Below are 288358 nucleotides of genomic sequence, written 5' to 3'. Positions count from 1 at the left end.
CTACCTTGCCAGCACCTTGATATGGACTCTGCAGTCTCTAGAACTGGGAGAAAAGAAATTTCAGTTATGAAGCCTCTCCACCTGTGATATTTTGTTCGGTAGCCCATGCTGACTAACCTGCCCCTTTACACAGCTCTTCAGGAACTAGTACACAGAGTATCACACATAAGCGCTCATTATTGTTGCTGAATGAATGACAGGTCAAGTCACTTGGGATTCTGTTGAATAAAACAGGTGCCCACCTTCTCTTCTAGCAATGAATCTGTCATAATTCATGTCTGCTAGATCCTATTAACACATCACCCCATATTGCCCATGCCTGTTCATTTGTTTGCCTATTACCAAGGATCCTGGGAGACAGGGACTGAATGTCAGTCATTCATGTCTCTAACATGAGCCAAAGTCCCTCCCACCCTGAATGTCACAATTTCCAATGGCACACACTCATGAATAAAAATGGCCACACACTCATGAATAAAAATGAAATGTAATATTAACCAAAGCACTTGGGATTTGGGGTTTTAATAGTTCTGAGGGAACTGAAATCATTTTCCAAACACCTCCTTCAAGTCCTCCAGCTTAAATCCTTCCCCAGTGTAGAGACCATCCACATGTCTGAGTGCACATGTCCGGGGACTGCTGGGATGGGATCAAATGTTTCCTGTCGGCACTGGGTCTCCACAGTGCTTGGAGGGCTCCCAGTGACCCTTAGAGCCGGTGTGAAAGTGGACCAGCAGCCAGATGGCTTCACATTTCCACATTCCTTCAGCTTGTTTTCTCACTGTGGCAGACACCCAAGAGCATCCCAAATCCTCAAGAGAGATGGGATTTCAGGAGAATTTGTTGTTACTTTTGCAAAGAGGGAGATGTGAACTCTTGAGCCCTATGAATCAAGAGAAGGTTTAAAATATATCAAAGATTTTCAAGCTATCTGCAATGATATTTTTTAAAAATCCAACAGGATCATTATTTTTTTTTTTTTTTAATAAGCTCTTCCACCTGGGACAAAGGTGCCACACATACCCAGCCCTGAAGATTAAGGCAGGTCAGGGATCACAGAGTCGTGGTCATACAAACAGATTATCCTGTTTCCTGAGACATCGTTTATGTTGCAGCTGCCTCCGTGGAGGAAGATCATGAATCACATTGTTCTTCACTCTTCTATTTGATCCGACACCATGTAAACAAGCAATGTTGAATGAGAAAGAAAACATTTCAGGCAAATGATTTCAATACAGTTGGAACTGCCTACCTTGTGTAAGCAATCTGCTTGCTCAAGGAACAAGGTCTGATACTAGACAGATAAAGTTTGGGGTGTGAATATATTAAGTGGATGAAAAACAATTATTTGACACCTATTATGTGACAGGCACTGTGGTTTATTTTTCCCTACATGTGATCTTATTTCACCCAACGACCCTCGGGAAACCACTGTGCCTTCTATTTTCCCTAATATAAGTGACCTAAGACTTACTTTGCCTAGAGTGGTCGGCAAACTCATTAGACAACAGAGCCAAATATCAACAGTACAACTATTGAAATTTCTTTTGAGAGCCAAATTTTTTAAACTTAAACTATATAGGTAGGTACATTGTTATTAACTTACTTAGGGTACTCCTAAGGCTTAGGAAGAGCCACACTCAAGAGACCAAAGAGCCGCATGTGGCTTGCAAGCCGCAGTTTGCCGACAACAGGCCTAGACCATCATTATGATACTACTTTCCATAAATTGTAGGTGAGAATATATGCCCCAAATCATTTAATAAAGGGGCAAAGTCACCACTTAAGTCTATTCCTCCTGATTCTAAGTAATGAAATTAACTCAGTGAACATTTCATTGCAATTAGTTATGCAAGTGATAAATAACTATTGAATAAAAGAATTCATGAGTTATCTTATTTGATCTGTATCTATTTTTGAATTAATATAACAGAGATACAAAGAGGTTAAAGAATTTACCTATTTTCACAAGTCTCAAAAGACAGAGTTGTGATCTTTTCTCTCTCATGAAACAATTGAAGGATGAGAGAAATCAAGTTTAATATGATGAGGATGAGATGGCAATAAAATATTACAATGCCTCACTATCTGGGATAAGTTGGTTTTGGATTCCTCTCAAAAAAAATAATGTTTCTTAAAGTATTTGTAAATGACTCTCTTAACCAGTAAAATTGCAGTAAAATGGTACACCTAATATAAATGTGAGATCTATCTTCCGAGTGATTCATGTAAAAGTTCTCAATTTGGAGGAAATATGGGGAGTGTAGTTCAGCAATGAAGACTCCGAGCTTCAGGGTAGGACTACCCAAGTTTATGACCCCAACTCTGCCAAATACCACATGTAGGTCCAGAGAAGCACATCCACCTTTCTGTGCATCAGGGAATGAGAATAACCATTATAACTAGTTCATTTAGCATGACGATGATTTAATAAGATAATCCTTCCAAAGCACATAGAATATGCTGATGTATAATCTAGGTGGAAAAGTAGAAAATGAAATTACTAAATAAAAACCAACTTTTTAAATGGTCTTATTTTATTTTACTAATATCATCACAATTGTGATTTGACAACTGACGTTGAAATTAGGATTATATCACTGTGTCTTCTATTTTCCCTAATATAAGTGACCTAAGACTTACTTTGCCTAGACCATCATTACCACTCAAAGGAATGAGCAAATCAATAAATAGTCAACTATATAGATATCATTCATGGGTTCTAAATCAGCACGACATTTTTAGAGAAAAATGGGCTAATGCTACCAGCAATGGAGAAAGCATTGAATCAAGAATTAGCATTATTTAAGTCAAACCTTCACTCAAGTTGCATCATCTCTCTGGGTCTTAGATTCTTTATCTTCCCACAAGTGACTTGAACAAAATTATCTGTATAGTTGCTTCCATTTTTCAAATGGAAGTTATTACCATTTTAATGTTGTTTAGTAATATACAAGTATTAGTAACCATTATTATTATTATAAATAATTTGAGGTCTTCTCATTCCTAAATTACTGCTTTAGTCATTAAATCCAATTACCTCATTATCTAAATTCATATGAATTATCATATAACCCTGAGAGGCCTATGCAAGAATGGCTTTGAAGAAACCAGCTTGTCACCTGATGCATTCATAAAATAATCAAAGTGTTGAAACCATATGGCAAAAGGTCCAGGGTTCGCTGCCTCCCTTCCCCAAATCTCTCCTTTGACTTCCATTTCTATTCCACATTTTACAGTATTTATTTACCTTCAGCTTAGAGGAGACCCTGAAGTCCCTGAGGGGGATGTAAAGAGATTCAGTTCTGAAGAGGGACTTGGGAAAAACCCATATTTCATGCCCAATGGCATTTGGAAGACCTTCGAGCTATCTGTTGGGAAGTTTCTTGCAAAGAGAATAAACAGCGAGTTAGAGGGTGGCCGGCAGGCATTTGCCTTCCCATCTGACTTGAAGCTCTCAGCACCTCCAGCTCACCATCTGCAAGATAGATCATCAGAATGTAACAGACCATTTATTCCGATGACCTTGTTTTACTGATGCAGAAATGGAAGCCCTGAAAGGAAAGCAATGTGCCAAGGTCACAGAGTGAGTTCCCGTTGTTCCCGATCAGAGACCACACTCAGCCATCCCTCTCCTTCCTTTAGGTCAAGCAGCGTGAGCTTACGACAGGAAGAATTTGGATAACTGTAAAAAACAGGGCTCTGTTTGGTCTTCAGCCATGCAAGGAATTTGGTTTGCAGGAGTGTAACAATCATTATTCTTTATTCAAATGCCGTGGGTTTCTTTTAGACTGTGGGTTACCTGCTGTTTCCTTCTTGTGAAACAAGGATAATACTGTATCTACTTTATGGAATCGCTGCTGCATTAAAATGAAACGTGATAACATGCTCAGGAGTAGAGCACAGAGCCTGACTCCTCGTACAGACCCTAAAACATTCCTATTCTCCTCCTGTGACTCCACAGAGGTGGTGACAATCCCAGGTCAGCCCCCAGCAGCCAGGCCTTTCTCAAAGAACACAGGGATATTTCATGCCATGGCTGCCTTTCAAATACTTCTTTTGTCACTCACATTATAGAGGGGTTCTTTGCTGGGGAATGGAATTCTAAAACACAATCATTATGAGACATCTAGCTAAAGGGTATAGATAGAACACCCCCCCCCCCCCACACACACACACAAACACACGCCATACATTTACATCCCTCGCACTATCCACCCTCTCCACCCTCAAAATGTAAAGAAAACACTAAAATGACAGGTAAATTATTAGGGAAGGCAGAAAAACATAAGGACAAAGAAGAGAGAAGAGCACAACAATTTTAGAAGCTGGAAAGCAGATGCCTGAATTGTAGTAACTACCTTAGCAGACCCCAAAGCAGACCCAGGCTGGCAGCGAAGGAAGCCAAGAAGCCACTTGTTTTACAGCAGGGAACCCCTGAGAGGCTGGGACACTGGCAGCATTGCGCTCCTCTGAGGATGGAGGGGAGGTGGGCAGAAAAGCAAGAGGAATGGCAGCAACGCTGTTGAAAAGCAGTTGGATCACTAGATCCCTTTCCCTCTATCAGCAGCGTTCCCCTCACCTGGATAGAAAAGAGGGCTTATTCCTAAAGAAGGTAAAGCACAGGGTATCTGGGCAGATGGACACCAAGCACAGTTGGGTGTGGCGATAGGGGTGCCACAGTGATAAGAGAAACAACAAGTGAACATTCATGTGCTCAGGGCTGAGACATGGAATTTCCTCCTTTGCCCTGCGCTGAGCTTCCACAGTCAATGTACGTTCTGAAGATCAGAAGAGTCCCCTCTGGAGAATTGGATTAGTGCAAAGAAAAGACCTAAGAAATACTGGATTCAGGAGTTCCCCAGTGAAAACAGCCAGTTAAGTCTCCCTAAGGTGAAAAAGCCAACAAAAAGCTCCTCTGACACTCAGGAAACTTCTACTCTAATCAGATATCAGTGTCCATCTCTATAGATTGGCAGCCAGCCAAATCCACCTGTCAGCATCTAATGTGAAAGTCAGAGATGAGAGAGGGGAAGAGAGGGGGGGGAGAGAGAGAGAGAGAGAGAGAGAGAGAGAGAGAGAGAGAGATTCAGAAGACAGACAAAGGAAGAGAGAGACAGGCAGAGAAAGACAGACAGTCAGATAGACAGAGAAAGACAGAGGGAGAATCTAGAAGAAAATCACAGAAAACGTTTTTTAAAACTACAACAATTGGTATTTTTCATGAGATAAGAGACTATATGTAATCTACAAAACAAGAATAGGGAGCTATGAAATAGATTCTCAAAGAGCAATAAAAAGAGCTCTTGGAATTATGTGAAATATGAAAGAATATAGAGAAATATGAGAGATTTGAAAAATAACAGATGCTTTTGAAGATAAAATTCAGTAAATTTCTTAAAAAGTACATTAAAATAATAGGGATAGAAAATAGATGAGAGAAAAAATATGACATCTAAAATAGTTAATATTCAAATAATAGGAATTGTAGTCAGAGAGAGTAGGAAATTTGGAGATAAATAATTCTCCAAAAAAAATAGACAATTTCCCAAATTTGAGGCAGATGAGTTTGTGTCAAAGAGCTTTAGCTGGAGATAATTATATATGTAAGCTTCCAGACAAGGGGCCAGGTATTGGAGAGAAGGGCATACATTTTCCATACAAAATCAAGCAGCAGCACAGAAAGCTCAGAGGCAATGGAGAAAAGCCTTAAAAGTTTGGAGGGAAAGAGATTTGTCCCCAAGACTCCTATGCACAGGCAATCGATTGATTTCATATGAAGATATTTTCAGACAAGCAAGTACTTAAAGTTCTCATTATTTGTTTTTGTTTTTTATTTTCCTCAGAAATCACCTAGCAGGTTTGATGTATTTGCTCTAAAGAAAGGAGTAAATTAGGGAAGAGGAAAGAGTGAACCCCAGGATCCAAATACGAGAGTTACAAAACTGTTGGAAAATTCAGAGTTGAATTCATCATAAGTACATAGAAAATAAGCAAATGAAACAAACAAAAATTAATTGACTTCATGGGTCAATATTTTGCAGTAAAATAAATATAATCACATGATCTGGGTCAACTAAGAAGAGCATTATATACATAATAATGTAATACTGAGCTTTAAAATTGCTAGATAAGTATATGGGGAAGATGGAGCAATAGGAAATATTGGGAAGGGTAAAAGAGATAAAGAAGGATAGCAGTCTAGGGTGGATGAAAGAAAGCAAAATCCCATTTTCTTCTCTATTGGGAAGTCAATGTATGATGTCAAAAACAGAAAAATCTAGAAATATAATCGTTTCACTTGAAAATATTGATGCAATTATCAAAGAATTAGTTCAGAAAAATTACAGTTGCCTCTAGGAAGAAGGTAGAGTCTGGTTTGGGGCAGGACTACAGGTTTTCTGAAGTCTCGTGTATCTATTGGATCCTTTTCAAACATATGCACACGTACTTTTGATAAAAGTAAAAATTAAATTAAAAACCAGAACTTTCTGAGCTTCCTCTCCAAGACGTTTCCATCCCTATTAATTAGTAGTTAACTGTTTAATTGCCTATTTTATTTTCTCCTCTAACCATGAACAAACAAGGTCCATATAATCAATAAGTTTGATGCACGGTGTCGTGTGTTCCTTCCAATACACACTGCATTTAAATCCTCAATGATGAAATTAAGAAATGTCTCTCTGTACCACCTAGAATCGCTGTACTCTCGATGTCCACCTGTCCACCTCACATTGAGAAAGAACACTTTCTGAACAGATTCACCCATGAAAGTCAGTCACTACTCTCCATTCACCACTAGGGGGAAATGTTGGTCTTCGGGTCCAATGGGGAACAGCTCCTTCAGGCCATGGGTAGGAATTATGAAGCCTTGGCAGCATCATTTTTCTCTTCTTGGAGCATAAAATACCAGAGCTTGAGGGGACCTCGGAGCCCATCTAGGTCAAGAGTCCGACCTCTCCCTCTCTACACGGAAAGAAACCTGCATCCAGAGATGAACAGTGCTTTCTTAGGTCATGGGATACGGAAGCAAGAAAAATCAATGCTAGAGCCAAAGTTTTCCTATGTACTTAAACTGTGCAAATCAGGAATTAAACAAGAGAGTAACTCAGAGGATTTGCTTTGTGGTACAAGAGCGATGAGCTGGGGGAGGAGAGTAAAAACTAACATTCACTGAATGTCCGCTACGTGCCAGGTGTGCACTGAAAATTTTCCAGGTGCCAGAACTTTACATTCTCCACTCTCCATTCTTTATTCCTATCCTGAATTTGGGTCCCGTAAGATAGGAACAGTCATTACCCCCTTGTACAGATGAGGGGATTAAAGCACAGAGAGGTTAAGTTACTCACCTAACGTCACACAGGCAGTGATTAGCAGAGCAGGCATTCAAACCCAGCCTATGAAGCTCTGAAGTTCATGACCATGACCTCATGCTCACTGGTTGCCCACAGAAGACACGGAGTTTACCTGTGCACATGGAGCAAGTTACCTGTGCCCTCTGGGGAAGTGGGTCTCACTTCACTTTTTGCTTAGATGAGATGCTTTGTCCCATGAACCCCAGAGATCTTCCAAGATGCCAGGCTGGTAGGCAGGGCCTCTTCAGGGTCCGAATGTTTTCTGTCCCCAGTGTCTATCATGGTGCCTGGCTCTGAGGGCTGGCTCACTCAATATTAACTGAGTGAATAAATATGATCCTAGCTACTCCACAAACCAGCCAGCTGTGGAGAAAACACTCATGTCACATCTCATCATCCCTATGGTTTCAGAAAACTCTACAAAAGCTATCACTGTCCATGTGGTCTCTCTGAAGACTGTGGAGTGGATCCAACCCAACATCTAATCCTTCCTGATTCTCCCACTGCCCTCTCCACCCCTCCCACCCTCGCTGTGTAAGGCTATGTTTCAGTCCATAAAACGATCATATCACCATGTATACGGGCAGGCTCCTCAGCCCACTGCTTCAGATCAGGATCTCATCGTGAGCTGACATGTCACCAACATACAAAACACCTGGAGGCTGCATCGTCTACTGCTCTGGGCCCAGCCAAGTCCGCATCCTCCCTGTTCACAAAGCTCCGAGCGGGTTTAGTTCAGTTCCTCAGAACACTGGGGCTTTAGGAGGGGAGGGCTCCTGTACAAAGAAGAGGGTTTCCTGAGAGGGTTACAGAGAGGGAAGTGTCCTCCCAAAGACTGGACATCTCTGCATAGAATAGCATGTTCCATGAAGAATCCCCACGGAGTGTCACACTGCCTGCTGGAAGGTTTGAAGTCATTCAATGCAATTCTAGAAGTGGCGGGGATTGAAATGTCCCTGCGTTACCCCCTCTTGTCCACCTCCCACGTATTTCCTTTTCACATTGACTTTATTTTGGTATACAGTTCTGAGAATTTTAACACATGTATAGATTTTTGTAACCACCACCACAGTCAAGAGATAGAATGTTTCTGTGACTCCCCCCAAACTGTAGTCACAATCCTTCCTCTTCTTTCATCCCTAGTGAACATCGATGTGTTCCCCATCATTCTAATTTTGTCCTTTTGACACCATCATATAAATGTAATCATAGAGCTCATAAGCTTTGAGATGGGCTTCTTTCACACAACATAAAGCTTTTAAGATTCATTCAAGTTGTTTTGTGTATTTATAGCGCTCTCTCTCTCTCTCTCTCTCTCTCTCTCTCTCTCTCTTTCTCTTTTTGATTGCTGTAAACTATTCAACTGTATGGACATACCAGTTTGCTACCCTGAGAGATATCTGAGTTATTTTCAGCTCAAGGCAATTTATAGAGCTGCTCCAAACATTCATATGCAGGTTTTCTTGTGTGAACAAAAGGTTTCATGACTCCAGGATAAATGCTAGAAGTAGGATTGCTGTGTCATATGAATATGTTAAATGGATGTTTAACTTGATAACAAACTGCCTAAATGTTTTCTGCAGTCGCTGTGCCATGCTGAGTTTGCACTAGCAATGGATGAGACTTGCAGTGGTTTTGCATCCTCTCCACAGCTTGGTGCTGTCAGTAACTTTTTTAGGCATTCTAATAGCTATTCACAGTTATCTCATGGTGGTGTTAACTCATATTTCCCCCAGGGCTTATGATAATGAGCATCATTTAATCTGCTATTTGTCTTTCTGTGTACTCCCTTTGGTTAAGTGTATATGGAAATATTTTGCCCATTAAAAAAATGTTTTTTTGTTTTCTCAGTTAAATTTTGAGAATTTTTATATATTCTGCACATAAATCACATATTTGTCACATATGTGTTTTTCATTACTCTTCTCAGTCTCTGACTTGTCTTTTTATTCTCTTGTGTCTTTCATAGTATTTTTAAAAATAAATTTATATGAAGTTCAATTTACCATTGTTTAAAATTTTATGGGTTGTATATAGAGGTAATATGTAATAACTTCTTGCTTAACCCTAGGTCACAAAATTTTTGAAAAGTTGTATTGTTTAATATTTTACATTTAGGTCTGTGATCCATTTGAGTTAGCATTTGTATAAAGTGTAAAATTTAGGTTGACGTTTATTATTTTGCATGTGGATTCTCATTGCTTTCAAACAATTTATTAAAAAGACTGCCTTTCATTGAAACGCCGTTGTATCTTTGGAAATAATTAATTGGCTATGTATGTGTGAGTCTATTTATAGATTCTCTATGGTCCATTGATTTATGTGTCAATTCCTTCAAGAACACAATATCACCATCAGTGCAGCTTTCTATGTCTTAAAGTCAGTTGCTGGGAGTACTCCAACTTTCATCTACCATTTAGACAAGTTTATATTTGCCTTTCTGTAGTAGTTTTAGAAATAAAAACATGATGTTAGCTCTAGATTTTTTTGTAGATGTTCTTTATAGGCTTAAAGAAATATCCTTCTATTCTTAGTTGGCTGAGAATTTTTATTATGAATAATGCTGTATTTTGTCCAATGTTTTTCTGCAACTATTGATATGATCATGTTTTTTCCTTCTTCTTTAGGACAGTGATTTTCAACTTTTTTTTTTATCTCATGGCACACACAAACTAATTACTAAAATTCTGAGGCCCACCTAATAACAATTGTTGCCACTCTGACAAAAAAACAAACACAAATAGATATAATTTTGATTCATTCACACCAGACAACTATTGTTGTGTTATCCGTTGTCTTTTTTTATTTCACAATTTAAGAGAGAAGAGGTCAGTGCCCCTAACTAAATAGTCAGGTATTGCATGTTTTAAAAATTCTTATGGCACAATGGCTGAAAATCACTGCTTTAGGCTGTTAATATAGTAGATTGCAGTGACTGATTTCCAAATATTGAATTGAACTTGCATTCTCTGAACAAATCCTATTTGGTCATTATGTATTATTTTTATTTTCTGGGAGGATTTGATTAGCAAATATTTTGTTGATTTTTGTGTCTATGAGGAATTAGGTTTATAGTTTTCTTTTTATAGTGAGTGCCTTTTTCTGGTTTTGATATCAGAGTAATACTACCCTCATAAAGTGAGAAATGTCATCTCTCCCTCTATTTTCTAGAAGAGCTTGTCCAGAATTGGTATTATTTCTTCCTTATATGTTTGGTAGAATTCTCCAGTGTGTCTATCTGGGCCCAAGGGTTTCTTTTTTGGAAACTTTTCAACTATAAACTTAATCTGTTAATAAGAACAACACTGTTGGAAGTTGTCTGGGTCATCTTGGTGAATTTTGGTAGTTGTGGTTTCTGAAGAATTGGTCAATTTTATCTAAGTAATAGAATTTATGGTCATAGGGTTCTTTATGAAATCCTTTATTATATTTTAAATATTGGGATCTCTGTAACTTTATCTCAGTTTTTACTTCTGATTGGTAAATTTTGTCTTATCTCTGTTCTTCCTTTTAATCATGATAAAGATACATATATTTTATTATCTTAAAAACAGATTTTTGTTTGATGTTATTTACTGTTCTTCTGTTTAAAATTTTATTGATTTCTGTTTTTATTTTTTTTCCTTCCTTCTACAGATGTGGGTACATTTTGCATTTCTTTTCCTAGTTTCTTAGGTAGGAGCTTAGATCATTTATCTGAGATCTGTCTCCTTTTTTAATGATATGAATTTATTCTCTATGAACTGCCCTAACTAAATCATACAAATTTTTATAAGTTATATTTTTTCTCAGTTCAAAATATTGTTTTAATTCTCTTGATAATTCTTCTTTTATCATGTATTATTTAGAAGCATGTTGTTTCATTTCAAGTGTTTGAAGATTCTCTTGTAATCATTGCTATTGATGTTTAGTTTAATCTACTATGGTAAAATAACAAATATATGATTCCAAGCATTTTGAAATTTTTTTTAAATAACTGTTTTTTAAAATATATTTTACTGATTTTTTACAGAGAGGAGGGGAGAGGGATAGAGAGTCAGAAACATCGATGAGAGAGAAACATCGATCAGCAACCTCCTGCACACCCCCTACTGGGGATGTGCCTGCAACCAAGGTACATGCCCTTGACCAGAATCGAACCTGGGACCCCTCAGTCCGCAGGCCGAAGCTCTATCCACTGAGCCAAACCGGTTAGGGCAGCATTTTGAATTTTTAATTTATTATGTAACCCAGGATGGTTTCTTTCTTGATGAAGGTTTTGTCTCTACTTGAAAAGTATGTATTCTTCTAATAAAAGGCATCCAAATTGGAAAAGAGGAAGTAAAACTGTCCTTATTTGCAGACGACATGATATTATACATACAAAACCCTAGAGACCCCATCAAAAAACTACTAGACTTAATACATGAATTTGGCAATGTAGCAGGATACATAATTAACCCCAAGAAATCTGAGGCATTTCTATACACCAATAGTGAATTTTCAGAAAGAGAGATTATAAAAACAATCCCATTTACCATCGCACCAAAAAAATTAAGCTACCTAGGAATAAACTTAACTAAAGAGGTAAAAGACCTCTACTCAGAAAACTATAGGACGTTGAAAAAAGAGATAGAGGATGACATAAACAGATGGAAGAACATACAGTGTTCATGGATTGGTAGAATCAACATCATCAAAATGTCCATACTACCCAAAGCAATCTATAAATTCTACGCACTTCCCATTAAAATACCAATGGCCTACTTCACAGATCTAGAACGAACTCTCCAAAAATTCATCTGGAATAAAAAAAAGACCCCGAATAGCTGCAGCAATCCTGAGAAAGAACAAAGTAGGTGGGATCTCAATACCAGATATCAAGCTGTATTACAAAGCCACTGTTCTCAAAACTGCCTGGTACTGGCACAAGAACAGACATATAGATCAATGGAATAGAATAGAGAGCCCAGAAATCAGCCCGAACCAATATGCTCAATAAATATTTGACAAAGGAGGCAAGAACATACAATGGAGTCAAGATAGTCTCTTCAATAAATGGTGTTGGGAAAGTTGGAGAGATATATGCAAGAAAATGAAACTAGACCACCAACTTACACCATACACAAGAATAAACTCAAAATGGATAAAGGACTTAAATGTACGACAGGAAACCATAAAAATTCTAGAAGAATCCAAAGGCAACAAAATCTCAGACATATGCCGAAGCAATTTCTTCACTGATACAGCTCCTAGGGCAGTTGAAACTAAAGAGAAAATGAACAAATGGGACTACATCAAAATAAAAAGCTTCTGCACAGCAAAAGAAACCATCAACAGAACAACAAGAAAACCCACTGTGTGGGAAAACATATTTGCCAATGTCATATCTGATAAGGGCCTAATCGCCAAAATTTATAGGGAACTCATACAACTTAACAAAAAGAAGATAAACAATCCAATCAAAAAATGGGCAAAGGATCTAAATAGACACATTTCAAAAGAGGACATTCAGAAAGCCAAGAGACATATGAAAACATGCTCAAAGTCACTAATCATCCGAGAGATGCAAATCAAAACAACAATGAGGTACCATCTCACACCTGTCAGAATGGCCATCATCAACAAATCAACAAATGACAAGTGCTGGAGAGGATGTGGAGAAAAAGGAACACTCATGCACTGCTGGTGGGAATGCAGACTGGTGCAGCCACTATGGAAGACAGTATGGAGTTTCCTCAAAAAACTAAAAATGGAACTCCCATTTGACCCTGTGATCCCACTTCTAGGAATATATCCTAAGAAACCAGAAACACCAATCAGAAAGGATATGTGCACCCGTATGTTCATACCAGCACAATTCACCATAGCTAAGATCTGGAAACAGCCTAAGTGCCCATCAGTAGATGAATGGATTAGAAAACTTTGGTACATCTACACAATGGAATACTATGCTGCTGTAAAAAAGAAGGAACTCTTACCATTTGTAACAGCATGGATGGAACTGGAGAGCATTATGCTAAGTGAAATAAGCTAGTCAATGAAGGAAAAATACCACATGATCTCACTCATTCATGGATAATAAAGACCATTATAAACTTTTGAACAATAATAGATACAGAGGCAGAGCTGCCTCAAACTGATTGTCAAATTGCAGCAGGAAGGCCAGGGAGGGTTGGGGGGCAGGAGGGAGGGGGTAAGAGATCAACCAAAGGACTTGTATGCATGCATATAAGCATAACCAATGGACATAAGACACTGGGGGGGGGGGGGGTAGGGGAGGCCAGGGGATTGTCAAGGGTGGGGAAGGAAAAAAAGGACACATATGTAATACCCTTTGTAATACTTTAAGCAATAAAAAAAAAAGAAAAGTATGTATTCTTCTGTTCTTGGTTGGACTGCTATATAAATGCAAAAAAAAATGTCCAGTTGATTGATTCTATTACTTGGTTCTGCTACATCCTTGTAGACTTTCTATATCAACTAATTCTATTGATTAATGAGAGGAGAGCTTGAATTACTGAGAGCTGAGGTCACATACCCAAATATAATTGTGGATTTGCATACTTCTCTTTTCAGCTCAGACAAATTTTGTTTTCTATGCTTTGAAGCTCTATTATTAGGATGCACTTTACACATTCCAAATTTTTATGTCTTCTTGGTGAACTGATTTTATTATCATCATGTAATGTCTCACTTTATCCCTCTCCATGGGCTCTGCTGTGAATTCTATTTTGTCTGATATCAATGTAGCTCGATATGAACTCTGGTGTTCTTTTTATTAATAGTTGTGTGGCATAATTTTTCCCATCCTTTCACTGTTATCTTACCCTTATCATTATAGTTGAAATGATATAGTTGAGACATGATATAGTTGTTGTTTCTATCTAAAAAAAAAAAAAAAAGTTCTCTAGTGATGAGAGTCGGTATCCTGGCAACATTCTCTTAGTTCTCCTTCATCTGAGGATAACTTTGTTTTACCATTATTTCTGCAGACATTTTTCACTTGATAGAGAATTCTAAGTTGACGATACTTGTGTTTCGACCCTTTAAAAATGTTGTTTCTCTCCCTCGTGGCGTCCACGCTTCCTATGAGAAGTTTATAGCCATAACAACAGTTGTTTTCTGACATGAATACTTTTTTTCTCTGTCTTCAAGCTAGTTCTTCATTTTTTGTTTCCAGTGGTTTGATTATGATGGATCTGGGTGTGGATTTCCTGGTTTTTCTGTTTCCTGTTTGAGGTTTGCTCAACTTTTGAATCAAGTTTATGGGTCTTGTCAAATTCAGGTTTTCCTAATACTATTTCTTCTGCACACTACTTCTTATCTCCTTCTGAGAATTTCATGCCATAAGTGTTAGATATTTTGGTATTGTACCACAATCCCTGAGACTGTCCATCTGTTTCTCAGTCTTTCATCCATGTTTGGTGTCCTTTCTCCCTCACCCACATTTACCTGGTTAACTCCTTAGACTTTATAATTCAGGTCAAGTCTTGGCTTGAGATTGAGTTAAGTGTTCAACTTCTATTTACACTCTAGAGGTTCTGAACTGACTGCATAGGAATGCTTAGCTTACTGACTGTGACTTCTTGTAAGAATTGTATCTTTTTAGTCCATGTATCTCCAATGTCTAGAGGAAAGGGAATGTTTCATCGATGACTGTTGAATGAATGAAGGAGGAAAGAAAGAGTGAAAATGTATTGAGGACTCACTTTGTATTTTTCTTATGTAATCCTCACAAGCTTAACAGAACATAATTGGGTTCGACATGTTTTGCAAAGACTGTCCTTCACATTTCCTGACCATAAACCTTGTTTAAGGTGAGTTGCCCTAACCCACAGGCTCTGCTGTCACAGATAATTGGGTCCGGACACTAAAACTCAGCTTCCCCAGAGAATGACTAACAACCTATGACTAAAAAGTCAAATATGAGCTGAGCTAATCATCATGAGCTTTCAGGAATTTTGGAATTAGGAAACTGAAAAGCTGTATCTAGCTGGAGCCACAAACAATTGGGAGCACGGTGACAACAAGGGTTCTGTCCAACCTGATACAAATAAAAGAAAGTAAAAAACAGTTGATGGGGAGGAGATGGTGAATGCATATAGAAAAACAAGATGTTTGGGGACTTTGGGAGAGAGGCCAAGAGAGCCAGCCTAGCTCCCTATTTCCTACCTGCTTTCCACTTACAGCTCCCAACCACTGACTGTACACACAGAAATTCCTAAACTGAGATTCACTTGGGACCCATAATATAGTTTTTAAAAAGAGTTTTCTTGAACTTTCTTGGGTAGATCTCTGTTGCTTGCAATATCCTGGTCCAAACAGACATTAATGGTTCCTAACAACCATTAGCTTCCTTTCCTTCTTTCTAACAAAATCTAGATTTTATTCAAACTCTTTAGCTCCTCTATGTAGCCATGTTTGTCAGGAAGGTCAGTAGCATCCCCAGCCCCTGGGGGTGACTTCAATTTGGTTCAGGCAAACTATTGTAAACCTCTGCCTTTGACAGTGAGTGAATTATGCAGAGGGGAAGGGAGTACAATTCTGTTCAATAAGATGTGACAGGTAGTCAGCTGGGTGACTTCTGGGAAAAGGTTTTCCTTAAAACTAAAAATAAGACAACCAAGATATAACAAGTTCCCTTTGTCCACTGGACATTGCTGTTTCTGCCCGTGGTGCTTAGAAATGTGACAGCTGTCTTAAAATCATGGCAGGACTTTTAAAACCACACCGAGTGTTAAAATAGAAAAGGAAATTATGTTATTGATGATCTTGACAATTCTGTTTGCTAGTTTAATTTTACCAAATTAGAGCTGCCCTCTATCTTACTGCCTCCATATTATTTAAACCATCTGAAGAGAAGTTTTCTGTTACTTGCAGACAAAGCATCCTAATTAAAACAGGGTATTACACAGATAAAAAAGATTGACCAACAGTGTGGTGACTTTTCTAATGTGCCCAACCCTAACCAAGACTCAAGTCAGTTTAGCTTCAGTGGCATAACCAATACTATCTAAGTAACACACTATCCAAGGAATGTGTCCACTTGTCAATACCCAGAAATTTTCAAAATATTTGCCTGTGTGTACGTCTGCCTCCCAGAAATTTCCCCATACCTAGAAGTATTCCCACACCTGACTTAGATATCAATATTTTATTCTCTTACTCTCACTTTCTTCTTGCCTTTCTCCTACACATAGAGAGATACACACATAAACCCACCTCTCTGCTAGTCTTCCCCTACTTAGCCCAAGTCACCACCATCTACAGAGGTGTTTGAGCAAAAATATCTAGGCATAATTTCTGATCCCTTTTTTCCACCTGCTGCCGATATCTAATTCATCAGTATCCTGTTGGCTGTATCTACAAAACTCATCCCATATAAATCCTGTTCCCCCTCCACTAACACATTATATTCTAATGAGGTGCAGCAAGGATTGCTGCTAGGCAGGGTTACTTGAAAAGTTTCTAAACATATCTTGCTGTGCCCACTCTTTCTCCTCTGCCACCTGTTTTTCATCAAGCAGACATATAATCTACTTAGAACATTCCAAAGGCTTCCCATTTTCCATAGGATAAAATACAAATTCCAATATCTGAGTGGTATTGGGAAGGATGGGAGAATTGAGGTCTGTTCCCTCTGCATCAACATTCACCCCACCAAAGGCTCCCAGACTAGCCACACCTTCCCCCAAACCCCAAGACTCCACAGGACATACTTTGAAGATTCCTGATTTTCAAACTGTAATTAAAATGTAATAAATTATTAAAAAGTTTAAAAATATGATTAAAAATAATATTATAAGATAATATTTGCAATATACAAACTGTAAAAAGCATTTGGCTAAATATAACAAATTGTATTTAAGAATTTTATGGACAATATTGTTAAATTTAGGCAAATTTCAAAAAAAATAAAAGTAAAATGGAAAGAAACAGCACAATCACAGGTTAAAAGAAGGTGTCAGTACTCCTTAAATGAAGCTATATTTTTAATATGTTTATATTGATCTTTAGAGAGAGAGAGGAAGTGGGAGGGATAAAGAGATAGAAACATTGATGAGATAGGAACATCATCGATATGCTACCTCCTGCAATCCCTCTACTCCAGATCAAGTTCACAACCTGGGCATGTGCCCTGACTTGGAATCAAACTAGTGACCTCTTGGTTCATGGGTTGTTGCCCAACCACTGAGCAACACTGGCTGGGCAATTAAGCTATATTTTAAAGATAATTACAGTGAAGATATCAATAGAAACTTTAACACAATTTAAAAAATCAAGCCTATATCAATAGGAAAACTTATAGCCAGGATAACCAAGATGATTTTGAAGAGGAAGAAGGAGGACTTAGCATCCAAATATCAATATTTTATTAAAGGTATAGCTAGTAAAATATGAGGTAAGAGTGAATGGCTAAAGAGCCAGTATCTCACCACCCAGCCACAGGCATGTGTGCATGGTATGTACGTGCATATGTGTAACTGGGCAGATTACAGGTAGCTGACCACTGATATTTGAACAGATTTGGTTAACTTATCAACTATGTGACTAGCTTAATAAATAAACAACTAGAAGATTACAATTCTGTTCATTTTGGCCCATCTAGATTGCTCCATATAATTGGGGCTCAGGGATAACTATCCCACTTTGAAATTCCTTCTTTAGAAGGATGAGGACAAAATATCCAGATGAAAGTAGTGCAGGCAGAAATTATAAAGAGGAGAGACTAACTAAAAAAAATGCATACTTTATGCATATTTTTAGACTGGGGATCTCCGCGAGTGACTCAAGTCTGCAGGGTGACTGTGGGGTGACTGAAGCCTGCCTGGTTTCATGACCACAATCCAATGAAGGTTGATTTTGTCGCAGTCGGTGCAGACAGCTCTTTGTCATGACTGGAGGCCACCTGGAGTTACAGCAATAATAAAGGTTTGGAGTCACACAGAGGCAGGTCCACTCACTGAGACTTGACTTTCTTGTCATTGACTTTAGGATGATAAGAAGCATCACACACACACACACACACACACACACACAGAATTAATTTAAAAAGCAGCACAACGTAGCAACAAGAAGTGTGAATTCCAGATCCTACTGCTGTATTCAAAACCACTTTGTATCTGTGTGACCTTGAGCAAGTTGATTAACCTCTCTGAGCCTCAGTTTCATCATCCACAAAATGGAGAAGTAAGAATAACCTACCTCATAGGGTGTTTGGAAAGATGACATGACTTAATATATCTAAAGCATAAAGGAGAGTCCCTGGTCCACAGGAAGCCTTGAGAGTGGTAATAAGAACAGCAGTAGAACCTATTTCGAGGTAAATTAAATGGCATATAGCAAGCTTTGGGCACAGTGCCTGAAACACTCAACATGCCCTAGAAAGATTACTTTCCTTCTTTCTCTTCAGCTGTCTGCAGAAGGAACAAATGCCCCTCCAGAGGTGGTGAGGTCCCCATCAGCAGAAGTGTTCAAGCAGGAGTCGGTTAACCACATCTTCAGAATGTTACAGTGAGGTGTTTGAAACTAGGGAGAGACCAAGATCAGGCGATCCCTGAGCTCCCCTTTAGATGAGAGATTCCATGAAGAAGTCGGATACTTTGGGCAAGCCTGTCAAAGGGGAGCTGTGGGTAACCAAAACGTTCCTGAAATTCCCAGCTCATTTTCCAGCCTGAATGCAGCCCCCATCTCCTTCCACAGCACACCAAATATTAAACTGTGCGCACACACTCACACACACGCACAAACACACACATGTACACAGAGGCATCATTCATATGTTGTAACATGAATCTCTTCACCACAATGACCATGGTTGTCAGTGAAAGAAATACTCTTGTTCAGTCCAATGCACTTGGGTAGCCCAAATAAACAATAGTATAATACCCGGCATTTATTCAGCACCCTTTGGGGCAAGAGCTCACACTTTATACATATTTCTCGTTTATCATGGCCACATTCCTGGGAGACAGGCTGCCCCTCAGAGAGGCAATGGCCTTGGGCGTGTGCTTTCAAGCCTGGCTGGTGGAGAGTTGCTGCTTTCGGCATGTGAGGGCGTGCAGTACTCACACGTCCTTCAGCCTCCTTGGGCCTGGCTAAGTGGCCTTTCAGGACAGAATTCTGATGGCGCCTGCCTTGGAAGCCACAGTGCCTCTGGTCTCAGCTGTTTCTCATCACCACTGGGGCTTCTACCAGGTGAGTTAAGATCAGTCAGGCTCTGAGTAAAAGCCTTGGGATGTGTTTGAGAAACAGCGCCCCCTGGAGTGTGCTACAGTATCTGGATCCAGCAACCTGCAGGGGCTTGGAGGGTTTTATGAACACCACCCTGTGCTGGGAAATAACTTACCCATTCTTAGCTATCTGACCTAGAAAACAGGTCCTGTAAGACATAATTTTCTAGGCTGTGTGACACTAACATGGAATAAAGCATGTAAAGTCCCGGGCACATGGTGAAACCTGAATTAAAAACATCTATTATTTTGTGGGCACCATCTTGCTTCTGGGTTACCAAGCTCAGTGTTTCTGCACACCAAGGGTTAGGGGCTGGATTGTGTTCTCCCCAAATTCTTATGTTGAAGTCCTAACACCGAGCACCTCAGAATGTGACTGTATTTGGAGATGGGTTCTTGAAAGAGGTGATTAAGTTAAAATGAAGTCATTAGGGTTGGTCTTACTCCAATATGGCTGGTGTCCTTATAAGGAGAGGAGATTAGGACACAGACACACATAGAGGGACGACCACGTGAGGACACAGGGAAAAGAGGACCATCTACAAGCCCAGGAGAGAGGCCTCAAGAGAAACCAACCCTGCTGACACCTTGATCTCAGACTGCCAGCCTCCAGAGCTGTGAGGGAATACATTGCTATTGTTTAACTCACTCTCTCTGGGGTACTGTTATGGCAGCTGACCAGACTAATACATCCGGTTTGAGTCTACAACCATAAGCCCCAAACCTCGGGTCATGAGATCCCTTCGAAAAACGGAGTAAATAATGTCCCAAGGTTTAGGCGGACATTTAAGCAAACAGAAGCTTTGATTGTACACAGGAAGCTAGTTGGATGAGCCCTTTAGCCAGAAAGAAAAATCATTTGAGCCTGAGGTCAGAGTGTGAACCCCACCTCCATCAGGGTTTAGCTGTGGAAACGCTGGTGGTCATTTATCTCTACATGTTTTGATTTTACTCCAGTAAACCCTCCTATCTTCCACAGCTTAACAACCTGGACCAAGCTAAACCTTTAATCACTCAGGGCATAGCCCAGTTACTGTTTATTCTATACAGTCCATAAGTGTGCCTCCTATGTGCAGAACTTGAAGTTTCTATTTAGAGTTTTTCTCCAGCTTTCCATTCAGAGTTAGGTGACAAGAAAAATGTGCCTTGAATTTTACAGAAAAAAGAAAGATATCATGGAATCACGATGGAAGAAGCATAGTCTCCACATTTTCTACTCAGATGCCTTACACAGAAGTAGACAATAAATAATGGAATTGCCAAATCTCACCCTACATGTTTTGTATAGTTGGTGCAAAATAAATGTTGAATTGAATGATATATGTAATTCTTGAGATATATATTCAGTACAAATAATTATTTATGGAGACACAACAATGTGGAGAATTAACAGTCGACCTCACTAATCGCAGCACAGAAACCATTGCTATCCTAAGTCATCCGTCCATAGCTAGAGAGCCTAAAACTGCTCAAATTGTGTTCCTGTCCCACTTTTCTCTAGTAAGTGTCATCCCCTCTGACTTAGGAAGTCCACGAGTCCTTAAGCTTTTCCTTAAGACCTGTCTCTGACATTTCATGTGTTGCTATTCTCTAATTATAGTTAATTTCCTATCACATAATTTGCTAACTAACTTGTGAGTTTTGAGAATTAATTCATAGGTTTTAAGTGCTATGGGTTTCTGAGATGAAAGTTCCATAAAAATGTTTATGTTGTTATTATGTCCTGATTCAATTAAAAATTATCAGGAAAAAAAGTACCTTTAGAGGGTGCTTTTATACCTTTGGGACTTCATCACAAATGTACAGTAACTCCTCTCCCACCCCCAACTCCACTGAAGAATCCTACAGACCAGTCTCATACAGGGGAAAGGTCTTGGGTTTGATGTGCAAGGAGCTCTGGGTCCACATCCCAGCTTGGCTAGTAGCTAATTTGGGCAACTAAAGTGACTTGGGGCCGTTACATCTTTCCACCTCAGTTTCCATTTTCTTCATTGGTCAGACGGAAAGGTAATAGAACAAACCTCACGGAACCACCATGGAAATAAAACAATTGTTAGCAGGCACTGACGATGGGTTTACAGGGCAGATTAGAGTATGCACGCTCCTCTTAGAAGCAGATCTGTTCAGCCAAAACCTAAGGATGTGACTTCACAATCAGTATCCGTTCCTCTAGATACAAGAGTGGTAAATACTTGATTAAATCTCTACATACACGTTAAGCACTCACTATACACCAAAGTGGCTGCTCTCCAAAGCTTCTAAATTAGCCAAGAAGAAAGCTTAGCTACCGGGCAGTGCCTTCAAAGGTGTGTCAACTGTTTTAGGCAATGGCCAAGCAGCAAATAAAGTAGAAACACACATACACACAACCTACCCTTGCAAAGGTTACAGTTCAGAAGAAGACAGACACACACAGTAACTAAGAGAATACATAGCGTGTGAAGCAGTGGTCAGTGCTAGGGTGTTGGAGACAAGAAAATGAGCAGAGTGCCAGGTGTGGGTCATGGGTTGTCATTCAGCCAGAGGTGCCCCACCAGGGAGATGACATTCATGTAAACGTGTGCAGGAAGTGAGGTCTTGAATCATGTGTTGGATTCTCCATGACAAGTTATGACAAGGGGAGAGTGCTAGAAGACTCTGCCAACGGTGTGGCGCCACAACAGAGAGCCTGGCGTGGGCATGCGTGTTCCCTTCACGGTGCCGAGGTCAGGTTTACTCATCTCCATGTGGAAAACGGCCAATCTTTTCAGAACCTGTACTCTGTGTTCAGCCAGTGGCCAGTATCACTGAGAATTAATAGTGACGAAGATCTTTGAAGACTGTGCTCATTTCATAGCCAAAGGACCAGCACTTGAAACATGTAAAAGTACACAATGAGGGTGATAATGTAGAAAGCATCAGGGCAATCCTTCACATCATGGCAATTTTAAGTTTTGCAAACACATCTGCATTTAACCTGCTGACTTGGGGGCCCCGGGGATTTTGGCAACATAGTCTATCTCTCCCGAGGAAGTGAGTAGAGGCCTTACTGTGCAAGAGCCCCAGAAGATCAGCTCTCAGAAGCCAAGCACTACCTCTCTCGGTTTCTCTCTGGAAAAAGGGGTGTGGCTCAGATGTCCCAGCCCACGGTGTATGAAATCCTGGCCTGACAGATGTCAGCGTTCCCGTTCCTTCAGCAGAGCCCAGGTCCACATCTTGGTCAGCTGTCTTTCCCAGGCCAGGAGGAGCTGTGAGAAAGAACTGGTTATAAGACATTTCCCTTAGGGTTGGTGGCCTGGGCAAGCCGGGCTTTCTGTGCAGCGTGGTTTCTGCTCCCCCTGAAGGTTGCCAGAATGCTCACAGGGATTAAAAACAGGAAATTCAGTGATCCACATAAATGATATTTTCCTAATGGTAATATTCTGCGCATTGAAGGGACACAAGTCCCAGAATTATGCGGGGAAACAGGACCCCTCTCGGTCTTCCTTTCATGTCAATAACTCCTCTATGTGAGTCCTAGGTCATTTTTTTTTTTACACCCACTCAACCTGTGACAGGCTGACTTAGGCAATTTAGGTGCTGAGAGCATTGCTTTTCCTGCTTGTCCCAAACCTGTGGGGTCATTCCTTGTGTCACTACACACCAGAGTGGTTTCAGAGAATGGAGATAAGTTTCTAATTTGTTATGATATATGTCCCAGCCTGAGGATTCTGTGCTCGGCTGTACATCTGGACAGTTCGCTGGAGGCTAGACAGCAGACATCATGCCGAGTGCGCTGGCAGATGTGTGAAGTGGGAAAGCTCTGCAGCCTGCCTGCTGGTAGCTTAGCATCCAGCATGCAATTCAGTGCAAACTATCTCTTTCTCTGATAGGAATAACAGCCAGCAGAACATTTCTGAAGGCCCATATGTACAAGTGATCAAGAGCCTTTAAAAATACTCTTATTCTTTAAGTTAGCAAATCTACTGTTAGAAATTTGTCCTATAGAACTTATTAGAGCTAGATGTATAAGCATATTCCTTGCACTATTATTCACATTATAGAAAAAAATGGGGGGGGGATTAAAATATCTAATTATAAGGAATAATGAATAAAGTTTGATACACCAGTAAAATAGATACATTCCTAGCCATTAAAAATTATGTTTCTCAAGAATGTCAAAAGTTACTTATGTCTTAAATACTATGATATGGAAAACGTCAGGATACAAAAGTATACATAGATAGTAAGATTTCAAACTTTTGTCCTGACAACAGGTATCTCTGGGTGGTACCCTCAGTGACATTCATTTGATTCTTGAATGGAAATGTTTTGTTTTGTTTTTCACTCAATGCTAGCACCATATTATATCACATTATGCCATGCTATTCAGAGTGATATAAATCAGGGTCGGCACACCACAGCCCATGGTCCAAATCCACCCATCTCTGTTTGTCTTTTTTTAAAATGTAAATATATTATTATTGATTTCAGAGAGGAAGAGAGAGGGAAAGAGAGATAGAAAAATATATCATGAGAGAGAATCATTGATCAACTGCCTCCAGCATGCCTCCCACTACTTTGGGATCGAGCCCACAACCTGGGAATGTACCCTGACCGGGAATCGAACCATGACTTCCTGGTTTATAGGTCTATGCTCAACCACTGAGCCACACCAGCCAGGCTCACCGACCTCTGCTTGATGACTAAAGTTTTACTGAAGCACAGACATGCTCATTTGTTTACACATCGTCTACAGCTGCTGTTGCACAACAATGAGAGCTGAATAACAGTGACAGAGACCATGTGGCTCTCAAACCCTAAAGCATTTATTATATGGACCTTACAAAAGAAAGTTTGCTGACCCCTGATATAAATGTAAACCACTCATTCTCAGTAACGGAGAGTCCGTCCCATAGGAGCCATTTTTCAATGTCTGAAAATAGTTCTGGTTGTCACAATGGGAATGTTGGTGGTGCTACTGGCATCTAGTGGATGGGGGTCCATGATTCTCCTAAACATTCGGCAACGCACAGAACAGCTCCCTACAGCAAAGAATCGCCCAGCTCAGAATGTCCATAGTGCTGAGACAATTGCTTATTGTCACTATGTAAAGAGAGTTCTTTCTGGCCTGAGAAAAATCAAGTAATTTTAGGAACAGGTGATCACTGGAAGTAAAATACATATACTTTCATCTATACACTTTGAAAAGGTAGAGCCAACAGCTATTTAAATGTTTACAGATTCCTTTGAGTATGTTTTAGGCCCCATCTTATTCTGAAGGAAACGAAAATATATATTTTTAAAAGAACAAAGAGAGACTGAAGCAACTGCTGATATATCATTGCAGTTACCTTTGAAAAAGGCAATATTCTGTCTAGGAGAGTCAATGATCTTAATTTAAGATAGAAAGATTGGTTAATGTGATTCTAGACCTGTGAGTGCTAAACCTGGAAGAAAGTGATTATAAATTCTGTTGGAGCCCAGCTATTTTTAATCATGTTTCTTCCTGCAACTTTGGATAACACTCCTGTAACCATCTCTGTCCCAGTCTCAAAGAGTTGGCCGATCTTCTGGGAGACTGAATGAATGGGTATCTGAAACAATTAAACTGACATAAGCAATAGCTTATTCACTGATACTCACTACCCTATGGTTTAAGTAGATCTTGAGACACAAAGGTGTGAGGGAAGGCCCACAGCAACCAAACTCCAAGCTCCAAGCTCCAAGCTCTGTGCCCAAGTTAGCCCAACACAATACAAACAATATCCTCCTCTATACAGTGAAGATCATGAAAACCATGCTCATAAATTTGTGTGAGGAATAATAAGTTTATATACATGGTGTTTCATTCATGCATTTAAGGGACACATGGTATGTTGTAAGTGCTATATTAGTATTAGCTATCTTTTATTGTTTTTCCTCTTAATGCTCGAAATGATTCTTTGAGGGTAGCTATTATAAAACTAACGAGAGGCGTGGTGCACAAAATTCATGTACTGGGGGGGTGGGGGGTGGGTTGTTCCTCAGCCCAGCCTGTGTGCCCTCTCACAGTCCAGGAGCCCTCGGGGGGTGTCGACTGATGGCTTAGGCCATTAGCCGGACATCCTTAGCGCTGCCATGGAGGTGGGAGAGGCTCCAGCCATCACCTCTGTGCTTGCCAGCCATGAGCCCGGCTCAGGGCTTCTGGCTGAGCAGTGGTCCCCCTGTGGGAGTGCACTGACATCCAGGGGGCAGCTCCTGCATTGAGCATCTGCCCCCTGGTGGTCAGTGTGCATCATAGCGATCAGTCATTCCACGGTCTGGTTGATTTGCATATTGGCCTTTTATTATATAGGATATGTAATATGGGGACATTGAGACTCTAAGAGTTTAAGCCTCTTGCCTGAGCTCACACAGCCAACAAGCCATGAGGTCAACACACCACCCTTTTACTCCACACAACAGGAAAGGCAAACATGCTGAGAGTTTCTAATAGTCACACTGGCCATGCTTTCATGCCAGTCCTTGACAGATTGCTGAGGAATCTTCAGGTACCACCTTACCTCTGGATTTGACAGCTCAATGCTGCCAGCACACACCTCTCCCTCATTGCCCCTGTCAGAGTCACAGTGGTAGCCGGGCCTGGTGATCCCAATCTAGCATGGCAGTTCTTATGTTCTTAAAGTCTGCCCCGAGTTGAAATTATTTCACTCTACGTGCCTTGCCCTCATTTCAAAGGCTTCGGAGGCCCCCATTTTTGGGTTACAAAAACAGTCCTAAAAACCAACTTCTGCCAAATCGCAAGTAATTGAGCAAATTATGCTTCCTAATCACCCATCTCTCTTTGCGTCTCAGCCGTCAAGCCCGTACTCCTGACATGCTCCGGGGGCCCCTAGTTTTCCAGCCTCTCCTCTGGTGTCATTCTAATTGGCACTAATAGCTTCACTAAAAGTCAGTCACCCGAAAGGTCCCACCAATCAGTTTATCCTTTGACCCCGAGCGCAGGCTTCTCCATCAAGTTCAGGCATTGCTAATCCACCTACTGGCTGGTTGGGACAGCTTATTGTGTCTGCACCTTCTCGTTTTCCACTGAGAACTAAAATGATGACCAGCTGCATTCGTTAAAGTACCCCTGCTCCTCAGTGACCCATAAACCTGCCATGTGGGGCGGTGTCGGAGACTCCCCGTGGCCCTGTGCAGTTTGTCCTCCCTTAGTGTCATGATCTATAGAGCGGAGGGGCCCTCCCCGACACCAGCCCTTTCTTCCTCACACCTGGGAGGTGAAAAGCCAGACTCCTTTGCTGAGCCCTCCATTTCACCAGCTTTGTTTCAGTCTCAGGGTGAAAGAGCAGACAGGTGACAAGAGTGAGGTCACAGCCGTGCTGTCAGAAAGTAGAAAACATGGGCCTCAGAGGAGACGAGATGTAAGAGGATTTTTTGTGTTCTGCCTGTCCAACTAATCCTCCCAAAGCCATACCATAAACGCAATGTCCTGTTTCTGGGAGAAAGAAAGGCACCGGCCACCTGAAAGGTATTTATGACCCCACCATTCTCTCCCTGAGAGCGGTCAGCCTTCTCACATGTCCGAGTGCCCTGGGCTTCTCCCTCCAGACTCAGAGCAGATGCAGGTCTCTGCCAGGAGCGTGGAAGTCTTTTCAGTCCCCTGCGCTCTCACTGTAATCCCTGACATCCTCTCTGAGGAACATTGTGTGGCGGAATGGATGAAAAGAGTGTTTTGTTTTTGCAATATTAATCCTTTGCAGTAACCCTTTGGGATCAATGGTGATTCTACTTCTGACCAACAAAATGAGTCACTGGCATCCCATGGCCTGGAAAGGGTTACTGACATCTTAGGAACTGAAAAGACAATGATAGGTGGTATCGGGTCTGTCTAGGAGCCCGGATGGTAGCCCCGCTAATTTAGTCAACATGATTGTGGAAGTAATGTTTCTGCTGCTTATTCAAAAAGGAACTTTTACTTGGATAAAATAGGCAAAAGGCATGGAGAAAGGTGTTCATGGAAAAGGAAGATCATGAAAAAGAATAGGCAAATTCCTAGAGATCTCCCCTGCCCACCCCACACTATCTCTAGGAAGAAGAACTATCAGGAAGGTAGACAGTTCTTGACTTCAGATTCAGAAAAGACTGGATTCTCAACCTAATTGCACCACGAACTTGGGCAGATTGCCAACTGTTCTGCATGGATTCTCTTGTCTGTCAAATGGATTTTGACATCCTCCAAATAAAGGCATTGAGAGAGACATGAGCTTGTATGAGGTTATATTTAATTCATTCTTCACAACAAGCTTAAAGACAAGTACTCTTATACTCATCCTTGCATTACCAGTATCCATGATATAATTGAATTATAAAGCAGCTGAAAAAGGTGCTCACATATGGTAAGCTGTGGACCTCTGAAGATAGACACTAACACTCAAATTACTTCTGGCCTCTCCCTCTGGCTCCAAACCTCAGAAGTTGAATCAGATAAAGCAGATAAAAGAGTTCCACTGATCCTTGTAGACTGCTATTTGTCATGAATTCATTTTTGTCTTTCCTACCCACATAGTAGGAGTAGAGATGATGTACAGATATTTCTCTAGAGATCTTATTTAAAAATTAACCTACCTAATTAAAATTAATGTACTAATCTGATTAGATCCCCGAACATTTCTTGAGAATGAACAAAATCCTAGGCATGAGTCCTAAAGGCAAGGAACTTACAGTCCAATAGGGGCATGAGGCAGACACAAAAATGCACATAGGTACAGACAGATGAAAGAGCTCACGTTGGAAAACAGAGAAATGATAGAGGAGAGGCTGAGGTAGGAAGACATACATAGAGATTTTTATTAGAAAGCAGGAAAGAGATGGAGCAATAGTAATGATGGTAGAGTGTGGTGAAAAGATTTGATAAATAATGAGAACTTGGAGGTCTAGGGAAAGGGAGTGAGAAAGGAAGAGTGAGAAAGGGATACTGGATTCCATAAGGTTCTGGTTTACTAAACTGGATCCACTGAGATAGGGCACAGTTGGAGCCACATTTTGGGCAAGGCAGAGACAGAGATGGTATGGAGAGAAGATGACATGCTGAGTGTGACAGAGTCTGGGAGGTCATGGTAGGATGTCTAGTAGTGGTCAGACGTCTGAGTCTGGGAATCAGAAGGAGGGTTGGGTTGAGGATAGGAGTAGGGGACCCATCAGCAAAGACTATTATTGGCTTGGCCCTTAAAAAACCCTATTCTTTGGCACTTTCTAGGAATTAGTGTCTGTTTTTGTGTACAGATTGGCTCCAAGGAATGGTCAACAAGAAGACTTTTCAAACAGTGATTTGCAAGATGAAAATGCCATAGGAAAGCTAGCAGGTCATCCCGCTAGGACAAGGACAGTTATATAAGCCTCTATGCTAGAAGCCACTGTGCCAAGTTGGCTTTCCTTGCTAAGTGTGAATCCTCTGAGGCCTTCCTAGACAAAGCACATCATCCCACTTCACATTCCACTGAAGGCTTTTAGCAAACATCAAAGCAACTGCCAAACTGAGCTGTGACAGCCTCATTGAATTTGATAGATTTTCACTTGCCTTTTCTGCCAACTGTTCTTTTCGATAAACAGCTTTATAAACTAGGAACGCCAGAACAGTAATAATAGTAATGCCTAATAACTGTGCTTACCATGTTCTAGGGCCTGTGCTACACACTCGACATGAGTCATCTGATTTACTCCTCACAAAAATTAAAGGAGCTTGAAGTATCAGTTAGCTATTAACACCATTATGCTGTATAAGAAGTCATCCCAAAACTCAGTGGCTTCAAACCACAATTTTTTTTTTTATCATCCCGGATCACCAGGTCAGCTGGGTGGCCTCTCTTGTTCTCTAGGCTGAGCTTTTCTGGGTAGTTACCCTTCCACTACTGGTATGGGGTCAACCAAGGAATGTCTGCTTCCATGTCTCCACAGTGCAGTTCAGGCTGTAGGGACAATGGGAATAGGTTCCCAGAAGTAATGGTAGACTTGGAGCGGGTACCTCTTTTTTCCACCTACGTGGCCAAAGCACAAAACATGCTCAAACTTCTGCCCACCATGGCAGAATAAGGACAGGTAAGAATTGGGCCCAATTGCTTAATCTACCACAATTGACTACCTCCTATATTATAGGTATAGAATTCTGTCTATAGAAATGTTACACTTAATGCTTCATCCTTTATTCATTTATTTAGTCATGCTTTTCTTTTATTAAAAACTATAATGTTCCAGGTAACATTGCCAAACCTGCCAAACCAGAAATTTATGACACAGTCCCTGCCTTAAAGGGTCCCACAGTATGTGTTGTGGAGAGACAAATGTGTGGATGCATCATTGCAGCACAGGTTAGCAGCTTCTGCAATAGAGTTCCTTACAAGATTCTAGAGAACCAAGGGATAAGTCACCCTGTCTGGAAGAGTTGGATAGAGTAGGTAATGGAAATGATGGAGATGATGGAGATGATGTCAGCCTGGATCTTTGAGGAAGAAGAATTGTTTTTTATAAAAGAAGGGAGCCCTAGTCAGTTTGGCTCAGTGGATAGAGCATCGGCCTTCAAATCAAAGGGTCCCGGGTTCAATTCTGGTACCTTGGTTGCAGGCTCCTCCCTGGCCCAGGCCCTGGTCAGGGCTCATGCAAGAGGCAACCAATCGATGTGTTTCTCTCACATTGATGTTTCTCTCTGTCTTTCTCTCTCTCTTCCACTCTTCCTAAAAATCAATGGAAAAACATCCTTGGGTGAGGATTAACAACAAAAAATAAATTAATTAATTTAAAAAAATAAAAGAAGCAGGGTGAAAAAGTTGTGAGCAAAATGTGTGTCCCCTAATAAGGTATTTAAACAAATGAGAATTCATGAAGGTACACACAGAGGGGTGTCATTCTTTGGACAGTAAATCTGAATTGGAGAAACGGCAGGGCAAGAAAGAGGGAGACATCCAACAAAACCATAATGAAGTGAGTTCTGAACGAGGATGCCAACTTCAATACAAGGGCATGCACACGTGTGGGCATGCAACACACACACAACACATATACATACACAGAGACATATACACACAAATATACGCAGATGCCCATAGAAACATGCATATATACACACAGACAGATACACAAACACAGACATGCACTTATACACATATGTACACACACAGGCCAACACTCTCAGCACAGATCTTTTTAGAAGGAGAAGGGAATAAAAAACCAACATGGAAGCAATTTCAGCCACTTTCTGTAATTGCTCACCTGATGGCCCTGTGGGATAGAGTTTCAGCCAGGGTGTCATACACAGTGAATTGCACCCTGTGACCTTAGCCACTGCTTGCCCTTTCTCGGTGTGTTTAACTCGCCCACAGAAGCCTCCCTTGCCCTCATCTCTGAATTCAGATTGGCATCGTTGTAGATCACTGCCCCAAAGCGGTTGTGTCATATGGTCAGGCAGAGTCAGGAGGCTGACGTGTCACCTTGAGGTGGCCCATCAGGACACCGGGCCCAGCACCAATGAGTCACACATCTCAGCTTCATGATCTGCAGCACTGGGCACGAGTGAAATTAACAGTACCTAACTTTTCTGAATGTGTCCTATATGCCATGTGGGGTCCAATGCACTTTATTATATACATCATCCCAAACATTCCTACCAACTTTCAGAATAGAAAAAAATCCCCAAAACAAAGTTTCAAATGCCTCTCCCCACCGCACCCCCCCCGAAGAAATAGCTACTGGTTATTAAGTAACCAATTGTGTCTGATTCCAAAGCCCCAAAACTTTCATTAGACCAGACCCGTTCCCCAGGGCACACTTGCCTGGAGCCTGAGTGTTTTGGCAAGCAGAATGGAGAGTTTAATAGAAAACGGGGAGTTGCAAAGAGCCTGGCCTTGACTCTCAGCTCCATCACACATTTCCTGAGCAGCACTGGGCATATCCCGAACTTCTAGGAACTTCAGGGTCCTGATATCTGAAGTAGAGACCATCATTAAAACTGTATGAGGACCCATACACCTAGAGGTTGTTTTTGATTTGTTTTGTTGTTTTTTTAAAATATATTTTTATTGATTTTGGAGAGGAAGGGAGAGGAAGAGAAACATAGAAACATCAATGATGAGAGAGAATCATTGTTTAGCTGCCTCCTGAATGCCCCCTACTGGGGATCGAGCCCACACCCAGACATGTGCCATGCTAGGGAATTGAACCATGACTTCCTGGTTCATAGGTCAATGCTTAACCACTGAGCAACACCAGCCAGACCCTAGAGGTTGTTGAATACTATTTATTGCTGACTGTGTAAGTCTATCGTACAACCAGAGTAAAAGCATCATTTTGGGAGCCCAGGCACAATTCCAAGCAGAAGAATGGCTTGCATAGACTTGGACTTGGCAGTCATACTTCCAATCTTAATAAGTCTCACAGTAGATCAAGCATAAAGCTGTCCTCTGAGCAGCTTCTCACTAAATGAGGAGTCATGCAAATGAAATTCTAAAAGTCTTCTGTCTAAATTCAACTGTTTGAATACAGATGCAAGGTTATTGAGGGTCTGGGATGTATCTGTGGATATTACCTAACATAGAGTAGGTTTAAGTATTTTGCCTTCCACTTTCCAAGAATGAAAGCCTGTATTTACTGCATGGGCAACACCAAGCAAAAATGCATTGCTAATAAGCCAACATTTCCATATCCTACTCTTTACAAGACAGATTCTTATAGAGATGAGAGGCTGAAGTAGGGGAGATTTTTTGGAAAAGGTCAAGGGAAATAAAGGTTTCTCCAGGATACAATTCCTGCCCCCACCCCTTTTTTTAAGCCACCAAACAGCAATGCCCTTACCCTCTTTCTGAAGCGCTAGAGATTATTTAGGTAAACTTGGTTATTGGCAGTTATGAAGGTCTCAATTCAAAACCCTCTTTGGGGTAAAGTGATTCCTAGTGAGAAGTGCTATGTTTGATTGCTTCTTGCTGTGAAATCCAGATTTTGCATGGCTATAATGTTCCCTTTTCAGGAAGGCTGGCTGGGCCAACATTGGAGTCCACTTCAGCCATGCCTAATGCTGAATCCTTCATTTTAATACCCTCCTCCCATTTCTGCCTTAACCCACCTTTCTTCCCTTACATGTTGCCTTTTAAGATGAATTGAAGGATTCTTCTTACCCTAGGAGTTAGAGTCTCTTAATTCTGTTTTTGGATGTGTCCAGAGGCACTAGAGCGTTTTTATTTTATTTTAATTTGTGTTTACCAAACCTGTATCGTGCACTCCATTGGGCAGTGGGCTCCTCTGGGATCTTTCCAGAAAATTAAAAACATAAATTAAGTCTAAATGGCCAAAGCCGCAGAACAAGCAAGACCTTCTTAGTGTCCACAGAGAGGAGTTCTATTACCACCACTCACGTTAGAGGAGAGGGAAGTTACCTGTAATTCTTGTTCTCTTGAAGGTGTGTATTTTATAATAGGTCCCCATTCACTACCCTGCCTTCCCTGAGGAGTTCTTAGTTGCTTGATTTCTTTGGCTACAGAAGAACTGGCAGTGAGGGGTTAGCACATTCTTATGACCCCTGGGGTAGATGCATTGCAGCTCTAGCAAGTGTTTATACTCTCTTTAACTGTGTATCTGGATTTTAATTTTGCCTCGAGCTGTGTGTTACAAGGAGTCCTCTCTGATGAGAGTCATTCTGCCTTAAGGGAAAAAATGCTTCCCTAAAGATGCTTGTCTTTATTAACAGAAATCCCCTCTCCCTTTAAAAATAATCACAATAAGACATGTGAAGGAAACATGGACATTTTTAAGAGCCTAGGCTTCCTCATGTTTCTTCTCTATTACCTTGAACTTGAACCATGCAGTCTAATATACATAAAGGAAACGTCTCTGCCTCTCTCCCTTCCCAAGACTAAAAACCTCTTGAAGCAGGAGTGCCAACTCATTTCAACCCACTTGGCATCTCCTATTGATGGATAGTGGCTGCCTGTTCAGGAGGAGTCCAGGCCAGGTGCAGACTCAGCAGGGAGGAGTGTGGTGATTGATTAACGATGTCTGCCTAGGTGGACACGGAAGAAGTGGCCACCCATGTGCCATGGACTTGCCATTTCTGGTAAGGACTGTGTCTTATTCATCTTTGTATCCCTGTGCCTAGCATGGTGCCTGACTCAGAGGGGTGCTTCATAAATATTTGTTGTACCGAATCGAACTAAATTTTCCACCCAACTCCATCTTTCTCTGAGTTAGAAGGAATGGTGGTAGCCAAGTCATCATCTGTTGGCAGGAAGCAGTGGTGGTGGGACATCCCCCTAAGGGCAGACTTCTTATGGAGCCAATAGTTCCAGGTACCCTATAATCTGTTCGATGACTCTGCCACTGTCCCTCTACTATATGAGACTTTTATTTCTATCAGCTCTTTGCTGTTGCCCTATTACTTCCCCAAGGAATGAAATCAAGGTCTTCATGTGCCCAGCTGCCAGGTGGTGACCTGCTGGAGCACATCTCTCAGTACCCCAATAGGGTTCTACCTCAGTATATGAACCACTGACAAACAGGCATCTTTTGCTTATATGATCTCTCCATTGGGATACATTCACTACCCCATTTCTGAGCTTGGGACAGCCTTTATACCATACTTAAAACTGACTGCAGCCTTAGCTCGTTTGGCCCAGTGGATATATTGCTGGCCTGCACACTGAAGGGTCCTGGCTTCGATTCCACTCAGGAGCACATGTCCAGGTTGTGGGCTCAATTCCCAGAGGGGGGCGTGCAGGAGGCAGCCGATCGATGATTCTCTCTTATCATTGATGTTTCTCTCTCTCTCCCTCTTCCTTCCTCTCTGAAATAAAAATATATATTTAAAAAAACAAACAAACAAACAAACAAAAAACTTACTGCAGAGATAACTGCAGAAGCACCCGATTTCTGAGCCCATTCAACATCCCTTTTTTTTCTTAACTACTCCCACCCCCATTCCCTTTGCCATCATGTTTCCCTGACATTATTTCATGCAATCAACACCTTCACCATGACATAATCTCTATCACACTTAGTGCAGCAATGAAGTGAATTATATTTTTTAAGTTGAGAAATCCTGGCTTAAGTTGATTTTCTTCCAGTTTTACTGAGACATAATTGGCATACATTACTATATAAGTTTAAGGCATACAGAAAATAGTTTGATTTACCTATTATGTGGAATGATTTCTGTAATAGGTGTAGCTAACATCCATCAACTCATACAGATACAAGGAAATTTTAAAAAATTATCCTTGTAATGAGAAGTCTTAGGATCTACTCTCTTAATAACTTTTCTATATATCACACAGTGGTTTTGACTAGTGGGCATGTTGTACATTACATCCCTAGTACTTAGAAGGTTAGACTTTTATTCTTTCCATTATCTGAATGAACCCTCACTACATACATGAAGCTACTGAAGCTGAAAGGGGTTCATCAATTTACCAATGATCAGATTCCCCATAGGTTATGGACTGTAGTCTTGTCCCCAGTTCTTCTATCCAGGCCCCTTTGCACTGTACCACACTGTCCCCTTACAGAGATGTCTAAAGGGAAGGTCTAAACAGGATCCTCCTCAACATGAGTGGGAAGAGCCTAGAAAGACAGAGCTTATTGTTCTCACTGATGACCTTCTCTGCTGCTGCACTGGATGGGACAATGCTGAGTCTAGGACTCCACAGATTTCCTGCCATGAGCATGTCCCTTTCCACACCGAGCTCCTGGTTGGAGGGAGCTCAGAGGCCCTGACAATTGAGGGGCAAGGTGTCATCACATCATCAGGCCACAGCCAGGCTCCGAGTGCCTGCCTCTGCAAAAGCACACCTGAACAAGCACCAGGAAAAGGAGAACCTCTGCCCACCCTGGCGTGGAGTGTTTGAGGGAAGAAAAATAACAAGTGTGTCCACCAGGAGGAGGCAAGCTAGGCCTTTTCAAAGCCCAACACTTGGGTTTTTCAGCAGCTCCTTCAAAATATGTTCGAAGGGAGCTGGCTTCTGAGAGCCCATTGTCTAGAAGTAAGTTGCCAACCTTCCCAAGGAGAGATTACTTACCAGCTACTTTCCACAAGATAATCACCCTGTCCCCATCTACAAGCTTCCACACAGAGACTACGATCTTTGCCTTGCCTCTTGTGGTTCCAAATCAGAGCTCCAAGGACAGAGATCTGTTGGTTGCCATGCAACAAAACCCCATTCATGCTAGCTTCACTTCATAAGAGCTGAGAGGTTGCTTGCTAGAATTATTATAAAAAATAACAACAATATTTTATGGGCAAATAAGAGCATGGATTTCAGAAGCCACTGTACCCCAATATGAGGAAGATTTTTAGGATCGAGAACCCAACTCTCTCTCCCTCATTCTGCCATCATGTAGTTTGTCATTGTTGGTTTTTGAATCTCTGCCTCTTGATTCCTGATCTATTCGTCTCTCTTTGTATATAGTTTACACATAGCCATGAAGAAGGCACCCTAGCTTACACATCACACCAGTTAAGATGTTCCTTAGAGATCGGCTACAGCCATTTATGGGTGAAAGAAACTGACAAAGCCAGTGTTACTTTCCCTGCATCAGGTGTCCTCATCTTTAGAGAAAGGGAATCAAAGAACTCAAACATGGCTGCAGGAATCACCCCTGCAGCCATGTGAGTGAGAGGTGGACAGTTGTCAGAGCATGGTCACAGGCTGCTGGACATCTTAACGATCTCAAAGATGTTCATATAGAGCAGTGGATCTCAACCTTCTGGTCCTTTAAATACAGTTCCTCATGCTGTGACCCAACTGTAAAATTATTTTTGTTGCTACTTCATAACTGTAATGTTGCTACTGTTATGAATCGTAATGTAAATATCTGATATGCAGGATGGTCTTTGGTGACCCCTGTGAAAGGGTTGTTCGACCGCCAAAGGGGTCACGACCCACAGGTTGAGAACCGCTGATATAGAGCATCCTATAACTTTAGAAAACAATGAGGCTTCAGGAGCATATCAGCTACCAATCATGTCTCAAAAACTGACAAAGACCTTGCAAAGTGACCTCCTTTTTGCCATAGAATGAAAAAAAATATTCTCAGTTGGTTAGAGCACCATCCTGATACACCAAGGTTGTGAGTTCTATACCCAGTCAGGGCACATACAAGAAGCAACCAATGAATGCATAAATAAGTGGAACAATAAATTGATGTTTGTTCTCTCTTTAAAATCAATAAATGATTAAAAAAATATTAACCCTCAGAGAGGTTAACTTGCTCAAGGTCACACTTTTTGGAGGAAAGGCCATGAAAACAAAACCCACTTCCTTCCTTCCAGGAGCCCTCACAGAGAATCTGCTACTTGGATGAATTTCCCACTGCCCAAGGTTGAGCCCTCAACCCACAGGCCTAGAATCCTCATCTGCCAACACACAGAGATTCGGTCCATCTCTTTGGGCAGACACACACTGCTGAGCTCACAGGGATTGATGAAACACAAGATACCTATCTACTCTTCTTCAAGATGTCCCACCATAATTCATACCAGAATTCTCAGATAGCCTGAATACATACTGCCTCCTTACAAGACCTACATAGGAAAACTGATCATCAAGTACAAGACATCACATCGGAGCATTTCATATATAATTCTAATATTTTAGCTTATATGGCAGTGGTATTCTGAAGTGACTATCTATCTAATTAGAATGGACCTGCCTCCAAGTCCTGGTAGGTTGTGTCTTGGAACCTGGGCATCCTCTATTCAGTGCACGTCTTGGAAAGGCATCGTTAAAACTTGTCTCTATGACTCTCCTTTTCCGAAGCTTCTGCTTACTCACCCCTTTCTGATTGGCATATTCTTTTTTCTTTAATAGGTTAATGTCTTTAATCTACTTGCACCCACCTAGGATCTAATCTATCTTTTCAAAACAATTTTTCTTATCTCTCCTCAGAGCCATTTATCTCTCCGCTTTACAACCCCTCTCTGAAGGAAGCCCAGATCTTGGGGTGTGCTTCATTCCTGCCACATATCCCTACCCCCATCCCCAGATATACATATTTTAAATGCAACTGAAAATTAAAGCCATTGCAGAAGCTTTCCAAATGGGCAAATATTTGCCTCAATTATTCTATTTACAATTCCAAAAATATTTCTTCTGTTGAAGTCTGTGTACAAGAAGTGGCTCCAAAACCATTTTTAAGGGAGTTTTGACATCAATGAAACGTTATGCTGGCAGGGCGAGTGAAGTGCTTGATTAATAAAGAGTCTCAGTGTTTTCAAACACATATTCCAAGCAGCCTCATTTGAAGAAAACCACAAACGGAGAATGCTTTGCTGCTCACAGTCACAAGGGGGTTGTGTATTTCATTCCCGCTTACACAGTCCGCTTACTTTGGAGCTGGGGTAGGAAAGAAACATGGCCAGCAGAAATAAGGCTACATTCAGTGACCCTGCCCTTCCACCCACTGGCCTGATGGGAGAACTTTTTTACCCCTCTTTGCTACTGTTTTCTTAGTTTTTAACCTTTTAATACTTAATAATGCTCTGAAAGACCATCTTGAGAAAAGAGAGGGGGGTCACTTAGGAACTCATTGTTGCTAGCAATTGAGGAGGATGAGATCCCTTGGTTCAGAATTTCCAGGCAGCGGCATTGGCATGCTGCACAGAAACGTAATTGAGCATGTTCATGTTAATTACTTTGAAGTGCTTTCCTCTTTTCCAGTGCTTTACAAAAATACAGCAACTTAAATTGGGTCATTATTTCATATGTCTAAGATTCTACTCAGCTACTTAAGGTAGCCATGGAAATGCAGTCGGAGAATTCATTAAAAATGGGTTTCTCTCCTTCCTAATGAAGGAAAAAAGCTAATTAAAAAATAAAAAGGTTAAATGAAAGAATGTATTGACAGTGTAATGACTAAAACAGGAATTTATAACAGTAATAATTTTAAAATTACCAGATATCTTTTTTAAAGGTCTCATTACTATTTAATCCCATTTATGCAGACTGTTTTTCATGCCCTTAATTAACAGGTTAAAAATGACTAAAATAAAATGAAACAAAAATTTAAATTTTTTTCACTGATTATCTAATGTGCAGTTTTAAATGGGAGAGGAATAAACTAAATAATCAGTGATTCCTTCCTACTTTAAAATTCTACAGTTTTGATATTTTTTTATTAAATGTATTGGGTGACATTGATTAATAAGATCATATAGGTTTCAAATGTACAATTCTATGATACATGATTTGTATATTTCACTGTGTGGCCACCAGTCAAAGTCAAATCATCTTCCATCACCACATATTTCACCCCCTTTACCCTTTACTATCCCCTACACCCTTCCTTCTGGTAACCACCATACTGTTGTCTATCTATGACAGTGATGGCGAACCTATGACATGCGTGTCAGAGGTGACACGCGAACTCATTTTTTTGGTTGATTTTTCTTTGTTAAATGGAATTTAAATATATAAAATAAATATAAAAATATAAGTCTTTGTTTTACTGTGGTTGCAAATATCAAAAATTTCCATATGTGACACGACATCAGAGTTAAGTTAGGGTTTTTCAAAATGCTGACACGCTGAGCTCAAAAGGTTTGCCATCACTGATCTATGACTTGTGGATATTTTTAAATTAAAATAATCATAACTAATACACCATTTCTCTGTGTATATCTCTCTATCTTAGATATCCAAAGGCCACTAAAATATTCCTCCAGAACCCTCCTAACACACAGGATCTTGGTTCTTGATCTCCTGTAATTCTCCTTATCACATCCAGACTCATTTCTACTTACCTTGATTCTGATCTTCTTGATTCTATTTAATGCTGCTACTTGGTATCCTATTTCTGGCTCTGTTCTTAGTGTTTCTCCTTGATTCTCATTTTTATTCTATTGCAAGCTTTTCTGATTCCCAGCAGCCTATGAGGTCTAATGCCTCAGCCCCAAATTCTGAAACCTACTAACTTAACTCTATCACTCTCCTCAACCTGCCTTTTCATCCCTGATCTTCCCAATGTCATCCAAGCTCTACAAAGTTGACACATTTGCCCAAATTTGGTACATTTTCAAGTCTCTTCTCAAATGCCCCTCCCATTTTCTATTTTAACAACTTTATCCTAGTAGCTTTGATAAAAAGCATGCTTTTGGAGAAAAACATAAATGATCAAAACTTACACAAGATTTAGAAAGCCTAAAGTAACCAATACCATGGGATAAGAGGGAAAAATAGAAAACAATTTATTTCAAAAAAGGCTCTAATTCCATGTAGTTTTATGTCTTTGTGCTTTTAAGATAAAGTTACAGGTTATTTATACACCATTTAAACTGAATATAAAGAGGAACATTACTAAATTTACTAAGCTACACCAGTATAACCATTTGAAAACATAACAAAATGAGGGAGGAAATCAAAGTACAAATACTGTCACTTATGAATGCGATGTCAGATTTTTTTTACAAAGTTCCAGCAAATTCAGCCCACAGTATCATGAAAGACTAATATAATACTAGAGGCCCGGTCCATGAAATTTGTGCACTGCAGGGGGAGGGGTGTGCTCCCTCAGCCTGGCCTGCACCCTCTCACAGTCCAGGAGCCCACAGGGAGTAGGCCTAAGCCAGCAGTCGGACATCCTTAGCCCTGCTTTGGAGGAAGGAGAGGCTCCCGCCACCGCAGCTGAACTTGCCAGCCATGAGGCTGGCTTCTGGCTGAGCGGCGCTCCTGCTATGGGAGTGCTCTGACCACCATGGGGCAACTCCTGTGTTGAACACCTGACCCATGGTGGTTAGTGTGCATCATAGTAACCAGTTGTTCCATCGTTTGGTCAATTTTCATATTAGCCTTTTATTATATAGGATTGTCAAGTATAGATTTCATGACCTTCCAGGAAAGAACTTTTAGTAAACTGAGAATAAACGGTGCTTCCTCAATGTAATTTACACCAACCAATAGAAACATGTCCCTTAAAATTGAACAAGAAACAAGCCACAGTACCACCGTTATTATATGCATACTAGAGGCCTGGTGCACAGATTCATGCACCAGTGGGGTACCTCGGCCTGGCCTGCACCCTCTCGCAATCTGGGACCCCTCAGGCGATGTCAGAGAGCTGGTTTTAGCTTGATCCCCATAGGCCAGGCTGAATCTGTACACCAGGCCTCTAGTATTCATGTAAGATCTTTAGTTAATCTCTTCCTGCCCTCCCCTCTCCCCGCTTCCCTCTAAGATTCATCAGTGTTTCCATGTCTATGGTTTCCACTCCTGCATTGAGCGTCTGCCCCCACGGTGGTCATTGCACATCACAGCTACCAGTCAGCCAGCCAGTGGGCCAGTTGGAAGGTTGCTTAAGCTTTTATATATGTATAGATGTTCTTAATGACCTACAAAATGGGAACTTAAATGATTTTCATACATTCTGACACTAAAGTCTGAGCTTCTATATGATCTTTAGCCCTCAGAGGTGTCCATATTGGTTTTCAACTAGACAGCATCCTTCCCCACTTCGAATAGAAACACTTCAAGATTCTTTTGGAAAACTACCTCTATCTATTACATGCAATCTTGATAGGCATATCAGCCAGCTATCCTGCCCACTTCTTGGCCAGGAAGTAGACATGCAACCAACCAATAAGATTTTCCCTTTTTCTCTCTCTCTCTATCACCCCCAATTCTGTGGAATTGGATCTTTAATAGAATGTGTACTAAATGTTTAAACTGATTCACCCTGAGGATGTGTAGGGTGTAGCCTCAGGAGGCTGTGCTTTAATTCCTAGAGCTTTCTCATTCCTGTCCTTTTTAAGACCTCATTTTAATGTGTCCTTTCAATCTATGAGTCATCTTCAAATCCATCAAATCCTTTAAATAATTATTTTTTTAAAAGACATTTTACTAAAGTGAGCCAGTGTGTGTTTGGTCACTTGCAAAAAACCTTAGCTGGTATATCTGCACTTCCAAATAACTAAGCTAGAACTCTGGACTCATCTTCCTCTCTTTAACACACACAATTAATCAGTCACCATATTTTGTGGGTTCACTTATACAGTATGCTTAGTCTTCTTCTTCTGATCTGACCTCTCTCTGTTATTGCCTTAGCTTAAGTCACTGTTATGTCCTTCATGAATTATTACAACCTATTACAATGGCTTCTAACATGTGTCTTTACTTGAAATCTCTTCCTGCCTAATCTATTCCACCCTCAGTCATCAGAGTATTATTATGCTAAGAATATCCTTGGTAATGTGACTACTCTGTCCCAAATACTTGAATGAGTCAACATTTCAAACAGAATGAAGTTCAAAATCCAAAAAGCAAGCTGACAATCCCGAACCTACACATCTAACCTTAACCCTTCCTTCTTTTCTTCCTGACATTTTACTCAAATCAAATGCAATAATTTGTTATTCTCTTCAAGATACTACACATTCTTTCCCTTCAATCTAGAGAAGGTGTCTTTTTTTCTTTCTTCCATGTCTTGCTATCTTCATGCAGCCAAATCTTTCCTAGATTTAGAAGACAAATATGATCATCACATCCTTTGGAAACCTACCCAAAGAACTGAAAATCTCATCTGCTTCTTTTGCATATCCTAGCACCTCAACTCTACCTAACTTGGCATTCTTAGTGCTTCATACCTGTTTTATTTAAATCTAAAAATGTTTTACCTTTCTGTCTAGACATAAGCCATGCCATGTGTCCTGTTTTTTCAGGACAACTAGGATAGAAAAAGTGGATGATTAAGCAGGAATGGAAGGCTAGAGCCAGACCAAGATATTTCCTAAACCCAGCTCTTTAAACCTGGGAAGATAGATAGGGTGTGGTCAGTGAGAATATTTCTGAGAAGGCCCTGTATACATGAAGCCTTCTTTGAGCTTCTACCTCCTTTTTCAAATTGTGTGGTCACAGCCCAATGACCAATGTGGTCAGCTGAAATCACGCCCATGGCCACACATGTGTAACAAACTGCCAAGGATGAATGACAGCGGCACCATTGTTGAAAGAAGCTAAATAGAAAATGGTCATCATTCTTGAGACTTACACTTCTAAGCCTTCTTTGTTGTTTTTTTAAGAAGATGACATATTTCAAACCTCCAAAATGCCCTAATATCAAAGCTCATGGAGAACAGTAAATTAGACACAAGGAGAACTCAGGCTTTAGAATCAGACAAACCTCAATTTAACTATGTGTCCACCATATATGAGCAACATAACTTATCGGTCTTTTCCTCTGACCATGGAAAGGGTATAAAAATAGTAACCAGGAAGTGTCATTCTGAGCAACCAATGAGACCATGCATGTCAGATGTTTACCACAGTGCTTAGCAGTTTTATGTGCTCATGTCAATAGGTGCCTTGCTACATATATTTAACTCAACTCATTTTTTAAATATATTGAGGTAAAGATAATTTTGGGGGAAATGTATACATTAGGAATGGGTATAATTGTATAGTAGGTTAAATGTATATAGACAGAGGTTATATTATATATAACTATTATATTCTAAATATAATGTTTATTTTTTATTATTTTACAGATGAGCCAACAGGCTCAGAGAGGTTCGGTAAATACCTAGTAGATGGAAAACCATGTAATAAAATCATGGTCTATCTATTCTGAAGTCTGCTTTCTTAACAATTATATTATATTATATTATCACCATCTGAAATTTTCTCAAAAAGCCCTCTCAGACAGAAGCCTATAAGACATCCCAGTAGGAGTCCTCATCTTCTCAAATCAAAATCATTTGTTAATTTCCCCATTTTTCCATGACAAGTGCCCCTCAAACCTTCATGTAATTCTACACTTCCAACCCCACCAGTCACTTGTTGATCCTCACCTTCCTTAAGATTCACTACTGAGCACCTTTTCTTCCATCTACCTCTTTGATCCATTGCCTGCAGTGATACCACACTCTGCATCTTACTTCTTTTGGTAGAGCTAGGCATATATTTTCAGAAGCCCAGTCATAAGGTTTCACTGAAAGAAATATTGACCTGGAAGACTACATAGCTGATCCTTATTCTTACTTGATTTCTGAGCCACTGAGTGGTTTTGGGCAATCTCCTCATTTCCTCTATGCCTCAATTTGCTCATTTCCAAATAAGGGAGATGGTCCAGAGACTCTAAATTAGCTCCCACAGTCTATAATTCCAAGTTCATAAAAAGGACATTGAGAGAGAAAAATCTTGGCTGTCTGCCTCAGGGAAAAAATAATTAAGATATCATTTTGCAAAAGGAGTAAGTGAATTTCAACAGCATCGTGCCTGTCTCTGCCTAGAGTTGGCTGCCTCTCCAGGCTTGGGCTCCCTTTTGGACACTATAAATTATCCAAGGACATAGGCTAATTGACACAGTTGAGAGGAGTGGGACGCAAACAGTCCCAGGCTTGGAGAGTGAGACCTCTGTGGGGAGGTTAATAGAGTTGGAACAGCTTGGGCTTGAGGAAGGGCTGCTGAAGGGAGCCATCATTCTGCCGACACATTCATAAAAAGATATTGTGAGAAGGGCAAGGATCAGTCTTCTTATTAATCAACAAGGGCAGAATGAGAATTAACAAGCTGTAAGCTGCAATGAGGAATATCGGAGAAAATGTTAGACCATTGGGAGCTGTTAGGCAATGGAACAGGCTGCTAGGAGAAGCCATGAAATCACTCTAATTGGGGACATTCAAGGGAGAAAGCAGACACACATCTGTCACAGGGGAGGGAACTCCAGAGGGAACGCAAGGAGCTTGACTCCAACGACTTCAACGACCTCGTTGCAACTGGCTCTCAGCTTTAATTGCAGAGCACAATCTAAGGTCCAGTGTGAAGGCAGATTGAGTGAAATGTATAATGGTGGGTAGGGTGGAGATAAAAATGGAGTGGGGATGGAATAGTGACTGAGACCATGGTTTTGGAGTTTTCATGAACTGAGTTCAAACCTTAGCTCTGCCACCTACCGACTTGCAGAGTTTCCTTCTGAGATTCATTTTCCTTGACTAGAAAACAGGAACCATGATGACCATCTTTTAAAGGCTGTTGTGAGGATTAAATAAGTCCACTTGCATGGCATCTGGCACTTGGGAAGTTCTAGGCAAATGATGTTTATGATGAAAGCAGGAGCTTGCTGGGACAGGAAGTAAGGAGAAGGAAGGCTCAGTCCTCAACTTGCTTTAGTGACCAGTCCTTGAACTTTGAGATGGACAGGGACTCAGTGTCCAGAACTGGTGATCTTCAATCAATGACTGCATCTCCCTTGCCAAGCGTGTCCGTTTTGAGGTTTTCTGAGGCCATATATGGGAAAGGTAGAATGCTTTTCTGAGCTGCCCATGTGTTATAGAGTACCTGGGGCCAGAACCTAGAAAAGAAGCTTGGTAGCATCCAAAGAATAGTGATTGTTTCCTAAAGATGTTCTTGGTGCTTTGCAGCATGCCTTTTCCACCCACCACTGAGGTTATCCACAGTGGTGGACAGCCCTACATGAGTTTATAGTCACATGACATCAAAGCTTCACTTCTAATGCCAATATTGTCACTTTCTACCTTAGAAAAGGGCCTTTGCTGAAACTGTGGAATCAGTAAACCCATGCAAATATGCAGCCCAGAAGTGAATATTTGTTAATGCCCATGGGTAACCAACAAACAGAGAATAGGAGGCAATAGGTAAGTACCTATTCTTTGGGCAAAAATTCTGAGATGCACTGATTCTTCAGAGGTCCTCGTAGATCAAGCTCTCAGTGCCTACAGCAGAAAAACTGTCCCTTTCAGCTTTTGTTCTTGTTCTGGCTTGGTCTCTCCACATCCTCATTCCTGTTTCCTGGGATTACTTCCCAAATAAACTTACCTGCACTCAAATCCTTGGATCAGGTTGTGTTATGGGGGGAACTAAATTAAGGCAGTGTCCAGAAGGGACAATAATTAAAAAGTTCAAAAACTAGAGGCAGCCTTCAATAGATCATTGTATATTAGGACTTGCCATAATGATTACTCTAGAAAAAGTGTGTCCTCACATATGTTGCCATCTATTTTTTATTAAGCATTGTCCCTCAAGTATGCTTTCATCCCCTCACAAGGGTAAAAGCAACAATTTAAGAAATTTAGATGTCTTCCATCTTTTTTCTTCTATCTCTCCTAAACTGATAGTCAGTATTTTTCAGATTCAATCTACTGGGGCATCTTACATCAAAGATATAGAGAGTATTTTGAACTCAGAATTAGTTCTCGTTGAATTTCTCTCTGCTTCTGTGCATATATGCATTATCTTCCTCAGGAACAGAAACAGAGGTCATATACACACACAGCAGACTATGTTTTTCATTTTATTGGCTAGACTTGTGTGTTGTGGCTGCTCCTAGCTGCAAGGGAGGCAAGAAATTTTATTTTTTCCTCCTTCCAAAGTGGAGACAGTCAAGCTGAGAGGAGTAAAGATTGAGTACTTAGCCAGTGAAAAAGATTTTCTATAATTTTTCTATTCAAATGAAAATTTTAATCCCAGGTTTTTGCATAAACCAAAGGATCAATTGAATTTTACTCTAAAAAAAAATGTCATCTGTTAACGATAATTTCAAACCCCCACACATATGTTGGTGAAGAAATAAGAATCATCTTTTGTTTCATAATGTATGTTTGTACTAGGGATATAAAAAATGTTGTTATCTGCCCTCAGGGATCTCTCAGTGTGTTAGATACACAAGGAAACTTCAGCCTATAATATACACAGATCAGTGCGGAACAGTGTGGACACACAATGAATGTGGTGTGCATACATCATCATGGGAGCTGGGAATTGGAGAGAGGGAACCCAACCCAGTTTTCTCTTCCTGAGAGATCTGTGCAAGGGCTTAACAGGTAAATTTGGAATATAGATTGTTTATTTTGCTTAGTGTAGAAAGAAACCACCAGAGTTACAAGCAAGAGAGCAGGGCAATATGACCTACCCTTTAAAAAAAAAGCATTCTGTTGGTTATGTGAAGGAAGAATAGTGAAAGTGCCACTAGGAAACCTGGCTACCAGGGTCCTGCATTTGCTTGGGAGAGAGGGAAAGGTGACTTGCTTTGGAGTTGGAGCTTTGGAGATTGTAAGAAATGATCAAATTCAGAATGTATTTTAGAGCCACTATAAATTGCTGAATTAAACATAAATGAGAAGGGAAGTAGAAAAAAAAAAGACACCTACATTTATCCCACCAGAGTAATTGGAAACATGTAAGATTCATTTACTAAGACAGAGAAAACTAAAGACTGAACTGGCTGGAAAGAGGAGTCTCTTTTGCTCCTGTTAAGTTTGAGTAGCCCGTTAGTAATGAAGTGGATTCTCGAGTAGTCTAGATTCGGGGGAAGGTCTAAAACCCACAAAGAAGCACTGTCATTTCCTTCGTGTGAACTTCCATGATGCCTCCATCTCTCAAGCTGATTTTCAAGTGCTCCTCACTGGGATCCTCTGAAACCTCTAGCACAGCTCTTATTCAACTCTGCCAATGAGCTGGGAGACTACATTTTATTCATTTTGGCATTCCCATCAAAAGATCAAGTACATAGTAAGAGTGGCACCATATTTTTGGTAGTAAAAATTATTTTAAGAGCCTGGCCAGTGTTGTGGTTGAGCATCAACCCAAGCATCAAGAGGTCACAGGTTTGATTCCCAGTCAGGGGTCAGGGCACATGCCCGGTTGTGGGCTCCAACCCCCTTAGGGGCCAGGCAGGAGTCAGCCGACTCATGATGTTCCTCTCTCATGGATGTTTCTGTCTCTCTCCCTTCCTCTCTCTCTAAAAATCAGTAAAACCTTAAAGTGTGGGTAACATTAGTTTAAAAAAATATTTTAAGAATAAATGAGCATCCTTGTCAAGTAGGAAAAACACAAATGAGTGTAATCACCATCCTCATCATGTGTATTTCATAGATGTTGAATATGAAATGTGAGAGACTCACAACCATCTTTTAATTTTAAATGTTGTATTCTTGCCACTGCATAATGTCTAATCAGGTCTATAATAAGTACATAATTGACTAAATTGACTTGTTTCCATGGAGTCTAAAAAAGAAATGTCCCTCATTTATTGAATAAATTTTTCAGAGTTAATAGATATAGCCATAGAAAACCTGTCCCTTGTTGTCAAAACCAGTGGTTCAATGATGTTAGTGATTATGTTTTATTAATATTTGACTAAGTTGGACTATTGAAGAAATATATGTCAGTTCTGAGGAATATTATCAATTATAGTCCATATATATTTCCATTGCAATTATCATTTTTATTCCCTTAATGTTTCAGAATAAAAGGGCCAATCTCTTGGATTAAGTCTTTGTATATAACTTAAAAATGCAGTTGGAATTTGGGCCATGGCCACAAAATTTGATAGACATTCCCCCATGACTTTTCTGCAAAAGAAAATAAAAACTTCCATGTTGAAAATATTATAAAAGATATCATTTAATTCAGCAAACTTTATTCAACATGGAATAATATGTTCATATAACAACAATTTTCTACATATAAATTAGGTGTTTATTATATTTTCCTTTTTATTCATATGCACTCTTAAAGCTTTATTATTTATGACCATGCCATGATTGTGACCAATAAATTATGTTATTTGCTTGGGAGTTTCAAAGTTGTAACTTCACAGTCAGCATCAATCCATGGCCTGTTCCAGTTACACTCATTTGCAGTGATTAATTAACCTTGTAGAAAAGCTGACACCACCACTGGGAATAATTCTTTGTTATTTTTTACCGTGCTTTTTTGTGTGTGTATTAAACTACTTATGTTTATATCTCCTGAGGCCATATAATTTAATACTTGGTGATTTCAGAAAGATTTAATTGGTGGAAAACCTTATACATTATTGCTAATGTAAGAGGAAGGCTTAGAGAAAGCCAAATTAAGTTTGGAAATTATCATGCCATGGTGTTTAGCAATACCTACTTTAATAGTCTGCATTTTTTTCCAGATTATTTTTCCCAAAAATAAAATGTTAGTGAACTCCATGAAGGAAAAGAGCTCTTGTGCCTCATAACCTAGAATGCCTGCCACAGAGCACTGTGCAATCAATTCTCTTTAAAGGTGTTTTTTATGGCTGGGATGACCTTGCTTCTCTCAAAAGTACCATCACTTGACCATTGCAGTGAGAGAATGACAGTCAGTTAAATTTGTAGAGCACTTTGAAAATTAGCAATGTAATTTTCAATTCTCAAAGTTCTTTTTATTTATGAGACATGCAGAAACCTCATGTAGCAGAAAGAGTATTCATACCTTACCTGACAACATGTAGGTTTTATGTGGAGCAAACCAAGACTGATAAAACGACCAATGCTGTGGAGTCAGCAAACTAATTCAAAGCCATGTTCTGATTGCACCACCTAGTGGGCTGGAGGACCTCCTAACATCTGACTCTAGAAGGAGCCTGTGATCTCCTCTGAAGGATTAATAAACCCTGCTGTGATGAGTGCTGTCTTGTGAAGCTGTAACAGAATGCTGAAGCACTAATAAACTTGCGGGGGTGGGGAGGGTGGGGGCGGGGAAGCAAGGGAGCTCCAGGCCCAGAGCTGGAACCTGTGCTCCTCTCCCACCATCTCCATCCCCTCATTCTGTTCTTTTTCCTTAGTAGCTCTTACCACTTACCTGACATTACAGTATATACATATATGGTTATGGACCACCTCCCCTGCTAGAATGCAAAAAGGCAGGGACTCTGGGTACCTTAGTCACTGCTGCCTCTCAACTCTTACAAGCGCCTCCAGCACATCCCAGGAACTTAGCACATATCTGTGGGGTGAATGAACGCTGAAAGGAATGTATGTGCAGAGGCAGGGGTCCACCATAAATGTACTCTGGGAAAGCTGCAAGCTATTCTATCTCCCCAACAGGGATGAACCAAAGCCATCCTGCTATTTGACTACTCTTGATCAATTTCCATGGAGATGTTTTATAGTTCATCTTGATAGAGCATGGAGAGAAAATGGAAGGGAAGAGCTCTAACGGCTGGCAATGAAGGATTGGCCAAGTTTGGGACAGTTAAGTTATCTGGGTAGATACCCTCATTAGAAACATGCAGGTTCTATGTGGAGCCAAATTGGTCATCATGCATGAGTCTTAAGTAGGGGACTGACATGAGCAGATAGATCCCTCTAATGACTCGTAGCAAATGGATTCAGAGGAAGAAGATAGAAGCTAAATGATAGCCCAGAAGTCACTGGATCACTAGACTAGAGATGGCACGTGCCAGAGGCCCTGGTGGGGAGGGGCCCTGGCTCAGCTTTCTCCTCAGTCTCTCTGAGCTACTTATGCACAACTGGACCTAGGGACTTCCTGGGAATATACCAGCTCTCCTCTTCTGCCTTTTCCAAGCGTGAAAGGACCCCAAACATTCCTTTCCTCACAGCTGAGACAGGTTGGGTTTACCTGAAAGTGGAAAAGACACGATGTGGAAGGGAATAGACATCCCGAGTGCAGATTTCTGATCTGACCAAACCAGGTCGCTCATGACAGCTCTGCGAGATCCCACCTCCTCACCCTTTTGAATTCTCTGGCCCCTCCCCTGTCCTCTCCTTTTATTAACCTGCTTTGTCTTAAAAGTTTTTTGGTTTTTGTTTTTAAATGAGGCTTTATTTTGATTTATTTATGTTTTAGTGTTGTAGATATCCCCCATTCATCTCCCCCACCTCCATCCCCTGCTTTGGTATAAACGGTTTTTTTAAGTTTGTTTTAAACTTGATACTACCTCAATGGAAAACAATTGTTGACATCTAGTTATTACCAAAAAACAATGGCCCTCCAAAAGTTCATTCTATAACCAATACCATCACTTTTTGCAACATCTATCATCTGACTAGATGACTGTATAATTTTTCTGTACAAATTAAGACACTTTGAAAAGTAAAAGACTATTCACAATGATCTGGGACAACAGGCATCACCCAGGACTTCCCCAGGCAAACCAGACATAGGTCACCCTGTGTATAGCTGAAAACTCAAAATGCAAGCACTCATTGTATCTTTCTACCTCAGGGTGTATTCTGCAACAGCTTGGTTGTGGATACTTCACAAGGACATAGCAGTGTGTCACGTCTATGTTTTTTGAGTAATATTATATCTGCTTTAAAGTTTTCCATGCTAAAAGTATTAGTGTTTTGTTCTTTCCAGCTTTCAAATTTCCACATAGCGTCTTCTGAATGACATAATAATCCTGTGAGGTATATGAAGTTGAGGTTAATATGTGCATTTTATAGTTAAGGAAGTGGGGCTCAGAGATAGTAGATCAAAACAGCAATGATGTAAAGTAGAAGGGCTCTAAACTTAGAGTCAAAAAGTGCATCTCTGAGCACAGGCCTTGCTGCTGAAGTGTGAGCCAGATACCTTACCCGCATGCACTGAGAGGGACATAGCAACTGCTCTCACAATTGAGCAGAAATGGTTTCTGTCTAGTCAAACAAATAAAAATAAGTAAAGCTTGTATTATATAAGCTTATCTTATTTTTTAAGCTTTGGGGTTTTTTTTAACTAATTTGTGTTTATTTTACTTTACAAAAGCATCAGTCCATAAAAAATTAAATTTTTAAATGAATGATTTCCTACAGCTCTTTGAGAAATACTGGGCCTTGAGGGCTCGGGCAATTCTTTCAGCACTCTAGGTTCTAACTTCCTCACATTTAAACACCCAAAACAAAATGCTCTTCTACTCCACAGTGCAGGTAAAATAATAAAACAAAATAATAGTAATGTAATAACTAACATTTGAAGAGGTTCTAAGAGTAGCAATTTTAAAATATGCTCAGTAACAGCCCTAAGAATCTTGGAACCTCCGTGAGCAGAGGATGGGGCTCCATACTGAGTTCAGCCCCACCTCCCAGCCCCACCCCTGTCTCCCTTTTCAAAGCATGTTTGCTTTCACCTCTTTTAAATATGAGGTTTCTGCCTTAAGGATGCCATTCAGAAAATGTGTCCATTTAAAAAAATTCAAACTTTCGCTGGAGCATACAAAGTGCTTTTGTGCTCATCATCTCACTTAATCCTCACAACAGCCATGTGATGTCGGAATTATGATTTTACAGGTGAAAGAAACGATGAGGAGCTTGAGTTGGTCAGGATCTCAGCTGATAAGTGATGGAGTTGATACAGACCCGTGCCTCGGGGCTCCCTGACTATATCTCTTCCTGGCAGCCTGGCAAGTGTTAGAAAAGCCTAAAATTTCTGCATTTTTTTTTCTTTCCTTATACTTTTCTTTGTGAAGTCATGATTCATGCAAAAAGCCCTCAAAAAGAGAGTTCCAAGATCTCTACAAGTACATAGTGTGCTCCACACAAATCGAATGTATGTTTCCTAAACAGTAAGATCAGAAACATCTCCCAACGTAGGCTTAACTTTGTGTATGTTATGAGGGAAACTATGTCCTCCAAAAATTCAGATGTTCAAGTCCTGACCCCCAAGACCCCAGAATGTAACCATACCCGGGGACTGGGTCTTTAAGGAGATAATTAAATAAAAATGTGTGGCCTTTAAGGTGGGCCCTAATCCAATCTAACTGGTAGACTTGAAGAGGAAATTAGGACAGACACTAAAGGAGGCAGAATGATGTAAAAACACAGAGAAGACAGCCACGAACAAGCCAAGGAGAGGCCCGGAACAGAGCCTTCCATCTCGGCCCTTGGGAGGAACCAGCCCTGCCAGCATCTTGATCTTGGACGGCTAACGTCCACAACTGTGAAAAAATAAATTTTTGTAGTGTGAGCCACCTAGTCTGAGATGCCTTGTTATGGCAGCCATAGCAAACTAGCATAGTGAGTGCATAACATTTGTGCTGCAGTGTATGGAACCATTTAAGTTCCTTTTTATGTGTCAGGTACCAGAACACATCTCATTACTGTCTGTACCATATACTCAGGAAATATTCAGTCCACATTCCAAGGCAAGTGAGTCACAATCTTGCGCTTTTTCTTCTTTCTTTCTTTTAAAATTCTGCATTTTCAGAAGAGTACTCAACCCCATAAACAAGTGTTTTGTTAATAGGAACAGAACTGTTCTTTGAGGCAAGTTAACCATCTGTGGAGGCAGTGTGTCTGCCATCTGTAAGACCATTGGGAAGGCATCTGTCCTCCTTGGACTCCCCCCCCCCCCCAAGGGAGGATGATCTCCAAGGCAATGTGTTATGATTATAAGAAGACTAAATTTGGGGCAAAAAAATATCTGAATCCAAGTCCCAACTCTGTCACTGTCTACCTATGTGATATCAGGCAGTCCCCTTAGCTCTTCTGAGCTTTTATTTACTCTGTTGTAAAATGTACTTAATATACTGAAATCATATGTGGGTGTGATGACATGGTGAGATAATGAAACGTGAAAATGCCTAGAACATTGAAGAGTCAAAATTTGAGAGCTATAGAGTCTTTGCTAATTTGATTGATTATATTAATGATTAGTTGTATTTTTATTTCAACTCTGAAATACTAGGCCTATAAGCACTTTTATTAGGTCAGATAGTATCTCAAAAGATCATTTGAACTAATTTCTAAAGACCAAGCAAGATTGCATATATGTAGAAAAATCATATCAGTCATTCTGCATTTTTATTTCTTACTGAGATATTTTAAAAAGCAAGAGTGATGTCTTCCGGACTTCACCATGACATGCCAGAACATGATGTCAGTTGGTGTTGAAATCGGTCTTCATCTCCTCTAATAACCCTTCTGCTGGCTTGGGTGTCTTGGACATGTCAGAAGTGATTTTGCTTAATTCAACTTGCTAGTATTGAGCATCTCCTAATCCTTGGCCAATGACAATCCACTCTTAAGAAAAAGTTTAAAAATCTGTTGTCATCGATTATAATATACTAGTAAACCCTCAAACTATCCCTTAATTTTCTGCTACTAGATGTGAGGCCAGATGCCTTTAATTTCAGATGAACCAGATTGAAGGTACTATGGATTCTCAATAAAATAAGATTCAAGTGGATTCTTAATACTCACAGTCCAGCCTTTGGGACTGTCTGGTAGAATTTAAAGAGTATATCTACAGAGACCACAGTTGTCTGGGATAGACTGCTCCCTGGAGCAACATGGAGATGGAGTTGAGTTGGAAACTCAGAAAGAGTAAGAAGTTACTGAATAATACATCAATTCACTCAACCAACACTTACTAGGCACCTATTCAATGCCCTAAGGGGAAAAGTAACTTACTTCTTCTCCCCCTGGTCAAATACAATGAACATGTTGATGGCCTAGTGTACAATCTGTTAGAAATATAAGTGACTATCATAGGAGTGTTTCCTTTAAGGAATGCATAGAGGGGACATACAAGTCATGTATTACACACAATGGTCAACAGCAACATAGATGTTAAGCTAATACTTTATGAATAGCAAAGTCAGCAGCTGACAACTCATTAAAGAACCCCTGTTGAAGGCCTTTAGGAACCTGCATTTGAAGCACAAGGCTAAAGCCAGGTCTCCAATCACCCAGCCCCTATGAGGTCTAAACCTTGGGTCCACAACAAGGGGAGAAGAATTTGTAGAAGGTCCAGAATCCATTTACTCAGTTTTAGAGAAACAGAGAGAGAATAAGAATGAGACAGACAGAATAAGAGAGAATGGCAGATAAATTTGAATGGGGTAGAGGAATCTTGAAAAGTTTTTGTTTATCTGACCAACTGTATTAATGGTTTCTCCTCCATTTCCTGAGAATTAAAGGAGAGGATCAGTGATAGAAAAATAAATTAAGGCTTTTTGTTAGGGGTTGGAGGGAAGAAGGTAGGAAGCAGAGAATGAGTTAGAAAACTATTATAACTTGCTAAGTATAAAGTCCTTCAAATGATGCTTATAAATTATGGGGGTACATCTGAATGAGATCATGTAAGAAAAATAAAACATAAACATGGAGCCTCTGAACAACAGCTAAGCCTCATTTTTGAAGCCTAGATGACTGAGGCTTAGTTAACTATTAATTTACTCAACAAACATGTGTAAGCACCTATTACATATGTTCATTACCTTAGACTTGTTGATTTATAGATATGGACACAATTCCTGAATTCAAAAAATTGTACATTCCCAGGCCAGGCTATATCCATAAACACACAACTGGAATGTAACCAGGTAATTGCTATAATGAATGGACATGCCAAGGTCCAGGCAAATGCAGAAGAAAACCTTGCTATACCCATCAATGTTAAAAAACATATGCTCTACAAAGACAGAAGATGTGAACTGAACCTTTGAAACAGGATGAAGATGTTGACTGAACAAGTTGACTAAGTGGAGAGAGAGACAGTGACTTGGCCAAAGGAAAGGAAGAATAGCAGGACATGCCATGTTCCCAAGTATGGTAGGAGCTCAACAGACATTAGAGTGCATAACAGAGAAAAGTATATACTCAAGTAAAGATCCCATTGTGGTTATGGATGAGGGGATGTGAAAACAATAAATGAGTGAACAAATAAATGACTAGGATATTTTTTTGAAACCAACTTGTGCAAGCTAGAAAATAATAGGCTAATGGGATTGTTGCAGGAGACCTGTTTTATGTGGGGAGGGGATCAGGGAAAATGACTTTAGTCATGAAAGTTGAACCCAAACATTGAGAAAGATCCAGCCTTGTAAAGATGAGAGGGAGAACACTCCAGAAAAAAGGGAGCAACAAAAGCAAACACTCACACAGACCAGAACCAACTTGGAAGATTCAAGAAATAGGTCAAAGGTCCCTGTGGCTAGAGCTTGAGTAGAGAGCAGCATAGAAGGAGAGCTGATCAGAGACACAGGAGTGGCCAGATCACATAGGACCCACAAATGTCTGACATGGCTAGGTACAGAGTGGAGAAGCTGGAGTGATCAGCAACGACGATCAGAAAGGGCCGAAGGTGGCCCGCTATGAAATTAGGACTTCCACTAATTGTCTCAGTCCATCTGGGATGCTAGACCAAAGTACAATAGGCTGGAGGGCTTAGAAGCAACAGGTTTTTGTTTTTTTGTTTTCTTCACAGTGCAGGAGGCTGTGAAGTCCAAGATCAAAGCGTCAGTCTCTAGCCAGTGTTCATGAAGGGCCCTCCTGCATAGGTAGCAGTCTTTTCACTGCAACTTCTCATGGTGGAAGGGGTGAGGGACCTTAGAAGGTCATTTTATTATTTTTTAAATATTTTTTTAATTTCAGAGAGGAAAGGAGAGGGAACGAGAGAGAAAAACATCAATGATGAGAGAGAATCATTGATCAGCTGCCTCCTACACATCCCACATTGGGGACGGAGCCCGCAACTTGGGCATGTGCCCTGTCTGGCAATCGAACCATGACCTTCTGATTCATAGGTTGATGCTCAACCACTGAGCCATGCCAGGCAATGATCACTTTAATAAGAGCACTAATCTCATTCTTGTGGGCTGTGCTCTCAAGACCTAATCAACTCCCCAAAGCCCCACCTCAACGCCACCATCTGAGGGGTTGGGATTTCAACATAGGAGTTCAATGGGGACATAAACCTTCAGTCCATTGCACTCATGAGAACTGGACACTAGTGAAAAAGAGTCAGATTGGGGAAAAGTTTTCAGTTCAGTTGTGTTAACCGGTTGATAGACAAAGCACTTTCACCCAGACACTAACGGCTCTCAATATCTTAACAGTGGTCTGTAAGCAATGGGGACAGCAGTCAAAATTTGGGATTAAGCATCGGTAAATTGTCTCTGTGGGCCTGGAACCCAGGCCCAGCTGCTCTGCAGAGAGAGAAGTGAGTTCACAAGCTGTTTTGTTTTTCCTCCTTCACAAGCCCCTTGGACACAGAACGTCCTCTGTGAAGCGGCCAGGAGAACGCGGTCCAGCTTTACAGTGCGTGTAATCTGGAGAGCGAGGAAAGAAACATTTAAGCTGTTATTCAAACAAGTTTCATTCCAATTACTACTTTCCTCTCTGTCAGAGTCAATTATTCTCACATCTGACACGGCCGGTGCCCGCCGAGGTGATGGGGGGACCTGCCTCCCTATTTTTCTCAGGCTGTTTTCTTTGCTGGTTGCTTTGGGTTGTGGGTCGTTCTGTATAGTGTTGTTGATGTTCCCACTGCCGCCAGCGCCGCAGAGTAGCTTTTACATGGCCATAAAATAAAATGAATGTACACAGGAAAGGGGGCCTTGCTCCCAGTCCAGTGCTGGACAGCTTCGCTTAATATGCACTCAGCTCTGCAAGCAGAGACCTGTGGATATGCATCGCTTAAAGATACAGTCACCATTGGCTTTGTGGCACCCCCCTTTGCCAGCACTGGGCCCCAGCCAGACAAGGACTGGCAGGTTGCTTTTGCCTTGTGACTCTAGGAGAAATGCTAGTCCATGCTTCAATAGGCTAATTGCATCAGGATGCTGAGTCTAGAGCAGTGATGGCGAACCTATGACACTCGAACTCATTTTTTTGGTTGATTTTTCTTTGTTAAATGGCATTTAAATATATAAAATAAATATCAAAAATATAAGTCTTTGTTTTACTATGGTTGCAAATATCAAAAAATTTCTATATGTGACATGGCACCAGAGTTAAGTTAGGGTTTTTCAAAATGCTGACATGCTGAGCTCAAAAGGTTCGCCATCACTGGTCTAGAGCCTCTTGGCACCTCAGTGATGCTATCAGATGGCCAGGGCTGTTGAGTCTTCATGACACAGAAGTGAAAAGAGAGAGCTTACATATTTCCTAATATGTGGCTGGTAGATTGAATGTGACCTGTGTTCATGCAAGCACATTGGATCCCTTTCTGTCTGTCACCTTGAGTTGCCTTGTGTTATTCTTTGCCCCGCCTTCTGAATTTCAAAATGATGGCCAGCAGGCTTGCTCTCTGTGATCAAATTTTTGAAAAATTTATTCAGCTGCAGTTTAAAAACATTTCTGAAATCATATATTCTTTCCTATCTATACCCTGATGAACTCCAAAAAATTTAATTGAAAACTCAGTGGGGTGGTCTCGGGAAAGATGTGGGAAGAGTGGAAGTATGGGGTAAGGGCAGCCATCCTTTGTTATCATACTATAGCCAAACTGAATTGGTTCCTGTTCTCTTCTTATTTCCCACTGTTGATATCATTCAAGCCTTTGCTTACAGTGTTTAAGAACACTTATCTGAGTTTAATGACTCACTTATCTGAGTCATTTCTGGATGTTATAGCATATTATCATACACTGAGAGGCTTAAATAACAAAAATTATCTTTCACAGTTCTGGAGGCTGGGAAATCCAAGATCGAGGTGCCAGCAGATCCAGTGTCTAGGGAGATCCCACTTCCTGGTTTGCAGACAGGAAGCCCCCTCCTTGTGTCCTTACGAGGTAGACAGCAGAGAGCTCTGGTCTCCTCATCCCCTTCTAAAGGCACTCATGCCATCTCTGAAGGCTCAGCCTCATGACCTAATTACTTCCAAAGGGCCCCAACTCCAAATACCATACATTGAGAATTAGGGCTTTAACATAAATTCAGGGGAACATAAATATTCAGTTAATAGGATTCTGCTCAGTCACCCTGCTCAGTATCTCCTTTTCACATGCAGAGTATATTCATGTCATCTCAACAATCCCGAAAGTCTTAACTCATTCTAGCATCAACTCAAAGTTCAAAGTCTCATCTAAATTTGAAATATCATCTAAAAGAGATATGGATGAGACTCCAGGTACTATTCATCCTGAGACAAAATTCCTCTCTAGCTGTGAATCTGTGAAACAATTCTGGACAGATATAGGAGAGAGGTTCTATTCCAAAAGGGAGAAGTTGGAAGTGAAAAGAGAGTGATGGGTCTCAAGCAATTCACATATCTGGCAAAGCAAACTCCATAAGATCTTAAGGCTTGAGAGTAATCCTCATTGGCTCAATGTTCTGTCTTCAAGACCTACTGGGTTGGAGGGCCTGCAGCCGCAGCACTGTCATGTGGAGGTCCCATTCCAATGCCCCAGGCAGCCCTCTGGCCAGTTGAAATCAAGGTGATGCCTTCCCCTTTTGAAACAGTGGAGACAGCCCTGAAAATCTCTGAATTGCCTTTTGGGTCATTCTTCTCATCTTGAAGAATAGTGTAGGTTCATAGTCAAATAACTCAGTGGTGATGCCTGTGAAATGCAAGAAGGGCCCCAGCCTTTCTCAATTCCATTCTGTCTCCATCCCCTTCCATGGAAACTGTCAGTGTTCCTGCCGGGATGGCTGATTAGGTCCCCAGCTCACACCAGCAGTAATATGATAGATCCATCACATCTTTACTGTTCTCTTCCAAACATGCTTTCTCATTTTTTGTAATATGGGAGGGTTTTCCAAATCTTTGAATTCTGGTTATTTTTTAGATAGCAGTTCCATCTTCAATTCATGTTTCCCTTTATGAATTTTACCATAGCAGCCAGGAAGAACCAAGCTACTTCTTCAAAGCTTTGCTCAGAAATAGCCTCAGTTAGATTCTAATTTTATCACTCTCAAGTTCTACGTTCCATAAAACAGTAGGCCAGAAACACAATTCAGCCAAAATATTTGCTACTTTACAACAAGGGTCATCTTTTCACCATTACCCAATAACAGGTTCCTTATTCACATCTCAGACCTCATCAGAATAACTTTTTTCCATCCACATTTCTACCATTTTTTTGTACATAATAATTTAATTTTTAAAATAATACATCAATAGTAAATACATAACTGTTTTAGGAAGACAGAATCTTTCTCTATAGCAGTGGTGGGGAACATTTTCTCTGCCAAGGGCCATTTGGATATTTATGACATTATTCACTTAATATAAATTTATGTTGCTATTAAAAAAGGTCTACTAAGAGCAATTTTCATGGCCCAGAAAACCTCTGTGAAAGCATGACCATTAGCTCCTTCTGTGTCCCACTGAGACACCCAGAAGCTAGAGGTAGTCTGATCCTAGGAATCATACCTTCCCCCTCAGATGTGTTTATTTTTCCTTTAATCAATTAGTGAAGCAACACAGGCATACAGACATGATGAGGGTCCTCTCTCAAGGCACTAGAAAAGCAAGGTAATACAAGTTGGGAGGATCCCCTGGTGAGTCTTTGCAAAGTTTAAGACAGTCCTGGGCTTTCTCAACTCTGAGCTCAACACTCAACAGCTTACCATAAGGCCTTTCCAGTGAACTCTGTCTCATTGATATTGGACATTACAGGAAAACATAATAACCAATCTAACTGGCCCCTGTGGCGTGGGAAGGATGAATAAGGGTGTGAGCTGCTGAATACCCAAATTACAAGGACAATGAGCCCTGCACTAGATGGTCTCAGAATAAATTTACAGAATCAGAGATAGAATGGAATGAACCATCTCCATGTTCCCTTTCACTGGTGGTTTTCTACTCACTGGTGAATGAGTCCTGTAATGGTACCTTGTCACTTTCCAAGGCTTCCACTTGCTTCTTTAGTAATTTTAACTGTGAGACACTTGACCTCACATTGTTCATTGTTTTGCAATGTGGAGGCAAAATATATGGAATTTACTGGTATCTCTAGTTGCCCTAAGATCTCTTCAAATATTTTAAGATATGGGGTCCTAAAGCCATAATTCTTCTTTTCTGTGTGCTAACTCCATTCCTTACCCTGCTCCAGCCTGGTTTCCACAGCACTGAACCTGCTCAACGTGGCCACTGGTGAACTTCCAAACAATGGATCAGCTTTTAGTTTCTATACCCCTGAACTCTGCAGAGACATCTGATAAGCATCACTGCTCCCTTCTTGGAATATCTCTATTGACACAAGTCTTTCCCAGGTCTCTACCCACCACGCTGTGTATTCTGAGTCATCCCCTGTACTGTTCTTCCCAGCTTTAATCACCCATTAAGTATTGAAATTCCTCTGGGTTCTAGCCTTGACCTTCTTTTCTTCTCATGTTATGAACTGACCCTCAGTGAATGCATTCATACCTGGGCGTCCACTCTCATCTACATATAGATGCTACCCAAACTTCATTTCTGGTTTGAATATCACATGACCATATCAAAGATCACAAAAAGTGGCATCCCACGGTGATCTCAAACTCAGTAAAATGCAAAAGTGAAATAATTGCCTTCTTTACAAAAAATTAGTTTCTCCATCTGTGTCCCCCAACTTGATAAATGTCCCTACCATCTGTCTGCTCAATGACACAGTGAATATACCTGTAAGTTATCCTTGACCTAAGTCATTTAGCCACATTTTCCCAGCAAATCAGAAGGCAAAGGTGGATTTTAAATCCAAGTCTCCTGATTCCCAACAAAATGGATGTATAGTTATTTATTTATATTTATGTTTGTGTGCTCAGGTAATTATATGCAAAAAGAACTTTTCAAGGACTTTGAGAGAACATTTACTAGTATGTGATGAGATTAATTTCAGTGACAGATAACAATATGTCTTTTCATTCCGTTCCATCTACTATCATCTTTGTATAAGAATAGAGCTTTGAAGCAGACTACAATTGGTTGTGAAGTCTATTTCTGTCCAGGAGAGGTGAGGCAACAAGACAAAGTTCACAGCCGAGGCCAGGCACACATTGCCAACAGTTAGCTTAAACAAGGAGAACTCTGACACTTGCCATAAGGGGAAACCTTTCCATGAATCGCTGCTTTATTGAAACTTTGCCCAGCAGATGCAGTTTAAGTGGAAAGGGAATTTCTGCTGCTGTTTATAGGGCTGTGAGGGTCAGATGTCAACCAGGGCCACCTTAAAAGGGACTGGAAGAGCTTGCCTCTTCGATGGCAACCTCCACATTTTCACTTATGACAAGTATTGAGGGATTAAATAATTCTGTGAAGGAAGGCATGGTGTCTTTCCCCGCCATGAGGGGTTGCCATGGATGTGAACATCAAAGTTTCCACCGCATTTCTAAATATTTGCAGAGAACCGTTTCCTGCTGCAAGAATGACAAAAGTCTAACTCGGAGATTGGACATTTTAGTGCTGGTCAATTATTTCGAAGAGTTGTACTTTGTTGAAAACCACAGTCAAATATACTACAACAACATTCTGGGCTTGGCAAGCTTGCCAAATCTAGGAAATTCAAAATAAAGATTGAATACTTCATCCTCCGAGCTCTCGGCAAGGTTCGGACAGCACAGTGGGCTGGTCACATAGGAGGCTATTCTCTGGAAGCAAGTGGTGGAAATCGGGCATGAAATCCTCTATTCAGGAGAATACAACCCGGTATTATCCTACAGTGAGCATGATTAGGTGAACGTGTTCAGATAGAATAACATTTCCTCCCCCCACTCAGCCTCTTAACCTCCAGCCGCCTCTCAAATGATTTCATTATTCAGATTTATAAAATTTAATTTATTTGCCTCCTCTTGCTGCCAAAAGTTTGCAAACCGTTGCTAGGATCTGCTAGATGTTCTGAGAATGAATCCTCCAGTGTCTCACTTTTACATGGAATATCAAACACTCACTCTGCAGAAAGGTAATAGTAGCCACCATTTATTAAATGTCTTCCATGTGTCATACTCAATATGACGCATTTTTGCAAACCTTATCTCTTTTGGCTTTCAGAAGAACTCCATGAGGTAGAATTTATTTTAAATATTAGGCTACTCTGCTATAGTCCAAAAAAAGATTCAAAACACAGATGAAGATGCAATTCAACTTGTTCCCTGAATAAGTAACTTAAAACTCAGAGTAGTTAAATCACTTTCTCCAGGGCATTGAACTAAAGAGCAGCAGGCCTGAGGGTTTTACTCCAGTAGACCCAACTCCAAATGCCATTCCATTTTCACCAAACTATAATCATCAGCAAAGTGACCAGTCATCCACAGAAGATCTGAGGGTGGTGGTGGGACAGAGGCAGAGACACAGGGAAGCAGCTACCAGATGGAAAATGTTGACTCCAGAATGAGAGAAACCTCCTTTGCCTATATATCACATGTTTTGACTCGTAATGGGAATACTATTGGCACTTTGGTATAGGATATTGCTTCATTGGGCAGGACTGTCCCCACACTACAGGATGTTGCTTAACATTATCTACGGACACTTAATGCAAGTAGCATCCCCTGCCATTGATACAAACCAAAACACCTTATACATTTACAAATGTTTCATAATGGGATGGTGCCAGCTGCAGTTGAGAATCACTGCTTAGAGGAAAAGGAAATACAATCCTAATAATTCATTCTTCTCATTATGGATAATTGAATAATTTGCCTAACTTGATTTTCTATGTAATTAATTAAAGACAAGATCCTAATAAAAACAAACCAACCTTTTGCCCATTTCTATTTGGGAGTCTGAACAGGAAAGGCTTCATGAAATAGGTGAGCTGGTGAATATAAATTTTATATTAAATATTAATTATAATATTTTATTTAAGAGGGGAAGGTGACTGGTTGTAAAAGACATTGTGATGGAGAACAAAGCAAAGTCTTTGACATTGAAGAGCCTCATAAAGTGATAGCTGGACCAAAGGGTTTGGGTCATTTCCAAGGAGGAGAGTATCTGATGGTCTCTGCAGAGCCCGTGGGTCCCACTGAGCAATTGCAGACATCTGTCTCCAGCCAGTGTGGTCCCACCTTTATTCATTTTTGCCCTTGCACAGAAGTGACAGAAAGTGACCATGTCGCATCTCCAAAGCTTCCACTGTAGCACATTTCTGGTGAGCAGCCAAGGAACTATGCGCTCCAAGCGCACATATCACAAAGACAATAAAAATGTAGATTTCAAAATATGTCCCAGATTTATTTAAGGCAAGAAGGAGAATGCTCACACCCTCTCTAGGACATTTAATACAAACTGCAAAGCAACTTAACTGTCATCCAACTTTAACTCAGTCCTTCATTATCACCTAGACCTGTGGTCGGCAAACTGCGGCTCACGAGTCACATGCGGCTCTTTGGCCCCTTGAGTGTGGCTCTTCCTAAGCCTTAGGAGTACCCTAATTAAGTTAATAACAATGTACCTACCTATATAGTTTAAGTTTAAAAAATTTGGCTCTCAAAAGAAATTTCAATCGTTGTACTGTTGATATTTGGCTCTGTTGACTAATGAGTTTGCCAACCACTGACCTAGACCAGTGGTTCTCAACCTGTGGGTCGAGACCCCTTTGGGGGTCGAACGACCCTTTCACAGGGGTCGCCTAAGACCATCCTGCATATCAGATATTTACATTACGATTCATAACAGCAGCAACATTACAGTTATGAAGTAGCAACGAAAATAATTTTATGGTTGGGTCACAACATGAGGAACTATATTTAAAGGGCCAGAAGGTTGAGAACCACTGACCTAGACCATAACTCCCAGACCTCTGTGCATCCCCTCTCTGACAAAGTCCATCTCCTTTTTCTTCTCAATGGCTGGCCTATATTTGCCCACCACCACTACCCTAAACATGATTTGCCCTTCTCTGGCCCACTTTTGCCCTAGAATGAAGCTTCTATGTATGGCAACCTCCAGGCTCCCCTGCCCACTGACTTCCTGTCGGGTCAGCAATTGGGAGGGCCAAGCAGAAAATCAGAAGACAAGTGGAGAGTGGAGAGAGCGCTTATTCTTTCTTGCAGTGGCTTGATTTCTTCTAGCCTACAGTTCCCATAGATATTTCTTCTTTCATGGTCAGGCTTTCACTCAGCACATTAGTACTGCTTCCTCCTCTTGTTCCTTCAACTGAGGAGTGCTAATCACTGCCCTCTATTCCTAGTCTATGGGTGCCTTCACTTCCCTTATTGGCTCCTTCAACCTTATCTATACCTTAATAAGTGGTTCCCTTTCATTTAAGCCTCCAAAATTGAACCATCTGAATGGAATTTGTTTTTCTCTAAGGCAGTGGTCAGCAAACTGCGGCTCTTTGGCCCCTTGAGTGTGGCTCTTCCACAAAATACTGACTTCTGCGCATGGGCCATGAAATTTCAATCACACTGTACATGCGCGCCCGCACGTGATATTTTGTGGAAGAGCCACACTCAAGAGGCCAAAGAGCTGCATGTGGCTCGCAAGCTGCAGTTTGCCGACCACTGCTCTAAGGACTCTGACCAGTATATTTTCCCTCCACAACTATCCACCATGCCTTGGCACTCCCTATCTGAATTCAGGACTATTCTCTTGATCCCTGGCATCTTCACAGGTGTCCACTCTATCACCGTATCTAGCAATCTAGCTGACTCTTTCCTAGTTCACTTTCCTTGTAGCCTTCTCAAGTGGAGGATCTTTTATCTCACACCTCATGTGGCTTAATAGCAGGGATTGCTGTTATTACAGCCTACACACACCCACACCACACACACACACACACACACACGCACGCATGCACGCACGCACATGCACATGCACACACACACACAACCCAACACAATACAACCCCCCCACACACACAAAGAACTCCTATCCTATATAATAAAGAGAGAATATGCTAATTGACCAGCATGCCCTCACAAGATGGTGGTGCCCACAGCCATAAGACGGTGGCGCCCAGTCCCCTCAGCCCCACCGGGGGCCTCAGGTCCTCCTGCACCCCCCACTGACTGAGGCTCAGGCAAGCAGGGCTGGCCGAGGTGCAGGCAAGCCTCAGATAGTGGCTGCCCAGCTGCCCAGGGCTGGCCCCAAGCACAGGCAAGTCACAGATGGTGGCTGCCCAGCTGCCCAGGGCCGGCCCGAGGTGCAAGTAAACCAGGGCCGGCTGAGGCTTACACTACCAGCAGTGGCAGCAGCAGAGGTGTGATGGGGGCATAGCCTTCCCCTGATTACCAGGTTGCCTCCCACCCCTGAGGGCTCCCGGACTGTGAGAGGGGGCAGGCCAGGATGAGGGACCCCCTGCTCCAGTACATGAATTTTCATGCACTGGGCCTCTAGTAGCTTATAAAGGTCATGCCATTCTCTTTAATCTCCATTTTTACCAATTTGTTTCTGTCATCTACTGACCTCCTATTTGTCATTCATTTAAGCCTTTAGCTGTTAATTCAATCTTCCTCCACAGCTTTACTCTTGTCCTCATGTTCAGTGATATCAGAATTCATCATTCATCCAACAAATATTCATTGAGAGCTTTTCATCACCCATGTTCTAGTTGCTAGGATTAGAGTGTTAAGACAGGAGAAAGCTCCTACTATTTTGTACTAATTTGACTGTGGGAGAGGAAATCTATGTGGATTAATCACTTAAACCTTAGCTTAACCAGTGTCACAGATGACTATGTATATGGGGTCCCTAAAAATGTAATAGAGTGGTCCTGTTAGCCTCTCTATTCTTCACTTTCTTAACCTCCAATGACTTTTCTTTCCATTTGACTGTACCTACTACATTGTCATCACCAGAACCTGTACTGCCTTCAATATCTCAAATTTAAATATAACAATCTCTGATTCCCATCTTCCATTCTGGGACTCACTTGCTCGAGTGACGCTCCTATCAGTTGTTCAGCCCCACTAGACCTCCAATCTATTGATATCACTATTTTCTCACTATCCTTTAGTTTTTTCCTGTCTTCAGGACAAACAGGAGAGCTATACCTGAGATTTCACATTAAGCCAGAGATTGTCCAGGGGACTAAAGTGGTCCCAGGTCACTAAAATTGATTACAGGACTTCTTCCCTTTGTCTCCCAGCACAGGGGATAGTGCTTTGTGATGTTGGCCTAGTCTCCAGGCAGCCCCTGTTCAACTCTTGGCAACTCAGTCACCTATGTAAAAAAATCCCTACAATAAGCTTCTTCTGTTTAAATCTTGAAGTTGTTGTTTTTGTATCTTCTTTAGAACCTGACTAACATACAAAAGGCCAATAAGATTTAAAAAGATATTCAGCATCAATAGTATGAGGAAGGAGTGAAATTAACACAATATACCAACCAAATTGACAATAAACGAAAAGCAGTTAACATGGCTATAGAATTTTAAAAGAAAGCCCTTATACACTCCTGCTGGGAATGCAAATAGAAATGGCAAATTGAAGTTGAAAACAATGTAGCATTATCTTACATTTGTGGACACTTGGGGACCCAGCACCTCTAAGTCCTAATAATTAAAGAAACCCTTATATTTCAGCAACAAATTCTTGTCCAAGAATTGTCTTATTAATAAAACAGAATGTTAGCAATATCAAGGAGATAGTAAGAAAGAAAAAAAGAAAGGAAGGAAGGGAGAAAGGGTAGGAGGAAGTGGAAAGAAAAAGAAATGAAAGAGATGGAAAGGAAAGGAAAAGGAATATTCCCAAGTGACCATTAACAGAAGTATGGATGATAAATTATTATTTATTTTTCCCTAAGTGGAATATTATATGGCAGAGAAAATGACTGAAATGCCCTACCAAAAAAACATGGATTAATATTGAAAATATAATCCTTTAAATTAAATAGTCACAGAGGAATATGTAAAATATATATCATTTATATTGAGCTCAACAAACAAAATTAAACAACATATTATGTGTAGTACATAAATATCATTAACTAGATGCCCAGTGCACAAAAATTTGTGCACTCGGGGGTCCCTCAGCCCAGCCTATGCCCTCTTGCAGTGTAGGAGGATGTCCACCCCAGTGGGGATCTTCACCCCATGGAAGTTTGGCCAGTCTGGGTGAGAGTCTGAGGGCCGTTTTCAGGCTGGCCAAGCACCCTAGCAATGTAAGCTCCCAGCCTCTCCTTTTTTTCTTTTTATTCTGGGATTTATTTATCTTCTATAATTGAAACTTTGTTGCCTTTAGCAGAGGTCTGTGGAAAGCTTGGCTTCCTCCACTGCCAGAGGCAACCCACTCCTGCTCGCTCCAGCTCCATGGCCATGGCTGGCTGAAAGCAGGTATCTGGGGTTTGTTTACCTTCTATAATTGAAACTTTGTTGCTTTGAGTGGAGCTCAGAGCCGGGCCATGGCAGGCGGGGAACCTTGGCTTCCTCCATCACTGGAGCAAGCAAGCCTCCTGCTCGCTCCAGCTCCGTGGCTGTTGGCTGCCATCTTGGTTGGGTTAATTTGCATATAGTCGCTCTGATTGGCTGGTGGGTGTGGCTTAAGGTGTAGCGAAAGTACGGTCAATTTGCATGTTTGTCTTTTATTAGTATAGGATTATTTTTTAAAGAGAAAAGGCAGAATAAACATAGTAATGACGAAGAGAAGTGCTAATGCATGAGGGCTTGAATTAGATGGTATATTAATGGGTATTTATTTAATTATTATGCTTATAAACATATATATATATATATATATATATATATATATATATATATATATACATATTCTTTGTTTTATATATAGGTGTCCCCCAAAAAATGTATACAAAACTTACAACTGATAGCTCAATTAATGTTTCTTTCTTTTCAGATTTAATCCTTTGGAATTAATAATTATTCAAAGTCTGTACACATTTTTGGGGACACCCTTTATATACCTATAGATAAATAGATAGATGATAGATAAATAGGTAGATAGGTAGATAGATAGATAGATCATCAGATTATTTTACATTATTTTGATACTGTAAGTTCTTCATTTGGGAAATATTGGCTCTATCAATAGGTCTTTTTCATCCCAGATATCTCATCATTCTTACTGATCATCCTTATCATTAGTTCATTTCTCAAATCCCACACCACCGAATGTGAGAGACTGTTATCTCTTAATGGTTCGTATTTACAACTGCTCCATGCCTCAGTTTCCTCATCTAGAAAACGAGGATCTGACACTGCATAACTTATGGGGCTTTTGTGAGGCTAAAATAAGGTAATTTAAGGAAATCACTTAGCAGTGTCTGGCATAAAGAAACATGTAAAACATGGTAGCTCTTGCTATATTATCAGTATAAATAGTGATATTCTCAAACACAGTGTGGAGCTTGTCATGTGCAGTGTGGACACGACAGAGTTCTTCCAAAAAGGCCTGATTAGATGAGAAGGAACATCCTAAATGGTCATGGAGCTGACATCTCAGGTAAGTTACCTAAAAGGCATTAGCTAGACTTTTTGTTCCATAATCATGATCTTTGACAAAGAATGTCCAAAAGGCAGACAAAGGAACTAGAAAGAAATAGTTCTTGGGCAGAACTGAAGTTTAACCAGAAATAAATTATATGCCATTAACAAGGTTCCATCTCTACCTCCAACAGGCTGGACATTAGCTTAGCCTCACTCTATCTTAACTGCCAAGTCTACATAGTAGCTTGAAAGATGGGGCTCTGCAATCAAACTGTCAGAGATTATCTCCTGGATCCACTGCCAAGCAACCGTAGGACTTGACTTAGTAAACTCTCTAAGCCTCAGCTTTTCTATACTAGTATAAAGTTAGGATAGCAACACATACAGCGGTTAAGAAGACTGCATGAGGTCATATTTATGAAAGGCTTCACTCAGTAGCAGACACATTCAAAGTGCTCAACAAATATTTTTACTGTCTCCATTATCTATCTCCACCATGACAACTCTTTGAAACCTGGAGGCAACTTCTCATTTATCTTTATAAGTCTAGATCCCAAAACATCCAATGCATAATGAATATACAGTGCATCCTTGCTGATCACAGGGAATCCAATAAAGTCTTTAGTGTCCATGTGAAGTCCAGAAAACCCTTTGGAGCTCATGGGGGCTGTACTCTTGGTAAAACATGGCTTCCTTGGTAGCAAGAGGGGAAAAGTCCATATTTTAAAAGGTTTCATGGACTGCCAAGAACTGTTATAAAACAATATTTTGATGAGTTATTCAGTAAATGAATCAGAAACATATGAGCTTAATTTCCCTGAAAATACATGCGGGTTTAAAAATGAAAGGAAAGGAACCTTGGCACTCTTTGCTATGCCAAACCCCAAATGTTAGAAAAACATTTTAAGATGGGAGGATGCACAAATCCTAAATGTACCTCAATTTGATCATCCTTCAGTGGCCTGCTCCCAATGTACCTGTTAAGTCTGGTCTGCCATAGTCCTAATGAGGAAAACCTAAAAAATGAAAAAAATGAAAAAGCATGTTGGCATAGGTCAGGGAGCCAGAAGTTCCAAGTCTAGGCCTGGCTCTGCCACTGATTAGCTGTGGGACTCTCTATTAATCACTTAGCTTTCCTGAACTTCAACTTGGGAAGACAGTCCATGACAGGCAGACCTCATGGGGTTGTTGGGAGCTGTTAAAATGGGAGGTTAGGAAACTGCTGTCTAGGAGAATAGGGACCAGATCAAAAAGTGAGATGATAACTTCAGGGTGGGACAAGTGTCCAGATGAGCCAACATACACTGCCACAGTGAAACAGGCATGCACAAGATAAGCATATGACCAGCTGCAGAGAAATCTTTAGCAAGGCATCCATGGTGAATTATCTGAACTATCCTTGCTCACAAATATTATCAATTCTTTAATACCTCCTGCCTTCCACCACACTGGCAGAGCAAAACCCCACCATCCAGGTGGCTAGACACACCAGATGGATGGTCTCCAACCTCAACTAGACCCTCAAGGTTTGTTTGTTTGTTTGTGTGTGTGTGGTTTTTTTTTGTTTTGTTTGTTTGTTTGTTTCATTGCAATGGAAAAGAGCACTAACTCAACAGTCATCAATGAACTGAAACACTTCTACTAAAACCTCTTACTTGCAGCAAATTTGGGGCCAGTCAGTATTAGCTAATCAATATGATTTCCATGTCTATATTTTTTTTGTCCGTACCCACATGTATTAGTTAACTATTATCATGCAACAATATACCTCACAACTTAGCAGCTGAAAACAACATGCATTAGCCCCAGTTTTAGAGGACTGGGCACTCACGAATTTCTTCACTGGGTGATACTGACCCAGGATCGGGCACAATATTGCAGTCACGTTGTCAACTCAGACTCAGTCAGGTGAAATCTGGGGGGTGGGGGGGGGATCTATTTCCAAGCTCTCTCATACAGTCACTGGGAAGTCTCAGTTCTTTGTCAGGCTGGAGGCCCCTGTTTTCATACCATAGGCCTCTCTAAAGATTTCCTAGCTGTTCTCAGGACATGGCAGCTGACTTTCTCCAAAATAAGTGATCACAGAGAGAGAAAGGGAGCACACCTGGGCAAGGAGTATTTTTATAAAATAATAATTGAAATAAAATGCCAGCATTTCTTCCATATGCTACTGGCCACTAGATCAACATTGGTGTCTTATATGTAGACGGGGACAGCACTAGGGTGCAAATATCAGGAGGTAGGATCACAGGGGCATCCGTGGAGTGGCTCCCACACCATCTGCACTTTCATCCAGATGTGTGCTCCCGCCACCCTACTCATCTGAGACCTTGGCCTCATCACTTCATGCCTCCTACTCCTCTTGGTCATCCCCCAACTTCTTAAAGCATTCTCTCCCTCTCAGTTGACTCTCCACTTTTAGCCTTAGAGTATACCTATACTTGACCAGTCACAGGACAATCCTATGGGGCTCAGATTACCACACCCTTGGCTCCCATTTTTTAAGAGACTAGGCTTAACTAATTCACACATTTTAAGGCTTATGGCATTTGTTGAGGAAAACAGCTGGGCCACCATGTCCACAAGTGACTAAAGCATGGATTTTTGTCAACAATCATGTATCTATAGTGGTTCACTCATTTTAACAAATATACCATTTTAATGTCATATATTCATAATAGGGAAAATGTTTTATGAGAACTCTCTACTATCCTCACAATTTTCCTGTAAACCTAAAACTGTTTAAAATTAAAAACAAAACAAAACAAAACATGTCTTATGAAGATTTTCAATCTCATAATAAGTGGATCATTTTTCACATATTTTACTGGCTTTTTTTTTAAAGTCGAGAAATTCAGTGTTGCTTAGAAAATTGGTGTTCACATTCTGGAAGTGTAAACTCAGACAACTTTTCTAGAGAGCAGTAGACATCATTAAATAGCTAAAGGAGGAACACTCTTGACTCAGCAATCTCATTTCTAGGTTTTATTCCTATTATGCTTATCACATAAGTGAGACGACCAACCAACTTTGTTCTGGAAACAGACAGAAATCATGCAGTTCAGTACTATGCTGTGTGCTACCTGTGTGGGTATCCAGTGATTCAAGTAACCTTTCAGATATTCACTTTTATCATCTGTAAAACTGAGGTGACTGCACACAGTTTGTAAAATTGTATAACATAAAGACGCAACTGCCAAAGAACATGGCCCGGAGTAGATGTTTAGTAAACATTTCTTCAATTGATAGACGAATGAATGCAGGAACAATATGTGTTAGCTAAATGGAGTATGATGACCAGTTTTGTCAACATATCCGCGGCATAAGAGATTCCTAATTATGAAACATCCTTTACAGGACTTTTTCACCGTAAGTCACAGGACAGAACTGTGTATATTTTACTCACCACTAATTGGTCTTTTCTTTATCAATTTGATCGTCCTCAAAAGTCTTCATTCTTTCTAAAATGCATATTGGAAACTGTTTTTAAAGCTGTTTATTTTTTTCTTGGGAAAAAGTATTACTTCCTCTACTTGCCAACACAATGAATATAATATATGAGTAGTTAAAACTAACTTTTTAAAATTGTATTTAATAAAGTATTTTTACTCATCTTATAACTGAACTATAATACATTAACAATAAGAAAGCTTTGTTATTAGGAGTCTGTCAATATAAGATCTAGAAAAATGTCTAAACTTAAGCTAAAATATCTGGGAAATATGTTTTAAAAATCTAGAAAGATCTGAAAGCAAAACAACAGCCCGACACTGATGCCTCTCATCAGGTGGTTGAAATTGATACAATTTATGAAAATACCTAAAATAAAAACTATCCTGTCATTTTATGCCCTTATTTGATGATTACATGGATGCAGCATAGAATAAAGATTAATCCTCATGAATTTTAAAAAGCATGAGCAAATGTAGTTTTTAATTCAATGATTGCCTCTAGAGATTAACTTCTCACAAATGAATAAAATCATCTTTTGAGAAGACACACAGAGCTGAGATATAAAAAAAAAAAAGTGAATTAAAATTCCTCAGCGTGTAAACTTTCCTGTGTGAAAACTTTCCACAGGCTGGGTAGGATGAGCTGGAGCTCTGTGGTGGGAACCGGTGCTGTGGGTTTATCTGCAACGGTGATGGTTAAAATCCAGGACCTTTATGACCTGTTCGGTGGTAGGTTTACATTGAAACTGTTATAAATTATTACAGAGGTGAAGCCAAGCCAAACAGTCCAACATAAATATATCTGCAGACACACTGGCTACTATATATTCTAAACACTGTCGGTAAATGAATAAACAGAGCTTACTAAATCATTTAAGAAAAATATATTTATTCATAAAATCAATTTTTATTTTTCAGTGTGAGCCCCTCTATTCTAAAAGTCATACTTATTATATCTAATTTTCTGGGCTGTGTAAATTTTATGGACTCCCTCCTGAGATAATGGGCAGAAGATCATCCTTCTCTGAGTGAAGTGTGAATGTCTTTCAGTTTGGATACTGGACTGACCCCTACCTGTTGAACTTGTTCCGCTGCATTACACAAATTAAATATTGGCACCCCCAAATTTCAGCAGACTGACTCTGCATCTGTGTAAAGGGACAAAGAACTATAATTTAACAGTCTGATTTTCCTAGGGCTTGGGGGGAAAGCAGCGAGACTGCTGGCTTGCCCATATGGGTGAATCATAGCCAACCAGAGTAGACCAAATTTTGTGGTCTGGTTTTATTTGCCTAGTCATATAACTCAGGGCTTTAAGTCTGCACATTGTTGACCAAAACATTAATTGTGGCAAAACTGTTTGTGTCTGTACTGAAAGAGTAAAACCAGAGTAACCCACATGCAATGACCATGAATTAGTTAGACAAGGGAGGGAGCTCCAATCCTCTGAAGGTGAAGTCATTGGAGGTCTGGTGTTGAAGATGGGGCTGCTTTGGCAGAAATGGAACAGGGCACTAGGGGGGCTGCCTGTTATAGCAGCAGGGATTGCAAGTCAAAGCTATTCTGGTTCCTATTTCTTTCTGTTTGTGCTCCTGTATTAATCAATGTAATCTGAATTTTCTTATCTACTAAACAGAGCCAACTCATGATCATCTGCAGCCTACCTTGTCTAAGACTAATCTGCCTTCACCTGTCCCTTGAGTGATAAGCGTCTCTATGAAAGTTTGATATAGTCAACAAATGTTGGAAATGGGAGAAAACTAAAATAAAAAATGTAGGACTGGATGTCATGGGAAAGTTTCTAAGAAGAATATGAACAGAGACCTCCTAAGACAAACATGCCTGAATCAGGATGAAGGTCTCAGTACAAGGATGAAGTTTACTGTTATTATTTTTTCCTTTCTACACTGTGCATGATTCAGGAAGTCCACTTTCAAACAAAACATGCTGTGGTCCCAATGTCATACTATCCAGGTAAGCATCAGAACATCAATGCACTCTATAAGCAAGAGAAGGTTTTGTCTTTTTAAAAACAGTCCCAGTATTCCTAAGGGTGAACCAATCGAACAGAGCCCTGGGTATTGTAATATCTGATAGTCAGAATATGAAGAAGAGCTCCTGGTTGATGGAATAAACATCTAGACCTCAAAATGTAACCAGCCAGGAGAGATTGGGTTTTAGTTTTTGTTTTAGCAGAAAGTTTTCTTTCATTATAGGAGAACCACCTTTCCTGGATTTAAAATAGAAATGAACATCTCTCTCACTTACAGCTCTTTAGAACAAGCCATTTAGCTGTCAGTCTGTCCCATGTATCCTCTGTTTCTATTTTGTTCATTATATTCCACATATAAGTGAGATCATGTGATATTGTCTTTCTCTGACTGGCTTATTTTGCTTAGCATAATACTCTCCAGCTCCCTCCACGCAGTCTGCGAAAGGTAAGAGTCACCTTTTTATGGCTGCATAGTATTCCATTGTGTAAATGTCCCACAGCTTTTTTATCCACTCATCTACTGATAGGCACTTGGGCTGCTTCCAGATCTTGGCTATTGTAAATTGCACTGCTATCAACATAGGGGTGCATGTGTTCTTTTGAATTTGTGGTTTGGGATTCTTAGGATATAATAGTCCCAGAAGTAGGATTGTTGGGTCAAAAGGCAGTTCCATTTTTAATTTTTTGAGGAAACTACACACTGTTTTCCACAGTGGCTGCTCCAATCTGCATTCCCACCAGCAATGCAATAAGGTTCTCTTTTCTCCGCTAATCTATTCACATAATCTGTTTCTTCCAGTCTATAAAAACATTTCAGCCTTAAATGCTCCTAACCAGCAATTCTGAAAGTGTGATTCCACAGCCTGCAAGACCCTTTCAAGGACTTATAACGTAAAAGCTATTTCCCTAAGAATATTGACCTTTTTGCCTCCTTTACTCTTATTTTTTTTTCATGACTGTACAGTGGATTTTCAGATTTTTATATGTAACTAGAGGCCCAGTGCATGACATTCATGTACTGGAAGGGGGTCCCTCAGCCCAGCCTGCGCCCTCTCAGTCTGTGACCCCTTGGCTGACATCCCCTGAGGGGTCCTTAGTGCTGCCATGGAGACAGGAGAGGCTCCCACCACTGCTGCTGTGCTCGCCAGCCATGAGTCCTGCTTCGGAATGAGCCGGGAGCGGGCCTAAGCTGGCAGGCGGACATCCTCTGAGAGGTTCCGGATGGCAAGGGGGCAGGCTGGGCTGAGGAACCCCGCCTCCCCCTAGTGCACGAATGTCATGCACTGGGCCTCTAGTATATAATAAATAAATATAAGTAAACATAAATAAATAACATCTCTTTGAGGTTCTCAATATTTTTAAATACTAAAAGATCCTGAGGTCAAAAATTTTGAGAATTGCTGATCTAAACAATAATGAACAATCTTTCTTTACTCTTTTCCTTGTTCTTTGAATCCAAGTTTCTGCTAATTCGGTTTCACATTCTTTATTTCAAAATCATAACTCTAAGCCTTGCTTGTATAGCCCATCTGTAGAAGAGCCACTCTCACTCTCTGGAATGCTGAATTAGAAGGAATGGGGAGGTGAGGAAAGGGCAGAGAAGGGAGAAGAAGAGAGGGGAGGAGAGAGGGAGGGAGTGATATGATTGTTCTTCCCTTTAAACTTCCCCATAATCTGGAAACTAAAGGGTTAATATTTGGGTAGGCAAGAAGCTTCCAGAACCTTGAACCAGCACTAAAGCAATATCTGTTCTCACCTAATGATGCTGTGCTCTACTTGCTATTAAATATTTTTGACCATTCTGTCTCATAACTTTGCTAGAATACTAATTCAAATATGTAAAGGGCTAGCACAGTGCCTGTGCATTAGTATGCTCAGTGAGTGTTAGATATCATTATAATTATGATTTCCTCACCCTACTCCTAACAGTCACTGTATTCCTTGACCTATCTCTTTAGCAATGATTACATTCTGCCCTATCATTTCTCAAGAGGGTATCATCAGTCTTAAACTATGCTATGAAAACTGAAGACAACTCCAGAACATTCCAAACCAATGTTTCTTTGGGATGCAACTGCACCTCTTTCAAAGGAGCCTGAGCCAAGTGGTCGGGGTCTATGCATTCCTACTAAGCAATGGCTTCTGTTGCCCTCTGCCCGTGGAAAAGGGAAAAGGAGCAACTTGCAAAACTATCCCAGTGAGACTTCTCAGTATTTGAGCCTAGCTAAAGGCAGAAAATATAAAACGGCCTGTGTGAAACCTGTCTCTGGTCAGAGATCCCTGGCCAGCAAAGACTGACCCCACTACTCTTCATAAAGCAAACAAGCTTCAGAAAACCTGGCCACTTGCCCCCCAGGCAACTCAAATTCCAACACTAGGAATTTGACTTATTACTAAATACAATTTCCTTCATGAAGATGCTGGACACAGAGACTATCCCAACCAGGGGAGTTCAGATCCCCAATCCTTCATATTTTACTTAAGCTGTAGGTGTATTTACACAAAAGTTTGGGCAGCACTGAACCACAGCTAGTCAGAGAGGTCCTGCACGCTCCAGGCTAACTCATCCTTCCCCACTTGAAAAGCATCTTTTGGCCCAAGAATTAGCCAAAGGAGTTTCCGATTCATTTGGAATCCAGGTCTCTAACACAACATGGCTTTTTGCTTTTTTTCCATTCCCTACCTGTTCAACCAACAAGCAAGCTAAGACATTAAGTATTTTTCCATGGCTCTCCATAAATGCAAAATGCTGCTTCTGCTCACATATAAATAAGGCCTTAACAGTTTACAGAATGTTCTCTTACCAGTTTCCTCATTTCATCTTCACAGGAGCCCTGAAATTAGGTAGATGGAGGTTCCAGTTACAAAATAAAAACAACTGAATTTGGAGTCAAAAGAACTGAGCTTAAAACTTCAGCTGTGCTAGTACCACTCTGTGTGATCTTAGATAAGTCAGATTCATGTTAACTCTGAGAGACAATATCTAATTATTTTTTTTAAGTAAGCTGTCCAAGGCTGGTAAGGTGACACCTTCTATTTTATTGCTCCAACCTCCTTAATATGTAGCTTTCACCTCATACCTCAAGATGGTTGCTTGGACTTCATCCATACTGTCCACATTCCAGCCACTAGCAAGGAAGAGAGGATGAAGAAGAAAGAGAGCAGGGGGGTACAAAACAACTCTCCTCCATGCTGCCATGTCTGCCTTCCACTTATATCCCATTGGTTGGAACTTGATCATGTAACCACAACTAACTGCAAGGGAAGTGGGGAAATGTAGTCTTACTTCAGGCCATGTTTCTAACTAAAAATTACATTATATTAATAAAAAATAATTTTTGCAATATTTTTATTGATTTTATAGGGAGAGGAAGGGGAGGGAGGGAGAGAAAGAGAAACATCAATGTGAGAAACATTAATCAGCTGCCTCCTGCACATCCCCCACTGGGGATTGAGCCCACAGTCTGGGCATGCACTCTGGGAATCGGACTGGTAACCCTTTTGTGCATGGGACAATGCTCAACCAACTGAATCGCACCAGCCAGTGCAATAAAAATAATTTTAAAAAATGGATTTTGAGGGACAAACCAATAGCCTCTGCTACAACCTCAAGAAAGTTCCATGGATTCTCTAAGCCTGCTTCTTCATCTGAGAAATACATAAACTCAGGCTGATTCATGAGCAAGGTTGCAGCCCCTGACTGCTCACTGACCACCAGCTTTGAGACAGATAATGCTAGACTAGGGACTTTATTCTTATAATATGTGAGCTTCCAAGACACAAAGTATGAATTAACCAAGAACCCAGGCAGGAGAGTGTAGGTCCAAATGCCAAGCACAGAGTAAAAAATAAATAAATAAATAAATAAATAAATAAATAAATAAATAAAAAGTATTTTTGGATGGGTTGAAAAATGAAGATAAAAGTAGCACTAAGGAAGTGAAATTAAAGCAAAGATGATATGATGAAGTGGGAAGGAGGAGGATGGACCTACTTGATAACCTGGAACTCTAGCTGTTTAGTAGCATTGCATGGTTGTTTATAGGAGTGTGTTTCTTTTTTTTTCTTTATTGATTAAGGTATTACATATGTGTTCTTATCCCCCCATTGCTCCCCAACACCCCTCCACCCCCGCTCATGCCCTCACCCCCTTGGTGTCTGTGTCCATTGGTTATGCTTATATGTATGCATACAAGTCCTTTGGTTGATCTCTCCCCCTTACTCCCACCATCCCATGCCTTCGCTATTAATCAGTTTATGTTGTTTCTGAGAGAATCAACCCAGTCTCAAAGTCTAGATTCAGTGCAGGCCATGATAAAATGACATGCTGTGGTACATTTACAACATGGAATACTATGCAGCTGTAAAAAGAAGGATCTCTTAACTTTTGAGACAACATGGAGGGACCTGGAGAGTATTATGCTAAGTGAAATAAGCTAATCAGAGAAGGACAAGTATCACATGGTCTCACTCATATGTGGAATCTAACAAACAAAATAAACTGATGAACAAGATAAATCCAGAGACATAGAAGCATGGAAAATACTGTTGAATCTCAAAGGACAGGCAGGGGTGGGCAGGTAGGTGGGAAAAGATCAACCAAAGAACTTGTACACATATATGCATAAACCATAGACACAGACAATAGTGTGGTGAAGGCCTGGGGTAGGAGGAGGAGTTGGGCTAGAAGGGATCAATGGGGGGAAAATAGGGGACACATGTAATACTTTCAACAATAAATATTTTTTTAAAAAAAATCACAGCCTTAGCTGGTTTGGCTCATTGGATAGAGCGTTGGCCCAAGGAATGAAGGGTCCTGGGTTTGATTCCTGTCAAGGGCATGTACTTTGGTTGCAGGTTTCCTGGCCCTGGTCAGGGTGCATGCAAGAGGCAACCAATAAATGTGTCGCTCTCACTTTGATGTTTCTCTCTGTCTCTCCCCCTCCCTTCCACTCTCTAAAACTCAATGGAAAAAATATCCTTGGGTGAGAATTAACAAAACAAAACAAAAAAAACAAAAAAGAATTACATGAGCATGTTTGCTAAAAGGTTTTGTGAACTATACAGTGCCACTCCAATGTAATAAATAGTAGTAGTATTATGAAAAATTAATGCAACATTATCATTTTTTTTTTGAGATTATAAGTGGAGTACCTGAAAAATTTCAAGTGTTCAAAATGAATGTTTCTGATGATGAGAATTAGAAATCACTATAGGTCAGAAACCAAAGAAGTGTACCCCTTTGAGAGAACGGTAACTCAGCTGCCCTCCAATCCTAGGCAAGAAAATTGGAGCTCTAGATCAAAGTTGCAAAGACCTAGTTTCCTGGCCTGGCTCCACCACTTACTAGCTTGGTGGCCTCTGGTTTTCATTTAGCCAAACTTGGCGTCAGTGTACCCAACCATAAAATGAAGTAATGTGTGCTTATCCAAGAGATAAATTCAATTGAGATCCTAGATCCACATATTAAATAAATATTAACAGTATAATTTCTATGTGTCACATGCTTTGCTAGAAGCTGATCAACTGCAATGCACTATAGGAAGCAGTATAGGGCTACAAGGAGGAGTGTAAGTATAGAGAAAGACTGCCTAGAATCCTGGCACTGCCACTTGTTTGGTGTGTAATCTGGCCAAGTCCCTGAACCTCTTTCTGCTGCATTTTTCTCATCTCCTAAAGGAGGATGATAGTAATGCATCATCCATGGGACTATTGATGCATGCAAAGTGCCTCTAGAATAGTTTCTGCATGTACCAAGAGTTCAATACATATTTACAAGTATTATTATTGATGTTATTCTTGTTGTTTTCCCATGAGAGCAACTGCCTAGTCTGCCCACTTATAGTTCTTTTCTCAACCTGTGGGTCGCGACCCCTTTGAGGGTCGAATGACCCTTTCACAGGGGTCGCCTAAGACCATCAGAAAACACATATATACATATTGTTTTGTGATTAATCCCTATGCTTTAATTATGTTCAATTTGTAACAATGAAAATACATCCTGCATATCAGATATTTACATTACGATTCATAACAGTAGCAAAATTACAGTTATGAAGTAGCAACAAAAATAATTTTATCGTTGGGGGTCACCACAACATGAGGAACTGTATTAAAGGGTTGCGGCATTAGGAAGGTTGAGAACCACTGATCTAGATCCTTCAATAGATGCCATTTTACATAACTACAATATGCCAAGCCATAGACAAGGACTTGGGAATCCACTGCCGTTTCTCACAAACAGCCTTGGAAGTATCATCATTGTTATCAAAAGAAACTGATGCTTTATCCAAGCTCACAGTGTTGACCTGAGATCTGAATGAAGCTTCTCTGGCTTTAACAACCATGTTCTTTCAACCTTGATCTATTTTGTTTGTACATCTTACCTGATCTTTGCTAATTATTTGTTTATTCCACTTCTCTGGTTAGAAGGAAAATTCCATGCAAAGGAACTCTCCCTAGTTCACCACTAGATGATACCTACAGGGTAAGGCCCTTGTTCTTTAGCATAACATTCAAGGCCTCCATGGTCTGATCCTTGTCTACCTCTTCAATCTGGTCCCTTTCCACTCACCTTCAATGCTCTCTCATTGATCTACTTCTTTCCATACTAAATTCTCCACAGCTCTTTAAAGGAGGCATCCCCTCTTATAATCACACGTCTCTGACCTTGCCACCTATATTTCTCCTCATGCTCACCATGCCTCTGTTCACGCTATGCAATAACTCAGGGTTCTCCTTTAAGACTCAAGAAAGGGCACATCATGATTTAAAGAAGGAAAGTATAGTAAGGAAGGCATCATTGAGACCATTCCAATTGGATCTTTAGTTATAGTATCTTTCTACTTCTGTGGTATGCAATCCCACCCTTTCCTACAATGTGGAAGCCTTCACCCAGATTTCCAACTGAAGTCTCATCCTTCAAAAATTTATTGAACGCAGACTCTGTGCTAAACTAAATAAGAGAGACTGACCCTCTGAAGGTTCAATGTACACTGACCACATCTATAAATGTGTGTGATTGTCCCTGTTCCCCAAATGTAGCCTGGGTACTTATCAATATAATTTGTGTTTGGAACCAGAGCTACAGATATGATTGAATATAGCCATTTGAGGCATACTAAATAGCAGCCAAAGACCTCTGTGTATCCTAATTCCTAGCGTGGTTCAGTTTTCTCCAGCAGCTCTTGAAAGCATAGGTTCAGCTGCAGTGACTCTCCTGGGGCCAAGCTGTATACGTGTGCACATAACTATTATGTTCTAGTTTATGACACATTCACTCCAAATAGCCACATGTGCCTGACCTCGTGCCCCTTTGGGGAAAATGGGATGACTGGGCTGTGTGTTTGCATTATGTGTCCTGGAAGTGAAACAGATGAGAGAAGGCAATTTTGCTAGTCCTTGAAAAGGATGACTCCTTGAACTCCTGGAGAACAACAATTTTAAAGATCCCACATTAAAGTAATATCTTATCAGAGCTGTGGTAAGGATTCTGTGAAAGAAGATTTGTATTTAGGTTAAAGAATATTTGCACCAGCTAGACACCTAAATGATGCTTGGTCAAATGTAAGCTTTGTCCATGTTGCAGATAGAGCAGGAAGATGAATTGGAACCCGAAGATAAATTCCAAATCTGTTTCATGCTGTGAAACTTTGAGCAAATACTTTAAATGCCACTAAACCTCAGTTATTTTAGCTGTAAAATGAGAATAGTAATAATTTTTAATGCCTGGAGGAACCATAATCATTAAAAGACAGTATCTATACACTTGCCCTGGAAACCAGAGCCTCAGCGATGGCAGAAGATATAAATATAAGGAACTGTAACAGAGAAGAATGCCTGCACTGTGACTGGCAGACAGTCAAGCTAAAGCTGAGCAGCACCTCAGCTCTTGGGTCTGGATCCCGGCTCCAAAAGCCCAGTGAACTAGTCATGACAGTCCCAGAGGTGATCAGTTTCAGACAAATTAACCGAAATGCATAGAAAGTGGAGGTTGGTAACAGAATGCTACTGTAGCTGGAAATCTGAACTTGAACTCAATCTCAAAACTGAGTTTGGAATGAACATATCAATTTATCTAAAAATGTAAGTAGGTACTCATTGGCAATTATTTTAAAACCTCAGTTGAATTGTGGATAGGAAAGACAGGGGAAAAGTGTGTGTGTGTGTGTGTGTGTGTGTGTGTGTGTGTGTGTGTGTCCAGGTAGGTAGGTAGTAGTTCTGAGAGGGAACGAAAGAGTGGGAGAGTGAGGTAGCATAAAATGTAACAACTAGGATGGTGTAAGAAGACAAGGATATGTTATGTCCAATTTACAGTTATTTATACTGACCTAAGGTGCCATTGTCTCAAAACTCTAGGAAACGCTTCCATGCCTACTCTATCCTTGTGTGTGTTGTACATTTTTGTGGTTGTGAACAAAAATGGTTGAACCTGAGACTATAAGCATGACCTCTTTGACCCACAATGAAGAACTCTCAGAAATATTGGGGAGTATTGAACTTTTCCACAAGGTATGAAATAGGGGATTGAGATAATCTTATGCACAATTTAAGGTGTAGATGTAACATTTTTAATGAGGAAAAAACTGTTTCCCAGGGATGAGATTTGAAATCTTCATAAGGAGTGGATGCCCTCTCTGCTGTCATTCCCCTTGAGAATCTAAATCTCATTAGAATTTGACTTAGATGAGTTGACAGTCAAGCTATAGGACTGTAACAATCTTGAAGACAGGTCTCTTCTAAGATAACTTATGGATGTTTACAATATAGAGATAAACCTGACAAGTTAAGAATGTCCTACCCAACTTCTGTTGACCAAGATGCCCTCCCCTCCAGGCCATGCTGGAATATGTTGACCGTGTCTTGATTGGCTTCCTTCTCTTGGATGTACTATTTTTATTAGTGGCACTTTCTCTATTTCTTCATTTTGTTAATACTGTTGTCAGTGACTCAACCTCACTGTGCATGTGTAACCTGGACTTTGCTAGCTACCTCCAGATTGGAATCATCACTTGAGTCATTTCCACTCTTACATTTTAGGCTGCTTCTTTTAGCCTTGGCTAGTTGCTTCCACAAGGTGCAGACTCTGCAGTTTAGCCTTCAGAGGATAATCTTATTTGTCTTATTCCCAAGTCCTTAGAAGACAACTTGGTGCAGCTCTGAGTATGCAACACTAGTATAATGAACATGGCACCTCATTTATTTTTAATAAATAATAATCTCCCTTTTTTCTTTGGGGGCTAGAAATCCATTGCAATCTATCAATGAAGAAGTATTTAATAAGTGCTGGAAGGGAGCAGTGAGTTAATATCAGAGGCCGCCATATAAAATATGTTGGCAAAGTAAATTAAGACCTTTTATATGTTTTATGTAAAAGACTAATAAGATGGATTATAACCTGGTTTCAATGGTATTGTTGAGATTGGATGGAAAGATTACTAACTATAATTTCAATGCATGGGTCACAAGAGTTTGCTTCTAAAATTGTCTGGAAGCTAAACCCATGGAAGTGAAGAATTGTTAAAACTGTTCATGCCACTAATATATGTTCCTATCATATTTTTATCTTTATATGTGTCTCCTCTACTAGTTTGTGATATCTTCAAAGGCAGGATCCATGTCTAATAATCTTCTATCGCTAAAATTTAGAAATTGATACGTTCACAGTTACATGGCTAGTCAAGTGGCTGATGCTTACTTAGGTCTCTATGGCTCAAAATTTCTATATCTTTCTACTAACCCTGTATTTTCTATGTATTTCTGAGTCAAAGCATCACTGGGAAGAGTTAATAGAAATATACAATTTCAGGCCTCTACCTGGAAATGTTGACTGGTTAAGCATGGGGTAGAAGTTAAGCATGTGAAATTTTAACAATCATATCATGTGGATTTTATAAATCAAGCAAGGTTTGAATCCTCTACTTGCCAGGGATATCTAAAATGTTAAAATATTCCAGGATGTCAGCATAGGTCAAGAAAGTCAAGGTGTCCCTTCCCTTCTATTATTTTATGGGATCCTATTTCTATTATCTATTTCATTTTATGAACAATAAAAATATATTCATGTCATGTCAACTCAGCTTAAAGGCCCTCTTTTAATAGACTGACCCCTCTAAGATGCCCCTATTCAAAACTTCTGATGCCACACTAGAGAGTACTTGGGTTGTCAATCTCTAGATTGTCTAGAATGTCTAGGGAAAAACGAGGGAGTCAAATGATTGTCCACATTAGAGTAGTTTGAAGGGACCCAAAAGTTCTCTTTCCTGACTCTTCCTCCTCATGTCTGTCCTTTTGTCTCTCTGTTTCTGCATCTCAGTTTATCTGTGACATGTGTGGATAATCCATGAATATCTATATTTGAAGTGCTTATAAGTTCTTACTTATTAAGGTGAGGCTTCCAGGACCCTCTCATAAATAGATTACTTTGAAGGAGCCAACTCAAGCCACTGTTTGTGAAACATTTCTCTTGATGGTCCCTAATGACAGAGGTAAGTATATTTTAGAAAAATGTTCATGTGGATTTGGCTTTCTAATTTAAAATATATATAAAAATTCAATTTTTTTCAGTATCTTTGCATAATATTAAATTTCCACATATATTATATTAAATATATATGCCTATTTATTATACTTATTATATAAAAATAATATGTTTGGTTTGTTTTGTTTTTTATCCAAAGACTTTGCCATCCCCATATGCAGATAAAAATGCATGGCATTCATCCATCACCGTGCATTAACACCTCAGCCTAAATAAATTTACTAGATTAGATAATTTCCCCAAAACAATATGACCTAAGGTGGAATTCCTTAAGTAGGACATGAGAAAGAAAAGTTCCATGCAATGGTATGAATGTGCACATCCCCAGAGGCTGAGTATTAAATGAAAGGTACCCAATCTGTTGACCAGTCAATTGGAGTAGAGGCAACACTTGGGGTCAGACTCTGTCTCCCACATCTCATTCTTTCAACTTTAGTCACACCAAACTACCTTCCAGATTAAATGTTGTTTCCACATACCCAGTCACATCAGATCATCACGTTAAGAACTCAAAAAGCAGAAATTGTTGCTCCCATTTACCAGAAAAAGCAAGGAACAGCCAGATTACAAGACTTTCCCAGTACCACACAGATCACTCTAGTACCTTTCTACTCTCCCAGATTTCTTCTACATCTAGCAGTATCTTAGAGACATTTACATAAGTATAAGACATATTTTGTAAATGACAGCTGAACTGAATTTATTATTCCAGTTTGACAAGATTGTGAGTGCAAAGCTTGGATTTGCAGCTCAAGTCTTTCTCCCACCCTGCTCAGTCTGGTGTTACTACAAAAGCTCATGCTGTATTACAAAAATGCTAATGATAACTTGACTAATAATATTTGCACACCTCCCCACAAGCCAGCTTTCGGAGCATAAATATTGAACTGTGCACTGTCCAACCGAAACAGTCCTCCTGACTTATCGCTGAAAAATCAAGAAACTATTTTTTCAAGTTCCAGAGGGCTAGACTGAAGTCAATATTTGTAAATATTAACTACTGTATTTTTTATTCTGAGTAGTCCAATCTGATAACAAAGAGTCCAAATGGGATAGGGATCTATGTTACATAAAACATTCATTTACATGAAGTGGGCTTTTTAGCCAGAGCAAGTGGGGGGTAACCCAAGAGGTGCACTTCAGGGAGAGGCCTTGACTCTTTATCGTCCATCAGTCAAGGTAAAAAGCTCACCAAAATGCCAGTGAGATTGGATTTAACATAAACTTCCTGAGCTGAATTCCATTATTGCTAAAATAACTGCAAAGAAATCATTTAAATATTTTCCAGAATTGGGGCTTATTCAGCTTTGACTAATAGAATTTTTAGAAGAGTTCAATCCTCCCTCAAAGTGTCAAGAATTGCTGAAGTTTTATTTCTAGAAAGAACACTAAAGGGGCATTATTTCAACCTTTCTGCTAGTGAAAGATGCACTGACAGAATTTAACCAAATCCTGCTTCTAATGTCAGGAATGGATATCATTACTTCCCAAGGTACATCCTCCCACTGTTGGACATAAAATGATGGAGGGAGATACAAACCAATGTGAGGCAAAACAACTGTGAGGACCCATTGAAGTCCTTCTCTGGAGAAAACAAATGGTGATACATTTCTCATATATTTTTACAATCATGTTTGACATGGTCGTGGAGAGACAATTAATGGTTCAAATATCTGTTAGAGATCTTGTTCAGTTGAGAGACACATGCAAAAAGTTCTTAATTTGTTAATGTGGAGATGATCATTTCAGGATACAGAGGAAAAGAAATATGGTATGGACAGCATTCTTAAGGAGTAATTGCATGCTATGTGAACATGATTTTAACTTGGAGAAAGGATTAGTGTATTACATTAAATTTCACATACTTAAGAAAATCAATGTGATACAGAATTGGACATGAGGCAACTATCAAAAAGCCAAAAGTTAAAATGTGTGTAATATCATGATATTCATTCACTGGTTTGCCTTTTCACTATTTGATATTTATTGAGCACCTACTGTGTGCCAGACTCTGTGAGGCCCCAGAGAACAAAGATCAATAATGACCAAAAGTGTTTGCACTCTAGCAGATTAGACGAAAAAATGAAGGATTCAGGCCTTTGATGATAACTTTAATAGAAAATGTTGTGTATGTTTTCTATTTTCCTGTATGTATTATAGGATTTGGGCAAGGACTTTTTTTTAGTACCCTTATAGTTCTAAACCAATAATTCCTAAAGATTTGTGGGCAACTATATCATTAATGTGAGGGTTTGTTCTAGTCTTCATTTCAACTCAACACAAACAGCTATAAAACACCTCTAATCAGCATTCCAGGGATGAGTGAGAGTGGGAAGGAGAAAGCTGTGAAAACGAATACTCTTAAGCACTTAATAGTATTAGTCCATGTTATGCTGGGTGTCTTACATTCAATATCTAATTCACCAAAAGAAAAATCGCACTGAGCTATGTATTTTTATAACAATTTTATGGCTGAGGAAACAAAAAGTGAGTGGACTGCACCGCATGCCTGAAATCACATATTAGCAGGCACCCGAGTAAGAATTAGACCTTCTAAATTCCTAACGAAACTTCACATTGGAAGGCGAAGGCCAGTTCATTCCAGGCTTTGAAAACTACATTCTGCTTTTTCTTATTTCATCCATGAGCACATTGCCAGTCTGTGTAAATTTAATTCAATAAAGCCTTCAACTCACATTCCAAAAACATATCTGTCAGGTTTTGAAGATACAAAGATGAATGAGACACGATTCCTTCCTTCAAGAAATTTAAGTCTAGCCCTAGCCGGTTTGGCTCAGTGAATAGAGTGTCGGCCTGCAGACTGAAGAGTCACGGGTTCAATGCCAGTCAAGAGCGCATGCCTGGGTTGCGGGCTCAGTCCCCCATAGGGGGTATGCAGGAGGCAGCCAATCAATGATTCTCTCTCATCATTGATGCTTCTATCTCTCTCTCCTTCTCCCTTCCTCTCTGAAATCAATAAAAATATATAGTTTTTGAAAAAATGAAGTTTTACATCTAGTTAAGGGGACAAAATGTTAACAGAGGGCAGGGCGAGATATGTCATGTTAGATGTGTAAACCAGGTGCTGTTGTTCCATGACCCACCACTAACTCCATCTGCGGATGGACCCCACTGCCCTCTACCCTCTGCTCTCCTCTCTCCCAGGAACCCCACACTCTGTCATAGTGACACTTTCTCGGTTCCTGAACATCACATGTGGCCTTTCTTTTGAACCTTCACACACTTTGTTTTCTCTACTTGTCCCAGTTCCACTGCCCTCATCACTCTTCCCCATCCCACTGACATCTCTCACCTGGTTCACACCTACTCGTCTTTTAGGGCAGGTCTCAACCTCTGGCCCCACCAATTTGCAACAGGTGCCCTGTTTATTTTAACCATGCTACCTTGGGCTAGGTATGGCGAGGCCACATGCATATCAAGAGAGAGAGAAACTGGAAGGGGTTTTACAGTTTCGCGACTCTCAGCTCCCAGCATGCCCTGCAGGGCATAGGGACAGCACCAAGGTCAGGCACCAGGCAGAGGAGAAGGGAAAGTGCACAAGCACCTGCACTGTGGTTCCTGCGGGAAGGAACAGGCAGGCACAGTAAGCAGGCTTAGGGTGGCTAGTTTGAACAACTCCAGCAGACTCTGGGCCAGAGGGTTTGTCCTTCGTTGTCTGGTACCCAGCCCTGAGTAGATTAGGGCAGGTGTATCCTGGCCCAGAGTGTGACAGCCCAGTAACTGAGATGGTTGGGGGTATGAACTTCATCAGCTTCTCAAGAAGGAGAACTGACTGACCTCTGGCCAGGGTCTCAGAACTGGGTCAAGACAACATTTCTTGAAAACTCTATTACTCTGTGGTATCATCTTAGACAATCTGTACAACTCCTATCATAAAATGCATGCTGCATAATAATTCCGTATCGAGTTTCTTGTCTTTCCTACTTAGTTAAACTAGCTCTATGGAGGTAGGAACAAGCCCAGAACTCAGAGTTTAGGAGATGCTTGATAAATTTAAAGAAGTGATATATAAGTTGTGTTCTGAAGGATGAATAGGAGTTCCTTAGGAGCAGGTGAGTTGGGTGGGAAACCTAGACAAAGGGAAGAGTAGGCCAAAGCTATAAGATGTGCAAGAAAATGTTTACTTGGGAATGACAAATGGTTTTAGGTTTTTAAGGTGAACATTCTTAGAGAAATATCAAGGTGCAATGAGACTAGAAGAGATAACTTGAGGTCTGACTAAAAAGAAACATTATATGTTAGGCTGAGAAACTCAGATTTTATCTTATATGCAATGTCATCATTTATCCTCTCAGCTATGTCATTAGGCCCCAGCATAAGAAGATGGTCAGACCAGTGAATACCATGTGTTGCATCTCAATATGGAAAAGAAGATTTTTAAAAAATAAAAATATGTCTAGTGTTCGACTAGCATAGTTCCAAGTACAAATACATTTATCTCTCTAGCCAGCCTCCATCTGCAGTTCAGGGCAGGGCCCACGACAAGGTACAGTGTTGTGTGTCGATGAACACTAAAATGAGCTACAAAGAAATCCCTCATGTCCTTTTCCCAGTAGGGTCCTGCTTGTTTTTCACTCCTTTTCCCAGTGTAGCATGAGTAGGTGAGAAAGAAACCTCTGGAAACATAGATAGTGCATATTTCCAAGGAATATGTAATGCCTAATGCATAATTGTTAAAGTCATAAAAGATCTGGTCTCTAGGCAAGTTATATTTACCTAATGCTTATTCCACTATCTTTAAATTGCTCTTTAATAGCTGCCCTGCTCTCTTATTAGGGGAAAACCATACATGGCATGACACTGTACTATGGTTTATTATTTTTCTTCACACGCAGACATGACACCATAACATTAAGAAGCCATGTCTTTGGCCATATTCAAATAAATAAAGTACACTAAAAGCCACAATCTGTGAAGGATCGCAGGGTTTCCATAAGAAAATGAAAATGTAGATGCAGACATTAGATTTGCTCAGTCCCTTCACGAACACTTTGCAGCCTGCTCCATGTGAGACACAAAGGGCTTTTTGACGCACATGCTGTGCATCACAAATGGAGAGCCCGGCCAAAGAAAATATACAGTTACCAGAAGAATAAACCCAGGACGAAAATCACAGAGGTAGCATCAATAGACGTCGAATATGCCATTGGCCCCATCTGGTTAGAATCACATCATCAAAATTAGAGCTGGAGTAGACCTTCCAGGTCATCCCATCCATCCCCTTGCCAACACAACAATCATCTTTTGGAGGACCAGGTCCAGGTCAATTTCATATGTCTCAAGAGACAAGAATTCCGCAGATTTTGTGGGCGAGATATTTACCATATTGAAAGAGGCAAATTGTAGTCATAGTACAGATTTCAGTCAGTAAATTCGCTGCTTTGAGAATTTGAAACATAGGGGTTGGCTTTTGTATGGAGATATTTTTCCCGTAGAAGACAAAGAGCTTGGTGCCCAGAGAATCACAATTGAGATAGAAATAAGAATTGGTGTGAACAGCACCAAGATTTAAGGTTAGACTCAGAAGCATGTTGAAGGACCTTCTAGAATCAGTCCAGAGAAATTCTGTGTCAGTGTCCAAACCCTTTTTCCACATTTTGGGCAAAGGTGAGATCTGATAGGTAACTTCTGTGAAGTATTTTCCTGTTCCTATAATGGTGTAGTGGGAGTAAGATGGTCCTTCCTCTTTTCCTGGATATTATGTCTGGAAAATTGAAACTAGAGCAGTCATGTTGTACCTGAAAGGGAACTTACTATGTAATAGTGTTGACATAGATAATTTCTGAGTTCTGATGTCAACCTTGGAACTGTTCTAGCTCTGGGCTTCTCTTTTTTTTAAATACTTTTATTGATTTCAGAGAGGAAGGGAGAAAGAGAAAGAGATAGAAACATCAATGATGAGAGAGAATCAATCAGCTGCCTCCTGCATACCCCCGCACCGGGCATGTGCCCTGACTGAAATTGAACCCTGACTTCCTGGTTCATAGGTCAAGGTTCAACCACTGAGCCACACTGGCTGGGCTGAGCTTCTCTTTATGGGAAATGTTAGCTTTCTTTCTTATTGCCTAAGTTAATTGAGACACAGTTTTCTATTAGTGGCAAGCTCAGCATCCAATTGATACCAGAGGGTGGAAAGCAACTTTATAACCCAGCTCAGAACTGTTATTTCCTTAGGCTTTTCTTATACACACTGTTTAGTACATGTTACTAAACTGAAACTTTTCTGAAGGCAGCAGACAGATATTTATTGGGTAGGAAAGGATCAAAAATATGAAAGAAAATTGGGCTGATTTTGTGATATGAAGCCCAAATTTCATCACAGAGTTTATGTGAACAGTTTAAATATTCATGCATATTGGACTGATATAGACCAAGTAGGAGAAATAAAAATATTTGGAGAAACCACAGGAAATAAATCAATAATGTCCCTGAGCTCCTTGATGGCAGGCACCATGGTTTTGTTTGTTTGTGTGTGTTTTTTAAATATACTTTTATTGACTTTAGAGAGAGAGGAAGGGAGAGGAATAAGGAGACAGAAAAATCGATGAGAGAGAAACATCCATCAGCTGCCTCCTGCACTCCCCCACTGGAAATTGAGCCTGCCACCCAGGCATGCATCCTGACCGGGAATCAAACTGGTGATCTCTTGGTTCATGGGTTGATGCTCAACCACTGAGCAATGCTGGCCGGCAAGGCACCATGTTTTTTCTATTATTGGATATGCAATCCTTAGCAACATGTCTGAAACATGGTAAGTACTCCATAAATGAAAAATTAATTAATTGAAAAAGAATAGATATATAGCAATGAATATTGACACTCAGTCTCATCCAAGCATTTCCTGGTTGCTTATGGCACATTTGAGTAGTGAGGCTCGGCTAGTAACAGGAAGTAAGTCCAAATACAAGACAGTGTTAAACATTAACCTCAATTGTAGCTTACAATTGAGGCAGAGATTATTGACTATTCATTTAAATTAAAATTCATGTCAAGCTTTCCAGGATGACAGTAAGAATAATCCTATATAATAAAGAGGTAATATGCAAATTAGCCCTCACTCCATCATGCTGTCACAAGATGACTGCACCCACAGCAGAGGCAGGGTTCCCGTAACGAGCCGTAAAGAGCAATCAGCAGGGACCTGAGGCTGTGTGGTGCTGGGCTGGGGCAGGGGACCTGAGGCTGTGCCCCCTGCCCAGTGGGGCTTGACAGGGGACCTCAGGCCACACCCCCCACCTGGTGGGGCTTAACGGGGGCCCTAAGGCTGAGCCCCCCACCTGGTGGGCTTGATGGGACCTGAGGCTGTGCCCCCTGCCTGGTGCCAGGCCAGGGGACCTAAGGCTGTGCCCCCTGCCCGGCGGGGCTTGATGGGGGTGGGGCCGGCTGGGTTTGGATGTTGCCCAATGGGGGTGGGGCCGGCCAGGTCTGGGTCTTGCACAATTTTGAGGTGCATGCGGGTGGGCGGGGACTTGACTCTGGGTCCCGCAGCATGCCCCAGACTCTGACAGGAGGAAGATTTTCACATACATTTTACTAATTTTCTTTAATCTCTGACACTTCTATTATAGAGAAAGGGCAAATAGCAATATTAAAATATTTCTTCTAATTAATTCCCTTTGAATGTGTACAAATTTTGTGCACCAGGCCACTAGTATTGAATAAATCTAAAACCTGTATGCATGAGCATCATAGCCCACAATGATTTGACACACCCTACCTTCCATGGTCCTTCCAATAGTCCTGGGTCCACACTAGCTTACAATTTCCAGACTCTCTGGCATGGTTTGGCAATATGACTGAGTTTTAGCCAGTAGAATGTGGATGGACTTAATGGGTGCCACCTCCATATTCTCTTTTCACTATCCTATTGGCTGGATGAAGGCAGAAAGTGAAACTCCAGGGAGCACCAGAGCCTTAAGTTGTAAGGTACCTAGCTCTCTAAATACTGAGGTGAACAATGAACACCAACCAGAAATAACCTTCTATAGAGCTATATCTGCTATATGTTATGCCATCTCTTTGTTACCATAGTGTAGCCTACTTTAAATAATGCAACTTGTATACACTTGGCTTATGAGCACAATACCAGCCTTGTCAACATCTTGGGATGATAGGGAGAATTATATTTGTTTATATCTGCAATAAAAATTGATATACTTTGCAGTTCATAATGCTTTAACAGGGGTCCTCAAACTTTTAAACAGGGGGCCAGTTCACTGTCCCTCAGACCATTGGAGGGCCGGACTATAGTATAAAAAAAACTATGAACAAATTCCTATGCACACGGCACATATCTTATTTTGAAGTAAAAAAAAAAAAAAATGTTTTCGGCGGGCCGCATGTGGCCCGCGGGCCGTAGTTTGAGGACCCCTGCTTTAACATAAACTAGCTTATATGGTCCTCCCGACAACTCCATAAGATGGGCACAATAGATATTATTAACCTCATTTCAGTGGTGAGAAAATTATCAAGAAGGTTAAAGAAATTGTCTAAACCTGCTGAGTGCTAGATATAGAACAAAAGCATAAATCTTTTTATTCCAAATCCTTTGTTTATCTCCTCATGAATACGCTGAACGTCTGCCTCTGTTGAAAACATTTTCTTAATTGATAGCTTTATTGCAGAAATTCTTCCAAGGGATTATAAATCCTTTTAGAAAATTCAATTCACTTAAATTCTAAATGTAAAAGCTAAATATGGAAGGATTTATAATATCAGAATTTACCAGTGAGGTTGGTTCCACCATAGAATTTTTTTTTTACGTTATCTCAGTGTCCCAGAATTGGGTGGCTCCCACAGAGGTTATGGAGCCCATACTCCTGTCCCTCAAAAAAGCTTCTCTCACACATCCCTGAGAATTGGTCAGGCAGTCTCTACTCCATCACCTCTAATAATGGTACACTCATTCCTTCAAAACTTTCTCAGTCTGCCATTATGGTGACTGATCCCTCCTGATTTTCCCAGAACTTTTCTGGTTTTATAACTGAACGTCTCACATCCTGGGAATCCCCTCAGCCATGACCAAACTGGGATGGTTGGTCAACCCTACCATTGTTAAACAGTGGAAATTATTAAAACCCACGCTAAGTTTAAATAAAACCTGCCTTGCTGTAACTTCTACCTACTTTCCTTGTTTTTCCTTTTTAAATACCTATTACTCAACAAAATGTGTTTCCTGGTGCTATCTGGATTATCTTCGGTTTTCCTAGTTTTAGCAAAGCATGTGGTAAAACTGTACTTTCTAGCACTGTCCTATAATAAACCATAAGATAAATAGATCCTACATCTAAACTTTTAACATTTGTGTTTGATAGACAGAGTCTGATGACACACTAGCAACAATCTATATCACCTAAATAAAGTATTCTTTCTATAAGACTATAGTGTAATTTTTGTGAAATTGTTTTCTTGGTTCCCCAATTGAGTTTTATGATAGTTTAATGACAACATAAATAAATATACTATTGTTATCTATCATGGGTGAAGATAATTTATTAATAGCAATTGATTTTTAAACAGAAATTAGTTATTTTCTAACTGTATGCTCTTGAGGAAAAAAATATATTGTCTTCTACGGTTTCAGCATTGAACTTAACATGCCTCTAAACGTTGAACTCCTTTTTTTATTTTGCCTTTTTTCTTTTTTAATATGAGTGCACTACTTACTCTTTAGAGGGGAAACAGTCTTTACATTACTGGGTACTTAGGGACCACCAAAACCAGGAAATTCATGTTTTATGAGTTTTCCCCCCAAATCAAAGCAATAGGGTCTGTATGGTCAACATCATCCTTTCACTCCCACTGGGTACTTCCAGAGAGGTGCTTCTGGGGGCAAAATAAATACCTCTCAGTGAAAAGCACATCCACTTCATAACTTCCTTTCCTGCTAAAATTCAAGACGGGGGTCCTAGCAGCCCATAGCCTCCTGCACCAAGCCTGACCGGTCCCTTTAAGCTGTTCAGACTTTCTTGCCACTTCTGATATCTGTTATCTGGTAGAACACTTCATAAACCTAGTTCTTGCATGTATATTTCCTGTGTGTAGCAAAAACAACAAGTGAAATCATGGGCACCATAATAAGTCTGAGAGTTTGAAAAGCAAATGTTTCTGGAGAAGATTTAGGTCGGTAGTGCCTTTGGGCAGGTTGACAATAGTCTTGTAAATGAAGTACGACTTTTAAGGGCTCAATTTTTAAATTATAGAATGTTAGAATAAAATGGGACTTTAGAGATCACATAGTTCAACCACACCCATTTTACAGATGGGAAAATTGAAGTCCTGAGAACAGAGATCTGAAGACAACCAGACTGAACTCTCATTCTAACTTAACAAGGCAAAGTGATTCTTTACTTGTAGGGCAGTGGTTCTCAACCTGTGGGTCGCAACCACTTTGGGGGTCAAACAACCCTTTCACAGGGGTCGCCTAAGACCATCGGAAAACACATATATAATTAAATATTGTTTTGTGATTAATCACTATGCTTTAATTATGTTCAGTTTGTAACAATGAAATTGGGGGTCACTACAACATGAGAAACTGTATTAAAGGGTCGTGGCATTAGGAAGGTTGAGAACCACTGTTGTAGGGGGTGAGAAAGCCCTTTGAGAATGGGATTAATATTATGGAACCTGGGAAAATGCACACACTCAAGATTTCTAGGTAATTGCTGGAGGTATATACACCTTGTGAGGTTCACCCTTAAGTCCCTTGTGCTATGATCTCGGGCCATGCATGGCTTTCCAAGTGAACAACTCGGACAATTCCTGAGGGGTCTCTATACTTAAGGGATAAGCCAAATTAGACTTTAATTACTTTAAATTCAATATTTTTAAAAGAATCAATTGTTTGTTGTTTTACACTCATATTAAGGCTTTGAGCAAGTTTTGTATAAACAAATTCTTTGGATATAAGAGTTAATAATAAAAAAAAATTTACCTCAAGCATTAGGACCTTGGCAATGTCATTCAAATGATCACCCTGGCATATGTAGATCTGATCATTCTATATCTACCTGTGATTCAAACTTCCTATGCAAATTGAAGGAAAACAACTTAAACTTTTTATTTCCAGTTTTCCAATGTTAGCATGGCCTGTATACTCTAACTATGCTTCATATCTTTGATATGTAAACAATAATAAATAGCTGATGTTAGTAACTAGTATTCATTGTGTTTTACTCTATACCAAGTTATACTAATAAATTTGTGTTACCTGTCTTCACAACAGGATAAATTGGGTTTTATTGTACACATTTTACAATTAAAAAATAATTAAATCCCAGAGAGGTTTAACATTTCCCAAGGTCATTACCCAGACCCATCCTGCCCTTTCCCACCGTACCTTACCCCAGGCCAGGAGACAGATGGCAATGTCTGGAGCATTTTTAAATTGTCAGAATTGGGAAGGTGCTATTCACATCCAGCAGGTAGAGTCCAGGAATGCCACTAAAAATCCTACATTGCATAGTACAAACCCTCTCCTCCCATACATCAAAGAATTATATGGCCCCAAATATCAGCAATGTTAAAATTGAGAAACCCGAAACTCGTCAGTGGCAAATTGAGAATTCAAACCCAAAGAACATGCTTCCAGAATGCACGCTCAATATCTACTCTCCAAATACATGTTTAGTGTTATATGTTTTATCATAATAGTAGTGATAGTAATAATCCACATTTTTGCATGATGTTATGTGTGCTTGACAGACTGTAAGTCACAGTTTTAGGGTCTAAGTCATTGGGCTTAGTACTTTTGGGTAGGATTATGGCAAAGTCATCTGCATGTAGGCACCAGGAGAGCTGGTGAGAAGGATGGAGCCTGCCTAGAAAATCCCAGGGGCCAGGTCTCTCATAACAAGGTATCAATATCTAAAAGAGTATTTTGAAGGCCACAGCTGGGTCACATTTTACTGAGGGAGGTGCTTTGCAGAGATTAATAGAACTAAAATAAAATAAACCTGTGTGCTTCATATGAAAATATTTTTCCCAAGCATCTTTTGTACAATGAGCTGAAACTGGTAAGATGATTAAAGTTATAGCTCGAGTTCTGCACCCAGAAAGATGTCACCCAGGACGGCATGGGCTTTAGTTAAATCCAGGTCATCAGCTCCATGCTGTGTCAGAGGCAGAGAGCAAGCTACAGCCTCCTGTCCTGGTCAAACATCCCCTGGCAGGTGCCAGTCATGTGGTCTGAGGCCCATGGAGAGATCATGCCTTTCTGGAGCCAGAACAGAATGAGGACAGAGCAATCCTTTAATGTGGTCCCAGGTCATTCTTTGGACTGGGGCTGACTTCTATAACTGCAGTTTTGGCCTCTGAGAGCGGGAGAGGAAATCATGAGGTCCTGGGCAATTGCCCGCACCCAGCCAGTCATGGATCCCAGACACCCCTCAGCATTTGCATCAAACCAGTAGAGCCTCGGGGAAGACTCCAGTGTGGGTGTGGAAACTAATGTCCTTTTTCCAGATAGTCAACTTGCATTCATTTCCAAGTATTTCATGAGCACTCGGTGCTGACTATAGTTTTGCACAGTATACACTCCAGTGACACCAAGAAGGATGTAGGACCATTATTATGCTCTGGGAACTTTCACTCTATTAGCAAAGTAGGCAATGAGACTGTTAAGAAAACAAAATGAAGTATTCATTTATTCACTAGACATTTGAAAAACATCTACTATGTGCAAAATACTGAGCTAGATATAAAAAGAAAACATAGCTGAGTATATGAGCCATCTTCTCAAAAAGCTTGGAATGTAGTGCAAGACGCAGACAGATGATATGGAAAGAAGAGAAAAGAAAGGCAAAGGGCAAGGGGAGGGAAAGGAATTCAGATATAAACTCAGATCTGACTTTTCCTTATTGGTTTACCTTAGGAAAGTTATTGAATTCTGAGACTACATTTCTCATATGAGAAAAAGGCACTGAATAAGTTATTTTCTAAATAACTTATTTAGAAAGAACCCCAGGGATCCAGACCCTGAGACTGGATCCCTGGGGCTCTTCTTATGTGGGCTCTTCTCTCTTCCCTCCAGAATGGTGGTTCTATAGTCGCTAAGTCTCAACACATTTCCCACGATAACATGGAGAACACACCAGCATAGCAGAACCCACAGGCAACCTCTGCAACACACCAAATGATAAGATGTTATAACCAACACCAAGTAGGAGGATAATTCCAAATCACCTACAGCAAACTATTGAAGGTGAGGAAGGTTGAATCCCACAGGCCTGTTCCTTCGAGCATTGTTTCTCTTTGTGTGTGTGTGTGTGTGTGTGTGTGTGTGTGTTTTTCCCCTGTGTGTTCATCCCTTATTCTATCAAGTTGGAATAAGTTACACCTATTTTATTATTTAGAAAATAAAGTGCTATGATTGAAGTATAATCATGGATATTCACTTGCCTTCAGGTCCTGTGATGCCCAAAAGAGACACCCCTGGTTCCTGTGCCAATTCTAAAGACTCCCATGCTGAGCAAACTCTTCCCACTTTCCCCACTACAGATGCTTCAACACAAGAACCCCAGGGATCCAGACCCTGAGACTGGGAAGCAAAGTGATTTGACCCAGACACCAGCCACTCAAAAGACCCATGAGAACAGGTGCAAAATATGGGGCATCAGCTCTCTCAGAGTGCGCCAGTGTGTCCCTTAGGTGACAGGCTAGGAAACATGTCTTGAGTGGATAGAAGGTTGACAGTGAACACTGTCTTCCTCTTTTGTAATCCTCAGTTCTGGCTGTTCATTATCACCTCTGGAGTTCACCAGTGAATGCAGGTGCCAAAGCTCCCCACCCCAGATCAATGAATCAGAATCTCTGGAATTAGAGCCAGGAAGCTATATATTGAAAAAGTACTGCAGATCATTCTGATGCAAAGCCAAGTTGAAATCACAGCAGTAGAGCCTCGTGGACTTAGGGGGAGAAAAATAAAACCTCTCCATTTCTGGTGTAGACTCCATGATTTGCAGAAATCATTCTAAGAGGAGTCATTTCTTAGCCCCATGAGAATATTATTAACCTACTGATCTGCCTAGAGAATGCAATGCACCATGCCTTTCTCCAGTGTATTCCATCTTGGGACCAGCACTGTCTCTTCTTCTTTCTTCACTTCCGCACCCATTCACGCATCAAGTCCAGTCCATCCAACTTTTCTTAATATTATCAATCCCTCTCATCCTTTCTCCATTTAAGCTGACTTAGTTCAAGTCTTCATCATCTCTTATTTTCTAATTTTTGGAACCTATTTCACTTATTTGAATAAATAGAAATTATTAAATATTAAGGTGAAGAAAGAAAAGAAAAAATGAGAGTTAGCATGCAAAGCAATTATTATGTATAAACTCTGTGCTGGAGTCTTCATGAATCACATAATTTTTATTCTCCCCACAGCCTCATGAGCTCAGTTGTCACCTAAGAGTACTCAGAGTACTCCACAGAGGATAAGGTGAAAGGGTCAGTGGTTATTTCCAATGTCACACAGGTAAGAATAGCCAAGAAGGTTCTTAAAGCCAATGTCCTTCCTTTAGCCAAAAGCATTTTAATGAGTTCCACAACCATTGCCAGTTCATCCTTCCTAATGAATAATATACATTCCAACAGCTTTACATGCATTTCTTTTTCTCTTTGTCTGGTGGACACAGGGACCAACTGTTCCTTGTCACTCATCAATTACACTTTCATACATGTGAAGCCTGAAGACCTCTGCTAATTTCCTAATTAATCCATCACTCTTTCAAACACTGAATTTCATTTTCATTGATGGAATGGCCACAGATTTCTGGCACCATCCTTGGCACGAGGGCGTCAGGGGGGAGGGAGATGACAAGTTCACTACCAGTGGGACACTTGAGTCCAATAGAAGCATGACAAATGACAACCAGGCAAATTAGTTAAGTGCATTCTCTGAAGTCAAGTCCTGAACTAAATAGGAAGGCTGTGTGTGAAATGAGGCAATAGTCCAAGAGCCCTCTTAACCAACTGGGCAACCTCTTAGAGAAATAAACAGCACCCTTTTAACCATCCAGACAGGCTCATGGTTGAGCCGATTTATCTGTATCATCTACAAACAATATTTAACTTAATCTAACGCAGAACAGGAGCACAAACATTAAGGTCTGGGTCTGTAACCATTCCTCCAGCACAGCAATGTTTATGGGAACACTCAAGGCCAAGACTGTGTGCGTTCTCTGCAGACATGGCCATTCTCACTGCATGCCAGGCTCTCACTTATTCACAAAGTGTGTGCTCCCGAAGACCTACATTAACCAGCTGTCCTTCAGGGGGGTGTCAAGTCAAGGTCTGCAGCTGGGACCTGAGCTGTGCGTCTCACTGTTTGTATCATCTTAGGAAAGCCAGTTAGGTTACTCAGTTTCAATTTGGCCAAACATCCAAAACAGGAGTTAGGCTAGATTCCTCTAAAGGGCTCTTTCAGCTTCACAGCTACTCTGAGAGAGTTTCCTGAAGGGAGACAATGGATCAATCTTTCTTGCATGGGAGATGTAGACGTGGTTCCAGTGGATAGAGGGTCTACTCTTCCTCAGTCTCTATGTCACCTGTGTGTGGTTGCCATTGTCCACCAATGCCAGTAAGAACATACTGGTGCTTAGTGTCTCCGCTCATCATACATGTCTGTCATGTTCTCCTGCCCACTAAGCTACCTGCTAGAGATCTCTCTCTGCTTGGCACACCAACATTCCCAGGTATCATACTGAGTGGGAGGGGGAGGTATCACATAGCACTATGCCAAAACAGGAGTCCCTACCTCTAACATGCCAAGGGAGAATATGAAAACAGGGACCCAGCAAGGAAGCAACTTAAATGACTTCTCCAAATAGATTTGGACTTTTGCAGGCATGAGGGATAGTTATTGGTTTTGCCTTCCCACAGTCATACCCTTGTCCTCTGCTAACAGCAACCTGATGTCTTTTTCAGGAATAATTTCTCCCCTTCGTTTCAGTACACATCGTTTCGGAGTGAATGTGTATGAGCCAGGCCCGAACCAACCACATGGTCTATCCCCTGAATAAAGTATCTTTTTCAGTGATGGGTTGCATGACTTGTCTGAGGATTGGAAGAATCAGATTAAGATGGAAGAAAGAATTCTTCTCCTGGGACTACCCCCAGCAAGGATGATGTAAGTGTAGAGCTGTCATGAGCATTTCATACAACTTAAAAAAAAAGAACAAAGGAGCACAGAGCTCAAAGGTGAAGAATATGAATCATGATGATATTGCCCGATTCCTTTGGTTCAGGCTTGCTTTCACATATATGCAAGCCAGTGAAGCCCCTTTCCTATTCAAGTAACTTCCACTGGGTGTTTACTATTTGACCAGAAAATCCATGATTTAGACATAGACTGTCAACATCATGCCTTGCATTTGCTTACTGGAAGATTTTAATTGGTGGTTTGACAGATTTGATGATCTCCAAAACAGCCTCCAGTTCTATCATTCAGCAGTAATTTTAGGCTAATATGTCTAATAAAAGCAACATGGTAGAAGGAGCAGGAGCTGTAAAATCAGAATGACCTGAGTTTGACTCTCAACTCATCTACTGCCTCATTTCAAAAATCCAGTTACTCAGACTCTATGAGATGGTGTGTTGCTATAAAATAGAAAGGAATAATATGATATTGTGCATTTCTATAAAATGAAGAGTAATAATGTGTACCTTGAAGAGTTTCTTTCCAGGATTAAATGAAAACACTGAGTACTGAACACACTGCTTACCACATAATGTGCAGTCGTGGATGACTGCTGTCATTACTTTATTAGTTCATAAACCTGAAGCCACACCTCACAGTGTCTACTACACATGTAATAATGTACTTCCTTGCAACATCAAAGCTCAATAGAGTTTACCAAATATTTTCTTACCCACCAGCTCATTCCTCCTACTCCCCAGTGCTCAGAAATAGAAGAAATTGGTAATATCACCCCACTTTAAAGAAGAAGAAACCAAAATCTCACAGCCAGTGGCAAGCAGAGGCAGGACCACAGTCACAGCCTTTTGACCTCAAGCTCAGAGCTCTAACTTCCCCACCATGCAGCCTACGGGCCCCATGCCCAGAATGTGCGTCATCTCTCAGAGTCTCCACTGATACTCCCTGAGTTGTGTATGTTACAGAGTTGTAGAGTGATAAAGCTATAAATGTTATGGAAATCCCAACCTCCTCCCCACCCCCTCACTGAAAACTTTCACTAATATTGTAGTTAAAAGTGTAGGATGAAGATAAGAAGGATCAGGTTTGCAATGCAACAATTTTGGGCTTTGTGACCACAAGTAAGCAAGCAAAGTCTTGCCAAGCTGCAGTTTTCTTATCTGAAATGTCAGTGTCTACCTCTTCTGCTTCTACTGGTAAAGAAGACTGTCTACCTCTTCTGCTTCTACTAGTAAAGAGAATTCCATGGGCCTATGTTGTAAAACTTTAAAACCTCTCGGTGAAAGCCATAAATTATCAGATCATCACCTTGATGATTATTATTACAAACCCAACAGTGCTTTCTTTGCTCCTTCTCATCTCCCCAGACTCTCAACTTTAAAGAATATATACACCACTGAGACTAGAAACTGTGTCTCTGTTGACTTTGTTCTCCCAAATCAATTCTTATTTCTGGAATGTCACAATGAATGAGTGATTGCAATGCTCAGGTTTCCATCTGAAGTATTAACCTCAGGGAATAATGACCTTTGAGTTCTTATGTGGGCTCTTCTCTCTTCCCTCCAGAATGGTGGTTCTATAGTCGCTAAGTCTCAACACATTTCCCACGATAACATGGAGAACACACCAGCATAGCAGAACCCACAGGCAACCTCTGCAACACACCAAATGATAAGATGTTATAACCAACACCAAGTAGGAGGATAATTCCAAATCGCCTACAGCAAGCTATTGAAGGTGAGGAAGGTTGAATCCCACAGGCCTGTTCCTTCGAGCATTGTTTCTCTTTGTGTGTGTGTGTGTGTGTGTGTGTGTTTTTCCCCTGTGTGTTCATCCCTTATTCCATCATACCCCTGCTCCAGATGTGGCTGAGTCAGGGATGGGGGTCATGGGTGTTGGCCTGTGAAGGAGGACCTGAGTTTCCCTTCACTGTATTCTTCGCTTGTGATTTGCATAAATTCGTTTTGGGACACATGCTACAAGGCACAAGAGGCCTTTTTGATTGAACAGTGAAAGGAGCCTATTAGACATGTGAAATCATAATTTCTGGAGGTTTCAGGACTTTAAAAAAATGTGGACAGCTGTTGGCTAAAGAACTGAGCAATGTCTAAGTCAGGAAAATATCCTAGGTAATGGAGCTAGGTAATGGAGCCTAAATCAGTGGTAAATACTGCTAAGCCATCATTACACACTAAATAGTTAATAGTCATTTAGCTGTTTTTCACGGAAAGCTAAAAGGTCTGAATTCCAAAGCTTATTCTTCATTCTCTCTCACGAATCAAAAATCCTGTTCCCTCCAATAACACGAATCTACCCAGAGAACATTAAAGGTCAAGCTAAACCCACAAAAGCAAAGCAATGAAGATTTCAAAGTCCCCGAGTAGAAAAGTGGAATTAAAGGTCTTTGGTTGGAAACTAGAAACACAAATCAGAAAGGATATATGCACCCCTATGGTCATAGCAGCACAATTTACAATAGCTAAGATTTGGAAACAGCCTAAGTGCCCATGAGCAGATGAGTGGATTAAAAAACTGTGGTACATCTACACAATGGAATACTACGCTGCGGTAAAAAAAGAAGGAATTCTTACCATTTACAACAGCATGGGTAGAACTGGAGAGCATTATGCTAAGCAAAATAAACCAGTCAGAGAAAGATAAATATCACATGATCTCACTCATTTGTGGAATATAATGAACAACATAAACTGATGAACAAAAACAGATCCAGATCCAGAGAAGTATCAATCAGACCATCAAACCTCAGAGGGAAGGTAGCGGGGAGGCTGGGGGTAAGGGAAAGAGATCAACCAAAGGACTTGTATGCATGCATATAAGCCTAACCAATGGGCAGGCGAGGGTATGAGTGGAGGGGGGGGGCGGGGTGGAGGGGTAGTGGGGGGATAAGGACTCATATGTAATACCTTAATCAATAAAGAAAAAAATAAAAAGATTTTTTAAAAAATCCTACAGAAAAAAAAGTCTTTGGTTCTTTCTGAACAGGAGAAAAGATTGAACTCTTAACTTAAGGCCAGGAGTCCACAGGGCAGTGACGAAGGGAAGTGGGAACCCCAAGCCAAACCGTAGGTAAAGTGGCCTGGAAACTCTCAACTTGGCAGAGCCTTTCCCTCCCTTTCCAGCCCCTTTGGGCCAGCGGGTCACAGTGTGGCTGGAACTTTGAGAGGCCTCCCAGGGGGCTTATATTGGGAATAGAATGTGAGGACCTGGCCTCCAATGGATAGGCTGTGTCTGAGGACCTGGCTCTCTCCCAACTCCAGAGGGATTTTCCTGTATTACCCTATACAAGTCACTCTCCCTACCCTGCCCTAGTTTTATTTAATTTCTTCTAATGAGGCCAAGCTGACCAGTAAGCCTGCATTTCGTAGTGTGAGGGATGCCAAGAAGGCACCCTTGGGACTGGAGGCCCAACTCCATAACATTCACATCTCCTGTTATACTTTTTCACCAATGCCTGAAATACCACCATTCATTACATATTTAATCTAAAAGCATTGTGTGAGTGCCTACTCTAAGCCAGATACTGTACTAGGCTGTAGGTATGCAGCAGTGAGTAAAACAAGCACAGACCCCCGACACTGTCCTGTTGAAAGAAATGCTGAATTAAACAGGTAAATACACATAAACATCCATGACAACTGAGAGTCCCCTGTTGAGTGAGTGGACAAAGTGCTCTGGGGAAGAGGTAAGTCTGAATCTTAGTTAAGTCATCAGCAAAGCCACTGACATGGTGATGTGAACTGCAATTTGAGATGAGCTGTGAAGATCCAGGAACATACGTACTACTCCAGGTAGGAGATGAGCATATACAGAAGTGAATAAAATAAGCAGGGATCCTACACACAGCTTCGAAGCTGGAGAGGAGCTGCATGTGGCCTGGAATTAGAAAGGAAAGAAGAAATGCCTTTTTATGTCCTCTGCTCATTTTTTTGATCATATTGTTTTTTCATTATTGAGTTGTATGAGTTTCCAAAAACAAACTCATAGAAACAGAGGCAAAGCAATGGTTGCCAGAGGAGAGAGGGTGGGAGATGGGTGAAAAGGGTGAAGGGGAATATAGAGGATAATAATGTGATGAGTTAGCATGGTGACAAATGATTACTAAAACTTGTGGGGTGATCACCATTGTAAAATATAAAAGTGTCAAATCACTATATTGTACACCTGAAGCTAACATAACTAATATAAGATTGTATATCAACTATACTTAAATGTACTGTGGCCATTGCTGGGTGAGGTAGGAATCATGAGATGCAAGAGAAAATCATGAATTCAAAGCTGAAATGTCTCAATGGCATTGTTTGGGGGTTTTAATTGAGGTCTCAGAATAGGCATAGTTGATTAAATCATTGTCTACTGGTGACTGAACTCAATTTCCAGCTCCCCTCCCCTTCCTGAGGCGGGGCAGAAAGTTCTAGCCCTTTATAGTCCCTTGGTTGCTTACCCTGGTAGTCAGCCCTCATTCTGAAGTTAGGTAGCACCCCTGACCTTTTCTGCCACCAATGCATCATCTCATTAGCAACCAAAAGATAGCCATGGGACAAAGACAGATATACCTGTATATCTATACTCTAAATATCTCTCCTATGCACAGCACTATAGGGTGTCCCCCAAAAAACGTATACACACACTTTGAGTAATAACCACTCACTATGATGTGCACTGATCACCAGGGAGCAGATGCTCCAACCGATAGGTTAGCTTGCTGCTGAGGTCTGGCTGATAGGGACTGAGATGAGCCAGACATGCCCTGGAGCCCTCCCACGGTCCCTCCCCAACTGGCCAACCTTCTTTGTCCCTCCCCAGCCCATATCGTGCACCAGTGGGGTCCCTTGGCCTGGCCTGCACCCTCTTGCAATCCGGGACCGCTTGGGGGATGTCAGAGAGCCAGTTTTGGCCCGATCCCCCAGGCCAGGACGAGGGACCCCACTGTGCATGAATTTGTGCACCAGCCCTCTAGTGTAATAATAAATTGTTTATTATTTTAGTAACAACTAGAAGAAATAAAAATAAATAATCCTACTAAGGAGTGGGACTCAGGAAGGAAGATAAGAATGGAGAATGAGGAAATCTTCATTTTTTTACTTAATACTAACATCTGATTTTTCAAGGAATGTGCATATTTTACTTTTATGGTGCTATCAACCACAACTGTGAAAAAAGGAGAAAGAACAGGTGTGTATGAGGATGGAGTGGATCAAGATTTCAGTTTAAACTTGTTGAGTCATTTATTTGAAATCTTCAGATCAAACATGAGCACTTACTGTAAGCTCTCTGATAGCGGGATTATAGAAATACACTTGAAACACAATGGGGGGCTTTAGTGTACTCGCTTTGAAATTTACATTTTTATTTTGGAGGGAATTTTCTGTTCAAAGTTTTTGTTTGTTCTCAAATATATCCACTTATTTGACTTAATGAAATATGTTTAATAAAATAAAAACAAGGGCAAGTGTTATATTGTTATATTTGTAAAAAAAAATCTTATTTTAATCCAGTGTCTTCTCAAGTGCTTACATTACTGAAATATTGTATTCAAAAACTTCAGAGTTCTTTGATTAGTAAGTTTCCTAAGATTCCTTAAGACATGTGTCATGAACTTGTTTGTCATTCAATTAATAGGCTCCTTCCTAAGCTCCTCTTCATAAGCAGAGCAGCATGTGGTCATTCGTTGGTCTTAACCAAGGAAAACTGCACAGCAGAGGGATGGAAATACAGGGCCCAACCTTGGCAGAGACAGAGAGGTCAGGATTAAAGGGATGCATTTGGTGGTGATTAAAGAGCTGATAAAGCAAGCCATGGAAGAGGAATTAAATTGCTTAGACAGAAAGCAAAGGAAATGAGATGAAAGATAATGACAAAAAGTTCAGGGATGCTCACACTTGAAGATGAAGACTTAAGAAGATTAAAGTACAAAGACTTAGATGTCTTCTGGAGGAAAAAGATGCAAACCCACTAAGCTATAAATTACTTAAAAGCAGAGACTATCATTATTGACTTGAAATTCCCCTAATCCACCTCTCTCTGGTCCCATTACACACACTTGATGGATAGTTATTCAATGAAATAAAAAGGTAAGAATGCAGAATCAATGGAGATATAGAGAAAACTTCTAGTAGGCCCAAGAGAAAACAAGTGTACTGAATAAAACTGTCTTTATAAGGTTGGACTTTACCCTAGCACCTAGCAGTTTAGAGCTCCTTCTATGTCATAAGTACTCAGGGGAAGTGAGGGGAAATGAATGAATAAATAAAGTACAGGCTGGGATGGACACAGATGGGGAGAGAGAAGTGGACAGATAGAGGGGAACTGTGAACTAAGATTGATTTAGGAGCTTAGCATTTAGATTTTTGTTGCTGGCCTCAAATCCAAAAATTGTAATTATTTGCATTGCATTAAGTAGCATATGCAACAAAATGGCTCTAATATGAAGGTCCAGTATGGACATGCCCAAGCCCTTTTAGTTTCTTGGGTCATACTTTCTTTGAAAGGGTCATAGGGCATTTTAGTGTCTGTATCAGACAGTATAGCCCCTAGACAGAAATTGCTAGAGGTTTCCCAATGTCTTAAAAAACAACTCTACATTGTGATGTTGAGTAGAAACAAGAATGAGTTCTGTTCTTTAGTGTAAGTGAAGGGACACAAAAGGAACATAAAGTCATTATTTTCCTTAGGTCATCCCATTGGATGTGATGAATTATTAGCATGAATACAATAATTTCACTCCTAGGTGCTAAAGCCAGGTTAAGAGTATGCAAGCAAAACCTACTTTCATTTTCTCCAATTCCCTAAAACATCCTGAATGTGGATCTACCCACATGAATAGCAGAGAAACAGCAGAACATCAGGTTCGCATGAAACACAAACCTGCTTGGTGCATCAGCCCATTTTTCCTTGAGACATTGGCTGGCGTGGCTCAGTGGTTGAGCATTGACCTATGAACCAGGAGGTCATGGTTCAATTTCTGGTCAGAGTATATGGTTGCAGGCTGGATCCTCAGTGTGGGGCATGCAGGAGGCAGCATATCTATGGATCTCTCTCAGCATTGATGTTTCTATGTCTCTCATTCTCTCCCTTCTTTTCTAAATCAATAAAAATATATTATTTATATATCTATAATAATAAAAGGGTAATATGCTAATCAGACTGGACATCTTCCAGACATCATTCTGGACGTCCTTCCTGATGAAGCAAGGGCCGGAAAGAAGCCAGCTGGGTCCTGGGTTCCTGCAGATGTCCCAGGGGAAGCCAGTCCAGGTCCTGGGTGCCTGAGGGTGGCCCGAGGGAAGCCCAGGTCCTGGGTGCCAGAGGGAAGCTGGTGCAGGCAGCCGGGGGAAGGAGGCCTATGAATTTTTGTGCATCAGGCCTCTAGTATATATACATGGCTGAAGAAACCTCTCTCTACTGGTCAGAATTCACCAATCTCTGTTTCACCAAGGTAAAGATACCTTCCTTCAGGTCTGAGTCATTCCTAGCCAGGCAGAGAGAGTTTTCATAGTCTGCAAAACTTTTGTGGGATTCTGTGGCCTCCTGTCAGTTCTTGGAAACTATGTCTATCTATATTGAGAGAGAGGAGACGAGAGAAAGAAACAGAGAGAGAGATCACTCTTACATCTTCCTGGTTCTTCAAAACCCCAACCATGCAATTTCCTTCTTGAGAGAATGGATATCAAAATAGATTCACATTATTTGCATTAGCTATATTTTATAAAGTTACCACATACTGAGACATTGCTCCTAGGGGAAATAAAGTTAGCTTCCTCTGAGCCTCTGGTCATCACCAGCCAATCAATACATAACCTTCTTTTTTTGTATGTCTGTTTAAAGACACCTTACTTAATATATAGTGTTGATTTATTAGCAGTAAACTCACAGCCAACAGCACTGTAATCGTAACCAAGGCCTGAACGAAGCATATCTAATGCATGCATTTTCTCTGTGAGCCACAGCAGTTTCTTTAGGAAATCTAGACAGCACATCAGCACTATGCTTGGGACTGCTGAGCAGCTAAAACAGCACAAACAAAAGGCACAAAAATGCAGACTAAATGGACCATAAAAATGACCCTTGTTTACAGTTAGAAGCTGAGACAAGAAGGCAAAGCCCTGCCTTAGCTCACCCCAGCTGGAAACACGCAGGGTGACTCCAATTTTTCACCACTCAGGATAGACTCACCAGTGACTGGGAAGGCACCATGAGTACTGTTTTGGATGTTACAGTAAAGTTTAGCATGTAGGATGAATTGACAGTATGGAATCTGTGAGCAATGAAGATTAATTGCAATTACAAAGAAAAGGACTTGTATCCAGTGTCCAGCCACTGAGTGATCCTCCAGAACCCACCAAGGTGGGCATGCCCCCCCCACACTCCGCCATAGCACAGAGAAGAACACCACAGACTAAGGGACTGAAGCACCTTGCTGCTCAGGGGTGGTGCCAGCATTCAGTCCTATGTGGTGCCCGCTTTCCTCCTAGTCAGTCACATGTGACATGGATCCATGCTCTCAGCCACGTCCCTGGATGCAGAGCAAGTCCACAGGTCTGTCTCTCAGCCTGGCCCAACGGTCAGTGTGTCTTCCTGAGTAAAATAATCACAGTCCTGAGCCGGAATTAATCTGAGCATTCCCTGAGAGGGCAAAATGAGGCCAGAATCAGTTTTTGTTTTCAATGGCAATTACTTCTTTCCTCTTGCCAAATGCAAACGGCAGTTCTATGTGTAAGGCACTGCTACCCAGTGTGGAAAACCGTTTATTGTCTTCACTAGCTGATAAGCGTAGACAGAGAACCCCCCAAGGCTGGGTGCCTTTGGAGCCCTAGCAAAGGTCAGAGCTAGGCGCCACCTCTGTTTGTCCAGACAGTGGTAGCTGAAGCAACTTCCCCATTTATTATTATGTAAATCCTTGCTGATGGGCTAGTCTGCCTGTTGCCAGGGGTCACCTGCCTAAGGGCTATGCTATGGGTGTATCCCAGATCAATAAAAGCTTGGTGAGGCTTGAGCACCGGTGGAAGTCCTTCCTCCTGAGTTGGATTTACTCGCCTGGTCCCCCAATATTTCCAAATTACCTCTTGTCTTTTCTCTTTCATTTGTGTGCGGCTCCGCTTCCAGTTCCTGAACCCACATCCACGCGTGACGTGGAAGGAAACACTCAACAACCCAGGGCATGGTTACCTGCATGTGATAACCAGCAGCTGCAAAAGTGATGAAACCCAAGGACTCCAAACCCTCCTCGGCCTTCATATTCCCCCTTGATGAGATTCTATTACAGAAAACCGGAGAAAAAACCAAGGCACGCTTAGAAAAAGGGAGTTACATTGTATTATTAAATTCTGCACAGGCCCACAGAAAAATGTGTCTTTCAAATTCTGAGCCCCCCAACATGGAGGAAACTTTCTCTATTTATACTTTTTCTAGCTCTTTTGTCTCCAAAATTTGGAATGAGACTTCCGGGTCTTCTGAGAAAGAAGTCCTGCATGGTGGGAAGGGGCCATGAGACTATATCTCAAGGTCTGGCCTGGTGCTAGCACTGACAACTCTGTCTGGGGCATAGTTTATGGCCTCTCTGGAATGGGAGTAGTCTTATTTTTCTTATTATTTAAGCAAGCAAGTGTTTACAGAAGCCAAAATAGCAGGGTTAAAATTTCAAACAGCAGTTTTTATATAAGATGGATGCTTCAATTCAAGTTTAAGTGCATTCACATATTCCACATCTATGAACACATGGGGATCTCTACCACAGTGGTCCTGTCAGTCCAATGATAGAGGGGGTGGCATGGAGCTGGGTGGAATAATATGATTACCTCTGCCCATGGGGACCGTGTATATCCTTACCACCATCTTCCATTGGCCCCATGCCCTTCCCCGACCCCCACAGCTCTGGCTATGGGACAAATAATATTATTCCATATCTTTAGATAGGAAAGAAATATTCAGGGAAATCATGGCATGACTGGTAAGGAACAAAGGTTAGACTAAAGGTGAGACTGAGCTTGTATTTGTGAATATGTGATGGTTACAAAGGGGTTTTGCATTTAATCCTCACAACATCCCTGCAAGTAAGGCATCATTACCCATACATTATAAACTACAAGACCAAGGCTCAGAGAGGGGCAGGGATTTCCCTCCATTCACATAGGTGATAATCAGGAGAGCCAGAACTGGCATCACAATTTCTGTACCTTTCTCCAGTGTCTTCTTGCTACCTCTGGACAGGTCAAGAAAAGAAGCAGAGCATTACCCAGCCAGTGTGGTTCAGTGGTTGAGCGTTGACCTATGAACCAGGAGGTCATGATTCCATTCCCGCTCAGGGCACATGTGGGCTCGATCCCCAGTAGGGGGTATACAGAAGGAAGTTGATCAATGATTCTATCTCATCATTGATCTCTTGATCTCTCTCTCTCTCTCTCTTCCTCTCTGAAATCAATCAATATATATCTTTTTTTTTTTTTTAACAAGCACAGCATTCCTGGCAGGTGGCATAGGACAAGCAGAGGCACACAGGCCAAACGTACTGCCATCAAGCACAATTGCTAGGTGCTCTTCATTAACTTGGAAGAGTTTTACTGAGCCCTGCAATGTGCCAGGGACAAGATACACACAGCTTCTGGTACCACAGAGACACACTGAGCAAGCCACATGAGCTGAGATGAAGAGAGCAAGGAGATACACAGGTGTCAGGACAATAGGTAACAGGAGGCCTTCATGCCGCCAAGGCGCCCAGAGAAAGCTCAATGACAAAATGACATTGTGGTTGATACAGAACTGTGGTCGCAGGAAGCTGGGGTCAGGCAGAGGAGGTAGAGATACAGAAGCCCAAAGGTAGGAAAGACTTTGGAAAAATCTGAGAAGCTAAAAGGCCAGAGAGGGGAAAGACGCTCAAAGAGGAGGGGACAGAAGACAAGTGATGGGACTGAAATGATAAAGCCAGATAGTGAGGGGCCTCCTAATTCAAGGACCCAAAGGCTCAGTACAGAGGGCCACCAGGGGGCCTCCCAGCTGTCAGGGATCCCCTGTTGGGGGAGGAGGCAAGGCCATTAAAGCTCTTTAATCTCTCCCCCAGGTCATATCATCCAGTCAGGAATGAATCAGAGGGCTTCCTTCTCCCCCATGCACCTGGCCTGGGTACCGAGGTTTGGAACAGGGGCCTGGCTCCCAGGTGCAGTCCCACCAGTGCTGTATAAAGGGATTATTCCCCTTCCTGAAGCCCGACTCCGCACCGGCTGGCCCCAGCAGAGTCGCTTTCCTCCCAGCCAGATCACATTACAGGCTCATATCTGATTTGGAAGCTCTGTATCACACCTTGGCTTCAAGGCATTGTGGCTTCCAAGCCAAGGGTCCCTTCTTCCTCTTTCAAAATGAGCTGAGTGCCCTCAGGTGAGAGGAAGAGCTCGGAAGGTCCCACTGGTTCCACAAAGTGGAGAGGCCTGAGTTGCTCTCTGACCCCAAGGATGTAACTCTGTTCTTTAGCTAATCTGTAAAATGGGGTCTTCATTTCTTTCTGCCATTACAGAGCTGCAGGCCGTTCAAAGTAAAGTGGGAAGTGCAATGGACTGAGACTCCCATGTTAATCCCAGCTCTCCCACTCACCATTGCTCCTGTGTTCAGTTTCTCCACCTCTAACACCAACACATGGAAACAATTGGCACTCAGGTCCCCTTTCAATGTAACATTCTGTGTTTTGCTGTGTGATGAGTAGCCTATGATTATTCTGAGAATTTTTAAATCCTAAGAGTTAATATCACTGTAGTTACATTGCTGTATTTTATTAAAGTTTTTTTTTATGTTTTTATTGATTTCAGAGAGAAGAAGGGAAAGGGAGTTAGAAATATCAAGGATGAGAGACAATCATCCACTGTCTGCCTCCTACAACATCCCCTACTGGCAATTGAGCCCACAACCCGGGTATGTGCCCTGATTAGGAATCAAACCATGACCTAATTCATAGTTTGATGCTCAATCATTGAGCAACACCAGCCAGGCAACATTGCTATATTTCTAAGTGTCATAATTACTAAGGATTTTTGGAGATGGGGCAGAGGATAGGTAAAAGTAAACAATCTTTTTTCATAGGTAGCATAGTGGTCCCAATTCTCCCCGTCCCATATTCGTGCCCTATAACATCATCATATGTCCCACTATGGCCTTGCTTTGGGGCAACGTTATGTTGGTGAGTATGATACAAGCTGACTCAAAAAACACTTGATAAATACCACATGGTCTCACTCATTTATAGATAACAAAGAACATTACAAACTGTTGAACAAAAATAGACAGAGGCAAAGAAGCACCAAACAGATTGTCAAACTATAGCGGGAAGGTAGGGGAGGGTTGCGGGGGTAAGAGATCAACCAAAGGACTTGTATGCACACATATAAGCACAACCAACAGACACAAGACACTGGGGGTGAGGGGATGAGGGTAAGTGCTGGGGGGGTAGGGGAGGCCAAGGGGAGGTCAGTGGGGAAAATAAAAGAGAGACATATGTACTACTATTTGTAATACCTTAAACAATGAAATAAAATAAAATAAAATAAAATAAAATAAAATAATAAAATAAAACACTTGAATCATTGGGCTTGCTTCTCTTGCCTTCTGCTCTAGCCATGCAAAAGACATATGCCCAGGTTAGCCCACTTGGCCCCAGAAAAGGGTGAGGAACAGAGCCGACCTACAGACAGAGCAAGCCTAGCCCAGCTGCAGACATGTGAGTGAGCCCAGCCTAGCCTGCCAAGCCCATCCTAGGTGATCTGATCCCTGCTGACGAGCTGGAAATATTTATTGTTGCATGCTACTGAGTTTGAGGGCAATTTGTTACACAGCAAAGGGAAGGACACATTCGGAGCAGCGCTCTCACTCATCAGGCCCGGTCCTCGGAGGAGTGGGGACGGCACCCCATCAAGCAACCGGAGGGTCACTTCCCACTTCTGAGGAAGGGTGAGCTCGAACACACGGGTCCATGGCAGATGATCCGAAATCAAAACCAACAGTGAGTCAGTTGACAAGAAGGCTCACAACAAGCCCAGAATTCTAAGATTGCACAGATGTTTTGCTGCTCCAGGGCCCTCTCTCCTGCTCTCCCTTTCTGCCCCCTGAACCCTGCTTTTACTGTCAGAGTACTCTGAACCTAGTCAGTCCCCTATTCCTTCCACAATCCATTTCATATCCCTGCGGAGTCTGGCCGAGCCTTTTTGTTTTAAGTGGCAGCATCTCCTTCCTTCTTTTTTTGGATACGCATGCATTGAGGGCAGGCTCAGTTTTCATGGACATTAATGAGGGCGTAATTTACTGCTCAGCCATGCAGGGAGGAAAGGAGCATAGATCTTCCTGCAGAGTCGAATGCTGCCAAGACCCGGGAAAGAAATAAGGTATCAGGCAATTCCACGCCTCCATTTCCGAAGCAGCAGGTTGACATTGATTAAAATGCCACACATTGTAAAAGGTGTGAGGGAAGGTGACCTGGGGCCAGAAAAAATATTGTGTTCCCTGAGGTGATTAGAACCTTAGAGAGCATGATTTTCATGTGCACTAGACCTAGCTGGAAGTTGCTAATTTGAACAAAGGCATCATCTTTTCACACTGAAAATTGGCACTTAATTGTGAAGCTTGTGTCAGAACTACCAAGAAGAGAATTTCTATAATATGGATTTTTCCCTTCACTCAGCACGGGGCCTTCCGGGTCATGTGTTCAGGAAGTCACCTGCTTAAACTGTGTATATATTATGTTAAATTAATGATATGGAATTACATAGTATATTTAATTAAATCATATATATGGTATGTTTTCTGTTGCATATTGTACATTACATATTGTATATCACCAAATATATATAATATATGTTGGTTCTGTTTCTCTAAAGAACCCAAAAGAATACACCAATAAAATAAAACATGGGAATACCTATGGCTTAGGGTATAAATACCTGCTCCCTTATCTTTTTTATTAGCATTTTTATTGAGATGTTATTCCCCCACTATAAAATTCACCCTTTTAAAGTGTACAATTCACTGATTCTTCGTATATTCTCTGAGTTGTGTAACCACTGCCATACTCTGTTAGAACCTTTGTGTCACCCTAGAAAAATGTCACACTTATTAGCAGTCAATCTCCACCTTCCACTCTCTACCACCAGCCCCTGGAAACCACAAATTTGTCTCCACAGATTTGTCTATTCTAGACATTTCACATAAGTGGAAGCATGCAATGTGGGCTTACATGGCTGGCTTCCTTCCCTAAGGAAAATGCTTCCAAGATTCATCCATGTTTTAGCATTTATCAGTATCTTATTCCGTTATATGGCTGGATAATATCTCATTAAATGAATATAACACATTTTATGTATCCATTCATCAATAGATGTACAATTAGGTTGTTTTCACATTTTGGTTGTTATAAATAAAATTATAAATATTTGTGGGCAAGTTTGTGTATAGACATAGATTTTCATGTCTTTTTCCCATATGCCTAGGAGTGGAATTGCTAGGTCATTCTCCTTTATCTTTGAGCAAGAGTAAACAAACAAACAAACAAACAAACAAACAAAAAACAACCCATGGGGGTGGAGGGAAAAAAGGAGAATCCATATGGTTAGCACCAAACCCACTGGGAGTGTCATATGGGAGTATATTAGTTTCCTTTTGCTGCTGTAACAAATTACCACAAATGTAGGAGTTTAAAGCAACATTTTCTTTTACATATAGTTCTGAAATCCAAAATGGATCACCAGGACTAACTTCCTTCCAGGGTTCCAGGGAAGACTGTTTCCTTGCCTATTCCAGTTCTTAAAGGAGGCATCCTGTCTGACCAAGGGCCCCTGCTCCATCCTCAAAGCTAGCATCTTCAATCCCAAACTCTCCTTCCCTCCTCTCTCTCTTTTATCTCCCCATCTCAAGATCTTTAACTTAATCCCATTTGCAAAGTCCCACTTGCCATAAAAGGTAACATATTCATAGATTCTTGGGGTTAGGACATAGATTATCTTTGGAGGAACCCTTATTCTGCCTACAACAGAGAGACGAACATAAATTGTGATTTTTTTTATACCAGATACTTTGGGGGCAGCATGTCCAGTCCAGTGATATTATAACCTTAAATTATCCAAGCATAGAAAGTAGAATTAAATTTTATTTTATAAATGAAACATGTTTTGCTATTTTCATTTAGCCAAATATGAATCTTAGTGCTACAGGAGTGATTAATCAGAGTGGTTACATCAATGAGGTCTTGGGTTGTATATCTAGGGTCAAATCCTAGCTCTCCCTTTTATCAGCTAAGTGCCTTTGGCAAGTTACTAGTAAGTCTTCTGTGCTTTAGCTTCGTCATCCATATGATGGAGAATGTAAGAATATTATTTCATAGATTTGCTTTAAGAATTAAATAAGATAATACATGAAAGGTGCTTAGAACAGTGCCTAGGATGTAGTAAATAGTAATGCATGTTTATAATTGCAAAATTATCAGAAATATTTTTTACCAAGAATCAGTCAGCCTAAAACCCTATAGAGCACTAAAAGTGTGTTTCTATAGGAGAGCGTAATGGTTTATCAGGAAACTCTCAAGTTCTGTCTCTTTATAAATATGTTTTTATCAGAGAGGAAAGGAGAGGAAGAGAGAGAGAGAGATGGAAATATCAATGATGAGAGAGAACCATCAATTGACTGCCTCCTGCAGGCCCCACATTGGGGATGGAGCCCAAAACCTGAGTATCTGCCCTGACCAGAATCAAACTATGACCAACACCAGCCAGGCCTGTCTCTTGATGGAAGACTCATTTTCAGGTTAACAGTTTCTAAGACTCTGAGTCCAGCCAGCTGTCCTGGTGCTGAAATATTGTACTGTTTCTAGAGATCCTGAGCCTTATAACAGAAAGTGAGGCTGGAGGCCTTTGCCTAAAGTCACACTGTGACTTCAATCCTGCCAAATAGCACAACAGTCCTAATCACTGTATAACAGTTAACTTTTATTAAGCACTTACTATATTACAGGAACTGTTCTAAGCATTTAATAAGAATGAATTCATTTGAATTCTCACTGCAGCCCAATGAGGTAGATAGTAAACTCCAATTTACAGAGCAGAAATCTGGGGCCTGAGTTGAAGCATCTTGTTCAATAAGAAGCAACTTAAGAGCCTAAGCCTCGTCTCTTGTCAGCTGCATGGAACTCTCCATGAGGGAGGCTGCAAATGTGGTAGCTGAGAGCCAGCTCTGAGGTCAGCTTGCCCATGGTCACAGTCTGGCTCTGTGACCTGTGAAAGCTGGGTAACCTTAGGAAAACTGCTTAACTTCTCTGTGTCCCATCTGTAAATTGATGGTGGACATAACATCTACTTCCTGGGTCCCTGTGAGGAGTAAATAACACTGCATACAGGACGTTGAGCACATGGCCTCACCCACAGCAATGATCAATAGGTGCTTCCAAATTGGAATTGGTTTCTTCTGTAATTGATTCTTCCTTTTATAGCTCTTTAATACAATTCTAGCAGCTCTGCTCAATCCCATTTCCTGATATTTTATTATAACTTGGGTTTAGTCCTCACATTTTGATGCATCTTCTCACTCATCCATCCATTCATTTGCTCACTGTCTTATTTCTTTAATAAAACATCAGAGCCTCCAGCATCAGCTGAATCTTGCATCATAGGTTTTCACATCTAATCCTTATAAATTGCCTCCCATTGTAAATGGTATTATGGTCTCCATTTATCTGATGAGGACATTGAGGTTCAAAGATGCTATATGACAGTGGCAGAGAGTGCCATCCCAGGATCAGAGAGGCCTTCTCCCACCCACAGACATCCCCACCATCCTTTTTCCTATTGACCTATGGAATCAGCACAGACTGAGAAAACACTACTGAATCTGAGGTCTGCTTTGGCTATTTCCCAGCTGGTAACCTCCAATGGTAGATTTAATCTAAGTCTCAGTTTCCTCATCTATAAAAGAGAAATGATAATATCTATCTTCCTGGGTTACTGTATGAATAACAGCATATTGGCATACCTACATGGGAAAATTTGTCCAATAAAAGGTTATTTTTGTTATCTATTTACAGATATTAATACATATTAATATATTTGGGAAACAGTCTGCTCTTTCTAATGAAACACTAATATGATCTTTCTAAAGAGTACATTAGGAAAAAATTTTTTGCTAAGTTGTGTTTTATCCTTTACAATAAAAGGTTAATATGCAAATTGACTGAAAGGTGGAACAACCGGTTGCTATGACATGCACTGACCACCAGGAGGCAGACGTTCAACACAGGAGCTGCGTCCTGCTGGTCAGTGCGCTCCCACAGGGAGAGCACCACTCAGCCAGAAGCTGGGCTCCCACCTCCAAGGCAGTGCTAAGTATGTCTGACTGACGGCTTAGGCCCCCTCCCTAGGGGCCTAAGCCGTCAGTCAGACATCCCTCAAGGGCTCCTGGACTGCAAGAGGGTGCAGGCCAGGCTGAGGGGACTCCCCACCACCACCAAGTGCATAAATTTCATGCCCCAGACCTCTAATTTTAATATAAATGATGAAAAGATAGCCTGGAACATTTCACACATCTGGTACAGAACCCCTGGGAGTCATCTGGAAGAAAAGATTTGTCTCCAAAGCAGGTGGCTGGAAAAGACATGTTGGTTGGCGTGAAGGGCTGGACTTCCTTCAAATGTTCACAAACTAAGGGAAAAGTCCAAGGGAACTGTGAGAAAACAGTAATTAATGACAACAAACACTGCTTCTCATCCTTGTGATAAGGTTTCTGTACAGAGCCATAAAGAGATTAATTCCACATTATAACTTTCCTTCCAATGCCAGAGCATCATTGACAAACAGGGATGAAGCCCCACTGGCAAAGACTATCAACCAGGAGCAAATGGACTAGGCATTTCATGTACATTCTTTCATGTACATGCTTTCATTTTCTGTCCACACAACAACGGTTCCATGTTGAATTACTTTCCCCATCCCTAAATCCATATGTTGAAGTCCTAGCCCTCGGTGCCCTGAAATGAGATCTTACTTGGGTATAAAGTCTTTTCAGATGTAATTAGTTAAGATGAGGTCATTCAGGTGGGCTCTAATCCAATATGAATTATGTTCTTCTAGAAAAATAAAATTTGGACAGGCATGAAGGGAAAATATCTCCTGAAGATGAAGACAGAGATCGGGTGATGATTCTACAAGCCAAGGAACACCAAAGATGGCCAGCAACCACCAGAAGAGAGAAGAAAGGCATGGGGCCGATTTTCCTCAGAGCTGTCAGAACACCAGCCACCCAGCCAGCACCTTGATCTTGGATGTCTAGCTTTCAGAACTGTGAGACAGTAAATTACTGTTGTCTTAAACCACCCAGTTGGTGGTACTTTGTTATGGCAGCCCTAGCAAAGTAACACAACAACCCACACAAGGAGATATTATTATTCTCATATTTTGGAAACTGATGCTTAGAAACTTTGATCGTCTTGCCCAAGGAATCACAGCGAGCGACTGACAAAGTTACTGGGATAGCCTTATTCCAAATTCCAAATTCCAAATTCCAAATTCCATGCTGGAGGGCATCATGGGTTTCATTTCTATCTTCTTTCTAATCTTTATGAAAAGAAAGGATACCCCTCTTTATAATACTGCACTAGGTAGCTAACTTTTCCCATGAGCCAAGCATGTTTTGTATAATACTCACATAAACAAAGATTACTGACCTAGCCCAGTGAGAAATACCGCAACTCTTCAATAATAAGAAACATTGAAACAGTACTTTATAGCACTGACTGGTGTGGGCTTGGATTTTCACGGGAGCCCCTGTGAGGCAATGTTGGCATCCCAGAAGAGGAACATACACAAGAGGCTGTGGGATTGGATTTGCCACAATGAGGCAATGGGCTTGTGGCCAAGCCAGCCCTGGAACCAAGGTCGTCTAGTGCACCATGCTGCCTTCCAGCCATGAACATAAGCCTTACCTGCTCCTTCCACATCTGACATACCTGCTTCTTACCTGGTAAGCAGGAAAAGTACTGGGCTACTAGAAAAAGCAAAACCTGCTGAGTGGGACTCATGGGAGCTCAATTATGTTACCCTGAGCAAAACCCTCAGTCTCTTTCATTGTAAAGTGTACTGTTATAAGGATTAAAAAGATAAACCATAAAAAGTGTCCCATGACAATCCAGCTAAATAAGTTGCATCATACTATTCCAAAGAATACCTGGCTTACCTCCAACCTCACCAATCATTCAAGGTGCCATGTTGGGTTCATTCCCCATTCCTTTGCTTACCTGTTAACTCATATATAACCAGGTGTTATGTTGCATTAATTCGATCACCCTTTCTATAGTTTCATTTCTATGCAAATGTAAGGAATTACTTAAAAGGAATCTAAAGCGATATACACAGGCTCTAAACATAGAAGGAATTAAACAGTTGCTTAATGAATAAAAACAGACCTAATCCCACCCCCATGATTCAAAAGAACCTGTCATGATGAACATAAAAATGATGATTTCACCCAGAGAGTAGCTGCATGGGTGATAAAAGGAAGTGCAAGCCCATGTACTACAGAAAATTCGAAACCAGAACCACTGCTTTGATTAATAAGAATAGCCGAACCGGTTTGGCTCAGTGGATAGAGTGTCGGCCTGCAGACTCAAGGGTCCCAGGTTCGATTCCGGTCAAGGGCATGTACCTTGGTTGTGGGCACATCCCCGGTGGGGGGCGTGCAGGAGGCAGCTGATCGATCTCTCTCATCGATGTTTCTAACTCTCTGTCCCTCTTCCTTCTTCTCTGTAAAAAATCAATAAAATATATTTAAAAAAAAATAAGAATATTTCATGTCTTAGTTTTAATTTTAATGAAAATCCAAGCATTTTATTAAGAAAAACCCTCTGGGCAATTTCTTTTAAGTTAGCTGTGAATTTAATTTTAAATCCTCTCATCCCCTAGTTCAATGTTACTACAAATAAAACATACTTTAAACACATGTTCCTATGCAAATATTTTTCAGAGAAACATCCATGGATTCGTCATGAAGGAATTCTAATAAACCTGTTGAAGTCCATGTCTAATCTGGGTTTGATATCTGATCACTGGAGATGCTTGGAAGGCATATCTCATTGTTTTCCTTTGGAAACCAACCTCCAATGATCACGGAGTGTTCAAAGTCAATACCTATTAGTGCTTATACATATGGTATTAATTCCACATTAATTCTGTCAAAAGTGATATCATCGTTAGAAGTTCCAAATGATGACATCACTAAAACAACTTGGTTTTCATGAGTGTGGGACCAGTCAGTGCCAAAATCCAGTTCAATCTATTCATCCGTCTATTCTGACAAGTTCAGTTTAATTAGTTCATGGCCTCATAATGAACAAGAGACTGGCTTTCTGTCCTGTTGCCAGAGCCATTTCTATTCTCTTCAACTTAAGTGCCAAATGCTTACACTACTTTGCCCAATTTATACCTTTGCCTATAATTACTAGTCCCCAAGGTGTGATTGTCCTTTCTCATAAGAGTTTGTGCAGCTGCCAACATGAAGTTGTAAATAAATTGTAATACCGTTGCTATGAGGTGTAAAAATCCCACAGCTCATATCCAGAGCCTTGTATAATAAACTCGAGTAAACATTCCATTTCCTGCAAGTGATTGTGGTCTGTGACTAGATTTAGAAAACAGGGCAGTAAGTCATCTTTCTTTAATGAGTCGTTGAAAACAAAGTCGTATCCCATGAAACCAAACCCTGTCCTTGACAAAAACAAATAGCTTATTTGTAAAAGACCCTCCAAAGGGGGGACAGATTTTTCTGTAGCTCATGACCTGAGTTCCATTTTTGTTGTTGCAAAGTGCTTAAACAATAGCAACCCCATGCTCCCAATAGCACCCATTGCCAATGAAGGCAAGAGATTGGTTTTCTAACAAGAAACAGTGTGCTATAGGAAGAAAAAATGAGAAAATCAGATGTAGAAGGACCCAGTTTGATTGCTTCTCTTCTACTTATTGGGTGACCTGCATCATTTAAACTTCTATACCTCAGTTTCTTCAGCAGTAACTTGAGGCAAAAGATGCCTACTGAATGGGATTGGTGTGACCATGAAATGAGATCCTTAAATGCAAAGCACCTATCAACAGCCATATCCAATAGTAGATGACACAGAAATGGTAGTCTCTTCCTCCTTTTTCTTTGTAATGATGGAAAACCTTCATTTCTTAGTTTCCACTGGAGCAACCTTGAGCTTACTATGTGGAAAGTGCTACAACTGAGTAGAAAGCAGTCTTTTTTTCTAGAATGTTTGTTCCTAGGACCCCTATTATGCTTTCTTATTGAATTGCCTCATCTGTGAAAGGTGATCAAGACTGCTGAAATGATATCTTAACTACAAAATCTAATCATTCCTAAAATTTGTTAAAATTATTAAAATTTCATCTCCTTTTTTTATCATAAAGGGTTTATTGATAATTTTTTCTTGTTTAATTATAATAGAATCTCATAAAAGTAAATGCTTCACAACAGAATTTTATCCTGCAGAACCCAGAGAGTCTGTGGTTCAACTTGAACATTAAACAAAGTTTACATTTGAAATAATTAGGTCAAGAAGTAATTGCAGATTAAGATCACTTTTTACTGAATTTATTGAGGTGGCACTGGTTAATAAAATTATATAGGTTTCAGGTATATAATTCCACAATACATTATCTTGCATCCTTTACCACCCCAAATCAAGTCTCTTTCCATAACCATTATTTCCCCTTTACCCTCTCCAATCTCCTCCGAACCTTCTTCCCTCTGACAATCACCATACTATTATCTGTGTCCATGAGTATTTCTTTCTCTTTTTTTATCTTTGCTGGATTAGGTCACTTTATGTTCAACAATAGTCCAGATCGTATAGTGGAAATAAAGTTAATCAGTATTAACAATTCATTCTTATATGAAAGACCATTAATGCTACCAAATATACATGGTTTCTCTAATCCTCTATTGCCCAGCCTCCATTATAGTTAGTTTGGGGCCACTAGACTAGTTCTGGTCCATAGATCATAATTAGAATTGATAGGTATTCAGTTAAAGGTCATTGAGAGTCAGTATGTCTCCTTCATCTCTCTCTTCTCCAGCTAAGAAGGCCCTGGAAGACATATGCCAAATGATACTGTCCAAGATAAGAGTAAAACCAGGTCACATAATCTTATGCCAGTGGGAGATTAAATATTATAATATTAAGCATGTGGGTATTATTTGGCACAGTCTTTTGTGTCAATTATTAGGTCACCGAGTGTCTTTCTATTAGGTCACCGAGTTCACCTTCCTTTGGGTTCAAGAGAGGTTCTCCATGGTTTCCTAGCCTTTACCAGGTGCTTCTCTCCTGGTCTCCTAGTGCTCATTTAGGAGTGCCACTGTATATTGAATCTGTCCTTAAAATTGGTAATACCATCCTTCCTACTGCTCGTGCTTGGCTCTTTTCCTGGCACACCTGCACCCACTCCTTCATCCATCTAACACAGATTTTATATTCAAAACCTAATGCAAGTGTGTCCCCTGTCACTACCCCTCCACACATTCAGCTATCAGATCCAAGAAGGAAGAACCCAAATCTTATTTGTATCTGCAGTAACATAGCAATGTGCCCACTATATTGTAGGTATCCAGAAATGTTTTTTAAACAAAACTGAAATGCTAAAAAAATAAAATAAAATAAAATAAAATATTTTGGGGTGGGGTTGTTTTAACAAAAACAGAGAAGTCCCAAAATTTTAAAAAAAAAACACCTATAATCTAAAAACTAGAAATTTAAAACACATTTTAATTCTTTTTCTGATAGTTGGGAAAAGATCAGTATTATTTGGTATTATCAGTCTAGCCTGTGGAATACTGATGGTCTGTGGCTATACTGATTGAAACCAATTGAATTAAACTACCCAAAACCACACAGAACAGAAAAAAAGGGTGAAGTGTGGTCAACTTAACAAAAACTGGCAAATATGTTCTTACTAGAGGCCCGCTGCACAAAAATTTGTGCACTCAGGGGGGAGGGGGGTCCCCCAGCCCGGCCTGTGCCCTCTCGCAGTCTGGGACCCCTCGGGAGATAACGACCTGCTGGCTTAGGCCTGCTCCCGGGTGGCAGAGGGCACGCCCAATCCCTAGGTGCAGCCCCTGGTCAGGCTCAGAGCAGGGCTGATTGGGGAGTTGGGGCGCCACCCCCTGTCATGCACAGAGCAGGGCAGATCGGGAGGTTGTGATGCCACCCTCAGTCACACACAGAGCAGGGCCAATCAGGGGGTTGGGGCACCGCCCCCTGTCACACTCAAGGCAGGGTCGATCAGGGGGTTGGGGAGCTCCCCCCTGTCACGCACAGAGCAGGGCCCATCAGGGGGTTGAGGAGCTCCCCGCTGTCACTCACAGAGAAGGGCCAATAGGGGAGTTGGGGCACCGCCCCCTGTCACACACAGAGCAGGGCGGATCAGGGGGTTGGGGCGCCGCCACTGTCACACTCAGGGCAGGGCCAATGGGGAGGTAATGGCTCTACCCTGTCACACACAGAGCAAGGCCCGTGGGGGCGGGGGTTGGGGCGCTGCACCCTGTCACACACAGAGCCGCAGGGCGATCAGGGGATTGGGGAGCTCCCCCCTATCAGGCACAGAGCAGGGCTGATCAGGGGGTTGGGGCGCCTTTCCCTGTCACGAACAGAGCAGGGCAGATAGGGAGGTTGTGGCCCTGCCCCCTGTCACACACAGAGCCGCAGGGCGATCAGGGGGTTGGGGCGCCTTCCCCTGTCACGAACAGAGCAGGGCGGATAGGAAGGTTGTGCCCCCGCCCCCTGTGACACACAGAGCCGCAGGGTGATCAGGGGGTTTGGTCGCTGCCCCCTGTCACGCTGATCCCAGTGCCGGGAGGCATATTACCCTTTTACTATATAGAATAGAGGCCTGGTACATGGGTAGGGGCTGGCTGGTTTGCCCTGAAGGGTGTCCTGGATCAGGGTGGGGGTCCCCATTGGCATGCCTGGCCTGCCTGGGTGAGGGGCTGAGGGCTGCTTTCAGGCTGGTGGTTGTTGACTGAAGCTCCCAACCGCTCCTTTTTTTTCTCTTTTTTTAAATTTTATTCTGGGCCAGCTTTAGCTCTGGCTCTAGCTCTGAGGCTTCGTATCCGGTTTATTTGCCGTTCTATAATCGAAACAATGTATAACTTCAGCTCTGAGATCCCGGCAGGCTGAAAGCTGGTTTCTGGAGTTTTGTTTAGCTTCTACATTTGCAACATACTACATAGTTGCTTAGAGTTGCAACTCAGAGGCCGGCAAGTCAGGCGGGGAACGTTGGAGTCTGCAGTCACTGGAGCAAGCAAGCCTCATGTTCGCTTCCAGCTGCCTGGCTGCCGGCCGCCATCTTGGCTGACAGTTAATTTGTATAAGGATATGCTGATTAGCCAATGGGAAAGGTAGCGGTCGTACGCTAATTACCATGTTTCTCTTTTATTAGTGTAGATTACCACAACTCAGACCCAAGGCCCACTCACACCAAGGTGAAAAGGGGAGAAAAGTAGTAGCTACCATACACTAGGACCTCCTAAGCTTCAATGTCTACAAATCCATTCTTCTTTTCTTTTATTTTCACATTCAATATTATTTTGTTTTAGTTTCAGAAGTTTAATATAGTAGTTAGATAACCATATACTTCACAAGATAATCCTCTCAATGTTTCAAGGATATAAATCCACTCTTTCCAACCATCACAAAAGCTTTGCAAGTTAGACATTATCATTCTTATTTTAGAAGTTAAAAAAACTAAAGTTCATAATGCTAAATAAATTACCCAGTGGTACAGAGATAGTGAGTGGGGGAGCTATAATTTAAACTCATATGCATTTGATTTGAACCCCATGTGCTTTCTTCACTACCTCATGTTCCAATAGTTTGGAGAGTAGAAAACTAACACAGACTTTGAAATTATCAACTACTTGGACAACATCTGCACAGTCAGTCAGAAGTTAAATGCTTGGCAAAAATATGTTGTGATAGAATAGACGATTAGAACGATGACACAGAGAATAGTTCAAGGAGACTGTTACACAGACGTACAACCAAAGTCTAGAAAGGTTCAAGAGCTAATTCAAAATCACATTGCCCTCAACTTTTCACACATGCTTTTATTAGTGCGTTCATTCAATAACTAGCCATCGAAAATTTCTGAGCAGGTATTTTTCTAGTCACTGAAAGCACATGAATAAATAAGAAATGATCCCAGCCTTCAGGAATTTTGCAGTCTGTTAAAATAGACAGGCCCATAAATATATGATGATAATACCGTGTAATGTAATACTCATAGCAGGGCATTCCTTTGTATATTTCCCTCAGCTGCTTTTATTGCCTTTTAGCCCTCTGTTCTTTCACACTCCATACCCCAGAGCTCCGGAAATAACCAAAATAATATATAGATTCATCTAAAAGTTAGTTTCCTACATTTAATTAGCCTAGCACTATTAGAGTATAATTTTATATTATCTACCCTCTTCCTCCACCTCCTCTTGGTAACTGCCCCTTTCCAAAAGCCAAATCACTCTCATAGAAGCCACCAGATATCCCATGACTCTATCTACATCTATAATTATGTTGACAAAGTATGGGCACCTGACTGAAATCAGGACAAGAAGCTTCCCAGGACTTTTGGTCTTGAGGCCAGGAACATCAAGATTAGTTTCTCTGCTGGACAAATGATGTAAGATGTAAGTTTCAGGGGCCATCCGTACTATGTGGCCCACTTTTGGAAGAGAGCCAATCTACATGTAGAGTGCTCTATGTCAAATTGCCTAATTGCCATCACCTGTTAGATATTTCAAAACTACTACAACTCAATATATCCAAAGTCAGACTCAGACTCTTTACCCCATACCTGGTCATTTGCCTGTGTTCCCTGTTACAGAGGAATAATACTCTAACCCACTTAATTATGCAAGCCAGAAACTTAAGATCTATCTTAGTCCTCTCCCTCTCCATCACCCCTCATATTTCACTACTGCTTGCCCCTAATATAATCACTCCCAAATAGTTCTTCTCTCTGTCCACACTTCTCCATATGTATCACCATTAAGGACAAGCTACAAAAGTTCCTAAATGACCTACCTGTAGTCTCAGTTTCTCTCCTATAATCCATTCTTCAGGAAGTGGCCAACTTTAACTATTCCACTTTCATGGAGAATACCCTCCAATCTTTTCTCATAATTCTTTGAATAAAGTAAACATCCTACAATGCTCTGGGCTTTGTCTCATGTCATCATCTTCATCACACTCAAGAGAACCATCCCCCCTTAGTCACAACAGAAACTTTGCAAATATGCTCATTCCTACCTCTCAGCTTAGTCACCTCTACCTCAGAGGAATGGCTCTCACCTCCATGACCAGGTCAAATTGCTCATCATCTGCTCTTATAGCATCGTGTGTCTTTCAGAGAAGCAGAGCAATCTGAACCCTGCTTAGGGAACCTGCTGCACTTGCAGTGTTCCATTTACTTGTGTGATCTTCTCCTCCACTAACCTCCATACGGTCAATACCTGATGGGTAGGGGCCAGGTTTGTTTCCTCTCTCCGTTATGTCCCCAGAGCCTATCATAGTGACCCACATGATGCATTCCAAAAGATCTGTTGTATCAATGAATCCAAAATTTCATGATGTGGCCCTTAATTTATTCTGTGTAATTTGTTCTGATGATAGTAGGAAATTATAACTATTGAAGAAAGATTAAAAATGAAAACAGAATTTCTTCAAACAAGCCATTCTGTAAAGAGACATCTCTAGTATGCTTTAAAAAATCTATGCAATTCTCCACCTCTAAATATGTGCTCCAATTCCTGCTGAATCACAAGCTATTCTACTGAACACCAACATCAGGGAATCTTACCGAAATCTTTACTCTGAATGCTACTCACCAGCCATTTGTGGAGAATCCAGCACCCAGAACTCAGGATGAATAGCCTTGTCCTTCATCATCAGTATGCTCATAATCAGTAGTGCTCCAGGTGACCACTCTACCAAGCTCTTCTCTCAGTACCTGCTCCCATTTCAGCTGTGTCACTCAGAAATAATTAAAAAGTACTGTTGACAGGAATTCTGCTGGTGGCAATTCACCCAGCACTGGGAGATTCTTTGTACAACAAAACAAATATTACCTAGGTAATTTTTCTAAGTTTTCCTTTAAAAAAATTAGGGTTCTTTAGTCATGGATGAGCTATGTGCTAAACCCATAAAAACTATTATTGAGATTCATAGACAAAATAAACAGTTCAAGTGACTTCTTACCTTTTACTATCAGATAAAGTGTCTATGACCCTAACACTAACCTGGCTCACAGCCATCATTAACTGCATCTTCACTGCACCCATACCTGGATGGATGAGTGGGTGAATGTGTATAGATTTTATTCACGGCCACATCCACAGGAAGTGCAGTGGCAGGAAGTGGGAGGAATTTGGCCACAGGGTGCTTGGTGTGGTGAGAAGAATAATGACCTGAAAGTCTGGACAATTTCAGTTTAGTTCTGGCTTTGCTACTGATGTGATGTGTTTGACCTCAGGAAAGCAATCAAATTGTCCAGTCCTCAAGTTCCCCTTCTCAAAATAAATGAGTTAGACTTAGAACCCTTACTAGCTCTTACCTTCCAAGACTTCCAACTCTCTTTGATATCGGCTACATTCTGGTTATTTCATAATCAACATGTCACAATTCCTAACCTGGTTACCAGGTAGAAATATATATGCACCTTGCAAATTTTAGATTATCCAAAGATTATTCTAAACTAGTTTTGAAGTGGTTGGTCTTATTGATTCCATAAGAAACTTAAGGGGAAAAGCCAAAACCATGTCTTAGAAAATGCACATAATTCCTAGACTCTTGCCACAATATTGCAAATGAAAGTGGCTGGGGCACTTCTCTGAGCTTCCCTTCAACTTCATAGGAAGTCAAAGTTGGCTTCAAAACCATGGCAGAGATGGCTGCAGATATTCCCAAGAATAATAAGTGCTCTACCTGATAGAAGTGAATAGCTCCTTCCAGTTGGCTGAAAGCACTTCCTTTGCTAAATAGTTCAAAACCTAACGTGATACACAGATTGTATATTTTGGGGGCAATTCTTGGAGTCTAGAGAATGTTGCCTTGGATAGTTAAAATGCACTAGTGAAAAAAAAAAGTCCAGTCTCCTTCCTGCTAGAAAGGGGCACACCCAATGCTATTCCAAATGGCCTTATTTTTTAGGAAGTGGTTCTGTCGTTCAGGTTGAAGGACAAGGTTGAGTGACTAATTATGTTTTCTTTTGCAAACTACTTCGCTAGCCATTATGCAAAAGTCTCAATGAGCTATTTCTAGAGCAGGTATGCCACATACAGTTTTGTCTATGAAAAATTTCAATGAATAAATTTAGGACAAGAGCTTCAGCTCCCAATGCCATCATCTCCAGGAGGCCTTCTTATTGGTGGAATTAATCTCTCATTTTTTAATTGCTATCAGGATTCACTGGCTGTCCTTCTGTTTATACATTTAAATGAAAAATAATAGTTGAGGAGAGACAGGTCACTTGGATGTAGCGTGACGAGTCTTTTTTCTATATATCAAGGGAAAATGTGAATATTATCCCGCCACAGACAAAATAGAAGCAGGACTATGGATTACGATTTGTAAGCCTGATTTCAGATACTATTGGTGATTATATGAATTGGCAGAATGCTCTGTAACTTTTGAAAACTCTAGAGCAGTGATGGCGAACCTATGACACGCGTGTCAGAGGTGACACGCGAACTCATTTTTTTGGTTGATTTTTCTTTGTTAAATGGTATCTAAATATATCAAATAAATATCAAAAATATAAGTCTTTGTTTTACTATGGTTGCAAATATCAAAAAATTTCTATATGTGACACAGCACCAGAGTTAAGTTAGGGTTTTTCAAAATGCTGACACGCCGAGCTCAAACGGTTCGCCATCACTGCTCTAGAGTATGGAGTGTTGTACTAGGTCTTTATATTAATGTGTTTACATTGCAGAGGAGGCAGAACAACGTCTGCCTCCATTTTCATTTTCATCCTACCCCCTAGTGGTCCTGAAAATTATTTTTATTCTTTTTTACAAATAGCTTTGTTGAGACATTTTTTACATATCATAAAATATACCTCCCTTTATATAATTGTATAATTGTATAATTCAATGATTTCTACTTAATTTACCAAGTGATTCAGCCATTACTGTAAATCCATTTTATAACATTTCATTTTCTCCCCCAGTAAGATCCCCTGTGCTCAATTATAGTAAGCCCATTCCTGTCCCTAACCCCAGATAATCATTCATCTACTTCATGTCCCTATAAATTTTCCTTTTCTGAACACCTCATATGAATAAGATCATATAATGCATGGGCTCTTATGTCTGGCTTCTTCCACTTAGCACAGAAATTTTGAGGTCCATCCACAATGTAGCATGTATCAGTAGTTTGTTCTTTTTTAGTTCATTGCATGGATATATCAAAATTATCTATCTATTCCCCAGCTGCTGGGCATTAAGTTGTTTCTAGTTTGCAGGCTGTTATGAATAAAGTTGCTATGAACATTTGCACGCAGATCTGTATGTAGACATTTTTTGAGATGGATACCTAGGAGTGGAATTTTGGGTCTATTCAATATTTTCATTTAGTCCCCCCACATGAATTCATTCATTCATTCAATATCAGTAAACCATGCCCTATGAAAGGACATTAAATGAATGAAGATCACTCTCTTGTGGGGAAATAAGACATGCACATGGAAAGATATACAGTGAGGTCCTAAGAGAGGGTGCCTCTCTGGAGGAAGGAGAGGTCGGGTTCAGTGGCAAAACAGGAAGATTTCCTAGAGGAGGCAACACTGTGCAGACATTGGAGAAGGAGGAGGATCCATTAGCTGGACCTTCTTAGTGCAGCTCACTCTGGTCAACCCCCAGTGCTGTGCTGATTCACACACTGTGAGCAGGCCAGTCAGACTGAGTGGAGGTCAGGACTTATGGGCACCAGGGACTCGGTCTCTCTCTAAGTGCATATCTAAAGTTTCTGGGTCATGGTTTTCTCATTTGAAAGCAGAATCATTTCTTTCCTCTTGATCCATTGCTTCACTTACTGACCTGCCATGGGGTTTGGGAAAGAAGTCCTTGAGATACTGGAGATAAGGGGGGCTTCGAAAGAGTATATGCTTTTTTCTCCAAATCTACATACAGTGTTTTGTAAACATGCATTCATATAAGAAATATCTTACAGGGAGGGGTGCTCCACATGTAAGCTTATATCTGTGAACTAGGCTACATTTAGAATACCTAAACAGGTACCATAGGAATTTGTACAGGTGTAGCTCCCAATCTCTCAGTATCAGGCATGTTCATCTAACCACACTAGCCTCTCCTTTCTTTAATATGTCAAGCCTTTGAGTTTACTCTTCTCTCTGACCCTACAATCCATAAATTTAGCTCCTTTTTTATTTTTCATAATTTACCTCTAAAGCCACCTCCTGATGGAGATATTGATTGATTATTCTGTGTAACTGTAAAATCAGTCATATTAGATTATGATTCACCACCCTAACAAGTGATTTTTAACTTAGTACTTCTGTAAAGACCCTACCGTCAAATAAAGGCACATTCTAATGTCCTGGGGGTTACACATTAACATATGAATATGAGAGAGATACAATTTAAGCCATAACAAACAATACTATTCAAATTGCTACCAAATGGGGTTGTTCCAAAAGGAAATTGTTCTTGGAGGACCACAAATGGAGATTATAGTACATGACTCTAAGCAAAAGCAGAGGATTACGTTAAAGGTCTTGCCATTGGAGGACATGCTCATGCATTTGACGGACTTAGACAGTTCTTCCATGAGGCATGTCACCATCTCAACACGCAGGCATTCCCCCAGTTAGCCAGGCCAGTCATATCAAACCGTCCAATGAGGCACTCAGTAAGGACACAGATCCCCCCCCGCCCCACACACACACACCAGGTCACTCTCTTGTACTGTGTAAAGTCAAGATCATAGCCCAGCCAATGTTGCTCAGTGGTTGAGCATCAACCCATGAAGCAAAAGGTCACTGGTTCAATTCCCAGTCAAGGCGCATGCTTGGGGTTGCTGGCCTGATCCCAGTAGGGGGCATTCAGGAGGCAGCCAGTCAGTGTTTCTCTCTCATCATTTTTTTTTTTTTTCTCATCATTGATGTTTGTATGTCTCTCTCCCTTTCCCTTCCTCTCTCTCTCTAAAATCAAAAACATATTTTTTAAAAGTCAAGAATGCATTCAAATGCTAATCAAAGAAGATAAAGGCAAAACTAATAATTTAAATAAAAATCAAACTAAGCTGTTTCTCAACAGCTTGGGTCTCCTTGTAAAAGAATTTGTCTTTTCTGACCAGTGGATGAAATACAGTTAAAAGGAGATGAGGACTTCAATTTTTGATAAACAACAAAACTTCTGAAGCTTAAATGATTACCTGCTCATAAGTGTTCATGTGCAATATTTGACATATTCCAGAAAAAATTTCATTTTAATGCTACATCCTGTGAAACAGGCAGAACAAGGACTATTTTAAAGTTGAAGGAACTAATAGGGAGATCAAGAGACTTGGCCAAGGTACGCAGAGCACTTAAGCAGCAACGTAAGGGTTGAGCTGTGGACTCTAGTCATCTGGCTCCAGGCCCAGCTCCCTCTCCTATAGATTCTTCTTCTATGGCCCCAAAAGCGTGACATAGGGGTAGTTAGGGGAAAGGGCAGGTGCACTTTGTTTCAGTAACAGTCTTTGTCACATCGAATATGTCTGGGCAAAGTCTCTTCCTGGATCCCACAGTGGATGAGATAGATAAACATCTGAGGCTCACACATGTTACTACAACTCTTGGAATTTTAACATTAAACTTGACTTCCTTTGCAACTTTCTAGGTTCATTACATTTTTAAGGGTGTATGTGTGTGTGTGTGTGTGTGTGTGTGTGTGTGTGTTTATGCGCATGGGTGTGTATGCTTTAAATATCAACTAATAGAAAAATGATCATGGGTAAAACAGGTCAGATAGAAGCCAAGGACAAGGTGAAGGCAATAAACCCGATGATGATGGCAGTTACCAACCTTTCAGGTAAGAATGCTATCCTACGTTTTAAACTTAGACCTCTTTGGCCCAGGAAGATATAGAACATGTGAAAAATCCATATGGAAAATGTGGAGGCATTTTGCAGAAAATTAGGATCTGGGCTCAAGAGAGATGAAAATTTCTTCAGTGGCTCTTGCCAACGCACCTCATCCAGGACACGTGGAAACAGACCAAAGCGGCCTGTCAGGCTGCCTCTGCCAGGAAACGTACTTTTTAAAAAAATATGTTTGTCATTTATCTTGGTAATTACAATCCAAGACTGTAGTGCATTATGAACATTAGAAACCTAAAGCGTTGGAGAGAAATAAAGACTATGTTTCTTTTTAAAAGGTATGTAATTTAAGAGGAGAGCGTCTTAAGGTCCAACTTTCTGTGACATCAAAGGAGGTCAGCATGGAAATGTAGAATCCATTCCCAGCTCGTCCTAGGTGGAAGCTGGGCAGCTGCAGCCTGGCCTCCATTGCTTATTTCTTTTCTTCTTCTTAGGTTACAGTTTTCTAGAATACCTGTCAGGTAAGAGCTGCATAGCATAGGTATGGTTTTGCAGGAAAGAGAAAGGATTCCAAGTCACCATCCCCCAACATTTCATCAAGGAAGGCAATTTCATTTTTCTGAATCTCAGTGTCCCGTCAAGTAATCTAATTAGTGGAAAACCACAATGTACTAGAGCACAGGTCCTGAGATGTAATAGAAGTAAGACAATTCAGGTGATTCTGCAAATGGAAGACGAGGCCACCACCTGCAGTGCAGAGCATCAGCATCAGACCCCAAACCTCAGGACTGACAAAGGCCATGCTGGGCGTGTCCCACCTCATGCACCTCAGTCCACCGTGGCCCTAGCAACACACTCTTCTCTCTCTTTTTTGGAAACAAGGCTCTTATTGTTCCAGGATGGAGGCTCACCCAGACTTCATTATCTCAGTTCAGACTCGTACAGCAAATATCTATGCCAACAAAAATTTATACATATAAATATACACGTTTATATCTATGATCTGGAATTTTACTATTGATCAAATAAAATGTTCAAATATGAAGAACCTGTCCGGATCCAGATTTCACAAAAAACAGAACATAGGGTGGTTTCTGGAGACCCAGGAATGGAGTCTGGATGGCTTAAAGGCAAAATCATTAATGGGAACAACTCCTAGTATTTTCTGTCTTGGTGTCTCTTCCCCCAAGACTCAAATAACAGGGAGCTAAGACACGTAAAGCTGTAAGTACTGTGAGACCAGTGTTTACAGGTTGAAAATAATGAAACAAGTAATGATGAGAAAGCCTGACAAGTGCCAGGCCATACTCTTCATGCTACAAACCTGAAAGGATAGGTGACCCTTTAGAAGAAGTGCCCCCACAGTCTCGCTAGATGGCACACATTCTGCTAATGGGAAGATGATACTCAAAATCCCCGGGTAAGCAGTAACCAGTTTGGCTAAGTGGATAGAGCGTCGGCCTGTGGACTGAAAGGTCCTAGGTTCGATTCCGGCCAAGGGCATGTACCTTGGTTGTGGGCACATCCCCAGTAGGAGGTGTGCAGGAGGCAGCTGATCAATGTCTCTCTCATCGATGTTTCTAACTCTATATAAAAAAATCCCCGGGTAAGATCCACAGGAAAGAGTGGTGTGAGGGGCTACGAAGGTGAAGATACTTAACTCTTTCTTGGGCCTAGGGGCATGGGTCTCAGGTACAAATGTCTATCTGTACCTCAGTTTCCACAGGAGTAAAATAGGGGAGGGGGCAGGTCAACAGTGGTTCCCAGGGGTGGTTTTGTTATAAAAACACATAAAGGATCTCCCTCCATGGAAACACTTTGCACACTTTAGGCAGGACTATGACATTATTATTAGCAAAGATAAATAACTTCTATTCATCTCTCCAGAATCAGCCCAGGAGTGCTATCATCCACAATGCCTTTCCCTAAACAACCCTAGCAGGAACAACAAGCCACCTTCTGCAGTCCTGCATTGTTCTACACCTGCTACAGGCCAGCACTTGCCTGGCTCTGCTGAAATCACCATCCTTGTGTTGGGCTCACCCCATTGTTCTAACCCCTAGAGACAGAAACTGCATGTTATTCCTCCTTGTATCCTAAGACGGGGGTTTGGGCCTAATACGAAGTAGTTGTCTTGTTATTGAGTAAAGGAATCCTCAACACATACTTGTTCAAAAATAGATATTTGGTTGAAACGTTAATAAATTCGATTGGATTCCACTGAGAAAACTGGAGTGATCCAGAAACCCTGGGAGTATGTCCCTCCATTCTAGAAGGCCACAGAATGCCACAGCTCAGGCTGTGGGTTCTCGGCAGCACCACTGTCCCCACAACTCCACTGCAGCCCTACTCAAAGCCATATTAAAGGTAGGCTGCAAATTAATTTAGAAATACTAAGTTTCACACACTTTGTTTTATTTGTATTTGATTTGTTTTGACCATGAGATTTCTCAGCCCGATGGTTTGCAGAAGTTCCCAAAGACATCTGGCCTGGATGCCATTTTGTTGGGAAACTAGCCCTTAAGGACATGCCCTCTCCTGCAGGGCCACACACCTGGGAGTATGAGCAAGTCAGCAAGACAAAGACTCCACCACACACAGAGTACTGAGATCCTATACAGACTTCCTGCCCTAAGAAACCGGGTCCAAGAAGGAACCAGGGCTGCGAGCTAATGCCTCCACGAGGCAGAGTGGGCTAAGAATCATTAACAGTAATACAAGCAACCCTGTCTGACCTGGGGGGAGGAAAGCATGCTAATTCATTACAGAGGAACACAAAGAGTTTCTGTTGGAAGGAAGACAGGGCAAAGGAGCTAATATTTTTTGGCAGTTCTTTGATTATTAGCAACAGAAATAAATTATGTTTAACTTGAGAAAAAAATTACTGGAAATGCTGAGAGTAGTGCACCAAATGGAAGGGAAAACTTAAAAAACAGATTTCACAAAAAGCAGGACCTACGGTTGATTCTGGAGACCCAGGAATAGAGTCTTGGGGCTTAAAGGCACAGTCATTAAGGGGAAGAACTCCAAATATTTTCTGTCTCAGTGTCCCTTCCCCCAAGACTCAAATTCCAGGGAGAGAACCTCTAAATGATTGGTCTCCTGTTGGCCACATAGGCACCTCTTGGCCATGAGAGGCAGGTCACCAGAATGGACAGTCTCTTCATGGAGATATCCAAACTCCAATTGAAGCAATTATCAATGGAAGGGGGATGGATGTTGGGCAGTGGTCATGGCACTGACTGTTACATATGTCCTCCTCTCAGCAACCCTGTGAAGTATGATGACTCCCATTTGACAGATTAAAGGCAGAGAATAGTGAGGTTCATTTGATGGAAGGGAAGAGCGAGGCTCAGCAAGTTCAAGCAAGCAGCCCCAGGGATTTGAACTTGCCCGAGTTTAGAGCCCAAATGCCTCACTATTACGATTTTCCCCTGGCGGCAAAATCTAAGCTCTTTCCACTACAGGCAAACTGAGCTGGGCCTTGAAAGGTCCCCTGGATTCCAAATGGCAGAGACATGAAGGAGAAGAGAGTGGGAACTGACCAAGCCATTTGCCACGGGATGTGTGGGATATTTGCAGCACTCGCTGCAAGGAGAGAAGCCGTATCCTTTGTAAATGTTACAGCAAGGGAAAAACATGCTTGGAGTTTCCTCTGAGACTCACAAACATTCTACTAAAGGGAAAGCATCCAAGACAACATTTGTTTAAATTAAAAATAACAATAAAAAGAAAAAACTTGACATCTATTCCTGGCCAAAAGGTCAAGCACTAAATAACATTTCAATTTGGCTTTGATAAAAAAAAATGGATGTTGTTTTGGATGGCTATATTTAAGCAATTTTTGCAAGCCTCGGAGGGAACTAAAAATGCTTTAATTGCTTCCTCGTTTTTACGGACTCCATTCTATGGGACTTCGGCCGCATCTGTCACCAAATTGCCAGCATTACAAAAACATTGTATATTTCATACATGGAAGAACCCCAAATACCTGAAAATGCCTCCAAATGTTTGAAGAGCCAACTGAGCATTTTTTTAAAATGTATTTAAATTTCAGTTATGCCTGGGTATCTGGAATTTATCCTAAGGGTTATTTTATTATTAATTAAAACATAGCATTTTCTATTGAAATCCTCCCTCATCAATCTACTCATGAGGAAGGTAGCTGTGCATCTTCTAAAACACAAGGATAGGTTAGTCCCTTGACAATTTAAAATACACAATCTTACACAAGCACTTACAAGCCAGAGGGTGCCCAGCCAGCATGGTTCAGTGGTTAAGTATCACCCTATAAACACAGTTCAATACCCGGTCAGGGCAGATGCGGGCTTGATCCGTGTAGGGTCTGCAGGAGGCAGCCAATCAATGATTCTCTCTCATCATTGGTGTTTCTCTCTCTCTCTCTCTCTCTCTCTCTCTCTCTCTCTCTCTTTCTTTCTCTCTCTTTCTCTCTGAGATGGATAAAAACATATTTTAAAAAACAGACAGAGGGTAAGGTGGATGGGAATTAATATTTAGGAGTCACTTTGCATGCGCCAGGACAGTCACTAAGGCCTTTCTCCTTTTAGTGAAATGAAAATTCACTAAGCCCTTTCTATTCCAGTGTCTCAGTGATGCGCATGTCCACACTGGGAGAGCAGCGTCAGGACCCATTTCATCTACTAACATTGGCCACTAGAGGTGGGGATACTGGAACTGAGAAGCAATTTGCTCAAAGCCACATAATTAAGTGATAGAACTGGGTTTTAACCCCAAGGAGGTAAAACACTAATGTTCTTGCCCTTTCAAAACAGAATATGCATTTTATCAAGAGCTGTTACTATGGGTCTCCACCCCTTTTCCACCCCCCCAATAAACTGTAACAAGACCACAAACACAAACACAATCAACGCTTGCCTCCCGGTTGGAGTCCCAGAGTAGTTCCAGCATTGCATTGGTCTCTCCGTGCCTATCATAGCCTGTCAATGCCATGGTTTATTCATCACCCCGAGTCACATCTGTCCTGAGAACATCACAAGGCACTAGCTTCCGGGCACATGGTGATCCTGAAAGTCTGGAAGTTTATTCCTAGTTCTTCTTCCCCATGAATCCCAAAGCTGTCACTGAGTTTTGCCAATTTCACTTGCAAACCTCTCCAAACTGTAAGCCACCAAGCCTTTGCAGTACCACCCCTTCCCTGGCTCACTCCTGCCCCAATAGAGGGCACTTTTCCCTTCACCTCCCTGCCTCCCCCACCGGGTTCTGAGAGCCTCTAGGGAAGGACCCAGCCTGCTTCCCCTCTGTATGCCCCAGGCCTACCACAGAGCCTGACCTCAGGCATCACATCAGCTCAGCAAATGTTGGCAAATCAAAAACTAAATCAAGAAGCTGATTTGACCCAGTGATCCCACTTCTAGGAATATAGCCCAAGAAACTGGAAACACCAATCAGAAAGGATATGTACCCCTATGTTCATAGTGGCAAAATCCACCATAGCTAAGATTTGGAAACAGCCTAAGTGCCCATCAGCAGATGAGTGGATTAAAAAACTGGTACATCTACACAATGGAATACTACACTGTGGTAAAAAATAAGGAATTCTTACCATTTGCAATAGCATGGGTAGAACTGGAGAGCATTATGCTAAGTCAAATAAGCCAGTCAGAGAAAGATAAATATCACATGATCTCACTCATTTGTAGAATATAATGAACAACATAAACTGATGAACAAAAACAGATCCAGAGACAGAGAAGCATCGATCAGACCATCAAACCTCAGAGGGAAGGTAGGGGAGGGTGGGGGTAAGGGGGAGAGATCAACCAAAGGACTTGTATGCATGCATATAAGCCTAACCAATGGACACAGATACCAGGGGAGGTGAGGGCATGAGTGGGGGGTGGAGGGGCAATGGGTGGATAAGGACACATATTAATACCTTAATAAAGAAATTTTTAAAAAAGAAGCAAGCACACTGCATAGGATGATAGATGGGTAAACCCTCAGAGCAGCTGCAAAGCAATCCAGTGCAGACCTAAGAGAATATTATTGCTCCGGCCTTTGAACTTCTTCTTTACGTATGTGCCTTTTTGGTTTCTGGCTGTTCTCCTTGCTCCAGACACATATGTTTATTTCCCTCGAGTTCACCTTTCCCTGCGTCCCTGCTATTTTGGCTCTCTCTTTGTACCCAGAGTGCATCCAAACTAGAATTGGACATGTATACTATGCACGGACCCTCATGGCCTGGCCCTGCTTTCCTCTATAAACAATTCTACCCAATGAACCCTAAAGTCAGGAAAAATATGCTTACCAGTAGTTTTCCTTAGAATATCTCTTTTTCCTTTGTGTGGGCAATGCCTCCAGGCTTCTCACCAGCCAGTTCACAGGCACCTCCACCATGAACACTTTTCTGAGCTACTACCCACTACCCCCCCACCATGTTGGTTTTCTCTATGAGGACACTTAGTTTAGATGGTGTATCACCTAGTCCATTCTGATAAAGGGAAGCCTTGCAAGAGGGCATGAGGGGTAATCATCATATATAATAAAGAGATAATATGCAAATTAATCTCCACACCCTCACAAGATGGCTGCCTATGACCAGGCAGGCAGAGGGGGGCAGTTGGGGGCAACCAGGCCAGTGGGGGGGGGGGGGCAGTTGGGGGCAATTAGGCTGATGGGGGGGCAGTGAGGGGCAACTAGGCCAGCATGGGGGGCAGTTGGGGGTGACCAGGCCAGTGTGGGGGAGGCAGTTAGAAGTGACCAGGCTGGCAGGGAAGGGGCAGTTAGTCTTGACCAGGCAGGCAGATGAGCGATTAGGAGCCAGCGGTCCAGGATTGTGAGAGGGATGTCCGACTGCCGGTTTAGGCCCGATCCCTGGGCCAAAACCAGCAGTTGGACATCCCCCCAAGGGGTCCCAGATTGGAGAGGATGCAGCCTGGGCTGAGGGGATCCCCCCCTCCCCGTGCACAAATTTCATGCACCGGGCCTCTAGTCTATACATAAAAAGAGGTAATATGCTAATTGGACCTAATGGTGTCACAGTCACAACCGCTAAGGAGGAGGCTGCCTGCGTGTGTGCAGCGGGGCGTTGCTCCAGGAGACAGGGTGGAAGCGGGGAGGTGCCCAGAGGAAGCCCGTGCCCAGGAGGGTGGGGGTGAGAGCCTGTAGTGCCCCCCTCACCAGTCCTTCGCCACCCACTGCTCGCACTCAGAGCACCCTGCTGCTCACCTGCCTGGGGAAGGAGCACAGCGCAGCAGGCAGGAGGTTTCCACACTCTCCTCTGGCTCCATGATGGGGCAGAGCCACTGCATTGCTCCGGAGATAGGGAAAAAGCAGGGAGTCTCCCAGAGAAGGCGGGACCAGACCAAGGCAACTCGAGGCATTGAGGACGGGGCTTGAAGTGGCCAGAGAAGGTCAGAGGGGTTGGGGGGCTGTGCCAGGCACACTGGAGCTCTATGTGGAGAGGATAGGGTATCAAGGCAGGATGGCGGGTGAGTGGGCAAGCTGTGCAATTTTGTGAACTGGGCTCCTAGTATAATATAAGAAAGTGTGATGATGACATTGGCTAAAAGGGCAAACGGGACATGCTGAGACCATCAGAGTCTGGCAGGGCAGGGAGCCGCTTTCCCTGCTGTGCCAGAGGCTTGAATGATGGAGGCTGTGTCACCAAAGGTTAGGTCTGCATCCAACCTGAAACAGACACTCTGAGGAGCCAGAACAATAGGGAGCCTGGGCCACTACCAGCGCAGTCTCTGGAAGCTCCAAGGAAGGCAGAGGGACTGGCCTCCTCCCTTTCCCCGACCCTCCTCCTGAGAGGCCTCTGTGCAGGCTGAGGAGGGAGCCTGGCCCTGGCGTGCCTTGCAGAGGCCATGTCCTAGGAGGCAAAGCAGGTTAGCAGAAGGGTGTTGATGGGCTATAGGAAATACACAGAAGAGAGCACATGTCATATGTATGTATACACGTTGTATGTTTGTACACTGAGTGGCCAGATTATTATGACCACCTGACGTTTGTAGGCAAATTAGCTATACACTGCATCGTATGGGATATGGAAGCCAAAGGCCTGTTTGAACACCTTTGCTGTCTGCAGTTACCAAGATAAAACGTCTCCAATTCACACAGAAACACAAGGATTGGACAGTCGAACATTAGAAAAAAGTCATGTGGTCCGATGAATCACATTTCCAGTTGCATCATGCACATGGCAGAGTGAGAATTTGGCAGAAACAGCATGAAAGCATGCACCCCACATGCATGAGTACAACCCTTCAAGCTGGTGGGGGCAGTGCTATGGTTTGGGGCATGTTTTCCTGGCATAATTTGGGCCCTTTAATTCGTGTGGAACAATGTCTGAATAGCACAACATACCTAAGTATCATAGCTGATCAGGTTTATCCTATCATGTTGATGTTGTATCCAAATGGAGATGGCTTCTTCCAACAAGAAAATGTGCCATGCCACGGTGCTCATATTGTGCAGGAGTGGTTTCAAGAACATGAGGGAGACTTTACCTTGCTTAGGTGGCCCCCACAATCACCAGATCTCAATCCAATTGAGCATTTGTGGGATGAAGTTAAAAGAGCCATCAGGCAGCTGGTTCTACAACCATCAAATCTCACAGAACTGGACAGTGCTATCCATCAGGCATGGTGTCAGATTCCTCGCATCACCTTTCAACATCTCATGGAGTCAATGCCAAGAAGAATCGTCACAGTATTGAAGGCAAAAGGTGGCCCAACGAAGTACTGATGGGGTGGTCATAATAATCTGGTCACTCAGTGTATATATATCCCATATTCAAAGACTGTTAAATCATGTTGTTTACCCATATCTTCAGAAAAAAAATCACTTCTACTGTTTTTGTAAACAACCTGCTTCCCTATTTATAATGGTCTGGCCCTTTAGCAACTTCAGCGTAAAATTATAGCTAATTTGCCTACAAATGTCAGGTGGTCAGAATAATCTGGCCACTCAGAGTATATTTGTAGTTATTCTTACTCACCGACAGTGAGACTCCTTCAGGCAGAGACCATGCCTTACTCATTTGTGTGTCCGAGGATGCTGTCTCCATGGGGATCTTCGTGGATCCGTTAAGAATGCGTTTATGGAGGAACAAATGTGACAGTATTTTCAGATGGTGCAAAGGATCTTTCACTCTGTGGGTGGAACTGAACCTGCTCCTGTTACATCCTTAGCACTTGGCTCACTAAATACAACCTCTCCCCTCCCACTTACACCCTGCTGTCCCACTTTCCTTTTCTTCATGTTTCCTTCCATGCAAGCAAAACTGGCGTTTTATTTATTTTAAAGACTTCACGTGTATTTTTATTTGATTACATGGTGCTCATTTTGATTACTTCATTACTTAGACAGCAGAAAACCTGAGGAAACTGGCCCAAGCCACCAAAGGGATTCCATGCAAGGAGGTCAGGTGTCTGATGGGGTTGGGAGCTGGGTTATTACATTGGGAAGAGGCAGGGCTTGGGCCAGAAGGCTGAAAAGCCATCCCACCACTGCCCACCCATCTTCTCCTGCACCTGCTCCATCTTCACCCTCACTCCCTGGCTGGTGGGACCACATGGAGTGGCTTCCTTCTCCTTCTCTGACTTCCAGGCACCTAGAGAGATGCTAATCTCAGTTTTGACTCTAAAAATCCTGGAGAGCCCAGCCGGTGTGGCTCAGTGGTTGCATATGGACCCTTGAACCCAGAGGTTACACTTCAATTCCAAGTCAAGGCACTTGGCCAGGTTGTAGGCTCGATCCCTAGTAGGAGGCTGCAGGAGGCAGCCGATTGATGATTCTCTCTCATCACTGATGTTTCTATCTCTCTCTCCCTCTCCCTTCCTCTCTAAAATCAATTTAAATAATAAAAATAAATAAATAAGTAAAAATCCTGGAGAAGCTCTGGAAACACTGGTGTTGCAGAGGCACAGGGCCATGTGACATGCACCTGGCATCTCTCATGGAAAATATGTGGAGGGATGAAGATGTAGGGACAGCAACCAGGAAGGAGCAGGGAGTCCTGGCAGCTGACTGACAGGTTCCTACTGCAGGCCTGAGTCAGAGGCTTCAGAGATGTGCAGATGGGCTGGAGTCAGACAGATGTGAGGAAGTCTACATGCTGGCCTCTTCGAGTCCAGGTGCACATTAGCATATTAAAGCTCTGAGAGCCCCAGATTAGCTCAGCATGGGCCAAGTCCATGGAGCACAGGTTATCTTCTTGGATCATTAAGGAATGTCTCCCCCACACAGCCATCTCTCACAGCCCCCACCTCTGGGCCCAATTTCCTCATACAGGCTCCTTCAAATCAGCAAGGAGGGTCTCCACCCTGTCTTTCAGGTTCATATGCATATTTAAATAATTAGCGGCCTCTCTATTGAATCAGGACATTGACATTGGCTCTTGATCCTGAGCCACAGTTTCGTCACCTCTAGGAGGAGGCCAAGTACTTGGTGAGCAGAAAGTCTTCAAGAAATGGAAACTTTGTTCCTTTCATTGTCCTAACATCTGGGGAAGAGCTGGTTGTTTATTCTCTCTCTTCCGCAACCTCACTTTCTCCCCTCTCTCTCTCTCTCTTCCCCGTCCTCTGCTCTCAATATACAATAGATATACATGCATCATTCAAGCACCATCTCTATCCCTTTTCTTCCCTCTTTATCCCTCTTTCTTTTCTCTTTATCTCTCTCTGGTGACCTCTCCTCTCTATCCCTTTACCCTTCACCTACATCACTCTCCCTGTTTTTCTTGCTTTCTCCTTCCAAAGACAGCACCCTTTTAAACTGCAAAGCATTTATGACACAAAAAAGGATGTCAGTCAGTGGAGGTTGGTCCTCAAGGACTCTCAGTAGGAGATGGGATGAAGAATTCGGTAACAGAGGGCCAATAGCAGACAGCATTGCAGTCCTGGGCATTCTGGAGACTTCTGAATGGCTCTAATGTCAGAGAACCAGGAAGAGGGATCTCTGGATCCCTGGGATTCCATATTCAGAGTCACTCAGATGCTCAAAACATGCCTGATATCTGCATCTCAGTGATCAGTTAATTACTAAATACTCAGACCTTTTCTATGCAGTATCTTCCCTCTCTTATTCTCCCCTTCTTCCTTCTGCTTTTAAAAAAAATTCTAATAGAGGATTTAGCCTTAGAAATGCTCATGTGTCTTAGTTTCTCTACCCAAGAAGTGTTTCAGAATATATCCCTACATTTATTACTAACGTCCACAAGTATCTCCTTCTTTTTTTATTATATGCAAATTAGGTTTTTTAGAAATCTATGAAGAACCTGCTATGTACAAATCAGCGTAATTAAATGTATTAATATTCTTCTCTGGGCACCTCAAGGTATTTAGATATTAACCTGACACCAAAGAAATATATGTACAGAAAATTCCTGCTTCTGTAAAGCTCATGTTTCTAGTCAAAGAGGAATTACAAGAAGATAGTCGCACAGAAAACCATTCCTTAATGAAGATAATTTTAAAACATTGGTCTTGATTTCTGAAATCATCTGTAAACATTGTTTCAATTCTCGACAACCACAATGTGCTTATTTTTCAACCATGATCTAATTACAAACATTCCAGCCACACGCTACATTGCAAGCACCTCTGAGGAACCCACATTGTATTTGAGATGGTGCTAAGCTCTTAGGAAAAAATGAAGGAAACACAACAGAGTTGATAAATTTCACAAGAGTTCTCGACACTGAGCCCTAGGAGGAGAGACTAATCCCGCCTCAATGGATGTACATATCTGACACAAAGGGGAGCAGGAGTCTGCTGGGTAAGAGAGGGGCAGGAGCTCTTGGTAGCAGGCAAAGAGAAAGAGGGCCCAAAAGTTACATCACCCCAGCTGACAAATGTTCTGTGCCTGGGATTGGAGCTCATATTGTTCCTAAGGATGTTCTCTCTGTGCCTGTAAGTGGACAGCACACATCCCTAACCCCGACAAGTAGGGTACTGGCAAGTTGACTTGACACACACCCTGCCTATGCAGAAGGCTTAGAATCCATTGCATGCATATCTGCAGACTCTCTCCTGCTCATTTCTCTCCATCACCAAGACAGCACCACCCCAGTAGGAGCTGCCCCTTCCTCCTAGTTCAGTGATGGCGAACCTTTTGAGCTCGGTGTGTCAGCATTTTGAAAAACCCTAACTTAACTCTGGTGCCGTGTCACATATAGAAATTTTTTGATATTTGCAAACATAGTAAAACAAAGATTTATATTTTTGATATTTATTTTATATATTTAAATGCCATTTAACAAAGGAAAATCAACCAAAAAAATGAGTTCACGTATCACCTCTGACATGCATGTCATAGGTTCGCCATCACTGTCTAGTTCCTGGATGGCGGCCGACCACATTCTCTAACACAGCAGAAATAAGGGTGTGTTTTTACAGCCTTCGAAATTTGGGATTTTTTTGTTTGTTTTGTTGTTGTTGTTAATATGGCAAACTGAATCATGCCAATCTGACTTCCTTTATTCTCTGTATCTTATAGAAAAAAATTATAGTTCTAACATTTCTATACAGTTATGCATTATTCTTAATACTAAGAGCTATCACTTCTATAATTAGTTGTTGTAGTGTTTTAATTTAAGGCCAAGTCAATGCCTCCGTATCAGCAAATTTGTTTTTCCTGGTTTCTATAAAAAGAAAAGTGGCCCAAAACTCTTCTCAAAAAGGCCTGCTCCTGCCCTCATCTGCTCTGTGATAGTTACATGGTTTTTACAAGTGTCTGTTGCACAATTAAAAGATAGTGATCCGAGACCACATCATTTAGGAAATGCACTGAAAAAGAACTAAGCTCTGGGTCCAGTCACCAAAAGTAAGATTCAGCCTGACTCAGGTAAGAATCTCTTTGTCATGCAATGAAGGTGTTGAAGAGCAAGTCTCCAAGGCCCTTTCCTTTCATAAAATTATTTTATTTTAGTTCAACTAAACATATAAAAACATAGTGGGCCCTGAGATCCAGAGGGCTTTTCTTGGCTGGATCATCATGGCCTCCAGTGCTGGCTCAGTAGCAGGCCTAGACTGTACCTCTGCTAAATGGATGAGCGAATGAATGAATGAGGGAATGAGTGAGTGAATGAGTGAGTAAATGAGTGAGTGAATGAGTGAGTGAATGAGTGAATGAATGAATGAGAGAATAAATTATTACTGTGAAGACATTGACAGGCATGTGGTGATATAAAAGCCCACAGAATAGCCATCTAACCCAGCCCAGTATCAGAAAAGGCTTTTCATGACTCCAAATGGTTGCCCCTCTGTCCCAAGTACTTTCAGAATCACCTCTGAGAAGTAGCTATTTAGGGATTACAAAATATCAGTCAGGTGAGATATGTCCCCTTAAGCACCATATAAAAACGGTTCAAGAAACTTAAGAGGAGCAGGAGGATAATGAAGCCCATACATCCATAAACTGGAAATAATGGAGAAAACAGAACTCTTCCAACAACTGCTCCGGACACATCCCAAGAGATAGAAATTTAAAACGAGAAAAGTTTTGTTGGTTGTTTTTAAATCTGGGTGTGAGGCTTGGTCGCTCTGCACTGAATAACCAGTCAGTATATTTATAAACTGTGTATGCAATTTTTAAAAGAGGGCTGTGGGAGGGTCTCAGGCCAGTTGAGAAATTCAGAATAAGAGATGGACTCCTATTAGCCAGTGGTTTCAAGTACCATTATTTGACCATTTCTCTATTTATAACTCATTCAAACTTATATAGCATATTACATTTAATTAATTGAGTGTTTATGCGCTAAAGAGTTATTTGCTTGTGACTATAGTGAAATTTCCAGGATTTATGACAGGAACATTTTAAACAGCAACATGTGTTTCCCTGCGACTTGTATAGCTTCATTCATTATAATTTTTCCTGATGTTTTGCCTACCATATTATTAACTTCCCCAAAGCAATGAAACACCAGCTTGTCTTCTCATGGCAGAGAAATGAGAAGAATAATTATGAACGTGGAAATCCCAGTGAAAACACGCTCCTATTGAGAGAGGCGAGTGGTCCAAGAAGGAGTTCTCTGGATTTATGGAGACCATGAAAACACACACACACACACACACACACACACACACACCAAACACACAGGAAAACAGACACATTTTTTCATCCAGCATCTTGGACACTCCACATGTGGAGTAAAGAAATCTTTCATATATATATAGATATATATGATACTGAGCAAGAATTTATTTTTACTATAAGTTATAAAGTCTGAATAAATCATCAAAGTTTCAAGTGTTTGCCACGCATAAATATTTGATCCCTGTAAAGTGCTCCTTTCTAAATGCAGGAGTTTGTAGGCACAGGGTCTGATTTGTAACTGACTCGGGGGAGGGGAGGGTGGTTTATGCAGAGATGTGTTCCTGGCAGTTCCTGGCTCCTAGAGACCTTAGGATGATGAGGGCCAGGACAGAGTAAGGCAGACCTCTGTGCCGATCCATGTGAAACTGTGGGCTAGTCTGGGAAGTCAATTCCAGCCAGGCTGTAGATCTGTGGTCATTTCACAAAGTGCTGGGGCTGACAGGACCACCACAGTCACTCGTGTTTATTGTTCAACCAGGTGTTTGAGGGCCATTGGGCCCAAGCAGGATCATGGGAAGAAGCGAGGGGTATGGGGAGGGAGGCAGAGGACAGGGGGAACCAGGGCAGGGGGAGCAGTCATGGGGACCGGCAGGCTGCAAGGCAGCTTCCCTCCTGTTGGAGACGGTGTTTGTATTATGACATCCCAGACTCTCCATTGTTGTTTCTCACAACAGCATGGCCTGCTTCAGCTCCCTGGCCATCCGGGTGGCCTCTCACAACAGGCATAAAAGAAGCCTTTGAATGACATTCTTCCTTCACAAGCGCTCCCTGCCTTTCTACTCTGGCTGCCTTGTTTCTCTCGCCTGCCCTGATATGTCATTTTTGTTTATGTGACCCTTCAATGGGTCACTGACTCTGAATGGATAGTCGCTAAGAAAAAGGTGAGGCTGAAAAATAATTCCCAATCTCCATTCTTCCCCCTAAAATCTGTGCTCCACAATTTGAAGTTATTTTAATCTGTGTAAATGTGGGAAAAGGGGAAATTTCCAAAGTAAAGGTAACTAGCCCAGGATAGGTCTCTTGGGTGATGAGGTTAGGATAGCGCATATTTTTAAACAACTTTATTGATTATATAACGCTCATCATTAAACCTTTGTAAGTTTCAAAGCAAGATTAGGGGGTTATAGGAACTCCTGATTTTCAGTGGTTTGTGTCTCAATTCTTAACTTTTACAATGGTCTTCATTATAAAAAAGACCTCTTCAGAAATGACCCCAATTCACCTTCTACAAACACCTAATAGATGGAACCAGTGCCAACTCAGATGCTAATGTGCACACCAAGTTCATTATCAAAACTAACAGTCCTGGGGAGGCAAAAGCTGGGGCAGTAGCAGACCTAGTTACAATGCTGGGACAGGCGATCCCGAGGAAGCATGGCAATATTCATCAAGAAAGAAAAAAATCCACTTTTATTCTAAACGTGGTTATTCTCTGATTTTGAGAAGTTATCAGCCAGGGCAGCCCACACAGCAGGATTTCAGAGAAAAAAAAAAGCAGGGGGTGGGGTGCTTCTAAAATTTGATATTAAGTAATTATCTTTGCATACTCAAATGCAAATGCAGTTTATTGATGAGCAAGGTGGCAGCATATTTGGAGATCGAGATCAGTAAACAGACACAAGATGTCCCAGTCTTTTAACAAACCTACCTCAAGGTGATATACTCAAAGTAAGGTCATAATAGACACACTTGTTGTGCACATAAAAGTTAATCAATGAATGTTTGATCTTATTGAATTGAGTCATAAATAAAGTGAAATGGAAATGTTTGGCTTGACTTTAAACAGATTGAGATCATTGAAGGTAAGCTGAATTTTATGGTGTCTTTCCCCCCTGACTCCCCATATTTTGTATAATTTGGGGGCTGAGTGTAGAAGTGGAGAGGAAGGCTATGGTCAGGCTGGTGACTATAAATTGTTAGCTGTGATCCATTAAGATGTGTCAAGTAACTTAAAAACAGGTGAGACCTCCAGGATCCTGCATTGTAAAGTCATCTCAAACCATATAGGCCTACTGTTCTCAGGGTTCCATTTACCCAAACTCTTCGTCACAACTCCCCACACCCCTAACAAATCAGCTATCTTCCTCACTGCTCTGCTGTTAGGTATCTTGAAGGCAAGCTTTCGGACAGTCTAGTTTATACTAAGCTGGGAAGGAACTCTGAAAGCACAAATGTGCCCACAGGGACCTACTACACACATTGGTGATCCTTTGTCTTAGCGCCTAACCCAAGCATGACATATGGGAGGAGGAAGGATTGATCCATGGCTCCTGGGAGTAGCTGTCAATCAACAATAGATGAGAGTGAAAGGATAACTAACCAACTCCCTTGCCCTTTTGATGGGACAACTCTGAAATATATTCGACATTTCCTCCCAGAATTTCCCAAAGAGCTTGAGCCTGGATGGCCTGAGGCAGTTACCTTTTCAACAGCCTACCTCTTTTCACTTCCTTGTCTTCCCTGTGTCCTCCCCACTCCCGACCCGTGCTCCCAGAATCATCTCCAAAACAAACTACTCAAATCCTTGTCTCAGGGGCTGCATCTAGGAGAATCCAAGCCTAGCTTCTGTTACTCCATCCACTCAGGGGTATTTATATTTTTAAAGCAGATAGACAGCCCGACAGCCCAAATGGGGTACCAGTAATGAGGGAATGCTCGTAAATAAGATAGGTGGGGAAATAAACAGCCACAATGAGCCTTCCCAGCAGCATCTCTGGGTGGTCACATGATCTGTCTATACGGCAGGCAGGCTGGCATGGGGGAAAGGGCACTGGACCAGGTGTCGAAAACCTTGATTCTCATGTTGTCATTGCCACCATGGCACTGCTCAGCCTTGTCATCCACTCTGATCTCTCTGATCTTTGGTGTTCCTCATCTGGAAACTTATAGCATTGGAGTATTGGATCCCTGGGGTCCTTTTGGGCTCCCGGTCGCCATGAATCCATGGAAGAGGATGAAGTGTATGGCACCTCTTTAAACGTGTTTCACAAGTAATTAATAAACAAGTAAGCTTTTCATACAGCCCTGGTTCTAAGAGGGACTGTTTAATTAGGCACATGAGACGTTCCAATCTGTCTAGACAGGCTTCTCTTTTTCCCCAGGATACCTTCAGCCATGCTTTTTCTGACACTATGACAAGGTGTCCTTTGGCTACAGACAGCAATTTTGCTGTGTGATAATTCTAATGCCATAGAGTGGAACTTTCTTCTGTTATAATGCTGTTTGTCTTTCCCAGTAAAACTCACTGTGGAGAGTTACCCAAGAAGTAGCCAAGAGAGATAATTTGTACAACGGGAGCCACCAAAAAGTAGCTTCTGGCATAGGCCTTGTGCCTACCTGTCAATCATCATTAGTGGGCTTTTAAGTTACTACCCCTTTTCCCATCGTTGTCCTTAATTAATAAAATCAACATTAAAAGTAATCTTCCAAGTTATTTAATTGACACCCTTCTGCCCTGTCAAAAATAGGAACACCCCCTCCCCATTTCTGACAAAGATCTTAGAAGAGAGGAGGGGATTTCATGCCACCAGATTCCTTAACACACAGACTTGAGTCTTGTGACAACCCTGGCAAACAATTTGTAAAATCTTTGATCTTCCAAGTGCAATGGGCTTTCAGCTTGTGTGCACAATATTGCAAGACCTCTTCTGGTCTGAGGATTGAAGAGGAAATACATGAAATTGCTGTCAGTAGTTGAAGAGAATTTGCAAAGTTCAGCCTGTTGATTAGATGAGCACAATCCATTGGATGTGATGAAACATTGCATTTTTGTCACTTATGGCCAATTTTCAAATATGTTCAGAGGGGGTAGATGTAAAACTGTCAAAAACTGTAACTTTTTATTTCACTCATTTAGTTCTACAGCCATATTAAGTCACAAAACACAATCTCAGTTGAGTTCTTGAATGTGTCTGCCCAAGGCATTATTCCCATTTCAATCTTCATTCAAGGGTGGACTTCTCCCACCCACACCCAAAGAAAGGCTAGGTGGATAGCAGTTCGTGCAAAAGGATATATTTGGCTTCTGTCCTCTTTCTCTTCCATGTCCTCCTCTACTCACTAGCTGCTGCCCCACCCCTCATGAAAATCAAAGAGAATGGGCTGCCAAGGAGAAGAGGAACAGAGAGGGCAATCTGGCTGGAGTGGGTGGCTTCGTGTTCTCTGGACCTGGCAAATGGACAGAAGTGACTCTTTCCTATGGATGCTTTAGACATTGTTTGGAAGCTTCCCTGTTGGCCCCTCCAACTACGAATCATCTGCCATGGGCAATGTCTCTCCTTCAGCTGTCCATTCCCCTACGCCGAGGTTCCTCAAAGATGAGGTCCACATCCATTGTGAGTTGGAGTTAAATACAGTCCCAAGCTGCCATCTCAGGCAGGACTTGAAATGGACCCAGGTCACCACCCAGTCCATGAAATATGCTGTTGTACCTCTTGAAAGAGGGGACATAACCTGATCATTTCTCATACAATTACCCATATACGGTAAAAGGATAGTCTGGCACGTGGAAAATTACACTAAACAGTCATAATGAAGCAATTGTTACAGGACTATCCTCCTACCATAAACTTTTAAAACTTGAAACGCGTGAAATAATTCAGACACTGAGCAACAGTCAATGTTGGAAGAAGAGAGGAGCACATGAGGAATGACCTACTCAGCTTCCTTCCTGGAGGAAGTTTCTGGCCTGCGCTGCAGGCAGGTGATGTCCAAGCGGAGCATGGTCTTGCTGAACTGAGGGGGCAGAGATGGAACTGACAGGTAAATGGAATGATATCCAAAAATGTTCTCAGGAGTCTTCTAAGTCCCAGGTCAATCACTATGCTGCATAAGAGAGGGCGATCTTGTAAGGCTTAGAGTGTGGTTTCCTAGGATTGTTGTAACAAAGCTCCTATAAAGAAAGAAGTAAATAAAAACCCTACACCTAAAAATAAAATTATAATAGTGGAAGTGAAAAAATCAATGGAATGGTTTAACAACAAATGTGATACTTCCAGATAAAATAGCTGTGATTAAAAGATAAGGAAATAGAAACCATTCAAACTGACACAAAGAAAAAATTAAAAAATAAAAGCCTGAAAAAATGAGCAGAGCCTTAGTAGGATAATGTCAAGTAGTCTAAGAAATTTATATTTGGAGCCCCCACATGCACACACACGCACAACCAGAAGTAGTAAATATATGGGTAAATGTAAAATACTTGTGTTCTTGTTTCTTAATTTCATTAAAAGTAATTGACTCAAAGGAAAAATAATATATATACAAGTAAAATGTATAGAAAAAATAGCATAAAGTTTAGGAAGGACTAATGGAAATGTATTTTTGTAAAGATCTTATGTGAAGAACAGAGTATTAGTTCATAATAAACAAACAGAAAACAAATATCAAAATGATATGTAAAATAAAATAATATCAGTAATGATGTAAATGGAATAAAAACACCAATCAATGGAATAAATTACAAGATTGAATTAAAAACAGAAAGCAAGACTCAACTAACTATAATAATAAAAGCGTAACATGCTAATTAGACTGGACAGCTGAACAACCTTCCAGATGTCTTTCCAGACATATCCGGGGCTGCAAGGGCTGAGCCCCTTGCACGAATTTTGTGCATCAGGCCTCTAGTATGCTGTATATTCTTAGATGCCCTTAAATTGAAAGGCAAGATACATTAAAGATAAAGAATAAGAAAACACATAATATACAATAGAAGTCACAGACAGCTCAATGTCTATATTAATACAGACAAAACAGACTTGAGGATACAGACTTTATCAGGGAGACATTTTAAAATGATAGCATGGTCAATTCATCAAGAAGAAACAGCAATACTAAATACATATTTACCAAATAAGAAAGCTTCAGATCACATAAAACAAAAAACTAAAAAATGATATGAACAAATAGAAAAACATAAAATAATAACTGGAGACCACAACATTACTGTGTCAGTATTTGGTGCAAAAAGCAAATATTTAGGAATAATCTAGAAAATCTGAACAGCACTATCAAACCAAATTGGCCTTATTGATTATTTACAAAACACTATAACCATCAACTCCAGAATACACATTCTTTTCACTTGTCAATGAAATACTCACCAATATCAAACATTTATTAGGCCATAAAATGTTTTAAAATGTTTGAATGGATTGAAATCATACAGAACATATGCTCTAGATACAACAGAATACAACATACAGTTGGTATGTTATATATTTGTACCTTGAAACCTATATAATTTTATTAACCAATGTCACCCCGATAAATTTAATAACAATTAATAAATACAACAGAATTTAAAAATCAATATCAAAATATATTTGGAAAATCTCTAAATACTTGAAAATTAAGTAACATATGCAGATTAACCAACTTCAAAGAAGAATAAGCTAAATTAAAAAATATCTTGAACTGACAGATGACTAAGACATATCTAAACATGCACTGGGGCGCAACAAAATCACTGCTTAAGGGAAATCTTATAGTTCCATATGCTTATGTTAGAAAATAATAAAGGTTTAAAGTAAATTATCTAAGCTTCTTCCATAGAAGCTAGAAAAAGAAGAGGACATTAAATCTGAAGTCAGTAGTAGGAAGAAATAAAATAAATGTAATAGAAATCAATAAATAGAAAATAAATAAGAATAAAGGAAATCAATAAAACCAAAATTTAGCTCTTTGAAAAGATCAATAATATTGATAAATCTTTACCTAAACTAATTAATAAAAAGAGAGTAAGCACAAATTATCAGTATCAGGAATGAAAGGAGAAATAACACTATTGATCCTACACACCCAACAAAAAGTATAAAATCTGAGTAGTCTATGCATTAATTAAATTAAATTAGTAAATAAAAAGCAAACAACAAAGAAAGCTCCAGAGTAAGATGGTGTCACTGGTCAATTCTATTAAGTAAGTAAAAATAATACTAATTTTGCATAACAATGTCCCCAAAACTCTCAAAGATAAGAAAATTAATGACTACTATTGCATATAAATATACATAAAAAACATATTTCTTAAATATTAGCCATTCAGGCAGGTGAGGTTGGGGGGTTAGAGAGCAACCAAAGGACTTGTATGCATGCATATTAGCATAACCAATGGACACAGATATGGAGTGGTGGGGGCTTGCTCAGGTGGGAATGGCTGGGGGGAGGGGGGTCAATCAAGGAAAAAGGAGACATATGGAAAACTTTAGACAATAAAAAAATAAATAAATAGCCATTTAAATCCAACAATAATATATTAAAAGGACAATGTATCATGATTATGAGGAGTTCATCTGAGAAATGCAAGGTTAGTTTAAAAATCCAATCAACATAAAGCTTTTCACTTGGGAATGAGAACAAGGCCAGTGGTATACTCCCACTCATACAGTCAATTAGGTTTTGACAAAATATACAAAGCTAGTCAATGAGGTAAGAAGTTTTCAATAACTTGTGCTAGAATAAGTAGATATGGGGGGAGGGGGCGAACCATGTAAACCCTTACCTCATACCATACACAAAAAATAACTCAAAATAGATTATGAACCTAAAGGTAAAGGCAAACTTCATAGCCTTGCTGTAGGCAAAGATGTTCTGGGTAGAACTCTAAAGTACCGCTCATAAAAGAAAAATAAAATTGATAAACTTCATTAAATTGGACTTCAATTCATCAAAAGACACCATTCAGGACATTGACTAGACAAGTCACACAATGAAAGAAAATATCTTCAGCATAAATTGGACAAAGGGTTGTATCCAGAATATAGAAAGAATACCTAAAACTCAAAAATAAAAATTCAAGTAACTTATATAGAAATGACAGGGGTAGATGGAAAACAAATTGTTTGAGTAGAAATCTCACAAAGGAAGGTCTATGAATACTCAAAAAGTACATGACAAAATGTTCAACATTATTTATTATCAGAAAATGGAAATTAAAACCATATGGAAATATCACTATACACCTGTGGACTAGCTCAGGGAAGGACTGTGTGGCAGCCTTGCAAACTTAGAGAACTAAAGTAACCCCAAAGGATGGTCTGAAATTAACACTTTTTGACGTAATTTTTTGATGAGGGGCTGGGCAGGGGTGTAGATATGGGTTTAATTAATGCACTAGTTTGGCTCATAGAACTGAGGATACATATTACTTACTAGATTACTATCTATCTATATATATATATATATATATATATATATATATATATATATATAAAACCCTAATATGCAAATAGACCAAACAACTGAACAACCAGTCACTATGTGAGATCAGGCCAGCAGGAGAGGGCAGTTAACAAATTTTTTAACTAAAAGTAGTTTACAGTGGGTTGTCATGTCCTAGGCCAGTATCTTCCCCTGACAAAGGTCAATCTTTACCTTAACTGAGCCAATCAATTGTCCTTTTACATCTAATAGCATAGTTTTGAATGTCAAAGTAATTTTCATCTTCCGGACTCCTCAAAGCACAGGTACTGCTCTGCAGAGACCACAACTCCCCTCATTGTTATTAATTATTGACTGTTAACTATCCTGCACCCATCTAACTAAAAGAAATATGAGTCACCTGGCACGCGTGGCTCAGTGGTTGAGTGTCAACCTATGAACCAGAAGGTCATGATTCAATTCCCAGTCAGAGCATATACCCAGGTGTGGGCTTGATCCCCAGTGTGGGGCATGCAAGAAGCAGCCCATCAATGATTCTCTCTCATCACTGATGTTTCTATCTTTTTCTCCCACTCCCTTCCTCTCTGAAATTAATAAAAATATTTTTAAAAAGAAGTATGTGTCTATCATTTCACTTTTTATCCAATCCCAGAGGTTTCCCCACTTTGCTTTCTCCCACCTCCCTAATATATCACCAATCGATTTCATGTAGCCCACTTAGGTCTCCTCTTTTGATTGTAATGTATAAAACAAAGTGCAAAACTGCCATTCTCCGTAACATTATCTCAACCCACTGAGATTCTGCTTCCCAGCATTTGTTAACAGTTTGGCTTAAATAAACTCATAAAAATTCTTCACAGGTTTCAATGTTTCTTATGTTAACATGCCCATTAAAATTTAGAAGACTGGAGTGTTGATGAGGATAAGAAGCAACTGGAATTCTCATACATTGTTGGTGAGCATATAAAATGGTACAACTGCTTTGGAAATGGTTTGGAAGTTTCCTATAAAATTAAACATATCTCTACCTATGATCCATGAATTCCACTTATCAGTATCTGTATTTACCTAAGAGAAAACTTAGATTCCATGTCCATAAAAATATTTGCCCAAGAATGTTCACAGCTCTTTATTCACAAAAAAGAAAAACTGAAAAAAAAAATACAAATAACCCAACAGAAAAATATACAAATTTCAGGAAATCCACTAACAAACAAATATCAATATACTTATATAATGGAATGCTACTCAATAATAAAAGGTACAAACTACTGACACAGGCAACGATATGAAATTGATCTCAAAATGTTGTGCCCAGTGAAAGAACAATGAGTACAAAAGGGCACATACTGTAGGATTCCATTCACATGAAGTTCTTGGCAAAACTCAACAAACAGTGAAAGAAGAAATCAAAACAGTGCTGGGTCAGATGAGAAGGATGTGCAAAAATCCACTAACATGGGCATGAAGAAACTTCTAGAGGATGGAAGTGTTCTGTATTTCATAGGGATGCAACATACAGATGGTATGCATTTGTCAAAACTGACTCAACTGTACACTTAAGATCTTTATATTTCTTTGACTGTTATACCTCAATAAAATATGGCATCTTACTAATAAAAAAGTGCTAGAATAATGTATGGTTGTAATAGAAATGATTGACGGGGACAACGATGGCATCAAAATGGAAGCCATCAAATTTGGTTGGGTGAGTCCAGGCAGTTGGGAGAGGAGAATGAGATCTGGATCTTAAGTGTCAGCAGGAGACTGTGTAAGGCATAGGAAAGAAAACCTTAGTGGGGAATGGTTGTTTGGGACCCAAAAATGTCCTGGTGTGACTCAAATTTAACAGCTTGCAAACTGAAGTCACCCTGCCTACGTTTAATAGGAAAAGATTACTTACTTCAAAGGATTATTGTCAGGATAGCTTGCTTTAATAAGCTGAACAATTAGAAAAATATCAGGTGCATAATTAGCACTCACTAAACAAGAGCTATCATCATTACTTATGTTTCTCTAAAGAAAAAGAATGTTGACCAGGAGCCCTACCGGAGAAGATGGTAGTAGGAGCAGAGAATAATGGAGAGCATGGAATGCTCTTATGACCTGATTTATAAGAAATATATTATAAAAAATATATATTTGGTCTTCGCCCACATTTTCTGGCTCACAGCTCCCAAAACCATTGGAATTTCCTAAGTGATGAGAGCAACAAAGTGGCCTTTGTTATGTTAATGAGGTGACTTTTGGACCCCACCTAAATATTGGGGCTGGTTACCAGGAGAAACAAACTTGTGATTAAAGGGTTGGAATTTTTCATCAGACCCCCTGACCCTCAGAGAGAGGAGAGGGGCTGGAGGTTGTATCAGATGCCAATACGCAGTAATTTAATCAGGCACGCCTGTATAATAAAGCCTCCATAAAAAAACAAAAGGACAGAGTTTGAGCATGGAAGCTCTGTGCCCCTTCCCCATACCTAGCCCTATGCATCTCTCCCATTGGCTAGTCCATTTAGCAGTTAACATCCTTTTATAATAAAACTAGGCTCCCAGTGCACTAATTTGTGCACCTTGAAAGGAACTGTGGGCCGCAAGGCTGCGTTGGGCATAGGGGTGGGTCTCAGTCCATCCTCTATACCCCTGCTCGACCCCTCCCACCATGGCCCCCAGTCCACTTTCTGCCATCAGCCCTACTCCCACTGCCACCGCTCTCACCTGCTGACAGTGCTGGCCCTTCTCTCACCCACTGAGGGTGTGGAGCCATTGGGGCCAGCACCAGCAGCAGGTGTGAGTGGGGCCAGCTCCATCAGTGGGTGTGAGCAGCAACTGCTGCCCTGATCACCCCTCAGGAGCAGGGGGAGGTGGAGAAGCCCTGAGGGGCTATCAGAGCCGGCAGCCACCGCTCGCACCGGTGATGGCGCCAAGCTGCAGTGCACAGGAGCAAAGAATTTTCAGTAACCACCAATGACAACAACTGGTGCCCTGCCTTGGTCTGGCATCCCCACTCACCTGCTCCACCATCCCACCACAGCCGACACCCGCCATGTTTCACGCATGCCCCCTGGTGGTCAGCACACATCATAGCGACTGGTTGTTCAGTTGTTTGGTCTATTTGCATATTAGGGTTTTATATATAGATATAGTAATCTAGTAAGTAATATGTATCCTCAGCTCTATGAGCCAAACTAGTGAATTAAGTAAACCCAAGGAATGAGGGGCTCCTGGGAACCTCTGATTTATAGTCAGATGGTCAGAAGTACAGATGGCAACCTGGACTTATGACTGGAATCTGAGGTCCAAGAAGGGGTTTGTGGGAGCCTACAGTCTGTAGCTGGTGGGTCAGAAATCCAGGTAACAGCCTGAGCTTTCCACTGGCATCTGAAGTTGGTGTGGGGAAAGGCGGTCTTGTAGGACTGAGCCTTCACCCTGTGGAATCTGATGCTATATCAAGGGTGGCTAGTGCAGAATTGAGTTGAGTTGTGGAACACTCAGCTGGTGTTCCAAGAATTGCTTGTTGATATGAAGTGGGGGCTTCCTCTCCCTCCACATATTGAGATTAGGTACTCAGAATACAAAATAATTGCCTATTTCCCAAACAACTCCATCAACTGAATTATAATACCTATGAAAAAAGCAGCCAAAACCAAAAAGTTCCAAAGCTGCTTATGGGACTTTATGGGATCTCAAGGTGATGTTCCAGGGTCCAGGTGGTGGAGTAGGACCCAGTTAGAGAGAGGTCATTCTCCTCTTGCAGAATTATCACCAGCAGAGTTCTGTGCAGTGGGAGAAACTAGGGCATCGGCCCAGCTGTAACTAAGGAAGATGCCATTGATCACCATGGAAGTGGGATGGGGAGTCAATTTAATCAGTCCATTAAATATTAGCATATCTTTCCCATTTGGACATCATTATTACTTCACTAGAGTCCCAGTGCATGAAATTCGTGCAATGGGGCAGGGAGGGGAAATGTCCCTCAGCCCAGCCTGCACCCTCTCCAATCTGGGACCCCTCAGGGGATGTCTGACTCCCGGTTTAGGCCCGATCCCTGTGAGACATCCCTCTCACAATCCGGGACTGCTGGCTCCCAACCACTCTCCTGCCTGCCTGCCTGATTGCCCCTAACCGCTTCTTCCTGCCAGGCTGATCACCCCTTAACCACTCCCCTGCCAGCCTGATCGATGCCTAACTGCTCCCCTGCTGGCCCAATCGCCCCCAACTGCCCTCCCCTGCTGGCCTGATCTCACCCCCAAGTTCCCTCCCCTGCCGGCATGGTTGCCCCCAACTGCCCTCCCCTGCTGGCCTGATCTCACCCCCAAGTTCCCTCCCCTGCCGGCATGGTTGCCCCCAACTGCCCTCCCCTGCTGGCCTGATCTCGCCCCCAACTGCCCTCCCCCGCTGCCCTGGTTGCTCCCAACTGCCCTCTCCTGCTGTCCTGATCTTTCCCCTAACTGCCCTCCCCTGCCGGCCTGATCACCCCTAACTGCCTCTGCCTGCCTCATCACCCTTAACTGCCCTCCCCTGCCGGTCTGATCTTGCCCCCAACTGCCCTCCCCTGCCAGCCTGGTTACTCCCAGCTGCCCTCCCCTGCTGGCCTGATCTCACCCCTAATGGCCTCTGCCTCAGCCCCTACCACCATGGCTTTGTCAGGAAGGAAGTCAGATGTCAGGAAGATGGCCGGTCGACCTGGTCTAATTAGCATATTACCCTTTTATTAGTATAGATAGATTATATAGGCTAGGATTTCTTAAATGGGCGGGGGGAGCCTTTTTCAGCAGGAGGAGATGCTCTTGACAGACAAAAACACATAATCCCTATATCTGGACTGATAGCCAGCCTTAAGAACTATACTGCCAAAGCAGTCATTAAAAAATTGAACCGCTTTCTTACACCTTACACCAAACAGCTGTTGCCCTTAAAACCCAACCTCAGCCCCCACCTTAGGTTCTGCCTTCCCAGTTCACCCAGATTAGGTTCTAATTGATCTGTTTTGATGCCAGTCAGCATCTTCAGGCCTATCTCTGGGCCTGATCAAACAGGTGGGGCTGATCAGCAGCCCCTGCGGAGACCTGAAGAGAAACAGAGGCATGGCTGCTGGGGAAGCCCAGAGAGAAAGAGAGAGGCAACAGCTGATCAACAGCTGCCACAGAGCCTGCGGATCAGACCCTGCCTCTCTCTCTGCAGGCCTCTCTCCGGGCCTGATCCGCAGCCCCACTCAGCAGTCAGTGTTGGGTAGCCACGGCAACCCAGTACTGACTTCTGGTGTTTGGTCAAGCCTTCGGTCATTATGGACCCTGGCTCCTTATATATATAGATATTTTACAACCATTTTGAAACATTTTGAGAGATGCATAATGAAGAAGAAAAAGCATGGGTGTTGGGATCAGACAGACCCGGATTCCAATAACCTCTGTAATGACATTTATTATCTATGGCACTGTCAGTAAATTACTCAACTTTCCTGGGCTTTATTGTTATTTTTTATAAGTGAAAATAATATCACACAGCTAAACTGCTTGTTAAGTGCAATATAATATATAAACTATGTTCTATATTGCATGTTCTAATTAATTAATCCTCATGATACCCTATGAGGTATGTACTGCTGTTATCTCCATTTTGCAGTTTAATAATGTCAGTCACAGAATTACATCATTTGCCTATGGTAACAAAGCTAGCAAATGGTGGAGTTCACTTACCAAATAATCAGAATACTGATTCATGCCCAAATCTCAGAATATGAATGGTACCTAGCACATACTGGGCTTTAGTGAGGGTCACATTGGCTCAAGTGAGCAATGTGCGGGATGCATGGTGGGTGCTTGATGCTCGGATGGGGTAGGGACAGGGTGCTTCTTTCCTATTCTAAATCTTTCCTTCCACAGAGAGGGAAACCAGTCAATGTAGTGTTGTTCTTAGTCTCACTGCCCCTCACAAACTACATCCTAGCAGAAGAGGAATATAGATCCAATGGGTGAGTTTTAGAGAAAATAAAGAGAGGCATGGCCAGACCAGTCCCTTCTTCTTCCTCTTGGAAGCAAGTTGCCCATAGGATACATTTGTCCTCTGTTATCTTCTACTCAAGTCATGTGATCCTGAGACTTTGTCCCTCTGTTTGACTGTCTCACTAAGCTATGTCCTCCATTCTAATATTTCCACTATCGACCAAGAGGTGGTATTTTGGCCCTATTTTCCTTGCTCTTTCATCCTGTTTCTCAACAGAGACAGAGAAGCCAGAGCATGGATAGGAGGGAATGGTATTTATTAAACCTCCATGTTCCCTCACAGCTTTCATTATTCTGTGATGGGCCATGAGATTTCTTCTTGATTGCCCACCTCAGCCCAAACTTCCTTAAATGTTTACAAGCCAAAATATGGCTTTTAGGTAAATGAAGGTAACCTCATTTTGAAGGTAACTTGCTTAAAGGCAATGTTTTGCTGTTCTTTTTAGTTATTTCTTTCAAAGTTTTTACCCAGTTAACTATAACATTCCTCCAGGGATAAGCTAAGCCAGAAATGCCTCTGCCCAGCCTGCCCTGGCCAACATACACAGAGGAAACTGTCGAGGCACCATGAGTTTGGAGGAGTTGGTACCAAGATGATTCAAGCAGAGAGAGATTTAAGAGAGATTCAATCTCATAGGGTCTTTCTGAGCTCACGCCACTCAAACCTGAGTGAGGCTATTTCTAATTCATGCTGTCAGCTGAGAGACCCACACAATATAATTGCATTCTGACCTTCCCACCCCGAGAACATATCCAGTTCTTGGACTAGAAATAAAGACTCCAGCTCCCTCAGTTGACCTGCTGATATTTGAAGTGTTCTCCAACCTCTTTCTTCTTGCTCTGCTACTAGTAAATCTAGTGAAATGTTTCCACCACTGGCCCTGACACCATAATAGCCAATAGGGTAGGTGTGAATTTGAAAATAAAAAAGTACTTCAATGCAGTCAGAAGAATTCTGTTCATAAAAAGATTCAGACTGGGAAAATGAATTTGATCCATATTCAGCATGGCCCCAAATAACTCAATCATCCATTCATTCATTCCACAAATTCTTGTGTGCCAAGGAGGTAGTTAGTACCAATAATATAAATTTATTTCTGCAAAAGTATTAATAGTATAGAGGGTTGACAAATAAGTAATTCAGTGAGTATATAATAATATGTAATAAATCATGATATTTAGTTTATTAAACATGTAGTATATGATACAAAAGAGTGGGCAAAAGTGTACTGGGAATGGAAAGGCGACATGTAACCCAGACCTTAAGCTAAGAAAATGATTTTCTGGTGAGAAGACCTTTGAATTAAACATTAAGAATACCCAGGAGGTTACCAGTCAAAGATGGAGAAAAGGAGGTTACTATTTGAGAGAATAACATGTATAAGGCACAGCGGCATTAAGTTACAAGGCATTAAGTTATATTTGAGGAAATAGAAGAACATTTCATGTCTAGAGAGACTGTATATATTGCTTTGGCAATGCATACACTAGTTCAAAATGCGATATTAAGTAGTTTGGAAAGATAACAGAAGAAAAGAAGTTTAGTTAAACAACAGGAGAACCACTCATAATTGAAACTTGAATTATCAGAAGTCTTTGGAAAATCAGGTAATTTTATTAACTGAGATTATTCTGGTGAAATAATTGCCCTTTTGTAGCAATATTCTTGAAACTCCTTATTAAAAATTGATACGATCTCCTGTCGTAAGTATATAAATCTCTCACCAGTGGCTCCCATTGACTGAACACAGCAGGAAGGTGAGAGAGCCTGGAAAATAAGTTTGCAGAAAAAAAGTGAACAATGTATATGAGAACAAATGGGCAAGTGACCAGCATAAAACCAATGAGGTGGGGGCTATTGTAAGCCTCATAACACAGATGAGGAAATTGAGTTACACTGAAATAAAATAACCTTCCCAAAGTCACAAGAATTGAATTCCAGAGCCCAAGTTCCTGTTCATTCTGCCACACTTAGATAACTAATAAAGTCCAATGGGAACATTAATTGAGCTGGGGTGGGGAGTGAGCAGAGACATCTTCCCAGGGAACCAAAGTAAATACCTGGTTCCAAGAATAGAATCACAGAAGGAATTCAAGATCAGAAAATTTGCATCCTCAGAAACTAGCAAATAGCACAGTACCTGGTACATACAAAGTAATAAATTAATCTATTGAATTAAATCAATAGGTGGAGGGCCCCTTAAGTTGAAGAATATCTGGGGTGGAGAATTTGTTGAAACCCCAAAACTAAGAAGGATGACTCTCCTTCATCAAAGGGCTCTATGCCCCTGCCCAAAAAGGAAGAGAAGATGCTAGGTAGTGGCTAATGTTTATTGAGCCCTGTAGCACCATGCAAGTGCATTATGGGAATTATCTCATTTATACACAACAATCTAATGATATGAGAACTATTATGGTCCCCATTATACAGATGAGGAAACTAAAGTTCTCACAGGTAGGTAATTTGCCTGATGTCAGCCAGGAATTATGAGTGCCAACATTCAAACCCAAAGTCTTCTAATTTAGCTTAAGTCCTTCTTACCTCAGTTGGTATTGGTTAAGGAACTAGGGTAGATGGAGACTGAAGAAGGGAAGGGAGAGGGTGCCTTGTGAACCCATTTACAGAGAACTAAGGGAGCAAGAAGCAGGTGAACAAGGTTACAGGATGGCAGAAACCTAGTCATGAAAAATGAAATTATTAAGATACCAACAAAACTCCTTTTCAAATTCTTCCTTTGCAAAGTCAATTGCAATTGTACTTTGATCTTTGACCTAGACCCATACAATTAATTCCACATCATATTTCTGCATATTGCTCTCCAAGGAGAATCAAGTTTACACTTCCCCCAATCCAAACCATAACAGTACTTAATTAGGTGATAATTTATGTAGTACTTAGCATGAACTTTTGGCACTTGCTGGAGAGGGCTGTACAAGTGTACACATGTTATCACCTGACTACATCAAGTAACGGGGCCTGGGCATTGGTGAGGTGTCTTGGGCTTTACAAGGTATCAAATGACTTTTATGACCCTGTAGTACCTGGCTTTCCAGTAGGCAGGACTGTCTCTAGTGTGTATTAATATCCTGAATATTATGCCCACATGCACTTAAAACACTGATTCCGAACACTTCAAAACAACAAGGAGGCTGGAAATAGAAGAAACAGATGTTGGATGAACAGTAGGCCTTCTCAGGCCCATCATTCAGCTTCAGGGAAATGGTGCAACAACAGAAAGGAATCGTTCACTCCTACTCAGTGGAAAATAAACACAACATTCCCTGCTGGCAGACACGGTCTGTGGTGATAACAAGGCTCTGAACACTTGGCTCCAATTCTTACCCTCATGCCTCTGCCTTATAGATGAGACTGTCCCAGAAATGGTTCCTTCCCAGGCACTCATGAGGGCTTAGAAGGTCATGACTGTGTGAACCCAAAATGCTGAAGATTCCCCTTTAATAACACGTAGTTTTCAAGAGAAGGGAAACCCTGAAAGCTGGGCAGATTCCTGAAGTTCAGTGAGTGTGCAATCTTAGGTTCAAGCCAATGGCAGGTGGAACCATGAAGAGCCTCTCCCAGTTTCCCTGATCCTCATTATGCTCCTGAACAAAAGAAGAAAGTCAAAGGGACATTATTTTGGCTCCTGGAGACTGCATTACATCTGTCTTTTCTCTAAACCAAAATCAATTCATAAAATAAGTATAGCCACAGACTAGTCCTCTTTTGTTGACTCTGGGAAGAAAGAGATGGAGAGAACATAGAACAAGAGCTGTTTTATTCTGAGTACTACCAGATCTAGGGTCCTAAGTAGACTAGACAACGTAGCTCATATATGAGAATCTGTGATAGAAGGAAATCCACAAAGATGAGTCATGATCTCCAGCACTGCAGATCACTTCTTAGGTTTGTCATCTTTCTGAGTCATGTCCATGGTGATATCCTTGAGCCAGGTTCTACTTAGGGCCTTGTTCTAGCCTCATGAACTTAGCCCTTGAACTTAGGGCCTTGTTCTAGCCTCATGAACTTAGCCCTTGACTTGTTTCATGAAGCTATGACCCTTGGCAGGTCCTAAGGATTACAGAATGATCACTAGTCCTGCCCCCCCGCCCCCCCCCACACACACACACATATACTCCTGGCTCCTTGCTGAGACCATCACAGCCGTGCACTGGCTACCCAGTTCTCTCCTTGGGCAGACCCTCCAGAAGCAGGGCTTTAATAGAAAGAAGAGAAAATAGAGGCTTAAAAAATTCATCTATGAGATTAAAATTAAAAATAAACCTTATTTCCCCTTCCAGGTATATGTCAGTCAAAAATAGAAGTAGTATGTTTCTAGATACTACTCCTACCCAAATGCTACAAATATAGTGTGGCTCTAAAACAGCATTGAAATCAACTCTATAATAGTTTCACAAACCACATACTTGTTCTTTCTCCCAGAATTATTTTAGTGTTGAAAATAAGTAAAACATTGTACTAAATGCTGCGGGGAAAACAAAGATGGATAATGTGTGTTGTCTTTATAGAATTTACAATCCAGCACAAAAATTAAGATACAAGTGCTGTGGGTCCCACAAATCTAGAATCATAGATGGTGAGCATCTCTGAGTTAGAAGGTCTTGGGAAGATAATGCAGTCTAGCAGTTCACCTGTGCTTCTGTCTGTGCACCTCCAGGGATAGAGGACTCATGACTTGTTAGTTTAAATTACTTCATTTTGGGCATCTCTGGATGCTAGGCATTTTTTACATAAAATTGAAATATATCCATTCAGGACTTCTGCCAATAGGTTTACACTGGAATCACATAAGAAAATCTAAGTATTTTCTATTAATCACATTGAGCATCAGTAATTTAAAACTGGGTGTCACCTCTCCCACCCTGTGAAATTCTTCTCCAGACATAGCATCTCTAATTCCTTGAGTCATTATTATATCACATAGTTTTGTCTCTTCATAATTAGTCTGTTGACTTTTCTCTTACTTCTACTCAGCTTGGCTATCCTTTTGAGCATATAAAACTATGCCAATATATGAGGTGGGGTTTAATTAAAGAATTCTCAATACCTTACCTCTCTTTTCTAAGTACTATACTCTAGTGATATAACATTAAATTTGTTGACAGCCACATCATACATATATAACTTACAGCAAATTTAAGTCCTGAGTATCAATATGATGGCATGACTCACTTATCTCAAAGGTTGGTTTGGGAAAGCAACTAATTTGTCTCACTAATCCCGGATTCCCATTCTGTCATCTGCCCTTCTCATTTAGGACATATCCTCATTCAGGTGTTGGGAACAGATGTGTTTAGCAGATTTCCTACTGTTGATATAAATGTTAGTGAGAACATGGCTAAGGACAGAGCTCTAGAGAAAGAAAATTCTCTCTATCCTGAAAAAAATTTTCATACCACCTGTACACCCACCACCTTAAGCTACCATCATGTATCAATGGTACTTTGCCTCCACCCTTGCTCAACACTATCACCACAGAGATTCTGTTAATACTAAACCAGATCATCTACTCTTCAGTTGTCAACTTTCTAATAGCCTCCTGGCTCAGTTTCAATCAAAGTTGAAGCCCTTTCAGTGGCTGGCAAAGTGCACCATTCAATTTTCTCCCACCTAAGCTCCTACCACTCTCACCCCTTAAGCACTCCGCTCAGCCAAACTGGGCTCCTTGCAGATCTGCAGACACACCATGCAGCTCTGGCCTTGGAGCCTTTGCACTTGCACTTCTTTCTGGTTCTTTCATCAGACACCCCATGGCTCACTCCTCATCATGTCATTCCAGTGTCACCTGCTTGTTGAGGACTACCCTGTCAAATTTACATAAAGCCATACCCTCTTGGCACTCCTCCCTGTGCCCTGCTTTACTTCTGTCTGTAGCCCAATTCACCATCACCTCTAACCTAAGATCAAATTTACATATTTTTCATGGTTATTACCATCTCTACTAAAATATGGAATATTGAGGCGTATTATTTGTGAATGCCTCTCCAAGTGCCCTGTGGCACTTGACACAGGTAGACATTCAATACGTATTTGTTGAATGAATTAATGATCATCCATAGATGACCTAGTAGCTGATTTGTATTGACAGGATTCAGTATTCATTTGTTTAGAGAACAGGGGAGTACACTTCAGGTTGGCATGCAGAGGGAGAGTCTCAAAGCATTTTCTCAGGCTCCAAGTTGCATCTATATTTCTAAGCCACTCATGAGTAGCTCTCCTCTCATTAGCTTTCCTATCTTGGCTGAAATGACCACCCTCCACCCTCAGCTCCAACCCATGAAAGCTTCAGACACAGACGTCCATTATGGGCTATCACCCATACCCCCAAATCCCACCCACAGACTTAGAGCCTAACTTTCTCTCAATAGCCTCATTAACCAGGCAGCACCTTGGAGAAGGCAAATGAAAAGCCTTAGGCAAACTTGTCCTGTACTTTCACTGAAATTTTATTTGTACATCAATTAAACCATAGACCTAGAACCCCACAAGGAACAAAGGCAGCCTTATTTTCTACACTTTCAGAAGGAGTGTCAATGAACGTCTTTGTGCTGTCTACCCAAAAGATCTTGGAAGCCTAGAGATGTCACTATAACCTTTTAGCCTCCATTTAAGATCCAGAAACTGATTTAACATGTGAGTTATGAGCATGCAACCCATAATCAAACATGTGGAGTTCAAGTCCCAGATTCATCACTTTCTAGTTAGACAATGAAAGACAGGGAGCTCAACCTTCCTGAACCTTGATACCATCATATAAAAATAGAGGGCAATGGTGGTAACTACCTTACAGGTGGTTGAAATTGTAAGTGATGTTACCTGAGACATGGAAAGCAGTCAATGAATATTAGCTAGTAATATTATTTATTTAGCTTCCTTTTTTAAAAAATAGTGAATACATCCTCTATCTTGGACACTGGGCTGGGCTTGAGAATTATAAAGAAAATAAGTCATTGCTTATGCCCCAAGGAGTTCAGAGTCTAGATGGGTAAATATCAGCCAGGGTCAGGGCAGGAAGCAGACAGCATGCTCAGGAGGATTTGTGAATAGACTTTAAAGAACAGACTATTTACAGAGATGTGGTTGGGGCTAAAGAAACCAAATGGGATGTTGAAGCACCCAGAGACTAGCAACAGCAAGAAGCTATAACCATACGTAGGCCCATAGGGGCAGGAGAGGAAACAGTGATACTGGAGAGAGCTCAGTTGAGATCAGGGGTGGTCAGACATTGCCAGAAGCATCTGGAGTCAGGATGGGAGTGAGAGAAACCAATGCATCAACCTCCATCTCCTTTTTCTCTCCCATCCTCTCACTGTGCTTCCCACTGGCTGAACTCAACCGGAAGGCAGGAAGCAAAGGGGCCTGGGTAGAGCAGCTCTTAGAGACAACTTTCTGGGGGCAGAGAAGAGGGAAAGGAGGGAAAGTATATGAACACAGGGAATAGCCAATAACTAGCACAAGGACCAAACCACAGTCATTTTGCTAAGTATCGGTGGTTGTGCTAAATGCTTTGCATATATCATCTCACAATCAAAACAAAACTGAGAGTAAGGTATGTATTTTTTCCCACACTTTTCATAGGAGGAAGCTGAGACTTCAGGAGACCAGATGTCTTTTTTCAGGTCTGTGCTGTCAAGCCTAGTTTTGTTGTTGGACACAAGGCAGACACATTTTCCACTGGGCTACAATGCCCCCTTCACCTATGCAACAAAATGCACTGAGTTCTGGTACAGAGACAGTGTTATTCACCACAGAGTAAATCTTTGCTTTGTACATTCCTCCTTGCACAGTTAGGTGTAGCCATAGGCTGGTTATGATCAAAGAAACATAAGTGAAGTTACATGTATCACTTCCAGGTTTGGACCATGAGAAGATTATGCATAAATCTTGAGTCTCTCTCTTTCTTCCACTGACATAGCACAGAGGAGACTATGAATTTCAGATCTTACCCTTAGATGCTCGAGCCTCCTTTAGCCCTGGACCCTAAGTGACTGTATAGAGAAGCACCTCCTGCTGTCATTCATGGTACATTAATAAAAGTAAGAAATAAACTTTTATGTTAAGTAACTGAAATTTGGGGTTGTTTGTTACTCAGCATATCCTAGTCTCACCTGATGAATACATGTGTCAACTTTATGCCAACTTCTTTGTGGATGCAGGGACTGTAAAGGTAAGTAATGGTCCTACTCTACTCGTGGATTTGCAGTCAATGCCATATAAAAACTGCACACAACTATGGACAGATAAGGGAGGAATTATCCTGCAGAGAGTAAAAGGAATAATTGACAAGATGTTTTAGCTGTCTTGAAGGACAAGTGGAACTTCACCAGAAGGCAAAAGATAGAGATGGATTTTCCAGAAGATAAATGCCACTGCAAATGCACAGAGACTTGAGGTATCAGATAGTAAACCCCTGCCCCAATGGAATCCAAAAGTGTACCAAGTTTCTTATAGGATTCGGTCTAGATGACCAAAGCACAGTCTAGAGGGGAAATGGGTAAAACATGAGAAAAACCCACAATAAAATAAAATAGAGGAACTATTAAAGAGCTGAATCAATTATAATAGTACTAGTAGTCCGGGGGATAGTTGGGGGGGGGGGTGTCCCTCAGCCTGGCCTGCATCCTCTCCAATCTGGGATCCCTCTCGCAATCCAGGACTGCTGGCTCCTAACCGCTCACCTGCCTGCCTGCATGATTGCTCCTAACCACTCTCCCTTCCCGCCTTCTTGCCCCCAACTGCCCCCTCCATCAGCCTGCTTGCCCCCAACTGCCTCCCCCTGCCAGCCTGATCACCTCCAACTGCCCCCTGCCAGCCTGATCACCCCCAACTGCCCCACACTGCTGGCCTGCTCGCCCTCAACTGCACTCCCCTCCTGGCCTGATCACCCCTAACTGCCTCTGCCTTGGCCCCACCACCATGGCTTTGTCTGGAAGGATGTCCAGAAGGTCTCCCAGTCTAATTAGCATATTACCCTTTTATTAGTATAGATAGGAATATCGAAGACCTACATTTTCTCACATGGAAACCTAGAAATTAAAGGTGGGATTTGAGTGTGTTGACTACACAAGCTGGGTTCAAGGTTTGCTGTCAGGAGTAGCAGCATTAGTGGCTGTGGCCACAGTGGCTTTTCCTGCTGAAGAAGTAATAGAGTCTGACAGTAACTGAACATTGATCTATGTGCCTGCAGATCAGAGTGATTTATATGCATTCTTAGTGTTCAGTTCTTTAACAAGCTATATGCCAAGTACTATGCTAATTACCTTACAAATTAGTATCATTCCATCCTAGTAAAAAACCCTAAAAGATAGGTATTATTATTTTTATCCCTCTTTTGCAGATGAAGAAAGTATGACACAGAGAGGTTGGATAACTTGCCCAGGGTCATACAGCTAGGAAGTAGCAGAGCTATGCCCAGGCAGTTTAACTCCAGACCTCATGCTGTCTTGGGAATGCTATTTTATGGTTTAATTCAATCCAAACCATCAACCTGAGATGGGCGTTTTGTTGTTGTTGTTGTTATTCTCCCCTCTGACTGGTGAACAAATGGGTTCAGAGAGCAGGGATGCAGCTGACATATCATGGCTAGTGTACCTCAGAGCGCAGCTACAAGCTGGACCCACAGACTCCAGAGCCAATGCCTTTATATGGCCCTCCAAGTAGGTATTTGACTTTTGGGGGGTTTGATCAAGTCATACAAATCCACATGGTCCTAAATCTACTTCCAAAAAGGTTTGCTTTACTGAAGTGACAATTTCAGTTGATGGCAATCCATGAATCCACAAATGGCCATTGAACATCTACTGTACAAAAGACATAGCAAGGAGAATACCAGGCTAAATAATAAACTGCTCCCAACTCAAGGATCTCACCCTCAGCTGGAAGCAAAATACACTCTAACATAGTACAACAAAGCCAAATAGTATACAACAGAGGATTATAGATGACAGGAATTAAATTTCAGAAAAGGCTCTAAGGTGAGAACGGGAGAATACATAGAGCCATGATCGGTGGGAAAGATTTTAATGGATGGAGAGGAGATAATGGTGTCATTTGGGCTCTGAATCCAGGGCAGAGGAGGAACGGGCCAGGGTTGGTTTAAATGATGGGACATAAGAAAGACAATGAGTGAGGGTCAGGATGGGGGCCCCAGGATTCCAAACTAAGGAATAGCACTTGCTCTGTAATAAGTAGGTCAATCTATTAAGGAGACAGAGCCTTAACCCAATGGGACTTAATGTATACACCAGTGTGAGGTCACCACCTGGTCTACATCCCTGCCTGGATGGAGAATGCCTAGAGCGTCAGTCATTCTGTCATCAGAGTAGAGTATTTGTAACCAGCACGCTGCCATGAAGGAGCAGGGAAGAAACTGAGGCAAATGGCATAGGAAAGGCTTCAGGGGCTGAGGGGGGAGCAAAGAGAAAGAGAGAGCTTAGTGCTAAGACAAAGCCCAGGTATATCAACTTATGATCAACCCAACCAAAATTTAACCTTACAAGAAAGCTGCTCTCAAAATTCAAGTCAACATTATTGAATTGTTCCATTGCCATCAGAACTGTTTTCATTTTTAAGCATGTGTGTGGTCGCCTCCACATTGAAGGATTATTCATAGCCAAGGAACTCCCCCCCCCAACCATTTTCTAGGGCATCTGTGCCCTCATGAAGGCTGCCACGATATTTTAATTGAATGGGATTAAATTTCAATGGAAAGGGTAGAAGCAGTGCATTTTCAAGAACTAATAATTCTGTAGGTGGGGCTTACCTTTTTGGCCCAAATAGGCAGAAGGCATCTGCATTTCTCTACAGCAGGCATTCTCATTTGGAACAGGGCCAGGATTATCAAAAGTGCACACTGTTTCTGAGGCCCTCAGAGGACCCTGAAGGAAATGTGCCTACAAATAGTCCACTTTGGCTGGGGGGCGAGGGGGGGGGTCTCAGGTAGGTTTGCCAGATTGGGGCCTGGGTAGAGGCCAGGAGATGGTGGTCCAGACTCACTGAGTTTTCAGTTTCCTGGTCAGCTTCCTACTGGCATCTACATACTTCATTCCCAGATCACTTCTTTCTACTGCATCCACCCACTTACCTGGAGATAGTCATGAAAAGGGAGGGTTGATGCCATGGCTTTCACCAAGCACACAAAGAAGATCCCAATGCAGCATTAAACAGCAAAGAGTGCAAGGCTGTAGGGAGACAAGAATTCTGGTTTGGCTTCTTCCTTCCTGGCCCCATGGGTCCTGGAGTAAGTCATTTCACCTTTTTGTGCCTCTGTGTGATGTCCAGGGACCTTCACAGCCCTGAACTCCTGTGAACTATGGGATCCTTGTGTGGCATACAGGTCTCCCACATTACTAGTAAACCCATAATTTACCTGCCCCTCACTCCAATGCCGTATGGATGCTACTCCCCTCCCCAACCTCACCCCTTAACTTGCTTCATTGACTGTCTCTTTTTGCCATAAACTCCCATTGCACTTTCTAATCTGACACAAATTCCCTCTGCCTTCTTAAAACCAACTTTCCTTTGAAGTCCTCTGCTCGCCAGGAGTCAGCAGCAGGGGGACAGCAGGAAGGAAATCATTTCAGGAGGCTGAGAGCCCCTTGAATGTTGTCTTGCACAACGTGGCATCCCCAGTGCCTAGGAACAAAGTTGGCACATAGTTTTCATGGGTTCATGAGTGATGGAAATTTTCTGAAATTAGATCATGGTGACCATTGCAAAACTCTGTGAAGAGATTAAAAACCACTAAATTGTTCACCTTAAAAGGACTAATTTTATGGTATTTGTGGTTATATCTCAATAAAGCTGCTGTTTTAGAAAATTGGTGACACAAGTATATGCTCCATGGTCCCCAAAGGTCTTTCATTAGTTTTGTCAAGTGTATATTAAGTAAAGTGCCCAAAATCCAATAAGCTCACCGCCTCCCCAGCACTTGCCTTAAAAGCAGACTAGTTGGAGGAATTATTAGCTGCATTTCAGAAACTATTTTGACTTTTTGCCCAAAGTTCTAGAAATCACTTGTAGAAGATAAATAAACAAAGGCACAGAAAGTCTTTTTAACAACAGCATCACAGGAATTTAAAAAAAAGAATTCAATTATAAACCATGATAATGTATCAAATCCTGAAATTTTTCTAAATAAAGTAATGGGCCTATTACTGATGCAGAAATAAAAAGATGAGGTCAGAGGCAATGCCAGCAATCGCCAAATTTGAGATTAGTGTTAAAAGCACTTGTGTGAAAAATTGCTTTAAACTTCAAATTAATTTGCAGCATTAATTTCCAAGTACTCTGAGCCAGGTTGACTCTGGGAGACACTTTTGTTGGCAAGCTGAGCCAGCTGCACTCAATTACTTGTTTCCTTCTAATTTTTTTAAGCTGCCAATATTTTCTTTTAAAGGAAGAGAGAGAGAATTTTGATCAGTTATCTTAAGAGGATCTATTCATCTAAGAGGTTGACATTTTGGCTGCTTGGAAATGTCTGTTCTCACTTATAGAAGAGTTCTATCCTCAAGCTCTGGCAATCTTTACTTGGGACCAGGGGGCAGGGGAGACAGGAAAATCGACTATCTTTCCAGAAGATCTTTCGGAATTACAATGGAAATAAAGTACACAATCCCTCTGCTTCCAGGAGCATATTAACAAAGATATAAATGGAAAGCAAGAATAAAAATATACAAGAGCAAAACCAAAATAGAATATCTTCAATATGCTAATAGTAAATGCACTATATAGTAGACATTTAATATATAATAATAGTATAATTATTAGTTAAGTAATTATAAGTAACTAGTGGCCCAGTACATGAAATTCATGCACGGGGTGGGGGGAGGGGTGTCCCTCAGCCCAGCCTGCACCCTCTCCAATCTGGGACCCCTCGAGGGATGTCCGACTGCCAGTTTAGGCCTGATCCCACAGAGACCGCTGGCTCCTAACTGCTCACCTGCCTGCCTGCCTGATCGCCCCTAACCACTCTGCCTGCTGGCCTTCTCTCCCCCAACTGCCCCCCCCCCCCGCCAGCCTGCTTGCCTCCAACTGCCCCCCCCACCAGCCTGCTCACCCCCAACTGTCCCCTCTGCCGGCCTGCTTGCCCCCAACTGCCCCCCCCTGCCGGCCTGCTCACCCCCAACTGCCCCCGCCCCTGCCCCCGCCAGCCTGATCACCTCCAACTGCCCTCCCCTCCTGGCCTGATCAATCATAATCACCTCTGCCTCAGCTCCGCCATCATGGCTTTGTCTGGAAGGACATCCGGAAGGTCTCCTGGTCTAATTAGCATATTACCCTTTTATTAGTATAGATTGTTGTAACAATTATAATAGGTAACATGAACCTACATTTACTGAGCACTTATTAGGTGCCATGCACTGTTCTAAACACTTTCTAAATGTGAATTCATTTAGCCTGTGAAGGAGATATTTTATTATTCTCACTGTGCAGATAAGGAAATTAAGGCACAGTGAGTTTATATAACTGGCCAGGATCATAGACTTAGGAAGTATTTTCACAATATCTGCAGCAATGCCAAAATTCATTTCTGTTTGCCTTGCTTGGGATGTTATTTTATGGACACATTAATTGAAGTTGGATTTTTGGTTCAAAAGGCAAGCCCTTTGCAATTTAGAAGTGACTTCTATAATTAGTGGTATTAAAGGAATGGTATTAAAGGAATCTCTGAAGCTCTAAAAACTGCAAAAAAACAATTAGATTGATTAAGCCCGTGGTCGGCAAACCGTGGCTCTCGAGCCACATGCAGCTCTTTGGCCCCTTGAGTGTGGCCCTTCCACAAAATATCATGTGCGGGCGCGCACATACAGTGCGATTGAAACTTTGTGGCCCATGCGCAGAAGTCGGTATTTTGTGGAAGAGCTGGTATTTTGTGGAAGAGCCACACTCAAGGGGCCAAAGAGCCGCATGTGGCTCACGAACCACAGTTTGCCGACCACTGGATTAGGCAAGCAGGTATCTAGTGGTGCATCTATACAAATTAGCAAAAACTCTGATGGAAATGACAGTCCAGTGGGAGAGATGAACTGAACCTTCTAATAATCCTAAATGATTAAAAATAAAAAAATAACACTGAACACATATTACACATAAAAAGTATGTTAACATATTAATTACTGTAAAATGGTGGATAACCCCAAATGTTTCTTAACTGTTTTCTTACTATAAGCCATTGCAGACATTAGAATGAGTCCATGTTAACTGTTAACTAACACTTGGTGCTGGGACCTGTTCAAGTACATCGCACATTTCAATTCACTCCATCCTCATAACAACCCAATGAACTAGGTCCTAGGATCAAATCCATTTTACAACAGGAGAAACTGAGGCACAAAGAAATTAGGAAACTTGCCCAAGGTCACCCAACTAATAATGATAGAGTTAGAACTCTCTGTTCAGCTTCATGTGATAAAGTGTATTATCATATAACTAGAGGCCCAGTGCACAAAATTCACAAAAAGGAAGAGACTCCCTTCCCCCTGGTCGAGAGGATAATTTGCATATTAGGCTTTTATTATATAGGATGTCATGCAGGTTGACACAAGGTGCAGAAAAGATGTGCCTAAACCCTCCTGAAAGTAATCAAGAAGGTCTTCCAGGAGGAGGCAACATCTTGCTCACCTTTCAAGATGTTTGAGCATCTGTTTCATATGCTCATCCACAGATCTCTTGGAGGAAAATGGATCAAGGCACCAATCAACCATGATAGTCACAAATTCAGGACTGTAGCCAATCAAGTGTCTCTCTCCATAGTATCACCTTAATTAGAAAGAATTTGGGGTGAAACTGTAATCTGTCGTCTCATATGACATTTTTATCGCCTGCTTAACATTTCAAATGAAACATTTTATTGCATTTGATGTTAGTTAAACACTTAACATGTACTCTTCATGGTTACAATTTGCAATGTGTTCTGACTATATAAAGAAAATATTTAAGAAACATTAGGGCTGTTTTTCCATTTTTAAGTATTTAATCTGTAATAAACATATAGCATGTTAAAAATACATTTCATGTCCAGTATGTGTTAAGTGTTAAAAGTATATTTTTGAACTGCCTTATGTGAGCCTGTCAGACTTTCCATTACAACCCCCTAATTTAAGAGGGTTTTAAAGCAGTCATAAAAATCGCTTCATGCTGATACTTTGGGTAAAATATCTCTCCTTTCAGAAGCCTTTTTTAGTGGTTTGTTTTTTAGTATTAATGCATTTAAAGAAAAATTGACTTAGTAAAATTGGGCATAAAACAAAGATATTTCTTATAGGATTTTAGTGTGCCTCTTCTCTATGCTTTTAAAATAATCTACATAGTAAAGGCACCTCATAAAACATCATAGAGCTTATCCCAAAATTTAGGAGAGAAAATAAAACATGGTTGAGATGAGCACTATCTGTATATTTCCAGATTTTGTATTGAAATTCAGAATTAAAGATATGAAACAAGGCTGTGGACTTCTCTTACAGTACCAGCAAACTTCATAAGCATGTAATCATGTAGCTACTCTAGTTTAGCATATTATAGTTCATAGGTGGATTTCCTATCCCCTCTCTTACCTGCCCTTCAGGATTCTGGGAGGTGAGAAGGCTTATGTTACGATTACCCCCATCTTATAGACAAGCAAAGTTTTTGAAGAGGTTGAGTCATTTGTCCAAAGTCACATTGCCTGTTATTAGGGAAGCTGGGGTTTGAACTCAGATCCCTTTGCTTACTCCACATTATTTAGGCCCACAGACTGCAGGAGACTGAGCCTGTGTGTAACTTGTTTCTAATTTATTTTTAGTCCAATAAAAATCTTAAATAATTAAAATTCAATTCACTGGTCCAACTAACCAACTTCATTTTTCCAATATCACTTTCCAGTTTTAGAGTCAAGATCATATGAAGAAGCAAACTCAAGCAATGCTCCTCCCCCTTGCTCAGGTCACCTGGCCTGTGACCTAAAGATAAGAGGACCCATCACATCACACCACCAAAACTCTTCTAACTAGGTCCACAAATGGTCTTAAGAGTTTAAGTATCCATCTCACCCACTTAGATTATACATTCTTTGAAAGCCAGGGTTTATCTTATTTGCCTTTGTGTCTTCCTCTCTCCTATCCTTAGCAGCCCAAGGCCTGGTACATTATAGAGATTCCACACATGTTTTCCAGTAGGAGGATCAATTGAACCTCACAGAGAACTGATACCTGTGTTATTTCATGGAATATCAGAGATGGGGGCACCTCCATTACCCATCTACCATTTGCTTGCTTCACCAGTTCCCTAAGAGTCCACACAATAAAAAGATTCCATGAACAGATGAGTTTGGGAAAGGCTCCATCCACAGGAAAGAAATGCCATGAGTGTTCCCTGAGTAGAGACCTGGCCGTCCTTATGCTTCTTCTTTGGACAGCTGACTGTGGGAAGCCAATGGCCTGTGCTGTCACCAGGGAGGTCCCACCCCGCTGGCCAGGTGGAGACCATCTTTGTCCACTGCAAGGGCTGGGTGGTGATGTCTAGCTGGTCCTGGGCTCTGGCCTCTTTGGCCCTCCTACTAGTCTATCCAGCAACTTTTAACAGTACTCAAGGTAATATTTTGGCTCATATATGTCATATTTCTTATTTTATTTTTTTATTTGTTCCAAACCTAAATGGGTATGAGATATGCTATTTAATTTTGGTATCCTGAAGCTTCAATGGAGGAAAAAAAATGCCTGAAGTCCTCTGCTGTCAATTGCTTTTCTTTCAAACCCATCTTCCTTCCAAGTATACCAAAAATATCCCCAGGCCTTCAGAGTAATTATATTTATGATCATTCATTTTTTCATTAGTCTAGAGCAAATATTGTGGGAACTCAAGAAAGATGATGTTCCAAAGTCAACCTCAGGCTTGGAATTGCAAGAAAGAACCACAGATGAAAATGGAATTGGAATCAAGTGAACCCTGGATACTCTCTCTAATGAGGGCTCTGTGCAGGAACCACACATTATACTGTCTCAGCGCACAGCCTTGAGCAGCTAGGTGGGCTGGACCCAAACTCAACCCTAAGAGACTTTAGCCGCAGAGGCTAGGAAGGCTTCGGGACCCAAGAAGGAAAAAAACAAAATTCAACCGAGGCATCGACAACAGTGTGGAATGTGTGAGTGTTGATTTTTAATTTAGACATAATGTCAATGAGAAAAAATGTCCTGACTTCATTCATTGACTCTACAAATATTTACTGGGTCCCTGTTACACACCAAATGCCATTGGAGACATGGACGTAGCAGTGCACTAAAGACAAAACCCCTGCCTTCATGAAGTGTTCAATCTAATGGGAAGAGATTCAGGATAAGAATTAAATAAATACGATATACAAATGTTAGAGACTCTACATGCTCTGAGCAAAATAAAGCAGGGAAAGGATATAGAGAATCCAGGGTTATTATACAAGGAGGAGGCTACAATTCTAACTTTTTAGATGGTTGACGAGAGCAGTGGTCGGCAAACTCATTATTCAACAGAGCCAAATATCAACAGTACAACGATTGAAATTTCTTTTGAGAGCCAAATTTTTTAAACTTAAACTATATAGGTAGGTACATTGTTATTAACTTAATTAGGGTACTCCTAAGGCTTAGGAAGAGCCACATTCAAAGGGCCAAAGAGCCGCATGTGGCTCGCGAGCCACAGTTTGCTGACCACGGGGAAGCCCAATTGACAGCATGATGGGTAAGCACACACTTGAAGGAGCTGATAACTGAGCTAGAAAGCATTCTCACCACAGGAGCAAGAAAATACAGATATCCAAAGAAGTAGTACACTGGACATGTTTGGTAAATAGACGAGGGATTCCTTAGTCAGCTCATGCAGCCACAACCAAAAACCATAGTCGGGGTGCTTTAAACAACAGAAACAATGACATTCACTAACCAACATAGTGCAAGACTGTGCTACTAATTTTTTAAAATGTCCATTCATTTTCATGCAGAAGTTATGATGCATATTCTATTGTGACGCAAGATACCCAAGCTATTTTTACAGAGCAAATGAAAAAGAAAAAAGGTAAATAAAAATATAATTTAAAATATCCATTCAAGCAATAAAAAGTAACTGGAAGTAAATAAATATAGCTGGAGATGACATGGAAAGTAAGGACAACTTAGTGAATTCTCAACAGGAAGAGGAGAAGCTGTGACAGTGAACGGGGACAGTATGTGGGGCCCTGGGTGGCATTCTCCAGAAAGAGCTTCCTTCTTGGGGCATTATTTTCTTTATTTTTCAAACTTTTGGTGATCTGGCACCCAAACTTCTCTTAAAAATAAACGGATAGAGCAGAGGAACATCTTCAGGGCACAGTGAGGGAAAAATTAGAAGTTTCTTAAGAAGCATCTGTAAACAGAGTCTTCACACCACAGGCTGAGGAACTGTAGGAGGTGTGACCTCTCCATCCCACTCATAAAGCATCTTCAGTTCCTTAAGACAGGAGGTGTGATTCTAATTTTCCACCTGATGGTATCCAACAAGAGATTGCTGGGTTGAGTGAACTATTGAGTGTGCCTTTGCCTGAATTATAATGTGACAATATTACTCCACCTTTGTTTTTAAGTGGGGGAAAAAAGCTATATTAAAAAAATAAAAAGGTTGCCCAGTTGGTGTGGCTCAGAGGTTGATCATCGACCATCGAATCAGGAGGTCACAGTTCAATTCTCAGTCAGGGCACATGCCTGAGTTGCAGGGCTCAATCCCCAGTGGGGGTTGTGCAGGAAGCAGCGATCAATGATTCTCTCTCATCATTGATGTTTCTATCTCTCTCTCTCTCCCTCTCCCCTCCCCTCTGAAATCAATAAAAATGCTAGTATATTACAAAAAAAAATGGTCATGTAAAAAGTTGAATTCTTTGTGAAGAGCATTTATGGTGAAAGGCGTAAGCATACTGCAAGGTGAGAGCAAATATCCAGTTTGGTCCCTCCCGTCGCCTCTCCAACTGACACCATTATCTCTCACCAGATTGTTGCCTGGGCTTCTGCTCAACACCAGTAACTACATCATGTCCCCTCTGCTCAGAACCCTCTGGATGCCCCACATCACTCAATGCCCACAAAGTCCTTACAGGGTCTTGCCTCTGTCATTTTATGACTTACTCCAACTCTGTCTTCCTAATCCCACTGGCCTCCTTGTAGCATCTCACACACAATAGGAATACTTGTACCACAGGCCATTTGCATTTGCTGTTCACTCCTGCTGATGTGCTCATTGCCCAGGTGTCTACCTGGCTCATGCCCCATCTTTCCCACCCTTTATTCAAATGATACCCTCTTAGTGAGGATATTTGCTACGGTCTAAACATTTGTGCCCCCTTCCACCCCCAAAAAAAATTCATATGTTGAAATCCTATTGCCCTATGTGATGGTATTAAAGGTGGGGCCTTTGGGAGGTACTTAGGTCATGAGGGTAGAGCCCTCATATATGGGATTAATACCCTTATAATAGAGATCCCACAGAGTTCTTCAATTTTCCTCAAAGACTGCAGGTGTCATTGTCAGAGCCACTCTCCATCCTCAGCCAAACCCCACTGCTGCTCAACTGCCATCACCTTTGGTACATGTTGGACACTCAAACATTCTCCTTCCAGAAATGTCAAAGGAAACTGAAGCAAGCTCTCTCCCCTTTCAGCTTCTCCCTCAGCCTGTCCACGAAACGTCCAGCATGTTCCCCAACTTGAGTGGAGATCCTGAGGGTAAAGACTGTGGGTGGTCTCAGCAAGCCCTGGGTTGTATCTCCATCCTCCCCTCCTGGGTCTCTTCCCCACATCAGCAAGGCTTTCCCCTCCTGTTTGAAAAGTTACATACTCTTCTTTGTCTTCTCTACATAACCGCTACAGGCAAATAAAGCTCAGATATTCAGGCCTGTGTTGTTGTTGTTGTTTTTAAGTAACTGGAAATTTGGGGGACTTAAAAAATATCTCTCCATGAAAAGTAGGCTGTCAAGACTATTATCTCTCTATTTAGTTTTCAAAAATCTAGTATGAAACTCAAAATTGAGCAATGAATTCTTTGTTCTAGTTGGTAGCCACAATCTCCCTAAAGCAATGAATGGTGTTGATTCATTGCCTGGAGGGGATTGCCAGGCAACATAGTTTACTGGGAAGGAAAAATACCTTGTTTTAATATTTTTTTGAAAATAGTATCCCTACTACAAGCATAGGAAAGTATACCTGAAAATGGGGAACAGCAAAATGCCAGAGAGGCAGCAATACAAAGTTTAAACTGTGGCTAATGCCAATAAGGTGGCCATGGAGATAAAGAATACACAGAATAAGGAGATAGATGTAATGGAAGAAAACTCTGAAAAGTGGAATTCAGGGTGGAGTTTGTCTTTTTCTTACATCCCTACCTCACCTCTCACCCCCCGCCCCCCCCAAAAAAAACAGAAACCAGAAAAATCTCCTGATTTTTGAGGGAGCATGGGACACTTTGTAGGTGCAATAGGGTAGAAGGTGCTATCAGTATGAAAAACATTTCCCCAAGGAACCTGGAGTGCTTGAGCAATGAGTACAATTATAGAGCATCACTAATTAAGAAACTTCCAAGACCATATAGGAGCTTAGAAATATGGAAACCTCTGGGGCCAATGGCATCTTTCCCTCTTGCTGGACTATGCAGTTTAGGAACATCTGCACACATGCAGTAGGAAAAGGAGGGGCATTTCATCATCATATCTAGTCTACACTGAGTGGCCAGATTATTATGACCACCTGACGTTTGTAGGCAAATTAGCCGTATACCACATCATATGGGATATGGAAGCCGAAGGCCTGTTTGAACACCTTTGCTGTCTGCAGTTACCAAAATAAAACGTCTCCAATTTACACAGAAACACAAGGATTGGACAGTCGAGCATTAGAAAAAAGTCATGTGGTCCGATGAATCACATTTCCAGTTGCATCATGCAGATGGCAGAGTGAGAATTTGGTGGAAGCAGCATGAAAGCATGCACCCCACATGCATGAGTATAACCCCTCAAGTTGGTAGGAGCAGTGTTATGGTTTGGGGCATGTTTTCCTGGCATGATTTGGACCCTTTAATTCGTGTGGAACAATGTCTGAATAGCACAACATACCTAAGTATCGTTGCTGATCAGGTTCATCCTATCATGTTGATGTTGTATCCAAGTGGAGATGGCTTCTTCCAACAAGACAATGCGTCATGCCATGGTGCTCATACTGTGCAGGAGTGGTTTCAAGAACACGAGGGAGACTTTACCTTGCTTAGGTGGCCCCCACAATCACCAGATCTCAATCCAATTGAGCATTTGTGGGATGAAGTTAAAAGAGCCATCAGGCAGCTGGTTCTACAACCATCAAATCTCACAGAACTGGACAGTGCTATTCATTAGGCATGGTGTAAGATTCCTCACAACACCTTTCAACATCTCGTGGAGTCAAGGCCAAGAAGAATCACCACAGTATTGAAGGCAAAAGGTGGCCCAACAAAGTATTGATGGGGTGGTCATAATAATCTGGCCACTCAGTGTATATATTCAATGTTAATTCTGTATTTTCTCAGCTTATGCTTCACCTTTTAAGATGAGTGCTTACCAGTGCTTTGGGGGCAGATCAGGCATTCTTAGGAGAACCAGCAAGGACCTCTACAGGTATCAACATAGATGTGAAAGTCACGTTATGCATTTGAAAACAAGAATTTTTTGTATCCATCTTTGGATTCTTAGTGTTTATTTCAGTGCTTACCAAATAGCAGATATTCCATAAATGCTTATTGAAGAAATCACATAATTTGGAAGTCTATATAAAAAATAGCCTGCCCATGCTAAAGAAAGAAACCCCTAGCACTTGGGTATTTGAAGACATTTTAGGAATCATCTGGAGATATATAGCTACCTCATTTTCGAGACAAGAAAACTGGCACTCCGAGTAATGAGGAGACTTGCTCAAGATCTCCCAAGATCCCAGGAAAGTAGTGACAGAATTGGGACTGGAACCCAAGTCCTTGAGTCATATTTTCATGCTCTTTCATGTCACTATTTTAAAATGTAGGTTTTATTATTATTCAGGTATGACAAGGCCAACAGACCTGGACAACTGCCATTGGATAGTTTGTTCTAATCACAGATCCAAAGAGAAGGGTCCATGTCATGGCATGGGAGGTCCCATAGAGAAGCACCGGGTCAGTTGGGAGGCAGAGGCAGAGAAACAGGAAAGAGCAGGTGAGGCAGAGTAAACAGGCTTAGGATTGGCTCGTTTGAATCACTGCAGTGGGCTCCTGAGCACAGGGGAAGTCCCTTGTTGTCTGTACCTGGCCCTGGGGTAATTAGGGCAGGCGATATGGCCCAGAGTGTGACAGCCAGCTTGAGGAGCTGGTTGGGGATATAGGCTCAGGATTGGGCAGTTTGAGTATGAAAGTTAAGCTTCCAAGGGAGTTATTTACTATCTCTAGGAATTAGTTAACCCTGTGAGGGGCAGTCACTCCAGAGTCAGCAAGTCCCCTGATGTCAAAGCATCAAAATAAGGACATAAAAAAATGCTTAATACACTCACCACACAGATATCAAAAGTTTTCACTGTTAAAAATTTAGGTTGCACTTTGTGGGTTTATCTACCATCTGAGCTTCTAACCTGAAGTTCTTAAGGATCCTGGGTCCTCAGAGCTATGAAAAATGGCTTTTGGATCATAATCTAGACAATCTTTTCTGATTATTTATCTAAAACTAAAAGCAGGAAATGATTCATTTGATTTCTGCCAATCCTGGAGTGTTGCCACTTTCGGCTCAGGAAGAGCCGGCTTCCCTTGGCAGTCCTCACTTGTAGGATGATGAATGAAGTTCTATGTTTGGTGCTAGCTAAAATTTTATAGGGTCTAAAAAAGCAATTTATACATGCTTCAGGAGGTGACCATATTTTTTCTTTTTTGAGATAGCTCTTAGTCACAGCAGGGCACTCAATATACATATATCACACATCGAGGGGTCACTTTACAGGAGGACTGAAAGTTTGTTCTGTGTGTTGATCAACATGCTCTTGGCTTCTGCGAGCCTTCTGTATGCTCAGAACCCAGCAAATAGGCATTAGTTGAATTCTGAATTTTCCCAGTTATTTTCACACCTCAGGGACCCATGACCCTCAATGGGATATTGTGCAAAAAAGAAATAGTCAGCCTAACAAAACATTTCCTTGGTTCCAAGAGTCAAGTTGCTATGCACAAACAGGCAAGGCCTGTTTTCCTCTCTTAAAAATCTCAGGCATGGGTTGAATGGTTTTACATGCTAGCCAATCAGTCAACTAAGTCACGGGTCAAAGTTAACTCAAAGAACAGTGGCCATGGGCCAAACCAACCACTTACTTTAAGTGATGAGCACTCTCAACATTTGCAGCTCACCACGCCTCATTCATGTTGCTTTTTGTTGACAGTTTTTGGTTTATTATTTTTCTGTCATATACATATATATGGTTTGAAACATATGAGCAGTGATCTCTCTTACTCAATTGGGCGTCAAGATGCTCTCTAGATCAGCAGTCACCAACCTTTCAGACCTCACGGACTACCAATGGTCCGCAGACCATCAGTTGGCAACCGCTGCTCCAAAAGTTTCCTTAAACCAGTGGTCGCCAACCTTTTGGACATCACAGACCACCAGTGGTCCACTGGTTGGTGACTGCTGCTCTAGATTATCTTCCTGGTGTTTATCATGACAACAGTCTCATTGTCCTTCTTCCTTCTGCTGTTCTGAATGCATGTCATTACAAAGCACTGTCAAAGAAGTCTAGAGGTGAGGATTTGAGGACCAACTCTGCTGTACAGTGGCTGAGGGGCCTCAGACAGGTTATTTCAGTTTTCATCTCCCAGTCCCGAACTGTAATATTAGGAAAATATTATTGATCTGCAGTTTAGAGGCATTATGTAATATATGAGAGGCTTTTTTTCAGTACAAATATAATCTATAAAATATGTACTTAGAGAAGTTTTTGAATGAAAAGGGTTGAACTAGAAGTTCATCAGACATATGTCCTTTTCCTCTGAACTCTCAAACATTCCACATTGCTCAGCCTTTCTTAGAGTTAATTGTGACCATACTACTAATGTATTACTTAACATAATACTAACTTACAACTAAGTTCTATACAATGAACTATGAGAGAAAATGCCATGGCTACTTCCAGGTCTTCATATAAAAAATTCCCTTGAAGATCCCAACACTCCTAGTAGTCCTGGATCAAAGATGGCAGAGCCACAAGATGGCAGGATCCTGGGCCTCTGACTCATCACTAGGAGGAGAGACACCCTCCAATCAGAAACACCCACTTGAATTCAACCTGAGGAAAAAATAAAATATTATTGTGTTAACCTATTGCTACTTAGAGGTTTCTCTATTATGTACAAAACAATACATTAACTACTATACAATAATTTCTTAATGCATATATAAAAATATGTTAGCCCTAGATGGTTTGGTTCAGTGGATAGAGTGCCTGTGTATGGACTGAAGAGTCCCAGATTCAATTCCAGTCAAGGGCACATGCCCGGGTTGCAGTCTTGATCCCCAGTAAGGGTTGTGCATGAGGCAGCCGATCAATGATTCTCTCTCATCATTAATATTTCTATCTCTATCTCTCTCCCTCTTCCTTCCTCTCTGAAATCAATAAAAATATTTTAAAATATAACCAGAAGGATATGTTATCAGTGTGTTTTGGTGGTGGTATCACAAGTATATTTTCATTTGCTTAATCCCCTGTTTATTTTGGATTTTTCAAATCTTCTCTAAGGAACCTATATTAATTGTATAACTTTATTAAGATATATTTTACAGATAAGAAAACCAAGGTAATGACCAAGATGACTCAGTAAGTGCCACAGCCAGGGTCCGAAGCTTTGTTTTCCTACCCTATTTCACATACTATCAGAGAACCTTCTTCCCCCAAAGCCGTCCCCCCTCCCCACAGCATTTTAGATGATTGCTACAAGGGCAACTTCCCACAGGCATTTCTGCACTACACAGACTGGCTGATAGGGGGCAGTGGGTCTGTGGCTGATAAAATTTGTCTTCCTCTGGCTTACTGTGTAACAGCAGTCAGACGTTTCTTTCAAGTGTGAGTGATGGTAAAATCCAGGCCCGCAGAGGGCCAATGGGGAAGGTAAGTCTGGAAAGGAGTAGAGTGAAAGGGTTCTGGAGGCAAGAGACCAGTTACTGAGAACCGAGAAAGTATTCCTATCACAATAACCGTGAGGCAAGGCTTATTCCTGGCAAGATCAGGAAGGCCGTCTTGAAGTGCCTCCTAAAGCACCTCAAATTCAACTGTCCAAGACTTGATGCTTCTAAGAACCGGAACCAGCATAGCTGGTCAGGTAGCTCTAGCTGTGGAAACAGGGGGTAAGTGGGAAAGGCACTGTGATTTGTGATGGACTCTGGCTCCAGTGCTCCCTAAACCTAAAGCCCTAGTCCCTCTGCTCCTCTTCCCCCATTCCTCCAATGTGCCCTTCCATCTGGCATAAAATCTCGCCTCATTTCACAGCCCAGAAGCACCTGCTTGCTGGGAAAATGTAGTCAGAGTTAATAAACATGGGGCTGCCAGGACCTTTGGGAAGAAACAGAGCCCCAGTGTGCACTACAAGTTTCATCAGGACTTTCCACACCACGAGTGGAAAGCATCGTGTCTGAGAACGCACTATCTGGCAATCACCAAAAAGGGCAAATACTTGCAAAGTGTGCTTGAGTTCCTAAAGGCTTCCATATTCACTATTAGATTTGATCTTTAATACATAGGTAGGCAGAGCAAGTGTTATTCTCTTCATTACATAGATGAATAAACTGAAGCTGGAGAAATTAAATAAAATACATTTTTATCCACATTACTTTACTTTTACAATATGTTATGGCTTGAATTGTGTGTTCCAAAAAAAGATATGTTGACATCCTGACTGCCACTATCTCAGAATGTGATTTTTTTTGGAAATGGGGCCATTACAGATGTAATTAGTTAAGAGGTCTCACTAGAGCAGGCAGGGTGGGGGTGAGAGTGTCTTACCCAATGTGACTGGTCTGCTTATAAAAAGAATGTCATGTGAAGAAACAGGGACACTCAGAGAGAAGGCGGCATGTGAAGACCGAGGCAGAGAACAGAGTGATGCAGCCACAAGCCCGTGAATGCCTGGGGCTACCAGGAGCTGCAAGAGGCAAAGTGGTACCTTTGCGTCAGAGGGGCAGACCTGCCCACACCTTGATTCCAGACTTCTGGTCTCCAGACCTGGGAGCTGACTGAGAAGGAGCCAGAAGAGAGTTGGCCACAGATACCAAGAAGAGGAATTCCCAACATTGTCAAATATCAGAGAAAATGAAAACCTGCCCTCTGGGTGGAGTGACTAGGCATTCGGCGATGGCCTTTGCAAGGGGAGTTTTTGTGGAGAGAAAGGTGTTTGTCTCATTGGGAGTGACTAAGGCTGAATGAGACATGAAGTGGTGAAGACACAATAAATGTTGGCTCCTCGTCTACAAAGTCCACCTGTGAAGAGGGAGAAATGGGCGTGTCTACAGAAAAATGTGCTGCAGCATCCAAAAAACAGTTGAAATTTGAATGTATAGTCCAGGGGTGAAGAAGCAGAGGACAGGCATGGAGAGGGATGCGGGGAGGATGGCATTGTTGACCCAGAGTCTCTCAGAGAATAGGGGAGGGGACAGTTTCCATCCCAGCAGAGAAGTGGGGTCAGGACCAAGTTGTGAGCACGTGGCCTGGGTAGCTCAGAAGGGCCCTGCACTTCGTCTAAACCAGGGGTCCTCAAACTTTTTAAACAGGGGGCCAGTTCACTGTCCCTCAGACCGTTGGAGAGCCGGACTATAGTCTAAAAAAAAACTATGAACAAATTCCTATGCACACTGCACATATCTTATTTTGAAGTAAAAAAACAAAACGGGAACAAATATAATATTTGTATTTGCATGTGGCCCGCGGGCCGTAGTTTGAGGACCCCTGTCTAAACCTCTGTGGTTGCCGTCTCAAAATCCTTAATACATGTACCTTTGATTTTCTGTTTGCCCGTGGAGTGTGTGCTGCGTGTACAGAGCCCTGGCAAACAAGCTGTCCCCCTCCCCGGGTGGATCTTTAGCTGCCCACTGAGGTCCAGGTTGGCTCCCGGGGTCCCTCCACCCATCCCAGAATCATTTCCACTCTCTGTATAAGGCAGAGTTGTGTTGGGAGGGTACAGCCCTGTGTGCTTGCCATCACCCTCTTGTTCCAGTAGGGATCTGCCCCCCCCCCCCCCGCCCCCAGCACCTCAGGACCAGGCAGTGGCCAGCTATGACTGGGGCTAGCAGCACCTGAGGTTGCTCTACAGACAATGCAATGAAGTCCTCTCGCCCATCCCCAACCCTGGCACTGAGCGAGCTGCATTGGGGAGGTTACAGCATGTGGGGGTCACTGCCCCTCAAGGGTGGAGGCAGTGGGCCATGGGAGGGGGACACTGACTTCTCCACCCAGTGTTTTCATTTAGCTCTGGGCCCTGCAAAGACCTCTGCCACCCCTGACTGAACAAATTAGCCTTGGTTGGGAAGAACATGGTTACTTCAGCATGAGAGGATGGGCAGCTATGGTGCGCAGGTGTGAAAGGCCCACCTGCCAGTCTTGACCTTGTCACGCAGGTACAAAGATGAGCAAAGGCTGAAGCAGGAGGATGGGGAGAAGCAATTCCCCAGGATTGGGTGGGGCCTTTTGGTGAGATCCCAACCCAGTCATTATTCATAGTATAAATACGTGAATGAATAAAGGAAAATGCTACTTGGGAAAAGAAAGAAGAAGGAAACACCACTTACCACCTGCACATGAGCACGTCTCCAGCCAGTTTCACATTCGCAGCAAAGCCAGAAACTTGCTTTCGTGCTCAAAGGGGCCAGGTTCCCTTTTTCTGGGAATGCTTTAGAGAACGTTTGAAACTAATGTATACTGGGCTCCTGCAATCGTGTATCAGATGTTCCACAAACATCCCACAGGTTCTACTGACAGACTGATTGATCAGGGATTTCCATGGGCCGCATCCCCTTCCCATCTCTAGAGCCTCCGCCTGCCCCACTGCCCCCAGAGGCAGAGAGGGCTTTGCCCCTTCTTGCCCAGAGCAGGGAGAAGAAAGCGCTGTAGTTCAGGATGGGCCTGAGCAGCCACGCTCTCCAATCCCCTGCCCTGCTTTGCCCAGCGACGACTCCTCCGTGAGATCACTAGACCGCCTTCTGTCTGCACTCCCTGAATTATGACTCCCTCTGCGCTCATTTGCAGGAGTGGAGGACATTCATGAACACAGGGGATTCTCACTTCAAATAAAGCGTATCTTCCCTCAATTAGAAATGGGGAAAAGGGGAGCATCTGTGTGAGGGAACCTGATGGTCTCAGAGCCCGGCCCCCAGCTTGGGGATGAGTCATGCTTGCTGAGCTCAGGAGCTGAACAGCCTCCAACCCCTTCCCTATGGGCAGCCCCTCCATCTTAATTAAAGTCTCCTATGTTTCCACACTGACAGAACGAGGGGGCCACTCATTAGAGGCTGCCTGGGAGGGTGTGCTGGGCGAATCCCTGTGCTTGAAACGTGATCTGGAGCCGGCTGGGAGGCTGTACCCCCTGCTGCCGGCACCTGCTTGGGCTCCTCTGTCTTTTCCTTCCCTCCTACAGCAGAGTCAAAGAATTAAGCCATTCCTAAGGCAGGCTTGGCAGGAGGGGGGTCTGACATGAAGGCACATTCCACAACCTTCCCGGGCCACTCCTGGTGTGAGAGGTGCCTCATCAAGGAACCTTCGATGATAAGTTAATTCTGTTGATAGACAGCCAGGAAATGTGTCGGGGCTACATCAGCTCCTAGATTCACTCCTCTGGGAGCGCTGGCCATGATCCCTCCTAAATCTGGGCATCTCAGAGTCCAGAGGGACCCCCGAAGAAGAAGTGCTTTGTTTTGTTTAAAATATTGAAGCACAGAGAGGTTGTGTGACTTGCCAGAGTCACACAGTGAGTAACTAACTACCTGGATTCAAACTCAGATGCATCTGCTTCCAAAAGCAGGCTCTTTCCAACCAACCAAAGTCTCAGAGTCTGACCTCCTTAAAGATGCTTTAGGGATTCCAGAAAAACCAAGTGTCTTTTACCACCCTAAATATGTTTTTATTAAAAAATGTTTAGACTGGCTGGTGTGGCTCAGTGTCTGAGAATCAACCTATGAACCAGGAGATCACATGCCTAGGTTGCAGGCTCGATCCCCAGTAAGGTTGCATGTAGGAGACAGCTGATCAATGATCCTATCATTGATGTTTCTATCTCTATCTCTCCCTCTCCCTTCCTCTCTGAAATCAATAAAAATAGAAAACAAAAAAAAATTAATAATTTTTTTAAAAAAAATTCAGTCACAAATAGCACAACTCCTTGATCTATTTTTAATAGAGATTCGTCATCCAATTTCCTGTCAAAGACACTTAAATGATATTACACTAACCCCTGACACCAGTGTGCTTGATGCAAACAAACAACCATTCTTTTCAGAATCCTTGAGCTGACTTCTTTCTTCCTCCCTTAGACATGGAAATCCTGATAATCAAAGGTACAGACTGCCTGCAATAGATGCAGTTTCCATGACTCCCACAGTTAAGTGTGGCCATTTGACCAGGTTTTGACCATTAAGATGTGTGTTGCTTCCTGAAGGTGTCCCCAAGGTGAAGGGACAGCCCCTTCTTTGCCCTTCCTTTTTCCTGTTGGTTGGAATGAGAACAGGGAGCTGATTCTGCCATCGGGGACAATAACAAGCCATCCTGAGGATTGTGAAATGGCATGATATCGTCCTGGAGCCAGGTACTCTGTTACCTAACTAAAGCAGGTGGGTCTATCTCCATAAAATCGCCTGGTTTAGGAAACTTGAAGTAATCTGTTACATGTAGATGAACTTGGTCATAATAACAAACAGTCACTACAAGCCCCGTCATTTCCCAGTTGGGCCACACTTATCTTACTTCTGAGAGCTTTCATGCTAAACCCTCCAAAGAGGTAGAAATCAGAAACATGTGCTAAGTAAGGCACTTCATCATCATAAAGTGCTTTCTTCACGGATCCGAGTCACTCAGAAATGAGGAGGTCATCACACAGTCACATGATGATGATCAGTTTGCGTCTGGGTATGTGGAATGCAGTCATGTAGAAGTTAATAAAACTGCTGTATTATTATCTTGATTTATTACCTCTTTTTACTTTACAGACCAATTTTTCACATCAGATAATAAAATGCTTGAGAATATAGCTAGATAACAAGATTTTGTACATGATGAATGTTTATGAAATATTTCAAGATTACTTATAAAAGTTCTAGATATATTGTATAGTTCATAATTTAGTAAGTAAACTTGAAATATTTTTTCATAAATGTGCAGTTCAAAGGATGAAGCAACTTAAATCAGATGATTAAAAACAAAAATTACCCATTTTGATGAGGAGAAAGACAATGACTGAATTTTAGGGACATAACAATGTTATGGAATTTCCCCTCACTTCTCCCTACCTTTGACCAGACAGTAAAAGAAGCAAGATCTAGCTTTCAAGTGAAGATTGGGGACTGAACACACATTTAATATCACCTTCCCTGAACACCTCACTGAAATAACAGTAAATGAATGTTTTAAGGTATAAATCTCAAGGACAAAGAGAACTGGAAAGGAAATAGTAGCCACAGAAATTTGGGGAGCTAAGGAACAGAGAAGAATGACTAAAAACTGACCTAGAAGACACCACATTGGTGAGGAGTAGCCAACTTGAACCAAGGTACCTCTATCAAGTTCAGGAATTAGCACCCTCAGCACCTTATGGAGATGGGCATAAACCTGGAAATGAAAATGGATAGGTAGGTTGAAAGTCTCTTTAAAAAGCCATTGGGTCTCCATATCCTCTCCTCCACTCCAACTCTGGCAGTAAATACAGGTGTATTCTCTAGGGGAGGTAAAACAGAAAGTATGTCAGTGGATTAGGGGACACTACATCAAGTTCAAGTTGGGTGCACAGAAAACAAAAAGACTGTGTAAAAGTCTACATTCTAATTATTGACATCTCCTGGGCTCTCGGGTCTCTACCTATCTATACATCTTATCATTTATCTTTCCCTGGAGAACTCTGACTAATACACCAACTTAGGCAGTGAAATATCAGTTCAGTGTAAGTAGAGAATAAGGACATGTCAGATTTTTTTTTTAAGTTAACTCTTTTTCTCTCTCTCTCTCAGAAAACTAGCAAAGCAGGCCCTCCACTAAGGGGAGTGAATAAAAAAATGTGGAAGTCATAGATACTAGAAACAGAGACTCCCACACAAGAGACAAGGGCATCTCTAAAATGATGGTTTAGGAGTATCCTAATGGCAATTCCAGAAAGTAGCTAGTCCACTAGATTAAGCCAAAAGGCTCCAAACAGAGATGTCTCCCAGGTGATAAAAATCAAATGCTACACTTATCTGATTCAGCAAATTGGGAGAGAACTTGTGGAAGAGTTAGCAATAAAGTATATTAACAAACAAAATTAAACATTCTACAATAGAGTGAAAGTATTTATAATGTGCCACATTGCTCAGCTATTATTATAAACACTGCATTTTGTTTTTAACTAAAATTATTGCCAATATTCAAACACTTTTGCCCAAGAATAATGGCAATTTCATAGGCTTCAACATAATATAATGGATAATCGTAGGAGAGAGATGATAAAATGTGTAAATGTTGGCAAAGGGGAGGCAGGGAAGACAGCTACATCTTTGACTTCCATCGCAGGAAATCAGTCAATCAGTAAGGCCTAAAACTGACACATCCAGGAACAGTGGGGTAAGCATGTTATCTAGGAATATGGAGGCAAATGTCCAAAGGATAAACAAAACTGTGGGAGTGAGGTCCAGAAGATGGGTGGTCAGGAAATGTCACTATTTTTGTCCTATTAAACTATGTGTATCTTCAAATTACATTGTTCATATAACTTTAGTCAAAATTAAATCTAAAGCCAAAAAACAACTAACTCAGGAGTCAGGGGAAAATAAGAACTCTGCTCCTAATGCTGTAACAAAGCAGTTACAGCTCTTAGGCTTGGTAGATCCTAGGAGCGTTAAAGTCAACAGACTTCAGGTTGGCCAGAGAATCAACCAGATGAGTTCACCTCCACTTCTTCTCATGAGCGTTTCTTAAACATTCAAAAAACACCTTGCCTATCAAGGGGCACACGTTTATACATCCAAGCAGAACTTTCACCAGGAAGTATAAAGTTTGCAATGTTTAAGGAAACATCCGTAGTTAATAATTAAATCAAAATGAAAACCTGAGCTAGACTAAACAATGATGGAGAATGGTAAAGGATCAATAAAATCATAATTTTACAAAAGTGTGTTTTCTTGTATATTTTGTCTTAAACTTGTTGTCCTACTTAACTATATTGTTTGTAATGGGGGTGTGATTTCTGTGCTTAGCTCCTTGAGTATTTTTTTTTTTAAGAAAAAGCACAATTGAGTGTGAAAGCAGTCTTATTTATTTCCCCATTGACCAAGATTCTGATACCTCCATGGATTCATATTACAAAACAATAACCAGTAGCTCGTCTAAGATAAGAGAGTTTATCCAAATTATATACAAAATGTCCAGCAAAAAATATATAAGTTTTCTCTTGAGTACACTAGCAAATACAAACCAATAAAGAATGGAAAATGCTATCAACACAAGGCTACCTCTGCAAATGCAATATAATGGTTAAAAACTGATATACAGGAAATATTTTCACCTTAAGAAGAATATTTTCCATGAAATAGTAGTGGCTGGAGCCCAGCTGCAGAGGCTACAGAATATGTAGAGTTGTAGATAACGCTAAGAAATTTAACTATAATGAAGTAAACAAAATAAGATAGTAGTAGGAAGATAGGAGATGAAGATAGTTTGTTTTTCTGTTTTTATTTAAAATGAATTGCTTTTTTGGATATGTTTGGAAGCTAATAAAGAAAGATCAGCTACTGGCAGAAACAAGATTCAATGTTCAGTTGGTTTGAGTCCAAGTAGACGATGGTCATGAACTCCATGTCTTTATACCTCACATGTAACAATTACCCAGAAATGGCATTCAATGCCTTCAGGGGTAAGGGAGGGTTAGAAAGAAAGATACCTATAACATCTGTCAATTATCCAACTAAATCTAAAATGCTGGATTTGGAGGAGGGTGAAGGTAGGTCAGAACTGACCATCAGTATATACAAAAGGGTATACAAACAAGACAACTATGTAGATAAATGTTCCTGCCAGCCCTTTAAGCATCTCACATCTTCAGCAAGAATGCACACATTTATTTAGCACAACAGAGCCCTTTGGTATGGGTTACATTCCTACACAAAGGGGAAGTCAGTGCAGACAAAACTATTACTGCATCCGGCAGACTCATTCACTTCTGCGTTTCTGAGCTGTTCCTTGGCCCCTGCTGAAGGTGCCCTTGAGACAACTCTACCAACACAATGAAAGGTGAAACTACACACAGCAGATTTGTTAAACCAGGCTAGCACATTCAGAAGGAAATATCACCCCCAAAAAGCATTGCCATTAGCAAACAATATAATATTTATTAAGCACTCTACTGCCTGGAGTACCCTCTTGAAACCAGTAAAGATTAGGAGTTAAAGGCCATAGGAAACATGAATTTTCCTTTTGTAAATGCAGACAGGGAGTTCTTTATAGTTTTTCATAAGCCGAAGTAGTGCAGGGTCTCTCAGAGAGTGATCATTTTCCACATCGCTTCAACACCGAGTCATTCAAGTTCCCAGGGCCCCCCCGGGAGATGTCACTCTGACTTTCCTATCCTTCAGGTCTTCCTCCAAATAGAAACACAACTCCCCTTTCAGGAAGTGAAAACAGTTGGAAGTGAGTGATGTTGAGGTTGTTCATATGTGGAAGGTTCTGCCCCCAGAACCTTCGGAGAGACGGTAGTTAGCCCTTGCTAGCACGTGGGAGGTACCTAACCAATGTTTACTGAGCTTATGAATGAATGAATGAATGAATGAATGGAGGGACAAATGAATGGAGAGCATACCATTGAGAATGGAGGAGGAATGAATGTACAAGAAAGATAAAACTGAAATAGAAAGCAGGACATTTGGGTTCTAGCCAAGTCAACTCAGAGAGTCAAGGAATTTGAACTTATTTTCTTGTTTATCTCTAACACACTCCACCTCCCTGAAGCTTTCAATCAATGACTAATGACAGATGGTATAAAAATGCCCTGGCTCCCTCACCCCTCACATGGGATAAACCTAAGGGACCACATCTACTTTTATGTTTTTAACCAGCATCTACCTAGATGTCCAAAGTTCTCTCTTGAGCTTCAAATTTGCATGTCTACCAGGCTGTGGACACCTTCACTTGGATTTTCCCAAGCACTTTAAACTTAACCTCCAATATGAAATTCATTATTGTCCCATTTTTCATAATGTTCTTAGTCTTCAGTAGTGATTGGATGCACCACTCACTCACCCATCCATGATCATTCTTGATCATTCCCTTCATCTCCCTCTGTGCTCATTCACTCCATTCTTTTTTTAAAATATATTTTATTGATTTTTTTACAGAGAGGAAGGGAGAGGGATAGAGAGTTAGAAACATCGATGAGTAAGAAACATCGATCAGCTGCCTCCTGCACACTCCCTACTGGGGATGTGCCCGCAACCAAGGTACATGCCCTTGACCAGAATCGAACCTGGGACTCTTGAGTATGCAGGCTGACGCTCTATCCACTGAGCCAAACCAGTTAGGGCATTCACTCCATTCTTTAAATGCCCCTGACTTTGCCTTTCATGCCTTCTCTCAATCTGTCCCTATTTCTTCATCTTTGCTACCAGTGACATCTGCTTGTCTTACATGGATTACTGCAGCACACTCCTAACTTCTTGTTCTGCTTCCAATATTGCTCATTCTAGTGCCCTCTACCTGTCCTTTGCATTGTCTTTCTAACTCCTCAAAGCTCCTCCTTCCCTACAGAAAAGATGCTCACTCTCTTTGCCGATTACTCAGGCCCTGTGTGGGCCAGCAGCCAAGCCTCATCACTACCCACTGGACTTCATGATTTATGCTCTGGTAAATACTGAGTGGTTTGTTGCTTCTCCTTCCCACAGGGATTTTTGCCTAATTTTTTTTCTTTTCTTTGCTGGGATACTTTCCCATCCTTCTTTACCTGGACACATCTTCATTCTTCAGGATTAACAGCATCCATTTTTCTCTAGGAAGATGTCCTTAGCCTGGACCCAAGGTTGTATTAGGTCACCCTTCCTCTGAACTCACACAGCATTTTAAGCATCATATTGAAATTATCTCTTTCCTCAATTGACCATAAACTTTTCAAAGCTAGAGACTATAAGGGGTTTATTCTAATAGCCACAGTACTTAATGCCAATGCACCCAGCACATAATAGGAAGCCAATGGATAGACCTCCAGTAGAAATAAATTTTGGTTAGCCATGTCCTAAAAGTACTGCAGTGTCAAGCTAGGGGCTTGGGATTTATCCCGCAGGTGTGTTCTAGGATGTTAGTTTAGTGGTGGATGGATTAAAGGCTAGGAGTCTGTATTAGAGATGGCATTTTAGTCTACTTGTTTTCCCTTTTATGGCTATGAGCCCTGTGTATAATTAGGAACTTGTTTGTCTTTATTGTCATTTGACTCCTGCCTCCCAGTGGCCAGTGAATTTCATTTCTGTGCACAGACTATCCAGTACCCAGCACAAAGCCTACTACAGACACTGGACAGACCTTTGGGGTAAAGGAATAGGCATCCAGGATAATTGAAGTTTTTGTCTTGGATAACAATGAACAGTGAAAGCATTTATGACTACCTGCAAAATATTTTTAAATGCATCAAAAATACTAATATGGATTGATTGATGGATAGAAAGAGAGATAGATAAATGAGAGATGATAAAGGAAGCAGAGCAAGTCATTAATGACGGAGTCTAGGTGGTAGGTACATTGGTATTCACTGTGAAATTCTTTCAACTTTTCAATATGTCTGCACATTTTCATAACAGATGTCAAGGATAAAGAATGCATTTATGATAAATATTGACTGTTCTCAAATGGAAATGAATGATGATGAGAACAAGACCAGGGAATGATTCATTTTCTCTTCCAGTTCTCAAAGCAGAGCCCACCCCTGCCTCATTCCACCACCCCAGCTGCCAGGTCCCTGAAGATGGCAATGACCATGTGGATCTGTTTGCCATTGGCAGCCGGGCTTTTCTCTGCTTCCAATCCAAACGCTTAATAAATCAAAAATGCCTATTTCAGATCACATCAGTAACGCAGAGTTTATTGTATGAAAAAAGCAGAGCAGAAAGTGTGTCCCTGTTGAATCCTCCTGTGATTCTTAAAACAGGAAGTTCAACTTCCCCACCTGCACATGAAACTAGAAACCTCTCTGCCCCCAACAGGACTGAAAAACAGGGGTGGGGGCTTTCAATTAGGAGAACTCTTTTGCAAATATACAAAATACTTTTATTCTTTCTTAGTACTTGGCAAGGGCATCAACTTTCCCTAAAAAAGTGCTGAAAATTACCTGGGAAAACTTCACGGTCGCTCATTAAGAGAAAATCACATCAGTTGTAAAAAGAGGTGGTTATGTTTTGTTTTCCAATCTTCTTGATATTTTGGATTTTTAAGAGTTTTCTTCCAAAAATATAACCTAAGTCAATGTACCTATTCTCCCAGTCCTGAAACATGGGCACTTCTCATAACTGTGCAAAGAGAAGGCAGTTGTTTGCCCGGCCCAAGGTGTACACTGACTCTTTCATGCAAATACATCTTTCTACTCCTGTGGCCAAGTACCTTTCTGTTATTGCCCCATGTTTGTTCAAGTGGTGAGGAAATATGAAATATCACACATTCTCATTGGAGACCAGACAGTAATCATCAACAGATGGCAGCAGGGGGGCTGAGAGAGCCCCAGAGTCCTCCCTGCAGGAGGGCTTGTGCAGGCCAAGGCCACTCAGTGGTCACAGACCTGGGTAGGTAAGGTGAGGTTACCTATCAATTCATCTCCCCACGTTTCACATTATCTTAACCTCTCCTAGATTAAGCAACATTTTAAGCAACTAATTCTAGATTCCCCCAGAAGTGGCTGAGGATCTACCTGTGCTGGGGCCCTGCAGCCCTGCAGCCAAGCCCCAGGGAGGGGAGGCACCATCCGGAGGATGTTGAGTGCCTCAGGAGATGCACAGAACACAACCTGCACCTGGATATATGTCAATTCAGCAAGTATGTATTGAAAGTCTGTCTTGTTCTATGTGAGACAATTACTTACAATATGATGTACTATTGCAGCTGTCATTAAAAAACTGCCATGATTCTCCCTGGCCAGTGTGATAAGTGGTTAGAGCATCAGCCTATGCACCAAAGGGTCATGGGTTTGATTCCCAGTCATGGGTACATACCTGGGTTGCAGGTTTGATGCTTGGACCCAGTCAGGGTGCGTGTAGGAGGCAACCAATCTGACATCAATTTTTCTCTCTCTTGACTCTCTCTCTCTCCTCCACTTTCCCTTTGACTCCCTCTAAAAAAATCAATGGGAAAATATCCTTGGGTGAGGATTAACAAAGAAAAATTGTCATGATTAACTGTATCTGGAGCAGAAGTTTTGGAGGTAAAGGAAGCTATGTCAAGAAAGGCTTCAAGGAGCAGTGACATCAACTCTGGGCTCCTACATAAAAATACATTCATTCCACAAATGCGACAGGAGAGGGGCATTTAGCACTGAAGGAGACAGACAGGATCTCTGCCTAAAGAAACTTCTATTCGCAGGGAATCGGAAGAAAACAAGAGGGATTTTCCCAGAAAACTAGGAGGCAAGGCCGTTCCTGAAGGGGATGGGAGGGATGGTGTGCAAAGGCACAGAGATATGGAAGAGTCAGGCATATGGAAGAGTGGGGACTGCTTGCTGGATAAAGCCAGCAGCCCTTTCTTTTGTCCATGCATTTATTAAGCCACTAGGGGCCCAGTGCATGAAATTCATGCACAGGGACGGTTCCCCTCAGCCCAGCCTGCACCCTCTCCAATCCAGGACCCCTCCGGGAATGTCCGACTACCAGGCCTAAACCGGCAGTCAGACATCCCTCTCACAATTCAGGACCACTGGCTCCTAACTGCTCACCTGCCTGCCTGCCTGATCATCCCCTGCTGGCCTAGTCACCCCCAACTACCTCACCTGCCAGCCTAGTCACCCCCAACTGACCCCCCCCACTGGCCTGTTCACCCCCACCTGCCCTTCCTGAGGGCCTGGTTGCCCCACACAGCCTGTTGTTTGGTTGTTTGGTCACCCCTCACTAACCCCTCTGTGGGCCTGGGGCGGGGGCGGGGGGGGGAATATCCTTGGGTGAGGATTAACGAAGAAAAGTTGTCATGATTAACTGTATCTGGAGCAGAATACTCTCCTTGACTTATTTATGGGAGGACAAAAATAGTAAATAATTGAAAATTATTCATCGGCAACAGCACGACCATCCAGGAGCTGTTCAAGCGCATCTTGGAGCAGTTCACGGCCATGTTCTGGCACAAGGCCTTCCTGAACTGGTACACGGGCGAGGGCATGGATGAGATGGAGTTCACCAAGGCCGAGAGCAACATGAACGACCTGGTGTCCGAGTAACAGCAGTACCAGGATCCCACGGCTGATGAGCAGGGCGAGTTCGAGGAGGAGTAGGTCAAGGAAGAGGCTTAAGAACTTGTCAGAGACACCATGCCACGTCAGTGAATTTCTGTTGTCCTCAATGAAGCATGGTCTTTCTATTTGTATCTATGGTGCTCAGTTTTGCCTCTGTCAGAAATTCGCACTGGGGGATGGCCATGCTGGCCTGTTCACCCCCACCTGCCCTTCCTGAGGGCCTGGTTGCCCCATGTAGCCTGATGCTCGGTCATTTGGTCATCCCTCACTAAGCCCTCTGCCAGCCCAGTCACCCCATGCAGCCTGTTCGGTCGTCCATTTTGTTGTGATGGTCACTTAGGCTTTTATATAGAGAGATATGCCAAGGTGCCAGCACTGAAAGGCAGGGTTGGACAAACCTGGTGGGATCAGCCTTCATGCAGTTTATGATGAACATTGAGGACAATATTCAGTACTGAAGGTCTTCTTTACATTTCATAGAAAGGAAGGCCTTAAGAAGTTGGGTGATTCCATCATTAACAGAACAATTTTGATATTTTTCTTTTAGATGACTGAGACCTTCCAGACAAGTAGAAGAGGCAGAGTGGCATAGATGAAGGATTCTATGGAAATCCCACCATGGCTTAAAATCACTGCCAGAAAAGAATGAAAGAGAGAGAGAGAGAGAGAGAGAGAGAAATAAAGAGAGAGAGACTTCCCACATGGTCCTCACATCAAAATCCGTGCAAAATTTTGAAACGAACAGAAAATAATGTGCCATCACCCATCTCAAACACATCTTAAAATATGTTTCATTTGCTATTGTAAAGGAAAGTATTACAGATAGAATTAAAACTCTATGTTTTTTCCTCAGCCTCTTATCTTCTAACCACTATCCTGATGTTGATTTTTGTCCTTCTTATCCTTTAAAAAATTTTATACAAATAAGATATGCATTTATTCATTTTAAAGTAGCATTGTTTTCCACAGTTTGTAAAATTTTAAAGAATATTATCACACTGTATATTTCATCCTGCAACTGACTTTTATATATTTAAAATTAATCATTCAGCCCTACTCGGTTGGAGAGAGCATCAGCCTACAGACTAAAGAGTCCCAGGTTCCATTCCAGTCAAGGGCACATACCTCAGTTGCAGGCTCCATCCTCAGCCTTGGTCAGGGCACATAGGGGTTGGGGAGAGGGGGCAACCAATCAATGTTTGGTTTGACTCTCTCACATCAATGTTTCTCTCTCTCTGTCTCTCCCCCTCCTTTTCACCCTCTCTAAAAGTCAATGGAAAAATATCTTCTGATGAGGATTAACAACAACAAAAAAAAATTAAATAGGCTAAATAAAAATTAAATTTATCTTTCAGGTTTTTAATGCTATTCAACACAACAAGTCCTATATATGTATTTCTTTTATGTTTTCCATTTATCATTTGTATTAGGATCCTCCAGAGAAACAGAACCAGTAGGAAATCCTATATAATATAAGGCTAATATGCAAATCGACCAAATGGCGGAACGACTGATGGAACTATCGGTCACTATGATGCACACTGACCACCAGGAGGCAGACGCTCAATGCAGGAGCTACCCCCACCCCACAGGCCCCAGGCCAGCCAAGGTGGGTGCCAGCAGGGGTCACCCCACAGATTGGCCCTGATCGCCGGCCAGGCCTAGGGACCCTGCCTGTGCATGAATTTCGTGCACCAGCCTCTAGTATATAAATAAAGATATATACAAGAGGAGACTTATTACAGGAAATGGCTTACATGATGACAGAGTCCCAAGATCTGCCATCTGCAAACTGGAGAACGAGGGAAGTTGGTGGTGAAATTCAGTCCGAGTTGAAGGCCTGAGACCTGGGGAGCTGATGATAAAAATCCTGATCTGGGTCTGAAGGCCAAGAACCAAGAGAACCCCTGTCCCAGGAGAGGAGATAATGAACGTCTCAACCTAAGCAGAGAGAGACTTGGCCCTTCCTCCACCTTTTTGTTCCATTCCAGCTCTCAGTGGTTTGGTATTGCCCACCACACTGGGCACAGCCTTCTGCTTTACTCAGTTTACCAATTCAAATGTTAATTGCTTCTGGAAACACCCTCACAGACACACTCAGAAATAATGTTTTGCCAGTGAACTGGGCATACCTTACCTCAGTCAAGATGACACATAAAATTAATCATCACATCATTCTATTCTATACTTCTTTTTTATTCTCAATTTTTGCATTCTCTGTGATATCTACATTTTTTCCACTCCTGGTTTTCAATATATAAATTGTCTTTCTATTTCAGTACTTAGCATTAACATTTCATAATTTTCAAAAAAGTTTAAAATTATTTACTGTTTTTGTCCTCCCATAAATAAGTCAAGGACTTCATCATGTTTATATCTGTCCTTTTAATGCCTAGTACCAATCTTCCTTTTTGTATTATCTAGACATTTAAATCCATATTTTTATTTTTAAGTTATTTTCACTTTTATGCACTAAGATACTTTGTTAATTTCTGTGTTCACTATTTTTAGTTGTATCTATTCCTTAGCTTTCTTCACTTGCTAAGTACATCCTTCATTGGCTCTTTTAATACGAGCTATGAATGGTAAATTCTCTTAATCATTGTCTGAATTTTTTTTCTTTACGCCTCATTTTTTAAATGATAGTTTACTTGGGTATAAAATTATAAAGTGGCAGTTATTTTCTCTCATCTCTTAAAGATATTGTTCCATTGCCTATGGCTACTATTCTAATAAGGAGAAATTACTATCAGTGCATTTGTCATTATTTCATTAATTTACCTCTTCTCTCTGTTACCTTTAAGATTGGTCTTTTTAAACTTAATGTTCTGGAATTTTAGTATCATAGTCTAGGTTTAAATTTCTTTTTATTCATCCTACTTATTTCTCCTGTCTTTTCTTTCACTCTGGGTGATTCATAGCCATTAAATCTTCAAAAATCTCTTCTCCACACTTCTCATAATTTTTATTTCTTTATAGCTCCTTCTATATTTTAGACAAATTACTTATTACTATCTTCCAATTTATTGTCTTTCAGCCTTGTCCTGTCTAGAGTTTAGTCCAACTATTGAATGTTTTAGATCTATTATTATATTTTTATTTTCCAACTTATTTTTAAAATATTTTATGTGCATTTTTATTGATTTTATAGAGAGAGAGAAACTTCAATGTAAGAGAGAAACATTGATCAGCTGTCTCCCATATACACCCCAACTGGGAATTAAACCCACAACCTGGGTTTGTGCCCTGCACAGGAATTGAACTTGTAACCTTTTGGTGCATGGGACAATGCTCAGCCAACTGAACCACACTGGCCAGGGCTAAAATATTTTTAATGTACATATGTTCTTGGTTCACTAATAGCCTGTTTTTTATTCATGATATTTTCCTTTATGTGTCCCTGCTCTCATCCCTCAAATATTTTTGCAAGTCTTTTCAGACTGTTTTATTAATTTTCTTTCATGTGACATGACACATCCAATCATGGACTTTATTAACTGTCTTTTAATATTTTTATATGTTTTACAACTTTGGGTTTTCTCTCTGAGGGTGGGAGTCAAAATGTCTGTCTTCATTTACTCCTCTGTGTCTAGTTTTTTCTGCCTTCACCTGAGCCCCTAGAGCTCCTGGCCAGAACTCGGCCTTATAATGGAAGCTAGGAGCTCTTGCCTTAGAAGCATTCACAGATATAGTCACTGAGCCAAGAGATTCTCTTAACCCATAATTGGAATGTACACACTTCATACAAACTAAAAAAGACAGCCACTTTTCACAACAGGAGAGAGAACAGAACAGCACCCTAGCACTGATGAGTGATCATTGCCCTATTAGGCAGCTAAGTCCCAGTTACCTCACAGGATTTAAGCTCCAAGCCTCTGGGGGAATCTAGAGACCACCAGGACTCCCTCATAGCTCTCAGCACCCCTTAATCTTTTTATTTTATGAAACACAGAGATGTGTACCCTTTTTTTGAACTGTGGAGGATTTCCCCCCTTATTATGCTTTATCTATCATTTCTACGTCTGGGAAGCAGCATAGTTGTGTAGCCTCAAAGCATGTATTTACAATCTAATTTCTGACATCTTACTGATCATTCAAAAATCAGATGATGGCTCAGCATCACCTCCCTGTCCTAGTCCACAATTATTCATCTGCTCTAGCTCTTCAAGACTTATACCTCTTCTTTGTCAAGAACTGTTCCATAACAACCTCGTCTTTGCCTCTTCTTTGTCAAGCATGGTTTCATAACAACCTCTACCATTTCCTCCAACCCTTTATTTGTCCTCACCCTCAACAGACTGAGAGCTTCTTCAGAGCAGAGGTTGTATTGGTTACATCTCTCATCCCCTTTAAATTTCATTATGAATGCTTGACCAATATGTAGTGAATGAGCAATCAATGAATGCATATTTTCTGAGTTTTAGAAAGCCTACATACACAGGGTCTTTCTTATTGTGATTTTTCTAAAATCTATCAGCAAGGCTGAAAGTAAAATGTGAAACAAAAACAGCTTTTCTCTTAAAGACATCCCAAACGCCTAAACTCTACTCAGATGTCCTGAACACAGGTAGGGATTTTGCAGTCTTCCAGTTCCCTGAAACCCAAAGCAGTTTGTTCTCCTTGCCATTTCAAAACATAAATAGGATTTGTGGATAAATTATGCAAACTTTCCCTGGAAAATAAGAAGATTTCTAAAAAACCCACAGGCAAACTTCTGAAAAGCCAAAATCAACTAGCTTCATTTTACATGCAGAACTTTCTACACCTCACTGTAAAATAATGTGGATGATTAAATCCACTAAAACTTAAGAAAATCAACATACCACACTCCACCAAGGAATATTACACATACATGTATATGTGTATACAGCTGTATACATATATGTGTATGTATATGTCAACAACATATGAACAGAATAGCATCTGCATGCAACTGAAGAAATAAATGGATGAATGAGAGAATTTAAGCAGCAATTATTTTTAGATAACTGGCACTTACACTCTAAAAGCAGAAACAACTTAGATGTGTCCCAACACAACTTGCTCCCAAGACCCCGTGAATTTGCAATGCTAGCCTTGGAACGGCCTCTACTATCTTGATGAACTGGATATATCTCAGCTTCCCGGTAAATCCCACCTTCTCTGTCTGAGCAGCCTCTGATTCCTGAAATATCCTCATTGTTTACCTCCATCAAGACAAGTATCGGGATTTTTTTCTTCACATGTCTGCCCTCCATCACCCTATGGCCATTGAAGGTCAAGAAGCAAGTGTTTGCATCTCTGAATCACAGCCTAGCCCAGGGCCTGATACATGACAGGCATGAGACACATTTCTGTTGAATGAATGAATGAAACCCATGGATAGAACCACTCTGCAATATATTTTCAAACAAAGCACAAAGCTACAAATAGTTTCTGCTCTATCAAGGGAGTCCCCTGCTTAAACACAATCTCAAAGGGATCTTGCCAAAGCCCTGCTGACTTGCAGTGTGGTAAGTCCTTCTAAAATTAAAATCGGCACCCCTCCCCTTAAAAAATCTCAGCCATTTTACACGAGCAAATAAACACTCAAATGACATGTTTTTCTATTAAAAACTCATGGGCCTTAAATTTCTTTTTAATCACAGGCTTTAGTATTATTACACGTGTTCCATTAACAGGCATATCCAATGAATTCCCTTTCATAAACACTAGTACGTTCAGTGCAAACCAGCCAGGTGATTAATTTATAATTCTTGACACATTAGGGAGGTGTGTTGGAGGTAAGAAGTAGCGAGCAAGTCATAGGATGGACTGCCTCTTATGCCAACACCATGGACACACACAGAGAAGGGCACATGCAAACAGCTGAGCCCACAGACACACACACACACACACACACCATCATCCCCCCACCACCACCACCCATGAACACCCACTGTGCTGAACTGGCATTGGATCCAAACTTGACAACCAATGCCTGCAGGCAAATAGCTGAGCCTAAATTGTTGCAGGTTCCTTTTCCCATAAAAATAATAATAATGAATAAAAATCATTGGAGGTTGGCCAGAGCCTAATGCAGCATGATTTCTAAATTCAGCATCCTCCATCCCCACCCACATGCTCCCCACTCGCTGCACGACCTCCCTCATGCCTTTCTAGGCAGGTTACTCCATCCCGAATAAAAGGTCATTCAATATCTGCTTCAGGCCCCAACTCCTCATGCTTCCTCCCTAAACCTCAGGGATGGAGATGCACTCCACAGGGAGGAAAAGAACTTCAGACTGGAACCGAGCGGCCACTAATATATTATGTGATTTTAGGAGAGTCAGTTCCCCTCTCTGTGCCCCATGAGTAAATTTACAAATGAGTAATTGAGGTTGGCTGTGATGATTCCTTTCCCTTCTCATTTAAAAAAAATATATATTTTTATTGATTTTAGAGAGAGGGAGAGAGATAGAAGCACCAATGAGAGAGAAACACCAATTGGCTGCCTCCTGCACACCCTCCACTGGGGATTCAAGCCCAAAACCCTGCATGTGCCCCAACCAGGAATCGAACTGGTGACCTCTTAGTTCATAGGTTGGTCGATGCTCAACCACTGTGCCATACCGGCCAGGTTCTTTCTTGTTTTTTATATAGCATTTTAGAGGACAGATTCTGAAGCCAGACTGATGGAATTCAACTCCCAGTCCCTGATTTGTCAGTGAAATAGTGATGATCATAATATGACATATTCTATGTAAAGTGTTTACAAGAGGACCTGGCAAGCCTTCCGAATAGCTGGTGTTATAACAATTTTAAAAATTATTTCTGAAGTTCATGCTATTAACACTTTCTACCTTGTTTCTGTATTTCAGAATAAGAGAACAATAAACAAAAGGCAAAAAATTTAACAGTCCTGGTCACACGAGGGGACAGTCATTCTGCCTAATCCCCAAAATATGTGACTCTTGGACTCTTGGTGCCACGGGGAGGACTGAGGACAGGAATGGGAGAGCCGCCATCGGGAATAAGTGCGCTGGCAAAGCGAGGGGAACGCACACAGAGCTTTGGCCACACTGCTCCTGGAGGCATCCAGCCCTCTTCATCTCTCGATTTCATGGTCACCAAAAATCACACATAAAAAGCCCAGTGACTAAATGAATATGGAAACTGAACTGCTTTAAACAACCCCGAGATGTGGTCAGTCTGGGTCACCGTCCAGCCGTGCTGTGGCCTCCCAGCAGGATGGAGAGCCGGTCTCGGCAGCCTTTGCCGGGGCACGGAGAGGGGATGAAAACTTTATTTCAACCTCCTGAGCTATCGATGAGAAACCTTCATAGGATGTAAGTCCAGGCCAGAAAAACAAACACAGTTCACATTACTCAGTCTTCCAATATCCTCGTTCATAGATTTCCTCCTGAATGAGTCACTGGAAACTGCTCTTTAAAAAGCAGGTATTTATTTTTCTTTTATAAAAGTTTGAATACATTGCTTAATAATAACAAGGGAAAAAATAACAGTGATGTAAACTAAGGTGAGAGGCCTGGGCCGAAGGATCTGTGCATTCAACTCCTCTGTATTCCTCCTCCTACCCACGCACTCACCGAACTAGGAGCCCAGAACGTCCCCCAAGGAGCGATGTCCTGAGCAATCTCTTCCCACTCTGGGCCTCTACCACCAGATGCTCACTGAGAACCTTAGATCCATTTCGCCTTCTCTTCAACTGTTTCAGGTTCCCGTCCACCAGCTCCCACCCTCCGCTGGTCAAAGGTTTTCCTGTGACATGCTTCACACCCTTGCACATCCAGGTTTGCACGTGCCTTCATCAGAATGGCCAAGTGGTGCCCAGCAGGTAGATGAGCCATAGCTCAGTCAAGGTGGAATAAAAAGGAGGGCTGAGAGGATGACTGGCGGGGGCAAGGCATGCTGTGACACCACCCCTTTTAAACTGCAGGTCACCCGTAGAACTGTAGCACAGTGAACCCTAACTTGAATCATGGGCTCTGGTAACAATTCTCTATCAGTATCGGTGCATCGGTTGGAACACATGTACACAATGATGTAAGAAGTTAATAATAGGGAAGATTGTACGGGGAAAGAAATGGTACATGGGAACTCCCTGTGCTTTCTGCTCAGTTTATCTGTAAACTTAAATCTTCCCTAAAAATAGTTAATCAATTTTTAAAAATATCACTTTCCCCATCTCTGGTGCATCCAACAAGGTATCTCGCCTTAGTCAGCTGGCACTGCTGCAATAAATCACCATTTACTAGGGAAGTTTACACAACACTTATTTCTCACAGTTCTGGAGAATGAGTCCAAATGCAAGGTGTGGTTCAGTTAGGGTCTAGTCAGTACATGCCCTCTGCTAACTTTTCTTTTTACCCTCACGTGGCTTGCTCTTTGGTCTCTTCTTTTATGGGCATGAATCCCATTTATGAGGGCTCCACCCTCATGGCCTAATTATCTTTAAAAAGCCCTACCTCCTCTACTGTCACATGGAGGGTTAGATTTCAATATGTGAATGGAGGGCACACAAACATTTAGTTCATAACAATATCTTGTCCACAATGCTTATTTTTGTTCCATGTCACTCAGAACTGATATAGCATTATTATGTTTATTGTTGGTTCCCACCTTATTTCTGACATTAAAATGCAGGATTTATGAATTTTTTGGTTTACTGATATATTCCCCAGCAATGCCATCTATATAACTGACATTCAATAAGTATTTTTTAAATTAACGAATGAATGAGTGAAGTTGGCATGCAGTTAAATGGAGGAGAACCCAATAAAGATGGGAAATAACCCTTAGACAAAGAAAAGGGATAGGAAAGGTTTAAGTTGTGACTACTCTTCCCCAAAAGCTAATCAAGTCTCCCTTTCCAGTCTCCACACCCATGAAATCAGCAAGAAGTTGACGGGAAATACCAGTCACCTAAAGCCAACTGAGCAGCCAAAGTCAATGGCAAGAGGCACGAATTACCAAAAGTGGGCAACCTGGGCAAATTTTAGCCATGTTTCCAGCTGAGCATCTGGCAATAGCCTGGAGATGGTGGTTCCTACCTCCCCGGGGTTCCCTGAAACTAGAGCACAGAAGGAAGGTCAGTCTGCTGGCAGTGCCACTGGTGAAAGGAAGCGGAGAATAAGAGGTGACACATGTGGCTTACATGTGGAAGGCAATGCTCTGAACACTCAATGTGAGTTGACTCATGCCATCATCACAGCATCCTTGGGAGAGAGAGGACTGTTATCCCCGCTGTAGCAGTGACAATGTCAGGAGTTCGCCCCACCAAGGCATGACCCTTCAACACTCAGAAAGGTCAGGTTTCCCACCACCACTCCCCTTCATTTAGAAAAGGACCTGGATTCTGGCTTATGGTATGTAGGTAAAAAGAATGCACCTGCCTTCAGGTATGGCTCCTCCACAGCCAGCATTCACAATCTTCCACACTCTCCTTCATCAGACAGTGAAGTGTGTCTAGCCACTGAGAGTGTTCTGTTTCAGCAACTGGCATTCATTACCCTGGCTAATAGATCCATTTTACAGAGAGAACGCTGAGGCACAGTTATAGGAACTTGTCCTTGCTGGTACTGGAGCTGGCATTTGGACTCAGGCAGTCGGTCTGAACCCATGAGCTTAATCCACTATAAGTGTGGGCTCTGGGGTGGCCAAAGTTCCTTCATTCAGTTACATTCTCTGATAGCAGGGAAGTCACAAAGCCAACATTAGGAAAAGCCAACTTCCAAGAACTGCGGGCAGGTAGAGCGAACAGGTTTTCTAGAACGAGGCCTCCCAGGCATTCTGTGTCGATACACAAGGTACATACTTAATTTTGATACAGATGGAATGTGGCAGTTTCTGTTCATTAAATGCCTCGATATAAATTTATGGTAAGAATGCTTGTCTTGTATTTCATATAGTCCCAGGAGTACTAGAAAAGGGGATTAAGCCACCCAGCAACACAGCATGCAACTAATTAACTGGCAGATTTCACAAATGCTTGCCACATTATGGTATTACACACAGAAGAAAGGAAGGTGGTAGAAGTGGACAGAGGAAAATGTCTATGGAAAAACGGAAGTTAACATTGGTTCATACTAATTCTGTGCCAAGCAGCTGGGAAGGAGAGTCTACAGACTTAGTTTCAGTCCATCATTCTGACACCACTGGGAAACAGGCATTAAAATCCTCCTCTGCTGAGGTCACTTTTAGGTGACCATTCCTATGGGACACAAATATCTTTACATTATTTGCCTATTCACAGAGGTGTCTCCATATATGTCTTCTCCTTGTCACCAATTATTTAATCATGTTCCTTCCAAGTCTCTGACCATCAAGCCAAACCATTGGCCATACCCATGCCTTGGTACATGGCCACGCATCTGGCCATTTCTCCTTCCAAGGAAGGTGAACTACTCAAAGTTCTGCCCACAGGGAGGACTTCCTTTCACCACGCTCAGGAATGTCCCAGACCGTTGGTGTAGTGCTGTAGTTGTCCATGTTCAGGTGCCTGCATCTCACATACAACCACCTGTAAACCAAATCTCTTCCTGTCAGCTGATGGGAGGGAATCCCCATGAGGCCACATGTGCAGGCAGGCAGGAAGGAAGCAGGGTAGCAGGGGTGGGCACCAGCAGCATCTGGGCCACTGCTTTCAGGGCCTGCTCAGGTCCACTCATGTCTGTACCACTTTCATTTGATGATAGAGTGTTGGCTGGGCACACACAGATTTATGGCTTAGTGAGTCAGATAGCACCCAAATCATGATTGGCAGCTCAGGTTGAATAGTAATTTGGTGGTTCATGGTTAAGCATCCAGTCTCTACTAAGGCTCAGTTGCAAGCCAATAGCTATTTCTCAAAAAGAGAGTAGTTATCTGTGGAGAATGGCAGGGTTTTGCTCCAAAATCATAAGAGCCTGTGCTGTGATTCCCCAATAAGGGATGCCAAAGGCTCCAGACAGCATCCCTATCTGCCATTGATGGAACTGCTGAATTATATGGGCCAAGAACCCTGGACCTGTGCAGAGCCTTCTCTATTCTGGGCCCTACTCAAAACCAGCAGCTTTTCAGGTCACTTTGTAAATGGACCAAGTAACATACCCAAATGAGGCATATGGTGCCTCTGAAATTCAAAGAGACTTGAATTTGTGTTTCTTTTCCAGTTGTCAGATGGTGGGTCAGATGCAAGAACTTATCTTTTACCTTAGAAGGGATATCTTGACATGCCTCACACCACCAGATCTCTAGAAATTCTGCTAAGATAGAAAGCTTCAGAATTTTTGTCAGATTCGCTTCCCACTCTCTAACATGCAAATGTCTTAACAATAAGTCTAGAATAATCGCTATTTCTGACTCCCTGGGTCCAATCACTACAGCATAATCAATGCAATAAGCCACTGGGGTACCTTGTGGAAGGGAATGGCAATCAAGAGCCCTGTGAACTAAATGCTGGCACAGAGCTGGAGAGATAATATATCCCCGTGGTAGGATAATGAAGTTGTGTGGCTGGCCTTGATAGCCAAAATTCAAACTGCTTCTGGTGGTCTTTATGAACAGCTATTGAGAAGAAAGCATTTCCCAGTTAATAACTGCGTATCAGACATCAGGGAACGTGTTAATTTGCTCAAGAAATGAAACCACATCTGGCACTTCAATTGCCGTCACCACCTGGTTAAGTTTACGATAATCCGCTGTCATTCTCCAAGATCCATCTGTCCTCTGCACAGGCCAAGCAGGTGAGTTAAAAGGGGGTCTGGTGGAAATTACCACCCTGCATCTTTCTGATCCTTGGTAGTGGCACTAACCTGTGCAGTCTCTATGGGAATTCAGTATTGCTTTAGGTTTACTATCTTCCTGGGTAGAGGCAGTTTTAATACCTTCCACTTCCCACCATAGCAGCCTTCATTCCATAGGTCAGGAAGCCAGTGTGGGGTTCCAATTCTGTCAGCTGCTGAGTACATCTATCCCTATGGTGCACTCAGAACTGGGGAGGGAACCAGAGGCCCCACTGTGAGATGGCCCTGAGCTAAAACTCCATTGACCACCTGACCTCCACAAGCCCTCCTCTGGCTGGTGGACCCAGTGACATTTGGGACTCTTGGAATTAGACTTAGTTCAAAGCCAGTGTCCAGTAGCTCCTGGAAGTTGTGATTATTCCCTTTTCCCTGAGGTACAGTTACTCTGGTCAAAGGTCACAGCCTTTGGGGAAGACTGAGGGAAAGAGTAACAGTATAAATGTTGGCAGTGTCCTGGGATCCTTCCTCAAGGGGACCCAGTCTCCCCTTCATTTGAGGGGTCCTGGGTCTATACTAAACTAGTTCAAGGCTTTGACTTTCTGTTTTTGTGATTCATGTTCAACTTTTTTCACTTAACCTAGAACTTTTCTGCTTCTATAGATCAAATAAGAATTTAGTAGGCTTCCTATCTCTTTCATTTCTAGAAGCAACATGACCGACTACCCAATGCCATTGGTCTGCCCAAGTCAGAGTAATCTGATTGCTGGGTTGACTCTGCTGTCCATTATGGAAACCACATCTACCTCACCTTTAGTAGTTAAGTGCCACCACTAGACCCCCAATGTCCTAGGATGCAGTTACTCCCATTGCATTTACATGTCTCAGTTCAGTGACTGCAGTCCCTATTATAAGTTCTGGCCTACACCGGAGAGCAATCACAGAGCTCTTTGATGATGCCAGGGCTCCCCTCACAAATTTATTTCTCAAAGTACTGGTCAACGCTATGTATTCTGGATCCTCCTAGTAACATTTCCAACCTCCTTAAGCCTCTGACTCCTTCCACCTACATTAAAACCAGTAAGTTCAGCATTTCTAACTTGCCCACTGTGGGCCACCTTTTTCAAGTCTATGTTTCAACCACCCAACCAACCAAACTGTTGGAGCCCTTTTTTAACTCCCTGAGCTACACATTGAATACTGAATCTCTGCTCAGTAAGCCTATACCAATAAGTTCAGCCTAATCCAACTGTATATTCTTTCCATCATTATCCCATCCCTTAATATCCATTCCCGCACACGTTTCCCATATTTAGGTCTGCATAAATAAGAAAACTCAAGTCATTGTTTATGAGTGCATCACACCTCCTTATGAGTAATACTTTGCACCTCATCTTTAGGTCTAAAAGCAAAAAGGCGGGGAGTGGGGTGGATGCTAAAGAGAACAGCCCAGGGGAGGCATTAAGTTTTCCTCAAGCAATGCAGGGTTGATCCCCTCAGGTGAGGATGGAGAGGCCTCTCCCATAGGAAATAGAAAGGGCACTTCCACTGGCAAAAAAATAAAAACAAACAAACAAAAAAACACCTCATTAGAAATTAAAAGCTTACTGTCCCCAGCTTCATCAGTCTCTTCCCACACATCCTCATCATAGCTTTCAGTATCCCAGTCTTTTCCATGTCCTCAATTTAAAAGAAGACACTCTTCCATGGCCAGTGTGACTCAGTGGTTGAACATCCAACCATGAACCAAGAGGCCCCAGGTTCTATTCCCAGTCAGGGCACATGCTCGAGTTGCAGAATTGATCCCCATTAGGGGGCATGCAGGAGGCAGCTAATCAATGTTTCTATCTATTCCTCTCCCTTCCTCTCTCTAAAAAGCAATAAAAACATATTTTTAAAAAATAAAATAAAAGTAGCCCAGTCAGTGTGACTCAGAGGTTGAGCAGTGACCTATGAATCAGGAGGTCACAGTTCGATTCCTTGTCAGGGCACATGCCCAGGTTGCACGCTTGATCCACAGTCTAGGGTATGCAGGAGGCAGCCGATCAGTGATTCTCTCATGATTGATGTTTTTCTCTCTCTCTCTCTCCCTCTCTGAAATCAATAAAAATATATTAAAAAAGTAGACACCCAGTGAGGCTGATAAATCAACTTTCTTTTTAATTCAGTCTATTGCAGAATGAGATTCTGCATTTAATTTTCACAAATCTCAGCTCACACACAGAAGCTCTTGGTTTACTCATGCAGCACTAGAGCTGGGAATCCGAATCCCTGGCCTCATCCTTTTCTTTCATCACTTTGTCCAGCAATATTAGGGGCAACCAGCCAACTCCACTTTATTCATTAATTTTCTGAAAATGTTTGAAAATATCACATACACAGTCACCCACATCCCTGCTTCTTATAAGATATTTTGCGTATCTCTATCGCAGATCTTGCCAGGGACTCTCGGTGCTCCTTACTACTGGAAATAGTCATTAGCATCTTTAATCTAATCAAAGATCCAAGTTCAGAAACCCCAGAACCAATTCAGAAAACTCATCCTTCACATTCTGCTCCTTGAACAGCTCTTAGTACCCAAATCTGTATTAGTCAGGGTTCTCCAGAGATTTATCATAAGAAATTTATTCACATGGTCATGGAGGCTGAGAAGCCCAGAACCAGGAGAGCCAATGATATAGTTTCAGTATAAGTCAGAAGGTCTGAGATCCAGGAAAGAAAATGGTGTAAGTTCTAGTCCAGGACCAAGTCCAAAGGCAGGAGAACATAGATGTCCCAGGTCAAAGACAGAGAGAGAGAGAGAGAGAGAGAGAGAGAGAGAGAGAGAGAGAGAAGATGCTACCTCACTCCACCTTTTATTCTATTCTGGCTTTCAGTAGATTGGGTGAAACCCCACATACACTGAGGAGGGTAGTTTGCCTCCCTCAGTCCACCAATTCAAATGTTAATTTCATCCTGAAACCCCTTCACAGACACATTTAGAACAATGTTTAACCAAAAATCTGGACATCCCATGACTCAGTCAAGTTGAGACACAGAAATAACCATCTCAATGCCCAACACAACATGTAGCAGAATGTCAAGAAATAAATGCATTTGGTGAAAGCATCTTTCCCACTTTATACCCACCCCCTTGCTCTTATATTCAATATCTACACATGAAAACCTCTGGTTCCCAATGTCACCTCCTCATGGTTTCAAATTTCCTTCCAGAACAGTTAAGATTTCATCATACATACAGGAAAGTGACACTGATAGGTTCTGCAACTTTAAGCAAAACAGCATATAATGAAACCAATTTTACCATAGGCTAATTGATACAGAGTTAAGTTCCTAGGCATTTCGTCAACATTATAACAGCATGATCTTAAATGAAATGATGTAATTCGAGGACCTGATGTGCTATGGTTTTGTAACCATAACAAAACCATAACTTAGGGAGTGCTTGCTAAATACGATATCAAAAGGTTTACTAGTTTATTATCTCATTTATTCTTCTGACAAACCAGGGTTTTGGCAAAGCACCTGATCCTCAAGTTTAGCTCACTTCTCTGAGGGATGTGGGGAGTGAGACAGTCCCACTTCAGATACTGGCTCCTACCCTTTCTCAGTGTAGATAAATTGGTAAAGTGGAGGGAGCCTCTGTGTCCTAACCTGGAAAATGGGGGGAACAGGTAAAAAGTGTGAATAAATGAGATAATTCAACATATGCTTTATCACATACCTGCTGTAGTGCGGGGCACCACCCCAAGTTGCAAGAATACAGTGGTGACCAGCACAAATGCGAGCCCTGGCCTTCTGGAGCTTATACCCCAGTAGGAAATGCATGTAAACTATTTGTACTGTGAGCATGAAGTCAGTGTCCAATAAATGTCGCCTATTGAAGGAAAGTCAAGGAATCAGCAAAGAAAAATTACTTGTTTCTGCTATGTTCCTTCCCCCAGTCTTGATATCTTTCTGCTACTGACGGCAGCCAGAATCACTGTAGATGCCTTTTTTCCTTTTAAATCCTCATCCAAGGATATTTTTCCATTGATTTTTAGAGAGAGTGGAGGGGAGAGACAGAGAAAGAGGAACATCAATGTGAGAGAAACATATGGATTAGTTGCCTCCCACACAAGCCCCACCAGGGTCAGGGATTAAGCCTGAAACCAAGGTCCATGGAATCAAATTCGGGACACTTCAGTCCACAGGCCAATGCTCTACCTACTGAGCCAAAGCAGCTATGGCAAGATTCCATTTAGGACAATGAGAAGATTATCAAATAAAGGCAGAGGCCAATAGAGTGAGCACATAAATCTCTCTGTCAAATTTGTATTTGAGTTAGAAACCCTAGACCCTTCCTTCTCCACTTCCAACACACAGATTAATAACTAATTCCCCCAAAGGAAGTGTGTGTCTGTGAGAGACCACTGCAGCAGGTTAGCCAGTATATCTGTGAAGAGTCAGGCCATAAACATCGTAGGGTTTGTGGACCAAGGGACAAAACGGAGACACTTATGTCACAAGAGAGAAAGTTAGATCCCAGAAATGTTTTATGGTTAAAATATCATTAAAATGAGCATTTTTAATGATATTTGTATGATGAAAATGTAATTTTTAATATATTTTTTATTGATTAAGATATTACATATTCTTTTTTGAGGGCTAACATTTGGCATAACTGGGGTTCAAAGTTGGTGCTCCCTATTATCAAAATCAAGATTGATTACAAATGCTCACCTGTGAATGCTGATCTATAATGACATTTGATGTGTTTCATCTTTGAAAATATATTTTTCTTTTGATTTATCTTTCTCAACCATTTAAAAATGTAAAAACAAGGCCCTGGCTGGGTAGCTGACTTTGTTAGAGGTCATACCAATATGCCAAGGTTGCCAGTTCTATCACCATTCAGGGCACATATAAGAATCATCCAATGAATGCACAGATAAGTAATACAACAAATTAATGTCTCTATCTATCTATCTATCTCTCTTTATATAAAATCAATAAATTAAAAAAATACTAAAAATGGAAAAACCGCCATTAGCTCATGGACCATGCACACCCAGACAGAGGTGGCCCTTACCCGCCCTGCAAATTTGTTAGTCTCTGCAATATGACTGCAGGGCCTGTCTTGTCTCAGCCAGATGACTAGATGGTTTTTTCCTGGACAGAATACTGCCATTTCCACCTTCAGTTCTGGGAGCTGCTCCTTTCTGAGTAAGTTTAATAAGTGACTTCAGTAACTCTTTTTCATCTAGAGGGAAGGAAGGGAAGAAGGAAGGAAGGAAGGAAGGAAGGAAGGAAGGAAGGAAGGAAGGAAGGAAGGAAGGAAGGAAGGAAGGAAAGAAGGAAGGAAGGAAGGAAGGGAGGGAGGAAAGGAAGAAGGGAAGAAGAAGGAAGGGAGGAGGGAGGAAGGGGAAAAAGCAGATTTTTTAAAGGCCTTGTGCTAATTTTATACATATTATTCCATTTAGTCCTAATAACCCTATAAAGATATGTTACTATCCCACTGTACAAATGAAGAAAGCAAAGCTCAGGGAAGTTAAATGGTTGGCCCCACAACATAGAGCAAACGAGTGTCAGAGCCCAGCTCTCCACTCAGGCCAGTTTGACTCAGAAGCCAGGTCCTGTCCACGTTACCTGCGTTACCTGTGTCCTTGGAACCTGTCAAACCTACAACCCAAAGACAAGTGACCTCCTACCCCTGCGTTTGTTTGTTCATGTGTTTGTTTGGAGATTTACATCAATAAGCCTGTTTCTGCAAAAGCCACACCTGGGCTCATCCAAGACTGTTCTGGAAAACCCGGAGAAAAGCACGTTTTGGAGCTCACGCAGCGCCCTGGCACCGGGAAGTGTTGGGAAAGAAAGGGCTCTTTGTGGCGGGTGTTGCACCATGGACGTAATCTCATTTTCAGCTAATCAATTCATATACAGTAAAAAGCCTAATGCGATTCCTCATTAGCCAAGGGCCATAAAGAAGCCGGGTCCGAGGCTGCACTAAATCCCAGGATGGCTGGCACCTCCTGCTCAGCGATTATCAAATTGGCTGGCATTAATCATTTTTAATGGCCAATGTGTATTTTTATTTTATTTTATTTTAAAAAGAAAAAATGGTGGGGAGAGCCTAGTTTGATTACTGGTGTAAAAGAAAACAAGCAGGTTTAGTAAAATTTTATTTTAAAAAAAGAAAAAAAAGTGGGAGAGAACCGGGAGTGGGGGGCAGGGAGCCTGAATCACTTGTGTGGGACATTTAGCTGTGACCAGTGAAACACAGCATCCAGAGAGGGCCTTTCATCAGAGGCCTGCAGCGGGGGGGCCTTCAATGGCCCCTTTATTTGGGAGAGATGGATTATTTTAAATAAATTACAGAGCACTTTCCCTGAATAAACAGCGCCTCTGTGGCTGTGGTGAGCTGCGCAGGCTTAATTGTGACACAGAAAATCCTGAATGACTCTTGAGCCCAGGCTGGCCTTTCACTTCACTGATAGGACCTGAGTCTTCAGGTCAGGTTCCAGGCTGCAAAGCACTGCCATGGAGAAAAAAAAAAACAAAAAACAGTGAGCCTCATCAAGAGTATATATTTATGATATTTCGGAAACCCACAAAGATGGAGGATTCCCAAATCTGCACAAGGCAACCTCAAAAGTGAGCCCTCTGCATGCCATTTTTATTTATATTGATATATTAAGCGTCCCCCATGCTCATGGCATGGAAGCCCATTTAAACATTGCAAAGGTTTCTTGGTCAAAGCAGAACCCTGACCTGCCTTAGCTCCTCCCCCAATACACACACACCTTTCACCATAGACCCTGTTAATGTCCTCATTTTTGGCCAAAAGATCTACGGTGAAAATTGCACCTAAGTAGAGATTTTCAAATCCCTTTTTAAGAATCGCAGCACATGCTGTTAAAAAGAAGGAACTCCTACCATTTGCAACATCATGGATGGAACTGGAGAGCATTATGCTAAGTGAAACAAGCCAGTCAATGAAGGAAAAATACCACATGATCTCACTCATTCATGGATAATAAAGACCATTACAAACTTTTGAACAATAATAGATACAGAGGCAGAGCTGCCTCAAACTGATTGTCAAACTGCAGTGGGAAGGCCAGAGAGAGTTGGGGGGCAGGAGGGAGGGGAGTAAGAGATCAACCGAAGGACTTGTATGCATGCATATAAGCATAACTAATGGACATAAGACACTGGGGGGTAAGGGAGGGTAGGGGTTTGTCAAGGGCGGGGGGGAAAAAAGGACACTTATGTAATACCCTTTGTAATACTTTAAGCGAAAAATTAAAAAAAAAAAAAAAAAAGAATCGCAGCACAATCTGACCTTGTTTTAGAAACAGGTTAAGTGATTTATTATGTGAGGACCCGGAGTGGCTACAGGCAGGAGTCAGGCACATGCTGGAAGCAGGAAAGGGCATTTGAGCCCTTCCCAAGGAGCCCGGCCTTGGGCAGGGAGCCTGAGTAAGAGATGATGAAGAGCCAATCAAGTCCGGAGAACAGGTACCCTATGTCTTGTGGGAGGCACGGGGTATTGATTTCGACAGCCAGTATTACCAAAAGTAAAATGACTCTCATTTGCTAATATCCCCCAAAGTGAACTGCAGCAAGCAAGCAGCTACCAGTGGCCTTGATGAACAGCAATCAAGAAAAAAAAAAAAGATGGATATAGTCAAACCTCACAAAAATCATAGAATCTGGGCTTTCTCTTGAGAATTTCAACACATACTACTTTAACAAGGGACTTACCACCCTCCCCCAAATGTAGCTGTGAAATTCTTCCCCAAAGGTGACACAATTAATTGCATTTGCAGTTAACACAATTAAAGTGCAGCTGAAAGACTGGCTTGCACCTCATAAATCTCAAATGTTAAGAGGGATAATCGAGTTGATAAATCGGTGGGTCGCACCACCTGAGAAAGTATATTATAAAAGCCCAAGATCGAGGGGAAAGATGAGCAATTAGTGGTAGATAACAAATTGGCCCAGCATCCTTAATGTAGATGTCACATTATTTGTGACCTCTTCTTATTTAATTTTTCATAAAATTGTAAAGACTGCTTTAAAGATGTCAAATTTGAACTTGCTGTTAACTTGCTCCCCCAGGAGATGTCTGCCAGTACCCCACATTCCATATGTCTATCATGAGCTCTTAATCTTTCTTCCATAAATCAGTATGAACAAGTAACTTAATAATGATGCCTCTTCTCAAACAACTTACAAGGATCTAGGAGCTTCCCCAGATAGAGAAGGAAGGAATGGCATCCAGGCAGAAGAAAGAGCATGGACAAGAACATGAAGATATGTACTTGAATGTTACATTGGGGAGAGCATGGAGAAGTTAAGTAGCGTTGGATTTAAGTTGGATGGTCAGGAAAATGAAGCTGGAGAGGTCAGTGGATGCCAGATCACTACAAGGTCCTTGTGCATCATGACAGTTTAAATTTTACCCCACAGGCCACAAAGAAGCCAAAAGAACCTTTCAGTGCTCAAAGAGACTGGTGTTGCTATCAAACAAAAGAGAGATGCCAGTTTTGATTTTAAACATGTTGAGTTGGAGGACACATCAGGCCATCCACATGGAAATGTTCAGTATGTACCTAGGGAAGTAACTCTAGTCTGTGGGGAAGTAGCCAGGTTGGAAGATAAACCTTGACGTTGCTTCAACGGGGACTGGTAAAGGCTTTAGAATGGCTAAAACGGGGAGAAAGAGAGAAGAAAGAAGAGAATCCTGATCTCAATTGTGTGAGCCCTGTACTCAAGGAGAAGGAAGGCAAGCCAGATAAACCATGGCGTAAGGAACCCCACACCGGGGGTGGGGGGGGGGGGGGCGGGGAGTCAGGGAGGACAGGAAATCTGCAGAGTCAGGAAAATCAAAGGAGAAAAGCAAGAGCCAACATAAGTGGCTGAAACAACCTACAGTTGGACAGAGCCTGCAGGATGCTGAGCTTGGCAGAGGGAGAGACTGCAAAAAAGAGAGCGCACCAACCAGAAAACACATTCCTCCCCTCAAGAAACTCAGTATTCATCTGGAAAAGCAAGATTAATCTTTCTTAAATAATGAATAATAAAAGACAAGATATAACTCACTCTACAGTGTGTGGTACCTTTCATAAGAGCTATGGAAAATCTGAGAAGGGCAGGTTTTAATATCAGGAAAAGTTTGCCGATGAATGAGACTGGCCTTCGCCTTGAAGGACAGGAAAGAAATGGCTGGGGAAATGTGATTACAATAGGCCATTCTAGCAGGAGGAAATTCCTGTGTGAAGGCCAAGAATCAGGAATGAGTGTGGTGTTTGGAGAGGACAGCTAGGAGCCCAATCTGTCGGGTAGAGAGTCTGAATTTGGAAAGAGTAGGAAACAAGATAGGATAGGTTGGAATGGGCTAGAATAGGAAGGACCTTGAAAGTCAGGTAGAGAAAGCTATGTTTGTGGACCCAGCCTTCAGTAGGAGCAGACAGAGGAGCACATACCTTTAGTTCCATCCAGTCTGAACTGTTCCTGGGCATCCATTCATTTATTTAATCACTTGTCTACTCAGCAAGTGATGAGCTGGATGCCCCAGATGTTGAGGGCCAGGAAGGCTCAAAATATCAGAGCAATCACCCCCATTCTTACATCCACCATAATTTGAGTGTCGATTATTAAGATACTGCACCAGGACTCTGATTTACAGAGCCCAAGGTAGGCTGGTCTGCCACCCGTAAGATCCCCTCCAACTGGGCTCCTTCTCTGAACATGCCATAGATTTTTGTTCTCACTAAAACCTGGCTCTACCCTAAGAACACTGCTTCTGATAACCTCTCAAGGGTAGCTGCTTCTCTACTAAGCTCTCTGGAGCTGGAGGGGGAGGGAGGAAGTACCCCAATTCTCCCTTATTGCCTATTCTGATCATTGTCTCTTGCTCCTCCCTGAAGTTCCACTGCTCCATGGAAATGCATGCCATCAGCCACACCACTCAACTGTCCCTTCTTCACAGTCATCTGGAGACCTCAGGACTGATATTAGCCTCTGGACTCCTGTCTCTCTTCCCAGCATTACTGTCGTAATGTTGGCAATTATCCTCACAGATAAACCTTCAAATAATCTGGCCTCTCCCTTCCCTGGTCTCTTCTCCTCGAATGGTCTTGTCTTCCACCACCTCAGTCAGACATGAAAACCCACCATAACCAACTACTGTAGCCACCACCTAAATCTCAACCTCAAGCTCCCCCTGAGCTCCCCTCTCTCAGCCCTCAGCTCACTTTCTCTGGTGATTCTTCTCTGTGTCCTCGGTTCTCTTCCTGCCTGACTCAGATTCCACAGGCTCTTGCAGAAGCCCTCACCTCCTTGCTGCTATCTCCTCTATGGTGCTTACCTACAAAATCCCAAGCCCCAATCAGATTGAATTCTGCTTCTGGACCTGGGCAAATGCATGTGCTGGGGAAAACATGAACCATAGTGATGGATCTCACAGTCAATGCATGATAGCCATTCTCTAATGCATCTTTAAAGCTGCCTGGCAAGCCTACAGCATTTCTCTCTTATGTCTATCTCCCACTCTCTTGAACAATCTACGGTGCCTGCTTCTTGCTTCTGAAATCCCACATGCTCTCTCAAATCATAATCTTATAAATTAAATATTGGTGAGATACTATTGGTGAGGTACTATTCATCCTGACACACACACACACAATGCTCTTCAGCTGTGAATTTGTGAAACCAGGTAAATTACATGCTTCCAAAATATAATAGGAGGACAGATATAGGAGAGAGGGTCCCATTCCAAGAAGGAGGGATTGTAAGGAAAGAGGAATGACAGGCTCCAAGCAAGTCCAAAATCTAGCAAGACAAATAAGTATTAAGAATAATCCTCTTTGAACCAAGATGGCGGCATAGGGTATATACCTGTACGTGCTGCTCCCCAAAACCACATTAAAACTACAATGAAAAGACAAAACGGCGATCATCCAGAACCATGGGAAAGCTGGCTGAGTGGAAGTTCTACAACAAGAAGGGAAGAAAAAAGTGCATTGAGGTTGGGTAGGCAGTGCGGAGGTGCCAAGAGGAGAGGTACGGAGGTATGCAAACCAGGCTGTTCCTGGGTGGGTGGTTTTTTTCAATTAGAAGAGGATACAAGCTCCCAACTGCACTGACCTCGTTTCTGGCGAGTCTCTAGGGACCCAGACTCCTACAGGGAGAAACTAGACTGTCTGGCATTGGGTCGGAAAGTGGGGGTGGCTTTCTTGCAGAACTGCTCACAGGGATCATTGTTACTGTGGGGTGCAGGACTTGGGGATGCAGGCGGAGTCACAGAGATGGCTGATGACAGCCATCACTGTTTGCTCCGCCTGGGTGATTCTCTGAGACCCTGCCCTATCCGAGCTGTGCACAGCGGCACAAATGAATCACCTGCCCTTTTGCAGCCTAACCTAACAAACTGCAGCTGGGTCAGAGAGCTCCAAAATTTCCAAACCCCAAACAAAGAGGAGAAATCTGCAGATATCGCGGTAACTCCTGCTGGGCGGACTCACACAGTGGTTGAATTTGCACCTCCTTGCAGATCCAGAAGCCAGTGTACCCAGTGATCAGATACCAGATTTCAACTCCTCACATCCATAAGTGACACACTCAAGAGGCAGACTCAGTGAGCACCAAAGCCCCACTGAAGCAAATCCTGCCCCATAAGGGTGTCTCCAGCACAGCAGTTCTTCCACTATAGACACAGCGGGTCTTTGCAGTCAATTGGCCTGGAGGTCATTTCCTCCCAGGGATACCAACAGCATTCAAGGCTTAACTACAACAGGACTGTGCACTCAGCCCACAGAGGGGTGCACCAAGAGTGTCCACCTCAGGTGATTGGGGAGGCTGAGCCACTGGGCCCAGTGGGACACCTACCACACAAAGCCACTCTGTCGACACAGGGAAGCGGCCAAGATGCGGAGACGAAGAAACATGTCACAAATGAAAGAAATGGAGGAAAGCAAATTACTGGATTTGGAGTTCAAAACCACAGTTATAAGGTTACTCAAGACTCTTCTACAAACCTCTGAGGAACTTAGTGAGACCTTCAAGGATCTTAATGAGAATGCCAAAATAATGGGAAAGGACCAGTCAGAAATTAAGCATACACTGACTGAAATAAAGAATATTATACAGAGATCCAACAGAAGACTAGAGGATCCCAAGAATCAAGTCAAAGATTTGAAATACGGAGAAGTATAAAACACCCAACCAAAAAAGCAAAAAGAAAAAAGAATGCCAAAATATGAAGATAGTATAAGGAGCCTCTAGGACAACTTCAAACGTACCAACATCCGAATTATGGGGGTGCCAGAAGAAGAGAGAGAGCAAGATATTGAAAGCCTATTAGAAGAAATAATGACAGAAAACTTCCACTACCTGATGAAAGAAATAGACTTACAAATCCAGGAAGCACAGAGAACCCCAAACTAAAGGAATCCAAAGAGGACCACACCAAGACACATCATAATTAAAATGCCAAGAGCAAAAGACAAAGAGAGAATCTTGAAAGCATCAAGAGAAAAACAGTTAGTTACCTACAAGGGAGTACCCATAAGATTGTCAGCTGATTTCTCAACAGAAACTATGCAGGCCAGAAGGGAGTTGCAAGAAATAGTCAAAGTGATGGATAGCAAAAACCTATAACCAAGATTACTTTACCCAGCAAAGCTATCATTCAGAATTGAAGGTCAGATAAAGAGCTTCACAGATAAGAAAAAGCTAAAGGAATTCATCACCACCAAACCAGTATTATATGAAAAGCTGAAAGGTATTCTTTAAGAAGAGAAAGAAGAAGAAAAAGGTAAAGATAAAAATTATGAACAACAAGTACATATCTATCAACAAGTGAATCTAAAAATCAAGTGAATAAATAATCTGATGAACAGAATAAACTGGTGAATAGAATCAGGGGCATAGAAAGGGAGTAGACTGACAATTCTCGGGGGAAAGGGGATCTGGGGGATGCAGGAAGCGATTGGACAAAAATCGTACACCTATGGATGAGGACAGTGGGGGGGGGCGGTTAAGGGCAGAGTGGAGGGCAGCTATGGGGAAAAAAAGAGGAACAACTGTAATCTGAACAATAAAGATTTAATTTAAAAAAGTTAAGTCAATAAAAAAATCTGATGAACAGAATAAACTGGTGAATATAATAGAAGCAGGGCCATAGAAAGGGAGTGGACTGACAATTCTCAAGGGGAAGGGGGTATGAAGGGTGCAGGAAGAGATTGGACAAAAATCTTACGCCTATGGATGAGGACGGTGGCAGGGGGTAAAGGCATGGGGTGGGGTGGGAACCAGGTGGAGGGGAGCTATGGTGGGAAAAAAGAGGAACATCTGTAATAATCTGAACAATAAAGATTTATTAAAAAAAAAAAAAGAAGAAGAAGAAGAAGAAGAATCCTCTTTGGCTCAAAGCTGCACCATCTGGACCTACCGGAGCAGCAGTCCCAACTTCCGGACCCACTTGGGCATTGCTCCCCCGTCTGTGACTCTTAAGTAGAGTCACACCCCACAGCCCCAGGCAGCTGCTGTCTAGCCTGTTGAAACCAAGTAGGCAGCCCTGATAGATCATCTGAAGCACCTTTGAGTCACCCTTCACTTGTCTTGAAGAATAAGGCATGTTTGCAGGCAAATAGCTCTCCCTTGCTGTCATGTAGGGTCTAAGACATTCAGCAGCCTTCCTTCATTTTACTCTGTCCATCCTGCTCAGTTCAAGCTGGTGGTGTTTCTGCCAGGGGTGGGGGGGTGGTAAGTGGACCATAGTTCCACCCACACTAGTCTCCTTACAAATGGCTGCTCAGCCACATCCTTGGTGCTCTCTGAAATATAAATAGGCTGAGATTTTTCCAAATCTTTGTTCCTGAGTCCTTTCTGCTTAATGACTCCTTCTTCAGTTTGTGCCTCTCATTTCAGTTTACCATAGCAATCAGGAGGAACACACCACTCCTTCAACACTTTGCTCAGAAATCTCGGTTCAGTCTCCAATTTCATCTGTTGCAAGGTCTGCCTTCCACAAACCATTAGAGCATAAATGCAATTCAGCTAAGTTACTTGTCACTTTATCCCAAGGATTGCTTTTTCCTTGTTATAAACATGTCCAATAACATGTTCCTGGATTTCTGTCAAAGATTTCACCAGAATGGCCTTTACCATCCATATTTCTACCAGCATTCTGTTCATGATTATTGATGCATTCTTTGAGATCGAAGTTTTCTCTACAAGTTCTCCCCTTTCCTTCCTGAGACCTCGCCATAATCTACTTTAACAATCCCTTTATGGCAATCTTGGCTTTTATTTTTTTAGCATGCACCTCAAAACTTTTTAGCTTCTATTCATTACCAAGTTCCAATGCCTCATTTACATTTTTAGGTATTTATACAGTAGCATCCATTTATTGATACCAATTACCATCTTAGTCCACTTAACAAATACCATAAATTGAAAGGTTTAAGCCACAGACATTTATTTCTCACAGTTCTCGAGGTTGGGAAGTCCAAGATCAAGGTGTTTGACATATTCAGTTCTTGGTGAGGGCCCTCTTCCTGGTTTGTACACAGCCACCTTCTTGCTGTTTGCTCACATGGCCTTTTCTGGGTGTATGCACCTGGAGGGGGAATCTGTAATCATCTTCCTTTGGAGGCACTAATCCAACTCTCATGACCTCATCTAAACCTAAATATCTCCCAAAGGCACTACCTCCAAATACCATCACATTGGGAGTCAGGGCTCCAACATATGAATTTGAAATGGATATAAACATTCAGTCCATAATATCTCATGTCTTATTTCACTGAGAAAATAAACATAATCAAAAAAGAACTTCCACACACATTGTCCTGATCCACCAATCTGCTGGTATATGTGCCCAAACATTCTGCCTCCTCTGCTGTTTATAAGAATGACTTGACCATGCTCCTAGCCAAGGGTTAGGCTATCACATAGAGCTCTAGTGATCCCAGACCATTTCCTCCAGGAGAGAAGATGGGAACAATGAGAGGATTTGTCAGTAGGGGGAGGAGAGTGCAAGCACAGAGACATGCTGGGCTTGTTTGGGAAACTGTAGGGGTCAGTGTGACCAGAGTGTATCTGTACAGACAAGCAGGTCTGTGTTGTGAAGGGTGTACAGAGTCTGGGCAAAATGAGGAATGCACCAGCATTGGAGTCAAACTTCCTGTATTTTAAGGTCCAGTTCTTCCCCTTACCAGCTGGCTGCTTTGGTAGTTTTTTCACATTGAAGAAGGGAAGCTGTGTTAGTTTTGTTCACTCTGTTCCTTTATTCTGAGCACAGCAAGGGGAAATATAGCAACAGCATTAAAGAAAATAGAATGGCATCTGAAGTAACCACTCTGGGTTGGACTCCTGATGCCACACTTTATTAGCTGTATAATCTGAGGCAAACTATTAGCTGTTTAAGCTCTAGTTCCCTCATCCACAATCCAGGGCTAATACTAACACTTCCTTTATAGAGTTGAAGAATGACATTGAATAATATGTGTAAGATATTACCATGGTGCCTAACACATAGTAGGTACTCAATAAATGCTAGTTATTGATATCATGTTTTATTTTAGAGCTCTATAATTATATCTTTTAAAATATATTTTATTGATTTCAGAGAGGAAGGGAGAGGAGAGAGAGATAGAAACATCAATGATGAGAGAGAATCATTGGCCAGCTGTCTCCTGCATGCCCCCTTATTGGGGATCGAGTTCCCAACCTGGGCATGTGCCCTGACCAGGAATTGAACCATAACCTATTGGTTCATGGGCTGACACTCAACCACTGAGCCACAACAGCAAAGCTATAATTATATTTTTTTACCAAATGATCATCAATTTGTTTCTTATAACACAACTTTTATAAGCCCCACCTCCCCAAAATTTTAGGACAAATACTTTATATGTAGATAAGCTGAGCTTGTCACATAATAGGTGCTTTTTCATCCTCTTTTCCTATCATGTTTTGCAACTTAGCCAGAGTGCAGTGGTTTAGTTGGCCACGTGTGGGTAGCAGGCTCTTACTCTTGCCTCTCCATGAAAAACAAATGTCTCCATCTCTCCTTAAGGAAGGTTCCTGCTGTGTTTGCTCTTGCTTTCTTCGTTTCCTTTGCTGCCTTGTCTGAGTGCTAAGCCTCGGGTAGGGGTCTTACCTTCAGCTCCACTCCAGACTCTAAGGTTACTGTTTTCATTTCTCTGACTGCTTGGTGACCGGGATGTGGCCCTCAGGGTAAGGGAGCCCGAGAGGGGGTGTGACCAGCGGGGATCCCATTAAAATACAGAGCAGTCATGCAGGCCAGGCTACTTGGCTCCATCCCTCCCATTCTCACAACCCCACCTCCATATATGATCATAACAGCACAGAGCTATAAAGTTGCTTTTCATAGCACACATCGCCCGACTCCCTAACAAGGTCCAACTGTCAAGAAGAAAAGAAGGACATTGTAAGGAGGGATTTGAGGAAGGCGTGGTAAGGTGGTGAAGAGAGGCCATGTGGTACAGTACAGAGATCCCCAACCCATGACGCAAGACCCAGCGATTCTTGCTGAGTTCTATAGCCAGCTTCCTCTCTGATTGGAGGGAGGTGCCCCCTATGTGTGCCTCAGTTTCTCCACTTGTAAAATGGGGGTCTGGGTCTAGATTGTCTTAATGTCTTCTCCAGCCTCTGAAAAATGCCGCATGACACCAAGCATAACAGGAGGATGTGAAAGCCTGCTAGCTTTAAGACCTGCTGCTCAGAAGTACTTTAGCTTGTCACCAGCCCTGGGGCTTGGGCTCCAGAATGAGGACACTGAGTCATGGATTTTGAACCACAGACATCTGGGTCATCTCAGTTGTCAATGAAACACTGAGGTTTCTGGGACTTATTCACCACATAGCACCAGTCCCTCAAAGATGTTAGTAGGCATATACTAACATGTAGTAGAAGCATAACAAATATTTGTTGAATTAATAAATAAACACATGGAGAAGACTGGGGCTAGATTCTTTTTCATTGTTTATTATTCATTCACTCACTATTTGTTGAGTGACTATTATGTGCAAGAACCTTGACATACATTAGAGAACAAACCAAAGACCCTGGCCTCATGGAGTTTACATCCTAATGGGGAGACAGAGAAAATATATAAGAAATAATGAAAACTTGCCATCTGGTGATAAGTGCTAGAGGAAGAATAAAGGAGAGTAAGGGGACAGGGACTTAGAAGGGCCCAGGTGCCATTTTACATAGAGTGATCTGGTAAACTCCTTAAAAGGGTGACATTATTGAAATATATTTTTATTGATTTCATAGAGGAAGGGAGAGGGAGAGAGAGATAGAAACATCAGTGATGAGAATCACTGATCTGCTGCCTCCTGCACGCCCCCTCCACCATCCCTCAGGAATTGAGCCCGCAACCCCGGCAAGAGCTCTAGGGTGACACTTAAACAAAGACCTAGAAAAAATAGAGGAGCAGTCAAGGCAATGCTTGAAGTCACTGGCCAGGTCTAAATGGTAGTAAATACAACATCCCTGTGGGAGGAGTCCACTTGGTGCATTTAAGAAACAGCAAAAAGATCTGTGTGCCTGGAGCCCAGTGAGCAAGGGAGGGACCCACAGATGGTGATGGCAGAGGGCCGGTGGGGCTGTGACTCTGATGAGAGTTGGACTTGAACTCCAAGGAAGACTGGCATACTGGGGGAGGGTTTGGAACCCAGAAGAGACAGGATGGGATATATTTTAAAAGGCAAAGTTTGCTGTAAGAATTGGCAACAGTGAAAATAAAAGAGAGAAAGGGGGAAGTAAAGGAGAGTAAAGTGAAGCAAGAGTATCAGCAGGGAGATGGACTAGGAAGCTAATGGACTGATCCAGAAAAGAAATGACGTGGACTTTGGCCATTGTAGTGAGGGAGAGGTGGGAGGAGGGAGCAGATTTGGAACACATTTTGAAGACTGAGCCAGTTCAGAGCATCCATACATCCTCTGCAACCACCTCTAAAATGTATTGCTAACTTTTTTCTCCACTAGATCCTAAGTTCCTTGAAGATGGAGGCTTTGTGTCTTATCTCTGTGCAGTGACCAAATCCTTGGCATATATAATTAATAACATGTAGATACCTGATACGCCTCTGCTCATTCAACTCAATGTTTATGAAGCATCAAGCTCCAAACTCATCTCCCACTCTGCACAACCCAAATTCTCAGGCTCAACACACAGTGACCTCTCCCAGCTCCCCAAGACAAGCAGTTTTTACTTCCATGCCTTTGGAAGAGGGGGCTGGGGTGGTCAGGAGAGTGGCACAAGGGTTAAAAAATCACTTGTTTACTTTGTTAATGATGAGAAAGAAAGAAATATGTTTAAATACTGATAGGAAGTACCTTCCAAAGAGAGAAGATGTTGAGGAAACCATCAGAAGAGGGATAAGTAAAACAGAAAAGTCCTGAGAGAACTGGGCAAAAGACATTGAAGAGGAAAGGCAAGGCAAGGATGCATGCCAGTCCATAGGTTTTACGATAAAAAATAAAAAAAATAAAAAAGGTATCTGATGATTGCTTTCCTTTTTTTTAAATATATTTCTTTATTGATTTCAGAGAGGAAGGGAGAGGGAGAAAGAGATAGAAACACCAATGATGAGAGAGAATCATTGATCGACTGCCTCTTGCACACTCCCCACTGGGGATCAAGCCCGTAACCCAGGCATGTGCCCTTGGCCGGAATCGAACCCAGGACCCTTCAGTCCTCAGGCTGACGCTCTATCCACTGAGCCAAGCCGGCTAGGGCTGATGATTGTTTTCTTATGTGCTAAGCACAAGAATATAGGTAGAGGTTGAGGGTTAAGAAGATAATAATATTTAAAATGTCTATTAAAGAACAGACAAGAAACTTGAAAAGTAAAGCAGAAGGTAGTATCCGGGCAGCAATGAGGCATGCACAGAGGCCCATGTGCATTAATCTATAGTGACCTTGATCTGCAGGCTAGAACTGATTTGACCTTGAGGAAGTTCAGCAGCCAGGTTAGTTTGTGACATGTGTGTGACAAAAAGACAGCAGAGCTCTGGCATTAAAGTGAAAGGAGTTGTTGAAGTAATGAACAGTGGAGTCTATGCAACAAGGGATGATAGTAAAGATAACAGTAATAAATAGTGTAGGAGAAAGAGGGGGGGTCAATGACTTCGAGGTCCCAATGGAAGAACCAGAAAGGGAGAGTAAAACAAGGAAGGGCACTAAAAGAAGAAGGTTGTGGTCAGTGAGTGGGAAGTGTGAATTTTATGACTTCCGATGTGGAGCAATTCCAGAAAATGACCAAGTCCAGGGTGTAGTCACAAGAGTGGGTGAATGAAGCAGCCTGGAGGAGAAGCCACTAAAGGTGAGAATACAAGGAACTGAGAGAACAAGTGGTTGACATGCATGTCAACACAGGAGACCTCCAGAACAGTGGCAGGGAAGTAGAGGGATATGGAGACAGACACCAGCTTCTGCAACGTGAAGAGGTGTGTCCAGGAAGTGAGCCCATGGCGGTTATATGAAAGGGCCAAAGAGGGTACCAGTGAATCAGAAGGTGCACCAAAGGAGCAGAAATTGTGTTTACAAATGCCTCGTTCTGCCTATGCAGTAGAAAAGAGACTGTGTAGCCTTGGTCCCTGTGAGCAGCCATGGTTTGTAAAGAGTTAGTGGACACATGTGAAGATATGAGCAGAGGCAACCCTTGATCAGGCTCAGGCCATGGGAAAGAAAACTTTTTGAGTCACCTGCATCACCAACCAAAATCTTTTACTGGTCTCCAGACCACAAGGATCTTGGGAGAGGTTTAAGTGTTAACTCTGGGTATAAACCAGACAGTATATAATCTAAATTCAACTTTGACAGTGGACTAAATGGAGAGACTATGTACAGTAGATTTTGTGGCTCCTGTATGAAATGATGAGAGGCCAGGTAGCTGGTAATCATCGCTGCAGTGACTACACTGAAAATTCAAATATGAAATCAAGAGACACTAGGGTGGGCTAGAGAAAATGGGAAGGCTGCTGGAAGGGATGGCATTGATTTGATCCTTGAAGGGCATCCAGACTGTGTAGAAATAAAGGGGAAGAAGTAGAGATTTGAGGCAGAGTGAAGACTACTATCATATGTGTCTGGGAGCTACCAATGAACAAAAGTCCATCTTAGGAGATTTAAGGAAGTTCCCCAAGATTCTGCTTGGCTAAGAGTTCTATAAATCTCATAGAAACCTCCAGGTTAAAGTGAGAAACTTGAGGACTAATCCATATAGGAATTTGGGCTTTGTTGTGAGGAATGGGAAGCCATGGTGGGTTTGGAGTAGATGTATGTTAGGATCAGATTTGTCCTTCTGGAAGATTTGCCTGGCAGAAGTGGGTGAGAGGGACACAAAGAGAGGACTACAGCCAGGAGACCATTTATAAGGCCACTGTGGTTGTCCAAGAGAGAGGCTCAGCAGCCTAAATGGGGAAGAGAGTATGTAAATGAGGAGAATAGAGACGATAGGAAAGATCTTTGCAGGGGTATACACAACAGGACTTTGAGTAATCACTGAAAAGCATACTTACACATATTAATCAAGCACTATTGAGATTATTCGGAGGCTGTAAGAGATTCAGGTCAATAGAAGATCTCTGACTCCAACTAAAAGCAAGTCTGCTGTTTATGTTTTAAAAGAAGAAAGTCAGACACCAAAAAGGGAAATTAACCTTTCCCTCCCAGAAGCCATAAACGGCATCCAAATGTGGCAGAAAATGAAACCACCGGCCATGTGTTTAAAAGAAACATGATATCATTGGCTAACAGACATGGGACCCAACCAGGAAACAGACCCCAGCATTAAAATTCTAGTACACAGGGGTTTGGAAAATAAAAAATAGACACAGTGGGATAGAAAGACTCTATCTGAACCAATGAGGCAGGGAGAGGTAGGGTCTAAGGAGCCACAGCCAAGAAGTCAGCAGGGATAGAGGTGGTGGCACCTGGGAGACAGCCACCAGAGGAAGGTTCTTGGTCGCCAACAAGCAATTACATGAAAGGGATTCAGAATTGCTGCTTCAGATACAAGCAGGAAAATGAGACTACGATCAGTCAGAGGGTGTTGTTTTCGAGAAATGAGACCAGGCTCCTGGGAACCCCTCATATGCCGCTGCCTGAGCCCCTGCCTTGATTCTCAGCTCTGCTAAGGAAGGTCTGTGCCACCCGAGTCAAGTGACATAAATTCCGTGAACTTCAGACTCCTTATCTGTATAATGAGGACAGTCACATCCATTTCATGAAACTGGAAATGAGCTCAGATAAGACATGGGTGACTAGAGGGCTTGTTAAAATTGACTTTGTTTTTTTCAGTTATTGAAAACAATTGGAATGAGAGTGATTCCCAGTTGATATTTCTGACATTAGAGTTATCAAATGACCCTTGGAGGGCACTTTTATCCATGGGCAGTCAACTAATGAAGAGCAAAGGAGTCTGAAGGAGGGGTGCTCAGGATGCTTCTGATAGTGGCAGAACTGTTGCTGCTACAAATTGTTCCTCTTCTTGTCAGGCCATAGGATTTTTGAGGGCACAGACCTCATGCTGAATTTCTTTACATCTCAGTCAGTGTCTAGAACAATGCCAGACACAAAACAGACACTAACTAAATATTTGTTGAATGAAAGAGTATCTATCCAGTTACTACAGCAAACTCTACAAAGTTGGGAGTCCTGTGTCCATTCTCAGCATCTAAACCAGCGGTTCTCAACCTGTGGGTCACGACCCTTTTGAGGGTTGAACGACCCTTTCACAGGGGTCGCCTAAGACCATCGGAAAACACATATATAATTACATATTGTTTTTGTGATTAATCACTATGCTTTAATTATGTTCAATTTGTAACAATGAAAATACATCCTGCATATCAGATATTTACATTACGATTCATAACAGTAGCAAAATTACAGTTATGAAGTAGCAACGAAAATAATTTTATGGTTGGGGGTCACCACAACATGAGGAACTGTATTAAAGGGTTGCGGCATTAGGAAGGTTGAGAACCACTGATCTAAACGAAAGCCTAACCCAGTGTGGAGACGCTCAGTGAGTGTTCCTTCAATAACTAGATGAGTAGAACTGGGCGTTAGTCAGCACTGCACATGTGACCACCTGAAAGGCTGTTCTTACTTCTTTGGCATGGTTAGAAGAGACACAACACTATACAGCTCAATTTATAAATCTACATTTCTATGCAATGTCTACACGTATTGTATATGCACCAGCACCCGTACATACTCGCATGTAACCATCGGCCCATAGGCATGAAGACCAGTGGCATATTCATCCATTAGCTTTATTTTATTACCATGTATACTGCGGAAATAGTGAAGTTCCAGAGAACCAAATAGTAAATTAAAGAATAATTGTGTCTCCACCGCAGGCTCCATGCTAAGTGCCACACAGGCATTCTACCACTTACAACAATCTTGTGAAGACTATCTAGTTACTACCCGATTTTATGAAGAACCTGAGACTCAGAGGAGTTGAGTAATTTGCCTAGAGTCACACAGCCCAGCCACTAACCTATCCTCTATGACATCTCTGGCATGTGTTGGAATACCACCTTGGAGTAGCACTGTCCAGGCTTCCCCATCACAGAAGGAAGCCATATGGACCCTTTTTTTGGCTCTGTCCTTTTTCTCTGCTGTCCTCAGTCTCCGGCCCACCCAATTTGTAGTTGTCCCAGCAATCCTGGGTACACGGAGACCTAAAGCTTTTGAGACACAACAGACTGTGGAGGGGCTGGCTTCAAGCCACTCGAAGGGAAGCTCCAGGTAGGATCTAGTTTCAACCATTAGCTGAGTAAATAAGCTGATGCTGGAGCAGATCACGGACTGCTCACCAGTCGTTTCCTTAATGAATTGCTAAATTTCCTTGCGTCCTTCCAGAAAGTCCCACTCTCTGCAAGGCCCTGTGACTCCACCCCACACTGATAGCACTGGGTTCCTGACCTCAAGCCAGATCCCAGCCTCAGCTCTTTGTGAGCAGCCTTGGGTATCTCCAAAGTGACTGAGGCAGCCAGGGTCATGTAAAGGCCTTAGCCAGGCCTGGAGTCAGCGGCCGGGACCCTTGAGAAGGGGCCTGAGAGGTGCTGCAGTGACAGAGGCCAGTTCGTCTGTTTTAAAACAGAGGAGACTTTGTTCAAGTGAAATAGCCAATGGAGAAGGTGAATAAGAGCAGACTGCTGGGTGGGAGCAGGAGTGGGGTTCCGTGTCCCACTAGGACCCTAGTTCTCCCCACAACACTGTCCCAGAATCTCAGGAGCTCCTCAGAGTGAAATTGAAGTCCTCTGCTCTGATCTATACCCAGACCATTCCCTCCAGAGAGAAAAAAAAAGGTTATACAGAGGTCAGGGACCAAGGTCCCAAGCTGGCAAGTGCTGGGACCAGCACTCCTTGCACTCAGCTGATACTATCTGGGCTTCAGAGGTGAAAACATGCTCTCCTTGCTGGCTAAGGTTGCTTGTTCTATTCTCAATCATCATGGGGAACAGCTGTCTAGAGCAGTTATGTCCTTCTGAAGAGATCTTTGAAGCACAGGGAAGAGCACCACTGAACATGGGCAACAAAGAGGGAATGAGGAAGAATTTGATGGACTTTCAGTAGAGCATCTTGTAAAAGTAACAGAATGCAACCCCTTCCCTAAGAAAGAAAATGGGGGAGGTTTAGAAGAGAGATTTTTCTTGGTCTGGAAAGTTCTCTCTCCTGAATCCCAGAGCATCTGTGGGCTCCTGTTTCCCTCCAGAATCTCCATGTGCCTCCCCACGGAGCCACCAGAGGGACACGCTCCAGTGGCCCCACATCTCACAACCCTAATCATGGGGAGCCTGCATTTGTCCCTTTCTCTGCTATGACCCCCTTATGTGAGAACTGGGGTCCCAGGCATCATTACAGCACATTGAAGGGCAACTTTTGGACAAATAACTGAATGAGTTTCTTTTTTTAATATATTTTTATTGATTTCAGAGAGGAAAGGGGAGGGAGAGAGAGATAGAAGCATCAATGATGAGAGAGACTCATTGGTCGGCTGCCTCCTGCACGCCCCATACTGGGGATCCAGCCCACAACCAGAGCATATGCCCTGACTGGGAATCGAACCGTGACCTCCTGGTTCATAAGTTGATGCTCAACCACTGAGCCATGCCGGCCGGGCCTGAATGAGTTTCTTATTTTTTTTTTTTTTTACTTTTTATTTTATTTAAATCTTTATTGTTCAGATTATTACATTTGTTCCTCTTTTTTCCCCCCATAACTCCCCTCCTTCCAGCTCCCACCCCACCCTCCACCCTCACTCCCCACCCACTATGTTCATCCATAGGTGCACGATTTTTGTCCAGTCTCTTCCCGCATCTCCCACACCCTTCCCGCCCCCCCCAAGAATAGTCAGTCCATTCCCTTTCTATGTCCCTGATTCTATTATAATCAACAGTTCATTCTGTTCCTCAGATTATTTATTCACTTGATTCTTAGATTCATTTGTTGATAGATGCATATTTGTTGTTCATAGTTTGTATCTTTACCTTTTTCTTCTTCTTCCTCTTCTTAAAGGATATCTTTCAGCATTTCATATAATACTGGTTTGGTGGTGATGAACTCCTTTAGCTTTTCCTTATCTGTGAAGCTCTTTATCTGACCTTCAATTCTGAATGATAGCTTTGCTGGATAAAGTAATCTTGGTTGTAGGTTCTTGGCATTCATCATTTTGAATATTTCTTGCCACTTCCTTCTGGCCTGCAGAGTTTCTGTTGAGAAATCAGCTGACAGTCGTATGGTACCTACAAGTTACCCTTGTAGGTAACTGACTGTCTTTCTCTTGCTGCTTTTAAGATTCTCTCTTTGTCTTTTGCTCTTGGCATTTTAACACTCCGGTGTGGGGTGAATTTCCCGCCAAAATATAAGATGGCGCGGGCAATTATTTAGGTTTCCCGCGCAAAATCAGGGATTTTTATGATACCTATTACCCCAATGGGTATGAAACGGTTCGCATACGCAGGTAGGTATCTTTGTGAACGGCAAACAAACAAATATTTGGTAATACGCAGTTACAATCGGCCCGAGTTTACACGTTTCCCGCACTCCACCGCAAATCTATATGAACCGAGTTAAGACGGCTCCCGCGGAGTACGCGCAATTCACGCGAGCCGACTTAACTCGTTTCCCCCACTACAAGTGTTAATTATGATGTGTCTTGGTGTGGTCCTCTTTAGATTCCTTTTGTTTGGGGTTCTCTGCACTTCCTGGACCTATAAGTCTATTTCTTTCACCAGGTGGGGGAAGTTTTCTGTCATTATTTCTTCAAATAGGTTTTCAATATCTTGCTGTCTCTCATCTTCTGGTACCCCTATAATTCTGATGTTGGTACGTTTAAAGCTGTCCCAGAGGCTCCTTACACTATCTTAGTATTTTTGGGTTCTTTTTTCATTTTGCTTTTCCGGTTGGGTGTTTTTTGCTTCTTTGCATTTCAAATCTTTGACTTGATTCTTGCGCTCCTCTGGTCTGCTGTTGGGAGTCTGTATAATATTCTTTATTTCAGTCTGTGTATGCTTAATTTCTAGTTGGTTCTTTATCACAGCATCGAGGGTCTCATTAGATTTCTTGTAGATCTCAATAAGTTTATCGGCGGCTTCTAGACAGTTCTTGAGAGAACTTAAAAGTGTGGTTCTGAACTCAATATCCTCCCTTGATAGTTTTCTCCTGTTTCTTTGTCTCTGCATTTTTTACGCTTTCTTGGTGCACCCCCTAGTGGTCTTTGTGCGCAGTCTTGTTGTAGTTAAGCCTTGATTGTTGTAGTTAATACTAGAGGGATTTGACCTTCAGGCCGACTGGCTGTGAGAATCAGTTGTGTCTGCAGTGGAAAAACTTCTGTCCTCTGGAGAGGTGCTAATCTAGCCTTTGCCTGAGGCTATCCGGCAAATGGCTCTGCGCAGGGCTTGGGTGGGGCGGGGCGGGTTGCACGGGATCAACAGGGCAGGTGGAGGGAGCAGTTATGGCTGCTCTCAGTCCCGTTCCCAGAGGCTCTGCTTCTCAGAACCCCAGCGAGAGAAAGCTGCCCTCACGTTCCAACCGATGCCAGACAATCCTGCTTCTCCCGTTTGAGTCAGAGTCCCTAGAGACTCACCCGGATCTGGAGCTCAGAGTCTGAGACTCCCTCCCGATTGAAAACAACAACCGTGCCCTCAGCCACCAGCCCGCTCCACGCGCACCTCTGCACCTTTGTATTTTCCGCACTGCGCCTCCTCTGAGCCTCGATATGCTTTTCTCTTTCCTTCTAGTTGTAAAATCTCTCCTCAGCCAGCCTTCCTGTGGTTCTGGGTGATGTCTGTTCCATCTTTTAGTTGTATTTTTGAAGTGGTTGTTCGAGGCAGCAAACTCCGGTGTTTACCTATGCCGCCATCTTGGTTTCCTCTGAATGAATTTCTTGCATGACTATCATAATCTCACCAATGTGCTGCCCATTCTGCAGCCATGCCCCCTTTTACCTCATGGAACTGAATTCTAGAATCTTATGGGTCCTGAGTTCACATCCTAGCTCTGCCACCTCCTAATTGTGTGGCTTGCCAGGCCACTCCACCTGCCCCACAATACTGACTCCTCATTCACAACATGCTTTTGATAACCTGGAGGAGCCCCTGTGAAGACGAGAGAACATGAATTTAAAGTACCTGGCTCATTATTTTTCTGCTAAGTGATAAGCTCTTGTCCATAATTATGTCACCAGCACAGTGCTCAGTAAATGTTTGTGGCAATAATGATTGCTGAACAGAGTGACCGACTGAAAGAATGAACAAATAAACTGAGGAACAAATGTTCACATTGTAAGGAACCTTAAATGTCCAGGAACATGACCTCCCACCCAATTCAGAGTGTCCTTTCTTCCAGCCCACTCCTGAGGGATTGGCATCTGGTGTTCAGTGGAGCAAGCTCACCGCTCACTGCTGCCCATGCTGGGGAAGTTTACAATCAGAAAGGCAGCTCAGTGGCTGAGCGTCTATGTATGAACCAAGAGGTCACAGTTTGATTCCTGGTCAGATTGTGGACTCAATCCCCAGTGTGAGGAATGCAAGAGGCAGCCAATCAATGATTCTCTCTCATCATTGACGTTTCCCTCTCTCTCTCCCTCTCTCTCCCTCTCTGAAATCAATAAAAATATATTTAGAAAGAAAGGAAGGAAGGAAGGAAGGAAGGAAGGAAGGAAGGAAGGAAGGAAGGAAGAAAGAAAGAAAGGAAGAAAGAAAGAAAGAAAGAAGATGGCATTGAATGGAAATGTCACCATGGTTCAACGTCCAACCAGCCTTGCTTATTCTGACCTCCTCCACTGCTCAGCACACAGTAGGTGCTCACTCTTTCCTCCCCTAAACAAACATCTCCTGCTGGCCTTGTTGATTGGGCCAGGCAGGGTCTGGATCCAGGGTGAATGTGTGGAGGCAGCCCTGTCATTGTGGGGCTCACATGATAGACAGACAGACATTAAACAGCTAAGTGGCTAATTAATTACTTAACAGCAATTAGAAGAAGCACATGGAAAGAGAAGTACTGGGTACTATGGAGGGAGAGTGACGAGGAACCTCACTCCTCTGTAAGGTGGGCCAGAGATTTGCTTGAAGAAGTGCAGTGAGGGGGGGGTGGGGGGGAACAAGAGGACTTTTTAACCGACTGGAAAAGTCACCATTTAATCCTTCCTAAAAAACCTCATTTATGTGAACACTCTTTGTCACAAACCGATGATTATTCACAGCCTCGTGAAATATCAACAAGCCAAGGCTCAAGGCCTGAGCCTGTTATTTACACCTTTGGCACATGACTCCACTCACCTAAGCTCAGATTCCTCACCTGTAACATGAGGAGGGAAAAGTTGCTACTGTTCAGGATTGCCATGGAAACACTATTGGGTGATGACACTGCGCTCAGTGTACCCTTGTCATGATCATAATCCAGTTCTCCCTGCTTCATACTCAGGTGAGGAATTACATTCACCAGGCAGTTACAGGCATGACTGAGTCACTCAGCTGACTGAGGCCGAGGAGACACTCAGCCACAGACTCCCTAAGTCAAGCCCCTCAACAGAAAATAATATTATTTCATGTATTTTGTAATTCTCATTGTCAGAAATAAAAGGTGTGTATAAACTAACTCTGACACTTTCCTTGGGGTCCAGTGACGATCACGTGGAAATTTCAGCAGGTGAAATCTAGGTTTGGAAATAAAAACATTTCACTCTTTTCATAATTAACTCACGGGTCCTTAGTGGGCAGCGTTGTGGGCCCAGGACGTTTCTAGAAGCTGACTGGGTCTCAGAGAATACAAGAGGCCCCTTTCCTCAGAGGTTTTACCTTCTAGTTGAATTTCTACCCCCAAAAGGCCAAAACATGGATTCTTTTAGGGTGGGAGAATTATATAAGTTATGAAGGGGATATTTCCAAACATTCTCAGAAGACCTGGCTCAGATATTTCTGGTCACTGCTTTACAGGAAAACCTCTACTTTTGACCAACTACCCCCCCCCCCCCGAACTCATCCATATTACTGAAATCAACAAAATAATTTCCACTTGGATGCTAGAAGCATTTAACCTTCCGTATTTCTGGACATTGACCATCACAGGAAAGTAATTCCTCTCCACTTAATAATAACCTAGTAATAGAAACTAATTATAGGTAGGTCAAGAAACAGGCGTTCTGAACCAAATAAACACCTTCCCGTCAGCCAGACTTCCTGAGACCGTCACACACTGGAATCTATTCATTGGCCTTTCAATAAACAGTTCTTGAGCACCTACTAATAACAGCCGACCTTAATGAGGGCTCACCATGGCCAGCCTCGTATGTAAACTTCATCATATCCCTATGAGGTAAGAACTATTATTATCCCCCATTTGACAGATGAGAAAACTGAGTAACAGAGCACTCAGGTAATTTCCCCAAGGCCATCCAGCTGGGAAGGAGTGGTGTCAGGCTTCTCCCAGGAAGGTTGGCACTGGTCCCTGCTCTTAGCACCATGCTGCACTGCTTCCAGGAAGCAAGTGCTCTCTGGATGCTGGGACAGAGCTGTCTTCCCTTAACCCTTACCTTACATGGAAACATCACTTATACTGGAGGATGCTTTCCTTTCAAAGTGGGTACTGGCAAAGCCCTCTGGACTCTGTCCACGTCATCCATCCTGCCGTTCCCTAACAGAAGCGCCCCTCTCTACTAACCAGGTCAGTCCTCGTCTTTCCCTAAAACTCATGTGGATTCCCACCTCACTGCCCCATCTTTGTCTCTCAAGACTCCTTCAATGCTCTCCCCACCCCATCTCCGCATCCTTCAATATCCTTCAAAATCCTGCCTCATCTTCTCAGCAATCGGTGCCTCCCCAAATTCCCACTGTAGTAGGAAGCAACAACAAAGTCCTCCCCTTTTTTCCATTCATCCTTAAGTATTTGTTATATCTTGGCTCCTTGGTCTAGATTATAGGTGCAGCAAAGTTTCCTGATGATGATGATGCTAAGGCCCTGGATTTTGTACAGATTATATCTCATCTTAAGAGATAAAAGTGTTTGTGCCCATGTTGTAGATGCAGAACCCAAGGATCAGAAAGAATAAAATAAAAGCCAAATAAATGCCCCCCTTGAATTCCAGCTCTTCTGCTTCTAACTCAACCCTCATTCCCCTACTCGATGCAGCACTGACTGGTGACAACACTTGGCTTTATCACCAATATTATCGTTAAGACAGTCCTTTTTATAATAGCTATGGAGTATTTCATAGGATACATACATGTCAGGTTTTACTTAACCCTTACTGTTGGACTTGAAATTCACAGCTTGTTTTTAACTATAAGAAACAGAGCCATGAAAAAAAAAACTGTAGATTTTTTCCTTATTTTGGATTATTTCCTTATAACATTTCCCAGGAGCAGAATCACTGTGTCAGAGCATATTTTGTGACTGGTCTGGAATCCACACTGTCGACACGCAGAGTGAGCCCTGCACAGTGGTGAACCACTGCCAGCAATGCAGACGCCACCTCGGCCCAGATCAGCCAAGGAAAGGATCCTTCTGCCTTCTTATAACTAATAAAGCTAAACATTGTCTATTAATCTATCTGCTGTGAATCACCTGGTCTAGTCTTCTATTTGTGACTCTTGGTGTTCCAATTACATTTTTATTCATCAGCAGTAGTTCTTCACAACATGGTATACACCCTGGGCTGGGCACACTATGCTGAGCCTACATTCATTCAGCTAATTCTATTCATTTGGCAACGAATACTGGATCACCTACAATGTGTCTCCATGCTGGCACTGGGCACCCAGATGAAAAGGCATGGCTTCAAGAAACCCAGAAACTATGAAATGGGTCAGATGGTTGGCCCTATGGGATAAACTCTGAATTCCAAAGACAAGATACTTCTACTCAAAATGGGGAAATGGAGTATGAAAAGAATCATGATTTGAAAGTGGTGGGGCCACGATGGCTGGGTGGCTCAGTTGGTTGGAGCATCTTCTTGTTGTCTAAAAGGTTGTGGGTTCAATTCCCAAACAGGGCACATACCTAGCTTACAGGTTCAATCCTTGGTTGGGGTGCATATGGGAGGCAACCAATCAATGTTTTTCTATCATTAATGTTTAAAAGAAAAAAAAGTGGGGGCTGCCAGAAAATGTTCTATGGTTTCAGAAGAAGTAGAGATTGGAGAGACTCAGGGCATTTTTATGGAAGATGCAGGGTCTGAGGAACAGTGGGGTTTGGGGAGAAGCAGAGAGGTGGGACTTCTGGCTAAGAAGCCTGTGGATGAAAGCCCAGAGCTGGCATCTGCTGCAGAAGCAAGGGCAGGCGCTGAGGGCGCACTGGGGAACAATTACTGCACTAGGACCCAGGAGACATTTGTTTGTTCACCAAGCAGTCTGGGTGCCATCACAAGGGTCCATGAAAACAGGACTATGCACATGAAGTGGACATCTCTTTTCCAGAAGTTTCTCCTTGTGAAGGCAGCTAAGCTGACCTAATGTTTAACCAGCCAGTAAAGGACCTATTAAATTCTGAGCTTAATGTTCTTAATGAAATAAATATATTTTTCTGTATGGCCTGGCTGCTTAGGCTCAGGAACTAAAAAAGATTCTTTTCCTGAGTCAGGAGAGGGTCTTACAAAGACATTAGGATAAACTGCCACACCCTCAAAGTCCTTTAGATGTGGGGTAAATCAGAGATGTTCAATACTTCCCAGCTAAATAAGCCCCAGTTATTAATGGTCTCTACCAGACTGGATCAACTCTGTTAAATAATTCTGACTCTGGCTTCTAAGTGAACTTGAGTGTCTACATGACTACTTGGTGTTCCTTAAATTCAGCCCAAGAACCCACTCTTAATACTGGGAGAGAACCTATCTTCACTGTCCTGCCTTGCTAGTGCTGATAAGAAATCTTAAACACAGGACATGTACGGGTGTCCACAGTGATAGGCACCAAAGGAGTATCCCACAGTGATGATGGTGAATCCCTGGAATTTATGGGAAGACTGCTCCAAAGCTACCAAAACAAGAGTCCAGAGAGGCTATCACAGACTCTTAAGATCATAGATGACCAGTCCTCAACAGAATGCTCAATGACTGGCCTACAGGACTCAGGATCCAGAGCCAAAAGATTCTTTACCCATCAACCAATCTCCTGGCAGGCCTTAGGGGCAAGTGTTGAATAGGCATAAGGGCACCTGCTCAGCATCAGACTCTATTCCAAGTCCAGGCCTATTGACACAGTGATAGACCTGATAGCGGAGTCCCAGCCCACCACCTGCTCTACACCAGCTTCCCTGGCCTCCTTTGCTGTTCCTCAAGCACACCTTCCACTCCAGGCCTTTGCCCTGGCTGTTGTCCCACCTGAAATGCTCTTTCCCCTAGACCAGTGTCAGCAAACTCATTAGTCAACAGAGCCAAATATCAACAGTACAATGATTGAAATTTCTTTTGAGAGCCAAATTTTTTAAACTTAAACTATATAGGTAGGTACATTTTTATTAACTTAATTAGGGTACTCCTAAGCTGGTCTTTGCTAAAAACGTCCTCAATCTGATTGAGGTACATTCGCTGCGGTCGACCCCTTCCAACTCTCCCATCCACACTCGTCTTGTATACTTGTTTTGTCTATCTCCTTTCATTCATCCTCTCTATATGTCCAAACCATCTCAACATACCTTTCTCAATCCCAACACTATATCTTTTTTCACTCTACAACATTCCCTAAAATTAACTTAATAAACTTTACTTAAAGTTTTAAGTCAACTTCGCACTGTACGTGCGCGCCCGCAATTGGTATTTTGTGGAAGAGCCACACTCAAGGGGCCAAAGAGCCGCATGTGGCTCGCGAGTCATGGTTTGCCGACCACTGCCCTAGACATCTACATGCTTCCCTCCTTCACTTCATTCTGGTCTCTGTGTCAAGGCTGCCTCCTCTGAGCAGGCTTCCCTGACCACCTTGTACAAAGCAGCAGCCCTCCCCTTGCCCTTAGCATGCTAGGTTTTCTTCCCAGCACTTATAACTACCCAAACTACTGACGATGACTAAGCTCCACGACACCAGGGATATGTCCTGCCTGTCCGCAACTATATGCCAAGCACCTAGAACAGAGCCAGGCACACAGTACATGTTCCATAATTATTTATTGAGTAAATTTATCCACCTTTCACAAGAGTTCCAAGGAGTCCCATGAGGCTAGTCCTGGAACCCTACTGTGTCAGCTGCCAACCTTCGATCCTGGAGACAAATGTCATCCCTTCCTGTTGCTGTTTTTCACCTGGGCAGTGTGTGCTCCACTCTTATCTGTCCACCTCTATCACACCTGGAGCCCCAGAGCAGAATTGACTCCCTTGTAGATCCCCAGAGAAGATGACACATTGATCCCACCCAAACTTCCCAGAAAACTGCACATCAGAGAGTATAGTGGCTTGCCCAGTCACACAGGACTATGCGAGGGCAGCCGGGACAAAGGACCATTTTTCCCAACACACCATCCTTTCTCCCTTAGCTACAAATGTGAGCAAATTTAAAAAGAAAGGCATGTGGCCTGCTCACGGGAAAGGGAACTTTTGTAAAAGAGGCAGACGGAATTAAGGAGGAAGGCCTCAGGACGAATGAGGAAGAAATGCAAGGCCTTGCCATCATAACCAATTGCGGAGTGGCTGCCCGAGTCACAGAGAGATTCAGGTGGCCCCAATCTTTGCAGCTCCTGGACAGCCTATCCAAGACCTTGCCAACCCCAGGGCGCCACAGGCAAACCACAGCAACTGCGGCCAGCAGAACCAACCACATCCGACCTGACATGGGTCTGCACATGCGCTGCGGGGCTGAGAGAAAGGGCGCCAAGGGGGTCCGGGAAGGAAAAAGAAAGGCCCCTGAGCAGAGGGAGCCCGGCTAGGAAATCAGCCAAGAGCATGACGGACACGAGCAAACACAATAGACACAAAAACCTGGCAGGGAAAAAAAAAATGGCAAAGAAAAGCAAGTTGGTGAAAAATAAACGCAGTCCAAAAACACAACAAAACATTTTTTAAAAGTTTATTTTACCTAGAATTAATGACAGGAAAACCCCATAAACGTGGCGTAAAATGTTTAACGCCCCATTGAATGCCAACATTATGCCATTCATCTGTCCTTGCAGGTGTATTATTTCTGGTCCCCAGGATGAAAAGCAAGTTGCCTGCCACATCTTTTATAGTACTTAAAACACATATTTCCAGGGCACTGTTGCCAAAGGCCCGCTTTCTTCCAGAACCCACAATCACTAATCATGTTACTGCCACCGAGTCCAGAAATTGGGATTAATAGTTGGTGGGAGGCTTCGCTTCCATCCTGTGAGTGATCTCTGCTTTAACGACCCTTAGAGTTAGTGATTTCTCCTAAATATTTATTTCTCCCCGAGGGAAAGACTTCTCTAAGAACTTTCTCTCTGCCCTACATAGTCACAATTCTCGATCTGTTTTTCTTCTATTTGTCCACTTAGAGTTTTTGCTGGAATCAATTTTATTAATTTCCTTCTGAAAATTAGCAAGTCAGAGTAAATCACAGGGAGCTTTCTCCTCTTTACCATGGGAATCAGTTCCCTCCACTCTCTCGGGTTTTCTGTCAACACTAGGTCACCAAGGCCTAGCTTTGCTCTAGTTTTTCTTCAGAATGTCTCTTCAAATTAAAAACAACAACAACAACAACAAAAAAAAAAAAACCCCCAGCCCAGCCAGGTGGCTCAGGGGTTGAGCATCGACATATGAACCAGGAGATCACAGTTCAATTTCTGGTCAAGGCACATGCCCCGATTGCAGGCTCGATCCCCAGTGTGGTACGTGCAGGAGGCACTCTCTCATCATTGATGTTTCTAACTCTCTCTTCTTCTCCCTTCCTCCCTGAAATCAATTTAAAAATTTTTTTTAAATAAACCACACACACACACACACACAACAAAACAAAACAAACAAACAAACAACAAAAAAAAACCCTACCTTTTAAGAGAAGAGACAGAGAGAGAAAGGAAGAAGGTAGAAGGAGGAAAAAAATAAAACTAAACTTAAAGTCATTGCAACTTCAACACGGCAATCCATACCTATGCCTCCATCATTTTTGTAAGTGGCGTCCACTGGAAGACTCAGAAGACTTCTTTCATAATAAAAGGGATTCTCTAACATTGCCTTGGATTTCTCTGGTCACGCAGGTATTTCTGGGATTTTCCCTTCTTAAAAGAGTCCCTCCTGTTCGAATGATTGGAGTAACTGGACCACCGTGAAAATCATGTTTCAAAACCAGCAGCAACCACCAGGTCTCTGGTTTCACAGGTTTGGGTAGGTTACTTCCATTTTCTGCATTGACGAGCTCCCCCTGTGCAAAGCAAAGGTGCTGGACCAGATTCCTCTAAGATCCTTTGAAACTGTAATATTCTGTTTGCACATTGTGTCTCAAGTCGATGACTGTCATTGGACTTTCTGAGAGTATTCATCAATTACGCAGGGACTCCACCTCCCAATTTAAAAAGGAATACACATAAAATAAAATTTTAAAATAAATGCTTTACTAGCCTAGACTGTTTCCCAAACCCCAAACCCAGAGATCCACCTCGAGGTGCTTTAGGGCCTCAGTTGTTCTCGCTGGCCGTGGGGTGGCAGCTGGCTTGTTAAGCAACTTTTACTGCTTGTTTTCACAACAACCTTGAGACCCCTTGGAGCAAATAGCAAGGGCAAAGCACATTATCCAATTGGCAGTTAGGAAATCCAGATCTCAGGCTGCGAGGAGGACTGCCCCTCAATTCCTGCCGGTGATGGGAGAGGAGTCACCAGGAGGTTAAGTGACTGATGCAGTTGGACTGAGCAAGCCAGCCTCAGCGACAGGATTCTGGACACCGCGGGGCCCTCGCCTCTTCAGTCAGCGGTCAGTCCTCCCAGCCGCACTTCTTCCCTGAACACTTTTTAATCTGGCATGATCCACAAATAAAGGAAATTGTGGTTTTCACGTCATGATCAAGGTTATTTTTCCGCTGTGAATAATAAAAGCAGAGTAACCCATTCGTAGCTTTCAAATGTTCCCCTCCCGGCCGCATTGTTTATTCCTCCAGCTCTCTCGATGGTTTTTATTTCAAGATGACCATTTTTAACAAGTTTGCATAATTCTGCATTTTATTTCAGGATTCTCTGTCATAACCACTCATTTCCCCCCCACCGGTTAAGTTGTTGAAAAGGAAAGCTGTGTTTGGAGGCAAGTCCAATCCTACAATTTAAAAGCTGGCAGGATCCGTCTTCCTTTTCTCCCCAAGGAGGATTAATTTGCTTCTTTTTTATTCTCAAAGTTTTATGATTCCAAATAAAGGATATAATGGTGCCATTGAGAGTTGGGAAAATGTGGAAGATAAATAGTCTATGTGGGAACTGCTTAAAATGAGAATGGAAGTTTTGGGGAAGGGGGGGCTGGAGACGATTTTATCCTGTGAGTGTGGCCTGTTAATGATAAAGGAAATTTCCTCCTTCTAATGAGTCTTGCTTTTATAGACTGAAGTGAGGGCGAATGGTTCCATGCATGTCATAAACGTAAAGAAGCTGAAATCGTACTCCCAAGAATGTAATATGTTTAATTTTGAAGTTGGGGAGGAGCAGCCGTGTAAATGAATGTTTTTTCTGGGACCAGCAACATGGAGTCAGGGCTTTTCATCTTGATTTCATTGCCTGAACGCTGACACGTTTAAGAAACATGCTAAAATCATCTGCAGGAAATGAATGGACCCAGGGAAGTCATTTGCATACATTCTTTGGGGTGAGTTAACCCTAATGAGCTCCCAACTTGTTGGGCCGTCTGCAGGATGACCCATTCATAGCACAGCTTCAAGGGCCCAATTCATCATCAAAGGACTGTTCTTAAGAGCCCTTTGGAATTTTATAAACTGGGCAGACATTACGAACCTCTGGGAGCTAATGATTGAGGTCAATGCAGGAGGCCTTTATTGACTAGTGCTGTGTGCAAAACACTCACCCTGGAGAAACAGGGCCTGCCAGGCTGGTTTCTACCTTCACGGAGCTCACCAGCAGTGGGACAGAAAGAACATGCTCCTCGTTAGTCCCCAGTCACACTTGGAGTCTAGGACCCCAGAAAAGATGCTTTCTGCTGCAGAGTGTCACAGCACAGCTACATTGGAAGAGTTCCCTAACAGATCAGAGACACAACACTGATTTCATCGCATCTGATCACATCCAACCATTACTTGCACACTCTTTTGGCTTGCCCTCCTTCCTCCCTGGAATTTAATCCAGTCCCTTAACCTTGACCTTCAGAGCCCTGCATGCTCTTGGCCCTCCCTAGTTCTTTGATCATATCACCTACATGGTCCCCAAGTGCCGGAAGCCAGTCCATCCTTGCTGCTTCACACAGTAGATGCAGGGAAGAAACATCTGCACAGCATATGTTTCAAGGGACCTGGCGTATATGGCATACTGTTCTTAATATGTTTGCTCCCCTATTAGCGCTATGTGTTCTAACCAAGGTCACCTCTCTGAGAAAGGTTGCTTCCCCAGGTGGGGATTTTTCCCTGGAGTTAGGGATTAACAGGACTAAGGAAGGGAATAAATCAGTAAAACCCCTTAACTAAGTGCCAGGAGGGTAGTTAATCACTTTAACTATGAACAATCATGCTTAAGCTACATAATCTTTACTTAGGATAGGAATGGAGATAACAAACACCCTAACCTTTGGAATAGAATGAATAGGATTAAAATCGACTGGTATAAATACAGATGTAACAGGAGAATAAAGACAGAACCTGGCTAGAGAACCTGGCCAGGCTGCTGATCAACTGAACGCTGTCTCCGTGCCATTCCTTCTTCGCCGACTCCATCCACACCTTTGGGGAACCCCTGGACCTGTTGGGGCTGGACCCCAACACCCAAGCTCATACCCTTCCTGCCTCCCGGGCTTCCTGCTGTTTCTCAAGCAATGTAAACCTGATCATGCCCTTGGCTGCCTCTCCAAATATAGCATCTGCCCCCAAGCCCACTGCACCCCTTTACCAGCTCAGCTCAAGGCTCCTTCCTCAGTGAGACCCTCCCTAGACCATCCGACTACAATCAGGCCCTCTCTCCACTAACCACTCTCTTTCCCATTCCCCTGCCTCCCTTCCTTCATAGCATCATTTTTATTCACTGATTTACTTATTTATTATTTGTGTCTCCCCTTGCCCTAGCCCAGAATGTCAACTCCATGAGAACAGGGAGTTTTTGTTGATTCCCTGACCCCAGGGCAATGACAGGCCCTCAGTTAAAATTAGGTGAATGAAGAATGAATCAATGAATCAATGAAAGTAAAATATCAAAGACAGGTCATTTTAAGGGGTGGGCGATGGGGAGCTATGAACAAGCCACGGAGGTGAAGTTCCCGAAGGAAGAGCAGCTGTGCTTGCAGGAGACTAAGAGAAACATGGCTCAGTAGGTAAGCTGTGGCCTTGAACCTACAAGTAACTCTACAAGCTTGCAGGTGCTGGGCCCCTAAGAACCAACGGTCAAGACAGTAAAGAATGTGGGATCTCTGCCCAACCTCCATATCCCTCAATATTTACACCCCTGATGAAGTGCATGCATCTCATTATTATTTTCCTTAGGCATCTAACAAATGTTTGCTGAAATGCTCTCTCCAGCCACAGATTCCCAGTCTCTAGTGCCGAGTCTTACAATATTCTCACAGGGGAAAGAGACCTTTGACATACATGGAAAGCCCTGAAAAGAACCACTTGTTTCTACGAGTGAGCTAGAGAGGCTATAACTTTCGAACGTGTGGTTTCTATCCTCTGCATCGTGGGGGACAGGCCCATCCCTAAGTGTATCCAGAAATGTCAGCTGTCACATTGGAGGGCAGGCATCCAGCCCCGGCCGCCTGGCGAAGGTGGGTATGTTATCAAAAGGCCATCACAGAGCACTTAATGGACCTCCACTCCTAAATAAACACAGTGAGGGGATGCGGGGTGCAGTCGTACATCCTGGTTGTTTGTGTGTTCCTGTCAGACTAGTCAATTTCATTGGCCTGTGACGTTCCAGTGACTTCCTGGAATATGAGACTGCACAGATCTGCCTTCGTGGGCACTGGTGGCTACACTGGGAAAGGCTTAATGAGTCGCAAGTCAGGTCCTGTATATAAAGTCCGCATCACCGGGCGCTGGCCAGGCCTGGGCTCCACAGGGAAGATTTATCCTCCCTGGGTTAGACCATGACCCCATGCTCCCTCACCCTCCTTCCACACCAATAACAATGTTATCTTGGTCCCTCAAGGCCCCATGAGGTCTTAGTTGAGGCCCTTTAAAATCTGGAGCGAGGGTATCCTCCCAAGTGTCCAAATGCCTTTTAATTGCACTGGTCACAGTGAGGCACCCCTTTAACTCTTTCAGGGGAAAGCATTACAAAGACAGGCTGGATCAGGAGGAATGTGTGATCACTGTCCTTAACACTCAAGTCCAAATGCCAGCCACCATGATCCCTCTGCCCAGTGAGCTCCAAGGGAGGCACTGAGTGAGTTTGCATTCAGGATATTGCCCAGAAGCCATCTCCAGCCCCCTGGCTTCTGCAACTCCCCCTTTACACAGGCGATATATATATTTGTTTATTGATTTCAGACAGAGGAGGGGAGAGGGAGAGAGATAGAAACATCAATGATGAGAAAGAATCATTGATCGGCTGCTTCCTGCACGCCCCACAGTGGGGATCGAGCTGTGCCCTGACAGGGAATCGAATCCAGGCCTTCTGGTTCATAGGTCTATGCTAAACCATTGAGCAACACTGGCCGGGCTACACATGCTTTTGTTGGCTGAAGTCTTTGTGGCCTTCCCCACCTGTTCAATAAAACTACACCTGTTGGGATTAACTGCCATTACATCTGAATGCAAACAAATCTGTCCAAATTTAGGTACTGGGAGGGGTGAATCCATCCACTAACATAACTTCAATTCCAGTGAGCTGGTCCAGGAGAATCTTTTCAGTGTTCCCTGCTCCTTTTCCTTCTGTCTGTTGCCAAATCCCAATTCCAGCCCCTGGAACAGCTGTAACTGCTTCTTAGCAGGTCTCGCCACAAACTGTGAGACACGCCCTACACTGCCCAGTCTCTTCACTTGTGTCCAGCTATCAGTCCTGCAAGAAAGGAGCCTCCACCCTTATTAAGTATCTAACTATATCGACCCCCAAGACTTCTCATTTCTGTGGAGACTCTGTACTTAGGGGGTACATTCTGTATAGTCTCTCCTAAAAGGGGGAAGAGAGGCCCCTTCCAGTGGGAGTCCTGAGTGCCCAGTCCTGGGGCTTCAGGCCTTAGAGGGATAGATCTTTTTTCCCTTGGTGAGCTCTGCCTGGGGTTGCCCTTTCTCTCCATGGAAGACATGCAAATCCCAGCCTAAGAGGTGATGCACCCAAGATTGAGTGTCCCCTCTTCTCCAGAGTTTCTATTCTCTCAGGTTCAGCCAACTATTAAATAGGAATTTCCTATTCTGGAAATAGGAATTTCCAGAAATAAACAATTCATAAGGTTTAAGTTGTGCCCATTCTAAGTAATGGAATCTTGCACCATCCCGCTCCATCCCATGCCAGACATGAATCATCACTTTGTCGAGTGTATCCAGGCTGTATGTGCAGTAGAGTGAGATATTCTGAGAGAGGGAGAGAGAGACTACATTCACATAACTTCATTACAGTAGATTGGTATAATCGTCCTATTTTATTACTAGTTGTTAATCTCTTACTGTGCCTAATTTCTAAATTAAGCTTTTTTGTAGTATGTATGAGTAGGAAAAAAACATAGTATCTATAGGGCTTGGTACTACCCATGGTTTAAGGCATCCACTGGGGGTCTGGAAATTACTCCCCATAGGTAAGGGGGATGACTAGAGAAGAAACTCAGGTGCCTGCTCCACTTTTTTTCTGAAACACAGCCATCAAGCCCAAGTCTCTTTGTCCCTACTTCCAAGAGAGCAGTTTTCTATTTACAGCAAAAGCAAGTGTATGAACACATAATAAATGACGTCTGGCCTCAGGTCCCTCAGGGAGGTAACAGAATGGTGGGGAGTTGGGTGAACTACAGAACACTTTCCCCTTGGAACTGAGCAGACACCTTCCATCCCAGCCCATTCATCCCAAATAGAAACATTAAAAAAGCCCAGACCCATTTACAGGAGAAATCTCCTGATTGATAGAAATTAATTTAAATCTAAAAACAAACAAAAAATGACGTGGGTCAGTGTGCAACTAGTGCCTCAGACAGATGACACTCAGGTATGAATTTGAGTGAACATTTCCTAAAATATAGTTTATGTTACGGACTTCTTAGGTGTTCTAGGTTCCATGGTCCTATAAATTTAGAAAACAGTGATCTAAATAATGTGAAACAAATTCCTCATCTCAGTCTTTGATCTTTACTAACATGCAATGTGAATTGCTGAGAGGGACATCTTGGAGGTGAGGTCTCCCGAGTGTCCATGACCATGAAACCCTCTTTCAGGACTGTCTCATGGGATTGCTGAGCCACAGAACAGGCCTGGGGGTGTTGGCCTAGAATAAGGAGCCTCAGAAGCTGCCCATACTGCTCAAATTGCTGGCCACAGGCCAGGGGCACAAAAGAAGGAAGTGTTTGTGGTCCACACACAGCCCAGCCCAGGAATTAAAAAGTGAATCCTATACCTGAGTCACAATATTTTTTAAAAGTTGGCCACTTCTGATTCTCATTTCAATAAGACAAGAGAAGTTCATTTTTGAAATGCAAAATATTTGTGTACAGGATATATGGTACAGCCCAACCAGTATAGCTCAGTGGTTGACCACAGACCCATAAACCAGGGGGTCACAGGGTTGTGGGCTCGATCCCCAGGTGGGGCATGCAAGAGGCTGCCAATAGATGTTTCTCTTTCATCAGTGTTTGTATCCCTCTATCTGTCTCCCTTCCTTTCTCTCTAAAAATCAGTAAAAACATTATATATATATATATATATAAATAAATATATATATATATATATATATATATATATATATACTATCTAATAATAGAGAAACATGGTAATTAGCCATACCTCCGCTACCCTTCCCATTGGCTAATCAGGGCGATATTCAAATTAACTGCCAACCAAGATGGCGGCTAGCAGCCAGGCAGCTTGAAGCGAACATGAGGCTTGCTTGCTTCAGTGACGGTGGAAGCCAACGTTCCCCGCCTGCAGCTGCCGGCCTCTGAGCTTGCAGTTTGAAACATTGTTACAAATATAGAAGCTAAACAAAACCCCAGAAACTTGCTTTCAGCCAGCCAGGATCTCAGAGCTGGAGTTGAAACAGTGTTTCGATCATAGAACCCAAACAAACCAGATACCTGCTTTCAGCAGCCGAGGCCTCAGAGCTGGAGCCAAGCCTCAGAGCTAAAGCTGACCCAGAATTTAAAAAAAAGAAAAAAAGGAGCGGTTGGGAGCTTCAGTCACCCACCAGCCTGAAAACGGCTCTCAACCCCTCACCTAGACTGGCCAGGCACCCCAGTGGGGACCCCCACCCTGATCCAGGACACCCTTCAGGGCAAACCAGCCGGCCCCCACCCGTGCACCAGGCCTCTATCCTATATAGTAAAAGGGTAATATGCCTCCCAGCACCGGGATCAGCGGAGCTGCGAGGCCTCCCAGCACCAGGATCAGAGGAGCCTCAAGGCCTCCCGGCACCGGGATCAGCGTGACAGGGGGCAGCGACCAAACCCCCTGATCACCCTGCAGCTCTGTGTGTGACAGGGGGCGGGGCCACAACCTCCCTATCCGCCCTGCTCTGTTCATGACAGGGGAAGGTGCCCCAACCCCCAGATCAGCCCTGCTCTGTGCCTGATAGCGGGGAGTTCCCCAACCCCCTGATTGCCCTGCGGCTCTGTGTGTGACAGGGTGTGACGCCCCAACCCCCCCACCCACACACACAGGCCCTGCTCTGTGGGTGATAGAGGGTGGTGCCCCAACCCCCTGATCCACCCTGCTCTGTGTGTGACAGGGGGCGGTGCCCCAACTCCCCTATCGGCCCTACTCTGTGCGTGACAGGGGGGAGCTCCTCAACCCCCTGATCGACCCTGCTCTGTGCGTGACAGGGGGTGGCGCCGCATCCTCCCCATTGACCCTACCTTGAGTGTGACAGAGGGCGGTGCCCCAACCCTCCAATAGGCTCTACCCTGAGCGTGACTAGGCATGGCATCGCAACCTCCCGATCTGCCCTGCTCTGTGCATGACAGGGGGTGGCGCCCCAACTCCCCAATCGGCCCTGCTCTGAGCCCGACCAGGGGCTGCACCTAGGGATTGGGCCTGCCCTCTGCCACCCGGGAGCAGGCCTAAGCCAGCAGATCATTATCTCCCGAGGGGTCCCAGACTGCGAGAGGGCACAGGCCGGGCTGAGGGACCCCTCCCCCCCGAGTGCACAAATTTTTATATATATACACAAAATATTTATAATGTAAAAAAGCCTGTTGAGGAGGAAACTCAAGGGAATCAACAAAACTCCACCTCATTCATGTGACATCCCTGGAGCTGGAATCTCTGAAATGGGCTCTGGGAAAAGATTCCATCAGCAAAGATGGTGGAAAGCCTCATTTTTCTGGGAGTAGAGAGTAAAACTTGAAACTCTCTCTAAGAAGTGCCAGATGCCACAAAGTAGCTCATTCTGAGCCCAGTCCCCACAATCAGGAACACGGGGCCTCTGTTTTAAAATTGGCCCTGTCACCGTAAATTATTCCCACTTCTCGTCTCCACACAACCTCGAAAGGTTGCTGCTGAGACATGGTGGCATCAGAGCCACACTGGGCTGAGAGAGGCATATTTTAAAATGAGAGATCTAAGAAGAAAGCCCTCAGCATCCTAAGTGAATATATTATTTTAAAGGATGAAAATTACTTCTGGAATACCCTGTGAGCCAACACTCTCAATCAACCTCATGGAATACATTCTCCGCAGGTATGAAGACCTGGTCTTGGGTTGGGGTAAGTGTGTCCTGCAATCCTATTGGAAGGAGAACTGAAACAAGTGCCACAGAGAACAGGGGACCAAGGGCGCCTTTGAAAGTGACTCCAAGATCCCGTCACCAATCCAGGCAAGATTTCAGAGGAGAGAAGATGAATGGCCAGTTTGACCGAGCTTCTCTCGGACCTCTGGTTGGTAGAGATGGGACTCTCCCATTTTATACAAACACGCTGGTCCCTTGCTCCCCTGAAAGACTGGAGGTTGGGTGGAAAGGTTTTCCACTCGGCATGGCTTTCAATGTAATAATACTTAATACTCCTTTTTGAAACAGTTTCCTCTTTTTCCGAATATTTTCATGGGACTGTAACCCATTTGTACATAAAATTGGTTGAAAGTGACATGTTGAAAAGTCCGGCAAACACTACAGCGCACTCTATTTTCAAGGAATATAAAATCGGGCTCTGTCTGACACCTTGAGTGCGCTTGTGAAAACAGAATGTCACATCTCAAAGGGTTATTCTTGATAGTTTAAAAAAAATAAAATAAGCAGACCTCTCCAGGCAAACAGCCCCTTTGTACTCTGGTTTCCATGGAAACACTGGCAATTGTACTTTTCATGGCATGGTCTTTTTCACTTGGTTTTCCAAAGTCTGGTTTAGGCAGCTAACTTAGTGACCCTCAAAATTCAGGAGATCATCTTTACTAGGGCAGCACAGGACATGGAGCTGGATCTTAAAGACAGTGCCCCTGCTGGAGGCCCAGGAGAAGGGAAGATGAATGATTGTGCTCACTCTGTCTGAGGAACACTGTTATAATGATCCATTTTATCCAGTGTCCCGGGTTTGAGAAGTTCTGGATTTAAAAGACCAAACGAACTATTTAGAACCTTCCTTACAGACAATTACCCAATAATATGTGTCAATACTCCATCTCCAGAATGTGAAGCTTAACTCCTGTTCCCTTGAGAATGGCTGGACTTAATGGCTCACTCCCAGAGAACAGGGTGTGGAGAGATGAAGGACAACTTGTAGTGATGAAGCCTGGTAGACACTACCTTGACCAAAGGATGAAGGTTAACATCCCCAATGATAAGTCCTGTTGACCTCACCTTCTCCCTGACATGACATAATTAGAAGGATACTTCACCTCTGTAGAATTCTTCCCCAAAACAAAGTCCCAATATAATCAAGGGGTGGGGAGGGAAAAGCAGACAAACCCCAATTGAGGGACATTCTATAAAACACTTGACCAGTAATCTTCAAAGCTGTCAAGATCATAGAAAACAAGGTAAGTAAGACTATCACGGATCAGAGGAGACTAAGAAGACATAGTGACAAAATGAAATCGATTTTCTGGATTCCACCCTGTAATATGAAAAAAGACATATGAAAGCTAGTAAGTCCCAAACAAAGTGTGCAGTTGAGTGAATAGTATTATAGCAGTGTGAGTTACTCAGTTTTGACAAATGCGTCATGCTCACCCATTAGGGACAGAAAAAATCAGTAAGGAGTAAATGGGAGCTCTCTGTGCTGTCTTTACAACTTTCCTATAAGTGTAAAATTATTTTAAAATTAAAAAGCATATCTTCAACATAAAATAAATTAGCACATTCCAAGGCTAAAAAGAAAAGGACCAAACAAAAACTGAAAGTGCCATTCTTTTGTGTAATGAGGGGGACACATTTCACAATGACATACTGAGACAGGATGGAAAAGCAGAAAATCAGGATAAGGCAGAGATGATTTAGACAAAGGTCTAAATTCTAAAGAATAAATCAGAGTTGGAGAAGAATCCAAAACTGATAAGCAGATTGTTTCCCATTGGACATGGGTCCTTAAGCCATGATTGGAATCATGATCTTTGAGGAAGTTTTGTAAAAATGCATATTCCTGGGCCCCACATTCTTGATTCTAAATCAATAGATAAGAGGTAGGACTCAGTCATGCACATTCCTGAGCAGCCATCACCTCTCTGTAGTAAAACACACAAATTCTGAAAGAATTGGAGTCTCTTTCCACTCCTTGGCTGATAATGGACTTTGACCAATAGAAAACAGTAAAAGTAACTCAACATAACTGTGAAGATTAATTTTATGTGTCAACTTAACTGGGCTTCAGGATGCCCAGATACTTGATCAAAACTTATTCTGTGTGCCCTGGATGAGATTAACATTGAATTGTAAAATGTGTAAAGCAGATCGCCTTCCCTAGTGTGGGTGGGCCTCATCCAATCAGTTGAAGGCCTAAATACAACATGAAAACTGACTCTCCCCATCCAGAAAGAAGGAATTCCTCCTGGACCACCTTCAAGCCAAGACATAGCTTTTTCTTGCCTTCTGACTCGAACTGAAAGGTAAACTCTCCTTGGGTCTGGAGCCTTCCAGCCTTCTCATTAAAACTACACCATCAACTCTCTTGGGTCTCCAGCTGCCCAACTGCCAATCTTGGGACTTGTCAACCTCCATGATCACATGGGCCAATTCCTTATGATAAATGTCTTTACATATACAGTGGAATCTTGTTTCTTGAACATCTCCCATCTTGAACAATTCACTTCTCAACTTGACAACCCTTTCATGCTGATACCTGTATGAACAATCACACATCTCTCAGGTGACAAACAAAGGACAGAACGCATTAATATGAGTCAGTTTACCACAGTTAAAATCTCAGGATATTGTTCTGTGAATATTTTTGTGGCTGTTTTGCTTTTGTTGATGCTTATAATTATTGTTAAATGTTTAATTATTGGTATAAACAGTTTTTCCAAACATTTCCTTTCCTTTTTGTTAAATTTTAATTTCATGTTCTTTTTATTTTTAAAGTGTTTACTTGTAGGTTAAATAGTACAATAGACATGTGCTATATATAAGAAAGGTTAAAACAGGGAGTCATTTGGGGGTCCGGAACAAATTAAGTTCGAGAAATGAGGTTCCACTGCACACACAGCTACATTCTATTGGTTCTGTCTCTGGAGAACCCTGATTAATACAATAATTCATAAGACTAAGGATTAAGAGTCCTAAAGTATCTTTGTTCCTGCATCTGGAGGGCTCCTTCTTGTTACCCAGCTGCCGTGCTATGAGGAAGCCAAAGCAGCTTCATGGACAGGCCCCCATCGAGGAGAGCTGAGGCCCCTGCCAAGAGGTCCAGGTAAGCTCACAGCCAACAGCCGGCCCAACTGCCAACATGAGAGCTCCAGGGAAGCCTCCAGCCAGTGGCCCTCCATCCCGGGAAATACCATGTGAAACAGAAGAACTGCTCAGGTGGACCTGGTTATTTCACAGAATCGTGAGAAATGAAGATGGAGTTGTTCTCACAGAGACCCGCCTGACTCACTCCTGGAAGAATTTGATAAGGAGATACCGAGGGAGACAGAAAGCCGGACAGAGACAAACAAGAGCAGATCCATGTGGGTGGGTGGCATCCTGTGCTGGGAGAATCTTTTTTAAAATACTGTTTATTTAATTTATTTTGGTTTAAAAAATATATATTACCATTATGTCAGATATGTAAAAATATAGAGAAAAAGCCAAGACTAGATAGGTTGTAAACAGTTTTTCCAAACAAAAGACAGCTCTCTTCCCAAGAAGAATTCTGTCACCACCTTTTAAGGAAAAATAAAGTTTCCCACCTCTATTATCCTTTTGAATCTAATGAAGGATGGGGATTTTTTAATGAATCCTTTGTTGATTCCAAGTTCCCATGGGGGGAGGCATGTTAAAGGCCGATATTAATTCTTTGTTTATTAAGGACATCAAAATTTTGTAATCATTTTTGAAAATTTTTCAAACTTCATTATTTGCATTTAGATGTAGCATATGTATCTTTATCATTGAAAGTATTATAGATGTCCCCTTTTGGACATGTAGACATTTTAAATATGTTGTTAAGTTCGCAAAATTTCTTTACATTTACAATTCCTTTCATTGTTTCAGTGCTCAGAACAGTATTATACATCTGAAGATTAGAGAGTGACCTACATTCCCTTCCTGTTTTCCAAGGTTGCATAATTGATGAATACACACTCCATCTAGAATGTACTGGAAGGCCCCTCTTTCATCCCAGGGAGCATGTCTCCCTGGTCATTAAGGCCCGTTTCAAAGACCCATTTCTTTGAATCTGGAATGCTGCAAAAAATGATTTAAATCAAATTTTAAAATACCATTGAAAGATAAAAATTACATAATTTATATACACAGCAAGCCTGCTCTATAGAGAACAATTTAGAAACTAAAATGACTTCATAAAAAGTATCACCCAATCAGCGTGGCTCAGTGGTTGGATGTCGACCTATGAACCAGGAGGTCATGGTTGGATTCCTGGTCAAGGCACATGCCCATGTTGTGGGCTCTCTCCCTCTCCCTTCCTCTCTGAAATCAATAAAAATATTTTTTAAAGTAAGTATCCATTAAATAAAATATTTGAAATCCCAAATATTTTTTAAGTGGGAAAGAAATCTCTAGTTTACCACATTTCTAGCTGAGTGACCTTGAACAAGGTCCTTAACTTTCCTGAGCCTTGCTGTCCACCTCTGCAAAATGGTGATAACAATACCTATCTTGAAAGGTGATAAGACTACCTATCTTGAAAGAGCATTAGTTCAAAAGCATATACAGAACTCATCGCAGGGCCTCGAATATCAGCTACTGAAAATTTAAAGTATAAATCCTTTTCTCCTCCCTCCTACTTGGACGTATGGACAGACTTAAATGCATACACTTACTATGCTCCACTCTCCCTATTTAAGTTGGGTCTTTCTCCCCTTCTGGATTAACCACCTGGAAGGGATGGCCTGTGACTTTATTCCTATATCCACAGTTCCCATTGTGGCACTGTAGGCCCTCAAATCCTGTGTTCACTAAATACATGGCTTTAAAATTTTAAATTAAAATACTGATAAGTGCAAGAGAACATCATCTACACTAAATACAAAAAAAATATATTGAATATCAGACTGTGAAGAACACAACTTGCTAAGTTTTAAAGCAATCACTGAACACCCAAAGGGCAAGACGTGCAGAAGTGATCAGGTGAAGCTGAAACATTTGGTTGTAGATAAATGTGTATTAATATGACAATGTTCACAGGCTCCCTCTTGCCTGCCATTGTGTTCTGATGTTGCCCTGTCTGCCCTTCTATGGAGGAGTGGGCTCAACCCCACCCACTTCGAGGCTGTAGGGTGCAGGATGGGAGACTGGAGGGAGCCAGATAAGGCCAGAGAATGAGGACTTAGGGAGAGGTTAGGACCAGCTTCAGAGTAGAATCTGGAACTGGTTGGTAGGGGAAGGGGGAATATTCAAACACACTCAAAAGCAGAGAGAAGAGTATAATGGTCTGCATGTAACTACAATTATCCACATTTTATGGATTTTATTTTATGTAATCCCACCACTACCCTAGTTTTGGCTGGAGCATTTAAAATCAAACCTTCGATATCATGTTGTTGTACTTATAAATACATGAGGTGCACCTCTACTGATAAGGATATAACATAATCTCCATATTATTAAGTCTAATAAAATCAAAAAGTTTTATATCAAATAAATCCCATATTCAAAGCTCCTGATTATTTCTAAAATGGATGAAGGATTCTTTGTCCTGGCTGGGTAGCTAAGTTGTTTGGAGCATTGTCCCGATACACCAAGGTTGTGGGTTTGAGCCCTAATCCAGGCACATATAAAAATCAACCAATGAATGTATAAATGTGTGGAACAACAAATTGATGTTTCTCTTCCTCTTTTTCCTTTTCTCTGTCCCTTCCTCTCTCTCTCTCTCTCTCTCTCTCTCTCTCTCTCTCTCTATCTCTCTCTCCCCCCTCCCTCCCTCCCTTCCTCAAAATTTTAAAAAAGGATTATTTGACGGGAAAGGAAAGTTTTTGGAGAAAGAGACATTTTGAAGAGTTTGAGATATGGAAAAGCCAGAAAGCTGTAAAAAGGTAATATGAAACATATTGCTGAGAATTATGTAGAGGGTCTCCTTTAATTCCTTCTAGAGAAATTCACAAGGACTGAAATTAGTTTGGGGCTATTGTAGTGTACCTCAGGAATAACCCAATCACTTGTGGATCCCATAGGATTGCACATCAATACAACAGAAGAGAATTAAGAGATAAATTGCCACTTGCCAAAAGCATTCTTTATCAAATATAACAAAGGTTAATTAGTCATTATAGAGAAAAAAATAAACATCATTTAATTCATGGGGAAAAAAATATCAAGACCTGTAGTGAGTTGAATGCTGGAAGGTTGAGTTCCAGGCAGGAATTAGGGAAAAGAAACATCTAGATAAACAGGAAGAGCCCATGTCCTGAGAAGTCTTCAGAGCCACAAGGGGGAGTTTGAACTTAATCTGAAGAGAACTACAAGCCACTGAGGAGACCTTTTCACAGGAGACACAGGAAGAGCTGCGAACAGGTGCCTTGGGGAAAAAAGGGAATAATAGATAGAAACCGAGAGTGCCATCCTCAAACTTTTCACTCGGTGGTTCCCTCACGGAATCAAAGGCACTAAGTCAGTGGTTCTCAACCTTGGCTGCACATTAGAATCACCTGGGAATCTTTTTAAAATGCTGATTTCTGGGCCTCATCCTCTGGAAATTCTGTTTCTTTGTTACTAATGTTGTGGCCTCACCCCATAAGAAAGAAACAGAATTTCTGGAGGATGAGGCCCAGAAATCAGCATTTTAAAAAGATTCCCAGGTGATTCTAATGTGCAGCCAAGGTTGAGAACCACTATACTAAGTCAGTGGTTGGCAAACTGCGGCCCCTTGAGTGTGGCTCTTCCACAAAATACAACGTGTGGGCACGCACGTACGGTGCAATTGAAACTTCGTGGCCACACTCAAGGGGCCAAAGAGCTGCATGTGGCTCGCGAGCCGCAGTTTGCCGACCACTGCACTAAGTGAAGAGCTTACAGGCTAATGAGGAAGGCAGCTGTTAATAAACAAGCACATCAATCAATGCCCTAAAAAAGAGGAGTTCCATACTTGTCCTAGACCGAGGTGTGAGAAGGGCTTCCCTGAGCTCAGAGTGATCAAGTACCACCATTCACCAGGCATTTTACAGTTTACTATGATGTGGGCACCACATCTCATTTTTTTTCTTTTACAACAAAACTTAAAGAGAGTGTGATGTTGTGAACCGAAGGACTTGTATGCATGCATATAAGCATAACCAATGGACACAAGACACTGGGGGGTAGGGGAGGCCGGAGGAAGGTCGGGGGCGGGGGGGGGGGAAGGGAGACATATGTAATACTCTTTTTAATACTTTAAGCAATAAAACAAAATTTTTTAAAAAAGTATATGTATTGTTTTCATCCCCTTTGTGGCATTAATTTCCTAAAACCCTGGAAATTTCCTAAGTGATGAGAACAAAAAAAAAGGGGACTGTTGTTTGGTTAGAGAGGTGACGTTTGGGCAACATCTAAGGGTGGACCTTGGTTGCCAGGAGAACTAACCATGTAATTAAAGGGTTGGAATTTTTATACCCACTCCCCTGACCTATGGGGGAGGGCAGTTGGGGGGCGGGCAGAGAGAGAGAGACAGATTGGAGGTTAAATCGATCCCCAATGGCCAAGGATTCAATCATTCATGCCTAGGAATGAAGCTTTCACAAAACCCAAAATGACAGGTATGGAGAGCATCCAGGGTGACCCAGAACTCTTGCACCTGCCACCTTGCCAGTCCTCAAACTCTATGATATCAGGACTGAGGTTCCTTCATTCGGGACCTCTCCCTGTATATCTCTTCATCTGGTTGTTGATTTGTGTCCTTTAATATCCTTTGTAATAAATCAGTAATCTGGTGAGCAAATGGGCTTCCTAAATTCTGTGAGCCACTCTAGTGACCTCATTGAGCCCAAGGAAGGGCCCATGACAACTTCTGATGTATAGACACTCAGTCAGAAACAGAGGTGACAGCCTGGACTTGCAGTTGACATCTGAAGGGAGGGCAGTCTTGGGGGACTGAGCCCTTTGCCTGAGGAATCAGAGGCTATCTCCAGGTAGCTAGCGTCAGAATGGAGTTGAACTGTAGAATGCCCACTTGTGTGAGAGAATTTTTGGGTGGTGAGTGGGAAAACGCCCACACACGCATTAGAATTGGATGCAGAACTTTCAGAGGGGATGATAGGAGGACCCCTGCATGTCTAAAAAAGAATGTTTCCAAAACCAGATTTCTATTTTTAAACCACCCTGCTGTGCACTTCTAGTTACTAAGCTCCACGGTAATATTGTTGTCATTGAACGGAACCATACTTTTCTATAAATTAGAAAATTCAAGGTTTAAGTTCACCTAGAAACTTTATTTTCCAACTATCAACTAGTAAGTGCCAGGCCTGTCACAATAACAATATTGAAAGTTTGGTCACCATTCAACAAATTCGACCCTGAAGACAAGTAAAATGGGGAAAGTCTTCCATATTGAAATAATCTGGCCCCGCTATTCTCATGATTTGAGGTACCAGGTAATTTTCCATGTAGATTTGGCCTGGAAATACAAAGGAAAAGTTCAAACAGGGACACGATGTCTCTTTGGCCTAACCCTGCGGGGATGTTTGCCTTAACCATACGTTTTTTTATTGTCCAGTTAAGTTTTGAGTAATTCGGCTGATGGGATTTTCAGCCCTGCCCATGGGCTGTGACTCATTCCACCTTCAAATTAACAGCTCTTTTGGAAAATGTTTTTTCATGACTTGGCCAAAACTTTCCATGGCTTAATTTTATCCCTTTCTTCCCAGAGAAGGTCTTTGAACAAGTCCAATGATTGCGCACTTCAGAGCAGCCTTTATTTCCATCCATGGCCAATGCCTGACCAACCCACCAATTTCCCCTTTCCTCAGCACCTCCCTCCATATCTGCTTATCAACCCTTTCTCCATTCACTGCTACAGTAGCTTTCTAGTCCAATCTGTAAAATTAAAAGTCATTTGACAAAATGCACAGAAGAGCAAGTCAGGATGCCTGCATTCTCCCTGCTCTTCTAAAGAACAGTGAGATTTTAGCCAAATTGCGTTCCCTCTTGACTTCTTCATCTGTAAAATAATGAGACTGGACTCAATGATTTTATACTACCGTCTGCCTACAAAACCAAAGAGCTCAATCCATTAAGATCAATGTGAAACTTAGAAACATTTGTCTATGAAAGTCAAGTAATAGGACTGGCATGGCATAGGGTTGACTGAGAACATGGGGACACAGAGCTACAGGGTCCTGACCACTAGATAAGAAAGATGCATACACAATGTATTAGTCAGCTATTTCCTCATTAACACGCATAACAAGCCAGCCCAAAAGTAAGTGGATACCGTCAATAAGCATGTATTCTCGTGCTTGTGGGTCCACAGGTTAGCTGGGATAACTCCACTTTGTGAGGTAAGCTGGGCTTGCCTTTAGGCCACAGGTAAGATTAAGGCCTACCCTACCTGTCTCTCAACCTCATGAGGCATGCTCTTCTCATGGTGATTACTGGAGCCAAGAGCCAAGCCAAACTACATAAGCATGTTTAATATCTCCACTATGTTCCATCCTCTAACATTCCACTGACCAACATAGGCCACATGGCCAAACTCGGAATCAAAGGGGCTAAGAATTACACTCTGTCGACTGTGGGAGGGGGAGAAGAGTGAGTATTGCCAAAAAATGATTCAAACTATCACATACAGCTCTCCTCTTTCCTTTCTGACATTATATCTATAATAATAAAATACGCTAATTAGACCGGACGTCCTTCTGAATGACTTTCTGGATGAAACCGGGGCTGCGAGGGAAGCCTGGGTCCCAGATGCCTGCTGGTGGCTGGAGGGAAGCCTGGGTTCTGGGTCCCAGAGGGAAACCAGTGCTGGCAGCCAGGGGAAGGAAGGCCTACTCTTGTATGAATTTCATGCATCAGGCCTCTATATATATTTGCACTACACCAGTTTCTGAAATGCATAGTTTGGGAGGAGAAACATCTTTAAAAGGTAGTTTACCTATCTTACAATTTCCATGATACCAGAAGCAAACTCTTCTGCAACTGTGGATAACTGTGTAATAAAAGTGAGAATCTGATGAGTTCCAATTGTGTACAGGCATAATTCCAGGTGCTTTACATTCATTATCTTATTTAATTGAACTATTGTTTAAACATCCTAACTTGATGTATTACCACAAGCAGGATAACCTGAACAAAATTAATCCTGAAAAAGTACCATTTCAATTTAAAATGTTGGTCTAAAACATTTCTTCATTTTGGGCCAATTTAATCAGTATTTACTAAATATCTCTAAGTCTCACTTTTCCCAACAAAGCCTGAATTAAAGTGCTATTGTCCACCACGTGTTGCAGATCAAAGTGAAGATTAGAAAACACAGCGTATTTTCTAAAAGTAAAATAAGTAAAAAAGCAGGAATAGGAACCATGATATGTCTGACTCCCAAACCCATGAACCAGGCAATGGTGAGGACTTTGCCTTGTTTCCCTGGCTCATTCCTCCTCCTTTTCTAGACTCATCTCCTCCAAAAAGCCTTCCCCCAACCCAGGCAGAATCTATGCACACTCTGCCCATCAGGTCAAGACCAATTAGCTGCCACCCACAGAAGCATGTACAGGGACCAGAGGTCAGTTTCAGCCAGCTGTTATTCTGAGGCTAATCTATCAATGTGCCAAGTCATAGGACAGTAGCCAGGAAGGGAGCCAGCATCTCAATGCAGGAAATATAAGAGTGTTCATATAAGCAAAACATCATTGACCAGCTGCCAGGTTAAAAGCTAAGAGGCAGAGAACACAATAAGAATTTAGGGACAAAACAATTCAAAAAATATCTTTTTCGGTGTGATTTCTGGAAAATGCCAGAGCTAGATACTTCCACCTCTCTGTTTCCATGGCAATTGGGCAAACTCTTACTAGTATTCGACCTCCCAAGTATTAAAAAAACCTCATAATTGTTTATGCCACAGCCACTCCCACTAGCATGTGAGTTACTTGAGAGCCACAATTCTGTCACCATCTCTGTATCACCAGCACCTAATATGATGCTTAGGCCTTCAGGGAAGGGAAGGAAAGGGAAAAAGGCAGCAGAAGAGGGAGTGAAGAAGGGAGGGAGGGAGGGAGGGAGTGGAGAAGGGAGGGAAGGAAGGAGGGAGGGAAAGGACGGGAAGCAAGGGGAAGGGAAGGAGAATATGCTTTTCAAAGTTAACACGGTTAAAGAAGTCTGGATTTCTGCCACTTTCTAGCCACAGATCAGCTTTTCTCCGTATTCTTCATATCTGTCAAGGGTGCCATTGACTATCTTGCTCCACTGACCAAAGCCTAGGCTGACCTCTTATTCTTGTCTTTCCCTCACCCCTCACATCCAGTTCCTTAGCAGAGTCACTGACCTCCCAAGTATAAAGCAGACCCAACCCTCCACCGTCAGCACGTATCCCATCCAAGTTCTCACTGACCTTTACAGCAGTCTTCAGCTGGCCTTCTTGCCTGATCTCTGGCCTGCCTACAAAAGCCAAAAGGACATTTTTTTTTTAATATATGTTATTGATTTTTTACAGAGAGAAAGGGAGAGAGATAGAGAGTTAGAAACATCGATGAGAGAGAAACATCGATCAGCTGCCTCCTGTACATCTCCTACTAGGGATGTGCCCGCAACCCAGGTACATGCCCTTGACTGGAATCGAACCTGGGACCTTTCAGTCCGCAGGCCGACGCTCTATCCACTGAGCCAAACCGGTGTCGGCTAAAGGGACATTTTTTAAGTGTAAATCAGAAGATAGGATTATTTTGCTGATGAAAATCCTCCAACAATGTCTCATAAACCTTAGTCCAAAATCAAAGTCCTTACTGTGGCCCATGGGGCCCTGAGCCTGCTTACCCCTCTAATCTTGCCTCCCGCTCTCCACCCAGAATCCCGGGCACTGGCCACACTGCCCACATTATATCGTTTGTACATGTTACACTTTTCAACTCCAAGACTTTGAGCCTGATAATCTGTCTTTGCATGGCTGTCTTCTTCCTTCAAAGTGTCAGCTTCTCAGAGCAGTTTCCCTCATGTCCCTAGTGAAAGTAGACACACAAACACATCCACACCTGTCACACACATACACACACCACGCACAAGATATACATACGCCCACTCACATGCAAACACATGTGCACACTCATACATGCACACTCTCACATGTATACATATACACATGCACTCTCACACAGATATGCACATATGCACTCACACACATATTCACACCTGCACATTCTCACACACAGTAATGCACACTCACATGCATACATGCACACTCTCACACATGTACAGGTTTAAGCCATTATAAACATAAAGTTAAGAGTCAGCTGCACAATTCCAGTCTGATTCCTACTAAAAATGTGATATTTCATTTGTCCTACATTTTAATTACCCTAATTTCTCAAGTTCTATGCATCAGCCGAAAACTATTTTTGTTGAAAGGTAGGATAACCTTAGGAAAAAGGGCATTTTTCACACTTCACAGTAGTCCGGAGTTGTGTTTTAAGCCGCATATTGAGATTTTATTTAGTTCTGTGACCTCTCCCAGAAAGTAGAGCATGATACTCACTGTGACAGCCTGAATCTTACAACAGCTGAGAAACGGAGCTTGAATTGTAGGCACTTGAGAGTTCCCTGAAACTCTGCAATTCTTATAAACGTTACAGGTCTTCTGGAGCCTGTGAACAGCCCCTCTTAGCTCACAGGCCCCTGACCCAGCTCCCCGGGCCTGTAGAGCCCACGATGCCGCCACAATAGCTCCCGTGACCAGAAATAAGTTCCGCTTCCCGTGGCCATATAGGTCCAGCCTGACCTTTAATATCGATCAGAGGAATGTGTGCCTGGGAAAGCCCAGGCCTGGGGCCTGATGCGGGGAGTGGGTGTGGAGGTCACCAGGACCGTGCCTCTGCATGGCAGCCTGGTCCATGCACATGCACATGCACATGCACGCGCACACCACCCTGCACGCCGGGTCCACCCACCTGCATGCCTGTGTCTGGGGCAGGAATCCCTGATCGCTTCTCTGTCTTCATCTCCGGGGAGGAGATAGAGCCACCTACCAGCCTACGGCATATGTGAGAATTAACAGGCGTTGGCACACATCGATGGAAAAACTATCCTAGGCCTGGACCTTGAGGTTGCAGAGACCATGGAGAATCAGAGCCCTCAAGCAGGTAGTTTTAATACACAGGGTGGACAAAGGTAGGTTTACAGTTGTGAGTATGCAAAACACAGAGTTGATGTTGTATTATTACTTATTTATTAACTATTTTATTATTCATTATTATTAACCTCCTTTTGCCTATCCTTTATAGTGGTATAGAGCCTACATGATCAGAAGGAGTCTTGGCCTATGGAAGGTGCTGGGTAAATATTCGCCTTCCCTAGAGATTCATGAACTCACAGAACCTGTCCAGTGTCCAGGTGAGAGTGTGACCCCACCAACCTGGACAGGGCTGGTATCGAGCCATTGTCCTGGAATAATCATTTCTTTCACCATTAACACTGCACCAGTGAGGACAGCAGGGTATTGGTCACCTCAGCCAACGTTCTCATTTTGCAGAAGAGGAAACTGCCATCAACAGGGGAAAAGGGACTCACCACAGCTCACATCCACACCCTGACCTCGGAGCCTTGATAAAACCCTGCAGAAATTATGGAAGCCATGCCTTCTCCCATCTCCTCACCCTGGGCCCATCTCTGTGTGAGATTCCCACAGTCAGAAACAACCTCTCTGTCTTCTCAAATCACTTGAACTACAGATAAGCTATGTACATGCAAGTGGCAATATCTGTCAGTGAACTGTCAAACAGACATTTCAGCATAAATGTGCATCCCACAACTTTATTATCATATGAAGTCCAGCATCAGATACTTAGCAAACACTCCAGTGAAATGAGAGATGGGCCAGTTTGTCTTAGCAGCAAAGCTTGAAGCAAAGCAAGAAGGGATGGAAGAGCCGAAACCAGTTTGGCTCAGTGGATGGAGCATCAGCCTGCAGACTGAGGGGTCTCAGGTTCAGTTCCGGTCGAAGGCATGTGCCTGGGTTGCGGGCACATCTCCAGTGGGAGATGTGCGGGAGGCAGCTGGTTGATGTTTCTCTCTCATCGATGTTTCTGGCTCTCTATCTTTCTCCCTTCCTCTCTGTAAAAAATCAATGAAATATATTTAAAAAAAAAAAAAAGAAGGGATGGAAGAAGTGAGTAAGGAAGGAAGTTATTAACCCTGCAAGGCAGGCATTATCACTTCCAATTCACAGACAAGGAACCAGAGGCCTCCCCAGTTGACCCAATGCGAGAGTCCTCTGATGAGTCCACATGGCTAGGCTACAGTCCCGTTATTCCACCAACTCTAATTCTTGGTGTTGCTGGAAAGGTGTTCTGTAGACGTGATTAAAGTGCATAATCAGTTGACTTTTGGAAGGGAAATTATCCTAGAAAATCAGTTGAAGGGCTGTTAGAGCAGAGCTGAGGCTTTTCTGAGGACAAGACACTCTGCCTATGGACTGCAGGGTCACCTCCTGGGTTTCAGACTTGCTTAGCAGCTGCCACAATCATAGAAAAGATTACAACCAATCTCTTACTCTAATCCTCCTGCTGGTTCTGTTCTGCACTGGAACTGTCACTAACACAGCAAATGGGATGAGATGTCACGTCCATGAACAAATTACATAAGATTCTGGCTTCTGTCTTGCTAGTGGACTGTCCCCCTGACTGATTGTGATGAGGCAAGCTGTCATGTGTGAGATGCCCTATAAAGAAACCCATATGACAAAGAAGTGAAGGTGGCTTCCAGCAGGGAACTGAGGTCTTAAGTCCAACGATCTGCAAAGAATCGAATCCTGCCAACAACCAACTACATGAGCTTGAAAATAGGATTTTACCCAGTTGGGTTTTCAGATGAGACCCCAGCCCTGGCCAACACTTCAACTGCAGCCCCATGAGAGACCCTGAGGACCCAACTAGGTCATGCCTGAATTTCTGACCCACACAAACTATGATGTAATAAATGTATGTTGCTTTAAACCCACTAACTGATCCCCTGTTACACAGCAGTAGATAACTAATACACCCCTTCAAAGCACAGCCAACAGCAGAGCCAGAGAGATGGTTCCAGACACCATCCCTCTGATGATGTCCTTCCTCTGATACAAACCCTTCCTTCAATGTCATAGGAACCAAAAAAGTGGCATTCCTTGAATGTCTACTATGTGTTGATGCTTTCATATGCCATAGCATTTAATCCACACCGTGTGACCCAGCAAAATTAGGGCTATTAACCCTCTTTTACAGATAAGAAAACTAGAGGACTGCCCAACTGATGTGGCTCAGTGAATCAAGAGGCAGCCAGTTTGGTTCCTAGTCAGGGCACATACCCAGGTTATGGGCTCAGCCCCAAGTAGGGGGCATGCAGGAGGCAGCTGATTCATGTTGATGTTTCTCTCTCATTAATGTTTCTATCTCTCTATCTTTCTCCCTTCCTCTTTCTCTAAAATCAATAAAAAAAACATATTTTTTTAAAAAACTAGAGGACTGAGTAACTAATTTAAGACTACAGAGTTAGAAAATGACTGTCAGAACTGGGACCCAAACTGTCTGGCTTCAAAACTCTTCCTGCTGTGTACGTGCCTCCACAATACCCAAATCATCCTGGTGTGGAATTGGGGAGAAAATAACTAGACAGATGGGGCAGATGAACCTGAAGGCTTAGGAGAAGGGGCAGTTCAGTGAAATAAGGGTGAGGAGAAAAATTGGAATGTTTCTGCACAATGTCTGATCATCTTGGAAAAAGATGGAAATTCAACAAAAATAAGCTAGTTTATTATCCATTCCCAGGCCCGGAACTCCAGTGGATTTTAACTGTTTTAAACTCAAAGGTAAAATTCCAGAGTCTGTGGGCTTCTTGTCATCGGGCTACACTGCTGGTCAACCATCTAAAAGAGACTCTCCTAATGCAGAAAACACAGGCCCTTAGCCCTCCCCATCTCGGCTTAACGTGTCCCCTTGCAGCAAAAGTGCATCCACTCTCACCTCGCCATTCAATGCTGGCAAAACGTTAAATCTCCTAGAACTATCCCATTAACCTCATAAATCCCCCACATACCAGAAGCTGCATCCGCCTTTACAAACCAAAAGGGCAGAGGGGAAGAGCTCACAGAAAGCTCACAAGAATGTTGAGGTGTTACAGGCGTGTTCTTAGAGAGGAGCCCTTTGATAAATTGAGCATGAGCGTCTAAGAGAGCGAAGAGCCAAGAAGTCAAGCTCTTCCTCCCCTTAGATTTATGGATCCTCCAGCTCGAGGCAAAAGCATCACTTCGTCAAGATCAAAGCTCAGTGAGGTGAGAAGAAGAGCGAGAAGACCAGAGATTCCCCTGGGATGGAAGTATGTCTGTTTTATGTAACATACGTGGCCTGTGTTCTAGCAGGCACACAGCATAGGAAACCTGTTTTAATAGTCCCCATAAAATAAATACTTTCTTTGCATTAAGAATACAAAAAGATGGATGTGCTCCTTACTTGGAATGTATAAAGCAAAGGTTAAAAGTTCCCCCGTGTTTTCTGCTCATGGAAAATAACTTTGACTCATCAGCCCAGAGTCCAGATTTTCCCTGGAAGAACGACACACGGAGACAAGAGTGTTTGCAAGAGTTCAGCTGCCCAGGCTGTTGGGTCCAGGTACTTATTGTGTAAGGGCGTTTCTGGTCATTGAAGAAAGAGCAGGCTCCAAACACCGACTTGAAAGATAATAACTACACCAGAGCGCCTTAATCGTTTGCAGAACTCTGTGATATGCATTCTTAGAAGACTGGCTGTCCAAATCCCACATGATTCACAGATCTATTGATATTTCCTATTTAATATCTGCTATTTGGTGTGAGGTGATTAACGGAAAGCTATTAGGCAATACTGTGATTATGGAAAAAGAACAAAGGCTGAGAGAAAACAACTATTCAGTTCTAAGAAAAGAAACAACAAAAAGGAAATGAAAATATCAAAGGGCTCTGTGTCCCATGACGCACATTTCAGCCAAGTGCAGAGGGCTGCTCGGTCTTGTCTGACTAACACCTCGTTCCTCAACATTTGCAGAATTTGCAGAGGCTGAATAAGAACATAAAAGGGCATTGTGTCTAATCTGGACCCACCCCTGCTCTTACTCATCTGTAAAATGGGACCAACACTATCTGTGTTGTCAAACCCTTCTCCATTCGCCTAGTCATCCATTTCTTTCTGCCACTTTCATGTACAAGATACTGGGCACCAAGGCGAATGTACCATGGTCCCTGCCCCCAAGGTGGGGGGCCTAGTCAAGGAGGGGAGATGAGATATGTACTTGAAAAATAACATTTTCAATGACAGTGGCATGATCACTAACCAAAAGTAATGGTATCGTGAGCTGCCAAAAATCTAGAAACAAACTAGTAACTTTCTATGTCACAAAAGCAAAGCATGTCTTTTTTGTTCCAAACCCATTCATGCTGCCATCTTCCTTTCCTACTCTTGTTTTCTTTCTGCTAATTTCCCGCATCCTTTTTAAGTTTATTCTCTCTAGTAATCCTATCTAATCTTTTTAAATCCTTTCCTGAGCAGAGAGGGTTGTAAATAAAGCACTGTGGGCGTCCTTGGCCTTGGAGAGGCCTTTGTAACACGCACTTGACTATAGAGGACTACCGTGTGCAGGACATGCAAACTGCTCACTGCTCTATGACGTAAGGAACACACTTCTCACTGCTGATGATGGTGATCTTAGGGCAAACTGTTTCTATTCGAATCAACATGGAACGGAGATGTATGTGAATCTTCATAGCTCTTGCTGTGGTTCTAAGCTACAATAAAATAATCCACATACACTCAGGGCCCAGTAAACTGACACCACTCACTGGCTGTTGGGCTCAGCCCCTGGCTGGGGCTCAGCTCTCCTTGTGGTGATCTAGTGCTCACAGGGGAGCCTGCTTCTCTAGACACGTAAGTCCTCTCAGAGCAGAATTCCAGGCCCAGGCTGCAGGCTCTGGTCTGCCTTCTGTTCTGAGACAAAGGCGTGGCAGGACCTTCTCCCAGGGTAAGAGTTTGGAGGAACAGATGAGCACATTCCCCACCCACTCCCAGGCAAGTACCACACACTGGTCCCTAGGCCTGAAATCCGTCCTTGCTCTGCCTCTCTGACGATTCTTCACCTTCAAAGTCAACGTCACACCCTCTGTGAGCCTCCATCCTCTCATCCTCCAACGTCCCTCACAGAAGCCCTGTGTTTCCCTGGCAACCAATGCCCGCCTGACCAGCTCTTAGAGCAGACACTGCTCAACGCCCATCTTCCTGCCCCCAGAGACCCATCCCCAGCACCTAGCATGGTGACGGTGCCCAGAGCTTGCTCCGTAAATACTTATTAAATCACCCTTTTTTGGTTCAATTTTCCTTTTCTTTCTTGTAACAACTTGGATAGCAAATAACACTAAAACTTTTTGAAAGCAGGCACCATCAAATACATTGCCAGGCAATGAGCAGGAGCACATGTTGCCTTTAGCTCCGAGTGAGAACAAAGGCCACAAGCATCACATTTCATTTTTTATGGCAATGAAGACAAAACAGCACAGGGTGGCACTGTCGGGTCTGAGTTCCAATCCTGCTTCCATGGCTCGGGATTTGTGTGATGCCTCCCCTTACATTGCTGAACCTCTGTGACTCTGTGTTATCACCTGTGAAAGCAGGCCTATGAAGGCCCTACTCTCAGGACTGCAGGGAAGAGTCAGCAAAAGTGCGTATGGAGCACCGAGGCCCGCAACACAGTAGCCACTCAGTCAATGTGGCTTCCTTCCTCCCCCGAAATGAGGAAACCAAACTAATCCCATCTTCCTTTCCAAAATATAGGAAAAGAGAATCAAGCAATGTCAGAAAGAGCAAGCCCATTGGTATAAAAACCCATTCCTGCCCTCTGGGTTTCACTGAATAATTCATGTTTGCACCCAAAGCAATTAAGTGGCCAAGCCCCACAGACATCCATCTGTGCCTTAGACATGGGAATGTATATTGAAATTTTAGTGCTTCGGCCTCATAATTCTAAAACTAAATAAGATTGAGCTAATGATGAAAAGCATACCATTTTTAAAAAGTCAGGTTTTGAATGTTTTTCTTAACAGAGCATTAGTGTGCCTTTCTTTATATTTATACGTGACTTGAACCATCTGCTCTATTAAAAAAAAAAAAAAGACATAATGAAAAGAGGTCCCATCATAATTGGCAGTAAGAAAAATTGCATTCCTCCTGCCCTTTGCATAGGCATAGAGCCATCAAAGTGTTATGCCATAAAATTTAATTTTTGAATTTTGAATGATTTACAGTGGGGCGGAACTTATAAATCAGAACAGCAACCATCGCTATGAATGGAGATGTATGTTTTTCCAAAATGTCTAAATTAAATACTTTGCAAAGCACTAAAAGACCTACACAGTTCTCCAAAGGCAGTCATAATTGAAGTTCATCACTCTTGTCTGGACAGAAGGGAACTCACTGACACCTAAGTACCTCCCTCCTTACAGAGAAGTGATCCGAGAGTCATCATCTCTTCTGATGAAGGCATTAGCCATGGCAGTCCGCCCTGCCACCCCAGCATGGTTCCTAGCTTCCTGTTAGGCTCGTAAACCTTTGCCAATGTCTTTGATGCAGTTCTGGAAATTGTTAGGATACCTAGAGAATCGCTATGTGATAACCTGTGTGCCAACAAATCCCTCCTTCTCTTCCACATCCAAGTTCAACAGCGAGTCCTCTATCCTTGGCCACTTTTGTCCAACCCCCTGCTCTGCTCCCCCCCATCTCTTACCTGGGTCACTGCCACAGCCTCCAATTTCCTGCCTGCCTCCACCGCAGAAGAGTGCAGGAGGGGGCTGCCCAAAACATGAATCACAGCAGGGCAGTCCCTTTCTTAAAAATGTCCATCACCACCCAGCCAGTGTTGCTCAATGGGTTGAGCATTGCCCTGTGCATCAAGAGGTCACAGTTTGATTCCCGGTCATGGCACATGCCAGGGTTTCAGGCTTGATCCCCAGTAGGGGGCATGCAGAAAGCAGATGATCGATGTTTCTCTCTCATCAATGTTTCTATCTTTCTCTTTCCCTTCTTCTCTCTCTAAACAACCAATAAAAACATAATTTTCCCCCAAATAATGCCCAGCCTGGAGCGGAGAGTAGGGGCAGGCTAGATGGGGTCAATGGGGGGGGGGGGGCAAGGAAGAGGACATATCTAATACTTTCAACAATAAAGATTTTTTTAAAATCTCCAATGTCTTCCCATTGCCTTTAGCAAAAACAGCTATCCTTCTTTTGGTGGTTTACAGGGCAAGCATGAGAACTGGCCCTGCCCACTCACAGTCCTCACCCAGGCTGTCCTCACTGGTTCTTCCTATCCTGAAACATGTCACTTTGTACAGACTCCATGACACCAAGTTTGTGAAATAACTGCACGGACAGGCAGAGATGATGGAATTACATATTGCATACCAAAAATACAGGAAGAAAAACTACTGGTGTGTCAATAGCCTTCATCTCTGATGGGTGGGACTTCATCTAATTTGACATTCTTCTCTACTTGGCTGTATACCACAAAATTTTGGAATTAAACATATTTTAGTTCGAAAGGGAGAAAGACATCAAGCATAACCTGTAACACTCCAGAGGGCAGAACTAGGACTCTTAGTTCGAACACAAAAGATGCCAAGCTTCAAGTCTTTAACTTCCTGCAGAGCAGGGCTAACGAAGCCCTCCATTCACATTTTTATCACCCCTAGAAGTCTTTCCCAGAGACTGACCAATCAAAAACTGCTCTAGTCTCTCTCCCCTTAAATGAGGACAAAGGGCAGCTGCAGCCAGCAAGTTCCATGGAGTCAAAGGGCAACCACTGAAAACAGGGGTCAGAATTAGGGAGCAAGTCTGAAATCTCATGGGCCATTAGACATCTGGTAATGTTAATAAATACTCAGAACATTTACTGTCCCCAACTAGGTGTCAGCTCTATTAAGGCAGAGACCATATTTAGCCATCTTATTTGCTCATCAAATGTTTGCTGAGTGCCCACCTCAGGCAAGCACTGTTTTATTTATTTTTTAAATATATTTTTATTGATTTCAGAGAGGAAGGGAGAAAGAGAGATAGAAACATCAATGATGAGAGAGAATCATTGATTGGCTGCCTCCTGCACACCCCACTCTGGGGATCGAGCCCACAAACCGATCACGTGTTCTGACCTGGAATTGAACCATGACCTTCTGGATCATAGGTCGACACTCAGCCACTGAGCCATGCCAGCCAGGCCAGGCAAACTCTATTTTAAGTTGATGACACAGCAGTGAAGAAGAGAGACTTGGCCCTGGACTCATGATACTGCATTCTAATGATCAGAGAAAGAAAATAAACAAATTTTAAATGATAGTAAAGTGTGATCAGTGTTACCAGAGAATAGAAATAGAGGAAGAGGTAGAGAAAGTATTCCTGGAAAGGCTTCTAGGAGTCGACGCCAGAGCTGAGACAGGAGTGACAGGAAGGAGCAGCCCAGGACCTTGCCTTTCAGCAGGGGAGAGCTGGGCCACAGCTCTGAGGAAGAATGGCCTTGGGGCATGAGAAGAACAGAAGGAAAGCTGGTGTGGCTGCAGCGCAAGGAGGGAGAGGATGAGAGGTAAAGGTAGGAGGTAAGATGGGAGACTTATGGGGGGACCAGATTATGAAAGGTCTTAATAACCGGAATGGTGAGCTGAGGGTTTTTTCCCCCTGGGGTCGTGTCTCAGGACACTGAAGAATGAGCTCCATGGACCAGAAGATTTAAGCAAAAGCATGGAAAATTTATTACAAGCAGATTCAGACTCCCCACACAGGGAGGGGATCCAATAATGGGTTGCCAGAGAAGCAAGTCAGCCTAGGGCAGTGGTTCTCAACCTTCCTAATGCCGCAACCCTTTAATACAGTTCCTCATGTTGTGGTGACCCCAATTTCATTGTTACAAATGGAACATAATGAAAGCATAGTGATTAATCACAAAAACAATATGTAATTATATGTGTTTTCCAATGATCTTAGGCGACCCCTGTGAAAGGGTCGTTCGACCCCCAAAGGGGTCGCGACCCACAGGTTGAGAACCGCTGGTCTAGGGTATATATGTGCTCCAAGCCTGCTATTTATCTACCTGTGTTGCCACCTGATTGATGCCCTCATTGTTCTTGCCCAGCAACAAACCTGAACTTTCTCTGTTCCTACGCGTCAGTACACCTTGTTGTTGCAGGCCCTCCCTTGGTTTCACATGACTCCTGCTCTTTGTCCAAAAGCATTCTATTACTTCAGCATGGTTGGTTTCTATGCTTAGACTGGCTCAAACTGTTGTGTCTGCCCCTGCCTATGTTCCACCTGCCTTTGTTTACCACTAGACACCTGCCATGTCTGCCTGCATGTCAACTTCTCTCAGTCTTACCCACCATGATAAGGAGTTTGTCTTCTTTCTAAGTGCAATTAAAAGCCCCTGAGAGAATTGAAGTTGCGGAGTAAAGGGATATAATCCAGCTTTGAAAAGTCTACTTGGCCTGCCATGTGGGAATGGACTAGAGCAGTGGTCACCAACCAGTGGTCCATGGACCACTGGTGGTCCGTGAGGTCCGAAAGGTTGGTGACCACTGGTTTAAGAAAACCTTTGGAGCAGCGGTTGCCAACTGGTGGTCCATGAGGTCCGAAAGGTTGCCGACCACTGGACCAGAGGGCCCAGGAAAAGACCAGGTAGGAGGCTACTGCTGAGCTGCTGGGGTCTTGGGATAGGACGGAGCCATAGAGAGGAGAGAAGAGAATTGGGTTCCAGGCCAGACATGGGGTTGCCAGGATCAGCAATGGACTGAGATGTGGAGATATTGAGAGTGAGGAAAAAACAGGAGCCAAGGATGACTCCCAAGTGTGGAACTATTCACCCAGCTCAGGTCTCGACATAACGAGCACTTGCTTACAGACAGTCCTTGAGTTACGTAGGACTCCACGTATATCGTTTCATGGTTATGTCGCCATCTCCCATTTATTTATAAAAAAAATGTTCCATCATTTTGACGTATATACATATGTGCTTTATGCTTTTTATTATTTATTTACCACAAGTAAAGGTCATAAATTGTTATCTTTCTTTTAATTTTTTTTTACTGTTTCACTTCATTACTGCTGTGTATGTGCTCCATGTGAGTGACATACTTGCTTATGTAGGTGGGTTCCCACTTACGGAGAAAATCGCGTTACGTCATGCTATAGGAACGGATCTCCCACGTAACCCAAGGACCTACTGTATTTGAGTGGATGGAAGGATGGAAGCAGATGGATGAATAAATAGAATGACAGTGAGAAGTAAAGGCCAGAGCAATGCTGGGGGTGGCAGGCAGCATTTTCTAGGGTCTTTCTAGGGATGGCAGCAAGGGGACTTCAGAGCAGGTAGGTTTCAGTGATGCAGCAGAGTCAGACAGACCTGTATTTAAGTCCTAGCTCTGACCCTCACACGCAGAGTACCTTTGTATCACTTTGTTCACCTCTGAGCCTCAATTTCTTTATCTGTAAAATGGGGATAATTGCATCAACCTCATAGTCCTGCCTCTGCTGTGCATAGCCTGTGCGGCCGTGGCTGAACCCCTGAAGCACTCTGAGCCTCAGTTTCCTCATCTGTAAGATGGAACACATAACCACTATACCTCTAACAGGATGATTGGACGGTTGAGAAAAAAATACCACAGATTGCTATAGGAGTGCTATGCCACCATTAGGGACAACACACACTGGGGCCCAGCTCCTCCATCAACATGAGTCAGCAAGTCCAGTTGGGGGAGGAGGACCCTCCGTGAGGATCCCCGTGAGCAAGCCAACCTCCAGACTTGCCTAGAGGCACAGTCCCTTTTTACCACGTCCCACGTGGCCCTTATTTCTCACTGTCACGGTCCCAACAGCAGCAAGGCCATGGTCAGGCTGTGAACCAGTTTGGGGAGCCCCGTGGTCTCCAGAGCAGCCGGCAGGAAGAGGGCTGCATTGTGGGCACTCCAGCACTAATTGAGGATGATAGGCTGGAGAAATGTATTTATAACTGCAGAGCCTAGAGCCTTCTGGCTTGCGCCTCAACCTGCTCCAAATGCCCCGTGCCTGAGGCCCGCTGGGCAGGCGGTGGCGGGAAAGGGAGGGACCAGCAAGCAGAAGGCCAGGGGACCAGATATAAACCCCATCCAGGCTTTCTTTCCCAAAGCCAGGAAATACCAGTCAATTTATATCTCATCATCCTCACCCTGCAGGTCTGGTTAAGAGTTTGACCCATGTATTCTTTCCTTTTCCAACATCTTGTCCCGTTCCCTCTTAACGTGATTTACTCTACTTACTCCCGCTGCTGACTTTGGCAGGTTTTCCCCGCTCTGGACCGACCACTGCGCGCGAGGGATCCTGAATGGTTTCCACTGCAGCGAGGGTGCAAGTGTGCTGGCTGCAGGCTCCAGAAAGGGCCCCTCATAGCGTGGGCTGCACACCCGCCCTCCCCCGGCCCACCCCTTTGCACTTTCAACACTCGGACGCACTTTGGGCCGCAGCATGAAAAGCCAGGCTAAAAGGGGCTTATATTTTTACACCGTATTTGACTTCACTGTTTTATCTGGATGCGAACCTGAGCAGGGAGAAAAGGGGGAGAGAGGGGGGCTTTATGAACTCCAAACCAAAATAGACCTTTTAAGCAGGGCTGAGTGAAGTCACTGAATGCACCGTGGAAAATCCTTCCAAGGCATTTTATAAATTCTGCACCCAAAAGGATGCCTTGGCCAAGTTGGACTCGCCGCGTTCAGATATCCATGATTTTTTTTCCGTGATTTTCCCCGTGGCTCAGGGACTTAAGAAAACAATGAGATCGTGTCCCAGAACGTTACATGAGCACGGCACGTAGCTCACTTCCCTACGAGTGAGCCACACGCATCACAGGCCCTGAGAAGAAAATTACCTTCTCGGAATTCTCGCTCCTCCTCCCTCACCTTCTCTTCTCTCTCCCCTTCTTCCTCTTCTCCCTGTTCCATTGACATTCATTAACCAGATCATCATGAGTTTTGCCTCCTGGGCTCCTGGTTGTACGCATGGTGCTCCAGGGGCCCCGTTGTTCATCTAGAGACCTAACTGAGCATCTCTCCTGGTTCTCCTGAGAAATCTGCTCAACCCAAAAATGTCAGGAGTTGGAGAGAATTGACCGGTTTGCTGTGTCTGCACATCCTGTCTCTGCTCTCACACCCCTGTGGTGCAGGGCACTACCACTGGGGCCCCCAGCACCCCATTTAGGTGTCCTCTCTCCAGGTCTTTGCTTCTCCTTGTTGCACACTCTGGTCTTCTTCAGCCACTCATTCTCATTTCTTCCCACCAACATCCTCTCCCTGCCACCCCCCAGGGTGGCCCCCCCCAATGCCCCCCATCGCTGACTCCACTGATCACTTCCTCAGCTTCCCTGCCACCAAACTGCCTTCTTTCTCTCTTGGCAACACTGTTGACTCCCCGCAGCTAAGCATCCTCACTCTGGGGCTCATTAGCTGTGTGATCTTAGGCAAATAACTTAAACTTCCTAAGATTCAGTTTTGTCTGCTGCAAAATATGCATAATAATATTTCCCTCCTAGAGTTGTATGAAAATGAACTGTAAAAACATATGCTAAGCTCCTAATGCAGTGACCAGAACATTCTAATGATCTAGGAAATATAAGTTGTTGGAGTATGACCTTATCACATAAATGCTTAAGTCTACCTGTATTTTTCTAATATAGCACAAGCTTCTGGATGTCAGGATGAATATACCATCTGCCTTTGTTTCTCCCAACACCCCAGCCAGAAATGACTGGACACATATGTGCCAAGTCATGCTCCTGTTGCTCATACATTTGTGATGGTCAGTGTTATGTGTCAACTCGGCTGGCTGTAGTCCCCAAATGGACCACCACACACTAAGAGCTGTGTTGCTGATAAGGAATTTTGCAGTTGTGACTATAATCAGTTGCCTTTAAGTAAAGGTGATTCGCCTAAATAATCTGGGTGGGCCTGGTTCAGTCCGTTGAAGGATCTTAAGAGCAGAACTGAGATTCCCCGGGAGAAGAAATGCTGCCTGTGGAACTGTGGAATGCAGTATCAGCTTTTGCCTGAGGGGTGTGTCCTCTCTGATGGCCTGCCCTACGGATTCAGACTTGCTAGGCAGCCCCAAAGAATAATATAAGTCAAGTATTTATTGTGTGTGTGTGTGTGTGTGTGTGTGTGCGCGCGCGCGCGCACAGCCGGTTCTTAAATAATGTCTTTTCATTCCACATCATCTTGTTTTAACTTTAATGAGGTGCTAGAGGAACTTCACTCTTGTGTTTATATCAATTAGTCAATGGCAAAATCGGTTTTGTTATATGTCCTTTCACTTAAAGTCACAGAAACTATGAACAAGTGATAGGTGTTTAAATGAGGGCTTACTGTACATATCCTACTGGTTACATTCCTCTGGTGGAACCCCGACTAATACCATGTTGGTATGTTTTAATATTACCATTAGGATATTTATGTAGTATCAGAGATGTGGTAGTTAATTTTATGTGTCAACTTGGCTAAGCCACAGTGCCCACATATTTGGTCAAAGATTATTCTGGATGTTTCTGTGGGATTAACATTTAAATTGGTGGATGTTGGGTAATGCAGATTGCCCCTCATTATGTCGGGTGTCCCCACCCAATCAGTTGATGGCCTGACTGGAATCAAGACTGACCTCCTGCCCTGCCCATGTGGCTCAGGGTCATGGGTTTGATTCCAAGTCAGGGCATATACCCAAGTTTGGGGTTCAATCCTACACCGGGGTTCATACAGGAGGCAACTGATTAATGTTTATCTCTCACATGGATATTTTTCTCTCTCCTTCTCCTTCCTCTTTCTCTAAAATCAATAAAAACATAACCATTTCCTCGGGTGAGGAAATTAAAAAAAAAAAGAAGACTGACTTCCCTGAGCAAGCGGGAGTTCTGCCAGCAGATGACCTTCAGACTTGAACTGCACTATCAGTCCCTCCCTGTGACTCCAGCCTGCGGCCCACCCTACAGATTTTGGACTTCCCCGTGTCCATGATTATGTGAGCCAATTCCTTAAAATAAATCATTTCTCTACAGATTCACACCCCACTGGTCCTACTTCTCTGCAGAGCCTGACTATCACGGAGTATTAGAAAGGGTATTGTTATTGCAATTGCTGTCACTAGCAGTAGCAGCAACAGTATCAGTACAAGGATTAGTATGGCGTTGTTTCAGTATTAGTATTGGCTTTATTAGGATTGGGATTAGGATTAACACCTGATTGGACACCTGAAGCTAGAGAGTGTCAAAGGGAGGTGACTTTGAAATCTGAATCTTAACCCTGATCTGTGAACTACAAATGCCAGGTCCTTCCCACCACCCCTCCTCTCTCCCAAGTCCAGGGCTCACACCTGGAAGGTAGTCAATAAATATTTACCCAGCCATAGCTAAAGAAACTGGAAGATGTACAAAATCCAATTTCCTGCAGCATGGAAAACGTAAGGAGATGGACACTTCAGAGATGCTCCTTGAAACTCTGAGTAATTTCATGAGTCCTAAGAAAATCTATTTAAGTAGTTTCCACTGAAGCAAAGAAAAGTACATGGAACTAGAACACGTTATAGATGAGAGTCCTCCCACACGTGTGCTGTAGGTCAAGTATTAAGAAGATAAATGTTCTACACAGGAAACGTCTGAATTATGCATGTTATAGATGGACTTCTCGGTTGGTGGACAATGGTGACCAGCCTGAAGGATGGCTGTTTTCATCCATCAGCAACAAATAGCCCCAGGAGGCCCTGCCTGGGACAACAGGGAGGGAGATGCCCCTTCATCTTCAGTCTCATTTTCTCAGTTTGGGGTCTTTTGAGTCAGAAACTTCCCCTTTGTGTCAACAAGGCTTACGTGAATGTTTAATCTATTACACGCCATCTGAGAGCCCAGGAGAAAACACTGGGGTGATTTTTTGTCATGACATGACTATATCCAACTATCAAATTAAATTGAAAATGCAATGTAAAGGCAAAGTATGTCATGATGGATGTTAGCCCTTGTGAGGTCATGGGAGGATACAGCATAATACCCCCTCCCAGTCAGTGGAATGGTGTCTGCTTGGCCAGCAGCCAGAAGGGGAGGAAGGGAGAGAGGGAGATAGGGAGCAAAGGGAGGGAGGGAAGGGGATGACACTTACATTATGCCCAATCCTTAGCTCAGTGCCTACAGGCATTTCTGTAATGAACACTGTTGATTGAATTCACTGAAGTCTTGCTAGACTTCACATAAAAGACAGCTCCTGCCTCTAAGAGTTCATGGAGGCAAGAGACATAAACTTACATAATTTCAGGCTAGCTCCATTTCCCTGCTTCCCCAAGCCTATAGTGTCAATATTTGTTTAGTGCCTTCTGTGTTCTAAGAAAGCACCGTTCCAGGCTAAGGGGATAGAGAGTGAAGCAGACAGAGAGTCCCTGCCCCCGGTGAGCTTACATTCTAAGGGAGGATCAAGAGGCAGAGAGTTGCGAAACTGGTTTGGCTCAGTGGATAGAGCATCAGCCTACGAACTGAAAGGTCCCAGGTTCGATTCCGGTCAAGGGCATATACCTTGATTGCAGGCATATCCCCAGTAGGAGATGTGCAGGAGGCAGCTGATCGATGTTTCTCTCATCAATGTTTCTAACTCTCTATCTCTCTCCCTTCCTCTCTGTAAAAAATCAATAAAATATATATTTAAAAAATAATAATTAAAAAAAGGCAGAGAGTTAACTCTTAGTCAAATATGTTAGATAATTTCCCATCTTAGCATTGACAAGTGCTAGTGCGTGAAGAAGCTAGTGCATGGGATAGTGCAGTAGGGAGCACAACTCTGGGCTGGAAAGGAGGCAGTGTGTTCACTTGGGCCATCTAGAAGGGCTGCCTTAGGTGTCCCTGGGTAATGAGAAGGAGATTGCCACTGGAAAATCTGAGGATCCAAGCTGAGGGACCACAAGTGCAGAGAGCCAGGGCTTAAAAGAAATGGCTATGTTTAAGAATCCAGAGCAAAGTCAGGGTGACCAAACCTGAATTTACAAAAGGCAAACTCAAGGATGAAGGAATCAGAGAGGCAGGCATAGTCAGGTGGGCCAGGGCAAAGAACTGAAGTTTCATTTGAATTCCAGCAAACAAGTGCAGAGTAGGCAGGGCACAATTTAGGAAACTATCAATAGCGCTTTAGCCAACCTAAGTTTGAGATGCGTATAAAACATGCCACCGGACACGTCACCCAGCCGCAGTTGGATACTAAATGTATAGTTCAGGAGAGGGATTCAGACCAGAGACACAAAGCTCAGAGTCACTAACACATCCTGTCAGAATCCAGTGTCTGTTCTGAGTTGACTGGCCTTCTTGGCACTGGTCCGGACCAAAAAGTTAACGTTGCTTAAATCAAATAATGAAAGAAACGTTGCCTTTGAGAAGAGTTCCTTGGGCATGGCGCTGCCAAATCAGGAACTACTGTTTCAAATAGGAATGGTAGAACTTCTAAGCAGAAACTTAAAAAATGATGAATGTGGTCTTACTGTTGAAAATGTGTGAATTTGACAAAAGGTAAATTTAGAAATCTCAAGATGAATGGTTTCAGTCAGGATAATCTAGGTTTTGCTGTGATAACAACCAACATCAAAATCTCAGTGGTTTAAAGCCACAGAGGTACATTGTTTTATTACACTGCATGCTCATCAAGAATCAGCAGAGGGTTGTGTTCATCAGAGTCACTCTGGGGGTGAGGTTGATGGAGCAGCCACTACCCCAAAGGTAGCCAGTTCCAAGTAAGAGAGCTCAGGAGGGTCTTCCAGAGCAACTGAATATGCCATCCTAGAGGGGATACATGTCTATTCCACTGAAGTCACCCCATTCACAAAGGGGCCAGGAAGCCTAATCCTACCTTGTGCCCGTTTTCCAGCATTTCTGCCTCTTGCTGCCATTTTTATTGTAGATAACCCTCAAAACTTTCAGATAGGGCAACTGGGAGAAATAATTCGTGCTATATGATTCATGATATCCTTTGATTCTCACAACAACCTCACCAACTAGTTCTTATCCTTCCCATTTAGCAGATGTGGAAATGACAACATGGAGATATCCTGTAGTATGCTGAAGGTCCCACAATGAGTAGACAGAAGAAGCAATATTTTAAACCAGGCACAAATACAAAACCATTCTTATTGTTCCCACAACACACACTACCACTTACAGTCCTGCTTTCCCTTTAAAATAAGTTGGCATTTTCATTTTCAATCCACCCTGGCCAAACCCAAGGAGGAGAGGGAATACTCTGCAAGATATGTTTAATCAGAGAAGAGAACTATATGTAGCAAATGTTGAATGGGTTTAATGTTTTTTGATCATCTTTGTCTTCTGTGAGTAAATGGAGAAAAGAAAAGGAATAGACCACAGAGCAGATAAGAGGCCTCTGGTATTTCTGGGGAAGCTTAAGCGTTTTTAAAGGTTCTACAGGGATTCAAACATGTATAGGCTAGCCCAGTCTGAAACTCATGTTTTATGGAGTTGATTCCTTATGACCCATAAAACCGTTTCACTTGTCCCTCGTGTCACTTATAGAAATATGTATCAGAGAGATCAGAAAATTAATACACATTCTTGCGCTAACCGGTTTGGCTCACTGGATAGAGAGTCGGCATGTGGACTGAAAGGTCCCAGGTTCGATTCCGGTCAAGGGCATGTACCTTGGTTGCAGGCACATCCCCAGTAGGAGGTGTGCAGGAGGCAGCTGATCGATGTTTCTCTCTCATCGATGTTTCTAACTCTCTGTCCCTCTCCCTTCCTCTCTGTAAAAAATCAATAAAATATATTTTAAAAAATTAATACACATTCTCTTTTCAAATGGCCCTAATAAGTGGTCTGTTGTGTTTCTTGGTTAGAAGGGCACATGCAGTTGTGTTTCAAGTCCCTGACATTTGGGACTGCCTTCATGCAAAACTCTTCATGAGTCTAGCTTTCAGGTAGAATGTGGAAGTATCCACGTTGTCTCAGAGACCTGTTTTAAACTTTCTATAAATTCAGTGTGTTAAGTTGGTCATATTTATTTATGAAATATTTCCTGACACCTGTTATAATTAATCTACACCCCCAATTACAACCCAGCTCCTAAGGGAAAGTCTGAAGCATTGGCCTGAGCCACATTGGGCATATTCTGCTCTTTCATAGAAAAGCCCCATTTCTCAAGGCTCAAGAATGCCAAATTCTGAAATAAAAGCTCCCAATTAGGGCAAATCCTCAGCCAGAGGGAGACAGAATGTAGAAAAGAGAAACCTTGGATTATAAAGCTTTAGCTCATAAACATTTTAGACTTCTTCTCAGACTTAGTCCCTGCCTCAAAGAACTACAAACATGTCTTTTGATTCCCAATCTACATACCAGTCAAGCATGACAAGAAAATGAATGAACCTAGACTGGACTTCTCACCAAAGGCAGTTGTCTTTCCATTTTCCACAAGGCTCCTTAGGAGAGGCACCTACCATCCAAGTGCAGAGGGATTGTACAATATGAGGGTCAGCCCCTACCTACCCAGTAGCAGTGCTAAACGGAAGTCAATTCTGATCTGGGGAGAGGAGTGTCCTCTGCTCTAATGAGGGCCTCTGGGTGGACTCCTGGGTGGGGGCTGGTTACCAGATTAGAAGCTTGGAATTTTCCCATTCCCCATTCTGCAGAGAAGGGAGAAGGGCTGGAAATGGAGTGGATGCTGGATCATGCCTAGGTGAGGAAGCCTCCATAAAATCCCCAATGTATGGGTCTGGAGAGCTTCTGGGTTGGTGAACACATGGGGGTTCTGGGTTAATGGCACCTGGAGAGGGCGTGAATGCTCTGCTCCTTCCCACACACCTTGTCCTACACATCTCTTCCATTAGGGTGTTCATCGGTCTCCTTTATCATATTGCTTTATAATAAACTAGTAAACAGTAAGTAGACAGTTTCCCAAGGTAAAAGAATCCAGCTTAGCAGGAAAATGCAGTTTATATAGGATGCGGCAAAAGTAGGTTTACAGTTGGGAGAATGCAAAATAGAGTTTATTCTCATATTGTTATTTATTAATTATTGTATTATTTTCCATCTGAACAACTGTTAACCTACTTTTGCCCAATTCTGTATGGGTCCTGACTCTCCCTAAGTGGTGTTTAGCCTAGGACCAAATACAGAGCTTGTGAATCAAACAATAAGATTTACAATGGCCTCCAAGTTTAGGAAACAGCCACTACACACACACACACACACACACACACACACACAGGCCTCGGAACCAGTCCATCCTACAAAAGGATGGTCCAAAAATTAAATCTCCTAGTTCACAGATTAAGAAACTAAAATAGAGAACTCTTAAGTAGATGACAAAAGACATTCAGATGGACCCAGAAATCAAGAATATAACTTGCCCAACTGGCATGGCTCAGTGATTGAGCATTGACCTATGAAGCAGGAGGACATGGTTCGATTCCCCATTAGGGCACATGCCTGGGTTGTAGGCTTGCACCCCAGTGTGAAGCATGCAGGAGGCAGCCAATCAATGATTCTCTCTCATTATCGATGTTTCTATCTCCCTCTCCCTTCCTCTCTGAACACAATAAAAAAATATTTTTTAAATTTTTTTAAAAGAATATAACCCAACCAATGACAATGATTGTCATTATCCCTTAGCAACCAAGTCACAAGCAATATTCAAAAGTAGGGAGGGGTGTTCCTGTAGAATCAGTAGTACCTGGTCTTTATCTAGTTAACTGTGAAACAATTGAAGAGTTTAAAAAATTATGAGGAGCTTTTTTTTTTTTCTTCAGAGTAACATGGCAAGAATATCAATTGGGAGAAGCAAGCCCCTCAGAGTTCCTCATGATACCATGCCAATGTCCTAACAGACTCCCCGTGTAATCCTGGCCATGAGTGCCTTAGTCAGCCTCCCACCAGGAAAGGAAAAAAAAACGCAGGGAGAAAAGAGCAGAAACAGTAAGTGCTCGTGCATTTGAGCCACTCTGAGTGCCTGCAAAATGAGTGATCCCAGGGACCAAGCTCCAGGATCCACTGGAGCCTGTGATGCCTCATGGCTCTGTCCTGGGCCTCGAAAGCAGCAGGCACTTCACACATCCAGCCCAAATCACCAAATCACGGGGAGCTTCAGTCTTGGGGTGAGACATTCCGCCTCCCCAAAATGAAGTGCTCACACTCAGGGGAGCCCCCGGCTCTGACCTGCATGTAACTAGATACACTCAGATTTCAGTTCCCAGTTTTGCTGGTGTAACACTTTATACTTTTAACTGTGAGAAATCAAAATACATAAAAATATATTTAAAACTAGAGGCCCGGTGCATGAAATCATGCACTAGTGGGGTCCCTCGGCCTGGCCTGTGGGATCGGGCCGAAACTGGCTCTCAGACATCACTTGAGGGGTCCCAGATTGTAAGAGGGTGCAGGCCAGGCCAATGAACCCCACTGGTGCATGATCAGGGATGGGGAGGTTGGCCAGCTGGGGAGGGACCGTGGGAGGGCTCCAGGGCATGTCCGGCCCATCTCACTCAGTCCCAATTGGCCGGACCCCAGCAGCAAGCTAAGCTACCAGTCAGAGCATCTGCCCCCTGGTGATCAGTGCACATCATAGCGAGTGGTTGAGGGGCCTTAGCATATTATTAGCATGTTATGCTTTGATTGGTTGAATGGATGACCGGACACTTAGCATATTAGGCTTTTATTATGTAGGATAATTTTTTTCCTAAAGAATAACTCAAAAGAAACA

The sequence above is a fragment of the Myotis yumanensis genome, unplaced genomic scaffold (assembly GCF_028538775.1).
Source record: "Myotis yumanensis isolate MYYU_CA2020_CCGP unplaced genomic scaffold, mMyoYum1.0.hap1 SCAF_1, whole genome shotgun sequence".
NCBI classification, from domain to species: domain Eukaryota; kingdom Metazoa; phylum Chordata; class Mammalia; order Chiroptera; family Vespertilionidae; genus Myotis; species Myotis yumanensis.
The sequence above is the reverse complement of the archived record's forward strand: the minus strand, read 5'-3'. Positions refer to the sequence as shown.